Genomic DNA, 288,358 nt, shown 5'->3' on the forward strand with positions numbered 1-288,358 from the left:
CTGTGTGACGGGAGGGGCACAACCCTTCTTGAGCAGAGTGTTTCAGCACTGGAGGGATGGGTAACTTCTGGGAGCTGTAAAGTTTCCATGGCACCCCTCACCTATGGAGAGGGTGCCATGGAAACTTGTTTGACGCAGGAGAAGAAAGGGTTTCCTTGTGATGTGCGTTCTTTTCTTGCAGGATCCCAGCAGTCCAAGCCTGTCTCCTGGGCCCACCATCTCCAGCCAACCACAGGCAAACCATTTGCTCCCTGAAAGCCGTTTTGCCTTTCCTAATTCTTAGAGAAATCCTCATTGTGCAGGAGGATGAACGTCAGTTCTTCGCAAGTATCGTTCCAGAATAGCAGCCAGAGCTGCAGAAACGAGACCATCAAAACTCACCCAGCACCTTGAAGTGGATGTTGTCCAGACTGTTTGGAGAGGTGGGTCAAGCAGTAAAGTACCACATGGGGGTTGTACATGGAGGAAGAGTAAGATGGTTTCTGCATGTAAGGCCTTACACAGGTGATAGTGATTTGGGTACTGATGTACTACTGTCAACTGCAAGTGAGAGGACAGTGTTGGCTGTTCCAGAGCAGGCTGCAGTCAATGAAGTGAAGGTTTGGGGGACAGCTTTGAACCACATGTTTCACAAGAATGTTTGGCCCTAACCTAATGCAAAGTAGACTCCTCGAGTTGGAGGTGAGGAGCCTCAACACGAGACATTTCAGTCTGCTGGTCTGTTTCTGTTGCACCAAATTAATTACTAGCATAGATAGTCCCACCACCTTGGGCACTCCAGAACTTCCTGGACTGTGGTGTCTTCCTAGTAAGCATGGAGCTTGAAGACCTTACTACAAATCTATCTGGAAAGACAGGGATGAGGGATAATGCAAATCTGAGGGAAAAAAAAACCTCATGTTCTTGCCATAGGGATCCTTCTGAGAGACGAGACTAGCGGCAGCCACCATTTTATCACTTGGTATTTGCTCACTGTGACTCTACAACAATGGAGAACATGCGGGTATGTGGTGCAGCTGGGCAGTGCAGGATGCATTGCTGTGTGAAAATGCAGCTGAAGACTGCCAAAATAATTTGGAGCACATTTGATGACACAAGCGTTACTTGATTCCAACAGGAGTGAAAACATCAGAGGTGTTCAGCTGTGTGCAAGGATTGCATTGATACGATTGGATTTACAGCAGAGTAAACCACCTGCAGAGATAGGTCTTTGAAGGAATGTTTCTTTGCACTGACTTGAGCCAGACTCAATATTTGCCTTGCATTTTTGGTACATCTGAAGTTCTTCTGATGCTTTTCAGCTAGTTCAGGGTTCTCGTTAGTATTTGTGCTTACAGCAGGAAGCCATTTTCTTCAGCAACAGCTAAAGGCCTCAAGGCAGATCCACTGTATGTGTCCAGGATGGGCACCCCAAAACCATCCTGGACATATCCTGGAGCAGAGACTGGGAAACCACCAGATTTCATCTCTCTGGTATTTGTAAGCCCAGTTTATTATTTAGTTGCAGACAGATTTTGTCCAGAAAAAGAAAGTTGTCTCCTTTTTCCCTTTGCTTGCCAGCTTGTGCTTCCTATACCATGGTTGATGTCCACCACCCAGCTGGAAGGAAAGCACATGCAAAAAAGCAGGGCAGCCTTGCTGGACACGAAGAGGGGCTCCATGCTTCTCCTTGGGCACTTGAGCTCCCTCTGAAAATGGCAAGAAGCGAGGCAGTGAACCAGTGCAGGGTGCTGAAACACCGCTGTGGGGACAACCATGCACTGAAAGCGAGGTGCAGGCAGAAACCTGAGGCCCGGTGTTTTATATATTTAATGTTTTCAGCAGCTCAGGCTTTCGAGGGAGGTGAGAGATGCTTGAATTAGCTGGCTGTACAGGAAGTTACTTTTAAATTTCTTAAAGCAACTTATGCTCTGAAGTACAAGATCGTCCATCCTTCGGAGGGGTAACTTTGCTCTTCAGATACCATGACAGCACAGTTCTGGATGCTGCTACCTGTTTCCTTTGTCCTCATCTGTACTGCTGACAAGAGTCTAAAAAAAGACTTTTTTTAGGAACTGAAGTCTGTTGAATCTATTAAATCTACTTCTTAAATATAAAGAAATAAGTACTTAACATTTAGGAAACTGGCAGGGATGAGCCATCCGGGATGGCATTAGGGATGTCCCTAACGCAGAGCCAATTTAGTGAGTATTCAGTGATGGAAGTAATGACAGCCATCTGAGTCAGCACATGAACTTAATAAACACAGATATTTTTGTTTCCTCCACAAAATCATTAAAGGTAAGTGCTTTGTGGCCCCACTGAGACCCTTGTGCCTATCTGGTCTTCTCTAAGTATTAAGTGCTTCACCAGGGCCATCCCAAGACTTGGTTTACGTGCCGGCAACTCCTGACAGCAGGTGAAAATCTGTAAGAAACTGGCTGTGATTGAGGTGGTTTTGGCAGGGGATCGTGCACCCGGCTCCCAGCGGCAGCTGGGCCGAGCCGAGGGGGCGGGCGGAACGCTGGTGCGCGGAACGCTCGGCGCGGCTCCTGTTCCCAGCCGGCAGCGCTGGTGGGAGCGCGCAGGGGGACGGACGGCTGCCGGTCGCCGCGCCGCGGGAACGATGTGGAGCCGCGTCCGTGGCTGGGGCGGCGCGGCCGGGGGCACCGGTCGCTTCGCTGCGCGGCTCTTCGTCGGTTCGGCGAGCGGCCGGGAGGCGGTGGGAGTAGCGCGGCTGGAGGGGAGGCCTCACAGGTACGGTCGCCTCCTGTGAATCCTTCACCTGGGGGAGAGGGCGCCCGGCGTTGGGCGGGGGGGGGGGGGGAGCGGCGCTTTCCCGGGCGTCGTCCCGACCCGCGCTCCTCTGAAGGGACAGAGTTTGCTCGGCTCCTCGGGGGAAAGCGGCTCCTGTCCGCCGCAGGCGTGGGTTGCCTGGCCGCGGCCTGCGCCCCGAGGGCAGGTTGTCGCTCCTTGGTCTTTACGTTAAACGGCGGCCTGGTGTTTTAGGGACTTTTTCTCGTGACCGTGGCGCCTGGACCGGGTGAGTGGAGTGCGAGGCCTACGCGGTGCCGTCGGTACTGCGCCGTGCCCTGCTGCGGCCGGCCCCCCTCCCCGCCCTCAGGTGCCTCGGGGACTGACACTGCTCGGGCAGCGAGCAGGCCATGGCCTGGACTGTCCTGCTGGGGCCGTGTGCTGTTGACACGGGTTAATATACAGGAGTCATGGAATCATAGAGCAGCTTGGGTCGGGAGGGACCTTTAAAGGTCATCTAGTCCACCCCCCCTGCAAGGAGCAGAGACATCTCCAACCAGATCAGGTTGCCCAGAGCACCGTCCAACTGGGCCTTGAATGTTTCCAGGGATGGGGCATCCACCACCTCTCTGGGCAACCTGTTCCAGTGTTCAACCACCACCACTGTAAAAGGTTTCATCCTTAATTGTAAAAAAATAATTCTTCATCAGGAAAGTGACGTCAGGTAGAGGGAAGTGGTGTGGATTGTGTTTCTCGTGTTATTTTCCTCGCCATCCTTCTCATCTTTGGGTGATGTGAATGATATGCTTGTGTGACCTGAGCATAATTTTATGGCATGTGTACCAGCAGAGCCATGCTGCCTGTTGGCACTGGTACATGCCCAAAGCAATGGCTGAAAGTAGTATTTGGAAGTTTGTTTTTGTTTTTATTGAAAGGTATTAATTGCTTTTAATGAAAAGTCAGTTACAGGTTTATTTTTTTAATTTCAAAGCTCCTTGATATTTTTGAACAAGCTCCGATACTGTGATAGCCTCATGTATAAAGCAGCTTGGTTCCTTTTGTAGCTGTTTGCTTTCCAAGGCTAGGCTTCCGAACAGAAGACAAACCTGATGGTAAGTGAAATACAGTAATGCAAACTGCAAGGTACTACTGGATTTACATGTTTAAGGCTTTGCTTTTCTGACACTGTAAGCAAAGATCTCTGAATGGGTAAATAGTTTTAAGGAGCACACAGCCTGAAGTAATGAAAAATGTGTTTGAAAAAGATCTGTGGAGAACAGTTCAGTGTAAAACAGCAGGACTCGTACCATCTTCTCAATAATGTGGTTCTGAAGCTTTCCTTAAATTTTCCTGTTGCTTCTCAACACTGAAATTTAGGGTTTAATGCTGACTGTTTATTAAGTCCAGAGTGACTGAAGTAATAATGTGATGCCTGCTGATACTAGCAGATTTTTCTTTTGGCCTAAGAGAGGTGTGTGCGAGGGGGGAAGGTATGTCAAAATTCCTTCAGATTTGTTGAAGTGTTTTAAGATCTATAGAATTTTTAAAATTTCAATCAAAATAAATATTTAATTGTAATTTTTTTTTTCAAATTTTAATAACTTGAAGGTGAGTTTTAAACAAAAAAATTATTTGTGAATGTAAAGATTAAAACATTTCATTTTAGAGTGTTAAAGAGAACAATTTTTTGAATTTTATGATAGTTTTTTCGGAGAATGCAGTTGTGTCTGTGCAATATCCCAAGCAACTCCCTGGATTCACATCGTTGCCTGCGCTGTGCCAGTTTTAGCTTCTTTGCAGTGATGTTGTAAACTAGGTAGAGGAGCTGTTGTGGTGGGAAACATACCAAAAATAACTTTTTTGTTTGTTACTGGACTGTCTTGCAGCAGGATCCCATCCCCATATGGCTGCACAAATGCTTAGCTGCTATATTGCAGGACAGGGAGTAGGGGAATGTGTTCCAGAGTAGTGCCAGAAATGTAAAACAGTGTGAAGCTAAATGTGTGTGTACAGTCTTTTTTCAGGCAACTAGAAATGATCTCTTTGTTGCCTCATTTTAAGAATTACAGTGAGTTTTCTATAGTACTAATAAATTTAAGTATCAGATACCAGTGAATTCAAACTCTGTCTGCTATCTAGGGTGGGAATACTTAACTTTAAGTTCCTAGATTAAGCAGAATTTATCTGTGGAGGAAATGAAGTTGTTCATGTAGTTTTTGTGATGAAGAAACCATAAATAACCAAGAGTTTTAAATAGTGTCCTAGCCCTTCTCAAAAGTCAAAAGGGGCATGTTTGACACATACTTAACACTCAGCTTGCACTTGATTAGGCCTAGGCAATTGTAACGAATGGTTTGGGTTTTTTTTGGTAGGCTTACAAAATTCAGCCTTGGACGTTATTTGTAATTTCTGATTTTTTTTTTTTTAACTTTATGTATCATCTAGCAAAATACTGAAACTCTTCAGCACAAGCAGCGTGCTTTCTACTGAGAAAGATAAATCTGCCGCTTCCAAAGACGGCACCACGGAAGTGGCATCAAAGAGTCAGGAGAGCACACCAGAAACACCAAAGCAGAAGTTGTTAGACATTATTGGAAATATGAAAGTAGAAGTGAGCTACAGGAATAAACTCCGACAGTTAAAAACACGTGAGGTCAAAAAGGAAGGCACGAACAAGCTGGAAGGCCTGGACAAAGAAGGTACTATGCTTCAGAAAGCTACAGAAGGCATTCATCGGTAAAGTATAACAAACTTTTCTTAGCCTGTCTTCCTCTTTTTTTGAACTTTTTAAAAAATTATTATTATCTAGGACAAAATAAAGCATCAAATGCTGTTTTGAAGTATGGAAAAGAATCTTGTGAGTGAATGTAATGTAGATGTAGATCACAGAGGAGAATCTGGACAAAAGATGTATGCTTTCTACAGTATTCTACCTTTTTCTGCACTGAGACTCTTGAAAGGTAGCACTAGCATCTGCCTGTGGAAAGTTATTTTAATGGGTAGAGGAAAACACTGTTCCGATAAAATATAATAAAAATTGAGGAAAAAGGAAAAAAGAAATTAAGAATGGCATAATGATTGTCAAGTCTTGCAGGTGGATGCACTCCACAATGTGTTACATCATGTTTATAACCTCGCAGGTCAATGCTGCCTGTGGTCTTCAAGCTTCATGTGTGAGTGGCTAGGCATTGGTGTAGGGCTATCATTTTCTCAGGTTTAAGAACAAGAGTTTGTCAGTATCATTTAACAGTTATGATGAGCGCAACATAGGGCAAACCTGGCTGTCCCCTGGCTACTCTCATTTGGGATAATGTGTAACGGTAACTTCTGAGGCAAGACATAAAATGACAGTACACAAATGACAATTTAAATATATTAAGCCTTTTATTTTTTTTGTATCTCCTTGTCTGTTGTGTCTCTTACAGAGGCAAACCTTTAAATCCAGAATTGGTGGAGGCTGCTTCTGCAGTCGCGTCTTCCCTGCCACTTAACAAGAAACAGATGGAATCAGAACTACTTGCACAACTAAGAAGACATGAAGAAACCACAGATAAACAGAAAAAGGGGGGAACTATTAACATACGGTCTGTATATTGAATGTTATTCTCAATAATGTTTGAAATTCTCATTTTGCAATGTCATCTTGAAGGTGACTGGGTTCTGTGTTGGAAAGATGACCCTAAAAGATACATTTGGACAAGTTATCCTTGGAATTAATGAATAGTGGGGAACATCATTGGTCTGGTTATACCAAACTCCCTGAATATTGCCATCCTCATTCTAAAATGGTTTTGCAGAAATTGAATTGTTTTCCTGCCCAGGATCATTACTTTCTTGGACAGCCTAGCAAAATAACAGTTGTTTTTGGTGTTTTTTTTTGGTTTTTTTTTTTGTTTTTTTTGTTTTTTTTTTTTTTTTTTTCCCCCCCAAGCTTCCAAAATTCTCACACAATGGATGGATTTGTAGATGTTTCAGACATTCTGTCTGGACTGGTGAATTTTCATGACAGCTCTGCAGAACTCAACTAGAGCAGCTCTATTTATAGCCCCACCCTTCCTTTCAAAACTTTCCAGTCTGCCCGAGAAACTCATCTCTTTGCTTAACTCCGTTTCCAGTGTGGCTTTCAAAGAGATGAGAAACATTTGTTTGGAAATGGAAACAGTTGTGTGTACTGCTCTTTTGGATGATGGCTAGAGACAGATTTTTCCTTCTCTCTCTTTTTTTTTTTTTTTTTAGCTAGTATTCAGATAACTATTCATAAAGTATGACGTTAAATCCAGGTGAAAAGCTGAACTAAACAGCAAGTTGGATCTTCAGCAAAATAGGAATGTGAAACCTTTATTTATGGCTGTTTGCGGTGTGAAGTGCAAGCCGCTTATCTTAGTTTTAATTTATTCTGTGAAAAATTAATTTGTCCCAAACCAGGTTTTAAGTTCGACCTGTGTGGTTATTTGTAGGTTGCTGTAGGGATCAGCAAAGGACCTGCTTTGTATGTTTATCAATGTACAGCAAACAGAGCAGCCCACAAGCTAGTGATGTTTGTGGCTGGTATCTGCTTTTTAAGTGACTGAAAACTAAGGAGGAATGTGACACATGCTTGCAAATAGCTTGAGCTAGGTTCTTGCAAAGAGGCTGGGATATACAGTGCTCGGTTAAACAAAATGCATGTTCTTGAGAGGGTGTGAAGGGAAAAGGGAAAAACTATTGAAGTTTGCCTTTTAGCCTGCCTGTATGACATTCTCTCCAAACATGTGAAGTCTGTGTTATTTGAGGAGGAAGTATGGTTTTAGGTAGTATGTGCATCTCCAAAAGCTGTTCGTGTGCTCTGTTTTCAGAACGTCCTCTCAGCCTGAATGTAGGAGATCTCAAGAACAGCTTATCTCTCCACAGGCTCTTGGAGCCAAAATGAGTAGCTTTAAAGGTTAGAAGTCTGGCTGTTTTTTGTAAAATTGATATGCTTCTGCTTTTTTTTTGTGTGCAGTATTACCTTCCTAATGTAAGGAGAATAAATAAGAACTATGTTATATCAAGTATAAGTTCATTAAACTATTAATTACCAGTTAGGTTGTTCTGTCTCTGTCACTGCTGTTTTCAGAAGAGGAGAATACACAAACGTCTTAATAATGGCATTGGCTGTGGGTGGCCAACGTAAATGTAATTAGAACCCACTTCAGTACCTGATAAGATGTTGGAGGATCATACTGGTACTGACTGAGCGAATAAGTGCAGTGGCTGACCTCATATGCGCCTGCATCTGCTCCCTAAGGCAATCATACTCTTCTCTAAATGTGGTTGGTCTGCCTGCTGGCATTGAGGGCTCGCTGTCCTCACCACCCACTGCACTTTTACTGAAGTACTTACCCAGCTGTAGCTACTCTGGAAGAGAGAAGGTGTCCAAGAAAAAAAGGCTTTTTTTTTCTCGTGAAAGACAGTTTAAATTCTTCAGAAATTTAAAAGCTCAAGTCCCTGCAGCTATATAGTGACTCTGTCTAGTTGATTGGTGGGTTAAGATGTAATGTTACAATATTTTAAAACATGCTTGTGGATGACTTACTATGGTTAGAAAAATGCATCTTCCTCAATGAAAACCAGCGTTTTTTTGCTTGACTTGGAGTGTCATACTTTGGCTGGCTTGCTGTGCTTTGAGTTGGCAAGTTCTACTCCCTGAGGCAGCTTTGTGAACTAGCTTGTTTCCCCCCAGAATATACATTCTTTCCCCCCACCCCCACCTCCATATCCTGAAAAGTTCCGGTTTCTTCCTTAATAGTTAGGTAACAGTTCGAAACTCTTATCAGTGGATGAGTTTTCAAGAAAGACCAGCAAATCCTGCTGATTTTCATGACTGAAAGCTTGGTTATTAGTAACTTTCACAGTCAGGCTCTGAGACTCTATGGTACTTTCAGCTTTCCGATCTGTGTTTAGCCACGTTGATTTTAAAAAGCCCAGCAGCCCTTATACTTGCGTGAACATGGCTTTATGGACTGAGCATATCTCAGTCCACACAAGGCACTAAAATGCTTTTAATATACTAGAAAGCAATTACTTTTATTCATACATTATTATTTGTGTTGAATTTATTTGATAATAAGAGAATATGGGCAATTTTACTTCATGTTTTTCTGTAAAGGTTTTGCATTCAGTATACTGACACATTTGAAAAGCCAATATACCATCTTCTGTTATTTAAAACTATTTTAAAGTGAGATACCTTCACATATAATGCTGAACTGCAAAAATTGGCATATTGCTATTGAGATTTATGGTACATAATTGCATGTTGTATGAATCTTCTGGTTTGTACAAACTTTTTTTTTCCAGGAGTGTGGCATGAGCTCTAGAGGTCACTGTTGTATGCAGTTGTCTCATTGCCTTGTTTTGTAGGTGGTGTGAGTACAGTGTGTTCGCTAGGAGGGGAAAATATTAATGATACAAGAATTTATTTTTTTCATGGATGTGGGATGAAGTTTCACTCAGTGGAAATTACAACAGCACTATACCAAAATAAAGTCTGCAGCACTACAAGTTGAAATTTCAGCTCCTGTTTTGAGTGAAGAAGAGGAAAAGGATTTCAGAGCGTAGGCTAAAGTATATCCAAAGCTCCTTGGGTCTCAGTTTTCAGTATTATACTTATTGGTTGGTAATCAGGAAGGAGAGACAATCTGTGGTTGTTACAAAAGCTCTATTTCTGACCTTCTCTGTAAGGGAGACGTATCAAGGAACTTAGGTTTTTAACGTCCTGTAGGGACATGAGGTAATATCATGTAATGTCTGACCCCTGTCGGTGCAGTGAGGTTGGAGTATAACTTTGTAATCTGATGGTTTTCATTACAAAAAATATTAAAAACATCTTTATAGTTTTATTTTTAGTTAATGCAGGGGCACTTTTAATGACAGTGATGAGTGTTGCTGCCAGAAATGTTCATATACCAATGATGGGTTGACATCAGTGAGAAATGTAATACCATTGACTGTATATTCTGATAGCTTGGTAGCATAGTCTGCCCAGACCTACTGTGCAAAACTGCTAATAAATCAAGGTCAGTTGTGAGCAGAGCCTCTCTGAGGAAGCCTGATCCCCCTGTAGCATGGGAACACTCCAGCCTTCTAGGTCAGAGCCAAGTCAAGCAGTTGGGCTGGGCTGTGTGTGACTGAGCTTAGGAATTATGTCCCCTTGACCCTCAGAAGTGTGTCAAGCCTCTGGCCCAACACCAGCTTGCTTATGTCAATAGGCACTTCATAGAGTAATTTCTAGTGTGAGGAACACAAGTAATCTGAGATTGTTTTTTCTTTAAGATTAAAATGAAATTATTTAAGACTTGTTTTCAGGTGCCTTTCTTTCAGATTAGGTACTTGAAGAGCTATGCTATTCTTGTTCTGGCATTTGAAACCACATCGAAGACCAACGAGAAATCCTACTGTGTCGCTGTGGCAATTAGCTTTTACAATTTGCCAGAAGTATTTCTTTCTTGTCAGTAAAATCTCTTTTGACTTAAACTGACAAAAAAAAATAGTTTGAATTTCATTCAGATTTTCATAAAATGGATATGCAGCATTTTTTACTTGGTCTATTTTTGGTTTTTTTTTGAGACCCTACTTATGTCTTAAAACGTGAGCACTGCAGTTTTGGATGACTGGGTGTTACTGGAAGCGGATGGGCAGAGGGGATAGCTGTGAGGAAGAATTGCCAGCTTGGTCTTTACCAACCAACAGACTTACTAGTTAAGGGGACTAATCGGTGGAGGCAGAAAGGTGGTGTGTTTTGCCTATTGCATTCAGAATGAGCTGCATACGGCCCTGGAAGAGATCAGAGCGTTTGCTCTTCGTGTATGATTTTGACTACAGAATTATGAAGGAAGATGTGGTCTATTAATGCTGTAATATGATTACGCAATGCAACAGATTGCAGTGGATCAGGAAAAGTGACCTACTTATTAGGGTGACATGATTGACCCATGTCAGCTGATGTGTGAAAGCAAGCTTCCTTTTGATCTGCAGCAGCACAGCTCTGTCCCTGGGCAATGTTAGTCCCTGTCCAAAAACCTGATTATTTTTACCTACCTATTGCAGTGTATTCCTTGTATCCAGAAAAATTTCTCATTTACTTAAGGAAAACATACCTAACTCGCTCTGTGAATATTGCTATGCAGATATGAAATTTTTCTTTTAGTTGGAAGCTAAATAATTTCAAAGAAAGCATTCATTGTAGATTTAGCAGGATAATATAGCAATTCTCATTTAATCTATACAGAATGTGACAACTGAGGGGGCTTAAAAAGTAAGAGTGGAATGTCTAATGACGTAAAAATGGGTCTATTTTGTGAGGAATAATAATTCTGTCTTATAGAGGCTAATGAAAACAATTGAGAGTAGTTTCTGGTTAATACATGTGACAAACTTCCTTGCTTTGTCCATTTGTTGAGTTTTTACTTTCACATTTTTAATTTCAGCAACCTTATTTCAGAAATGGCAGTTAAAAGGCAGTCCCCAGCTCAGAGAGGTGTGAGGATATCCAACCGCATTTCCTTGGAGCTGGATGAGGATGGTCAAAGAATCAAGCCTGGGAGATTGTCACCTCAGTCTTTTGACTCTAGAAGGTATTTTTGTTGTGTTCCCTTTCAGTAGGAAGAGTGTGCAAGAAAATTACTAACTGTAATATTTTAAATTTAGTTGTATGTATTCATATTACCGTAATAGTGTGGCGCTTAAATAAATTACTTAAGTATTTTTCAAGAAAAGTGCTGTTAGTGTCGGCATAAACTTCTGTGAGAACACATCAGTTGACATAAAACAGCTAATCAAATAATGTGCACTTTTAAAATACTAGATTTTAGATCGTTAAAAATACTTGGCATTGAAATGTAATTGTGTTTATTTTAACACAATTGGAAAATGGAGGCTTTGAAGCCTTTGAAGCCTTTGAAGGCTTACTTTCATCTAATGGAAAATTTTGATAAATGTTCTGTGTTTGGAAGTTTCATCCACTCTGGAGTTTGAAAGAGATTTTAAGTTTGTTTTTTTTTTTTCTGGTTTTTTTACCACCTTGTTGCAACTGATAAGTTGTTCTGTAATTGATTTCTCTCTTGTCTGTGATATTATAATTGTCTATGACATGAAATTTATAATTTACGTGATGATTTCTGGGTACTCCTTAAATTTATCTTGCTGCTGGTTTATGTGGACAGTCTATTTTTTAATGAATTAAGGAGTGCTTGTAATTTTTATTTATTTTTCTATTTGCTCCTGTAAGCTATGCTTTCTTGCCTGCAGTCTAGATTTTCCTGTGGGAGCTCATCATCACATTCCTTCTCAGTATACTCTTTCTCTAGCAGTTCTGGTTTTAGTAAGATTAACTACTCTAATCATTAACTTAATTTGCAAATTAATCTCCTTTTCTTGAGGTTAGGGACTGGAAGTTGAGGAAATAATTTTTGTTTAGATAGATAATGCTGAAGATAGAATTTGGATAACTAAGAAAAAAGAAGCATAAATTTATAGATGAGGAGATGTACAATAGTCTACTCTCTTTGAGAGATCTGTTTCAGTACATCGTAAACAGAGTATTGTGACTTCCCGTAAGGAATCATAGAACAGAATCGTAGAATGGTTAGGGTTGGAAGGGATCTTTAAAGGTCATCTAGTCCAACCCCCCCCTGCAAGGAGCAGGGACATCCCCAACCAGATCAGGTTGCTCAGAGCCCCGTCCAACCTGGCCTTGAATGTTTCCAGGGATGGGGCATCCACCACCTCTCTGGGCAACCTGTTCCAGTGTTCTATCACCCTCACTGTAAACATTTTTTTCAGTGTGTCCAGTCTGAGTCTACCTCACTCTATTTTAAAACCATTACCTTTCGTCCTGTCACAACAAGCCCTACTGAAGAGTCTCTCCCCATCTTTCCTGTAGGCCTCCTTTAGGTACTGGAAGACCGCTATAAGGTCTCCCCGGAGCCTTCTCTTGTCCAGGCTGAACAGCCCCTGTCCTCATAAGAGAGGTGCTCCAGCCTTTGTAGTCATCTTCATGGCCCTCTTCTGGACTCTCTCCAACAGTTCCCCATCTTTCTTGTGCGGGGGGCTCCAGAGCTGGATGCGGTACTGCAGGTGGAGTCTCACGGGAGCAGAGTAGAGAGGGTGAATCACCTCCGTTGACCTGCTGGCCACACTTCTTCTGATGCAGCCCAGGATGTGATTGGCTTTCTGGGCTGCAAGCATGTATTGCTGGCTCATGTTGAGCTTCTCAAGGAACAAATCAGAACATATGCATTGAACCTTGTAGATCATGCAAAAACTTCAATGATCAGTCATTAGAAGAACTTAGCCTCCTTGCTGAAATGTTTCTGTGTAACTTCCTTGTTCTTGAACTACCAAACTGTTAGAGAAGTATGGTTCTTGGGCCTCTTCAGTGTTATAAGGCCAGGAAGCAGTGTTTTCTTTTCCTGATGGAAAGCTTGTAGAAAGTGCAAGAGGGGCTTCTCGTAATGGAAGTTGAAAGGAAGAAGTGGAACAAGGTTCTACACCAAACCCTCCTGACTTAGATATTTCTGTCCGGGGATTTTCATTCAACTGTAAGCTGGTAGTTTGAGGAGCGAGGGAACTGAATAGCTCTATAGATATTTTTAATCTGGGGATAATTATCAGACAGAGTTGGTAGTCATATGAAAGTAATTTTGTTGTTAGGCTGTGATTCTTGAATGACTATGAGAAATACTTTATTTAAAGTGTTGGATTTAGTGCTTTTCAAAGTTTGAAAGAATAGAAATAACACGATTTAGAGGTATAAATGAAAAACTTGAGCTATTACGTGCTTGTACAGTGTATATTATTTTATATCTTTGCTAAACTTTTCATTTATTAACATATTGGAAAGTAAAGTGAATTTCACTTATGTTTGAGAATATTTGTTAAATTTATGATATCTGGGAAGCTGTCTCACCCTCTTTGTGTGATGAAACTCTCCAGTTTCAGTCTTAAGTTTCCTCCTGCATCCCTGAAAATCTAACAGGTATACTTGTCTGTTGATAATATGAAAATAATGGGTTAGGCATATCTAGGTTTGAATTGAGTTAGTAGGTTTCAATGAAATGAGTGATGTTGCTTTATAGTAATTTGAACTAGTAATTTTAAAATAAATGTTCTTCCAAGTCATGCTTGTATCTTCAGCCAGTGTTATTGGGAGTTACACACACATAGGAAAACATAATCCTAAATCAACATTCTTCTAAGGCTCTGTAATTAGATGGCTGTGTGCCGAAATAGATCCAGAGTAGTTACATCAGTAAAATGTTATATCACAAGAGCAGGTTTGCAGAAGTGGTTGTGGGATCAGAAATCTGCAGTAAATCCAGAGAGGTGAAATTTTAAGGTCAGAAAGGGCAAGTATTGCCAGGGTACCAGTGATTTTGTAATAACATGAAGTAGGAACTATTAGAATTTCAATTGAAACCTGGAAGATTGTATGATTAAAAGAATGATTTGTGCTAAAGTTCAGTGTGTTCTACAGTCAAGGCGTTGTTTTTTCTTTATTTCCATTTAGAAGAAAATATATTTTGATTACTTGTTGAACTCTTGGATTTTTTAAAATTATATTTTTCTGTTAGAGGCTTGTGCTAAAGATAAATATTGTTAAAAATAGATGGTCAGGGTGAAGTATTTTTATATTGAGAAGAGAGAGGATCAGGGTGATGCTAATTAAAATATATTGTGCAGATATACTTTGAGTGTTTGCCGTATGGCAGAAAAGGTGGCTGTGTAATCTTCCAAAAAGGCTATTTATGTCATAAAGCAGGAATTGTTTGATTTAGCTGTTGCCTTTTCCCTTCCTGAATTGTGCAATATTTTTGAAAGGAAAAACCCCAAATCACCAGATTCACTTTTTAGTTGCAACTTTGTGAAATTGCTTGAGTACTGTGGTTTGGTAGTGTTAAGCTTTGTTTAGATTCCTAAATATTTCAATTAAAAATGACTGCAAATATAATGTTTGATTTATGCTTATTTTTTCACCTGAAAATGTTTTGGGAAGCTCTGTTACAGATGATTAATAAAGTCATAAACACTTTTTCTGGTTAAAAGCCTGAGGATTTAGAGAGAGTCACTATCTCTCTCTCTCTCTCTCTTTTTTTTTTTTTTTTTTAAATCTCCTCCCCTCCAAAGATCTGTTAGTTCATGAGAATATTTTGTACTTTTAAATTTGTTACCTAGCAATGTTGTGAAGTGTTGTGAAATACTAAATACCTAATACCTTTTTTTTTTTTTTCTTTTTTGTTTATAGAAGTCTCAAAGTAGGAAAGAGGCTTAATATATTCACAAAGGCTTCTACAGAAACGGAAAATGCACTGAAAACAGGTTAGTGGAAATTCAGTAATGAAAACCCCAGTGAAGCTAAGTTCCAAATTTTTAGAATATCAGGAGATTCACTGTTGTGAAGGAGACTTATGATCTGTTAACTTTGTGCTTTCAGACCTATAAGAAAATTAATATTTTAAAGTACCTCTGATTTTTAGTAAGCAAAATTTCCATGGGATGTCACAGATTGTTTTCTGTGCTAACCAGGACATTCTGTTACTGAACTTGAAGGGTAAAACTGACTTTTTGTCACTAAGGTAAATCTTTCTTCTGTGAGTGTAAAACCAGCCTGGAGAATCGGTCTGTTGGCTCCAGTAGCTTATTTGGTCAAGTTGCAAACTTGCTGCATTTATTTTAGGGCAAAGAAACACAGGACTCTGACTGCAGGGAAATAAGCATGCTCTACAGATTGCTAAGCATAAGCAGGGTAGAAAAAAGCCCCAGGACTATGCATCTGATTTCTTTGTGGCCTTCTCTTGTTTAGTTTTCTATACGTAGCATGAAAGATCCTGTAAGTGGCTGACAAATGATGCTTTGCTTTACCTGCTGTAAAGCTCTTCATATATGTTTAGAATCATAGAATGGTTTGGATTGGAAGGAACCTTTAAAGTTCAACCCTCCTGCAATGAGCAGGGACATCTCCAACCAGATCAGGTTGCTCAGAGCTGTGTCCAACCTGGCCTTGAATGTTTCCAGGGATGGGGCATCCACCACCTCTCTGGGCAGCCTGTTCCAGTGTTCCACCACCCTCATTGTAAAAAACTTTTTCCTTGTATATAGTCTGAATCTACCCTCTTTTAGTCTAAAACCACTACCTCTTGTCACACCAGGCCCTGCTAAAGAGTTTCTCCCTGTCTTTCTTATAAGCCCCCTTTAGGTACTGGAAGGCTGCTATAAGGTCTCCCCAGAGCCTTCTCTTCTCCAGGCTGAACAACCCTAACTCTCTCCATCTGTCCTCGCAGGAGAGATGTTCCATCTCTCTGATCGTTTTGTGGCCGTCCTCTGGAACTGCTCCAGCAGGTCCATGTCCTTCTTATGTTTGGGGCTCCAGAGCTGGATGCAGTACTCCAGGTGGGGGCTTACCAGAGCGGAGTAGAGAGGCAGGGCACTTCTCTTTCTGAATAATGAAACTGTATATTGTTAGCACTGACCTTTAATATGCTGATTTCCCTAAGCTATTCTGAGGTCATTTGGAAAAAAGACTTTATTCCAGTGTAGTGACTTAGAACTATCTATAAAGCCAGCACCTGCAGAAGAAATAGTATTCCCATTCTGGTATCTTAGAAGATGATATGTATGTGTTTCCATTTTAAGAGTAAGACTGTTGGTTTTTACCAGATTCTAGCTGAATATTTTTCTCATTTTTATTTTATTTTATTTTTTATTTTTTTACACTTGAAACTGCAGAGATAAATTAATTTGTTTACCTAATTTCTTTAGTAAACTGTGAGACAGTACTATTTGCATATTTTGAAGCAGGTGTGAGCTTTCTCAATGCAGCCACCTCTGTAGTGGACTGTGAAAGCTGCTTATTAGAATGAAATTTAATTTGCTGGTTTTTAAGATTGCCAGTTTCCTTAAAATTGGTTCATTTTACATAAAAACCAGAATGAATGATGCAGCATTTGTTTTTTGCTATCTTGACAAATGTGATGTTCAAGTAACTGGCATTTGAGTTGAATCAAATTTACTCGGAATTTAACTTTTTTTTTGCATATGCACAGTGCAGACACACAGCACGTAGTCATCCTAGATAAAAAGCTGAGATACACAATGTGTGCACGTTCCAGTTTTGTGTTTAAAATAAAAAGGTGTAAGTGAGCGAGTGGATTTTATTTTATTTGTAATTACATAATAAGAAATAAGCTTTGTTCAGTTTTTTATCTAGTTCTTCCTTGTTTGATTCTAGGTACCTTTGAGGAAATCTACAATATATTCTAAGCCAGGAAGTTTATTACTTGGCTTTCTGACTAAACCTGATGACAAAAAAAAATTTGCATTAATCTCAGGAAATACCATTGTGACACTTGATACCTTGTTTCATTTGCTTTTACTTTCTTGGCTCATATTAGTGGAGATAATGAGTTAAAATACTGTTTCTAGATTACAGAAAACCAAGTTCTGTGTTATGTATTGAATATTTATTTTGAAGACCTCGATGTTAACTGAAAAGTAAATTGGCATCCTGAAAAAATTATTTGTAACTCTTAACATAAAATATCGGTAACTGTTAACATAAAATATCAGTAGTATTTTCTGTTTCACAGATGTGCAAATATAATGTTTGTCAACTTTACAGCAAGCTTGAAAAAATGAGTTTCTACTCTTTTCTGTTACAAGGTTTATTAGTGGCACATTATTAGAAGGTATTCTTTGAGATGTGGACAATTATTTCGTTCTGGTATGGTTTCTCATGTTGTCTTTTATCTGTATTTTATTACTGCCTCCAGCTCTCAAATCAAAGTAGGCTCCTAGGGAATATAGTTCTGGAAATTTCACTGCTAAGTAAGAAATAATTTGAAAAAGTATCTTCTGATTTAACATAAAAAATGAAAACACTTTTCAGTATGTAAAATACTGTTTGCCCTTTCATTTTGTTTTTTCTTAAAGGAGGGGGGAATTTTTTTTTTTAAATCTAGTTCCATAAGCCACTGAGCAAAAGATGAAATTATATCTTAGTTTCAAATACTTACACTTATGAGTGGTAAAATAATAGCTGATTGGCCATGATCCACTTAAATGGACTGTAACATTTGAATTCACATCAAGATCTCTGTTCCAAGGAGCTTAGAGTGAACTGATAACTGAGGGAAACAAGAAAACAAAGGGGAGCATGATTTACACCAGCTCATGAGACGGCAGCCCAAGGCACTCCAGCGGTTCCTCCCTGTCCTGCGGTAACTGCTTGGTCCCTTCACTTCAGCGATGCAGTTCAGTTTGGGCTCATGACCAGTTCTCCTGGTTGGAGGAGCAGGAACTCCTTAAGAGTAACTCTGCTGCCATATAAGTAGACTTTGATTTAAAAAAAAAAAAAAAAAAAAAATTATATGCATTAGGAAAGATGTGTCCCTAAAGGGACTGTTTAACTTTGGGAGAAGAATAGGAAACCAGGATTTCTCAAGCTCAAGAGACAAAACCTGGGACACTTACAAATGCTGGGGAAGGAATTGCTATCATTTGTAGGTTGAGTTGTCTCCCTGGAGGAGAGTATGGTTGTGAAATACCTGAAAACTCCTGGAGTAAGCAAGATTCCTTTCGCAGAGTGCACCAGCAAGATTCCTTTAGCAGAGTGCACCAGTCAAGTTCAAAGTTTGTCGTGTGTACAATTTGTGAAAGACAAAAAGGAGAAAAATATTCTGGAAAAATTAATTTCCTGCTTAAAAGAAAGGCTTAAAAATAAGTGTCCCCTAGGAGTTCAGAATATGTTTTCACCAGACATTTGAGAATTTAATGGACTTGAATTTCAACAGAGAATTCTCATTTGAGAAAGGTGATGCTGGCATCTAAGGTAGAAAAAAGTGCACAGCTGAAAGTATTAGTCTCTGTAACAGTTAATGTTAAAGGACTTTGTTTTAGCTAGTGAGAAGTCTTTGGCAGGCTGACAGATCTTTACAAATTTTTTTAGTATCTGCACCAACAATCTGGGATCTGGAATTTGCGAAGGAGATTGCAGCAGTAACTGCACAGCCTCCCCGAAATGGTTTTGAGGAGATGATCCAGTGGACGAAAGAAGGAATACTGTGGGAGTTTCCAATTGACAACGAAGCTGGTACGTGCACTGTTCACAGTTACTATCTGTCTATATTTATCTTTTTTGAGAGTTAGAGCATGTTGTAACCTTTGACTGTTTTAACAGTGTTTCAGCTATGAGTCATGCACTTGATAGTAAACAAACATAACTTTCCAACTGTCCCGATCAGAGATACTTCAGATGAACTCGTTCCAGCACTCTTCAGGTGAAGTTCTGCAGGTGGTTTGGCTGATCTGAGGACTGACTGCTGCCAAAAAGGGGAGAACTCCTTCCCTCCTTTCCTTTCTCACTCATCCCTAATCCTTTCAACACCAAAAGACCATTCAGGTCTGTTACATAATACCTTTTACTATGCAGCTTCTTTAAAGAAGCTTCTGGCAGAGGACAGGGAATCTTAAAACTGCTGTATGTGTTTTATAATGCTTATTCTGATCTTTGGTGAGACTCTTGGACTAAGTGGCTAGCTAGATCCTCGTCAGCTATCTGCCAGTTCCCTGTCAGCACTGGCTGAGTGTTAAACAGTTGTTTGCTCCCTTTGTTCTGTCTGTTTCGTAAGAAAAAACAGTCACAATATTCACTCACTCTGTGCATCTATCTTAACTAGACATCTTCATGCACTGTATTTACTTTTATTACCATTTGAAAAAAAAAAAAAAGCTACTCTATGTGAAGTTAAGCCAGCAGAAGAGAGAATGTTAAGGAAGGGAAGAACAACTACAGAAAGCAAGTGTACATTTTAGGAATGGGGACTTTATAACTTCAGGTAGAGCATGGCTGTGGGTTTTTTTTTATTTTATTTAAAGGCATTAAAGACATCAAACAGAACTACTTTAGAATGATTCAGTCACTGAAAGCAAAACAAGTTAGTATCTGAAGCTGGAAATCTCTGAAAATCTATCCTATATGGAGATGCAAATTGCATAATGTGGTTCATTGTTTCTTAATGTTTATTCTCATGCTATTTTGGCAATTTCTTCACAGAATTTAATCACTGCTCCCAGAATTGATTTGTTCCATCATGTAGAAATCAGAGTATATTCGAGTCATGTTTTTGCAAGCTTAAAACCACTGCAACCAATGGTTTTTCTGTTGTTGTAATGTGGCTGGAACCCTGCTGTCTGGGACCGTAAGTGGACCAGGCGTCTTTGGCAGCCAATGGTTTTTCTGTTGCAGCAATGTGGCTGGAACCACGCTGTCTGGGATAGGGTGGCGAATGGACAAAGAGGCTTTACATATACTTAAACAAGAATCTGTATTGATTTGTCCACAAAGACTGGTCATGTGGAAAATTCCAGTGAGTGTTCCAAAATCTGTCACCTCTCAGGTTGAAATATCAAGTTGGTAAATTCCCTCCTATCAAACCACCAGCCTCAGGGTGTTAATCAGATCAGGTATGTCAAAGTGCAGTTAAAATCTTGAGAACCTTGCTCCAATTATATCAACATACTGTACCTTCAGTGGCTCTGTGAAGGAAAGGTGCTCTTTCTTGCTGTGAATTTTGCAGTTTTGTAAGAGTAGTCTCCCTCAATAGGAGGACATTACCTCAGCTTTTTCTGTATCAAAAAATGTGTGATTTCTATGCCACAAGCACATGGCTTTAAAAACGTAAGTGTAATTAAATTTTGTGTTGAGGAAGCACGTATACTCAACTTTTAGCATTATGAAAGCCTTTAAAGTTTTACATGAAATACAAAAAAGAAGACCGCTTATAACTGTTTTTCTTGGCTCCAGAGCATCTCCGGTGTTCTCATTAGAGTACTTTACCAAGGCACTGTGCTGTGCTTTGAGGCATCAGGGCAAGGTCATGATTCTTAAAACATCTCTGGCCTTGATGCGAACATCTGAAGGTGTGGCTAGACATACTGGCTTGCTGCAGTGGCCAGTAGCACTCTTCCCCCCCTCCCTCTGCCTCTCCAACCCTGCTGCCGTGCTGTCTGCTCCTGCCTGCGTATTCTTTCCCTTCTCTGATGCAATTGAAGTAACTGTTAGGCAGAAAACTACCTTTTTTTTCCCCCCTCTCCATCTTTCCGACCTCTGATTAATTTTCACCAGATCAGCAAGCTATTAGCCTAGTTTGTGTAACATCGTTCTCACTCCTCCTCCTTTCTGCTTGCTTCTTCTGCTTCTAGTAGCTTTAGTTCTGCTCTGTGACTTGCCATGGCAAAAAGTTAGGAAAAATGTTGATTTCTGCCTTTCTTTTATATGATTTCTGTGCATTTATGCCTTGATGACTCGAATCCTGATGAGTGCAGTGGTTCAAAAGGACAGTGCAGATTATTGGTGCTACTTTGCTTTAGCCGTCACTCTGAGGAGCAAAGGCTTCTGGTGAGCCACAGACTGTTATGGCAGAAGTGATAGGTTTAATGGGAATCTCAGAAAATTAATGCCTCAGTTGCCCCTGATGGCTTCTGTAGGCAAAAGTTCGTCAAGTCCTGTCCTGGCTGTTTTGCTGAGATGCTGTTCCCAGCAGAGAAGCATTTGATCAGTTTGCCAAGAGAGGTGGCAAATGTTACACAATCACTTTAGGTTGCGTTTGTTTTACTAATTCTGGATCTGTTCTAGGGACCTACTGTAAAGGCACAATTCATCTCATTCTAAAAACCCTAGAATCATAGAATGGTTTGGGTTGGAAGGGACCTTTAAAGACCATCTAGTTGCAGCCCCCTTGCCGTGTGGCCAGGGATATCTTTCACTAAATCAGGATCCTTGATCATCTTTATTTACTATGAACATGTCATTAAGACTTCCTGTAAGGGTGGACATCTGCATTGGAGATGTCCTGTTGGTTGCTCATCTCTTGGGAGGGTTAGTGTTTTAGCTAGAGAAATTCCTCAGGCTTCCTGTTTTGTAGTACATAAGGGATTGGCAAGAGGATATTGAGAGTGACTTCTTGCTTTGAGGTTGATAAAGAAAATCCTGTAATTTAGGCTCCCGCCATGAGTGTTCTTTCAAATTAAATTTCTGAGGACAGTGCAAGAGAGAGAGCAACAGGCTTGTTCTTCCCATGCAGCAGGAGTTACGGCTTGCTGGGAGTAGGGGAGCCATGCGAGCATATCTCATCTAATCAATTCCCACCAGAGGTCTCAGCCTCTGATGGTTTGGGCAATTGTGGTCTCTTTTTGTGATGCACACTGTACTTTTTTGAGGACTGAAATATGTGGTCTAACTGAAATGTTTGGTCTTAACACTTCATCCCCAAACCGTATGTCATGTCTTTGACAAATGGGAGATCAAAATACATGATGTAATAGTTCCTTCTGACTGAATTTTTGTGTGGGACTATAAATGGTTTAATTTCTTTTGGGTTAGAGAGGAAAATGGAGAAATTAATAATCAGATATAATCTCTCCCAATATCCTTTATCCTCGAAAGAAGAGCATTCAAAAAGCCAAATTTTGCTGTCAGTGTTGTTCAGATTCTTTCAGTAGTGAGTTCATTGGTTTCTTTCTCTTGGATTTTTGTGACCAACAGAAGGATGGAAATCTGGATAGGGTAGTAGCTTGTGAAAGCAAACGGCAGCATCTAGGTACAGTGGGATTCCACCTTGCCTTGGTGGGGGAAAGTCAGTGTGGGTGACATGGTAAAAGGATCATCTCTGTGCTTTCTGTGCTTCTCTAAGTGACCATAGGTTTCCAAGCACAGCAGAAATATACCTTCTGAAGCAGACATGACTTTTTTTTAAACTTTTACCATAAAGGAAGAGAGCTTCTGGAGAGGGAAACTTACTTTCTTTTTCAAGGACAAGGGAAATAAGTGACATGTAGTGACATTGTGACAAGTGACATTGATACTGACATATTTCTAGGGAAAAAAATGTGTGAGCAAACTGGAGATATTTCCCAGTTCCTTTGGCATCGCAGACCTAAAGTTTAAAACAGGAAAGAAATAATGTGTGTTTAGTGAATGGGATATACAAGCTGAGAGACTTCTCCATCCCAGTGATGCTCCTCTGAAACAGAAGAAACTCTAACACAGGAGGAAGCCTAGGACTGAGATGGCTTCATTATGTCAGTTTTAATACTCCTGATTTAATCACGTCAAATAATATATCATACATACCTTAACTAGTACAGGAAAACATCTACACTTATGTCTATGGGATAGACTTCCCATTTTTGTCATCTGAAAATGTTCATATGCAGTTCTTTTTTCTCTAATAAACTTTTACTTAAAGTGGCAAATGTCATTTACGAATCTATAGCAGATTGGGATCAAATGAAAATTTTCATGAATCTCTAACTGAGGAAAAAATCATAGAGTGATAGAATAGTTGATCTTGGAGTTAGGAACTGTGAAAGCAGCCTTTTTTTTTTCTGTGTAGGAATTTGTGTTACGAGTCTTTGTCTTGCGTACGCTAGCATCATAGCATGAGCAGCTGCAGAGGGAATCCACAGGACAGAGAACAAAAATTTGCCATAGGATCTGAGCTGTATTTGATCAGAGATCTACAAAAATCCCTTGTCCCCTGTTCCAGTGGATGCTCTTGAATGCATCAGCTTTTGTGCTGGTTGTGATATAAAAGTAGCAGCTGGTGAGATACGCAACACTTTTACATCAGCACATGCTCACAAATTCAGAAAGTGTTATAATAACAATTTCCTCTGCCCATTTGATAACAATTGCATGTTAAAACCATGATTTGCAATGAACATGCAAGTGTGTGTTCAGTATTAGATACTTTATGAAGTTGCCTCATTTGTTCGAGACTATTTTGTGTTCTTTAATCCTCTGCAGAATTTAGGCAATCAGTATTTTCTTAAAGAATGTGTTAAGAAAGTGTCCATAATCTAAAAGGTGGTACCTGTAACAAGTCAAGCAGGTTTTTAGCAAGAAGATTGATTTTTTTTTTTTTTTTTAATTTTTTTAATTTTTAAGTTATTGCCCATGCTCTGGCATCAACTTTCAGTGAGGTTACCAGCCAGAAAGTTAATTTAAATATTAGATACTGTTATAAATGAGAGCACAGAATGGAATAATATGGTAGACAGGAGTATTATATATGCTGACATTTTTTGTGTGGAGGGAGAAATGAATATCTTAAAATTCTGCAGTTTCTTCCTCTTCTGTGTGGTTGACTTAACTGTGCACAAGAATTAAAAGGCACAGAACCATTAATTTTACTAATTTAAGATTATTTGCAAACTGTATCCTTTTTTACTTTGTTAAATTTGTTAAATATTCTGATAATGACTTTGTCATTTTTTTTTTTGTCCCTTCTGTTAGGGATGGAGGATGATGCTGAATTTCATGAACATATCTTTCTGGAGAAACACCTTGAAGACTTTCCCAAGCAAGGACCTATTCGCCACTTCATGGAACTAGTCATCTGTGGGCTTTCGAAAAACCCATACCTGACTGTTAAACAGAAGATTGAACATATTGAGTGGTTTCAGAAGTATTTTGAAGAAAAGAAGGAATTTCTTCAAGAGATTTGAGACTTGGGAAAGTACTTAACCTTGAAATTAAGAATCATTACATCAAAATTGGTGGTTTCTTATAATGGAAATACTGTCGGTGCATAGTAATCATGGGACCTAAAAGCTGTGTTTTAAATAATAAATGGGAAGATCATACTGTTGTTTGTGTATGTTCATGTATATGTAGATGTTTTTTAACAACAGAAGAAGGAACTGAAACTCTGAACTTTTACAGAACATGCATTTACAATTTAGTTTATCAGCATTGTGTTTTAAGTTTGAAACTAATCTTTTGACCATACAAAATATTATGTCTAATTCCACTTTCTACACCCCTCACACTTGGTGTGTATCTTGACAGGTTTGCTTACTTTTCCCATTCTTGAAATCTTGCAGTGCTTTCATTTTTAATAACTCCTGATACAGCTCTAATTTTGAAAAGCTGTTATTGAGAGAGTTCATTTTGCGAATTCATTAAATACACTGGTAATTGGATGGTATTAATCCTTTCTGTCCTCCGTTCACTAATCACCTTTATTGAATAATTTAATTTTTGGTAATGGCTATGACATTTTAATTGAATGCTTGTTAGTTTGTCTACTCAGTGAAAGGCTGTTGTATTCCTGGGATGTGTGCGCAGCGTAATACTGGTGAGTTATATAAAATAATACGAGAAGTCAGTCTCTCCTACCATCCATTCATCCTCTCTGAAGCTTTTGACCAACTTCGCATCAGTATTTGTTGTTTAAAAATGGTTCTGTCTGTCAAGTAATCCATAAAGTTCTGTTTGATCAGAGCAACCAATTTTAGGACTACTACAACGTTTGGAGGTGAGGCCTTATCTTCTGCAGCTGCAGGGCTAGAAAGAGGCCTTGATGTTGCTGGCAAGGAGAGTTGTCGCCTGCAGATTGCTGTCATGTGATGCCACTGCTGTTTTCTGTCTAGTCCTCTGGTGTTGGTGAAGTGACTTCATATCTTCTAGATGATCCTTATTCTAATTAAATGTGTATTGCCCTTTGTATCTCTTAAGCAATTGCAATGTGTTTTACTTCAGTCACCTCTTGTTAATTTCTAATCCAGAATTATTCGCTTGGTCATTCAGAATCCTGGATTATGTCTTGCTGATTAATTTTCCAGGGCATTTCCAGCTCATGTGTTGTGTTCTTCCTCGTTCTCTTGCATTTACTACAACCACTTTAGCAGCTACTGGCCCTGTAAATGTGCTCCTGTCCTTTTCTCACGTTTTCTCGGAATTGAGGCAGGAAGGATGAAGTTACAGAATGACGATAAAACACTTAACTTCTTCCGCAAACTGATTTTTATTTTTCATCAGAATTACAAGAAAGCAAATTAAAAATAAAGAGCTGACGTTATTCTATGAGTTGGAATATTGTTACCGTGTTCTGCTCATCTGCAGGATGTGAGTTTGCCTGTCTGGCAAAGGGCAAGACGCAGGCTGTGGAAGGGAAAAGGAGCTTCTTTATTTTCTAGCTGTAACATCAGCAAGGTTCAAATGCTGCAGAAATTTTCAGAGGCTTTCTGTCTTTGGAATGGAGAAAGTGAGAATTGCATCAAAGTATTTCCATATAGTACTAGGATATTTTTAATTTTCAGTTCAATGCTCAAATACATTTTACTTCGAAAATACCATTCTTCCCAAATTTCTATCAAACTATGATTCACAGCCTGTGTTTGGCTGTATTTCAAGCCTTTTCTAAAAAAAGGTATGATAACTTTGAATTCACTGCGGGCTTTTAGAAATAGCTCCTCTCTGTATTTGCATCTAACCTGTGTTTTGATGTGAAAGATAGGACACTCAAGCCTGGCTCTTGCTGGAAGAGGTTCCGGAGTGTTCGCTGTGTATGAGCGTACTGAATTCCGCAGCACTGAGGTTGAGGTGAATGTTGGTGTTTGAACAGATACATCAGGAGGTCAGTACTTCGACAAGCTCTTAACAAGAGCTCTTAGTGCTTGGGATCTTTGGAAAGCTGTAGTAATTCCTACTTAGGTGCTTAAATATAGATTTGAGAGTTAATACTGGGCAACAGGATTTGAATAATCAGACCTAGCTGCGCATACGTACGGATGCTTACTGGAACTGCTTGAGGCACATTAAGAGAGCTTAAGTGGCAGGGCTTTTATGTGAGGTGGTTTTTTTTTTGGGTATACACTTGGGAGTCCCAAAGGAGTAGGCTTGCAGGAATTTAAAGCATTGCTTACAGATTAGTCACTTAGAAGCATAAAAATCACCCCTTTTCTTTTGCAGACCAAAGGATAAAAGCTGTCTGACATTGTTCAGAGCGAAGCCAGTGCTGCGAGTGATATCCATGCTGGAGTCATTCAAGCTTTTCTTACGATGGGTGGTTTTCCCTCTCGTAACTGGCTAGGTGGTATTACGTGTAACTTAATGGACTCCGTATTAAGATCTGTCCAAGGCAAAATAGCGTATGTTATGCCCTGTGGTCTTAGATTTCCTCCTTTATCCATGAAGCAGAGGTTTCAGTAATGCACTGCTAATGCTGTACCTCTGTAACACCCATGTTGGAAAGTTGTCTGGTTTTGAGGGGGCTGGGGCAGTTGATGCAGCCCAAAGAAGCGTGGGAAAATGGAGCAGACTGACCTGGAGCTGTAATTGTGGGGAGTGTTGTCCATGTGCGATTTTTAGGTGACAATTTTTCCTCTGGGGTGGCTACAATGGGTACATAGCAGGAGAACATCTTGTTGAGTGGAGGTGGCTGAGCTACTGCAAAGTTGCACACAAAGGAGTAAAGACTCGGTGGTGGTGGTGGTAGCTGTTGTGAACCATGGTCGTGGCTTCCCCAGGTTGGCTGGTACACCGTTAAAAAGTCCAAGCTCCTTGTCCAGAGAGGTGGTGGATGCCCCATCCCTGGAGACTTTCAAGGCCAGGCTGGATGGGGCACTGAGCAACCCGATCTAGCTGGAGATGTCCCTGCTCCTTGCAGGCAGGTTGGACTAGATGTCCTTTAAAGATTCCTTCCAACCCAAACGATTCTATGATCTTGGAGGAGATGGAGGCACTGGTGAGGGTGGAAGACCTGGCAGACAGCAGCGACTCCACATTGGCAGAGCGAGGGATTACATCAGGCGAATCTCCTGCAGGTGGGGACAAGATTATGAAAGAGGACTGTATGGTTTGCAAAGGTATAATGGAGAAGTTGAAGGCTTAACATTTGTTGCTTGCCTGTCTCTCTCCCTGTGATTTTTTAAAATTTTTTTATTTTAACCTCTTCTTCCCAAGTGCTGCTCTTGCCCTGCCCTGCCAATCGCCAAACTGATGATCGAAGTTAAGTTAAATCCAAAGCACTTGCTCACAACCAGGTTTGAATCCGGCTCTGTGTCTCTCCCCACTAACCAGACGTATCAGAAATTGGGCTGGAAAAACCCCAAACTTCTCAGGGATGGTCGTTTGCCCAAAGAGAAGGATAGGAAGGAATATGGTGCAAACTCTATGAAGGGCTGAATAATTTACTGTGTTAACAGAGAGGGTCTCTGTGGGCTGTTAATGCTAGCCCCTGGGGTTGTACGCCAGCCCAAATCTTGCCCCTGACATCTGATGGCAACATCAGCCTTCTCAAACCTATTTGATATGAATGGTTTGCTAGAAATGAGACTTGATGAAGTACTTTCCCCTGTCATTGGAGCAAGTGTAAGCGTTTGCTCCCCAGCGTGTCATTAGGAAGAAGCCAGAGGAATGATTGCGTGGTTTGGTTGCAAGATTATCTGTACTGGGACTTCAGCTCTTGGCGTTAACCCCTGCCAAGAAATCATGCCATGGCATTGACGAGGCCTGTGCCTAACAGGGGGGATGTACTTCTTGAACATGTACCTGAGCACTGGAAGAAAGATGGCAGTGGCTTGATTTAACCCTTCTGACCTGGCAGGGGAACTGAAATGAATAGCATGAGTAGGGAGGAAAATCTTGTGCATGTTCCCAAACTGCAGGCAGTTTTTGCTTAAATTATGTATTTTTAGATGAAGAGAAGCATTAAAGGAGTCCTGGACTGCTACTTGGTTCCATTTGCTTCCAGTGCTTACAAAGATAGTAAAATTCCAGCGTGAAAATAGCTCCTCATCGGAAGCTTGGGCCTTGATGAGAAGCCTGAAGCATCATGGCATTTATGCAAGGAGGGGCCATGGTATTGCTTTCAGCAAGGATTTAAAAGTAAATAGTCTCATTGTAGCTGGGTTTGTGAGGATCACGTAGCAAAATAATGTTCATGGATGGAGAACGATGACTTCTGTGATTGCAGGGCCTGTTTTTCCCTGTGGACACACCTGTGGGTGCTTTGGTGTAAATCCCACCGGGCCCAGCGGCTGCGGCCTCCTGGTCTCGTGATCTCCACAAGATGTCAGTGTAGATTTATTGGATTGGATATAAAAGCATAGTGCTGTTCCCCCCCCAGCAGATTAAAGCAAAAAACTGTTTTAGAGCTGCACAATAGGTTTGATTGTGCTCTGGAATGTATTGCCCGTGGAGGAGCGACGTGGTGAGCACTGGCACCCGGGGAGGGGTGCGAGTGGCACCCTGAAATGGGAGCAGAGCTCCTGGCAAAAAAGGGACAATGCTTTGCTCACATCAAGGTGTCCCTGCTCCCTTGGGGATGAGTTGCATATGTGTAATATGCAATATTGCACTTGTGCAATAAAGTGCTCTGTGTTTTACTCAGAGAAAAGCTGGTAGCCTGAAGAAAGACTAGAAGGGCCAGCCTGGGTGTCCAGGAGGGATCTGAGGGCAATTGGATCAAGAAGCTTAGCTGCTGGCATGAAGTGTGCCAAGCTTGCTTTGTTTCTTTAAATATAAAAAGTGGTCTTGCAATGTTGAGTGATGAGCTGGGGCTCTGCAAAGAGACTGCGGTGTAACGTCCAGCCCAAGGGAGTTCCCCTTCACCTTTCAGCTCTTTGGCAGTCTCTGCCTGTCCGAGAAACTTTTTAACGCCTGTCGAGGTGAACTGAGATCAATGTCAGCCACAGAGGAGTTTTTCCTTGAAACAAGATTCTCCAAAGCGCTGGCAGTGGTGGCAGAGATGCTGACCCAAGCCCAGGTCTGGCCCCTTGCAGGACGGAGCTTCCCCAGCCAGGCTGGGCTTCTCTGTGACCCTGCGCTGCCCATGCTCCTGGGACTACTCTGCCCTGGCCACCAGCTCCCAGCTGCTGCGGCCACGGCAAGGAAAACTGGCAATGTGGCCAGTAGCCCTAAGGATGTTTCAGAGCCAGCTTCCCTCCCTTCTCCCTTGCAGCCCCTGGCATTTATTCCTATTTTCCCAATAAAAGCCAAACGCAATGCAGACTGCCCCTCTCCTCTCCTTGCAGCTGGGGCTGTGGTCCTTCGGTCCCGTGACTCTGCTCTGGTGTGGGTGGCCCCGCTTCCACTGCCGCGCTCAAAAGCTGCGGGAGCCACTGAGCGATGATTCATTTATGGTCCCCAGCACTGCACCCGGTCACCCGCGAGGGAGGGGAGGGAGCGAAAGGTGATGATATTTGTCAGCGGTGGCAGAAATAGCCACGTTTCAGATTTCGCTGGGGAAACGGGGAGGGAGATCAAAACCACTGCAGTGCTCAGCCCTGTTCCCAGGCTTGCCTCACAGCTGGGAGCAAAACATAGCGCCCCAGTCGCTTTATAGGCAAGTGTCTACCCACCTAAATTTGCCTGAAAGGATCCCAACCGCTCCCCGGTGTTTGCATTGTGCAGATCAGCTAGAGACAGGGGTGCAAACTCCCTTTCCCCTCGGTGCTTAATGTACCAGTTCACCCTGGGGACAGCAGATACAACTTTTCTGGAGTCAAGGGGGTCCTGAGGAGGCACTTGTGTTTTCCTACTCTTCTCCGCTTGACTGGCGTCCGTGCTGGAGGGTTGTTCCTATTTTTTTTCTGGCAAATTGTTTTTGCCTGTTCAAGGGCTGGACTCTGCCCACGTGCCTACTGTTCATGCTGGGATGCTCTCCCAGGCTGCCTGGGACAGGGGATGTTCTGCAAAGCTGGGCGGTTTTCAAAGATAAGGGATAATCTTATCTTTAGAGCTGATTTTTAAATAGAATGGATCCTGATGCTCAGCTCACTGCAGCCACGTTGGATAAGGGAAAAGGTGCAAACAAAACAGCTGCCTGAATTTAAGGGCAAAGCGGTGAGCTTGATTACACCCTGAAATCAGTGAGATTGCTCAAGCAAATTGCCATTTTGGATGTAAGAAGACTTTTCTGTGAACCCGCCCTAAGCCTCCCTGGTGAGGGGATGTTTGCTTAGTGCTTTCCGAGGGGAAAAATGGAACTGGAGGCACATACCACTGGAACAGGTTGCCCAGAAAGGTGGTGGAGGCCCCATCCCTGGAAATGTTCAAGGCCAGGCTGGATGAGGCTCTGAGCAACCTGATCTAGTCGGGGATGTCCCTGCTCCTTGCAGGGGGGTTGGACTAGATGACCTTTGAAGGTCCCTTCCAACCCTAACCATTCTATGATTCTACCAGTGCCTGCTGCTCCTAAAAACCTCCCAGTCCCTTAGACCAGGGTTTATTCCATTTTATATCTATCTATATATATTAGATACAATAGCCGTAATATAGCAGTAAAAGCTAAATTATTTTCTAAAACTGGATTTGATAAAGCTGGATTTATAAACCTACAAGCTATAAGACAAAAAGGGGGGAAATAGAAGGAAAAGGGGGAAAATTAAATAAAGGGAATAGTTCAAGTTTAGCCCAATTCTAAGCTGATCAATGTTTCAGCAATGTTGCTCTTGATGTGACCAGTGCGTGTCTTTTGCTCAAAAAGGCCCTGTGATCATTCAGTGTAAAACCATGGGAAAACATTAATGAAATTATTGGAAGTTACTTTGTTTTCCCCTCCATCCTGAAAGCAACTGGATATTACAATAATTTTTTTAAGATTTGTTTTAGGACAATCACAAGATGTACAGGCCTGAGTGTGGCAGTGCTATATCAGATTGGCAATGATGCTGAGCAGCAATATCCAGACACGGATTGTGCCGGTATCATCGGGGTGTAAATTTGAGTTTCCGATTACTCCGAAATCAGAAGCAGCTGCCAGGCGTGGGAAAGGTCAGTTGCCTGAATTCAGGGCTGCAGTCAAATTGATTCCATTGCAAGCCGTGTGATTTCCTAACCAGAGCATCGTAGAGGGATGAAGACTGCCTCTGCTGAGGGTCCCACTGGGACGCAACAGCGAGGAGAGGGGCTTCCCCACGCTCTGCAGAGGCCAACCATCCCACCCACTGTTCCACTTCCCCCTTTGCAGACCTGAAACATCTCCTGCTTCTTAGGAAGCACCTTCTACAGATGTTTTAAAAGCAGCTGGCAAGTTTCCCTGCAGCACGGGCTGCTGCGAAGGATGCTCAGCTTGTGTCCTCCCTCTCCATAGAGAAAGTGCCCTACTCTGAGGGGTGTTCGCAAGTATGAAAGTTCTTAACAAATGCAGCCAGACTCCTTTTCTTATGTAATAATTTCTAAAGACCTGGTGAAGCAAGCTTGACACTCTTTCCGGGTGCCTGCCGTGCCTCCTGCTCAACCAGAGCCTGATGCTGCTGACTTGCTTACAGAAGCTGAGGAGGCCTGACTTCCACGGGAGTTTTGCCATTAGCATGATTGCTCCCAGCATCGATCCCTGTGAGAGACAAGACCGATGCCCACGTTCAGGATGTCAGGCTGGGGCCCCCTGACCCTCGGGTTCCTGCTAGAGGAGGCTTCAAGGCTGTGTGTCTGCAAAGGAGAGATGTTGGAGGGAATGTGCCTTCTTCCAGGCTGCACTGACTCGCTGGGTACAAGTGTACCATGTAACGTCTGGGTTTGGATTGAGCATAACTGCCACCCGAGGCAGTTTTCTGCAGGGTGATGATAATAGGATTGACTAAAACTGTTGCTAAAATACCCGTGAAGGACCCCTTACCGGGGGAGGTGGATGCAGGCAGCTGTGGCCTGTGGAGGGCCCACTGGGACAGCTGTTCTAGAGGGACTGCACCCGTGGAAGAGATGACCCACGCCGGAGCAGTTCCACGAAGGACTGTGGCCGGTGGGAGGGACCCCACGATGGAGCAGGGGAGGAATGTGAGGAGTTCTTCCCCCGACCATGAAGCAGCGGCCTGAAACAATGTATGATGAACTGACCAAAACCCCCATTCCCTCTTCCCCCCTGTGCTGCTCAGGGAGGGGAAGGTAGTAGAGATAATGTTAAGCCTGGGAAGAGGGAGGGGTGGATGGAGGTTATCTTGTTCTTTGTCTCATTATCCTGCTGTTTGTAGTAATAAATGAATAGTTTTCCCCAAGTCGAGTCTGTTTTGTCCGTGCCGGTAACTTTAAGGATTTCTCCCTGTCCTTATCTCAAACCTCGAGCCGTTTTTCTTATATTTTCTCTCCCTGTTCTCTCGGAGGGTGGGGGGAGTGAGAGAGAGACTGCGTAGTCTGGTCCTGATCGGGGCTGAACTACGACACCAACCCCAATGCTTTGCCGCTGTGAACTAAGGGGCCGCCTTTGCAAAGCCTCACCCCATGCTGGCTTGCGTGGTGGTTCACTTTCTGCACAGAAAAGTGATGGTAAAGAGGGGAGCAGGCCCTGAGCTTTTGAAAAGGCGCATTTTGATTCACTACCTGGCAGCAAGTGAAGTGGACTTGGGTGGGCTGACGCCTAGCCCGCAGCCCCCCGGTCCCTAAGCCGTGATGTACCCAGCTGCATGCTCACCAGCTCGGGGGAAAACCCACTCCCCTACTCTCCCAGCTGGAATGGGAAAGAGAAGCCGCGTTTACTTTCCACTGCCTTGTAGCTGGAAGGAGAAGGAGAAAAGAGGATGTGGAAAGGGAGAAAGGAGAGGCTTGGGGCACAGGGATCCCCATCGATGACTACACTGAGTCTGCCGAAACCTGAAATAGGCAGACAAGATGAGCAGTCTGCAGTGTGGCACCCCTGCTTGGAGAGAAAGCCTTTACCGAATGGCGCAGTAACAGTACAGGGCAAACTGGGAAGGTGACCCAGAGAAAAATCTGTCTCATCTGTGGTTGTGTCAGGGGTGTTGCTGGGTGTTATTTATAACATTTAATTATTATTATTTTTACTTGTCCCAGTTCTTCCCAACCAGAGAAGGTCACTCAAGCCAGTGCTCAGGAAAGGAAATGGCATTGAGCTGGTGAAAAGGAGCGAAACCTCTGTGGTTTGTTTTTTTTTTTTTTTTCTTTTCATAATTTTGCCATTCTCATTTTTGTAGACGCTGAGGTTTCCAGCACACCTCACCTGAATGAGAACTGAATGTGGCAGTTATAATGACAAGGAAGGGCGGAACAGTACAGAGATACGGAGGTGAGGCTGGGTTAATAAAAAAACCAAACCAAAACCCAGTTTCTCAGCAACAAGCACCAGGGGTATGTGCCAGGGTGGTGGGTGCTGGGGCTGGGAGAGGGGACAGGTGGCTGGGAGAGGGTACAGGCAGCTGGGCGAGGGGGAAGCTGGCAGAGGGAGCGCAGCCCCTGCCTATTTCTGCATGGTGCCTGGAGTGTGGTGAAAGCCTCTTGGACGAGGAAAAGCAGCCCTTCCACCCAAACAAGATGGGTCTGGGTGCCAGATGGGGCATGCTGGTCCTGAAGAAGGTCACTTGTGGCAGCAGATCTGGAGGCAGCTCTAGGGTTATGGGCATGGCTTACCTCTGTGGTACGTGGGAACGGTCATGGGCATTGAAAGAGCATCCCACACCTCTGACTTGTGTGTGACCTGTAATTGCTGGTGTCGCATACCCAAATCAGGAGGAGTTGTTGCTGCTGCAAGAGGAGGCAGAATGAGGCATAAAATGTGAAACATGGGAAGAAATTCAAATCCTGTGAGAAAATTCCCCTATTTTTTTTGCTTTCCCTGTAAATATTCAAGGCCAGGCTGGAAGGGGCTCTGAGCAACCTGATCTGGTTGGAGATGTCCCTGCTTCTTGCAGGCAGGTTGGACTAGATGGCCTTTAAAGGTCCCTCCCAACCCTAACCATTCTATGATTCTAAAATACTTCAGGAGCAACTATTCTGTGATTTCTGCTTTCATAGTAGAGCACGAGTCCCTTCCAACCCAAACTATTCTATGATTCTATACTTGATAAAGAGAAACTGAGGGGCTTGGAGCTTTCCACAAGCATTTACCTTGGACTGCCAGCTCCAAAGCTTATTCTTTATTTTGAGCATAAACTCCCTACTTTACCGTGGTCTGGTGTAACAGCATCATGTGGGACGAGCAGTACCTCCTCTGCCCTGGCAATATGACCCTGCCCAGGAGTAAATTAGTGCAGCGACTGTCAAGTAAGTACAATAAAAATTAAATATTGCTCTTAACACATCTCTCCTCACTCCGATTCTCATAATTAGGCCAGACAGAGCAGCTACTAATTTGAATAGTTTCTGTGGCTCCCCTCAGACAGCCTTTGCAGCATCAGTCCCTTATTATAATAGTGCTATGGAAAGACATAACCCTCTTCTGAACCATTTGCTAGACCTGCTCACCCCCACAAAGGGTGACACATGATTTTACTGCACAGAAGCCAAACATAACAAGTCAACAAATAACCCATGGTATCTGATAATCCAGGTGACGTAGGTGAATAATTGCCTAGAAACTTACAGGAAGACACTCGGATGCTGGGTTTTTCTGATGGTGACAAATGAACGGCAAGTATCGGGTTGCATGCTTTGGCTTTTTGCAGGAATGGAGATAAAGTTTTGAGTCCAGGACATCCAGGGCTAAGTCAGTTCAAAGGTCCTTGAACTGACTTAGGCTGACTCCCTTTGTCTACAGGAGGAATGTGCCTCACTCCCCATTGAAACGGTCCTACATGGAGATGCTTATACTGTGCCAAGGTGCTCTTGCTGGAGGGGTAAGGCTGCCCATGCCATTTCATGCCAACCCAGAGCTCCTGAATCCCCCATGTGAACAAGACCCATCATTCATGGATCATGAAGTTACAGTGGGGCAATATAACCCTCTAACGCGATACCATGTGCAGCACAAGCCGAGTGGCTTATTAATTTCAACTACAGCATCTTTCTTTTTCAGAAAAAAAACAACCAAGCAAACAAGCCAAACATTTGGGACTTAATAATTTCCAATGACGGAGAGTCCACAGCATCGTTGGGTAAGTTGTTCCAGCAGTTAATTATGCTGATGAAGTCAATGGAGTTACTGTAAACTCAAGTTATGCCAGTGTGACTGAATACAAAATTTGGCCTAGTTCCCTGAAAGAAGCAGCACTTTGAAGTCTCTGTATGTCTTTAAATAAAATTATTCTCCGGTGAAAGATGCGGAAATACAAGACTTTTCCTCTAAAGTGTACTACAATAGTCATTTGATCTCCAGTACACTACTGGAATATTAACACCAAATCCAAATTGCACCCATCTTTTAGACAGTTAATTGGGCTTATTTTATACATAGGTCTGTCTGTCGTCGTTAGGGCAATATTGCTGCTGACTGTGATAACATTTTTATCTGTTAACTTCCAAGCTGCTACGACTAACACCAGCTACTCACGAAATGAGTCAGCTAACTTTCCTTTCAACCGTTTGTTCTGCTCCCTGAAGGTGTTATGATGTTGTGGTATGACAAGCTGGTTGACACTCATTCCTTTAAAGCTTATGTAGCAATTTTATTGTCACAATAGGCTTTCTAAAAAATAGGGTCAGAGTTTTGAGACAGCTGGGCAAGAAACAGTTACCACTTCAGTGCGAAGACCTGAGTGAAAACAATTGGTTTGATTTATTTAAAAAGTATCTTATGATGGAAGTTGGTGTTACAAGGTCCGGGTTTTTGCTCCCACAGGAACAATTCTTACAGGCTATCTGAATTATCCAGAAACTGCCAAGGCAGATTTATACTTAAACTGGATTATGAAGAAATACACTGCAAACCGCTGCAACAAATCATTACTAAACACAATCAATGGGAATAACTAAAGCTTGGAAATCTATCCTGAAGTTGCATTAACAAACGAGAAATTGCATGCAAATAGCACTACAGTTCTCTATCCCACCCAAACATTGTGTCTCTTGTCCCCCCTCTCACCCAGCACCCATTTGGACGGTTTTTCCCTTGACCTGATGTCCCAATAAATGGCTTTTCCATCCTGGGTGAAATGTCCATGGGAGGACAGAGGACATTCATCCCAGAGAAAGAAGGAAAGCTGTAGCTTGTTACACCCTAAGAAGATGTTAACCTCTATAGATTAGTCATGCCCTTGCTCAGGTGAACTCATGGTAGCTAACTTATCTCTTCACATGTAAAATATCTGTGGTATTCTTCTTAACTTCCTGTGCCTAACTGCTGCTGCTATGGTTGCGATACACGGCCAAGAAGCTCTGCTTTCCCACCCCAGACGTGAACAGAGTGCTCCAACATATATTTATCTTTTTTTGCATACTTCACAGAAGTATTTTGAAGCTTAAGAAGTCTCTCGGATGATGTTTGTTCAGTGTTTCAATAACCTCCTGTGAAAATGCTTGCAAAGGATTATTCTTCTTTCTGGTTGGCGATGATTTACTTATTCCTTCAACTCCATGTTTGCTTCATGCTGATTATTAGGGCCATAAAACCACGGCACTGAAATGTGTCATTTCCAGAGGCTGCTTGCTCTTTTCACTGCGAGAAAATGAGGAATCATTCCCTAGAGGATGCTGGATGGACGGAGGATGGACCCTGCTCTCCTGGAGCTGCAGAGCAGGGTGACAAGACGTGGCTGTGCCAAAGGCCTCCCATCGCCAGTGCTGACCGGGAGTGAGGGTGATTAATGCCCCCAGATCGATGCCCCCAGTTAATGGCTGACAGCAGCTCAGGAAGGCACCATAAAGTGCAATCCTTAACCCGCCTCCTTGGGAGCCCAGGCTGATCTAGTTGGTAGGATGTAGAGCCCTTTGAAGACAAGAGAGCTCCGTACCTTCCATGCTGGCATGAACTTGGCCCGCAAGATAGAAGCCTTTTATAATGTCCCTGTGTTTTGTCCTCACCCAACCACACAAAATCCAGTTGAGGCCACCTCCTCCAGCTGCTGGGCTGTGACAAACCATGTCCGCACCACGGCAGCAGCACTGAGAGCACCATCAGCTCATTCACAGCCACTGGAAGAGGCACTGCTGAGCAGAACTGTCAGCACCTGCTTGAGGATGCTCCCATATCCCAGCACAGAACAGATGCACCTCAAAGGCTGGGAGAAGTGACCCAGATCTGGTGCATCACATCTCTCTGAAGGGTGTTGCAGCAAAGCGGTGCTTCCTGATGCAACTGCTTCTTAGTGACAGGAATGAGGTAGGTGTTTTAGTGCAGAGCAGCTTCAGCTTCACTGCGAGTCCCTGCGTGGGAGGATTGCTCTGCTGTGGGTCAACACTGTGGATGGGTTCACCCTGTTCCTCTGCACAGCCACCGGCCCCAGGTGCTGCAGGATCACCCCTGTGGCTCTGGCCAAAAGGCACCTGAAATCTCTCCTTGCTGGTGGTGCCGGTGGTGGTGAAGGAGGAGATGAGCTGAACTGATAATTGTGTCTTCTGTAAAACAATAGATAAGCAAACATTTGAGGAGGAAGAACTGCTGCGGGGAGAAGAAGAACCTGTATTTCTCACAGTGTCAGGATTAGTGCTTGGCTAACAGGCTAGTGCGAGCTGGGGCTGTTTCAAGCCGGAGTGTTTGAACGTGGCAAAAGGGGCAGCTGGTCTTGGAGGCTGGTCATCTTCCTCCTTTTGTAAAAGCTGAAGGGCTGTCTGCCCAGTAGGTCTGCTCAAATTTAATACTCACCTGAAAGGAACCAGGAACTCGGTGCCTCTCCAAGCACTGAGTGCTTTGTGAGCCTACAGTTGATCCCTGCAAATGTGCGCACAGTTCTGCGTGTGCCGGAGTTTCAGCTCATGTGATATCACAGAGCATTTTCTGTTTAATTTTTTTCATAGTCATCGTAAGAATTCCCTATTTTTGCCCTCAGTAAGCTGTTACTTACTGAGTTAGAGGGATGCACTTGTCCCGTGGTACAGCTTCTCTCGGAGAAACCTGGCATCTGACCCTAGTGTTGCTACTCTATTCCCGTGAACGGTTTTAGGGTTTGCGTGTGTGAGGCTGCGTTCTGCCTTCCTGTCTATCTAGTTCACACGTACTCACCGCTGAAATGATCCTCGAACTCTGAGCTACCCACGAAATGTTCTCTTCAGCAAAAGCAGGTTTGCTCTTCAAAACCTTTCAGCCTGCATCTTGGTGCAGTGTTGCTTTGTCAATCAGTGTCTAACTTCTAATGGTGGAGAGTCCCATTCATAGCCAAGATGATGTTTCTGGCACTGAACATAGCTATCTTCTGAAAAGTCACTCCTGCTCCTATTTAATCTTTCCCTTTTTAGCTCTGTGGATTGTGCATGCTTTGCTTCTCAGTAGGTACTAGAAGCCCTTGTCTGAAGATTCTTGCAAAAAGATTTTGCTTCCTTCAAGTGAAACAGCTCTTTGGAGAGCCAGGCATTGCTAGTCTGTGCTTCTTTCCATGCTTCACACAAAGCCTAAGGTCTTACACAATGTTTTCTGTAAGTTTATTCTTGTTACTTCTTGCAGGCATCTCCCTGGACCCTCACTTTGTATCCCTTTCTGCACACATTGCTTTAAAGTAGTTCCTCTTGCCTTCACAAAAAGGTAGAAAAATCCTCCGGCTGTGGTCAGTGCATTCCCGGGATGCTTCAGTGACCTGGAATCCCTGGTTGCTGCTGTGAGGATCCCGCTCCGCTGGTCGCCCTGCCTCCCCATCGCTCTTTGCCCTGCCGCCACTTCTGATATGAAAGCGATGTTCTCTGCTGGTAGATAAGGTGAGCCCTGCGGCAGAGCAGCTAACAAAGATGAGTCTTCATTATAATAACAGGTTAACAGGGGAAGGGAGCAATCTGAGAGGGGGAAATCTACTTTACCCTGTTGTACCAGTACTAGCTGACTCCATCAACAGCTCTTCCGAACAAGAATATTCTGGTTTCCTAAAGGCCATTGGTAATTTTGACTATGACTCATGCAGAGAGATTATTTCAGCTCATTTTCAGGTCAACACTTGCATTTTTAAGTTGCTATTAAGTCTACAACACTGGCATAGCATTTCAAAGTAAATTCTGTAGCAGAGGTTGAACAACACTCACAGATCACTAATTTATGTAGCTTTTATCAAAGCAAAGTACAAAGATGCTTTTCTGCTATTAATAACATCGGTACTGTTGTACTACCTGGTACTATTAAACATACAATTTTACTTTTATCTGTAAATTTATTTTACAGCAAAGAAGATGGTTTGCAGTTCCAGATGAAGATCTTCCAGGCTATGAAATGGCATGGTATGCTGGCTTCTACTTCTTGTCTGGAATGAAGTGATTCACCTTCATATAAAGAGAAAGCGCACTGTCTCAGTCTTCACTGCCATGGAGCACCGTAAATCATCTCAAAACTTAGAAAAATGTGAAGGTTTTCCATCCAGAATTGAAGCGACGGCTCTAGCCAACACATTGTCTTCAAACACAGAAATGGCCTCAGAAGAGTCGGTTGATATTTGGCATAGATTGGATGGAGCATTTGACAGGCCTTTACAAAAAAAGGCAGTTGATTGATACCTGTGAATCACAGAATAATTTAAATTGGAAAAGACCCTTAAGATCATCGAGTCCAACTGTAAACCTAACACTGCCAAGTGCAACACTAAACCACGTCCCCAGGTGTCACATCTACATGTCTCCTAAATAACTCCAGGGTTGGTGACACAACCACTTCCCTGGGCAGTCTGTTCCAGTGCTTGATAACCCTTTTGGTGAAATTTTTTTTCTAATATCCAACCTAAACCTCCCCTGGCTCAACTGGAGGCTGATTCCTCTCATCCTACCACCTGTTACTTGGGAGAAGAGACCAACAGCCACCTCACTACAGCCTCCTTTCAGGTAGTTTTATAGAGAGGTAAGGTCTCCCCTCAGCGTCCTCTTCTCCAGGCTAAACAACGCCAGTTCCCTCAGCCACTCCTCATAAGACTTGTGCTCTAGACCCTTTACCCTGGAGAGTTGGGCTGAAGCCAATGGGATGAGGTTCAACAAGACCAAATGCCAAGTCCTGCACTTCAGCCACAACAACCCCAGGCAGCGCTATAGGCTTGGGGCGGAGTGGCTGGAGGACTGTGTGGAGGAAACGGACCTGGGGGTACTGATTGATGCTCGGCTGAGCATGAGCCGACAGTGTGCCTGGGTGGCCAAGAAGGCCAACGGCATCCTGGCTTGCATCAAAAACAGTGTTACTAGCAGGAACACGGAGGTAATTGTCCCCCTGTACTCAGCACTGGTGAGGCCGCACCTCGAGTACTGTGTTCAGTTTTGGGCCCCTCACTGCAAGAAAGACATTGAGGCCCTGGAACGCGTTCAGAGGAGGGCTATGAAGCTGGTGAGGGGTCTGGAGCACAGGCCTTATGAGGAGCGGCTGAGGGAGCTGGGATTGTTCAGTCTGGAGAAGAGGAGGCTCAGGGGAGACCTTATAGCTCTCTATAACTTCCTGAAGGGAGGTTGTAGTGAGCTAGGGGTCGGCCTTTTCTCTCGTGTAGACAGTGATAGAACTAGAGGCAATGGTTTCAAGCTGCGCCAGGGGAGATTCAGGCTGGACATTAGGAAATATTACTTCTCGGAAAGGGTAGTCAGGCACTGGGATGCACTGCCCAGGGAGGTGGTGGAGTCACCGACCATGGGGGTGTTCAAGAAACGTTTGGATGTTGTGTTGAGGGATATGATTTAGCTGAGAAGTATTGGTGATGGTTGGACTGGATGATCTTTTAGGTCTTTTCCAATCTTGATAATTCTGTGATTCTGTGATTCTGTTTGACCAGCTTCATCACCCTTCTCTGGATCCACTCCAGCACCTCAATGTCTTTGCTGTACTGAGGGGCCCAAAACTGCACATGGTATTCAAGGTGCAGCCTCACCAGTGCTCAGTAGAGAGGGACAATCACTTTGCTATTCGTGCTGGCCACACTGTTTCTGATATAAGCCAGGATGCTGTTGGCCTTCTTGGCCACCTGGGCACACTGCTAGCTCATACTCAGCCGGCTGTGGACCAATACCCCCAGGTCCCTTTCCACCAGGCAGCTTTCCAGACACTCTTCCACAAGCCTGTAGCGTTGCATGGGGTTGTTGTGACCCAAGTGCAGGGCCTGGTACTTGGCCTTGTTGAATCTCAGTGATGAAGGCAGATTACTTTTTTTTTTTAACACTGCCTTGAGGGAAGGCTTTCTTGGTCGATGTCTTGTAAGTGGTGTGAGTGTAAAGTCTGAGCCAGAGCCAAAGCTTACCAATTCTGTTACTCATTGACGTGCTCTGATGTCAGATTTTGTGAGGTTTGGGATTACCCTTGGAGAATGAGCACAGGCTATTGAAGCAGCTGCATGTATTTCTAGCGGCCTGTGGGTAGGGTGGGCTTTGCACCCAGCTGTAGAGCTGTGGAGGTAACTTGTGCTCAGGTCAGCGCCAGCTCCTCTATATTGTTCCTCTCAAGTCAAAACAGAGGGCTGCTCAGCTCTCCTGGCTTTCAGACTAGGCTTTGGATAAGTGAATTTTCGCTGCTTGTTGTTCTTCCTCAACTGCAAAAGGAGGTGAAGGCGGTTGGCAAGGACCTGAATGTTAAGTTTGAGGTGCCTGAGTCATGGCAGGTGAATCTTACCCACACATTGAACTGCTGAACGATGCCGCACACAGGCTGTTAAACACCCATCTCCCCAGAAGCCTTGGCCAGCAAAAAAATGACTTGAAAGCTGCTCTTCCACCTTACGACTGGGAAGATTGCAGGTACTTTCCCCTTTGCCTGGAGATATTGTTAGAAGGTAGCAGAAGCCCATTTTACTGCTGTAACAACTTAATTAACTCCATTTTCTCCCAACTGAGCTGAGCAAAGGTTTTGTGCAAGCCACATGCACTTTATTGAGAAACAGGGCTTTTCTCCCACATTCTTGCTGTGCCCGCAGTGATAGGGCTAACAAAAACTGTTGTCTTCTCAAAACGAAAATCGTACTTCTGAATTCTTTCCAATGGCCGAGGTTGCTCTTTTGGGTTCTAACTAAACTTGCTGCATTAGAAGAAATCCCCGTAGCGAATTGCCTGCTTCCCTCACCAAGCCCTTGTGAATCATCCACGAGGGAACAACACGGTGCCGCTACCGTGCTGAGCGCAGCAGCTGCCAGGCTGCTCTCCTTGTCTGCTGCAAGACGATGCCCAACATGAGCATTCAACAGCTTTCGTGGGTTGTTCATATGACTTTCAAAATTTTTGGCCTTTTTTTCCCCCCTAGTTGATTCAAACAAGATATACCACCAAGGTTTTGCAGAAAAGGTTTCCAGATACTTTTTCGTAGCAGGGTTGCCTATGACAAGAAGTGCAAAAAGCCTCTGCAAATCAGGAAACTTATTCTGCGGTGCAATCTGTGTAGGAAAAAGTTCACTCACCACTTTTTGTGCTTGGCTTTGCCAGTGCAGATTCAACATCTCGCAGCTTCAATTCCTGCAAAACACTCTCAAAATATTTGTCACAGACCGCTTTTGCTCGAAATCTAGAGGAGCAGAGCAAGCTGTGTGATAGACCATGCCAGTGCTTGTGAAAAAAACTCTTCTGGACGCCTGTCACTGCTGTGCTTATTTACCTTTGCACTTGCTATAGCCATTTTCTTGACCTTGCGTTTACCTCCATGGCACTTAGCCACTTCCTTGCTCAGCTGCAGATCTCGTTGGCTGGCTCAGACATTGTTGCACACACAGCAATCTGTCAGCCTGACAGTAACCCCGCTGAGGAAGAGATGTGCTGATTTCATCTGACATTGGCGCATGAATTTGATTAAAATATCAAAGAAATAATCCATTGACGTAGGTGTTTTCATAGATCCATTTGCACGACTTCACAGATGTTGCTCAAGCAGATGTGTTTTTCTGACCACTGTAAGAAAATCTTGGGTTTGACCATGGAGGAGGAGTCACTACCCATGCTGTAACAATGGTGTTTGGGAGGAAGAGTTGTGTAATTGATCTGCCAGTGGTCCACAGCTGATGGTTTGCAAACCACCCATCTGGCTGCTGAGCTACTCTGGCTGCTGATTTCACAGCACCAGCAACCACTGAGTGTCCTTTCTCACCTGCAGCTGGATCAAGCTGAAAACCAAATTGGGGATGAAAGTGATCTGGGTGACTGCTTCTGCAGGGACTTTCTTCTGGGCTGTGCTGAGTCACAGAACACTGTCTTGTCCCTGGAGAAACAAGAATTGAGGGGAAAGATTATAATGCAAACACATAATGCTGCAAAACTGCATGAGGACAAAGACATATTCCTGAAGACCTGTCAGAAAAGCAAATAAAACCGAGAGCTATTCTTGTGAGTCTGAAGTATTTGGCCATCACTGTCTGCAAACTACAACCCTTGATAACCAGTCAGTTGCTGAGAAATTCAATGCACTCAACCATGAGTGTTACGAACTCTCCTCCCAGGTATCAGATCTTGATAGCTTTTTTCAAACACGATGACATCTTTTTTTGGCTTCTTTGTCCTTGTCCTCCCTTTTTGTTGTCTTCTCCTTTTCTTATCCTTCCCACCTTCATAGAGCCCTGCACAAGATCACTGAACATCACCTTCTTCACTCTTTCTCGATGTCTTCAAGCTGCCGGGCAACCAGCAGTGGTTGAAGTTGGTGCCCTGGAGGGGTCTGAATGATGTAGGTCCCAACACCGTGAGACAAGAAGTGTAAAACACAGTTATTGTCCATCTGTCAGTCTCCAGGGTGACAAACCTGAAGACTGTTGGTGACAAAGTCATCCTTCAGCCTGGGACTCTTGCTTCTGTAGCTTCCTCCTCTGCAGCCTTGGGGCTCTGGAGAGGGCAACTCCTTTCCTCACCTCTGTGCTTTTCCATGGGCTGAGGCATGGAGCCTGCCTGGTTTGGGGAGCTGACTTTGAACGGGTTACACGCTACTGTGGTGGATCTCAGGTGTTGCTCTAGAGGAGGCTGTACATCTGCTTCACACCCTAAGTGCCCCTCTGTGAACAGGAGGTTGAGGAGGAAGAGTCTAGACAGGGTCAGACCGGTGCCCTAATTTGCACTCCTGATTTAGTTCCAATATTAAAAAAACCAACTCATTAGATTCATGTGATGGAGCAGCAAAGAAAGTGCCTATTTATGGAGGCTGAGGAGAATCCGCAGAGATGTGGGTTGCTGTTATTTGTCTGGACGGCACCTCCTGACATCACGAGTGGAAAAGCCTTGTTCAGGAACAACGGAGAAGGCAGCTTTGCCTGTCTGTGTTAACACAACACTTCCAGTATCTAGAATTGCATTTCTTGTTTTTCATTATAGAAGTCTTATTTTGCAGGAAGTTTGATGTGCGGAGAGAGTGATGATTTTGGAGTTCTGTGAGAAAAGTGTGCACCCTGCTTGTTTGCAAAGTGACTTTTCAACCACACCAGGGACATTTTACAGAGAGTGAGATGAGATGTATAAGTGGAAGAGAGAAAAAAAGCTGTAAGAAAAGGTTTCACTAAAAAAAGTTATAAGAAGGTATCAGCTGAAATGTAAACACATCTGTCTGGAAAAGAAACAAGCAGTCCTGCTTTTCTGAACTGGATTTCCTGTAATATAAAAACGCAGTTTTGCAACAAACCTATACCAGGCTCAAGTTCTTAACAAACCCATATATGTTAAGGAATTCTTAAAAAATAATTTTTATCCCCTGTCCATTTTTTTTGACTCCTGAGTCTTTCTTCAAGTGTGTATCCGAACGCTCAGTGGCCATCATGGCTGGGCGCTCCTGGGCAGAACGCTAGCAAGAAATGCTGAGGGGGCCTTGGCATTTATTCAGGCGGGTCAAGGGGAGAGCAGCTGGCTGCCTCATATACCACTTCATCAAGAGCTATCAGTCCCCCGGTGTCTCCGAGCTCGCCAGTCGATACGCTGTGCTTGGCTGTTTGGGATGGAGCACCGCCAAGCAAGAGTTCCTTTACTGACCCCCAATCTTGTATCTTTTTGCAGCAGTGCCTGGTTTTGCTGGAAACACGGCAGAGAAGTGTGGCCCAGGAGTGCTTACTCTAGGCTTGTGGGCACTGTGGGGCAACGTCAGCCATGCCTCAGGATTAAAAGGAAAGGAAATGCTGACTGGCTGCTGCACGGCAGAAAGCGAGGCGCAGGAAGGACCAGCTTTGCAGCACACACTCGACTGGGTGAACTTCACTGCAGCGTGAACTTTGGAAATGCAAAATTGCTTCTGACTGCACCAGGGGCAGGAGCTCTGGGTCCGTTAGCCCATTAAATCTCCGCAGGGCAGCCTGTGGTGGGGACGTGAAGGTGGCCAGGGGGAGCCCTCTGGGAGACACATGTGCAGAGCTGCCCTGGACACCTGCGGGTGGTTGCCCGCCATCCCGTGGAGGCACAGCTCTGGGATGACAGTCCTTCAGCACCTTTTAAGTATTCTTGTGGGTTTTGCTTTGCAAAAGCTCCAATTTGGGATGCTTTGATATGCATCCTCTTTTTTTTTTTCTGGCCAAGTCTCATTTCTCTCCTTGTTTTGTGCTCATTTTTCTCCTTTTTATTTTTTTCCTTTCTTGCTGGTTTTGCCCTTGTTGTGACTTCTTGTTGCGATTTCCTTATCTGCCCTCACTCTTTCCTCTTTTCTTTTGGCTCACTCTTTACTTTCTGCTCCTTCCTTGCATTTCTCATTGTCCAACAGCTCTTGCACCCATTGGAGATGATGATGAGGTATCCCTGTGAGTCTGTGCCTCAATGAATCGATCTCCACCCTGGCAAAGAGGAGATACCAGAGAGTCCAGTTGCTGTCTGAGACTCCACTTTGTTTTTTTGTTTGCTTGGCAGTTTTTTGGTTTGTTTTTTTTTGTTTTGTTTTTTTTTTTTTTAGTGTTGCAAGCCACTTCAGCAGCCAGCAAGGTTGGTAGCCACAACTGGAGGAAAGAGTGAAAGTGGGTGGCTTTCAGGGAGCCACTGCTGATTTCTTTGCAGCTGCAGCAGCATTTCTGTAACATGTGGGTGGACGGATCTGAACGGCCCCACCATTTAGCCCTTTGCACCCGATGCTTTTCTCCACCTTGAGCCCTCTCCTAAATCTCATCGGAGATCCCCATCTCCTTCTTGGATAAAAAGAGAAGCCACCAACCTGCCACCTGCCGTGTGCCTTCCTATTATGCATCACGTGGCCTGAGCTCTTCTGATCCTGGTGGAGGTTCACTATTCAGGGCTTGGCAGATGCAAATGTAGAATTGAAACTACTGGTTGCCCTTCTTATCTGTTTTCAGACCGGTACCTGGTGTGCCTCTGCCTTTACGCAGAACCTGCTTCTGGGACCTTGCTGGTTTCAGTTTCATCAGTATGTTCTCCTCGCAGGCCGGGCGTGAGCAAGGTTTGCATTTGCAGCACCAATCTCAAAGCACTTAAACTGTTAACTAACAGGGTTGCAATGGGCAGACATTTTTATACCCATTTTACAGAGAGAGAAACAAAAGAACAGAGTAACTGTGTTTCACAAGATGAAAGGAAGTGCCTGGAGTCATCGTCCTGCTGTGGACATTTACGCCGTGGACAATATTTGTATGCTACAAACTTTACCTATTGAGCATCTTGCCCAAACTGCCTTCTGTAATGTGTTAGTCACCAGCAGCGTAGGAATATATGTATATATGTCAAAATACTGTCTTACTATTATTGTCTAACCATGTTAGAAGGTGCAAGCAGGGATTAGAAGGTGCAAGCAGGGACTGCAGAAGGTGCAAGCAGGGACTGCGAGAATGAAGAACTGCCCATTGTACTCGAAGAGCAGGTTCGGGATCATCTAAGGAACCTGAAGGTGCACAAGTCCATGGGTCCTGATGAGATCCATCCTCGGGTCCTGAGGGAACTGGCGGATGAAGTTGCCAAGCCACTGGCCATCATATTTGAGAAGTCGTGGCGGTCTGGTGAGGTCCCCGATGACTGGAAGAGAGGGAACATAACCCCAATTTTTGAAAAGGGGACTAAGGAAGACCCAGGTAACTACAGGCCGGTCAGCCTCACCTCTGTGCCTGGCAAGGTCATGGAGCAGATTCTCCTGGAAACCATGCTAAGGCACATGGAGAGCAAGGAGGTGATTGGTGACAGCCAACATGGCTTCACCAAGGGCAGATCGTGCCTGACCAATTTGGTGGCCTTCTATGACGGGGTGACGGCATCGGTGGACAAGGGACGAGCAACTGACATCATCTACCTGGACTTGTGCAAAGCTTTTGACACTGTCCCGCACGACATCCTTCTCTCTAAACTAGAGAGACATGGGTTTGATGGACGGACCACTCGGTGGATAAGGAGTTGGCTGGATGGCCGCACTCAGAGAGTGGTGGTCAACGGCTCGATGTCCAGGTGGAGACCGGTCACGAGTGGCGTCCCTCAGGGGTCCATGCTGGGCCCGGCCCTGTTCAACATCTTTGTCGGCGACATGGACAGTGGGATAGAGTGCACCCTCAGCAAGTTTGCTGACGACACCAAGATGTGTAGTGCCGTCGACACGCTGGAAGGGAGGGATGCCATCCAGAGGGACCTTGACAGGCTGGAGAGGTGGGCCCATGCCAACCTCATGAAGTTCAACCAGTCCAAGTGCAAGGTCCTGCACCTGGGTCATGGCAATCCCAGGCACAAATACAGGCTGGGCGGGGAATGGATTGAGAGCAGCCCTCAGGAGAAGGACTTGGGAGTGCTGGTGGATGAGAAGCTTAACATGAGCAGGCAATGCGCCCTTGCGGCCCAGAAGGCCAACCGCATCCTGGGCTGCATCAAGAGAAGCGTGGCCAGCAGGTCGAGGGAGGTGATTCTCCCCCTCTACTCTGCCCTGGTGAGACCCCACCTGGAGTACTGTGTCCAGTTCTGGAGCCCCCAGCACAAGAAGGACATGGAGCAGTTGGAGAAGGTCCAGAGGAGGGCCACGAAGATGATAAAAGGGCTGGAGCACCTCTCTTATGAGGACAGGCTGAGAGAGTTGGGGCTGTTCAACCTGCAGAAGAGGAGGCTCCGGGGAGACCTGATAGCGGTCTTCCAGTACCTCAAGGGGGCCTACAAGAAAGATGGGGAGAGGCTGTTTAGTAGGGCCTGTTGTGATAGGACGAGAGGTAATGGTTTTAAAATAGAGGGGGGTAGATTTAGATTAGAAATTAGGAAAAATTTTTTTACAATGTGAGTTATAGAACACTGGAACAGATTGCCCAGAAAGGTGGTGGAGGCCCCATCTCTGGAAGCGTTCAAGGCCAGGCTGGATGAGGCTCTGAGCAACCTGACCTAGTCAGGGATGTCCCTGCTCCTTGCAGGGTGGTTGGACTAGATGACCTTTGAAGGTCCCTTCCAACCCTAACCATTCTATGATTCTATGATTCTATGTTTTTGCATCTATATAATCTAGCGTAAAATGTATATAATGATACTATGTGTATGTATTTGTGTAGCATATACATAATGTGCTAATTTGTATGCAAATACAATCATATACATATATAAATATGCTTTTCAAGCATGAAATCAACGATGGCAAAAAAAAATCGTCTTTAAAAGTAAGTCTTTGTTAAGCCACAGCCTCCGTGCTGATTCTGGCTATAAATTATTTTTCTTGTTGATGACAGGTAGCTATCAGTTTTCCAGTGAAACAAAGGAAAAGAAGATGAAATAGTTGTCAAGCATTGCATTGTACCATGCCATGAATTTTCCTTCCTACAGGCTGAAGAGAAACCACTGAATTATACCATAACTGTCAAGCGTCCTGTTTTTAGTTTGTTGCTCAAACACAATAAAATTATTTAATATACAAAAGCTATCATGCGAAGCCAGTCAGTTTTTCCTCCAGCAATATATCAAGGAAAACAAGAAATGAGAAACGCACCTGAAAATGTTGAAACATTGACGGTAGGATGTGGGAGAATATTGTAATAGATCATATTTACGACAAAACAGAAACTCAACACCCTGAAAAACATACACACCACTTGAACTGTGTTTACTTCCAGGCACATTGGCCTTTGCATAGGGGTGGGCCGGGTGATTCAGCTGAATCTGAAACCTGATAAACTCTTGCCTTCTGTTTTTACATCACGGCCAGTGATTGCACATGACACATTAAAACCAGATAGCGCTATGTAGACACTACCTTCGGAATTTGTCGTATTGATCCTGGTAAGGATAATTTTTCAGGCATATTGTACTTCAGTCTTTCACTTATGGGTATGCATACATGGGTGTGAGAGTGTATGTGTTCAAATGGGAGATCTTCAGCCTAGATCATGAGAGAGTCAAGAGACGAATTTGTGTCAGATATTTTCTTCAGTTTACCTTCTTCTTCTTCTGTTTATGAAATGTGGCAGCAGACTGTGGTTCCCAGTAATGTATGCCTCACTTGAGCTTATTCAGTGAGTACGGTTTTGTCCAAATGCTAAGTAAGAGCCACACTTAGTAGGAATTTCAGCTGCATTAATCACCCCAACCAGTAAAGTCATACTATTATTTCTCTTCTTCAACCAGAAAAACATATGAGGCCTTCTGACATGAACTATTACACAAGGAAATTTAAAATTAAATTCCAATTCCTTCAAACAGTGCGACTTCGAAATGGTTTCCATGAAACCTTGCCCTCAAATCTTGACTGTTTACATTTTTGTAGATGCTGAGGACAAATGAGGTATGAACAACATCAAAGGAAATTGTCAAAAAATACATAGTAAATATTTTTGCTAGCTATTTTTAATTTAAAATATTACTTTATTTTTTTTTTACTCAATCCTGTTTTTATCTATTTAACTAAATATTTATTGCAGCATTTCTTTAAAGCCAGGGTGGTCCAACCTCAGCAGCCACTAGATCTGCACCGAGATTTCGGTAGCCCAACCCCCAGCAGCTCCATCTCCCAGTCCAGGAAGCACAACCCCACCTTCACCCCTCTTGATGGCTCCCTTTCACCCTTCCTCCTGGCAGCAGCGCCTGCCGAGCCCTCTGGACGCTCTCGGCCACTGAAGCCACTATAGAGCAATTGGGGAAGGAGGAGTGGGTTGGCTGTGGGTTGTTGCTGTTGAATTTGGAGACTTGCTGCTGGTGGTGGAGAGAAGGAGGAGGAGGTTGTGGTTGTACTGAGGATGCAGCAGCTACTGTGAGAGCCCCGGTCGCAGCAACCCAGTGCCCCGTGGCAGGCGGTGAGGAGGTGAAGGAGACAGCGCTTGGCTGTTTTGGCAGCTCTCCCATCATCAACCCTGGTTCCCCACCTCCTCCGAGAAGAAGGATTGGGCTGCCTGGAGGCTTTCTGGAAGCTGGTGCTGCACCGCTCTATGTGAGGACCTAACAGATTTCGACTCGGAAATACGTGCCATGAGGTGGGCAGGTGGTGGAGGCAGTATGGACTAAGCTCTCCAGGCCCTAATTTCGGCCGTATGGATGTAAATCCAGAAGGGCCTTGCTGCCTCTACTGGGAGCATATAGGATTTTCACCTGTGTGCAGCAGGAGGAGGAGCTGAGGCAAAGTAACTTCAAATCCCACACCAGCAAGTATCCTGACAACTATTTGGTGACATGAATTTTTTTTTTTAAGCCTAAGGACTGGGACTTGGTAGACCTGGCTTCAAAATCCATCTCTACACTTGCGTCCTCTGTAAGGTCCTCTGCATACCATGTGTGTTCACAGGGACCCAATTTCCCCCACCTACAAAGGAGGACTAATTGTTTTACCTTTCTTTCGACATCTCTCTGCAGTGCCTGATTAGCCTGATGCTTTGTGGCACAGTCTCTTTCTCACCATTAAGCTGGAGAGGGCTACAGCCCTTCTGGGCTAAATTGGTTCCAGCATAAAATAGGTAACATGGAGTAACACAAACATTTGTGTCAGGCAAGGCTGAGTGCCACTTGTTTTGCTTGAGCAAGTGGTTCCTTGAGATCAGCATCGTCCTGCCCGTCACCTCTGGTTTGCACTGAGCCACCAGACACTCCTGGAGCCCTGAAAATCCTGGGGATGCGATGGCAGGGGAAGTGGCGATTACGTGTTTTCCAGGCGCTACAAACGTGGTGGGTGGGATTCGCTGGGTAGGATTTGTGTGAATGACTTGGAGCGAGAGCCTGACATCCCCGTGGCCGGTCAGCTCCGCCGTCTAGAGTGGCAAATCACCTGTGGGGGGATGTGTTTCCCTCCATTGACTGGGAGTGACCCTAAATGTGACCATCCACCTCTCTGTGGGCCAGCTGGACCCTGACCTGCCTGCTGGTGCTGCCATGTGAAGCGGGAGGCGACAGGTGGGATGGAAAGGGAGCGGGCACATTCGCACCACCAATCATGGTGAGGGACTAGCAGATCCTCAAATTCCCTGTGCAGTTCCTTTGGTTGGTGGGGAGAGATGCACGCTCCCAGGAGATAACTCACAGCAGTGAAGATAAGCTCCTGCTCCAAAATGCGCTGTGGAGGGGCTGCCCTTCTTTGGCAGCTGTATAAGAAGCCTCAGGCTGGTTGGGAGACCTTCAGGCACCTTGAACTCCCTCAGCTGGGCAGTGCGAATGCCCTGTCCACCCGGGACACGTCCAAACTTTGCTGTGTGGGCTGACCGCCCCTCACCCTAGGCTGGGAGGGTATGTGACTGAGGTGCCGCGCCACCCTTCCGATCCCCAGGTTGCTTGGAATCGTGCACTGCAGACCAAAGTCAGTCCCTTCTGAGAGATGTGGGAGAAAACTGGAGGGGCTGATCTCCCCCATCACTCCTCCCTCAGAAAATAAGCTTTCTTCCAGCTCTTCTGATAGCAGGTGCTGGTATTTCATAGTTGTTTTTTGTTCTGTTAAAACCTTTGTACTCTCTCACCACACACACATATGTAGAAAAAAAAAAGCCATACACAGAGTACGAGTACTTTCAACTTCATGTAATCTCCTGCTGAATTTGATCAAAACCTCAGAGAATGAATTCAACAGACAGTAGTAAAAAGACAGTATAGCTCCTTTATTTTGGCTGCCTCGAACCCAGTATATGAATAGAAGGCTGCGCTTTCTTCTAGTGATGATAAAAGGCAATCTTCATGTCTTTAATTTGAAAAAAACACGAGTTGATGCTAAGGATGATAGGAGAGATTGTACTGTAGAGGCGTGGAAAACGGGAGCAGGAGTAGGAGTAGAGAAATGAAAAGGTGGAGTGTAGGAGGAGGACTGTAGGAGTAGAAAATGAATTGTGGTGCATCCATCAGCATTTCGGCATTGTGGGAGATGAGATAAACTTAACACTGTCATTTGTAGATGCAGTAAAATTTCTTGTACTGAGCCATTGCTACGCTGAGCTGTTTTAGGAGGAGGAAGCCTCCCTTCAGCAGCCAAATGCGTGTTTTTTTTTTTCATGGCAGCATGAGCAAAGGATGGTCAGTGGTTGGGGTGGACCGAGAATGCGGCTCAGGTGAGGTTAAGGCACATGGCTTGCGTTGCCTTCATCCTGTGCGTGGTATATGTGTCACCTTATTGCTTCGACTCTAAAATTGGTTGACGTGAAAGGATTCAATCCCCAAACATTTGTTGGAGAGAAGAAATCCTGTGAGGAAAGCAGAGGATCATGTATGCATTGACCAGGGGCCTTACAGAAGGACTCACTCACCTGGGGAGTTCTGTGGAAGTCTGAGCAGACTGCTGGGATTACTCATCCCAGCAAAGCACGCACAGCATCGCCTCATCGGCCTTCATCCTTCCCCCAGCAGACTCGGGCCCAGCCGACAGCACGCAACAGTCGAAATCTCAAAATCACAACCCCATTGTGAGTCACGGGGCCCTGCTCACTGAGCAAATGCAGCATTTTGAATGCTCTGGTTTTATTGTGCGTTACCTCCATGCCCCTCAGCCCTCACTGCAAAGTGCCGTTGGCATTCACGGCGAAGTTTTGAGCTGCAGGAACATCAGCGACACGGGGCACAAATGTGACAGGCCCCTGCCAAGAAGGTGAGGTGAGCGACTGCAATGCTGTGTAGGGTCAAGGAAGGGCAATACAGCCCTTGCTCTGCAGAATGAGCTGGGCTGAACTACGAACACGCCAGGCCTTCCTAAAGCAGTAGCTTTCTTCCCAGTTTTCACAGTTGGCACCTAACAAAGGAAAGTTTTTTTTTTTCAAGATCTGCATCTATCAAGAGAGGTCAGGGAATAACATCTCTACTTTTGATAAAATAAAAAAGCAAGGACGAAAGATTTAAAAACAAAATCCTTAGAAGAAAGCCTGGGTAATAAATCCATTTCCTTTAGCAGGATGGGTGCCAGTCTGGTTCTTCGATTTTTTTTTTTTTTCAGATGCAAAGGAAAGAAAAAGAGAATGTTTCAGTGTTCTTGGGCACTTCTTTTGTTTTGGCTCCCATTTAAACATGTCCATTCACCGGGCATCCCTGGCTGCTTCTCACCATTATATAATCTCTGCTTCTCCAAGGCAGGGTGCTCTCCCTTACTGCAGGGCAACTGCTCTAGCCGAGTTGTGTAACGCTGCCGGATAAAACTGTTCCAAGCTGAAACGTGGTATGCAAGTTATTAGGTTGAACTGGGACTATTTCGCCCTTTTTTTTTTTTCTTCACAAACTGAAAAAAAAGGGGGTTTTCTAAAATCCATGGGCTAAACAATATAAATTTGCAGGTTGAATCTTTTGCAGGATTTGGAAAAAATAGAAATGACTTAAAGGCAAAGCAACTCTGAAATTTGACGAGCAGCCAACCTATAATAAGGTATAATCACCTTTGGCATTTGGGAAAATAAACATGACAACAACAGTGCTTTAAAATTTGATCAATTTCTATGCACTTACGGGTATGTTGCACTAACTATATAGTTAGGTGTCATCGCATCTCTTAAAAAGTGTTTTCATAATAGACAGCAAGTGTATGTAGATGTATGATGTGTCACTAAATTCTATGCCGTGGGCCTAAATCCAGTCTTATACTCTCTCTCCACTTCATTATTGTTACTCATTTTCAGAATTATTTTTTTATAGGAACAATGAACTGCACTTAAATAACATTAACACGCTCTGCCTTGGTGCAGAGAGGAGGGAAGAGCAACAGGTTTGCCGGCTCAGCAGCGACAGTTACCCTGCTCCAGCGGTTTTCTGACAGGCAGCATCCAGCAACCAGCCATGGCTGGTTGTCTGTTTTGTGACTTACTAGCCCATGCCTGAAATAGGCTATTAAAAGCTCTCCTGCTACCGAAAACACAAGATTTTCTAACAGGTAGGGTTTACCAGTTTGGATAAGGTGTTGAGTCGTGCCTCATCCCTGGGGTGGATACGTCTTCCATCTAATTTTAAATAGAACAACGCTCCTGTGTTGCCTCGAACATACATCTCTGTGTACGTTTACGGGCTCGGGAGGCAGAGGTGGCATATCCTGAACTGCTGCCCCTTTGGAAGGGGGGAATCTGAGCTTTACTAAATTGTTCAGCCTTGGGATCTGTCGGGAAAAATAAAAAGTATCTTTAATAGTCGACTTGAAATAGAAGTTATCCCGAGCTCCCGTGCCTGCCCACGGAACAAAACACCAGCTCACGGTATGAAAACACGCTCAGCCGAAGGGCAGGTTTATCACTTCGGGAGGCGCAGACACTTTCTGGAGAGGAGCCGGCCTGAGAAGGAGGGAGGGAGGCAGGAAGGGAGGGAGGGAAGGAGGCAGGGAGGGCGGACGGGCAGCTGCCGCAGCCCCCGGCCCCGTCGCGCGGGGGCTGCCAGGGCGCCGACGCGGCGGGCAGACGGGCGGCAGCGGCGTCCCGCACGGAGCTGGGAGCGTAGAGCCTCCCGCACCTCCCCTCTCCCCGTGCACCCCCCTCATCCAGCCGCCCCGCTGTAGCCGGGGGTTCCCCCTCAGGCGCCCGCCGATCCCCCCCGCCGCCCGCCCCTTTTCACCACCACCCCCCCTCACCCTCCCGCCCCCCGCCGCCGGAAAACAAAAACCACCCAGAAACAGCACGGGGGCACCGGCACCCTCCTGCCAAACCGGCCCCGCGGCGGGAGGCGGGCGGGCGGCGCGGCGATGCCATTGGCGCGGCGCGGGCCGTCCCTCCCCGCCGGGAGGAGGAGGAGGAGGAGGAAGGCTGGAGGCGGGCCCGCGCGGGGCGGTCGCTCCAGTCGGTGCGCGCCGGGCGGCCGGGTCGTTGCTGCTTGGTGTTGCTGCTGGTGCTGCCGGCGCGGAGGGCAGGGAGCCGGGCAGGGGCAGGGCGGCGGGGTCGAAGCCGGAGCCGTGAGGGGAGTGGGCGTCCGCGCCGTCGGGGCCGCGCCGTCGGGCGCCCGGAGCCTGCATGGGGCGGCGGCGCTGAGCCCCGCCGCCCCGCCACCGCCACCGCCGCGCTCCCGCCCCGGCCTCGCCATGGCCGAGGCTCCGCAGCTGGTGGACATCGACCCCGACTTCGAGCCGCTGCCGCGGCCCCGCTCCTGCACCTGGCCCCTGCCGCGGCCGGAGTTCAACCCCCCCAGCTCGGCCACCTCCAGCCCGGCGCCGTCCTGCGGCGGGCAGCCCGAGGGGGCGGCCGGGACCGGTGCCGCGGCCGGTGCTGCCGCCTCGGGAGGACTCAGCGCCGACTTCATCAGCAACTTCAGCCTGCTAGAGGAGAGCGAGGACTTTGCGCCCCTGCCCCCCGCCACTGCCGCCCCCCCGGAGGCCACCGTCTGCCGCTGCGGGGACTTCCCGGCTCCCGAGGCCGGCTGCCGCCTCCACCCGCCGCCGGTACCGCCGGTGCCACCGCCCGTGGCCGGTCTGTCGCCGGGCCCGGTGGCCGGGCAGCCCCGTAAGAGCAGCTCGTCGCGCCGCAACGCTTGGGGCAACCTGTCCTACGCCGACCTGATCACCAAGGCCATCGAGAGCTCCCCCGAGAAGCGGCTCACCCTCTCGCAGATCTACGAGTGGATGGTCAAGAGCGTCCCCTACTTCAAGGATAAAGGCGACAGCAACAGCTCGGCCGGCTGGAAGGTGAGGGTTGCGTGGTGGTGGGGGGTGGACTGCCCCGTCGGAGGTTGGGAGGTCCCGAGAGGCTGCGGGCGCTGCTGTCCGGGCAGGGAGCTGTGGCTTTGCCAACGGCTGGGCTCGCTGCCCGCCACGGAGTTTGCAGCGCTCCCCCTCCATGCTTTTAATCCCCCCCCCCCCCCCCCTTAAATTTTTACTTTTTTTTTTTTTTTTTCACCCTTCCTAATGGGAAAAAAAAGAGCGTTTTTGCCCTCCCCCCGCGAAGGGCAGGAGGGGCCACCCCCCCAGCTCCGCTCTCCGCCTCCCCCGCCGCCCCCCCGCGCCCTGCCGCGCCGAAAGCAAAAGTTCACGCCGTGTCACGGCACCGTCCCCAGGCAAACCCGGCGGGAAGCGCCGCCGCCTCTTGCCCCCCCCCCCCCGCCCCGGGGCGGCCGGCCGGGACTCGACACGCGTGTGCCGTGGGGGGTGGCCATCGGGGCTGGGGCTGCCTCCGGGGATGTGGCGGGGGGCGAGGGGGGAGGCTCCCCGTCGCGGCGGGGTTTGCCATCGGGCGGCGGGAGATGGGGGCAGAAGCAAACAGGGATGGGGAAAGAGCGGAGGCAGGACAAGGGTTGCAGAAATACCATGTGTTTAATGAGTAAGCCGCTGTGTTTGTCTTGATGGCTTCGTTAAGCTTGGGCCGCGGGAGCGTCTTTCCCCTGTTAGACGGAGTTTTGTTCCCCGTGGCGTGGGTCTCCGTGGCGGTGGCAGCGACCTATGGGCCCTAGGGACTGGGGCTGGAGCCGAGCGGCCGGTGCTGCCCAGAGCCAGGCCCGAACTAAGCCCCAGCCCAGCCTCCTCGCCTCCTCCCAGGTCCCCGGGGGGGACCCCCATCCCCACGTCCTGGGGGGCCCCCAGGGGCACTGGCATCACTTCGCGTGGGGATGTGCGGCCACGCTGGCCCTCACCCACCGTGGCGGTGCCCACTTCAGAGGCCCGCGGTCCCCCCCAGATCTGCAGCCCCGTGGGTGGCCAATGCTGAACGCTGCTGCGACCGAATCCTCATCCTCATCCAGGCCTCTGTCGAGAAAGTGTCACCCACCTGTGCCCCGGTGTGCGGCGGAGGCTGAGCGTGCGGTTTCATGGCACTGTTGCGTGACAGCGTTGTCAGAATAAGCTTTCTCCATCTGAGTAGAGACTGAGCCTTCTCCGCCCCGCGAGGGATTTAATGATGGCAATAAATGCGTGAAGGACACGCACCTAGCATAGTATCGGTGCGTCTCGACGTGTTCGTCACTTTGGTCCAGCTGGGGCCAGCCAAACTCTTTGCTTCAACTTTCTGGTATCTGTGTTGTTTACCTTTTTTTTTAAAAAAAAAAAAAAAAAAAAGTGTCCACTCAAATTGTGCATTTATGTGTTTTTAATTGCGTAGCTAGGAATGTTTGTTACATTGGATTTTTGTAAATTTGTTCTTTTTAGAGGTAAGCGCTGTCCTGCTAAGGAAATGCAGATTAATCTTGAACTAATTTTTAGCTGAAGGCTTTTAAGACTTTTTTTAAAAAATAATTTGTTAGTTTCTATCAATGTGTTTGACTAAAAAAAATAAAGGATAATTGTCTGAAGACATCTTTCGTGAAAACACTTAATGGGAGTGAAATGATTGACAGCTGACAACTTTTAAATAAGATAGCTTGTCACTGGAAAACGCTGGTTTTTTTTTTTTTTTTTTTCCAGCGGTATTTCAGTCTCCTTGAAAAAAAGCAAGATACATAGATTTCAGAATGAGAAGAGAACTCGAAACTAAACAGTCCAAAATAAAATTAAAGCAAAGGACTCCCAAATTCAGGCGAGCAAATGGGAAACTGCTGCCTGTGTGACTTTACTGGGTGCTTCCTATTTTACTGCTGCTCTTCCTGTGGTGCTTCGGCGAATAAGCAGCCTTGCGCTCCCCTTTCTGACAGATCGAGCTCTTCCTGTGCCCCCGTACCTCCCACTGCAAGAGGGGCAGCCGGTACCGGTAGTTTTTTTGGCTGTGGTGCCCTGGGGTAGGGTGTAGTAGGTACCCTGCTGCTGGTGGCGGGTGAAGGCACACATGTGCTCTCCTGCCGTAATTTAACAGTTACTGTGCTCTGCGCTGGGCACGTGTGGCCCTAATCCCTTCCTTTGGCTGCCTCACTGCCAGAAAGGCTGCTCAGAAAGTTGTGCACTTGCAGGTTTCACCACTTTATCCAGACAAATGCAGCGTTTCTTAAACACGTTTTCCAGTTTAGTTACCCACAGCCACTGAGTGTCAGTGCTACAACTGCTCTGGTTGAGGCGTGCAGCCCGTTTGCCTCGTTTATGCAGGGCTTGGCTTGAGTAAGGATTATTTTATGTTTTTTAATTTGGGAGCTCTTGCTTTGCTTGTGCTCTGGGAACCAGGGACCCGCTGTAAGTTGCGGGCGTGGGGCTGGGAGCGAAACCGGAGTCAGCCGAGGGCCCCGGCAGAGGAGGAGCATCGCTCCAGCGATGAGCGCAGATTAACGGCAGATTTTTCTGCTGACAGAGGGAGCGCGGGTTCGCGTTAGAGCCTGGCACTGACTTAGGGCTGGGAGTGCTTTGTGCACGGGTGTTTCACAGCCTGAGAAAAAAAGGGTGGGTCCCCCCCCCCCCCTTAAATAAAGTTTCAAGACACTTCATCTTGTTGGAGTTTACATATTTGTAAGCACAACAAGGCACCTTTCAAATAATAGACAAAATCTATGAAGTACACAAGAAATTAAAAAGCATGTGCACTTTCTGAGTAGTGGAAAGACTGCATTTCTCACCTAGAAGACAAGGGTGAGCTGCTCTGATGCTTATGAATGTGCATGCCCTGATTTAATATCTGATGCTGGGCTGCTTTTTTTTTTTCATTTTTCACTGAATAAAAAAGTTCAACGGTGTCAACGTTATCTGTTAGGAGCTCAGAATAACATCCAATAAATAAAAACAGTTGAATAAAAATGGCTTTTTAGATAAGAGTGGAAGCTAGAGGTAGTAACATAAAATTATTCATAGTAGCTTATCCAGGGAGGTGAAATTGTTCTCACTTGTAGATACAAAGTAGTTTATTCCAGTCTTTCTTAGCATGGACTCTGCTTTATAAACAAACCCCGCTCCTTGAACTCTGCGGGAGCAAAGTCCGCGTGACCCCGCATGCGGTGGCCGCCTGTGATGGGCTCTGCCAGACCTGCTGCATTGTCGAACGTGAACGGGTGCCGGTAGCGACCGGCGTTGCTCAGAGAAAGCTGAAGCAAGAACAAGATCTGTGTCACAGATAACAAAAGAAATTGTTGTGAAAGTCGCATGGAAGAATGAAACGTTTCTCCTAGTAGTCCTCGAGTGAAAGCAATGTTTGCTTTTAGCTGTGCTGGTAGGAGACGCTGGACTTAAGATGGTCTGTAGTCCTCCAAGAACTTCACCGCAGCTGTGGATAACTCTTCCATTATGCAAGTCTGATAGCCTTTTGGCTAATCATCATATATAAAATATAAAACATCTCTGTCATGCATATTTCGTGATGTCTTTGCTTTATGGCAAGATTGTTGAGATTCATCGTGAAGGAGCTATTACAGTTAAGCTTCCTTGAATGGTCTCATCCTTTTAGCCTACTTTTGAAAATGGGTTCAAATCAAAACGTATAATTTTTCTTAAGCAGAAAACACAGAGTTTTGGTGGCACTGATCTGAAGGTGGATGTGTTGTTTGTTTTTCATAGTGGCAGGTGTTAAGGTTGCATGGGTATTTACACCTCCTTGACTTCTAGTCCCAAGGAAACTTGATCACCTAAATTTATTTGTTGCCCTCGTCGAAGGAATGAGAATAGATGATATCTAGCTGCGAAAGGATGAATGGGTGTCAGCCTGAAAGCATGAGGACAAAGCAGGCATGGGGCGGGTGCTTTGGGTGGTGTCGCTGGAGGAATACTCTATGGTTGTGACTGTACTCCGTAGTGAATCGGTCTCCATGCAGAGTAAATTCTGGGTTGTGGTGTATTTGATTCAAAAGGCACATGTAGCATGAAGTGTTTGAAAGACTTTGAGAAATCAAGAATAATCTTCACAGAAGTTGTCTGAAGATTTTGATTCTAGATCAGAGAACAATTTAAATCGCCGAAATTTATACGATTTATTTAAAGTTAAATGAGTGAAATCTTTGTGAGGTTTTTATCATGCATTTTCTTTTCTACATGGAAATATCACAATTGAAGATTGCCTTGAGGAATTGCTGTGTATTCCCTCAGTGCTGATTACATACTTGCAGGCATTTACCTCTGTTCCCGTAGGTGCTTCCCTGGGTGATTTTTGGACCCCCTAGCATCGTGCATTTTGTTATAGATATATACAGCACACACTCATGCATATGCATGTGTAAGTATTTATGTTTGGTTTTCTGTTTCTGGATCCTGACAGGTTACATGCGATTACAGTCATACCTTTTTATGTGTGGCACTAGTAATAGCCTCAACAGCTGGAAGCTCTCATTGCATCCCTTCTGCTGCAATGCCAGATCTCAGCTGAGGCACGCTCGCAGAAATGGCCAGACCAGTTCCAGCCTCTGCCCGTCCCGTTATGGGTTTTTTTTACTGTTTAGTGGCTTGCGTACCCGCTCACTGCCACGAAAAAGTCCTTTGTAACAGCCTGCCTTGTCTGTCTGTGTGTCACCAGCTTGCATTTTGCTTAGGAAGTGAGAAGCTTTCAGGAATGAAGGTTCAGCTTAATCTTTGCAGGTGCAAGGTGCTCTCCTCGCCTGCGCCCGAATAACGCGTGGCGAAGCTGCATCGCAGTGCCGGCCCTTAACTGCTTGTTCCTTTTCAACTTAATTCTGTTTCTCCTTTTCTGTTTGCCCATTCTGACCTCAAACCTGTACATTGCTGGCCTGGTTTTGGGGCAGACCTCATCCTGGTTGCGGCTGGGAGGGACCGAGCCGGCTCTCAGCAGCCAGGATTCTCAAGATGTACCCGCTGCCAGTGGCTTGTGCTGTCTTGGTGCAATGGGTCCCAGCGCTCATGGGTGGTTTTAAGCTTCCTTGAGTTACGTGTTGGAAATACTCTCCATTTTCTTTGGCCATTTTCTATTTGCTGAGATGTCTGTTTGGTTACTTGTATGATTATAGGTAAGATTAAACACCAAACCAAAATGCCTGCGTGGTTTTGTATACTGACATAATGAGCTAAATTTTCCCGAAGTGCCTGAGTTTAAAGAACTTCAATGCAAAAATAAGGTAACTGCTCTCTTTGCCACCATATTGCTTTAAAGGTCCCTTCCAACCTAAACTATTATTCTATGATTCTATGATTCCTTACGACACGCTCAGCTGCTTCCTTAGTATCTTTATTTTTGTTTCACAAGTTGTCACTGAAGTTGGTGCTTTAGGGAACTGGAGCTTTTGCAGCCTGGGATGGAAAGGGGAAGCAATATGGTACAAGGGGATAAAGATGTTTAGGTAAGGTATGTGAGGTTGGGGTTTTTTTTCGGTTTGTTTTTTTTTTTTTTAATACAATGATTAACAATAAAACAGGCAATATTTTTTAGTGTTTTAGGTTTTTTTTTATAAGGCTTCAGAAATGATGTACTCTTGAGACCTCTCTTCAGACTTTTTTCAGTTTCCAAAGCATCTTGCTACCTAAATATATACTCCTCTGTTTACACAACTGGTGAATATTTTGTAAAAGCAGTGTTGGGCTTTTCAAACAAAAGCACTGGTACATTTTGCAGCTACAGATTTGTGAAATACGTAGGGCTGTGGCTGCAGAGATTGAAGATTGAACCTTCAGCTCCTTCTGTTTTGGGAGAAAGTTCGTACGGGGATTTCTAATGGAAATGATGTTATAACCTTGAGTAATGAATGCTGAAGCAAGATATACTAAAGATACCTGGTAAATAGTTTCTTGCTTTCCTCTTTCAGAAATGTGTAAAAGATGGATATATTTGCTTTATTGTCTACTGCTGTGAAGAAGAAACTTCAAATTCACTGATGTTGGCTGCAGCTAGTCATAGTTAAGCAGATGGTAATACATGCTAATATTTAAACGAATTTTGTAGCATTTTGTTTGTAAGTCTGGTGTGCCAAAATGGGTTTTAAATATTGGGGAAACACTGCCCTTCAGATGATAGGCTGCACTTCAGAAATGGATGGAGTGCACAGGTAGGAGTCACATTTTGGAGAATGACATCTCTGCTGCTCCATAGAGAGCTTCAGCATGAATTAAATTGAGTATTATTAAGTATAGATATAAGTATTATTTCTAAATATATTTTGGTGAATGTTATTCACGTGTGTTCATCAAATTAAGGTGCTTCATTCCTGTACTGTAGTTTGTGACATGCAAATGTCTTAAGTTAGTGGTGCAGCAGCTGTATCATGAAGTTTGTTGGTAGGTTTCCATTCCTAATGGAGGGGGTGGAGGAATAAAAAGAACAAAGTCAGCTGCTTTTACTGGATTGATGATTGATGAAGCTAATAATAACTTTATTAGGCCTCATGCTTGTGCTAGATTTCGGTAGTGGATACTTACCTTTATCAGATCACTTAAAATAATACGTAGGGAGGAGTTTTGAAGCACTTCTGTAGTAAATGTAAAGATTCAGTTTCTTGCGATTTGCTTTGTGATACAGGGGACCAGAAGTGGCTAGATTTAAAAATGTGGTCACTGAAAATCTCCTGGGACTCTGACAGCTGCCGCGTCGGCCAGAGATTAGAAATGTGCTGGAGGAGCAGAGGGCAGCGCTCGATTGGCTCAGACAGCTTACTGTTGTCAAAGGCATCTTGCATCACTGCACAGTATCAATGATGTTACAGTTCTGTTTGAAAATACGTCTTATTCTAGAGCTAATTAAACTTAAAGGTACAAGTCTTCTCTTGTTCTAGCCTTAGAAACCTAATTTTTGGGAATGCTAGGAATCCATGCAGCTGGGAGTGCGATTTGGTGCTGTTGCCGCTCCAAGCCAGTGTGCCAGGGCTGGCTGGGACTGTGTTTTGAAGCAGCCCCTATTTCCCCGAGCGCTTTGCTGGTGTGTTAACTGCAGCCTGGGCTCACATCGGTGTGAGCACCTGGGGCTCCTTTTTCCTTTTGTCAAGGCTGTTTTCGTTGTGTAGGTCTGAGGGGTGTAAGTTCTGGGGCCCGGCATGTGCGTAATTGAGAGAATGCATTGGGTAGGTGTGCGACATCGTGTCTGAACAGCACATATTCAGATTTAAATTTGGATTGATTGCCAAAAAAGTGTTTTCAAGCAGAGATGCCCTTAACCCTTAGTATTTACCGAGTAAATTGTACCTCCTAGCTATACTTTGTGATATGTAAGAGCTCTTATTTAATGGGCATCTTCATTTTAAAAAATATCTATCATTCAGAGGCCACTTCATGCCAGCCCTCCATGTTTCTCCGGTGTCAGCTTTTCACATGTTGCTGCTGTCTCCCTCTAAAAGTGTTAGAGACATCCCACCTGTAATTTAGTTAGTGCCAGAATGAAATTTTCATAATGCACAGAAATCAGGAAATTAAAACAAATTTAAATGAAATGAGCGGTGTGCATGCATGGTGTTATGTGTGTAAACAGCCTTTGTGCTCTCCATGGGAACTGTAGTTTTGGGGCAAGTTGAAGGTTAGTGAAGACAGGAGATGCAGAGGGCTTGCTGGGGAGGCTGGTCCATAGTGCTCGGTGGTCGCGCAGTTGGGGCATCGCACTCTTGCTCTGCTGTTGATGTTGCAGAGGAGGAGGGCAGCAAGTGAGCAAAAGTATTGTATCTGGGGCGGGGGGGTCCTACACCGCTGCTCCTCACCTGGAGCTGGTCTTAAATCTCCGTACTGGAGTTGGCCACGTGTGGACAGGCAGCAGCCACTATGGACGTTAATTTTGTGGGAGAAAATCAAAGTGCATGCTTTTTTTCTCCTTCCTGAATAAGGGCTATACACGTAGTTCAGAATAAGGACTCTAACCGTCCAAATGCTTTTGCCAGTCTTGTTTGCAAGGAGAAGGTAGCAACTTCTTCAGTTTTCTTGTGCTTAACTCCAGAAACTGTGACGTGGGTGGAGTTTCACTTACCCATCACTGACTTTTCAAACTACGCAGTTAGATAAGGCTGAAGTAACTTGCTATAAATGTGGTGACTTGTTAGACCGCATTTATTGTGCAAATGAGCTTACATCCTGCAAGATCAGCAGAAACGCTTAATGTTTGCCTGGATGGAAATTAATTAAAATTTGGCGACTGAAATTAAAGGAATGGATTTGTTGCCCGTTGTGTTATATGAGGCTGCCTTTCAGTTCCCACAGTGGGAATTAACGCAGTTGCAAATGTTTTTTTGGCATGTGTGAGTTTCGAGTCCCAGTCGGTGCTAGGTTCTGGCATCTGTAGCCTTCTTAGATTTAGACAAAACTTGTTTCACTTTGTCTGCTGCCCTTCAATATGTGTTAAATGTATTTGAAGCTGCTAACAGGAGTAAGGATACTAACAATCCAAAAATACACTGTTGTGGTGGTGGTGGAGGCTGATTTGCTTGCAGCTTGCATTTGCTTCAAACTGATTCGAGTTAATCTGCTAATTTGAATTTAATTGTTGGAATTAGAAAAAAAAGTACCTATGCCGTACATATCTCGGCTGTATATCCAGATTTAAATTTTGATTGCCAAAAGCACACTTACAGACTGAGAGATCTGTAGTGTTTGCCAACTAAATTATATCTTATTGTGATGCTTTGCAATATATAGAAATTCCTGATTAGATATTCAAAAAAATGAAGATGCTGTTATTCAGAGATGCTTCATCGCAGGCCTCCGCAGTTCTCCCCTGTCACGATGTGAAAGGATTATGTGCTCTGTGCTCTTGCTTGCTGTTAACGTGTTGAGTTGATTTCTCTTTCCAAAAATATTCTCTTCAAATGTGAACTTTCAAATCAAATGTAATCGTTTGCAACCCCCACTGCCCCTTCTCCCAGAAACCCTGGCTCTGACGGCATCCCGGTGGTGCGCTGAGGGGAGAGAGATTATTCCTGCTGTTGGCTCCCTTCTGGAAATGCGTAATTAGCGGGTGTAATTTGTAACTGTTTGGTTAGTCCCCTTGTCTTTCCCTCGCCCCTTTGGCGCCTTCCCCTGGCAGCGCTGCCCTGCGAGGCTCCGGCGTCGGAGCTGTCCTGCAGCGCTCCCCTGGGATGCAAGCGTTGGAAGGCAGTAAGAGGTACGAGCAGAAGGCTTTTCAGGGAAGCCTGGAGCCTGGCTTCTGCCCCGGCGCTGGCAGGTGCTGCTGTGCAGGTTTCTCTGGGTGTCAGAGCCTTGACCAGAGCTGAGCCCGCGGAGGGGGTCCTGCCGAAATGCCGCTGTCTGTGGGGCCCGTTTGTGGGTACTTCTCTGGTTGCTGCTCAGGCGTGAGGAGGGGGTCAGGGAAGGGGACCACGTTCCCTCTTAGCAGTTACAGGGAGAAGTTTGTAGCGATTCACCAGGTAGGTTCCTCAGTACTTAAAGCAGTTAAAGTGCATCCCTTGGCCACCCTCCATAGGATGTCCGATATATCGGAGGATACCGTGCTGCTTCTTTTACTCATCATAAGGCCTTTCAGTGTCTCTGGAGGTTCAGGTGAGGAAAGCAATGCTTCTGCTTGAGTGAAAGATTCATGATGGAAGTGTTGTTCCAAGATAAATGTTTATTGATTAGACTCATTAGTAAGACTATTATTATTATTATTATTATTATTATTATTATTATTATTATTATTATTATTATTTAATGAGCTTTGTGGTGATGTTAAGGAAGTTTAAGTTGCCAGAGCCAGACCTAGTTTGGGTGTTTGCCGTCGCTGTTTGCCTGTCGCCCCTGCTGCTCTTGCCCTACTTCAGCTCTGCCTCTGTGAGCCGAGCTCTGCTCAGCTGAACGGATCTGCAGCTCAGACCTGGAGCTGTTTGAAATGCGGAGTGAGGATGCAGCCTCACGTGTGATCTGAGCAAATTGTGTTATATAATTAAAACATAAATAAAAATGCACCGCATATTTTTATCTGGCTAGATATATTTAGATCTCGATTAATATCTAGAAATCTATAGTGAAGGAAGCAATACCAAAAAAGATGTAATTTTTTTTTTTATTTTTACATGAAAACCCAGAGTGTGACTGCATGTTTAACTCAGGACACCTTCACCTTCTTGTGGTTGTTACGGTATCTTGGCCCTGCCATCCTTGGGATGGCATTAGGGCAGTGCTGGAAGGCATTTCAGCCTCTTAAATGCAGGTGGCATGATGCTTGGAAACCTCAGAGAATGACGGAGAGGGCTGAACCAGGAGCTTTCTCCTTTGACTCAAGTTGAGTGATAATTCTTTTTTTTTGTTTTATTTCCCCCTCTCCCTTGATGAGCGTACACAGCCTTTGAGTAAAACTGTGGTGTCAGGTCTTTATGGCTGAAGGTTTGCCTTTGCTGGAAGAGCTGAGCATCTCTCTTAACATTGTGTGAGTGTATATTCTAGCTGGTATATTCTCTCTCTCTCTCTCTCTCTAATATAATATAATAGAAAATATAATATATATAACATATCTAATATATATTATATATTAGATACATGTTCTCTATATTTTTTTTATATATATATATGTATTTTCTGTATATTCTAGCTGAGTATTAGTGCTGCTCTAGGGTCTGGTCCTTGCTGCTTGTTGGTGTGTTGTGCCCTTATCCACAAATGTAGTAAATCCGGTAAATGCCTTCTTGAAATAAAAACAGGGACAGGAGTATAAAGCAGTATTTTAAAATGCAGCCTGTTGCAACTGATTTTGGGAAAATAAAAAGATGTTATCTTAATGCAGACTTTTCTATGCTTGTTAGGAAACTTGAGCCGCTCTTGAATAATCCAGTTTGTTCAGTCTATGCAAACCTGATACTGCACTCTTGCCTATTTCTTCTTTACAGTTCTGTGGCAATGACATAGTAATAAGTATTAAAAGGAGAAACCATAATCTTCTCTGCTTGCAGTCCAAGCTAACGCTAGTCATTCCCTGATGCTATGAAGTCATCCTTTGCTTTGAGGTTTCTAAGACTTTGCTCCAAACGTCTGCTCGGGGTGAGCAGTAGTGGAGTTAGTGAGGGAGTCCCGGCACCCTCCCACCGTCTCCGACCCTTTCTTCAGACCATCCTCCTGTGGCCGAGAAGACCAGTTCTGCCAAGTCCACCCCGTCCTTTGACAGTGATCCCTCATCCCCCTCCTGGAGCTCTGGAACAAAAATGAAGATGTAAATGAATGTGCAATGATTGCACAACCCGGTTATGCAACGAGGCTGACGTGGTAGCGTGTACATATGCAGAAAACGCCTTTTTGAAGAGATGACATTAAGCACAGTTTCACCACCTTCTCCTCAAAGATGAGGGCAGCTGCGTTACTGGCTTCACCCCCTTGTTGGCTATTAAAGCACACCAAATATTCAGCTTCTGTTGACCGAGGATTATTGTTGGTGGAGCAAAAAGGAAAAAAAAAATGTTCTGTTTATTTGGGAAGGAGTTTTTTAGCTCGGGGTCCAGAGTCCAGGCAATTAACGTTACAGTAGTTGGTTCTGGGGAAATGCCCTGCACTGTAGTGAGTTTTTGCACTGTCAGCATAATCTGAACCATCTTTTAAGTATGTGTTTTGTTTCTTTTTTTCCAATGAGCAGTGGAGTTTCAGTTGGAGGCATTGTGTGCTAGTCCCTCAAATCCCTGAGTGAGTGCTTAGTGTTCCTTGCAGCTGGGATCCCAATTCCTTCCTTCCTATGGTTTTAATTTCTCTGGAAGAAATTGTGCGGCACCGCTGACTCCAGCCTTTCGTGTGAAAGAGGGGGACCGATGGCATGGTGCTCTAGTTGCATTTTTGAGCCAGGCTGATTGGTAAAGCTGCCTTGACGCATGAACGTGATGCAGGGATTTTTTTGTCACTTCCCTGGCGAGTTACTCTGTGTCGCACGGCCTGGTGGCCAGTGCTGCCCCGGGTGCCCGGCGCGGGACCACGGCTGACCAGAGGTGTGATGCACCTCATCGCGTTTGCTCACCCCCGCAGGGGTGCCTGCTGGCTACCCATGTCCTCTGTGGACCTGTGACTGAGCTGGGGGGCTGTGACTGTGCTGGGGGTGGCTTCCACAGCTGATTTTACTACCAGGCAACTTCTTGCAAATGTCTTTGACTTATCTGCTGATGCCTGGGTACAGGGGATAGACTTCCTGAGGTCCCTTCCATGTCATCAACCAAGCAGATTTACATTCACCTACCGGGCCTGTGGGAAGTTGATCTCCCAGCTATGATGCGCAATCCCATCTCACCAGAAATAGCTTGTGCCGTCCAACATGATGTGCTGTGGCTTTTGGCCTGACTTTGGCTGGTACTCTTTTTACTTATGTGTGGGAAAACCAACTATTTGTCCCTCAGTTGCTTCCCTTCTTGCTTCTGTATGAATTCTTGGTCGGTGGATCAGATAAATGATGGTGTCTTCATACATAATGCTTATTGCTGATTGAAAGGAAAATTCTGCAAACTAAGCAAGTAGACTGACCTGACGACTCCTCATGACAATTGCCTCGTTTAAGTTTGCATTCAGAATATTTTTATCCTAGTTTACTCCTCAGAGGCTAATAGAGAGAGTGCTGCTAGAGTAATTTTCAGATGACTCATGCCATCTGCCATGCACACTTTGCTGTTTCAGCAGTAGGGGAGGAGAAAGAATACATACATACAGTGGTCTGAAAGAGTATGTTTGCATTCACTGTAAAACTAATTTAAGTTTCAGAGCTTTTTTTTTTTTTTCTTTTTTTCTCCTAGCAGGCATTTTATGTTTCTTGCTTTGGTTATCAGTTTAAGATGTGGTTCTCACACTGATATGGCTTTGGCGGGTAGTCAGTGCCAAACTTTGCAGAGACTCACAAGGCGCAGGGCATGGTTGATCTGGATTGAGTTGAAGTGGAGCATTGCAAAGTCCTCTTTTGAAATCACCATTCAAATGTTGACCCTTGGGATTGCCAAACCGAGCAGGCTGTAATTTGCACCCTCCAAAAAAATTTTTTTTTTTTTAAATTAAAAAGTTCTAGACAAAGGAAACTGGAGCAGATAGCCTGGCAGCATAGAGGGAAAGGTCACTTGTGGAATGAGTTCTGCAGGGCTGATGTTCAAGATTTGTTACTCAAGGAGCTCTCCTGAGCCAAGGGAGGAGCATCCCCAGCATGTGATCGTCTTACCTGTGGGAAAGAGCAAGGAAGGTGGTGTTTGAAACCAAAAACTCGTAACCACAGCGTAGCATTGAACGTGTCGTGTCCCATCTTGTGTTTTGTCCAGAAGCAATTATTTGGGAAACTAGCTGATCTGTTAGTACGGTTCGTTGGTTTGGATTTGGGTTTTGGGAGCGTTGGAATCATAATCTCAAGGAGTTTTTACTTCAGCCCTATCCCATCTTTGAGAACAGGCTATAATATTAGATAATGCTTTAATTATTACCAGGCAGAGTAAATTCTTCTGTTCTAATATATTAAAAATCCTCCCTTGCTGCCTGTCCTAAAGATGTAATTTTCTCATAAACTGATTTGACTGGTGAACTGTTGCGCTGAAAAATACTAATAGATTTTGTGCTTTGTTCATGTCTTTAATTTTTTTTTATGAGAATTTTATCTCATGTGCTTGGTTTTAGTGCCCTGACAAACCATATTTGAAGAAATTGAGAGCAGAATATTGAAGTGCAGAGCAATTAAACTGTTTTCTTCCCTTTTCATGCATTTCACCTTCACCCCTCAAGGGAATGATATATCTGGTAAACTCCAGAATTAATTATGTGAGGTCAGTTGAAAGCCTGAACAATAGCATGCTCTCTTTTTCGGGCAAGAAAGACAATTTTTAAATGCTAGAATTTAAAAGCAAAGATTGCTTGCCTATGGAGAGGAGTTGTTGCACCAGATATCGAGCTGACATGCAGGCAGATCTCTGCTACCCTTAGATGAGGATTAGTTTATGCCCTGAAGCAAATGGGTTATTAACTCTTGTAATTTTATTTTAGCATGTTTAACAACAGATACTGTTGTTTATAAAACCTATTTAATCCTTTTTTAATCACTGCAAGTCATTTTCCAGTAGTTGTCCTGCAGCCATGGGTTCCAATGGTTAGTTATTTACTGAGGCATTTGCCTGTGTATTTTTTTATTCATTCTTTAATGCGTTGGATTAAAGTTTAAAAAAAAAAAGGTGAAAAAAAAAGTTGGGCCTCTACTTCTGTTGCCTTCTCTTTCCTCTTTGTTCCCCAACTCTTCAAATACCTGTAGCAGCCCCTTCCCTTTGCTTTTTACTTTTTGGACTCTTTCTGCCGCGTCCTCGTTTCCCTTCGCTTTTCCCTGGCTGCTGCTGTTGCTGATGTGAAACACCAGCAGATAATCCTTGCAGATTTTTATTAGTTTGGGCTTTGCTCTGCACCTCGAGGCATTTATTGATAAATAGGGGCCTTGTATTATGGGATGTATAAACAGGAGCATGTGACTGCCCGCTGCATTGGATTTGAGAACATAGGAAATAGCGGCAGCGGCCGCGGTGGTGTCGTCATGATGCTCTTAAAGGAGGCAGTGCCTTTTGTCAGAGCCAAGGGTACCATGGGGAAAAGGCTGGCAAGCCTTTCAGGAGTGCAGGGCGCTCTTTGTGTGTGAAATAATAAGCTGTCAACTTCAAAACTATGTAGCTGAGAAGAAATATTTTCATTTTCAAAGATGACCAGAGCAAGAACATTGTTGGTAGGTGCAGAGAAGGGGCACCAGGAGGTGGAGGGCTCAGTGGCTCTCCCAAGAGAGGGGCAGAGAGATGGAAGCTAAGATTGGTGGGAGAGGAGGAAAAGAATAACTCACCGTAGTTATTGGCATAATTCCTTGAACTTTTCCCATGTTTCCCATCTACTCCTGGGGCAAGAGCTGGTATTTGCTGTGTTTTTTCACTGCTAGCCAGCTGCCACACCACGCAGCACAGAAACCCAGCAGTCGAACTGTTGCTACAGCCTGTCCTTTGGAAACCAGGCTGAAGTGAAAATTTTCAAGTTATAATCAAAGTTGAGACAGAGGTAAGAAATATTTACTCCAAAAATCACTTACCAGGTTAGATGCCTTTAGCTAGGCACGCTGTGTTGAAGTAGTAGCAAACGATGTTTAAAACAGGACTCCTGCCAAGGTCTTTGGGCCTTTTATGTTATCCCGTCTGTGACCCAGGGCAGTGCTGGAGAATTTTGTTCTTCTGGACTAAGTATGTCTGGGTACACGTGGATGGCCCATCTCCACAGAAAGAGGAGCGGACAGCCTCAAGCCTTTTCAGATTTGATGACCACTGTGCCAGGATCTTTCAGTATCCTGCAAAAATCTGTCCTCTCCATGCCAGCCCCTGGGACACAATGTAGCAATGCTGCCTTGCATGAGGGGGTAATTTTGTGCCCTGTCAAGTGTGTGTTTAAAAAAAAAAAAATTAAAAAAAAAATATATATGTGCACCCTATAAGCTAATTTTCAATGCAATGTGGAAGATTGGAAACGAGAATGAGAGTGATAACATTTATGTCTTTCTGGCTGTAGAAGCTTTGCCTCTTGGCTCTGATTAAGCCAGTGTTTAGCCTGTGAATGTGGGTTTTGTTTTTTTTTTTTTTTGTTCCCCCCCCCTCCAACGTTGGGACATCTGCTATTATAACAGATTTTGCCATCGGGGCCGGATGGCATAAAGTGAATACCTGACTGACTTGAAATAATTTGATTAGTCTGTCTTTTGCTGGTAGAATCCCTTGCTCAGGCCTATCCCAGGGATAAATGAATCATGCGAAGGAGAAATTGAAGTTGCCAACCAAGCCTTTAAGTTTGTTGCTGTTAAGTGACTGTTAAATGAGCTTTCCTGTAGGAAACGTGCCTTTTCCTAGAAATGCCTTTAACATGGTCTGAATTATACTGAAATGTGAAACTTCCCTCCAAATTTAAGGAAAAAAAAAAAGAGGGTAGAATATGGTTTTATTGTCAGAAACTTGTGATTGAGTTTATTGCTTGTGCTGCTGATTTGCTAAAGTACCTCTTACACTGAATTTTGTTACATGAAGAATAGAAATAGAGTGGAAAGAACATATCAGTACTGACCTGAATATTCCTTCTCCCCATTAACACCTTTTTTCCCCGCAATGTAAATCTTGTGTTAATGTTCACATAGGTAGCCCCAGTAAGAAAAGTAGATCTTGTTTACCGTTTAAGATTTGACTTCTCATCTTGTACTGGCAACCTAAAAGTCAAGTGTGTAACTGCTGATGGGAACTGGTTGTGCGAGAGTCTGATGAGGTTCTGAAGTTCCACTGCAGCATTGAAGCGTCAAAGTAGGAAAGAGACCAAGTCCCTGGCTGGTTAGCTGGTGTGTAGACCACAGTCCTCTTCTGAACTCTGTGTGAGGTTGCCTGAAGTTAGATAGCCTAACGGTTGCCTTTCCTTAAGCCTAGTGGTTCCTTTCCATGTGTTGGCTTTTGTGATTCAAAGTACCTCTTGGTGTTGCAAGGAAAGCCCTTGGGTAACAGGAGAAGGAAAAGAAGACAGCTAGATATGAAGAAGGTTCAGGACATGGTTTAGTAGGCATGGTAGTGTTAGGTTGACGGTTGGATGTGATGATCTTGGAGGTCTCTTCCAACCTTAAGATTCTATGATTCCATGATAGGGTGACGTAGTCCATTTTTAGCTTAGGAGGCTGGTCTATTTGGGATCAGTAGTCAGTGAAGGAGAACAGGGTTCCTCCTCTAATTGTTCATAAGGAGAAATTCCATGAGGCACGGTGAATAACTTCCTAGATACGAGGCAACAGTTGTGAACGTGCCCAGAGATCCTTTCAGGCTCAAATTCTGAGACACCATCAGTTTAGGGAAAAGGCGAAGGGACAGTTTCAAGCGTTGACAAAATAACCTCATCAAATTCAAGCCAGTAGACCTGAGTGCATGGGACTAAGATGGTATCTCGGACCGTGTTGTTTCCAGCTCATGCAAGGACTTTGTATTTTGACTCCTTGAGGGACTGGCCCAGTTTGCCCTGTTGTGCAGATGTTGAGAATTTAGGAACCTCTGTGTTTCTCTCTGTACGGGCTATATTTTGGCAAACTGATTTGGAAACCAAGCTCTGGGCATCTTATTGTCCATACCACAGTGGTCACTAAAGGATTGGGAAGAAGGTTCTCTAAGAAGGATTAAAAAACCAAGAATCTTCTAGTCTGTAGAGAAGTCACAAGTGTCACGTGCAGTAGTAACAGTCTGCTCCTCCGAGGAGGTGAAAAGGTGATGGTCTTACATGGGATTTAACCAGCGCCTGACTTCCTGGGAAGTCTTAACTCTGGCCTGTTAAAGACTGAGCACAACCACACAATTCACACACCGCGTAGGTGTGTTTTTTGAGATAAACAGCGTAACTTCCATGCACGTGCAGTCGCAGAGGGTTCTCCCCCTTTTCCATTTTGAAAGCAGGAGCAGAGATACAGAGCAGTACGCTGTGCCATCCCAGTGGCATATGATGAAATATGCTCTTGGAGCCAGAGGTGGCCATGATGTCCGTCAGCCTGAGGCTTTGCCTGCTCCCAAGACAGACGTAAGAAATAGCTGAACTGCAAGTTGTTTTATGCTTCCTAGAAAGTCTGCGAAGGCTGGATGGTTTCGATATGGGGGCAAAGGCTATAGTGTGCCGGTAACCTCAGTGGGTTGCAGAGAAATTTCCTCATGTTTGGGAGTAGTAGGGTTTTGAAAATCAAAGCAAACAAATGTGTTTTGGTTGCGGTGTTTATAAGAAAAGACAAGAGAGGAAATGAGAAGACTTTGAAATGTGAGTTAAATTGAGTTGTATTTTTCTCGGTTTTTTTTCTTTGTAAAATCCCACTTTCTCTTGCTGAGGCTTGGTAAGGAAAGTTTTACTTTCTAAAGAGATGATGATGTGTGTCACAAAGAAAAGGAATATCTTAAAGGTATACAATCTGCTACGTCACGGAAGGGTTTGTTATGGAGAAAAGCTGCCACAGTAAGACTTTATAGGATTTCCTATTAGTTCAAAAAAACAACATTTACCTGGAAGCATGAACTCTTCAATAACATTGTAAATGCAGATGAGAATAAAAGAAAAAGATACAGAGTTAAATGAATGTCATAAACAAGCTGTGATTAAAAAGGAAGGTAACTTGCTACGAATTGTATTTAAGAAAATGGCTATTCCCATGCAGAAAATTAAAATAATAAAAAGAGTCAAAGGAAGAGCTTGTGTAATTCAAAGCTTGTCTGCTTTTTCCAACTTTGTAGTACAGTACAAGGTATGACATCTGTCTGCAGGTCTTGTCTTTAGACATGTATTCTTTTCCACGATCTTTGAGTCAGAAGGAGGATGGTGTTTTGCTCTTACTGGCATAGGCGAGAAAAGACTTGCTCTCCGAAGCAGTGCTGTGTAATGTCATTGAATGGATCTGTTCATCTCACAAACCAAAACGGAAATAAATTAAAAAAAAAAAAATCAGAAACTTAAAATGAACCATTCTTCCTGCATTTTTAAGGGTTGAAATCCGAAGTGTGAAAGAGATTAAAAAGTTCTAAATGTTTCTGTGGGATATTTATAAATCCTAATTTCTTGCCATTCCAAATGCCAGGTGCTTGTGCTTCCCTGTAGTGTTGTCATCGAAATAGTTTTGATTTGTACTGCTTTTTGAAGTGTAGCTCTGATGTGAAATGTGTCCCAAGAATTGTGGAAACTACTCGGTTTAGAAAAAGCCTTTAATGAGTCACAGTAATGAATCCTCCTTCTGTGCTCATCACTCTAATATTCATTATTATGGCTAACTGTCATAAAGCAAAACAAAACAAAAAAGAAGGTTCAGTTCAAGAGTTAAGTAGCCTTACTTGGGATCTCCTGTTTTGCTCCTGGTGGGTGGCAACTTGCTGGCCAGTCCAAGCTCTGTTGTGGACCTGTTGGGCCCCACATGGGACGTTGTTTAGGAGGGGCCAGAGGGTGCTGTGGAGTTTGGAGGCCATGAACTTGGGGCTTGCAGTATTTGGGGGCTGCGAAAGATAAAAGAATGGAAGTAGCTAAGTTGGAAAGGGCGTGCAGATTGTGGGGTTGAGGTTATGCCCACGGGAAGCTGCCTGGGACATGGTGGGAAGCGGGGTAGATCTGCAGGAAACCATGGCATGGCTCGTTGTGCTTGCATAGCTTTAGCGTATCAACCTTCCACATGCCAGTATTTTAACTTATTTTGACATGTGTTTGTATTGAGGGCAGCTGAGAGGAGCAATTGCAAGCAAAGGCAACCCTGAATGTATCAGAAACCTCCTCAAAATAGTCAAAAGCCTAGGGAGGCCCAAGAGCAGAGAGTGGTTTTGGTGTTCTTGCTGGCAACAGTGGGGCAGCTGAGGAGGAGCATGAGGCAGAGGAGAGAATCTGCGTGGGGGCTGGCAGTGGAACCTGGAGCTGAATTTGGGACCATGAGTCAAAGTCCCATGACCCTACTGCGAGACCATTAGTCCTTGTAAGTAGCTGCTTTAAGGGCTGCCAAGAATTAGGGCTGATGGAAGGCACCAGAACAGAACTCGAATTATTCGGGGTTTTCAGCTAGAAAGCAGCATGGGGTGGAAACCAACGCTGCAGTGTCTCTCCTTGGCAAACTCTGGCACGGTGAAACGTGCATGGGATGAAAAAGTCTGGCCTGCTGCAACTGTAGCTCTGAGTCCTGACCACTGTTACCTAAAAGGATCTTGAGGTTTTAAAGGTCCTGATAAATGTGAGTTGCTGAAGCATGCATAAGAAGCTGCAGAAAGGATATGCAAGGAATGGAAATTGTTCATTTGCACATTTAAGCTGTACGTTTAAAGAACTTGCAGTCAAGAGATATCACTATAAAAGCAATTTTGTACTTTTATCTGCATTTTTTGGGACAGTATTAGACTTTTGGACATTAATAACTTAGTTGCCAGTTTATTAGCAGTAGTACTCTGGGAATTAACATTTGCTTTTCATACTTCAGTCTAAAGCATTTGTTTACAATTTGTTATTCTACATATGATGCAGAAGAGTGTAATGTATTTTCCTACAATGATATATTGGAGAAATTTTGTATTCTCAGTACATCTTATTTTAATTCAAAGAATTTTGCATTCTTTGTATGTCTAATATCAATTACTGTATATTTCAAATATGCGGAGTCATAGGGCTTGCAATTCTTTGAGACAGATACTTCCCCTGGAAAGAATCAGGGCTGTCTTTGTAATATTCACTCCAGACTTTTTCATTTTACAGTTTGTGTAAGTACTGGTCTGTTTGTGTTTTCCACTATTTTAAGTATTTTTCTTTTTTTTTTTAAAAAAAGGATGCTACTTAAGACTTATTATATATAATTTGCTTACAGATTTTTCTGTATTGTTCTATTTTTTCGATATTATTCTGTTGTTTTCAGTGTTCTGTGTATACAGGCCACTCTGTGTGTATGTGTATAAAAATATATGTGCTCCAAATTTGAGCTTGATATAGCCATCTTAATATGTCTGTGGTTTTTGTCTAAGTCCATAAAATAATGATGCTTATTTTCTTCTACTTGTTACAGTTCTTTTAGTTTGCAAATGGTGCAAGGACTGATTGCACCTTGCTTGCAGTGCTCCTGCTATTATGTATTTCTGTGTTAGGTGAAGGATGAGTATTTTTGGGATGCTGGTGTTTCATCTGTCTCTGAATACTTTTCAATGGGACAATTTCTGTGGTTTGTATGTAGTGTTTGGGCAGACCTGTCAGAAGTAGGGCACTATTTTTTTGCTAGCAATCCATGAAGCGAAAGATAGCACCTTTCCTCTGAGGTTTACAACCAGAGGTCCTGGGTGTGCAAACACATGGCTGAGCAGTTGTGAGCACTGGCACCGGATTAAAGACAGCTTCTTGGGAGCAAAAGTGCTCCTAGACCTTTACCTCAGCTCAGGCAACACATTGTTTACAGGAGCAAAGTGGTGGAATCACTTTGGCAAAGAGGTTATTTGTCACAAATTTCATATTCTTTGGCTGTTTGTGTAGTATTTTTCTTATGTATTTTTCCCAAGGTATTGTTTTTGCAGACCATATTGAAAACATGCTTCTTTTTCTTTTCTAATTTGATTGTAATGAGGGCTTTGTTAATCAAAAATAAGTGCAATAAGGCAGAATGACTTGGTTATTTTTATATTTTCCTGTTTAAAAAAAAAAAAAAAGCCTCAGTAAGTGAGCCACAATGAGCCGTGATGTATTTCCTCCATGAGGATGGAAAATAAGCCATTTATTATTTCAGCTCTGACTCACAGTGAACCTGCTGACACTGAGACATTTTATAATCATAAGGAACAGGTTAGGGCAGTAACTTGGACGCCAGGCTGGGGATTACCTACTTATTACAGTGTTTTACAACCTGGATGCTTTAGGTTTTCTGGCAGAATGTCTTAAACCTCACACTAAACACCACGTTGTTATTGTACAATTACTGCTTACAGGTCTTGCTGTAGGTGGTTCCAGCTAGACAGATGCCTTCATTATAATTATCCTTTTTACTATATATAAAGATTTCATCCCTTTAATCCATGTAAATTTTACTACTCTTGAAAGTGACACTAATAGTTATACTTCTTTGCCCTTCCTCCTTGTCTTGCGTTATTCCCAAACGGACTGGGGCTGGGCTTGCTCAATGCAGAAATGGGAGATTTCCAGAGAGAATGCGGGTTCTGCAGGAAAGTGGTGCAGATGACTCGGTAGACAGCACTGGTGGTCATTGCATGGTCCCCTGACACGGTCTGCGAGAACAGCAGTGCTAACTCCAGCGTCCTGGCCAAACTCCAGCTGAATAATTACTTTCTGCTTGCCTCGAATTCCTCTGCAGCTTCAGCTGGAGAAGTTGAGCTTAGTTTCCCTTTTCATAAACAATCCCATAGTGTTCGAGTGGAGAGGCTGCTTCGTTGCACCTTGGAGGTAACTGTATTTTGACATCGGGTGAGTGATTTTCTCCTTGCACTTGTGTATAGTGCGAGAAATGCTCTGGTGCATTTTTGGACGGTAAGTTTTGCGTTTCATTCTTTGCATTTGTGAAAGCATCTGTCTCGTCATGTTTGGCGCTTGTATAAATAACTTCAAAATATATGGCCTGGGAATAAAAATAACCAGAGTTTGAGTGTTTGACTGGCCAAGCCAACTCCTGAAATGCTCCTTTTGCTGTGAAATGTGTGACAGATCAACTTGTACTCTACTTTTCCAGTAACAGCCTGTGAATGCTATTGCATTTACTGATAAATGAGGGCATCTGTGAAACTGATGGCCTTTTGACAGCTAAAGGTTGAAAGATGATTGGGAAAGGGATATTGAGATCCTCATCAGAGGAAGAGGTAAGAAGACTCTTCCTGCATAGGTATTTAAACATAGTAGGTGGTCTCTTGCTCTTTGATAAGCATCACAGTGAGCAACCTGTGGCTGGATGTCTCTAGTCTACTCAAACCCACAGCTCCATGTATATAGTGAATCAGAGAAGTAGAAAGGTAGGTCAGAAAATCATGTCTACTTTCAGAGTGTCTTCAAAAATAAGAGTGTAGCCAGTGCTCTGCTCTGAGCTTTGGTGTTCAGACAACCTCATCCCACCATGCTGGGAAGAAGGCTGGCTTGCTGAGGGAGATGCTGCACCCCCTTTCACATATCGGGGCTTTGCCAATATTTCATTGCTCTTTCCTGTAACAGCATTGACTTGAGTCTGGGTGCTTCTTGGGGAGGAGATGGCCAGCAGTACAATAGATTGGGTTTTGCTGGTCAGTTGGTTTAATCTGATATCTGGCTAATGAGTTCCCTGAGCTGCGTAGCTGAAAGGTTCTCATCTTGACTTGATTTTTGTCAGTGGGTGACAAATGGAGTGTGATTCAGATGTGCCCTTACCCATTTAACACGAGCAAAAGTTACTTGCAAGAAACAAACTGCAGGTAGAAGAGCTGGTTGGTGTGGCTGAAGATCTTGTCCCCTTGATTCTGTGTTGGAGCTCATGTGCACAAGAGCTTGAATTGGTTTCTTATGAGGAAGATGATGAAGTTAACCTCAGAGTTAAGCTTACGCTGACATTTGCTGCTGAGCTGATCTGACAAACTGTATAATCTTGCTTGCCAGGTATTGGATACATGTTTGAGTACAAATATAAAATCAACATTCAGTGAGACTTGCATGTAAAAGCTACCTTTTTGCTATTTATTCTCCTGAAGAAGTTAGGCTTTGCATGATCCACTCTTAAACTGCCCTTTAATTGCTTCATCCTGTCTCTTCTTGATGAGGAGACTCCTCATGTCTTCTTGAAGCCTGATGATTAACAGCATGCTGCAGTTAACCATCACATATTTTACTATTTTGTCTCTTCCCTCCCTGGATGCTCAGAAAGTACACCAGTGTTGCAACATTTGTGTCTTGCAATATTGGATATATGGAATATCAGATGTTTGATTGGAATTGTATGACAGCTGAAGGTATTGACTTCCTGAGAAAAAAAATGTGATAGTGAATATGCAATTTTCTTGATAAGTAAATGTTAATGCCAGACTTTATAACTTACTGTATGACAGAGGAGGTAAATAAAGTTATTGGTCTCCTTGCTTTCCTTATTTTCTTTTTTTTTTTTTGGGGGGGGGGGGGAGACAGAGAAGCTCTGTGTATGAAGTCTGTCTTTTAAGTTGCTTCTTCATAAATGCATAATCTCTGCATATTCACATTCAGAAGAAACTAAAGTATGCATTCAGTGTAGTTCTCCTTAAATTGTCCAAGGATCCAAAATCTTACCTGGTTTTCTGTAGGCTTGTAAACTCCCAGTGCCCTGGGTCTGCACAGATCTTCCAAGATGAAGAGGAAATACTAGATTTTAGGCTGAAATACTGGCATATCTAATCCGAAGAATCACAGTATAGGAAGAGGTTATACCAAATAGGTAAGTTGAAAGGTGATGTGGACTTGAAGGGAGAACTTATATTATAAACCCTTTATGTATCTCATGAGGCATGTTGGTAATCTGTCAGTTACTTTGATGAATTATTATCACTATTAATATTATTTTTATTATTTATTTGGCCTGGACTTGTGTTGAAGGGAAAACTGGAAAACACAGGTTTTGAATGGAGATTGACTGTGTTGTTTGCAGAACCAGAGAGCTTCTCCCAGAACAGGATTAACATGAGAATGGCACTGGAGTTCCTGTGTAAGAAACAGGTAGCAGGTTTCTACATCAAGCTGTAGTCGCGAGGTGCTTTCTTTGGGGTCACGTGGATGTGTAAGCAGGAAAAGCCATATGATTTAATGAGCTATTTAGAGTAAGAAATAACTCTTGTATCTGTATCAACAAAGAATGTATAAGTAGGTGTTCTTTGGGATTTACAAGGTGTTGTGTTTTTTTTGTGGTTTTTTTTTTTTTTAAGAAGGTTGTTGTGTTGTCAAAATACTTTGTATTTTCTCTCCTGTTGTTACTTAGTCTGGCTGGAGCACCACGCTGCATATTTGTTACCACAAGTCCTTTTCTAGGCAGGTAAAATGGCCAGCTAGAGTGGAAAGAAAAAGTAGTAGAGAAAAAGATTTAGGAAGTATTATTCTCCTAGAAATATGGATTAAAGACTGTAATAAATAAAGATCTTTAACTCTGACAGGAGTAAAAATTTCTATAGACATAATGGAGAGAGTTTTCTACTTGATAGTTCCCTTTAAACTTCAAAAGACAGATGCAAATAGCTATTTATAAAATTGGAAAGATGTTATTGCACATATTTTGGGATAAAGTGTGGAGGTAAAAATAGGGACAACTTAGAGTTGCAGGACTAAATTCTAGGCACTTAAATCCAAGCTAGTAAAGAAAAATATAGGGGATACATCTTCCCTTAGATGCACAGTGCTGGATAATGAGAAGCTTTATAATCACAAAGCAGGAATGTATTGGTGATTAATTCTATACATGCCAAGCATCTTTCTGCTACAGTTATTTGACATGATTAGCTTTACACTTATTAGGAAAGACTGGTTTAAGGCTAAGAATGAATTAAATCCTACCAGCCCCATCTTCCCATCAATTTATAAAGCTAGATTGTTATTAAGCTCAAGTATGTGGGCCTCTCTCGAGCCATTTCCTTTACAGTAAGAATTTTTCTTGAGAAACTGTAGCTAAATATATGTGCATATTTTACCCCATATTTCTGGGGGAAACTTGGGAGTATTAATTACTGAAAATTTGAATTTTTCCTCTGTGACCACTAATCTGTAACATCATTTCTGGATTTGTCCTTCATAGAGACTGAAAAAATTCTGTGAGCAGTACCTTGCTAGAGCCTATTTGTGATAGTTATCCCAAATATTTAATAGGAAGGGCCTTTCTGGGAAGAATGTTATTTTGTTAAAAAGACTACAGCGGGAGCACTGAGCTCAAGGTGCGGAGAAAACCCAAACCACAACCTGTCCGAAACAATGGTGTAATCCTTATTGCCCCTGAGTCTCCACTCACCTCATTTCTTTGAGCCATTGTTTGCTCTGTGAAGCCTCTGCCCTGCAAGGCAACATCCATGGAAAATCAGAGAAGGCAGCAAAGAAGTCTTGAGCAGCTGTATTAAGGGAACTATTTAGGTGTGGTTTTGAGTCTCATTTCTTTCTGGGACATGGAAACAATCCTTGTGTAGTGCCTGCACGTGGTGGTTTTCTTGGGATGGAGAACTCCATTGCTTTGTGCAACTGTGCCCCCTCCCTTTTTTTTTTTTTTTTTTTAAATTTATTTTAAAAATGGCTTGTGCTTCCTTGCCACAGCATTCCTGTTACATTCTCTCTGTTATAAAATACACTGAAAAAGCTACTCCCAGAAGGAGGTTCTGCACTGCAGTTAGCGGCATTTGCTTTGTAGCTGTTGGGAAAATGGACCTTCTGATGATGATCTTTACAGAGCTGAGGGGGGAAAAAACCTCCCTGTGTCCCCAAACAGCAGCTCTTGTGCAAGTCACACGGGCATGGTGAGGACCGCTATGGCGTGGGTGAAACATGCAAGGTACTGGCTACCAGTGTTATTTGGACCAGAGTCTGCAACGACCGACCTGGTGTCTGGATGTTTTATTTTACTGCTCCTCCACACAACCCTCTGCTGCATCAAGAGGAGCAGCCTACGTTTTGGGTGGGAGGAAAGCCCTCTTCAGCAGCATCAGTCATCACTCCAGCTTCGTCAGACTGCAGTAGAAGAAGAAAGCCTGACTCTCAGTCCTGGTCCTTTTGCCCTATCCCATTGCCTCCTTTCCTTATGGCAAAGCAACCGCCAGCCTGGTGCTTTCTTCTCTGCTGCGGCAGCCCAAAAGTTGCCCAGCTATGATTAGGGATTACAGCAGGGGAAGGTGGAGGATGAATAGCTTTTGTAGAGGGAATGAAGCTTGGACAGATGTGGTTAGTTGAGTCTGGGTTTGAGAAGATAGAGGATGGGCATGCTGCAGTGGGAACGTGTATGAAGTGAATGGAGGGTGTCATGCTGCAGGAAATGGAAAACACCTTTTTGAGGCTGTTCTCAGCTTCCCACTTGATTAAATTTTGCCTACCTGAGAAACCTTGAGCTGGTCCTAGGCAAGTATCAGTCACACATACTTTGTCTGGGTGAGGGTTTGATGCCAGAATTGCTAATCGGATCAGGAAGTCTGGGTATGCTTTTTTCTAGAGCAATGTGTGGGCAAATGCTGCGCCTCCCTCTCCCGCGGGTGACTGAACTTGCCGGGTTTTATAGCTTTGAGACTTTGGCCTCTATCACATGTATCAGCATGAAAGTGGTGCCAGGCTAGAGCTTCTCAAAGAGGCGTTTATGTGGGGAGGCCAAGTTCAAAACCACCCTTGGAGTCACTGCCTGCAGTAACGCGCTAGAGGGGCTGTAAAATACAAGGGAAGCTGTTACCAGAAGTATGAGAGTATGCACAGCCAGAGACCAGCGTTTCTGCTGAGAATGATCTCAGCAAACAGGAGTTTTGACTGAAATGGGTAGAGAAACACAAGTGAAAGTTGTGTTTTTAATCCAGTATACATAGGTAAACAAATCAGAAACTCTGCTATTGCCAGAATAGGCAGCTTTTAGAGGATTTTGAACCCGTGTTTATATTGGAATTTCAGCACATATAAATAAATGACATGAAGTTAGAAATGTGAAAAACAGGATAGACACATGACCGAGTGTTTGTGAATGTCTATCCCGTCCCAGACCTGCAGCACAGCATGTGATGTTGTTTCTCCTCCAGCAGAAGGTGAGGGGAGAGAGAGTGCGGTCACCAGAAAGGAGTGAGCGTAACGTGGGTTAGTGTAATCTGAAATAATTTTACAAGGAGTTTTTTTAATTTAGAGTGCACAGTACTCTGAATAATCTAAAATAAGTGTATCTATTTTTCAAAGATCCTTTTTAGTTCATTCCTTATTGCACGATTTCTGTCAATGTTTCATGGTGTTGGAGTCTGCAGCAGCTCTCAGATGCACCCAGGTCCCTTGGAAGCCACAAGTCTGTGTTTTGGTTTGGCAGATGCTTTTCTTTAAAGGACTAACTAACTTTTTACTACTGTTGGAAGTCATCCTGGGAGCCAGAGAAGTCCTTCCTCTGTGGGAGGTGGTGCTGAAATTTTTCCCAACCCAAACGAGAGAGATGCTTGAATTCCTCACGTGTTGCTAAAATGCCAGGGAGCAGAGCCTGCTGTCAGCTTTGCAGCAGCGCAGAGCCAAGCAAAGTGGACTTTTCTAAGTATGGATCCTTGAGATCTTTTCTAAGTGTGAATGTCCTGCAGCCTGTGCTGTAGAGCGGCTCTACGCCACCGTGTACTTTGATTCCTTTAAAACTGTAAAGAGCAAAATGCATTTCCTCCTCCTCTTTCCTCCACCTCCCGAAACTTGTAGCCCTGAGAGGCCCGTTGCCAGCCAGGGCAGGGTCCTGGTCTCGGCATCATTTCCTGTGTGAACCTCTGCCCTCCCGTCTCGGGGCACCATAACTCTGCGGCGGGGCTGTCACAAGCTCTCTTCCTGCGATTGTTATCCTGACATCTCCCCTCCAGTTTTTTTTACAGCACAATGATAGTGAACGCAGGGAGGAAGGAGCGGGGAGGAGCTCCAGTCGTAAAAGGATTTCTTCCCTCTAGTATTGCTGTCTGTCCGGAGGAAGTGGTGCCTGGCTTTCTCAGCCGCTGAGGGAAGGACTGATGTGGAGAGCGGGGAGCAGGCCGTACCCCATGGCAGGGGGTCTGTGAGATGGAGACAATTGATCCATCAGGTCTAACTCCAGGATTAAAACCAGTTCATCCAAGTGCACTTTTCACTGTCTGTTCACTACCTGACCAATGATGTTTTAAAAGTGAATTTCAGAATATAAAAATGGCCTTTAGTGAATTAGGCCTAACATCCTTCTACTCCAGTTTCTTCTCTGCTGGAATCTATTGTCTTTAGAATTTAAAATCAAGTAATGCATCTATCCAGTAAAACACCTTCATATTTATGCAAGGACTTGGAATTTATTTTGTGGAAAGTATGTAATGGTAACTTAAAGTAGATGGATAGCTGGGACACACTAAATTTTCAAGTTACACATGTATGTTCATAAATACTATATTTTCATTTTCTCAAATTGTCATGTTAGATCAAATGAGTAGCAAATAATGTTAATGGTGTCACATTGGGCTCCTAAAATACGATGTAATATTACTGTCATTGCTGTGCATAAAATGCTTGTTAAATTTTACAAGCTGAGAATCTTCATCAAGAAGGTGCTTGCTGCTGTTGAAGCTTTCAGTCATATTTCTTGTTAACAGGAAGAAATCCCCAAAATGTTAATTAAAGAAGTGATTCCTGTTGGCTATCTTAAAAAAAAAAATGCAGGAAGTGTCTCTGGTCTTTTAGAATAACTTTCACTAAAATCGTTATAACTTTCTTAGAAATGATGTCTTGTATGTACTGCCTCAAGTCCTAGAAGCAAGAAGGCAGAATAAAGCTGACTTGCATGTGCAGACATGCCTGCAAATAGCAGTAAGGACAGAGTTCACTTGTCAGCTGTGAACGGGGCTTGTGAAGGCAAATTAAAATGCTAGGGGTTACTTAATATAAACCTTTGGTTAAATATGAAGTTGGAGCAAATGTGATACACAAAAAGCAACTGAAACCGCATGCCAGGCAAAAATATTCTAGAATTTGTCTGTTGGTATGAACCTTAGATGGAAGTAAGTTATCTGAGCCTGCCCCTGCTTATTCCTTTGGGGGTGGAGGAGGGGAAGGGGAGGTGTTACCAGCTGTTGCGCAGTGTAAGTCTGCGGAATACCTCATCTGAGCACCTAAGGATATATATATACACACATCTAAGGGTCTATGTGTGTGCTTTTATATATATATATATATATATATATATATACACACACACACACACACATTAGTGTTTTGTTGCTAATTTGTATGATGTGTTTACATTTAAAAAACCAAAACCATATAGAATGGCCAATACACAAATAATGGTGCTGCTGCAAAGGCAAGATGCTTTAATCCAGGCAGCCTTTGGGAGACATGTAACATCTATGTGCTAAAATCCTGTTTCTGCAGCAGTTATTCTCATGTCGTGGATGTGAAAGTGGAGCAAATGCATTGTGTCATTGTCTAAAGATTAAGGTGAATCAGACTTGAGACATTTCTACTGGTGACAAGGTCTTTCATTTTTGTAGTCTGGCTGCTGAGTTTCCGCACATACAGTTTCTTTTTGAATACAAACTTTGGTTGCTCTCATCTTTTCTCTGTGCCACGGGTTATAGTTATTTTCAGTCTCCTGGCACGTGGTTTAATAAAGCCCATTTTTGGAGGAAATCTGAGTAGGAAATATTGTTTGAAGGGTAAGTCTTTGACATCTGTGCTATACAGGTGGTTGTTTTCTGTTCTTACGGAGTTGCCACTGGATTTAATGCACAGCCTAGAAGAACTGTTTTCAGCAATGTCTACATAAATAATTTGGCTGTAGCATTGTGCATGGAACGAAGGTATCCAAAGACCCAATTTCATGCTTAATCCTTTTCCTCTATTAACTTTTCACTTGGTCATTAAGGATAGAAGATATCCTGGGAACAAAAGATCAGATCAATGGAATCAGAGGGAGGAAGAGGGATTTTCGATGGATCATGGGCTGTAAATAAAGAGTACGCTATAAATTTTGCAGGTAGAATGATCTGCGATGCCAGAGCAATGTTTACATGCAGTATTTTAAAGAAAACTTTGTGGGAAACAAAACTTCAGCCTGTGCTGCTGCTAATGAAGCCACTAGCTGGTATGTCCAGAAGATGAATGTCTACTTTGATTTTTGCCTTTGAAGTGTAATTTTCTGATGCATAAAGAAGAAAATGTCTTGAAGATAAAGCAATACTCTGCCCCGTTAAGGTTGCTATAGTTTCTCAGCACGGTGGGAGGTTGGTCTAGAATGGATCCTTCCAATTTCTGTCTCCAGATCAATTATGAGTTGTAGGAGAAGCCTTAATGGGTAGGTGTAGGTGTACTTGGGAGGAAGATTTGTTTCCAGTGTAGTACATGTAGCACATACCCTCCGCAGTCTCTTTTGGTAGCCTGCTTTTCCTGGGCTGTCAGCTTTTTGGGTCACTGACTCCATAAGCCTCTGTGCCTGGCACAACGAGGCCCCTTTCTGCTCAAGGTCTTTGGGTGTTACTGCAGTACAAATATTTAATGATAAAACATGCTTATCTCCCGCCAAAAATCTGGCAACATCCTTATCGAGATATTATTAAATTGTCAGTTCAACCATATGCTGAGCATTTTAGGCGAACAAATGTTCACACTGGCTCTCGCACAATACGTGAAGACTCGGAGAGAGACAGGTGGCCGTGTTTACACCATTGAGTACTGCCCGGTTCCTTACAAACAAAAAGTTGCATTAAGTGACTCTTGCTTTATAGCAGCTTAAAAATTTATGGACTTGATACAATTTAGACAATGTTAATTTGATTACACTTAAAACGTTAAGTGTAGTTTGGTGGACCCTACACAGTTTGCTTAGGAAAGATATCTCTGCATTGCCCATGAAAAAGAAATGAGAGAAGTAAATTTATCAGACCCTCTCCACAAAAAAAGCCACCCTTGGCAATGCAAGTAGAGTTTAAAGTTTAATAGTAGTTTTTTTTTCTTTCAGAGCAATTAATAGAAAAATACCTTCATCCATAAATTTCATTACTTTTAGTATTTGCCATTGATAAATGCTCAGGAAAATCCTGGTACTTTTTTAGACACTCTGTTCTGTCTTTTCATCTGCTTTCTCCAGATGACATCACTTGTTATCGCACCCTCGTCCTTGGAAAACATGACCTTTAAGATCCACCAAGTAATTGTCAACTCTTTCATTTTATCTTCACTTTGTCTCTTTTTTAGGAGTGAGAAGTGGGGATGTTGTTCTGTCACTGCACTAGCATTTTTTTCCCACACTTTTATTCTTGGAAGGTAGCCTGTCTGGCAAAAAATCAAAATATTCTGATTTTGTGAACATGCTTGGAATTTTCTTTCAGAAATCTGTAGTAATACTGCACAGTCTTAGCTGTGGTTATTCAAAATGATATTTTGATTCATTTCAGTGTTGAGGATTTTTTTTCTCTCCTATGTTCTTGCTTTAAACATAAATTAATAAGTTAGTCCATTGTGAAAGCTATCTATGACAGCTATTTGCATTCCTTTCATTAAGAATTGTGTGCTCTTCTAGGGGTCTGCTACAGCTTGTGGGATTTGATTCCTCTTTTTTTTTTTTTTTTTTTTTAAGGATAGACTTCGTAGCAAGCTTCCTTAATGATCAATGGGAGAAGAGGGAGCTCATATTTTTTCTTTCTTGTCTTTATCTCTTGATGGCATTTGAATGCATCAAGAGGTAATGAGCTGAAAATGAATTAGCGTTTATACTGAACATTTTCTTCAGAAAAATAAATGCTTTCAGAATGCTTAATGCAAATGAATTTGAAAGAAGTTGCTGATCTGTCTTTATTGATGGATATCACTGTAATAATTCTGCTTTTTCTGCCTAGGCAATTTCTTTGGGAGAGAGAAGTTGACATGACAAAAAACTTTATAAGTATAAATGTCAAGAACATTAATGCTTGTGATCTTTGACGTTCTTTTAGGTGAACTTCCCTTACCCAAAACACCAGTTGCTTTGCCAATGTCTTCATTATTTTTCTGACCCATGTATTACTTCCTCTGCAGTCTTTCTTTTGTTGAAGTGAGAGCTTGTGACCATAAAGCTGTTCTGCACCTCAAAAGTACCAGGAACAACGTCACCCAGCCCTCAGTTGCCTTCTGATGCCTTCTTTGCAGGTTGAGCTAGAAGAGCTGGACACCCTCCACTGGCCTGCGTGTGTGGAGGGAATGAGGAGAGGCTCGCTTCTGTTTTGAGCAGAGCTCCTCAGATACATGCTCATAGCTGTCTGGACCTTTTAAGGGTGATTTAAACTTCATCCATACAGTAGCTGAAATACAGCTTGTGGTGACTGTCTGAACACTGGTAGAGAGACGGTAACGTCTCGTCAGCCTATCTGCTCTTCAGTCCATCCTGTGCTTTATGGAGAAGTCATTGTTTGACTACTGTATTCTTCAGGGGAAGTCCACTGGCTCACTGAAACCCTCTCCAGAGCGGTGTAAACCAAAGCTGTGCTGGGCCAGCTCTGTTTCAAGGGGTGGACAGAGCACGTTGGAGCTGCATTGACATGGTTTTGGAAGGCTTCAACAGTGATGAATCAGTGTCCAAGCTGGTTTGGGAACATGAGGCCTCTTGTAATTTTCCATTTAAGTGTATGAAAGTCTTTTATGCTTCTCATAAAATGCAGAGTGCAATTCCTTTGGAATTGCCCTGGGCCAGGTTGTCAAAAGTGCTCAGAGGCAGTGTGGGTCAAAGTGCTGTTTGAGACAGCGTATGTGGCTGTCCCTCCCATGGCAGTACTAGAGTCTCCAAGCTATATAAGACCACCAGCAATGGAGACAGGCTGAGGGAGAGATCACAGAATCACAGGGTAGTTGAGGCAGGAAGGCACCTCTGGGAGATCATCTAGTCCAGCCCCCTTGCTCACAACTGGATCTGGTAGGGCTGTGCTCAGGACCAGGTGCAGTTGGGTTTTGAGTATCTTCAAAGGTGGAGACTGTACAGCCTCTCTGGGCAACTTTTGCCACTGTTTCACCACCATCACAGTAATGGTGTTTTTTCTTAAAACAGGGAAATGGTGATCCCCTAGGAAAAGGGGATCCATGAGAAAAACACCTTTGCCATGGTCATGTCCATTCACAATGTGGTTGCAAAGAAGGCACCCCATATCCCTTACTGGGCTGGTGCCAGGAACCAGATGAGGTGGTGTCATGAAAGCAAACGATTGCTTTCAATTTTACTAAAGTATCTGAAGCAAATTTCAAACAAATCAGAAATCACGGTTGAGAAGCCAGGAGCTGCTCTGTGTTTGCACTGTGTCTCTAATCTTGAGAAAAGCACCTTTGCCATGGTTGTGTCCATTGACAATGTGGTTGCAAAGACGGCACCCCATATCCCTTACTGGGCTATGTTGCATCCTGCCTAACCACCTCTTCCCTCCTCCTCTGTCTGTCGCATCAGATCTGAGTGTCTCATCTTCTGTTTCAGGGCCTCGTTTAACCAACTGTTATTTTCCTTTCCACTTTTACTCACTCCTATGATGTTCACATGAGCCTCTAGTTTGCCTGAGGTACCTGTCTCCATTGCCTACCTGATGCATCTCTACAAAATCTATTTTGTCGGAGAGAAACCTGCCACAAAACTGCTTCATTATCCTCATTCAAAAGCCCGTTTCAAGTCTTTGTAGTGTTTCAAAGACCTTGGTGACAATGAAAACGTGTAAAATGGGGCAACAGAAGAATCTTTGGTAGTCTTATAGGGTGACCTCTGTCAGATGAAGAGGTCTGAACTCCTAAAAATGCTGCAGCTTAGCCTTGTTTTGGGTTATAGGAGGAACAGTTGTGGGCTGATTTGATCTCCGCAAAGCTGCTCTGAATCAATTTGGGCAGGATTATTGAGAAAGATCAGCCAGATGAAACCCACAGAAAATAAAATAGAGCAAGATTTTTTTTCTGGTGATTTTGGCATAACTCTGTGTGTCCGTACTCCAGTGTACTCTATCCCTGGCTTTTGGGCAACGCTCTGCCCACATCACCCTTGTGCTTGCGGTGGAAAGAAGCTGCCTGTGGTTGGGCTGGAGGCAGGGAAGAGGAATGAAGCTGCTGATGAGCTGATGTGGTCCTGTTGGCCTTGGTGTCATGACCAACTGAATTTGGGGACCATTGTTGTTACTCTGTCTTGTCTGTGGTTGTGTTTGTAATACAAAGCACCCACGAGTTGGCAAGATGAGGTGGCTGTGAGTCCCGTGACTACTGTAATAAAGTTTCTTGAAGATGTTTTTCCCCCTTTTGAGAGGTGTGATATAGTTAACCTCACTATATAGAGAAAGTAAGTGGTCTTGCTGCATTAATATAGAAAACGAGTTTGTCTTTCTTCCTTCTTATAATGTGTCATCTATCTATGGCCTAAAGCAGAAGTGTGTTCTTGCTGTGATTGAGACACTACGGAAATAAATTGCACTGAAGCTGAATGAGTCTGTTTGAAAGTAAAGTCACCTTTCTGGTTGGCTGCAGAAAGATGTTTCATCACAGCTGTGTTTAAGAGTTTTACTAGCAGTAAATCAAACTTCAGGATAGATTAGTAGTCACAGAGACACAGAGTTAAATGTTAGCTTTGAATATCTGAGCTCTTTTTTAAGAGTTGCTCTCCATTATGAAGTATCTTCTGACTGAACCGAGGGTTAGCGGTTCTTTATCATTAAGATTACTGTTGCAGTGATAGTTAAAAAATGCTAGTTTTAATGTACTTAGTGTTTTTAAAAGATTGTAATTTGTAAGAAATATATTTGTTCTTATGGGTTTTTGTTGTTATTGCAATGCCCAGACGCAAAATTAAGAAAGGTGGTAGAAGGTGGTTCTTTTGCTTTTAGGAGTTAAGCATCTAGGAGGTCACTTGCTTGTCTTCAGCTGCTCTATGGACAAGAGGTTTCAGGGTGAGCGTGAAGCTGCTATTGTCCTCTGACAGCTGGTATTTGCATGCATGTGCACGCTTCAGGGGTCTGTCTTCTGCTGTTCCCCGTACCGAAGGAAGTAATCTGCAGTTTAGCAGTTTTTAAGCTCATCCAGTTTTGCTGAACTTTGGCCCCAGGTGAGATAGGAAGGGAGCAGGATGCAATAAGGTCTCCCTTGATCCCGTTATTGTCGCTTCTCTTTATCTGGGAACATTCTTCCCACTTCCCTTGAAATCCAGAGCTTCTGAAGCAGAGTTTGTGTTTCCATGGGGTCCAGCAGGACTGCAGACTTGTCAGTTGATTTTGGTTTGTCAATGGATGGCCCTTCCCATGCTTCTCTTCTAAAGAAAAAAATATCAGGTGGAGTTAGGGCTGTTTATTACTGGCCTTTGAGTCCCTGCAGGTTTCCTTGTGCTCGTGTAGGTAGTTCCCTTATTCCTTACTTGAACTGTGCAAAGCTGCATGTTTTGTTTTTTCTCATTTAGCCTACTTTTTCAAGAAAGAGAAGATCTTTAAAGAAAAAATATCTTTTGAACTGTGATAGAAAGTTTTGACTACTTTTGTTTGACAAAGCTTTGAATTGGCATGTAATACTTCTTGCCCTGAGTAAGCAGGCTGTTTAATGGAGCCCATGAAGGCTCATTTAGCTATAGTATTTGTTGCAGAGAGCCTTGCCTGGAAATTGAGACATACCTCTTGGCAGCAGGAATCTGTTCGGTCATCTGCAGATTCTGTCCAGTGATTTGACGTGCTCAAAACCAAGTTGTATTGGATGAGCATTAATTCAAGCCTTTTTTAATGTCTGTCTTTTTTAAGAGGAATTTGCAGTGCAGCTTAAATAAGCTTTAAATGTGTTGAAGCAACAAAAATTGCACGTGACTATCCAATGCAAATCAGTGCATTTTATCAAAGTAGGATGAATACGATGGAGAGCCAGTAAAATGCTGGAAAGCGGCTGGGTTTCTAAAGTCATCAGCTTGATGCATTACTGTTGACTTTTTGTGGAGGCAGAAACTACGTTTTGGTTTAATTGTCATTGGAACTAATTATATGTTGAGAATAGTGTACACCCTACATGGCTGCTGTGGTAACACCAACAGCTTCGGTTTTTTTTCTTGAAAACTCAGGGTTCTAAGTTGGAAGCTTATGCTGTGTCAGAGAATGAATAAACTTCACTGTGTGACTTTGTAATTATTATAACCAAAAATATAGGTGTGTACTGTATCTGCTGATGTTATGAGGTGCTGAGTTTGTTTTTTGTTCCTCTTATCACGTTCCTTTGGGCTCTATTGCTTATGACCAAGCTTTTTAAGCTCTGATTTTTATGTAATTTCTTAAGCTTAAAAAAAATGGTTTCATTAACTTCATACATAAAGGGAAATGGGGAGAGGAAGAAAGGAAAGGGAGGACACTGTTTGCTTACGTGCACCAGATTGTAATGCTCTCTGTTATAATGAAATGTCATTATCCTATTCTTGTTTCACTTCTCTTTCCGCCTTATCCATATTACATTTTTAAGTCTTTTATGCAAAATACATCAGACTACTTACTTAATCATCTTAACGGCAAAGTTTGGACTCGGTTGAGTGCTGAATTTCAAAGATTTTTTTTTTTTTAATTATTTTTTTCATCTCAGGCTGTTAATGTGTGTCTGTCTTCTACCAAACATCATTAGCTTTGCATAGCCTTTATGAACAGTATTTATATATATGATGTTGGCTGTTGCCAAAGAAGACAAGATAATGGTGAAAAGTCTATTGAGGGCTCTAGATTCTGGAGATTTGGAATATATTGACTAAATATGTCTTTTAAAACAAGGATCCATTTCCTTACTCTTGTTTCAAAATATCCTGTAATTCCCTATCAGGTCAGTAGCTGTTGACAGTAAAAACAAAAAAAAATACAGTAAACGTGGTTGTGTGGCTGAGTAAGGTTCTCAAAACCAAACAGAGCCTTGAAAGCAACCTGTCCCAACACCCAGGAATCATTTAAAAAATGGTCAATCCATCCAATGAACTTTGCTTCTGATTCCCCTTAGAAAAGGGGAGGAGGAGAAATAACCTGCAGTTTTTAAATTTCTCCATCCCTGTTTATAACAGTAGTCTCAAGACATCTGTTTCTGTCGTGATGCAGTCATGCTCCGGTGCTCCCCTCACCAAAGCGTGACACGTCTCTGTGCCTCAGTTCACACGGTGCCTGCCCTGGTGCTTTGGGGAGGGCAAGCGTTTTGGAGATGGTCCCAGCTGTGCCTCGGCAGGCTGTGAGAGCCGACCAGCATCCCTGCATCCCAGACCACAGGCAGGGATGTTCCTGGCCCTGCTTGATGGGCTAGTCCCTCTCCCACTACAGCTCCGAGCCCTTGTAGATGGTGGCCATGCAATTTTGGGGCTGCCTCAATGCATGGGTTTGAGTCTATCAGCAGTGAAATGGCTGACCACACCGTAGGTTGCCATTTTCTGGGTTACGCAGCCAGGATGTTGGACTTGGTTGTGTTCCCCTAATCTCATGTATTTAGCTGAAGCTCAGATTTCAGAGGCTTGTGGTTAGCAAGTGTCTCGTGTGTGTGGCGAGGGCGGGACCCTGGGGAGGGACTGCAGTGCTCTGCTAAGTGAACATCTAGTTTTTGTTTGAATTTAACTCTTATTTTTGGAACCATGGGTGACTTATTCTTGGAACCCCGTTTTTCAGAAACCCATCTGCATGCAATGTTGCCAGGATTTCTGGTACAAATATTTTGTCATTTGCTCTTGAGACAATCTGTTGTTTCAGTACTGGATGAAGTTTTGTAATATGTTGCTTGAGATATCACGGAAAAATATCTAAGTGGTGGTGTAATCTTCTAGGTGAATACACAAGGTTATACTTTTTTTTTTTAGTAGAAAACTGATTATTTGGTTTTATCAATGAACAAAATCTATAAAATCGGGGTTTTTTTGTGTGTGTTTTTTTTGTTGTTTTTTTTTTTTTTTAAATCAAGCCTCTAGTGCCCCTATTCTTTCCATATCTGATTGCAGCAATTGGGTTAGATATGAGCCACCTTTTTTTTCCAAGGAATATTTGGAGTTCTCACATTTGGTGCTCATTTTGCTCCATCCTTTCTCACTGATTTCACTTGCTCAGAGTATTGTGCCTGGAAGTCTGTTTTGTTTTAATTTTTTTTTTTTTCTCTAGAGACAGATCTAAGTGCTTCCCTTTAGCATACGGACAAAACCTTGCCTTTGCTCGACAGTGATATAATAGAAGAGTTGGTGACGACTTTGAAGTTAAAGCCAAGGCTCAATCTTTACTTTTGAATCACAATTCTTATTCTTTATCAGACTTGCGTGATGCTGGACAAATCTCTCAGTTTCCACTGGATGTATGTGTATAGAGTTAGATGGTACTTTGGTGTGTTGTTTTAATAAGAAATAGCAGTATGCTACAAATACATTTCTCAAGGAACCTGATGTGAATTCTCTCGAATTTTAAAACCAACAGCGCTGAGTTGTCAGTGTTGACCCTTCTGGTGTTGCCAGCAACATACTCTTCCCTTGGGTGATCGTGTTGGTGCCAGAAGAAGGTTTTGTAGGCTGGTTGCTCATGGTACCACCATGGGCATCAAGGCTTAACTGGTGAAATTCTATTTACTTAGTTGTTTGTTTGTTTGTTTGGTTGGTTTTTTTTTACTTTTCAGTCTTCAGATGTCTGTATTATCTTTCTCTTTTTCTTCTAACCCCAAAGAATGAAATGGAAAAGTCCCCTAATGGGGGACTTTCCCTAGTGGGAAAGAAATGGGAATAAATGCAACTTGCCATGGTTGATACTGGAGTGTATATGTTTACTTGATCTCAGGGCTCACCTATTTAATTGGCAGTCTCTAAAAAGTTAAATTCGCAACCTAGCAAATAGTTTAAGATTTCAAATGAATGGAAAAAAATTCTTAGTCTTCCAAAATAGCCTTCTAGAGGTGAATCTCATGAAACCTGCAGACAGGCAGGTCCAAAACCTCGGGAAGCAGCTCTAAGATGTATTGGGTGAAAACTCTAATTAAGAGTTAGGTCAGCTTTGTGCATCTGGGAAAGCTGTTGTAGATGAAGTTTCCAACTGTAAGGAGAGAATTATCTCCTCCCACTTCAAAACTGGAGCATGAGTTGAGTGGTTGCCAGGTTTACTTTGGCAGAAGAAGCATTGAAGGTGGTGGCTGATACTAAAAGTGTGCTAAGAAAAGCTCCTTTCTGCAATGAGCAGCTTTGAGAAAAGATTGCGTACTCACAAAATTTGTGTAGAGTCCTTAAGGCCGCTGTTCCCTTTGGCTCTTGCCCCTCTTCCCATTCTTATAGCTGGGCCTAGGAGCAAGCCAGCAGTGCTCCTTGCTCAGCCATTGCCAAGCAATTCTTTATCCTGGTGCTTTGCTTGCTCTTGTTTTGCTCTCTGGATACTCCGCGCCTGGCAAGCTTTCAGGTGCTGGTAGCTGCTCTGTGTAGGAGAGGTGGGCAGGTCTGACAGCACGTAGCTTTGCTGGTGTACTTAACTTTCACTTGTCTTCTCCCTGCAAAATAAATAAATAATTGACGCGTGAAGGGGAAAAGCGTGGGAGGAAAAACGTCAGGAAATTCAAAGGTGAAGCTATTTCCTCCCTCAGTAATATTTTTCTTCTGCATGTTGTTTCTTCTCCTCAAACAATGGGGTGAGTTTGAATCCATTCTTAACTATTAGCCTTGCCATTGTTTATTCATAAATCCTTTCATGAGTGTGACGGACCTCAGGAAAAACCCACACTTCCATTGTGAGTCCTCTGGGCAGGCTCTCTGTAGTACGGTGCCAGTACAACAGGGCTCCGGTCCCTCCTTTCAGGTTCCTGTGTGCCAGTGAATTAATGTTAATGGTGAAGTATGTACTGTGCGTGATTTAAAGGTGCAGGCTGTGAAATCTGGTAACTCTCTCAAAGCCTAGCTTTTACAAAAAGCAAATCAATAGCTCAGATACTCAGAACAAGGATTTCTGATGTTAATTACTTAAGCGTAAAGGTGTTTACTCGCTTTTTGAGTGTATTTGTGCGTATGCACACGCTTGCATTTGGGGGAAGGAGTGTTTTGCTAAAACAGGTGAAAGTTAGTTCTGTAGTATAAAACAGGAAGCAGATGGGTACTAATTAAAGCCCTGTTGATGATAAAAGGCTGACTGAGCTCTTGAAGCAGCTGCTTTCCTAATTTTATACATAGCTGGTATGTACTTTCTATACGAGCCGGCCTCCTCGCACTTCATTGTTTTTGTGAACCTGGAGGAAATGCGTGTGCATATGCGTGTGTGCTGCCATGGCTGAAGGACGGCGTTTGCAGTGCTTGCTCTTTTGCTTCCTTCTCCACCCTAGAAAAAAAAAGTGTTTTCTGAATGTCTGTCAAAGGTGCCAGGCACCTTTTCATCTCCCTCCTCTTCTCCCTTCGCCTTCCCACCAGTGACGAGGCACCGGGCTGGCGGCAGCACCTGTTAGCAGTGATGCTGTAGATAAGAGAGGGCAGCTTAGCGCACGTTGCAGGTTTTTGTGTCTCGGCTCATCTGGGAAAGCTGCATCTGGGAGAGAAAGTTATTTTTCGTGGCCATTTTGTTATTGCTCTGTTAGGCTTTCGCAAAGGGGTTAGAGAGTCAACAACCAGAATACCAGTGGAGGGTGGTATCCTCCACTGTGTGTGACCCACGATTGTCATCACGGTCTTTAATCTTCACAATTACTTTTTATACTGCCTTTATTGCCTTTTCTCTTATCCTGGGACTAGTAGGATGGGTAATAAACTCATCTTAAAAAAAAAAAAAAAATCTTCAAGCCTATTATATCGAAATGTAGGTGAAGGAAGAATAGCACCAAAGCAGAACAGATCTTCATGAAGAAGAACTAGCAATGTTAATTGTAATGTTTTGATGCACTTAATAGAAAATGGGTGTCAGACATAGAGAAATAAATTGTAAAGTTTCTGTTGACTTCAGTAGCATAAGTTTTGTCCATAATGAATATATTGAATCGTTGGAACCTGTTTACTGGCAGCTTCTGCCGCTGGGAATTGGTGTATGGGAATTGGTTTCTTCGTTGGGGAAAGTGCCAGCATTCAGTCCTGGTGTTGAAGACATTGTTATTCTGTAGAAATAAACTAAACTTGGTGTGAGCAGGACAAGAAAGAGGAGGAGGAAAATTTTGGTCAGTGATGGACTTGAGTCTGGTAACATGCAGATTCAGGGGATGGCAACTGAAGTGTGCAGGAGTATCTTCTGCACAGGGAAACTCTTGTTGCATTGGCCACATTTCTTAGTGAGCAGTGCTTGGGAATGAGGATTGTGTTTGGCTGAAGCTCTCACAGGGATCATAGAATCATAGAATCACATGGTTGGATGGGACCTATAAGATCATCTAGTCCAACCCGATGCTCTCTGGGTGTCTGTTTGAAGAAGTAGCTTTTCAGAGAAAGCATAACTTGTGAGTGGCAGCTGCTGCTCCTACTACCCTGTAAGTCGACGACTGCCTTGGAGGAGCTGGATGACCCAGAGCATTGCCTGGTTCAGCAGCCAACACTCCTTCCCTTGGTGTCGCCGAGTGACTGCTATCTGCTGTGGGTTGTTGACCAGCTGTGAGGAAACTGCCGTACAATACGAGTTATCATCTTTAAATCTCTCTCTGTTAATGCTGTTAGTGGGGGTTATTTTTTGTTATTAATCCCTCATGTCTTTTTGCTGTTGCTGGAAGATTATCACAAGCTGGCAGAGCTTCCTAACCAGGGACCTGCTTATGAGGGTCTGACAGGTCTCTCTGTAGGAATGATCCCCAAAGCCTCTTGCCTTTTGTGACAGGAATGTAAGGAGGCAGCTGAGATTCTGCCTCTTTCCTTGTCCCTTGCTAGCATCGCTGATGGGTTTGTGGATGTCCCCTTCTAAACTGTGCACTGTTCCACTACTGCATCTCTCCCTGGCTCCTTGCAACTGAAAGGAGAACCACCAGGTCCCAAAGTGCATGGAAGAATGGCAATGTCACCTTCTCCATTGGACAATATGTCTCTTGGAGGATTTTCTTACTCTGAAGTCGTCTAGGTTGGCTGCATTTATGGTTATGGGCTTAGTGAGTTGTGCTGCATCACTACAACCAAAATGATTTGCTGGAGTTTACCAGAACCTGGTCTGGGAGAGCTTTCCGTCATGCACAGACTGCAAGGTTATGAGTTCTCCTCTGCAGTATGGGTTTGTTAAATGTTCTGGTTTTTACGACCTCTCAGTGTTTGTCAAGAAGCTGCTGCTGTTTTGAGTGTACTTTGACATCATACTTTTGTTAATCTCCTTTGGCCTTATCCTTTAAATCGGCCTTTTGACAAAGTCTCGGGGCTGGGTTTAATCTTAGGCAATTCTTGCTCTTTTTCTAGAGTCAGCAACATAAAATTGTCTATTTTCTTTCTGTGGTGCAGGTCTATTTAAGCCAGGATTACAGGAAAGCCAATGCAATCAGAGAGAGGACATTTGACTGCCACTACTTCCCCTAGCTGAAGGATTTAAAAAGTATTTTAGAGGCCCTAAGACCCAGTGGGCTTCAAGCTGAGAACAGCTACAGTAGAAAAGATGTAAGTTTGCCAATAGGCTTGGTTAAAAAAAAAAAAAAATCTGTATGGTTAAGGCTATTTGAGAAGTGGGCAGCCTCTGTGGCAATGCAGAGGAGTCATGCAGGCTAATGCAAAGGTTGCGGTGTGCCCTTAGCTGTGCCGGGAAGCAAGCGCCTTGTCACCGCTGCTCTCTGGCAAGCTCTTTCTTAGGGTAAAAGGCCCTTAAGCCTGCTTTAAGTGTGTTTCTGTGGCTTTTATTAGCCAGCCGTACTGTGTAGAAATTGCTGCAGCTGGGGGATTTGTACAAGTCACAGACTTCTCTACAGTTCTCCTTAGGAGTGAATGTGTATCTTAATGCTTTGATTGATCGTGCTCAATCTTGAATGCTTTCATGTTTGAATACTTAACACAAAAATAGATAGAAATAGGTGAGAATTGCTAAAAAAAAATCACCTTTTCTGTTTAAAATATCACTTAATTTTTTAAAGAGCTCTAGAGCACAGAGATTTGTATTTTTGTTGTCAAAATTACTAAACTACTATTCTCCTTGGAACATCAGTCAAATGTCTTGAATGTGTATGTGTGTGGGGGATGGCTGCTGTTAGGCAAACTTTGAGCAAGATAACCCTGAGCTTCCTTATCAGATGCCCCAGAGATGTCTGGCGCTGAAGGAAACAGGCAGCAGTGGAGGAGTGAATGAGGAGTCCTTGAATACTTGACGCAGGAGGAAGAAGGAGGATTGAGCCCACGTCCGTTTTGCCAGTTTCCATTATTTGAGCCTGACATGTGCAATGTGTTTTTAAGTGGTAGATCCTGAACTCCACTGATGCCTTGAGAATCTCATTAAAAGGAGTGTCTAAGGGGATAGTAAGCTCAGTTAAAATAGTAATTGGTGCCTAGGTATCTTCAGGGTACTAGATCCAGATCCGTCACTTAATACTCCAAAGCTGAGTTTTGGAAGCCAGTCTTGGAAGACATATTCTTCTTTCCTTCACCTCCTTCTCCTTTGTAGTTAAATGAGGAACGTGTAGTTAAATCAGAGCAGTTGTTAATGATAGTCTTTTTAAGAGATACAAACTTGATCTTGCAGCAAAAAACAACTATGTTCTAAATGTTGAGGTCAAGATTCTGCCTTGTGAGCAGATAATTGTTCTGTTGTTATCTTCTCTAATTTTATTATTTTTATTTCATAGAGGGGGAGTAGTGAACAGGGGGAAGAGGAAAGGAGAGGGAGAAGAAGTAGGCATAGGTAAGCTTTCTATTATTAATTAAGGCCAAGCATTGTGGATATGTTCAATATTGCTCAGGTGTAAAAGCAGATAAATGGCAATGATTTGAGGCTGTGTCTTTGGAGGACTTGAGGCATGAATGTGCTGTTATATCAAAACTCAAGCTCTTACATTTTGAAGAGATATTTTTCCCAAAGATGACCAAAGGAAAACATGTAGTGAAACACTCATGTTTCTTCTCTCTTACTCATTGGGATTCCTAAGACTTCTCTAAGGGAGGAGAGGCGGAAATCCTGCTGCATGAGTATTGAATGCTTGAAAAATAACACCCAACTTAACACTGTAGAAAAGATCCTTGAGAAATTCCTGAAATGTACTTCCGTAATTTTCCTTTGGTGCAGAGATTGTTTCATATAAATTGTGCGACTTCTGGAATGATGTCTCTCTTTTTGCTAATCCAGAGAGCGTATGCCTAGCAGTCGTGACGGGTTAGTAATCACGTCCACAGCAGACTGCGGTCCAGATGAGCAGTGGGGATGGCACGTAGTTCAAAGTCTCTTTTCTAACTCTCTGCCTTAGTGTCAGGGTGAATGTAGGCAAACAGTGCCTTGCTGGGGCTCTGCCTCTTCCAACTGCATTACCTGCAAAGCCTGGGTGTGTGTGCGCGGATTCTAGAAGAGCTTTGTTGGTTTTCCTATGATTTCAAAACCAACCTTCAGCAAATATGGTTACTTTATATTCTGCTCCTTTTTCATGTCCTGTTCCTGCTCCTTTTTGTTTGTGTTTTGTTCTGACCATGCTTGTGAGCCAAATGGTACCCGTGTTCACAGGTTGCAAAGCTATATGAAGTTATGAATTATCTTTTTGCTGTTGTAAGTCCGCAGTGGACAGGAAGAAAGTTGAAAACACTGAATAGGCAGCATACTGCTGTGTAGGCACTTAATGTTGTTACAGTGTGATATAAGTTAAAATATTGCTTATTTCCTCTTTGCTGTTGAAAACAACCTGTAGCATGTTATGACTGGGATCTAAACAATAACTGAAAAAGTAAAAACAAACGTTTTAACAAGGAAAACCATGGCTTGCCAAATACTGTGCATAATTTATGATTACATGAATAATCAACAAACAAAATACTTGAAAACACCTGACTTTCCAGGGGAAGACTTTAATTTATTTTTAAAACAAAATGAAAATGTGGAAATATTCTGTGTAATATCTTCAGAACTGAAAAGAATCCAAAAATTAAACAAGAGCAGCAAGGGCTGCAGTGTCGTCTGGAATTTGCCAGCAGTTTAACAAATCTGTGAACATGAACCCATAGATGTATCCATGACAAATTATTAAAAAACTTCATAAACAAACTTGGCTAGATAAATAATACTGGAAAACAAGCCTCAGTAAAGATGCTTACTTTTTTTCTGTTTCATCCTTGTTTTTGAAGAGGCCCTTGTGTGATCCACAGAATAACTAACTTCCTGTGTCTTGATAGCTATTGCAAATGACAGCTCCTACTGCTGACATTCCTGCTATTTTTAATCTGATGTAAGTTTACGTCCTGCGATTTTAAAAATTATTTTTATTTTTTGAAATGAGTGCCCCATCCTGACCTAGGAGGCCAATTCTCTCAAGAAAAGAGCTTGCACATCTTTGGAGTTGTGCAGGGAGCTGTGTTGTCTGAACATCTGTGAGAGGGAAAACTAAACTGTGGTACTTAAAGAAGCAAAAGCGAGAAGAAGGAGGCAAATACTGAGCAAGTTCCTGCAGAGTGTCTTAGGACTTTCTTGTTGCAGCCCTTTGGATTGATTAGGTCATTTTAGCCCTCTGTCTTGGCTGTGCTTTTGCCGTAGTGCTCTAGTGCATGACTGGGGAAAGGTAGAGGAGAGCTCCTCTGCCTTCCCTGTCTTTGGGCAAAGGTGCAGGTGGGATGGGAGTCTCGTGGAAGCCTTTGTGATTGAGAAGCTGGGTTCTACAGTCCTTAAATCTGAATAACTAGCCAGGCATACTTAGGCTGCCCAGTAACCCATGGACTTTTCATTGAAGGAGGACAGGAACAATGATGGTGAAGTTTGCACCAAGTGAAGACTGTGACCTCAAGGAGGAGGGAGCCTAATCTAAAAATTGATAATAGCTTTTTGAGCTTGTGGGATTAGTGAAGAGGAGTTGGAAGGCTTTTCAAAACCAATATTTTCTTCTCTGAACTCATGAGGGTGATGGCAATGTCCTTCCTGGGATACCTCCTGTTGCATCTGGCAGTCCCCAGTGCGCCCAGAGGCACGTTGTGTCAGGCTCTGTCCAGCAAAATGGGAGAATGAGTGAGGTCTTCTCCATGTGGCTGTGATGAGGCCAGTCTCCTTGCCTATGTCAAATGGAGAGAAATAGTAATGAGGGGAGATTAATTAGACCAGTTAGCAGGAGGAAAATTGCACCCAAAATGCCTAACAAAGCTAGTTTTTGCATAACAGCACCCTACTCTGGGAGCTGTCTTTGTTTGTGCCCAGTATGGTCCTGCACCTCTGTAGCAGCAGGGGTGTATGTAGAAGGTCCTAAGCCACAACGGTGTGGTTTATCTTCCTTTTCATTGTCCTCATTATAATATTTTACTGTTTAAAAAAAATAAAAATGTTTGGGTATTATGATGAATGTTGATGCACCAGAGCTCTTGGGCTTTACTCTGTTAATTCCATTCTTGTCATTAAAAAAAATGACTTTTTCTTGTCCTTTTTACTTTTCTTGTTTGGGAAGGAAGAAAGCAAGTAAATACAGAGCTGACGGTTTAAGTCACTGTTGCCAGATGATATTCTATGGGAATGTGGACTTGCCAGTATGTAGATTGTAAATAGTCCTTTGATTTAATAAGGGTCTGTTAAGTGCAGAGCACAGCCTACAGTCGTGAGGGAATAGGAATGCTTCCAAAAGTAGCATGAGGGAAGAAATTACCCTTTAGATTTCCCTCCTTTCTGTGTGCCCAGCTTGCTCTGAGAAATAGTACTCTGCCTTCCATAGCCTACTGGAAGTTGTGAGCGTGTCTGGGGGTAACTTGGTTCAGAGCTGGTGCTACACGTTTTGCAAGATCGGGTGGGCCACTGTGGTTTTATAATGCTGAACAGATGTCATAAAATCCAGTGATGAGCGCCAGCATTTCTTGAAACTGCAGCCTGGAGGACGTCATGGAAAGCAGCATTTGAGAGGAAGATGCTGGCATGAACAGTGTAACCACTCATCAAGACTCCTCCAAGTCCTCAGACCCTCTTTTGAGAAAATAAACTAAAAACCCTGAAGTATAAACCATGCGTTATGTAAAAGAGAGGTGGTTGCAACTGGCCAGACAGTGGAGAAGGGGCAATGTACACTGGAATATTGCTCAAGGCTATAATGAAATTTGGGTGAGGGCTTTTTGTGAGCATTGTAATAGTAAATCGTAGAATACTGTGAGTTGGAAGGGACCTTTAAAGGTCACCCAGTCCAACCCCCCTGCAAGGAGCAGGGACATCTCCAACCAGATCAGGTTGCTCAGAGCCCCCTCCAACGTGGCCTTGAACGTTTCCAGGGATGGGGCATCCACCAGCTCTCTGGGCAACCTGTTCCAGTGTTCTACCACCCTCATTGTAAAAAATGTCATCGTTATGTCTAGTCTGAATCTGTTTCCTTCTATTTTAAAACCATTACCCCTCGTCCTGTAAAATCTGCTAGGCTATGGGAGCAAGCTTGAATTGGAAAGAGCTCTCCTGAAGAGAGTATGCTGGTGGTCTGGCATGCTTCTGTAACAAGTACCAAGGCAAACTATGTTGAAAGAACCTGAGTAGAAACACAGTACCTAGTCTATGTGCTGCCTCTTTAGGATGTACAAAAAGGAATAATTGGAAATTGGTACTTGCTTCTTGTAACTCTGGAAAAAAGAACAAGAATGAAAAACAGAACATAAAGAAAAAATATTGACTGCATAAGGCAGTAACCTTTATCTGCATATTTGTAGATGAGGCAGTAGTTTAAAGAAAACTTAAATCTGATCCTGTTTAAGCTATTTCAATAAAAACTTAAGAAATCTATTTTTTCCTGCTAATATTTTGTTAACAGAAAATAGTATTTTATTTTCATGTGTGAGACACATAAAAGGAGAATTGGCTAGAGGAAAAATAAATAGTAAAAACAGTGGCTTTATACACTGGACTATATTAGGGTACAAAAGAAACTAAAGGAAAGAGAAATGTCCCTGTCTTCTTTCCTCAGTTTCTCTTGGTTTCTACAGCAACATCAGATATTTACAACATTAGGTGAAATGCAGAGGGTGGTTGTCATTTTTAAGCTGACACTGTCACCTTGCAAATCAGTGAAGACTCTCTAAAGATGCACTAAACCAAACAAAAAATCCTGCTCAACTCTCGTTTATTTTCCTTTTTGTAGTTTTGGGGACTACACTAAAATGTTGCTAGCCTGTCCTTGTGCTTGCTGTAGTTGAAATGAAGATCAAATGCATAGTGAGATGTAGCGTAAGATACCGTTCAGCCTGTAAATGGAAGACTTTGCCCTTCTTTGTACAAGACTTGCAGTTTCCTTCAGCCAGGGATTTCCTGTGGGGCACAGCTAACCCTGCTGCAAAGGAAGCTTGCTGCTTTCATTGACTCTTTGTTTCTGAAAAACTAGTATTCAGTGACACCCATGTCCGGAAAATTGGGCTCCTTTGCTTGCTAAAGGAAAAGACTGCCTCTGCTATGCTGATACAAGTGTAATAGGGAGATATATTTAATTTCTTTTTTTTTTTTTTAATCTGCACAAAGTTTCAGCCAACCCAACTTTTTACATTATTGCATCTGTACACCTCCTTGGTACGTTGCTTCCCAAGGGGAGGAATACAGACAGACTTGGTGCTTTTCCTGCAAACAAGCAAACATCTCTCTGCTGCCTTTGTCAGAGGAGTCAGAGGAGTTTGTGCGCTGTAGGAGTCATGGGCGCAGTGCTACAGGTGCACTAGGCTCCATTTGTGAATCCACGGCTGCAAACTAGTGGCTGCACCTTCTCTGTGTCCCTAAGGAGAGGTCTATGGGCAGCAGGTGTTGTTGGAGATGAAGTAAGTCCTTGAGCCTCTTCAGCCACAGCTAGCCCACAGGAAAATGGGGCAAACGTCGTGGACTTAGCCCATGTCTTCAGCGCGTCCTCCTTTGCTTTACCAGCCTCAGTGTTAACTTATTTTCCACTGTTGTGGGTAGCCCATTGCTTGTTGATCCATCAGGTCATGGCAATCATTCCAACCCTTTGGGTTATCAGTGATTTTGTGAAGGCAAATAGCCTTCATCCATGAAGATGAAGAGAAGGTGTGTGGCTCCCTGGTAAAGCATCTGACTGAAACCAAACATTTTGGGTTACGTCTGCTTGTGCATTTACATAGGCAAGTGCTGAATGGTGGCTTTGGTTATTATGCAGGGATTTAAACATATAAAGCTTATGTGAATCCTTAGGCAGGGGGGAATTAGATTTTGCCAATTGTTTCACTTAGCCTGTTAAAGCTTTTGGAGTAATCATATCTAGCCTTTTTTTTTTTTTTTTTTTTTTAAATCCCTGGCAATTCTCTGCATGTCCACCAAGGCCAGTGCAGAAAATGAGCCCTATTTTCGAACTATGCTATTTCTCACCTCTGTGGTTTATACTGAGACTTTGGCCTATTTCTCACCTTATTGCTTCATATTGATGAGAACGTGTTTCCAGTGCTCCTTTTAAGATTATCTACTAGTCTAATTAGTATTGATATAGTTAGCATGTACACACATTTGTACCTCTTCATTAGACTAACGAATGTCAATAAAAGGCAGCTTAGTTTCAGAAAGAAAAAAAAGAGGGAAGCTTTCTATAAACAGTGCTATAGTCTTTGTGATGAATTGGGTGTAACCGTGGAGAGTGGCAGAGGTGAAACAGGCTGTCTGTTAAACAGGAAACGAGTGATTAACATTTTTTGTCCTACTGATCATAATTATTCCCACTGGCTGAAAAAAAATAAACACCCCTTAGTCTCTCTTTACTATAGCTGCAGAATAAAATGTTAAGCTATTAGTCATTCTGACATTGTATGGATGAACTGCTACATTATTACTCTAGATTCTTATTTATTTATTTAAATAAACTTTGCTTGTAATTGTGATTCGTGTTTTCCTTGTAATAGCTTGCTCTGCATTCAAGGATAACTTTGCCTCAAACTATTACCACCACTGTGATGCCTGAGTCCCCTCTGCAGTTGCATTCGTAGTTGCCGTGTTAGAGCTGGCAGCGAGTAATGGTAAGAGGGCTACCTGTCCGTCACAAATCGCAGCAGCCTTCCTCAGGGTTTACTGCACTGCAGATAATTCTTCTTGTTTTAATCCCTTTGATGAGTACACATTAGTGGCGGTGTGTGGTGCTAGTCTTGGTGACGCTGTCGTTTAGTGTGGCATTGGTATCTCTGCAGGTGTTCTCTGTTTTACCTTTCTTGAACAAATATATTTGTCTTGTATGTGTGATGGCCTATATTCTGTGGGACTGTTTTGAATGACATTAATTATATCCCTGACCTCTGATGGTTTATTAATTGAATACTTTATCAGCTTTTCTATGATATCACCTGGGACTGATGTCAGGTTATGGGTGCAGCCTCCTGCTTTGCTGTTTTTGCGTTACTGATGTAGTTGCAGCACAGGCTGCTTGCAAAGGCTAGAGGTCTGAGAGTACTTAAAGAGGGAGGAGAAGAGGTCCCATTTATAAGAGCTTCCTGACTTTGAAATGTTCCTCTTCATTGAGGCCTCAGTGTTGGCCTCTTGTAAACTTGGGAAGTGCTTCTTCATCATGAGCTATAGATGTACATATGCATATCTGTATAAGTGTTCCATATTTGTGGAAAATAGAAATGTTTATTTACAAATACAGGATCCTTTTATTTGTCAAATGCTTGTTTTCCATCTGATGGAATAGGAAGCTTGCAGCATCAGTTTTGGAAAAGCAGTATTAGGATTTGTCTGGACCACCAAATATATAGTTATCCCTGCTAGTGTTGAATTTTTTTTAATCTGATATTTATTTCTTTCCTTATTTGGTACACTTCACAATTTTTGTTTTATCCTCATGGCTATTTCTTCGATGTTTTTGTAACACTATGCTGCCTTTTTATTGTTGCCTTCCTTTCACCCCTGAAAATGGATAGACAAACCTGTTGGTTGTCTTGGCTTCCCAGATGATTTTACAGAGAAGGAGGAAGTTCCATTTGACAAATACCTTTTTAAAATATCACAATTTTCATATGCATCTTCGTCTGTTGTTTTTCCTAATCAGTGTCACTTAGTTTCATTGAATTTGAAATGCTAGCAAATGTTTATATATTTGCTGTATGCTGTGTTGATATTATATTATGCCTCTACTGTGGTTATAGAAATAATTGTAGTTATAAAACGGAGTATTGGTACTGATATAGATGATCGTTGACCTAGTTGTGGCTGTATGTCTCTCTTGGAGGTACAGAAGACATAAGGGTGATCATAAGAAGTTTTGATTGGGGGTCATAAGAAATTTTCATTGGGAGTCATCACATCTGAACAGTATCCAGGAGTGTGCTTGCCCTGTGCATGTATTTTTCCCATTTTATGCTTTACCTTTTTAAGGGTATTTACGCTCATTCTTTCTAAATGCCCATGTAGAGGAAGTAGGCAGGTGTTATAATCTCGTTAGAAATATCCAAACTGCCATTATGGAAAAGTCCTTCAAAGGAGTCTGCCTAGAATGAAGAGGAGGGTATCTGGGGATAGCAACTGGGAATTACTCAAATACATGTCAGTAGAGTTGCCAGTTCTGACATGTAAGTATGCATAGCCAAGTCCCTTAAACATCAACGTCTGGAGCTGTGCATGTATTTTCTGTTACTGCATACCATGTTCCACAGGAGAAAGTTCTAGTGCTTGTGAAATCCCATCCAGTCCCTGGTGACATGTGTGGTAGCAGGATACAACCTTGAGGATGGCCAAGCCACTTTGGTGTCCAAAGTTTTTCAGTCTTCTACAGCTATGAGAAGGAAGTATAAGAGAGTATAAATCTGTGGACTCAACTGCAGAATGCACAGGACTTAGATTAATGTCACTGACATGTGGGCACAGGAGACCTCCCTCTGTGCAGAAGAGATGTGTATAACTACTGTATGGTGATAACATAGAGTCTGTCCCATTCGTGTGCATTCATGCAGGGAACAAGGCATGCATTGCTGAAATCTTATTAAATAAAACAGTCTATGAAAGTATCTCCATGTTTGGAGATGATGTTTCGTGGGTGGTGGCCTGGGGAACACTTGCTATACCACCATCTGTAATGAAAAGCACAGAGAAAATAGTGTGAGGTCCCTCTAGTAAGATAGAAGTATTTCTGCGTTTTTTCCAGCTGACACTTCTTAACCATATAACAGCACAGGGCAAAAAATGAAGTAAAACAAAAGCACCCCCCACAAGAACAAAGGACCCAAAAAAGCATGACCTGTTTAGGAGGAAATCCTGCCCTTCCACCTTCATGCAGCTGCAGGTGGCAAATTGCCAGCATCTTCTAAATATGACTCTTTGACCTGAGGCTAAGTGACATGCTTTCTGGTCATGCTCTTATTTGACAACAGGGAAGGTTTGTGAGCTGTAATCAACGAATGCTGCAATTGGGTGGCAAAGGTAGCTGTTTCATTAGCATTTGAAGCCTCTGACACTGCAGCCAGATGTGTGGTCGTATTGGTGAACACTGTTCTATCAGAAACGCTTTTGAGAGCGAAATGCAGCTAAGGCTGTTTTATGAACAAGTGTGCTATCTGTTGACCAAGTGTTTTTGAGTGTTCTACACTTAGCTCTGAGGCAAACCCAAACTCCATGAGCAGCACCTGCATCTGAACTTCTCATATCTCATAGTCATTAGGTAAGACAAACAGGATTGCTTTACATCAGGCTGTTGTACCAAAGGAAATTCTGGTATGTCTGGAGTTACCGATGTTCTCTTTACTCCTTAGCCTCCTCATCCTGCCCCTGCAAACTTGGCAGGATGGTTGGAAACCGCAGCAAAGCAGGTGCAGGCAGTGTGACTATTCCAAGCAGACTTGCCTGTAGGCATGGGCTCTCTTAGCCTTGGATAGATTGTGGTGCCATGGTTAGCCCCTGCTGCTGCTCTTGGGCTGTTAATGCCGAAGGAACCCTGAGCAAGTGTGCTGGTGAACGTCCTGTCCTTTGCATACTATCCTAGGAGGTTTTTTATGACTTCTTTTTAGAGTGGTGTGTGCCACTGAGGCTCTAAGAGGAGGGTGATGTGAGCATCTGGACCTGCCATAAAGTCCTCGTACACAGGCCTTCAGAGACAGGTCTGATGTCCTCTGTAACAGCATATGGAAATTCTAGGGTCTTCCCTTTTCTGCTGCAAAGCTTTTGCTTTGGTGTTGTCTTCACAGAGGGACTCTGCTGGTTCTGAATCCTGCTGTAAGCTGTCAGTAACGTGACATGCTAACACAGCTAGCTGATGTGTTAGCCACCACTGATCACGGCAGATGCCTCCTAACAGTGATGATGTTAGCTGATGGGTCTCTGAACTTCTCTTTTACCAGTTCTCAACCCTGACGTTCTTGCCAGGCATGTTCCTATTGTAATATTCTCACAGTGTCAGTTAAATAAATAAGCAATCTCCCCTCTTCTATTTTTTTTTTCCTTTTTTTTGAATGTACTTATCTTAGAGGGTCATGGTAGAAGCAGTCTTGAGCGTCATGTTCCCTGAAAGTTTCTCTCCAGCTTCCAAATCCATTTCAGATATTGTTTGGAGACATCTGAGAACTATCGTCAGATACTGTGCCCCAATCTGTATTTGCAGCTATTTCAGCTGATGGTAGTGCAAGCTGACATGTGTAGACTGTCCCCTTGGATGAGGTGTAGGAAGCAGGGGACTGCTGAGATCTCTTCTGAATGAAAATTTGGTAGGCAGTCATTAGATGGTTAATTTTAATAGAAATGCTTGACCTGTATCTTACAGAAGCTGTCTTGCTCTAATGGCCTCTTACGGCTTCCCCACTTTGTTGTGGTTCCATCTGCCTCCAGAGGCAAACTCTTTCTGCCTTTGTTACTAGTTACTGGTGAATCTCTTCTGAGAAGCCACGGCGTGCTTTATTGCAGTGCCATCAGCATATGCCCCTTGGTAGCAAATCCACTCGTTTTTGTAGAATATATCAACTGTTGCATCCCTTCCTTGCTCTCCCTTTTGGTGGCTATGGCAGCACTGTGGCTGAACCGGTGCTGTCTGTACCTGTGTCTGAAGGTGGGAGAGACCGTGGGCACTCGTAGATGCTTTTACAAGATTTGGGTCTTGCGGCTCCCCCAGGTACTCACAGATCCGCAATGAGATCCTGCTTGGAGAGGTCTGCAGTGGGGTTAAATGGGAGCTCTGCAGCCAGAGCTTTGCTCTGCTTCCCTCTCCTTGTATGCATCAGGGACTGGGGTGAAGGAGAGATGGCCGACGTAACTGTATGGGCTCTCTTCAGTCAGCACAGACCAGTAAGAGCAGCAAGCAGGGCTGTGTGGTTCAGATACAGGAGATGCTGGAAATGCAGCTGAATGATAAAAATGTGTAGATTCAAAGGAATCATTTTCTTGACTTCACGAGTTTTATTAGCTGGTACATGCTTGTCACATTGCATTTAGCAGATACCAGGTTTGCATATTTTGGCTCGGCGAGCAGTGATAAGCATATCTGCAGTTCCCGGTCTGTATGCTGAAGTATGGCATGAAGTCGGATTGCAGACCGAACAGGAGCGGAGCCTCTCTGCGCTTGAACTCAAAGGCGGAAACTCAATCCCAGGAAACACCCCACAGGTGGCAGCAGCCCTGCTGCCGTCCTGGCGTGGTTTTGATAAAATTCCAGCATGAATGCTCTCAGACCGATCCGTCATGCATCGCCGCCACATGTAAACCCGCCTCAAACTGCAGCCGCTTGCTTTTCCTGTCATTCAGGCCAGGTTTTGGGAGGCTCTGCTTCGAAGTCCTTCTGAAAGCCGTGGCTGCAAGCACCTCGCAGCGTGCCGAGGCCCCGGCCGCTGACAGCCGCGCTGCTCCTCCGGCTGCCAAGATCCACTGCTGAAACTATACTTTTTTATCAGGTCATGTTTGTGTCTGGCAAAGATTTGTAGACACAACATCATTAACAGCAGTGCATATTTTCACAAGATTTACCTCTTCAACACTTTTTCCAAGTTAGTAAATCATAGCTTCTTTAATGTCCTGCTGGCTGCGTGAAAAACAGGAATTTATGTAACAAGCTTTGGGCCGCAAACCTTTTCCTGTTAGGAAAATTTTTTTTTTCTCATTGCTGGCAGAGTTAGGAGACAGCTCTGTTACTCAAAGAGCGACCTCAGATGTCCTCAGTACAATAATACCAGATTATAACATTTTTGATGACTAAGGAATAGCAGTGATTTCTTAAATATTTAACACTTCTGTTGCAGAGAAGAGGGAACTGAGCCTTAGCACGATATTTTTTCTGCCTGATGTTTTGTGTGTTTTATATGCCTATTTTGATAGTAAACAGTAAGCTTGAGCCAACTGGGTATGTTTACAAAATACAATAAGAAAAAAAATGAACTGGCGCAGGAGGTTTTTTAATCAACAGATGTGCAGAACAACTTTCTTGCGACATTTCTAGAGCTGTGGCCCTCAAGTAAAAACAACGGCTGCGCTGGGCCGGCCCCGTGAGGCTTCTCAGTCGGCACTTGGTGCTGTGGGCAAGTCCAAAGATGGATTTTTGAGCTTACCCTCCCAACGTGTTGCCTGCATCTGGTGAAAATAAAATTTCAAGGCTTTCCCTAACACCGTGTAGTGAGAGAGGGGATTAGATTTTGATTCCAAGGTTACCTGCAGTGAAAGGATACAGTCCTACATTAAACAGTTAGTATGAGAATGGCTTCCTTTTGAAATTAAGTAAGGAAACGCTCAGATTGTCGCTGGTATTTATTTAACGGGGATAATTTGTTAAAGATGGTTCTTTGGAGGGGAAGGAGAGGTTGGAAAGGCTTCTGAGGTTAGGCACATGGTTTGACTCCTTGCTGCACTGGTTGAACAGTGAGCTGCTGTGAGGCCGTGTTCCGCCATCTTCAGCTGTCAAAGAGCACCTTGTGCCCCTGTTTGGGGAGAAGCTGCACTCCTGTGGGGATAATTTCAGGACATTGCTGCCTGTAAGGTGTAACAATTCCTTGCTGTAACGATTCCTTGCTGCCCTCATCTACTGAAGGTCTCCTCTTTGACCACAGAGGAACCATTGCTGTTGAGCTCTGCAGGTGGCCAGGCCTGCTTTGGCCAGTTGGCTTCCTGTGGTCCGCAACGTGTCATGGTCCTTGCAGTGAATTTGAGCCAGTTGTCTCTGATCTAAGCCAGGGCCCGTGAGTGGACTGTTTTCACCTGGCATGCCTCCTTATGGTCTTTGCTCCTTTTCTTCTGTCAGCTGGATGTATAGGCAAAGGGGAAAGATGTGCATCTTGGAGAAAGCAGACGTACACAGGAGGACAAGTAGAGTAGAGAACAGGAAGGAAGAGATTTCTGGAGATGCTGCTGTCACAGGCAGCACTCTGGGTTGGAAAATACAGCAAAAGCAGCCAGAGACCAGAGCAGTGGCTGTGTCCCTCGTCCTCTGGTTTGCCTCGCAAGGCATACAAAGCTCCATGAGCTGTCTCATCCTCTTGGTTTGATGCTGTAGTGGGTCTTGGGGATCAGGTTAATAACTTAGAGAAGGTAGATGGGAGGAAAAAGGTAGGAGAGCAGGAAAGACAGAACAAGGTTTCTGTGAGTCTGGCAGCCATTTAGTATTTTGAGGTAATTGATCTACTGGCCTGCTGGTCAAGATCAGCCTTACTACTGCTTTCTAGAAACAGTCTTTCCATTTCTGTTCCCTCAAATTTTTCTTTAGGCAACCTGCTAAAAATGACTATGAATGGAAGGCAGCTACTGCATCATTGATTTCTCTGCCATTGAGGTCTAATTTCTGATCTACCCATTTTGTGTATTGTTTTGCGGTTCCCTCCTACTTGTTCTGCGTGACTTGCAGTCCTAGTGCAGAGCATGAGTCCCCGTGTAGGCTATGCTACCCTCCTACCAACATCTATGGCTGCCTATTTCAACACTCTTTGAACCTGTGGCCTTCTGTTAGTAATTGTGTCAAAATATAGGACAGCTTTTCTGTTGATATAATGTTCTTTACATGTACTCAGCAGAAAATTACAGAAAAATGTTTATGTACAGCTTGGTAATGCAAAGGGTAGTCTCTTGTCAACAGGTCAAACTTGTGGGCTTAGATTTTTGATTTTGGGAATTTTTTTTCTTTTGACTATAAGAATAAAACGTGTGAAACATTACTTGTGGCTGAGGAGATAATTGAAAAGCTTCGGTACCTCTGGTCAGTCTCAGCACAAGATATCTTGTGCCCTCAGATATTAAAAGAGTCAATTTTGCATATTAAAATGTTGATTTGGAAAGAGAAAGATGGTTTTAAGACTGAGATTTTAAATGCAATTTTGTCTGTGCTGTTTGTATTCCTTTCTCCCTTATGATTTCATAGGCAATTTGTGATGTTTGTTTATAAAAATTAGAAAATAATCCTCAGCTGGCTTTCTATATGTGTTTTCTCACATAACACAAGTAATATCAACCTCACCAATGTTCAGCAGCAATACTCACAGGCTGGCATGTTTGCAGGGTTTGAGGATGTGCATGGTGAGATGCCATTATAAGGATTGTAGAACAGGATCTAGCATTCCTGAACTTTGTATAAAATTATAATTAAAAAAAATATCTAAATGCAATCAGGTTTAACTCATTAAAGTGAAGCTGATAATAAGATTGGTGTATTTTGTCTCCTTTATGAGGAATTTGTATTTCAGAACAGCTCCTTCAGTATTTTATTTAACTTTTTGTAATGTCAGATGTGATCAGGCCACAAATTGACACACCAACTCTCTGCAAGCTTGTTTCAGCCAGTTCTGAGTGGTGAGATGATAAAAGATGTTTCCAGACTGACATGTTTTCCCATTTCATGATTACCATGTGTTTTCTAACAAAATGAGAGTATGTTTGCAAAGACAAATATTAGTACACGATAAAAGAAGCATGTTTTCTCCATTTCTTACACTTTATTTTGTTTTTCAGAATTCAATCCGTCACAACCTGTCTCTACACAGCAAATTCATCAGAGTGCAGAATGAAGGAACAGGGAAGAGTTCCTGGTGGATGCTCAATCCTGAAGGAGGAAAGAGTGGCAAATCTCCTCGGAGGCGAGCGGCATCCATGGATAACAACAGCAAGTTTGCTAAAAGCAGAGGCAGAGCTGCCAAGAAAAAAGCATCCCTTCAGTCTGGTCAAGAGGGAAATGGTGACAGCCCCGGATCGCAGTTCTCAAAGTGGCCAGCAAGCCCCAGCTCTCACAGTAACGACGACTTTGATAACTGGAGTACGTTTCGACCTAGAACTAGCTCTAATGCTAGTACGATTAGCGGAAGACTTTCTCCTATTTTGCCAGAGCAAGATGATCTTGGAGATGGGGATGTGCACTCCATGGTATACCCATCATCATCCACAAAAATGACTTCTACTCTACCCAGTCTTTCAGAGATGAGTAATTCTGAGAACATGGAAAATCTTTTGGATAACCTTAATCTCTTGTCACCTAATACGTCAATGACTGTGTCAACCCAGTCTTCATCTGCTACTCTGATGCAACAAACACCAGGTTACTCGTTTGCATCCTCGACCACAAGTATAGGTTCACCAAATCCAGACTACAGGAAATTTACGTATGCTCAAGCTAGCATGAACTCTTTGCCCCAGATTCCTATGCAGACTCTTCAAGACAGTAAATCAAGCTATGGATCGATGAGCCAATATAACTGTCCCGCAGGACTTCTGAAGGAGTTACTCACTTCTGATTCTCCACCGCACAATGATATCTTGGCATCAGTAGACACTGGTGTTTCCCAGGCTGGTGGCAGGGCGCTGGGCCAAAGTGTGCTGATGGTCGCTAACTCGGTGATGCCAAATTATAGCAGTCAACCGTCCCACAACAAAATGATGAACCCTAATGCTCGCCCTCACCAAGGACATAACCAGCCAACACCTGCAGTTAATGGTCGTGCCTTGTCACACACAGTGAACACCATGTCACATACTTCAGGTCTAAATCGCTTGTCAACAGTGAAGACTTCGTTACAAGTGCCTATGAGTCACCCCATGCAGATGAATGCTATGAACCCGTACGCCCCTGTTAACAATTGCAATGGCTATGGAAGGGTGGGCATTGTTTCCCTTCACCAGGAGAAGCTTCCCAGTGACTTAGATGACATGTTAATTGAACGGTTGGACTGTGACATGGAGTCGATTATCCGTAATGACCTTATGGATGGAGAAACATTAGACTTTAACTTTGACAGTGTATTGCCTAACCAAAGTTTTCAGCACAGCGTAAAGACAACCACACACAGTTGGGTGTCAGGCTAGGATGTAGTAGGAGGTAAGCTGTGCTTTTTATAATAAATCTGAAAAACAGCTAAAGGGAAAAGAGATCTCAGAATGCTTAAAATCTGAGTGGTCTTCTGCATTGGCATGTGAAGTGCCTCTCTTACAGCCAGTCATTTTTCAGACCTTTATTATAATTTGCAAATCAAGTTTGCACTGGTGCCTTAGGATTGCCATGTACTAACTTCTGTTACTTCATGTGGAGTGCTAATGTTTTGCCATTGATATTTTAAACAAAATACTTACTAGTAACTAGCAATTAATTACTACATTTTTTTCCCATTTAAGTTATCTGAAAGCTAGGTTGAGCATATTTTAATAGATTTAATCTTGGTGTGAATGTTAATTTGTTCTTTTTGTTGTTTTTTTTTTTTTTTTTTTTCTTCCTAGGCTACGATTAAATTCTCCAGACTTGTCTGACAGCAGGAACTGAGAAAAGCAGTACAAAGATGTCCTTCACCTTCCTTTTTAATTTTCTTGACAAAGCTGTGCGCATGCACTAGCTTTTTTTTGGGTCTTTTTTTTTTTTTCTTTTCTCTTCCTTTCGTCAGAGTTGGCAGCAGAGAGAGTATTTTCCTGTACAGGATGTTTGCCCAAGGTTTGCAAGTTATGTGCTGCTGTAGATAAGAACTGTGCCATTGGAAGTTTCATTACTCTGAAGTGCCAAATTCACTACACCATATAATCACAGCAAAGACTTGTACTTACATCATGTGCTTTCGGTTTTGTACAGTATGATATGTAGAAGAATTGTTTTTTAAGACTATCTGTTTTGGTCCAAGAAAAGTTTATAAACTTTTGTAAGAATACTGTGATGATCTCATGCCCTAAGTAAGTTTAACCTTCGTTGATGTTACCTGTGTTCTGATGAATTGAGATAACTGTGGACTTGCCTTGCAGCAGTACGAACTGCATTATTTTACTCAAAATTGCCACACATTTCATATGGGAAGAGAACAGCCTGCTAAATACGATCCTACTAAACTCACTGACTATTCAAAGCAAACAGTAGGTTAAATGCCATTTGATAAGTTACCTGTATTCATGTAAATTTATGCAAGAATATATCTGGATTTCATTGTCAGACTAATGACTTTATTGTTGGACTTCAGATAATTTTTGGAGTACTTTCCAAGCTATTTTTCGTATAATTAAAGTCTACTTTTGTTACATAGGCAACTTAAAAAAAAAAATCTGAGATCTGGCAGCATTCATAACCTCTTCATTTTGTACAGTATTTTAACTGGATTAAGTACATGTTTTTATAAATTTGCCTAGCACTTGGGAGTGCTAATAAAGGAAAAGCTTAATAAGTATCTTGAATACAAAACATTTCTGTCCCTTTTTTTGTTGTGTGATGTATAAATCTAGACAACTTTGTTTAGCAAATATTTAATCAGTTTTATATATGCATTTTTAGAAATGTCATCTGCTTCTACTATCATTTTAACTCTGACTACCACAAAGTGTTAAGTATTCATTGTTAGACGCTTGTACAATGCTTCACATTTATATTTATTTCATGGAGGTCTCATAATGTTTGTGCACTCAAGAGCAGGACCTTTTGGAGAAAGTCCATAATTTTAGAAAAAATTAATGACAAAATTGTCATTTGTCTCAATTAGCACTAGTTTTAGGGTCTGTCGGTGTTTCTGTTGTAAAGCAGTATGTTTTGAAGAGGCAAAAGTGCTACTTTTCAGTGAGAGGCTAAAACTTTTCTGACCCCCTATTACAGGGCAAAACATTACTTTTTTTTTTTTTTTACTAAGAAAGATAAAGTAAGTGTCAAAGTTTTAGAAATACATGAGATTTAGGGTAGAGAAGAGCTTTAATGATAGAGGCCTTGTTCCTGTGGAAAAACCTGCTCTTGTTGGAGAAGGCACACTGACAGCTACCTGAGCATTTTCAGGACTGGGTCTTGGATAAATCATGTCTGATGTTTTGTAATCGCATGATGCAGTTTTCATGGATGTGCGGATAACGGGCTTCACCTGTCTTCTCAATTGTTGCTACACATCGTTTGTGTTCTAGAAATCCTTGGAGCTTTTTTAGGCAGGATGAACAGTTTTTGTGCTAGGGCTGGCTGTTGCAAAGAAGGAGAGAAATATTTTTCCACTGATATTTGTTTTGTCTATGTAGCCTACAACTGGAATAAGTTCTAGTTGAAACATATCTTCCCTGTAATGATGGCATGTGGTGGAGAAAGAAATGGGATGTGCCCAGAAAATGAAGTTTAGTAACAAGCCATATATTTAATGATCCTGTTATGACTTTCCTAAGGCTCTGCAATGTATTTATTGATGTGTTAGCATTTAGCTCTCTATTGGGCTTAAATCACTACTAATTACAGCTGGTCCTGCTTTTGTAGATATCCTGTTACGGTTGTCAGCAGTTCCAGAAGCTGATGGTAAGCTGTCCTGTGATACAGGATCTCCCCCAGCGTGAAATCGGTCTTTGAATTTCTCTTGAGCAAAATGAAATGTTCTTAGTGCTGAAGCCTCAATGAAGCGGCCTGCTTTTACAGGCAAATATCTCTAGTAACATCTTCACCGTCAGATTCAGTGTCTCTGAAACACAGTGGTAAACCCTGGCAGCGGAGCAACCGGAGGGCTCACATGTGGGTTTCTGAAGATCCTTCTTTCTACTGTCTGTGCAAAAATGTTTGCTCCCAAATAGGCAAAAGTAGTCGTAGAATTCACCTCTGTGTGCATAGAAAGCAGTACTTTATGCTGTGCTCCATGGGGCTGCAGCTGAACATGCTACATTTGACAATATACCTCCTCTTTATTATTTACTGCTACTATATAGCTTCCTGTATACAGATATTTTCATTTCCTTTTATAGCTATGAATAACATAAATGTAGCTATTCCTTAATTACAACAGTCTGTAGGAAGCTTCTTTTAGTTATTGTGAGAAAGCAGTTGTAGATAATCTGAGGTTTGGGCTGTGTGGTCAAATTTATTTTCTGGATTTTTGTTTTTTTTTTTTTTATGGTGCCATTCTAATATTTTGCAATTATATTTCTGGAATACTGTGAAGTCCGGTGAAGGGGCATGTTGTCTGTCTTGAAAACAAACATTATGTGACCTCTAGTAATAAATCCTTTTTCAGTAAAAGTAACAAGTTTCTGGAGTAACTTAGTTTGTCAGAATTGTTGTAAATGATTGGTTTGTGAATTGTGCAGATGATCTTACCTATGCAGCCTTGTTTTTGACTTTTTCTCTGGTTTGTACTGTTATTAAAAGTTTATTGTATTATAGAGCTGTTCAGATATTTTAAATATAAAGATGTATTGTTTCCATAATATAGCTATATGATATATGTTTAGGTAGTAGATGCATTAATTGGAAAGCTCTGCTTTGATAAACTGACAATTTGCCTACACTTATAAGCAAAAGTCATATTGCTTATTATTGGCTTAAGTCAACAGAGCATCCCTAAGAAGAGAAGTTAAAATCGGACCAATTATAAAACAGTATAAAATTTGCACTTGTTAAACCACTGGATGTATGTTAGTACTTTTTTATTTTTTTACTGATTTGAAATTCCTATTTTCATTATGAAATTACTAGGATCCTTAATTTATGACTAATTTTAAATAAGGTATTCTCATTATTATTATTATTTTGGTAATCACAATGTAAAATGCAGCATGGTTTATGCAAGCAAAAAAGCAAATTACTTGGCATTAAAACTGGCCTCCTTTTTGAGGGTGTTCCACAAACCAGCAATATTGTGAGAGATTGGCATGTACATACTGCTAGTTCTCCTTGCGAGTGGTGTGACAGCTCTTCAACGCCTCACTGCTCTGACTTAGTTAACATTGCAGAATTAAAATTCATACGTGGATATTTTCAGAAAAAGTGCCTGATGTACTTCTACAGACACATGAGAACAATCCCTGACAGTTTGTTGTATAAAGCCATAAATGTATATAAATTATGTTTAAAAGGTTTTGTGTCCTTTCTTGTATACAAAGAATGAGATTTGTACCAGGATTCTACTTGTGATTAGTAATCCTTCTACTCAGACGTTGTCGTAATCACTTTCCTTACCGTGTAATCTTTTTAATGATGATGATGATCCCATTTGGACAATCCTGATGGCATTAGCAATTTTATACAGAAAAATACCTCATGGTACCAAGTCTTGCCTGGCAAGATGATACCATATTAACGAGCAAACACTAACTGCAGAAAAGTTAACAAATTTTCCATTACTTGGTATAAAGGAATTTCTCTCTCTTGGCACTGCTTCTGGAATTGGAACTGTAGCAGGTACAGGAACCTGACAGGGCTGTGTTACCAGTGTTTTATCACAACATAGTGTGCTAAAAGTAACTTGTTTACAAGTATTTGAGACTAAACGCAAGAAGAATCCATGCCTGACTCTTAGGGCTCGTGAGAGATCTTTGTGTAGAGGCTCTTTGTTTCTGGAAGCTGCATTAGGCAGCATCAGACCGTGTTGCCAGTGCTTCAACAAGCCTAGTTCAGAGAAAGTTACAAAAAAAAAAGTCCTGAAATCCTTTCAGAATGGGTATTTGTAAGTATAAGCTCTTAATAAAATTGCTATGACATGAGATGGTAATTAGTGTATCAGAATGTTATGTAATGCATTATTAAAGAAGAAGGAAAAAAAAAAGAGACGCTAACATCCATCAAACCACAGGAAAGAATTAGTCTTTTAGTCCAAATTACATGTTAGATCCTAATGCTATTAAATGTGGGAGGGAGCTGGCTCTGGAGAGACATTCTTCCCTTCCCTCCAGTTCCCCTGTTAAAGCGAGATGGTTCACAAAGTCCTCTTGGCCCTCTTTTCCCTCGTTTTTGCCTCTTGCTTTCCTCTGCCTCTCCTGCCTTCCTGCAGTACGTACCTTTTCTCAGAGTAAGGGGTTTTTCTTTGCTGAACATTTGGGCTATATAGGCCAACCTGCATGGTGCTGCTCCTTTCGCAGCCGTGCTTTATGCTGTGGTGGCAGGAGCGCTGATGTGAGTAGAGAGAGCAGGAGTGCCTGATTATTTTTTTTTTAAAACTTAGATTGTATTTCAAAACAGAGCTGGAAGAAAGAAGGAGACGCTGCCAAAAGAGACAGCCAATAACACCCACGCCACAGTAGTCTTGTGAGGCCCAGATCCCTGCTTGCCTGCAGGTGGGGAAGGAGAGGAGTGGCAGAGAGCAGGCTTTTAATGAATTGCTGGCAAAAGTGCCAGTTTGATCTTAAAGTGAGCAGAGGTAGACCTAAAGAGCATGAAAGAGCACAAGAGTATCATTGCACATAAACCCAGGAATATTTAAAGACATAAAAAAAATAGTTTTCTCTTGTACTTTGCAGTTCCCTCTTTATCTTAGCTTTGCCCTTTTTTCTTCAGTGTACATTTTGGAAGGGTTTTTGCACGTTAGGGGAAAATGATGAAGCTGAGGATGTCTTCACTGGCGTTTTGAAAAGCCTGACTTCTGGAAAGGGAGAGTTGTAAGATCCAAAGATACTCTCTCTGGGTGTTCGCGGAGCCTTTGTTGGAAAGGATGTGCATCTAATTAGTACCCAACTAGTTACTGCTGTTGGGAGAGATAGTCAAAGCTTGTCTCTTGGGAAGGGACTGGCTAGCAATTTATGCCAATCTGGCAACAAGGGATTTGAATCTGCTGATCAAGCACAGAAACCTCAAAGCATCCTTGTGCTCTGAGTCAATTCTGCATCAATGTAATAAACATGTTTTTGTGCGGAAACATCAGCTATTATGTCATGTCAATTGATAATCCAATTTAAAATACAAATAGTGTTAGATGTTATGACCATTTATTGTGCAGCTGGTGTGCAAAGAAGACCCTGAGAAGGAAAAACTCGCACTGTGCAGTGCCTGTGGTCATGCCCACTGCTGGAATTGCATGCAAATCCCTGTTCATTACCTGGTGATGTTCTGGCATGTGCCAAAATGATAGCTAAAATGAGGAGGCAGGGACAGCGCCCCATGTTAATTTATTTTATGTTTGTCTACTTACTGTTGGACCTCGGGGCATTCAGAAATTTTGCATGTATTTTTTGCAAGTAAACTTCTTGCATGGGCGTTTATTGCTGAGATGATGGGAAAAGGGATGAGGGCTTCATGCAGTACAGCTGGAGGAGCACTGCAGAAAGCTTCTGATGGGTATAACAGGGCTGTGGAGTGAAGCATCTGTCAAGGAGCTGGTTCATAACTTGGAACCTCAACATTTTACGTCCTTGCTGTGTCCTCATCTGTAGTTGCTCATACCATCCTTAAATGAAGAAGCGCTTTCCAAGTGGTTGGGTTTCCTTCTTGGTGCCCTAGAGTGACACTACCTGAGCAGGCAACTGCCCAGACCTTGCACAAGAGTTTTGCTGGGTTTCAAGGGAACTGTGGAGTTTGGCAGGAATGTCTAAATTGTTTCTGAAATATTCAATCAACTTAAACTTTGCTGAAGTGAAGAGGAGTTCATGGAAAAGCCCATTACGGAAGTGCATGTACATGCATTAGAAAGGGAGAGAGGATGAGAAATTCTGCAGGTATAATGAGCTGTTTCTGGGATGATGAAGCAGGGCAAGTGGTTGCTTCAAAGGGCAAAAGGAGGCTGGATTTGTCTGGGGTAATGGCTCAATCTACCAAAGAAAGAGCTTCCTTTCTGTTGGATTTTGAAGTTGTGTCCAGTAGCAGCCACATATAGCACAACATCCTGGGCTGATTGGTTTCTTGGGTCTTTTTGACCAGGTGAAAACAAGTGACGAGCTGTGAAACCCTGTAAGAGCTGGAGTCTCATTTCAGGAGTCCAAATCAGTTACCATTTCCTGCTCCACCCTTTCTTTCCCCTTCAGCGCAGCACCTGAGAGCAGTGTTACTGTTTGGGTTTGTTTTTTTTTTTATATACATCTTTCCACTGTGCTCAGAGGAGTTGGGCTAGACAAGGCCTTGTGTTGTTCTTTCAGCCTTAATGGTGATGGCTGTGATAAGGAAGTTCTTTGCCTCTTCCCCCTTCAGCCCATACAACAGACCTCTCAAATTAACACCCAACTGAGCCCCAAAGCCAAAGTTGATTCACTCCACGGATGAGTCCAGGAGCCCTTTGAGGTGGGAAGTCTCATTGGCCTGTGACTGTCCTGCTGGGGGGCTTCTAAATTTAGAATAGCCTGAGAGTGGCAGGGGAAGTCCTGGGGAAGGGGCTTCTTTTGGGGGTATGCAGCTACTCCGTCACTGGCCCTCTCCCACCCTGCCTTGGTGTCCTGTAAGCCTTGCACTGAGCCTTGTTGGTCTGCAAGACAGGGGTTTCACAGGAGGGCTTTCTGAGCAAGGTTTCTACAGCCCAGATGTCTCATTCCACCACAGGCAAACTCTGCTGGTGTAAGCCTGTGTGTCTGGAAGTTAATTTTCAGCATAAAATAAGAAGTGCTTCCCTCCCGCCTACATCCTCCTTGAGCAGCTAGTTGTCTTCATCTCAGTGGTCCTGGTGCGGTAAGTACAGCAAGCTGAGAGCCTGCTGGTGACTGAGCAGCACGCCAGGCAGATGAGGCTAGTATTGACTCAAAGAATAATATTGAACAATAATATTCAATATAATGATGTTAAATATGCTGAACTCCAATATAACAGCTCTGAGTGCCAGATAAATGAAGTAAAAAAAAAAAAAAAAAAAAAAAAAAAGATTATGCTGGTCTTTGCAAGGGGCCTAGCATGATTGGAGGAGCTGGGTTTGACATCCACATGGGCCAACTTCAGAGAATGTGTAGCACAGTCTTGATCAGAACATGGCGTGATGGGGGAACAGTGGCCGTGTCTCTGCTGGAGAAAGCTCTGCTTCACAAATGTGGCTGAGTCATCAAGTGTGGGACATGGGTGATCAGTGTAACCTGTTTGGACTTTCAGTGGCTTCAGAAATTTTCCTCACTAAAGTTCCTGAGACAACTGGGGTGTAAGGGAGGTCCTTGCAGTGCCTACACTGCTTTAAAGGGTTGACCCTCTGAGTGCGAGCAGCACCTGACTCTTCCAAACTAGGGAAGCTGCCTCTGCCTTCCCTCAAGGGCCTGTGCTGTTTGATGAGTTTGAACAATTATCAGCAGAAGCGGTTGATGACCTAAATTGCTGAGTGCGTCATTATACAGGATAGTGAAATGTCAGGCTGTGCCAAGAGCTGCGGAAGGGTTTCAGGGTGTTTTGTGAATAGCTGATAAACCAGTAGATATGATTAAGTGTTGATACATGTGAAATTATGCAGGGGAGAAGTAAAAAGTGAGTCTAGTGCATATGGACGCATAATGAACCCTGGATGAGGTCCTACCACCATGAGAAAGATCTTGCAGTGGCTGGAAGGATTTCTTGCAAGTCTCAGCTTACGATCAGCTGACAAAAAGACACAGTAGAAATAAGAGTACGAGAAGAGAACTGAAAACCTCTGTTGTGCTACTGCTTATGTGCAAAATGTGCCTATATCATAAATATTGCCTGCTGCTTGCCTTTCAAAGAGGGTGTTGCAGGGCTACAAAGAGCCAGGAGCAGAGACTAAATAGAAGAAGGGATGAAAGAGAGTGGGTATAGATGAGTGAGGTGGTAGAGGTTTTTAAAATTGTGGGTGCTGTAGAGAAGGTGGATAGGAAATGATTAATCAGTATTTCTCGTGACACAATTGGGGGCACCCAATGAAATGATCAGGCAGCAGGTTTAAAACAAAGAAGAGGAAGTACTTTTTCACACAGTAGATAATTAAAATTTGGAACTCATTGCCACGGGATGTTGTGGAGGCCAAAAGTATAAATGGATTCAAAAAAGGATTATACAAATTAATAGAAGATAGGTCCATCAGTGGCTATTAAATACAATGGTCCGGATGCGGCCTCTAGCTCAGGAAGTCTCTAAACAGCCAGTTGCTGGAAGCTTGAAGCATGTACCAGGGAAGGGATTACTCAGTCTGTGGCCTGTTCCTTACGCTCTTTTCTGCAACATATGTGCTGCTTCCCGCTATCAGGGACGGGACATTGGCATAAGTGGACCTTTGATCTGACCTCACAAGGACGTCTTCAGATTCTTAGTTCTGCTGGTAATAAGTACAGGCAGAAACAGCTGCCCAGCACCCTTCTGTGAGGAGGTTTCAAACATCCACTTGTCCTTTTCTGGGTCGCTGGCAGTGATCATGGACTTGCCTGTTTCTTGTGTTGAGAGTCTTACTTGGTGCCTTTCACTGGGAGGCATCAATTATGTTCTCACCTCAAGAAACTTCAGTGTAACAAATGCAAAATACCTGGTTAGATTTGTAAGCTTTTAGGGCAGAAGAAATGTGCACAAGGAAGACAGAGCAGAGAGAAATAAAATCTCTGCTCTTCCCAAGTAGCATTTTCCAAGCTGCTCTATGGAGGCTGTGCTCAGGGCAGGGATAAAATGGTGTGTTACAAATCCCAGCCTCTCTGCCACACCCATGACTAAAGAACTACTTTTTTTTTTTTCTTTTGTTGGCAGATAAGGGATTAAAGTAGTTCATGTGGGCATATGAAAGCCCTTCAAAAGATAGTCAACAGCGATACTGGACAGTGAGCCTAGCAGAACCGGTCTAGAAGCAATGGTGTGTCAGTGGTATCAGCTTCTCTGGTGCTGATAGATGAGGTCAGCCAGAAGAGAAATGTGTGTGAAATACACAGTTTTATCTCTTTCTAAATATTTTAATGACGTATAATGGAATTCAAGTGGAGGACAGAGCAGCATTTTCTTGCTGGATCCATTGTTTGAGCTCTTTCCTTTGTATGTTAACAGAATGACACCAGGCTTGTTAACTCACTGTAACTCATTAAGAAATGCTGACCTAAAGATGCAAGGAAAGGTAAGGCTTGTTCTGCCTGTAGCTGAGAAAAGGCACCGAGCAGACATTGCAACTGAGTCTTGAAAGCCAGCAGCTATAAATACTGAGTGAGAGTGAATTTATGCTGTAGCTCACCAGTCAACATGCAGGAAATCACAGACTTCACTCAAGTGTTGAAAATATAATGCTAATGGACTGCCATATGCATTGCAAACCTAGCTTGCTTTCCTTAGATCTGTGTCCAAAGCTTTCCTCTGTGAAGCTTTGAAATGTGAGGTTTGATCAATGCTGACTCTTCTCAAAACATTCAAAAAGAATTTTTAAGAAAGCTGTCACCTCTGTATGTTCCCCTTCAACAGTGAGTGGTTATTTTCTCTAAATTGCCACCATTAAAAGGAAATAGAGATACCTAAATCTCCATAAATGCAATCTCTAAATTGTTCAAGTTAACTTAATGTTTGGCACCTCAACTGATCAGAACCCAGACTTTTAAATATATTTTGGATTGAATAATAGAGAACCATGTGTTTTTTAAAGCACTGATTAGGCTTTATTATCAAGCAGATCCATTTCCTCTTCACTGTTTTTTCTCACCCACCTTCTCCTTGGCAATGGGTTTGGCAATGGCTTAGTGACACCCAAATCATGGGTGCAATGTCAGAGACTGGGCATCCAGAGCTCCTTCCTGTTTATATTGGCATCTGTTATTATTTAGCAGCTTCTCTTTTGCTTACTTTTATTAGTAGTGTTTGCAAAGTGTGAAGCACTTTCCAAACATGATGAAAATATTCCTCTTTCTGAAAAAGCTTGCAACCGATACTTTGTAGTAAGCAATGGTTTTGTATGACTGGTTTTGAGGGCTGCTGTGTCTCTCCTCGAAGTTTCCTAGTTTGTCCTAAACCCTATTTTGACTGCGTTAGCCATTAGCAACATGAAGATGTGTTGAGGTCATTATGAGAGCTCCTGAAAGCTCTCTGCCACCTACTCCAGAAGCTGTGCAGATACTCTGAGGCTATTGCAAATATAAAGAGAAACATGTGAGCCATCTCCCTCTGAATAAACTTAATTTGGAGGTGATTTTAATCAATCTTTTTTTTTTTTTTCTCTTCATGTGCAATGGTCTGGTGGCATTTACACAGTCAGTTACAGTGGCTTTGTGGAGAAATGGCAACTTCTGTCAAGCAGAAGTTAGGACTTCTTGCACCTTTGGCTATGAAAATGGGACCCACAACCCAGCTGACCATATTCAATTCCAATATTCACCACATTTCTATGTATCCTTGTAATTTGACTGAGGAAGGCCTCATAATTCCATAATTTAAGAGGCAATTGCATACCAACATTACAGTTGCCTTTTGCGCATTAGTTAACTGAGTGATGATACAAAGCTGTTTCTGGCAGCTGAGGGGATGAAATCCAGCTGGCAGATCTGCCGGCGCGGGGTCTTGGTCAAGCAGCCCAGCTTATTCTGCATTTCTGGTGCCGCCGTGCTAATTGCTGGAATGTGACTCCTACCCACGGCGGGAGGGGAGAGCATGAACCCTGGCAAACGAAGGCTTGCCTAGCCCACTGCCAAAGCCATAGCTGCCCCCAGCTCTGAAGATTGCCCCACTTAGTTAAGTCGCTCCTCCAACACAAGCGCTCAGGAGCAGCCCCAGCCCTCCCTGCTGATGGCTGCATGAAGCGGTCCTTGCAGGGCACACGATGGCATTGATTTTCTGTTTCCTTTTTAAGGATTTAGTTTACCCAGTTGGAAAACACTCATCAAAGGCAGTAGGTAGGATAGTCTCCGATTCTGTGTGTTCAGATTCTCAGGGACTCCGGTGGTGCAGATACAATAAATCATGCTTAGCAGCTGCGAAAGCAGCCTCTAACTTCAGTGGCACTGGAAACCATGGGAAGACAGCAGCTATGTTTACTCAGAGTGCTCTCTATCTGTTGAAAAAATGACCCACTTCTCTGGGTGTCTCTCATTTTTTTTTTTAGGGTTAATGCTGGTTTAAAGATTTAAAAGTGATCTTTAAGGTCGAGATGCATTTACCATGTTTGAAAATTATTTGCTTATTGCTCAGATGAGAATGGATTCTGATATATTGATAGGAACAAGTTTAATGAGAAGGGAGGGGATTTTTGACTGTATTTTTGCATGCTCTTTGGATTATAGACAACTCTGAAACACATTTTAGCTCTATATTTGTATAAGGCACATCTTAGTTATTAGGTTTGTGCAGAGAAATAGTTGACTTGCCTTTAGTATGACACAGTCTGAAATAAATCCAATAATGTAGAGAGCAGATATGAACATAGGCCTTAGATGATAGAAATCAAGGGGTGTTGATCTTCTGGGTACCTGTTTTTTTCCATGTTCCTATGGTCCTTCCCTCTTTGAAGAGATTTATACTGCTACTTATCAGCTTTTTATATGGCAGAATGGGGCCCAACTGGGCCGAGTGTTGGAAAAACCTACTCCAGGAAATCATCTCTGATTTGCAACCTTTATGGTCTTTGTTGTGAAAAGGAAAGCAGGGTGGGAAAAGGGAAAACAAAGAAATGGATTGAGCTGCATGCTGCCAGCCAGTGTTATGGTCTAACTCTTTCACATTTGATTTTGATGTATTTAGCAAGAGAGAAGCTAAGGGGAAAGAAAACCAGAGGGACATGAGTTGCAGAAAGGAAATGGAATTGGGAGGAGAGGTAAGGACCAACTGAAGAAACAAATGGAAAAGAGTAGACTCATTGCTGGTCATTGCAGAACTACCAGGCAGTTGAACCAGTGGCTGGGCAGGATGTCCCTGATCTGAGAGTTACTGTGGTGCAGAGAGCCAGCAAAAATTGCTGAGGGGGCATGTTCTCAGTCACACGTCCAGGAAAAGCAGCTTCTCAGTCTCTGTGTCCCATGTGGCAGTGTATGCTCTTCATACCAAAGCTGATAAAGTACCCAAAACAGTGAGCTTAATGGAGGTATTCACAGCTGAATGAGTAACTGTAGCATTATGGAGTGTATTAACAGTCCTGTATAAAATGAACAGTCTAGACTATACGTGGAGAGTGTTTGGTCATCATGCTGGGAACCATGGACTTCAAGCTGCTGGGGGAGTCATTAATGGTGTTTGTGTGGCTGATCAGGTGTGAACCCTGGAAGTGAACACATGTCAGTCGCTGGAAGAGTCTGACACCAGGTAGAGCCATTCTCCCTGCAAGTGTGGTACCAGTGGAAGTGAAACGAGGCAGGTGGCAATGGAAATAGAGACCATTCAGTACTGAAAGCTGTGTTTGAAACACAAATTGTTGCCTGAATCCCGAGGGCTACAAGGGGGTATATATCTTGAGGTTTGTTTCCAAGACATCAAATCTCTTCTCAGATTTTGCTAAATACATCTTTGCTTGCTATATCAGCTTCTCATCCACCACCTACTTGCTCACAGGATCAGGGTGAAGCAGGTGAATTTGTGGTGTCTAGGGAGACAGTCTCAACAAAATGGTGGGTACACGCTCCCCTCCAAGACTTGTTGTCAAGGCTGTGTGGGGCTAGTTTTCTTCCAGTCTTCATGGAAACTGGAATTGCGATTCACATAGCCAAGTGCTGAGTTTTGAGATGGGGCTATTAGTGGTCTGTGCAAACTGGCACTCACCTGCAAAAACAAACAGCTGAGACACACCTTGCAGCACCAGCCAAACCCAATGCCATCTGTGGCTCCTTGTGTCAGTGGCTGCAGAACGTTAAGAGACTCCACCTACTTGTCCTGGCCCTTTTGCTGACCACGCAGGGCAGCTGCTTAGGGAACCGGCTGAGGGAGCTGATTAAGCCAAAAAATAACTTGCCAGAAAAGAGGTCCCAGGAATTAAGGAGCTGGAGAAGAGCAGCTGTGATTAACAGATGGAGTTATGCTAGGTCAGCACATCCTCCAAAGCAAGGCACAGGGAAACTCAGGCCTTACTATGCAGCCTAAAAGGTGGGTGCTGAGATCTACACCGGTGACTCTGCTCGTGAACACAAGTGACAGACAGCACTGGCCAAGCAAGAAGCTTTCACTTTTGTAGAACTCCAAGGGACTGTGCTGTAAATACTACTTTTGCCATGCCTTCCACATTTTTTTTTTCCTACACAAAGCCAGATTAATTTGATTAAGACAACTCCAAACAGTGCTCCTGGTGCAGGAGCTTTGGAGTCATTTGTTCTTTTTATCCTTTTACCAACCTATTTCAGTTAAGAGTTGGCTGGATGGAAGCTAAATAAATGCTGAAGCTAAAACCTTAAAACTGGAACATAGTTATGAATTTAGCAGCTTAAAATTTCCAATGAATGCAGTCAGCCCTGCCTGGCTTGGGATCTAAACTGACTCCTGGCATGGAAGCTCCCCACTGCTTGTTCTTTCAATACTGGTCTGAGAAGTCTGGTCCTGCTCATGGTGCTCACTACCACTTCCCAATTGTTTGAGGGAACTGATGACAATCAACATGCCCTCTCCACCCACCCTCTCACTCTCTGGTGGCTCTAGTCTACAGTTTAACCCCCCAGAGAAATTAGCAGAAGCCAACAGATGCATACTTCGCAGTAGAGAAGGATTTCCAGGAGGCCCTTTACTTTTAGACATGGATGCCTCTGTGCAAAATACGACTATCCATACATAATCTGATGTCCAAACTTACTCCCAGCTCCTCATAATTCTTTTGGAGAAAAAAAAACCTGTTTGGAGGAGAAGACTAAGGCTTTTTCCACCTCCTATTCCTTCTCCATCCCATCTTTAGACTGTGCAGTGTTGTTACTTTTTTGGAGGCTGTGGTTGGCGTGCAGAGGATTTCACTTTCAGAGTTCAGCTTCTCTTTGCAATGGTCAAGCCCTCCACAACCAGGTGTAGCAAGCTGCTGTTTCCAGTCTAACGACCTGTTCAAACATGGCTTTGTGATAAGGCATGAGCATGCCCATAACACATGGTACTTGGAATAGGTCACTGTTGGGATATTTTGCTGTGCTTTTATTAAACTGGCTGATGTCCTCAGTTTGAACTGTCTGGTTCTAGCAATAAAACTCAGCAGCTGTGAAGTCTATCAGGTGCTGAGGGACCTTTTAGCATAGGTTAAGCCCAACGTCTTTAGGTCTGAGATGTTCAGCTTTGGAGACTTCATGCTATAAAACCGCATTTGTTGGAAAATTTGAGCTGCTAAGTCCACAAATGTGTTCCAGTTTTAAGGTCTCAGCTTCAGCATTTGTTTAGCTTCCAGACAACTCACTCTCAACTGAAATGGGCTGGTAAAAGAAAAAAAAAAAGAACAAATTACTCCAGAGCTTCTACACTAGGTCCCCAAAGCTGTGGGAGTACCTACCTATTTCACAGGATATTTCAGGATCTTAGTTAATTAATGCTTTGAGGTCTTCAGATGAAAGCACATATATATGCTTATATGTTATTCCTACAGAGGCCACTCACTTAGGCTAGAGCTTCCCTCCCACCTTCATGCACGCAGTAGAGAGGAGGTCTGTGCGTGAAAGCACCTTGCCGAGGACAACTGAAGGAGCCCTTTGGCCATTCCCTGGTATTTCCAAGAAACTGAGTTGATAAACGCAGGAAATGTTTGAGCTGACTTCACGTTTTGGGCTCAGAGCAAAAGTAGGGAAAATAAAAAAGTGCCTGAAAAACTTCTCAGCTTTCAATAAAGTATTTTTTGTCACCTGACAAAACACAGAAAGCAACCAGGCGTCCTCTGTTCTGAGCAACTTTGCTTGGTGACACTGTCCTCTTGCTCTGTGGTGGCTTGACCATTTGTTAACGGACTGGATTCTTGTTCAGCAGCTGCTCTGATCTGGAAAAACAGCGACCCAACGAATCTGAGCTACGTGCTTTACTGACACACAGATTTAACTTGGTAGTCTGAAAATAGCTGTGTCACTTTCTATTTCTTTTCCCGTTGCTTTATAATCTTTGTTCCTAGGGCTGCTGGAACAGTGAGAGTCCCAGACCCAAGCTAGCACGGGCAGGTTAAGCTGATTGTTTGCTTCTTGGTCACACATGGAACTGTAATAGCCCTTAGCTGGGTTTCAGAAAGCAAAGGTGTGCGATCCAAAGGGGTAGCTCCACAGAGATGAGGGAATTATTCTCCCTAATTTACAATAGCAAAAGCAAGCATCCCCTCCCACCAAGTTGCAACACAAGATGTGGACTGGCCTAGGTAGCTCCAGCTTTTCATTTGGCCGCTGCTGCGCACCAAGGCGGAACCTGAAGAGCAGAAAAACAAGCAACTGGTGTGAAGGTTGTTGTTAGATATACTAGGCTGGTCTTTGCAGGTATCTTCTTTAAAAACCTCAGGTTTTACTGAGAGCATGGACAAACCAAGAAGAAATGCTGGCAAGACCTTAGTTACTGAGCCTAAACTGACAGTGCTTGCAAAACAATTGAAATGGTCTTTTTGGATATGTTTCTGCTGTTGCTCCTGCCTCTGGTTTGAGGGAAATGGTCGCTGCTTCACCAGGGATCGATAAACAGTATCAACAAACCTTGCCTTTTTTCCTTTATACTGTGTGTCGGCAAGCTGCTGCAAGTGTCCAGGTGGAAACTGCTCCTGCTCGAAAGCAAGCAGCTGCTTGGTGAAGAAAGACACCAGCAGCCAAGTGCACTGGAGTGAACGGGTATCTCTAGCTTGCTCATTGCTGATCAAGATCCAGGCAGAAATGTAAAAACTGTTTGTGTGTGTATACATATACACGTGTGTTATACACATATATTTACATATCTGTACACAAGCATGCATGCAATGTTTGTTTAAGCCTGCCTAGCATAGCCATTGTTACATGACAATAGACAGTCAACAAAGACTGGTGGTGTAAGTAAACGGAATTGCTCATGTGAAAATTCAAACTGCCTTGCAAGAAATTTAGCCAAGCGTAGACTGATGGAGGGCCAGAGGGAAGCACTGCAACAGTGCTGCCTGGCCTCCTGCAGAATGCAGGCCTTGGGACTTGTCACAGCAGCAATGCACCTTCTAACCCTGATTTAGATGCCATTTCTGAAGGAAAATCTACTTTGCCTCTTGGTATGTTGTCCCAGTGCTGTCAAAAGTAAATCTGACTTCCAGTTAGGCTAGGTGGGTTCTCTCCCTCCTGAATTCAGATCTCTACAAAAGCAGTATCTAGATTCAAACTTATTTCCCTTCACCCCAGATTCTCTCTCTGGTCAGTGAAGAGATGCAGGCATTTTTGGATTTATCTCATCCAAAGTTAGATATCTAAAATGGATGTAGATGAACTGCATCCTGTAAGACTCTATTTCTATCTGTGGATTATAAAGGGAGTCTTAAGTAATCCACACCCACACTGCTGAAGATGCTGTACAAGTTGCCTAACCTCCCTTCAGCCTTTCAATCTTGTCCTTATATTTTCTGATAGAGTGGGTGAATTTCTGTTCCCTGGTGAAGTGCAGCGGTTTTCTCTCTTAATCTTCTTTGAGGAACAAATTGGAATGATTGGCTGGTATCTTCATATGGCACATCTCTAAAACTCTTTAGTCATTCTTTGCGTTCGTCCCTGGTTTCCAGCGTTCCCCTTGACATCAGAGCTGGGTACACTGAACCAGCAGTAGTCATATGATTCCCACTGTGGATTTAGTACAGGTCTATTCACATATCCAAAGATTTCATTTGTGTTTTGACCAAAGTGCAGCACTGCAAGGTTCCTATGAAATCATCCTATCATTCCTATCAATCTGTCATTTTCATGGATGCCTGAGAGGATTCTCTGCCTATGGAGCAGACAGTTGCTTAATGATTATTGCCATTGGCATTTTAACAATACCAGTTTTTATTAAGTTCATCATGCATGTTATTGATTTCTTAATCTTCTGTCTTCCTGGTCCAAATGTTAGTGCCCCTTAAAATATTTTATATATAGTTAAGCAGTTCTACCATCCCTGTTACCGCTATGAAAAACTGTCTCGTGTTAGAACATCGATTTAATTTGAGAGGATTTGTTTTCCATAAATGCATGTTGATTTTAATTAACTATATATAATTCTACGTCATTCTCAATCCTTTTGTCAATCACTTGGTTATTTTACTAGGGTCAGTATCAGACTGGTAGAATGGAGTTGACCTATTTATTTGCCCTTTAGCCTGGGGTACTAATATGACATTACAACTTGTCAGTGCTCTTCCTCTTTTTACAATGTTCTTCCACCCTTGATTGCTGATGATTTTTGAAGTCCTGACACACTTCTGTCTTCAGCTTGCATAGCACCTTGCCTAGTACAGCACTAATATTCTGAGTGGAGTCACACAGAAGTTATGGCATGCGAGAATCAGAAATACAAGCTTTTGGACTGTCTTGATTATCTTAGTCCACAAATATTATTGTTGCTTGAGAGTTGTAGTGTTAAGGGTTTTCTTCCTCTGGTAACAGGAAAATGTTTGGTGGAAAGCCTGGAAACTAGGCTTTAGAACGGGAGCAGTGATTTCAAGAAGAGTTGTTGTTTGCAGATCCATAAAGGTGAAGAGTTTTGGCAAAAATTTAAGCCATGTATGGACGGTCTGTATTATTAAAGCCTATGTTAGTGGTTCCTAAACTGTAGCCCTGGGAACTAGGTGTGTGGAAGTGCTGCTTGGTGGTTGTCCTAGGACCTGGGGATGAGCTCTTGAAAGGGATGAGTTGAGTGTCCTTAACTGTTTGCAGCCAGAGACTTCAGCCTAATTGTCACAGAACAGTCACTTAGGGGCAATGAAAGGCATTGCTGTTTGCTGTAAAAAAAAGGGTGTGGACCAAGATATACTGCTAGATTTTTTGAGACATAATTAAAAGGCTACCTACAATGTAAACTGTCCCAATGAAGTTGGCAGAGTCACTGCCAGAAGCTAGATAGTGAAAACCAACCTAGCGTACATTAGCCCACTGACTACATTAGTTTGTTTTCTTGAGGTTAAATCCTTTGCAAATGATTTAATGATGTGGATATTGGCTTTTTAGTTGTGCCTTTGGGTTATGAGGGTGTATCAGGCTAAAAAGATTTTGGAGACAAAAAAAATAAACCTATAGACCTGTCTGACTGGTTGATCTTGGAGGAAGCACAACTATCTAAATGAAAAATATCCTTCTAAGGATATTTTATGATGGAAATCGAGTTGTTCGGTGGGAGGAAATGGATATTATTCAGTGGAAGTTATTGCCAAAGTCCTGCCATTATTCACAGAATTAACATATTCCTAGCTCTAGGGAGAAATACTCCACCAAGCAGAGTTATAATCCAGGAGTTATTTCTCTGGTAACAATAGGAAATTCAGAAATGTTGAGAAACCTGTAGAGGGAATGGAATATTTGCTCTCCAGGATAGTTGTTTGTGAGCAGCTTGGGTGCTCTCCGTGGGAGGCTCCAGGCATGTCTCTGCTGGCAGCATGCAATGCTCATGTCACCCTGCACACCTACACAGCAGGATGCTCGTGCCAGCTGGGGACTCCAAGTCTGGAGGGAAGCCACTGAAGCTGAACTTGTGTTATGTGTGTGAATCAGGTGGACCATTCCCTCGGTTCGGAAGAAAGATCGAGAGCTAGCAGGGAGAGCCTGCTGGTCTGCGATAAGGACTTGCACCACTTGGATCACTTCTAACTCACAATGTACGGTGTTGATTGTCATAACAACATCCTGAAGCAGCAGATTTAGCTCTGATGGAGAGATGATGGAAAAAACCAGACAATGGAAAGGGCCATTCAGGGCATCCAAGAGTCTGCTTTGAAGAGCATGTCAGGGTCTTGCATCTAATACTTTGAAAGCCTTCCTTCACTCAAAGAGGGATTTAAGACCACCTTAGTGCTGATTTTCAGAGTAGCAGCTAATAGTGCATGTTGGGAGAGGCAAAATGGAAAAAAACCCTAAAACACACAAGCCCTTTAGAAACTGAGAGCTTGCTGGTGCACATGCAGCTCTGTTGTGAATTTTATGTCTGCCAGTAGATCAGAACAAGAAGCAAGACTTTGAGAACTTTTGTCAGAAAACCTCAAAGCTTTTGATGGTATTATAAATGTCAAGTGTATTTTAAAAAGGAGGAAAGTACCAGACTCTGTTCTGTACAAGACAATAGGGACTTTATAATATTACAGGAAGCTGCATGTGAGAATTACAGAGAAGTTAAGGTCTGTGGTATTAATGCATGGTAATAACTGAGCTCTCAACACATGCTATTTATCCGTCTTTCAGTATATTCCCAGGCATGCATTATCACACTTGTTGAACTGTGAATGTAGACTTGTAATTTAAAAAGCACTTAAAGAGAATTTTTCCCCAAGTTCTGGTCCTCCTAAGTGAACAGGTTAAGACAAAACAATCAAACCCAAGCTCTTATGCTTGATTGTACATGGGATAAGTTGGTCAGTAGAGAGCATTGTCTTTAGCTGCTGGTCTTGAAAAAAATGAGAGTGGGAAGGCAGACTATTTCTGGACCCTACACAAGAGGTGAGCTGGTAATTGTTCATAACTCAAAGATGTTTGAAATAAGCAGGGGACTAAAAACTTCTACCTCAGAGCTGGATATGTGCTGAACATGAAAAGCTAAGATTACAATATGCTTGGACACACTGCAGGAAGCTCAGAATAAGAAGTGACCCTGAAAATACTTCAGCAATCTGCCACTCCTTTGCTGCTGGCCTTTTACCAACCATCTATGATTCTGTCTTGGCTGAACTGAAGCAGAACCTATTATAATCCACCCCAGACTAAATTGTCTGTAGATAATTGGACAGTGGAGAAACTGAATTATAAAGTACAAATGTATCCATGGGAGAATATAAAAAAACACATTAAGGAGTCCTGAATAAGTGTTCTATCTACCTTGTTCAGCAGCCTTTTAAGACCCTTTTTTTTCTTCTTTTCTTACCATAGATTGTTGTGGGGAAGATTTCTGAGCTGATAATATACATGGCTGGAAAGCACTATGTTAAACCTTTCTGACTTTTTTTTTCTATTTTATACCAATTGGCCAATGCCGACTATGTATAAAGATGGATAATTAAAAAAAAAAAACAACCCAAACATTCAAATTGTCTTTGTGAGCTGAGAGAGAGAGAGAATATCAAGTGGTATGGACAGAGCCCACTGGGGCTATTTCTGGGCTTTATTTTATTGCTGCGAAATGTTTGTCCAGTCTAATGAGTGGTAGGGGGAGAAGGTATCCTGTAAACTTAAGAAGCATCTTGCCATTCTAAAAACATTCATTTATGAACTCAAGAAGAAAACACCCTTTGTCACCTTTTTCAAGTATTTTCCTTTCCCAGTAGCCTTGCTAGAATATGCTAAATCTCCCAGAACAATAAATATGAGATCAGTAGATGTGGTGAAGTTAAAATTTCCTTGGTGAACTCAGTTACCTGCTCTGCCCTGCTCCTTGGGCACTTGTCTGTCCCTCTTGCTGTTTCACTAGTGACCAAAGCAATGCCCAGAAAGGGACTTGCCAGCCTTTTCTGACAACTCTCTCAAAGCTTGTTTGTCCCTGCCTACATTTGCGGTAATTTATAGTAGCAGTCTTCCCAGGTCTAACCCAACGCCTACTGCAACAGTAGCAAGCCTGTGGGTCTATTCCTGCTGCTAAACTGAAGCATGGGCATGATGGGTCAGGGCCCGGGGACCAGACATGAAGGAATCAGAGGAAGGTTCCTGTAGGTCAGTAAGGACTGGACTCTGCAAGAGAAGCCGTCAAAGGGGTAGTGTAGATTGGTGCAAACTGAAATTCACTTCCCAGCTGATGCCAGTGGGAATTAATGGTGTACTCATTGTACATGCATGTGTAAATGCCTCTCTGAACTGTCTTCTCTTGGTAGGAAAAGAAGAGGAGAGAGTAGGAAAAAAAGCATAATTTTCAGAAACTATTTTAAAGCATTATAAAACTAGCTTCTTTTTAAGTCCAGGAAGTTAAACTTCACTGAGATATTTTGATGATTTACACTTACGGGCTGAGATTTATCATATCAGGGACTCGCACTTGCTTAGTATTACTTTCCTAACTGTGCTGAATCTCTGTATCTTTAGGCTTTATTGGATCAAATTCCTGGTGCCTGGAGTAGGATTTGTGTAGGCATAGAACGAGGAAGATTGCAGTCTGGGTAATCATTATTGTTTCAGCTCTTTCATGCCTTCAGAGGTCATAAAAATCATCCCTTGCTGCAGATATTATTTTTCACACACTAAGAGGAAAGATTAGAATGGGTTTTCTTTTTTTGTCCTGGACTTAGTGAAAGACTTTCAGGAAGTATATTTCCCTTTCTCAAAACAAAAACATGGGGTGATTGAAATGCAGGGAATCATTTTCATACTGTTCATTTCCCACTGCCGCTCAAACAGATCATACTTTGGAGCTCCCCACATCATAGAGGTTTTGATAATGCTAAAGATATGCTCAAGATCCCGTCACCATTCAGTTAAAAGGATGAAAACTGTGTCTAGCAAACATGGCATTTCCATAGGAGATTTGAATTGGTTTGCTTTTGTAGTGCTGTTGCAAAACAAGCGCACAGAACCACCTCACAAGCAAAACAGAGGCATCACAAAGACAATATACCTTCCTTCCTGAAGGAGATATTTCAGGAGTTGGGGAAACACAACTTCCTGTGTTCTCACACGGATTTAGATAATGAAATTCTTGACCGATTCAGAAAGAATGGAGCATTACACAGTCGCTTGAAAACATTGCTATGTTACTGTACAATGTGCCGTAGCACTAAACTGCCAGCTGTAGTGAAATCTTCTGTGTACATGTCCCAGAAAACTATAATAACTCCCAGCCTGGGACTGGTCTTTCCATAAGTTATTCAGGTTGGGATGGGAGGAGCTGGAGAAGATTGGCAGATGGGGAAAAAGAAAAAATGAGGTTAGAAATGGCTGGTTTGCTTCTATTCTTTTAAGGCCTTGATTATTGAGGCTGGTAGCTTTGATCGTCATTAAAGTAATGTGATACTTGGCAGCTCAGTATTCTGCTTTTAATTATTACTCATGCTCTCAAGGCTCAACTATGTCCTCTGAAATTTTCAATGAGGTGTGCTGCCATAAGGTAAGTATAATAGGCAAATGAGACCAGAATAGTCGGGTTTTTTTGTCCCCCAAAGGAGAGTTCAAAATAAAGTCAAAACTAAAAAAAAATATTATCATGTTACTGGTTTGTTTTTTTTTTAATACTCTCATTTCCATGTTTCCCTCTGCTTTGTAGCAGAGATTCAAAATACAGTAGGAAATGGTTGCTTTTTTTTTTATCAAAGATGACTCTTTTCCATCCTTGTTAAAAATCTCTTCAGGCTTGGTCAAATTATAAGCCATGTGAAGTCTGCATTTTGCACAAATTTGAGGTAGAAACTTGCACATCCTTTTGGAGTTAAAATCTCCTGAAATTATCTTCCTCACTGGCCATCTTCCAGCCCTGGCAAGGTCCTCAGGTGCATGGTCCATCCCTGCAGAGAATCTGAGTCTGTGACGGGTTAGAAAACATCTCCTGTGTCTTGAACCACTGTAGACTGAGCTGGGAGCAGCTGCTGGAAGTGAGAAAGGGATGGAGAATAACTCTCTTTTGTTCATGATCTTTTCCTGGCACCCTAGTAGTATGGAAGAGAAAGCTATCTTATCCAAACATGGAGGGGGTAAAATAAGGACCTCCACAGCTAAAGGTGACAAGACTCCTGTCACTCAGACTTCCCTGAGAGAAAGACTGTTGGGAGCTTGAATGGGGGGAAATGTGTTTAAATGGACAAGGGAACTAGCAAAGAGGGAGATGGGTGGGAAGGCAGCTGGGGTCAAATACGTGGCTAAAGAAAAGTGGAGGCTGGGACTGACTGAAGAAAGAAAATTGGAAACAGTAAAGGCAGGGAGATGATCTGGAATATATCCTAGGACAAGTGGGATGCAGAGACATCAACTCAGTAGATGAGTATAATGTAGCCTGAGCCAGAGGTGAGGAAGATAGATGGGGACAGAGGCATTTTGGAGGGGTTTGGAGGAAATAATGACCAATATTCACACTGCCCCTCAGATCCAGAATTCCTGAATTTTATCAGGTGTCTTGCTACTGACAGTTCATTTCTGTGCCATCCAGCCTGCATCGTTTCCACTCTGTCGCAGTTCTTTTAAACCAGGCTTATACTGTTCAAAAGGAAGAAAGGTTCTACGAAGTTTCAGACTTCCTAAATCTTGAATTCTAAATTATAATGATGTTATCTGAAAGTTCATGGTGTGTAATTCTCTACTTAGCACATACTGTACTGTACAGATAGATGGGTCCATCTCCAAATTTCTTTCAGTCCACAAGAAAGATGAAGTGACAGGCTAATGCAATAAAGAGGATCAGAAAAGTACATGACAGCAGTGGCTACGCACATGGTGATGGCAGAGGTTGCACAGGCTGAGTCTATTTTCTACCCATACGCAAATATCTTTTTGGTTTTTTTCCCTCCTGAGTTTCTGCAACCCTGTTTATCTATGTGATGTAGAGCTGGAAGCAGCAAAGAGCACTTGCAGGCTGGCCATGAGTCTTCAAGTCAGAGCAAAACTTAAAACTTGATATTTGAGGTCCATTTGTCTCCGATGCAAAATAAATGTTCAGTGGCCAAGGCTGAATGCATTCTTCTTCACATGAATGAGGAGAAGGGCAAAAGCCATTTTTCTTCAGATCTGAGCCTGACCCAGGAAATGTTAGCTCCTTCATGGGATCTTGATGAAAGATCCACTAAGCAGGCACGCTGTGCTGCTTCTACTTCAAAATATCCACCTTTTTTTTCCAAGCATGTGAGAACACGGAGAACCAAAACCACTCGTGCTAATGTGGATTTGGCAGTATGATCTCTGAACACCTGACAGTTTCTCAGTGCAAGATGGCAATATTGCAGTACTTTGGGAAAACAGCTGAAAAGACAGGCTCTAACTGGAGATGAATTCCTAGACCTCTTGAACTATTTTCCTTACTGCTGATATATCTATGTAAGAGAAATGGAAATTTTTGTCTTTCACTTGATTCATGTCAGAACCTTGCTGGAAAGCAGAACACAACACAGCTGTTGTCAAGAGACTTGAGTTCACATTCAGTTGAAACAGTTGGCGTACATGATGGTGAGCAGTGCTGAGCCAGCATTGCATCAGTGGGACCGCTTGTCAGACTTGCCCACTGCCTCTCAGCATCAGGCCTAAGACAGCTTTTGGATAAACAATTTGTCCTATCTTTGAGGGCATTACCATGTCACGTTTCTACCTGAACAGAAACAAGACCTTGCTGAAAAAACAGTTATTGAGCTTGGGTTAACAGAAAAATCATGGAAATTTAAAGCAATTGGAATCAAAAGATTGCCCCTGAAGAAGCCAGCCAAGCTGCAGCCAGGTAAGGCAAGACTCCACCAGTGATTTACTGGTGGGAAAACGAGTCTGAAGGGGATGGGGTACCTCTAATTTTAATGGGAGTTTCTGTTAGTTGAGTCTGCAGTAGAATGAGGGTTGCTGTTTAAATTTTCTTCTCCCATTTCCTTTTTCTCAGTTCAACAGAATTAGAACTGATGTGTAAAGTGCTCATATTACTAGGAACAACAGTAGGAAACCCTTTGTTAACCTTAATTTCCCATCTAATATTTCTCTGCAGTGTCAGCCAGTCTCCAAGGAGATAGGGTTGTTGACAATAACTCCAAATTGCTATGTAACTGTCAGATTGTGCAGCTTCTAAAGAGCAATTTGTTAATTTTGCTTCTGCTTATTTGTTGGTGGTTGGTGTTTTTTCCTTTTCCCCAGAGATCGTGCAATATCCAGAACTTCTCACATCTCTTGAATGTTAAGTAAATCACAGACCTGAGCTTCCTACCTAAGAAGCAGTATATTTCTATCAAGGGCTAAATCCAGCTGGTTGCTGAGATCCTGCTATAAAGCACTGAGAATCCTACACTTTTTAGGAAGCCAGGAGAAGGTGAGAGTACTCAGTACCGTAGGAGTTACGCAGTTAGTTGCAGGGTCTAGATTTTGGCTTTTAAGATGAAATCCTAAAATATGCAGAGACCTTACTTGACGGCATGAAAACCTGAAGGTGTCCAGAATGATACATGGCCCCATTTCTGGGCAGCATGGAGATGAGTTTGAGAGTCCATGTCACTCTACAGAATGTACCCAGAAGAAGTGCAGATATTCTGTGCCTGTGAAACTCTCTTGGTAATTACAACACTCCAAGGTTCAGTTTTGCTGTTTTATACAGTCCCATTGATGAAAGAACCTTGATGGTTCATGATGGAAACATTCAACTCAGTGAAACATTGACTTTTCTAAATGTGTTTTCTTCAACAGTTGTAATCTTGCGACAGAGCCTGTGCCATTTTTGTCTCCCCACCTTTCTCTCCTGCCTGTGGTTCCTGCTCTCCAGGGCTATTGGTGTGAATTTCATTCTCATGGCAGGCAGGAGGGTTAAGACTTTGAAACAATAATATTTTTCATTCAGGGGTGGTAAGAAGGTGGTCCGCTCAGGATGTTTTACCCAGAGGCCCAAAATAAGAACAAGTTTTATCTCTGTGGAGGAAGAGCTTTTCCACCCACTGGAAAGGTGGCAGGTGAAAGAGGAGTAAAGCACAGGTCTAAATTGTCATTCAGGCTCCTTCCAAGTCCATTAAAAGAACGTAACTTCCCAGGAGCTGCATTTTATGGGAACGAAAACACAGTCAGGTTTAGCATTTTGATATTTTAGCTGCTCTTAGCCATTAAATAGATTTATGAAGACTGGAAAATTCTAACATAAGTTTTGGAACATCAACATACTCTTGACAAGGAGAAATAAAATACATGGGAACATGAAAAGAAAAAGATGCAAGGTAAGGAACAAAACAAGGTTGAAATATTACTTTGCTTCACTCCTAGAGGGAAAAAAAAAGTGAGGCAATTCATAGAAATGGTGACTCAGAGCAGTAATGATTAGTGAAAGAAATAATTAGTTTATGATTAGCCTTTTTTCCTGTCTGTTCTCATGTTTGGGTAAAGCATATTGTTCTTACAAATGTTGAGCGGACATTTATCACATCCTCTGTCATAATTATTAGTGACAAGTCCAGTTTGAATGAAAACAAATGGAAGAAGTAAGTGTTTATCTCACTGTGAATTCTTTCTGATAATGTCTCGTGAAATTCTTTCCATCTTGTACTTGCGGGAACTGAAGGAGCATTTTGGCTCTGGGACATACTGGGTGTATTACCATCATTAATTGAAAAGAGCATCCCACTTAACTCCTCTACCAGTAGAAGAACATGACCAATTTAATTTGTGGGAACTTTGTGCTTCTATTGTTTTCAAACATTTTAAAAATTTCAATTGCACTTAGTTGAATTGTACGAGGTACACATTTAACCACTCTGACCTGTTCACAGAACACCCAAAATGGTTGCCAAGTTTTCTGCTGGGAGAGTTAAGCCTGGATGAGTTTCCTCCCAGTGTGACCTGGTTTTCCAGAAGGAAAAAACCTAAGAGAGAAGCTAGGAATCTCTCTGATGGGTACTCAACCTGGGAGGTGTGGGACCAGCATTTTGAAGAGTACCTCCTTGTCCCAAAAGGTGAGAACAGAAGAAGTCTCTAACACTACTGCACATTCACAACCTTTCCTATTAGTGGTGCACTGGTGTTGGGAGTTGTACTGGGTGTCTGTGGAGGAAGAAAACAAACCTGTTCCACAAAGGACGAAGTTAATGCTGTTTCCATATGTTAGGTCCCAGAGACTAGACTGGACTAAGACAAAGAGGGCTTAAAGGAGGAGACCTTCAGAAGAACCTTGTAATGGTCACTCCTTTTGACCCTTGAGGTAAAATGCTTGTGGATTTCAGTGCCAGCTTTATCCTAAGGATCCTGAACTGATCTTTCATTTCTGAAGCCAACTGGCTCTAGGGCAACCAAAATATCACAGAAAAGGGCTCCAAAGTTGCCTGAAGGAGAACTGCTTGTTTTTCTTAATGTTTGGATAAAATGCTTGAGGATTTTATTTAATATTTTGTGGGGGTTTTTTTTATGCTCTAAGGAGTTCTTACATTAGGTAAAGACTGAAACAACATTTCCCGTAGGTTTAAGAAATGCAGTATGTGAGCATGTACTGCATAGTAGTGTGTCTGATAACGATGAAGGGACTTGGTTGCTGTTCTCATGCTGTTGCATGAGAACCACTGGAGACCACTGGCTGAATGGCAGGGCTCAAAGCATTGTAGTGAATGGGGCTACAACTGAATGGCAATCAGTCACCAGTGGTGTTCCTCAGGACTCAATTCTAGGGCAAGTTCTGTTCAATATATTTATCAACGATCTGGATGCAGGGGTTGAATGCACCATTAACAAGTTTGCTGATGGTACCAAACTAGGAGGTGCTGTTGACTCTTTTGAGGGGCAAGTTGCCTCGCAGAGGGATCTAGACAGATTGAAGCAGTGAACAATAATTAATGGGAAGAAATTTAACAAGTTCAAATGATGTATCCTGCAGCTAGGATGGAGCAATGCCAGACACAAGTATAAATTTGGAGAGGAACGGCTAAAGAGCAGCCCTGCAGGAAGGGATCAGGGGATGCTGATTGACAGTAGGCTCATTGTGAGTCAGCAGTGTTCCCTGGCAGCCGAGAGGGCAAATCGCATCCTGGGCTGCATCAAATACAGCATAACCAGCCAGCCAAAAGAGGTGATTATCCCACTTTATTCAGTGTTGGTATGGCCTCACCTTGAGTATTCTGTGCAGTCATGTGTCCCACAATGAAGATCCTTGAATGTGTCCAGAGCAGGACAACAAAGCTGGTGAAAGGGCTGGAAGGCATGTCCTATGAGGAGTGGCTAAGGACTTGGGCTTATCTAGTTTGGAGAAAAGAGACTGGGGCCACCTCATTGCTGTCTGCAGCTTCCTGAGGAGGGGAAGTGGAGAGGGAGGTGTTGATCTCTTCTCCCTGGTATCCAGTGATAGGACAAATGGGAATCGTTCAAAGCTGTGCCAAGGGAGGTTTACACTGGACATTAGAAAGCATTTCTTTACCAAGGTGGTCAAACACTGCAACAGGCTTCCTAGAGAGATGGTTGATGCCCCAAGCCTATCAGTGCTTAAGGGTTGATGCCCTTAATAACATGCTTTAACTTCTGGTCAGCCCTGAAGTGGTTGGACTAGATAACTGTCGTAGGTCCCTTCCAACAGAAATATTCTATTCTATTCTTTTCTACCCTTGTACCCCAGAAAGCCAACTGCATCCTGGGCTCCATCAAAAGAACCATGGCCAGCCCAGCAAGTTGAGGGAGGTGATTCTTCCCCCCTACTCTGCTCTCGCGAGACCCCACCTGGAGTACTGTGTCCAGCTCTGGAGCCCCCAGCATAAGGAGGACATGGACCTGTTGGAGAGAGTCCAGAGGTGGGCAATGAGGATGATCAGAGGGCTGGAGCACTTCTCCTATGAAGACAGGCTGAGAGAGTTGTAGCTGTCAGCCTGGAGAAGAAAAGGCTCTGGGGAGACCTCGTAGCGGCCTTCAAGTACCTAAAGGGAGCTTATAGGAAAGATGGGGAGAAACTCTTCAGCAGGGCCTGTTGCGGATAGAACAAGGGGTAATGGTTTTAAAATAGAGGGAGGTAGATTAAGACTGGACATAAGGAAACAATTATTTACAATGAGGGTGATGAAACACTGGAACAGGTTGCCCAGAGAGGTGGTAGATGACCCATCCCTGGAAACATTCAAGGCCAGGTTGGACGGGACTCTGAGCAACCCAATCTGGTTGGAGATGTCCCTGCTCCTTGCAGGGGGGTTGGACTAGATGGCCTTTAAAGGTCCCTTCCAACCCAAACTATTCTATGATAGTTTGGGTTGGAAGGGATCTGGAAGTCAGCGTTGCTGGAGTCTAAAAATATACCAAAGACATTTCTTAATATGCTAAGGAGAGAACAATCACTTTTAGAAGAGACCTTTCTTTACTGTTGGTGCACTCAACTTTTAGAAGCCCAAACCAAGCCCAAATGTCTAGTCTGAATCTACCTCCTTCTATTTGAAAACCATTGCCCCTTGTCCTATCACAATAGGCCTTGCTAAAAAGTTTATCCTCATCTTTCTTATAAGCTCCCTTTAAGTTTTGAAAGGCTGCAAGAAGGTCTCCCCAGAGCCTTCTCTTCTCCAGGCTGAACAGTCCCAACTCTCGCAGCCTTTCTTCAGAGAAGAGGTGCTTCAATACCTCTCCTCTGAAGAAAGGTCCCTTTCAACCCAAACCATTCTATGATTCTATGATTATTGCAACTGGTTCCAATATCTTTTCTTGCCTGTTTTTTCTCTGGCACTTCTTCTTGTGACCTTGATTGAGAGCTGCTTAGAGATTCCTGCCCTTCATTCATTTGCTCCTATATTCAGCATCTTGAAGGTGTGTTTAGGTGACAAGTCATGCGGCTTTGCCAAGCAAAGGCCAGGACCTGTCTCTGGCCCATAAAGAAGCTCAGGGAAAGATTATGGATGCGCCCCTAGATGCTGGTATGGAAGGAAGCCCTCAAGACTGGCAGCCAGCAGTTAGAGAGCGGTGCCAACCAAAGTCCCAAGCAGTCACATGTACACAGGCATGAATAGAGGCTGAGCATGAACCTTTCATCTTCAAAAGCCAGCTGCTATTTAGTTTGCTTGCTTTTGGAGAGAGGTTTCCTCAGTAGATGAATTGAATTGGGGAAAAAACTGAAGTCTTCTGGTTTTAAGCCACAGCCTCTCTGGAAAAAACAGAGGAGAGAGAACTATTTGATGGTGAACTATGTGAAGCTGAAATCAAAGGAAGTTGGGGAGCAATGAATTTGGCCATAGCAGTGGGTGATCCTTGGTCAGTCGGTGTCGTTGCACCAGTTCCAAATGGACAGATCCATATTTCAGATAATATATTACATAACGGCCCTTAATCAGACAACTGTCCTGAGGTGAACGAACTGAGATTGCTTTCAGGTCACACTGCTTTCTTTTTAATTTCTCAGTCCTTGCTGAGCTGAAGATACAGTAAAAATTATTTTTTTTTTTCATGCAGTATTTCAGTATTTCCCTTCTGGTCTGAGCAGAGGAAGCAGAGAAGAATGGGAAAATAAATAAAATCAAGTAAGTTTTTCTGGAGGATCAAAAGAGTTTAATTTGAGTTTTTGGGCAGAAGTTTGAATTGCTTTTTATTTTCTATGAGTTTATTTTCCTTCCACTCTTGCTCTGAACACTGTGTACTTTCAAGATAACATTGTTCAAAATCTTATGAAATTTAAACATAAAATGTCTTAAATGAAAGGGAATATTTAAGTTTGGAGATAATTGTAAAGTGTCATGATCTAATTACAATAGCATTTTTGAAGGATAACAAGCGTCAAAAGAAATAAGCTGGATGTTATGGAAAATAAAAGTAGGGCCAAGATTCTAAGGCTAGCCAGAGAAATTAAACATTGAGGCTTTTCCTTTGGAAGGTTTTAAATCAATTTAGTGTTGGTAAAAAGTGCCAGATTCATAGCAGAGGAAAATGATGCCTTTTATTTATTTACAGGCGAGGCTGGCATGCGCCAGTGGCAGCATCTCTTCTTTAGACTATCGCTGTACTTTGACACTCTGCTGAACTGGCCACCAGGAAAAGCAGTTGAAAAGTCCTTCTGTCTCTCTTCCCTTCTGTCCTCTAAGCCTGCCAGCAGCCTGACTACGCTTTACTTTGAAAGTGATTTTGATCATGTGGAACTATCCATCAACAGCTACGCTGAGACAAATGACTCCTCGCATTCAAGTCCAGGAACAGCTGTCAGACAGTTAAAAAAAAAAATCACAACTGAAAAAAAAAATTATTTGCAGACAAATTTGAATGCATGTGGATCAAGAGATAGACTGGGGACAGGGTTTCTTTTTTTTTGGAGCACACAGGTCATGCCTAAGTTTATTCATATTGTATTTCCTCCATACTTTGGTGATAGTGGGCAAGGAGACCCTCCACAAATAATAGCCACCCTCCAGTGGGGCAAAATGGTGAGGTGGCTAGCAAAAGAAAGTGGAGGTTTCCAAACTGCTTGTGAAGAGTACAGATTTTTGATGGCAATAAATGCATCTTTTCTTAGTTCATCAGAGCAGCTTTCTTTCAGAGCTGAGCCTTCGAAATTGGCTGATGCAGTTGTAGCTGCAAACTTTGTACAATCCCTGTGGGACTCCCTGTGGGAGTCCTCAGGTAGTAAGTTAAGTTGGAAGGTCAGGAACTGTTCCATAAAATACAATTTTTTTTTCATGAGGTTTTACCTCCTACTGAATGTAGAAGTGCAGATGAACAAGGGAATTCATTTTTTGTTGTGTATTCAGTGAGTAGCTGAAAAGAGAGTCCTTTCATAGGGCCCTGGTTTCAGTGGTGGGGCTTGATTGCACAGTAAGGAACGCCCGGCTGCCTGGCAGCCTCTTTAAAGACTCTCTGAAGCACACAGTTCAAAGCATCCTATGGCTCATGCAAAAGGTGTTGAGGTACCAAGCACGTCTCATTTTGAGGGAGATTCCCAAGCCTTTTTAGGCTCAGACTCCCTGTTACTGGCTGCTAAGAAATCAGGCCAGAGATGCTTAATGCCTTCACGCCATTTAGAGTTGCACGCAGCAGAGAGGAAAAAGGCAGTGCCCGTCTGCAGCTGCAAGATGACGCAGCTTTGAATCACTGGGGGTAATGGGATCCACTGACTAACTGGGTGTTTCCAGGAGGCAGCCACTTGCCAAGGAGATGAGGGAAGGGAAGGTGTCTCTCAGGAACTTGTCTCTCTCTCTCTCATACCATGGATGCTGCAAAATTTGTCAGGGCTGTTGCACAGACCCTGTCTCTTGTCTGGGAGTCCAGGGTCTGGGTATTAAAGCAAAGGCTGAAAAGGAAATAGTGATCTGGTTTGAAAATTAAACGTTATAAGGCATTGCAAGGAAAGACCAAAGGGGAGACTAGTGCTCAGAGGGCTGTTCTCAAGCGTCGAAAATCCCATTCCTAGGAAAGCAACAAAAGTAAACAGCAGAGTGAGGGAGCTCCAGAAGCTGTTGCCCTCCCGGTGTGGACGAGGGAAGGGAGATTGGGGTCAGGTTTTGTGCTGCCCACTGCAGCCAGTGGTGGGGGGATCCCCACTCCCCATGTGAGCATCCCCCTCGGTTCACAGCCCCTTCCTGGAAAGATTCTGTGTCACAGCAACCCTGGTAAACTCTCTGTGACTCACAGCTTTGGGGAATTGCTTTGCTTTCTTGAGCAGAGAGAAAGATTTGCTGCAGGCAGCCCCTGATTCCCGCGGGTGCCATTGCTGGCTTGGGATGCTGTCCCGGGGTGGCTGGCTGGTGAGGGCTGGTGCCAGGAGCAAGAAGAGCCGATGGCCAGCAGCCTCCCATAGGAGGAGAGTTCTGATACAAAAAAACGTCACCAATGGGTCTTTCAGGAGAGAAAGATTGCTCCCTGCAGAATTCAAGAGGAAAATGTGAAAGTATTCCCCCCACCTCCAATAATAAACTTGAAATGGCCAAAGGAAGAAGTACTTAGCACTCACAAAAATGGCTTATTGAAAAACCCCAGAGACAAGAGCACTTCACTGTTTTGTATAGAGGCTCTGCACCAGTAAAGGGCTTGCCAGCTTTTATTCATTGCCCCACCAATCTAAATTAATTTGAGATCTTTGGGACTGATTCCAAAGGTGATAAAGTCGATCAGCTTTCATTTCCTCTCATTCTTTGATCTCTCTCCTGAGGCTGCCTTCAATGGGACATAAAGAATTGATTTTATTGTTATTCTTGATGATGAGATGACACGGTCCTGGCGGAAATAGAACAGAAATCATGAGAGTTTTTTGTTCTTTTTCTTTTTTCCAAACAAGATTTCAATAATTTTAATTTACTGGGACTGTGTTTTAGGGAGGCTGCATTGCTGTCTGCCGATCTCTCTTCATCCATGTGGAAGCTGGGGCTTCTTTGCGAGATGTCTATAGCTGGGTGGTGTGAAGCTGGACCTCGGAAACTCTGCAGCCGTCATTGTGATTCATCTCTCCTCTACTCTTGAAAGAAAAATACAGAGAGTGGTTATCAAACCCACATTTGTATGTTTCTGTGACGGGCAAAATATATTTTTGTGGAGAAAATAATGTATTTGTGCCCTGCCCATATACACCGAGTAATCGAATCAATAATTTTGAACAATCTTTATGTGCATTTTCCCCCATGCACCTTATAGAAAACTTACATTACTGTTTCATATTTCATATTTTTATGTTTTAAGATTAACAAGATCTACCTGTAGTCAGCTCTAAATCCTTGCCCCTTTGGACACTGGATTTTGGCTAGATGACTTTGGCGCTAAAGCCCAGCCTCATAACCAGTGTCACTAGGCTGAATATTCTGAGATTATCAGTGACATTAAAGAGACTGGCAGCTGTTTCACAGCTGAGGTGAAGAGATATTTAGAGGATTAGTCTCACTCTTTTGAATCAGGGTTGCCATCTCTACTGGCAATTTAGTAAAGAAGGCTTTTACTGTTCTTGCCTGCGAGACAGGATCTCTTTAGGCATACAAAAATGTCTCCTCCCAGTTTTCTGACCTCTCAAGAGAAAAGAAATGCCTTAAAGTTGCTTTACACTTCTCTGAAATGTGTCTGCATTGTGCCAGGGTATTCAATAATACCCTTGACTAGTTAACTCTCCCACATCTATCCTTTACTGTTTTGGTCATACATCAAGTGATAAGGAAAACAGTAAGCCTGAAGACTTGTGTAGGGTATTTTTTTTTCTCTTTAATGTGGTGATAGTCTGAGGTTTTATAAATGCTGAGGCTGGCGAAAAAAAAAACAAAACACCCTACCTAAAAGCCCCGTATCCCAAACCAAACCGGTTTCTTTGTCCACTCTGTGCATAGTTCCACATTCCTGTTATCTGACCTACTATAAGCTCTGGTATTTGCAGTAATGGTTACTCTGAGATTGTCTGCACAAGGAGCAATAGATGAGTGGATTAGTCAATCCATAAATAATTGCTTAAATTATTTAAGTATTTAATAAGTATTGAATTATTTAAATGGTTAGGAATTATGTAACCTGCTCCTCCCACCACTTTGTTCTGTGGTAGAAGGATTAATATAGGTTTCTTACTCCCATGTACCTGCCTAAGCTAATTCTTCATCTGCTAATGGCTTGTAGCCCTAACTAGCAGCAAGCTTTACAGCCTGTCTTGCTTCCTCTGCCTTCACTTCTTTGTGAACACTTTTGGTAGATCTCTGGATGTCTAGGTGCAAAGAAATGTACTGCATCCTAAAAGGAAAGCAAGCATCATCGCATCATCGCCCTTGGGAAGGCCTACATGGAGCCACAGAGGGAGTTGGTGTGAAGCACCTCATATGTTATTAAATGCATACCTAGGTGGGGCCTTTCTGTCTTATGAAACTCCTGGTACTGCAGGCAACCATCCTTTCACAAAATGATTGTGCCCCATCTTGGAACTAATTTCATTTTTTACCCGCTTTCTGTTGAGAGGCTGTTCCAGAGTCTCTCAGTCTCCGGCTTTCATCTAATCACCAGTTTGAATATATCCAAGCCTGATTTACGTCCAAGCCCAATTTCCATCTTTGTCCTAGCACTGCCTTTCATCCTCAATAACTCTGCTCCTTGTCTGGTGCTTTCAGTGATATGTACAAAGGGGAATCGTAACTTTTCTTTTAAACTCAACCCACATGATGGACTCTTCATGTCTCTCGTTAATGTAGCCTGATTTTGTTCTGCGGGACCTCTTCAAGGTGAAGCTAATGTTTCTTGGGCATGGATGGCTGAATTAGACACGCAAACATCAGGTTTATACACATCAGAAAGCAAAAAAAATCCCCATCCACATAAAATGTAGGAATAGTTAGGAGCAGAATAGAGAACACAACATCTTTATGCTGGTGTTTAAACCCATGACTTGACCATGCCTTGAATGCTCAGTGCAGTCCTGCTTTCCTCAGCTTACAAAGGGTGTATTGAACCTGAGAGTAGGGCAGCAGGGATGATGAGGGATATGGACTTACTGAATACATGGGGCTTGTTCAGCCTGGAAGAGAGGCCACTTGGGAAGATATGGTAGAAGTTTACAAAATTTGGGCAAAGGTTGATGTGAATTGACTGTTCCTTGTTTCATCCTACACAAGAATTAGGGACCACATGATGAAATTATTGGGAACTAGGTTCAAAACAAAAAAAAAGAGGATGATTCTTCATGTGATAAGCAGTAAACATGAGGAAGCCCTTGCTGAAGGACACAGTGGATTCAAGGAATTTACACTGACTCAGGGTTAGATTGAGAATCATTTAGAAGAAAAATCCATTGTGGGTTGCTTAATAGTCAAACCACAACTAGCGAAGGAAATCCCCTGAGCTGAAAACGTTTTGAGCCTATAAGAGTATTAGAAGGAAGTCTTACTTGTGCTTGTCCTATTATTATTCTTCCTCTTCTTACTCTGGCCACCTTTGAAGAAAGGATAATTGGCTAGAGGGACCCTTGGTCTGAACTAGTACGGCTATTTGTATGTTATTCCCATTCCATGTTGCACCACTGCTTTATGCCATGACAACAATTACCTGTCTCCTCTGGAAATACCTTGTCTGACATAACCTAGGATCACATTTGCTTTTTCTCGTAGTTGCATCACCTGGTAGCTTAAGTCATCCTATAATTAACTAATACTCCCTGTTTCTTCTTCTCCTCAGTCATCTCTAGTTAATGAGCTCTCAGATGGTAGCAGTTCTCACTATTACTCCATGAATATATGATCTTGTGTTGAGTAGCTTTGAATTTCATCCCATTTTTGTGCCTCCAGTCACCTTGCTCCTCCAGTTCTCGGCTTTGCAAGCCTCCCCTAGAAAAATGGGACCCATTTCCTTTATGCTATGAGCACCTATCAGCAGCATACTCGCTTTGTACATCAAGGTCACTTGCAATAACATTAAACAAGATGGGGCCAAGGCTGCTGCCTGAATAAATCTATTAGTAGCTTCTCTACGGACTGATACTTCCCCTTTTGTCAAAACTCACTGCTGCCTCTTCTTTACCTACTTCCTTCCCACTTTGAATTTCTGCTGCTAGGGCTCTGATTTTGCACAACCTGTGCATATGGAGGACCTTCTGGGCTGGGTCTTCAAAGACAGGTTCACTGAGTTAACCCCACTCTACTGAAACCAGCTGCAGTCTCCCCATGCTTTTGACTTCAGTGCTGGTGATGATGGGCCAGCATTAATATTGCAAAAAAAAAAAAAAGCCACTCTGGTCTTTTTTAAAAGAGCAGATCTACTTTCATAGCCAAATATTTGATTTCTGTCATGAAAAACATGGAAAGCTACATTAGATTCAAATTATGATGTTCACTTCTCATTTAGAAAAATGACACAGTGTCACCTATAACCTTTGTCTAAAAATCCATTTGTTTCTGAACTACATTTGCCTATGCAACATTAATTGGCATGCTGTGGTTAAAGCCAGAAGGCTTTGCTATCGCATTGCTACAGTTGCATGTAATGTGAGGTAAATTACAGGGACATCACTATATTCCTGCAAATTAAGGAGAATACACGACCCTTATAAAAAGGATGAGTAGAACCTGATTATTTTGCAGATGAAGATGAGGGCAGCACTTGTGAAGATGTCATCCCCAGGGATTGAAGTTCTTTTTCGATTGGAGTTGGAGAAGTATCTAGCACCTGAGGGTGCACTTAGGGGTTAGAGATGATGGTTCCAGGGATCTGATTTCACTGAGAAGGCAACCTCTCCTATGCTTGGATACTCGTTTCCTTCCTTCCAGTCTTTTGGGTGCTGGAAGCAAGGAAACATTTGAAATTGTCTAATAGGTCTGTGTGTAGGTCCTGCACGGCAGTTATTTCTGTGCACATGGAGTAGTGCTACTCAGGGACAGGCACTTCAGGGATTTGTGTCAGAGGAATATGGCAGTGTAGGCACTTCCAGATGCTAATCCAGGTTTTTCTGGATGCTCATTTCCATGTGCCTCTCTTGTGGGTTTGCCCCTAGCTAAATTGCAACCCATCTTTAAGACCTGTTTTCTTAATCTGCAAAACAGGACCCAGAAGTAGTTTCAATATAAAGAAGTCAGTCAATGTCGCTCTTTGTCTCAGCACAATTTTTCCTGTTTCTTGAAAATTAGTGCTTTAAAAGAAGAAAGTTTGGCAGATCTAGGGCCTGCAGCCAGGTGCTCACTCCCCAAATCCTTATTTACTGGAACAAGCCAAAGAAAAATTGACTTTCTATGGAGTTGCCACGAGAAGTAATGTGGGGCAGGACAAGCGCTGTAGTCAGAAAGCAAATGGAATTCTTTAAAATTTCATCATGTATCAGCTGCTTCTTTGGCAGGAGCTTGTGACATAATTGTAACTTTAAAAAGTGAGCTCGGTGGAAGCGTGGTTGAGGAGATGAATGTTCCAGAAACTCTGTTTACATGCATGAGCGGAGCTGCAGGATGGCTGCCCTCCCAGCCAGCCCCTCGCTCTCTTGCTGGCAGTGCTCACTTTATGGGCTCACCAGCGTGGCCCCAGGGGAAACGAAATTACTTGGAACTTATCAAGAGGTTGCTCAGTTACTTAATCATTATAATGGCTCACTTGTAATTTCCTCCAGCCCATGGCATGTGTGTTTGAGCTTTACAGAGACTCAATGATATTCACATTGATTGTAATTGGATAGACTTTCCATTGGCATAAACGGAATGCCGCAGGTCTTAGGATGTGCACCTTCAAGGAGCAGTGCAGGGTCTATAGTCTAAACTGTCTGCTTGCAGAGAAAGGGAATTTTTCTACTGTGTACGCTCAGTAATTAATTGCCCTGTGGCTGTTCATTGATTGAATACAAACCCATCCCTTTGAGAACACTTGCATTTAATTTGCAGGACTGTGATAGAAGTTGTTTAGTTACATTATCTGTCATTGTGATGTGCATGGCAAGGACTGTAATTTTACCGTCCCCACTTTAAAAACAACTGTTTGGAGCATTTAGTGGTAGCGATGCTTTTTCTAAACAACTTTAGAGACAGCATTTCTTCCTCTTATGCTATCTGGTCAAGGGTGATTTACAATTATGCTTTCAGTGAGTGAATAAGAAGGAATTATGTTTTCCTCCTCTACTTATGGCAATGTCTTTTTCTCATTGCTAAAGGAAGTTCCAGCATGGTGGCAATGTCTCTTTGAAGTGTTATAATTCCTCAGCTAATACTTAGCACTTATCTTATGCTTTTGTGTTTGTAGATTTCCAAAGAGGGTAAATATTTTCACCTCTGTAAATGAGGCTGGCAGAGACCTAGTCAAGTGAAGTGATTTGTGCTGGAAAGAAAACACACTCTTCCTGATATTTATGCACTTGCCATCACCTCCAGCTTATTGTGAATCACAGCTCAACTCCTTCTAAGTGAATTAAAGTGGATGGAGCTCAGAACCTTCCTTCTGAGGTCCTTTATTCTTAGCTATAGTGAAGCAACATCTAATAGAAACAAGCTTTGCAAGCAGGCACAGAACTAAATCTTGTGTATGAGGTAATACATTAGGTTTACACATCAAGACAATTAGGAAATAAATGGGGAACTTTAGGAACAGTTGCAGTTTGTCAACATGCTTGAGCTGTAATAAGAGAAACAATGGCCACATGTGCACTGCCCTGGTTAAGGTGTTCCCAAGAGCTGCCCCAGTGCCTCGCCTTTCCTCTCCTCCTTCTCCTTCTCTTCTCCTTCTCCTTCTCCTTCTCCTTCTCCTTCTCCTTCTCCTTCTCCTTCTCCTTCTCCTTCTCATTCTCATTCTCCCTCTTGGAGCAGATAGATCTAAGAGAGACCCTCTGAGTCCCCATGGCAGCCCATCTGGTGATGTCTGCTGACTTGTCAGAGGACCTGGGTGGATCTGGGATCATGCTACTTGTGAAGGGTAATTCCTGCTCTTTTTTGCCTGATGCAGCTGAGGGGCTGGGATCCTGCTTGTTAGTGGTCTGCTATGTAGATTTCGCCCTGTAATAAGTGTGCCTCAACATTTCCTTTTACCTTTACAGTCCCATCTTCCCTCTGTATCCCACTGTGACACATGGGTAATCTTGTTGCAACACCACAGTCGCTGCAAAGGGCCTTCTCAAAACTGTGATTCTATGTATATCTTTTCCAGATGAAGAAGAAGGTATGGGATTTCTTGTGGGGCTATGTGACTCCCATAGATGATGGGCTGCCTTGCATGTTCTGAGCAGCTCACTAAGGGTCTGACACCGGAGAGCTGTGTGTCATGGGAAACATCCTAAGAGTGTATGTAGGGGTAACACCAAAGGTAGGCAGGCAGTTCTCCCCAGCAGGCTCAGAATGGGCACCTAGGGATCAGGATATGAGGGACAAGTACACACTTCCCTGGGAAAGTTTTCCCAGCTTCCGACAGTTATCTAGGCACTTCCTCAGATGGGAGGGAGGGCAGTTGCCTTGTACTTAGCAGCTGTCAATAGATTATTTCTTTTTCCCAAGCTCTCAAAGTTTTCACAAGTTTTGTGAACTTGTTCAATTCATTTTTAAACTGTTTAGCACCCACAGTAACCAGTTGTGAGGAGCACAGCTGAACCCTGTGTGTGAAGTGTTTTCTTTTGTTTTTGTTTTTTTTTTTTGAATCTGCTGTCTGCTAGTTTCATAAAATGCTCCCCAGTTCTTTGCAAATGAGGGGAAAAATGAAGAAAAGTTCCCTGTTTTCTCCGTACCACTCAGGATTTGATACGTGTCATTATATGTGATGTTATATTCCCCATCAGTCCCTGTTTATCTGGACTGAAACGTTCTTGTCTCCTTGGCTATTGCTTATACAGAAGTTACTTCATTTTTTTTTTGCCTTTACCTCAGTTCTTCACCCTACCCTTTCTAGTTCTGCTGTATACTTTTTGAGACGGAAAGGCCAAAACATGCCACAGTATTCAAGATGTAGCTACACTATCATCATGTCTTGGCTGTGCTAAAGATATTTTACATAGGCCTGAAGCCATGGGGTTCCTGGCCTACAAGATATTCACACAACTGTGAGCACTATGCTGCACAGCCCTGCGTGGTCTCTGTCCCACTTGGTGTAACAAGAGACATGGTCACTTGGTAGGCTGAGGGGTCTCCGGAGACTGGCTAAGTAGGGGGGTGCTGCCAGGGGCATCATGACAGGAAAGTGCAGCACAGCTGGGGATACCTTCTTGCTCTGAACAAGATATCATCAGCAGTCTGTAAATCACAGAGGGTGCTGCTCCTTTACTTCCATTTAATCTATTGGCTAAGACAGATGAAAACTGTGCTTAGAAGTAGATAAAATGATTTTATCCTCTCCACTGATCATGATGTAATGAAGCTGGCTTCTTTGCTGTCCCTGGGTGAAATATAGTGCCCATTGATATAGATAGATATTGATATATAGTGCCCATTGATATATAGAACGACTTCTTATTCTTTCAGCTAGTTAGAAGAGCATGCTGGGTTTGCTTTCTTTTGAAAAAGATAGGTTAAGAGAATGAAAATGTCTCATGCCCATGCATAACGCTGCCAGCTCATCTTGCTAGCTTAGATCTTGCTTAGTAAAACAGACATTACTCTGCTCTGCAGTGCTGACCTTGGAGATGGGGACCTCACCTGCTGTGCCTTGATCTCATTAAAACAACATTTTCATAAATACCTGTACTAATAACACAAATTAGGCACAGCATCTTTTCTTCAAGGCATAGTATTAACTGGGGAAAAAAAAAATTAGTGATTGAAAGGAAAGAATGAGCTCTGTGGTGAATCAACTGGAACTATTTAAGGATGTTGTAAGAATTGTTGTTCCAGATTAGGTCTATGGCAAATTGTTGTCAATACTGTGATCATTAATGCCTGTTGGCCCTATGCAGCAAGAGGCCTGTGTGTGCAGAAGAGAACATGCCCTTCACATTTCCTACTTATGCAAATGAAGTATTTTATGGAAAGCTTCATTTAATAAAGATTTTATTTGATCGAGTATTTCCGATCACTTAGCAGAGCCCATTTGGTAGAAAAATCTGTGGTTTCAGGTACTGAAAAATGTATGTCTGTACGCATTCACCAGAGAATAGCTCCTGGCTGACACTATTAAACTTGATTTTGCTGGTGCATTCCCTCGAGGAGAAAGTCTTGGATCCTGGGAGTGGGCAGTGTAAGCTCTTGGCCGATTTGGATGGGTGCTAGGCCTGACTCCAGGTTGGGTGGATCACAGCCCTTTTACATTTCTTTATTTCTTAATCTGTAAAATGGGACAAATACATTTCTGTGCAAGAGAGAGTTAGTGCTGTTGCTTATATCAGCAGGAAACAACTCTTTTCTTGACAGTTAAATCCACCCAGCTGAGGCTGTTCTTGGGTAATCCACACAGAGCTGCTATGGTGGGCAGCTGGTGGAGGTGGAAAGCCTCCCCCAGCCCTGGGGTCTCTGCTTTCTGCGTGCCTGGGACACGCAAAGGTTGGTCATGCAAAGTCACTGCAGACACATCTCCAAGGGTTGTTTCCAGCAGGCTGGAAACAGGGCTGTCCATTCCTCTATCACGGCAAGGAGTGGGGCTGTGTGTGCGTGTGTAGCTTCAATTGCACTTTTTCTGCCCAAAATAATATGATACTTCTTTTTCCTACTATCACATGTGTTCTCTATACGTATGTATTTCCATATAAATGCAACGTGGCCTCTCTCACTAACACAAACCTTGAAAGTCAAAGTGGTTACTAGGAATAAGACACTGGGAGCTGCACTTTATTTTTCAGCCCAGATGACACCTGCAGACCATGCCCTTCCTGGGTAAGAGGCAGGAAGTCTTCATAACCCAGCATACCAGATACACGCTCATCCGTTCTGCACGCTATTACTGTGACTTTCCTAAAAACACATTGTATGGTTGTTTCGTACAGAGACGGTGGGGAGGATCTGGCTGTAGGCTGCAAACAGCAACCGTGAGATGGGTTTGTCCACAGCGCTGAGGTTTGCACCAGTGAGGTTAGCAGTCTTGCAACCCCCCTTCTACGTTACAAAAGGTTTTGTACAGTAACTTGCCATATGAGTTTGCATCAGAGCTGATATGCACACAGATAGTCTACCGCACGCAGAAGCAGGTCCTTCACTAGACATACTTCTGTAATGGCCTCATCTCTACTGCTTTTCCCAAATGTGCAACTGGCCTCTCAGAGCAGTTTTGTTTCATCATCATGCCATTCTCTGACCAGACCTTTTAATTTGTCAGCATCAAACAGCTGAGGCCTTAATGCGACCATGTCCTAATTTTCTTTTATTGCTGCTTCCCTTTTTGCTCCTGACAGCAGCAAAGGTGCTTCCCTTGTGTATTTCCCCTAATAGAAGTGGCTTATTTGTAATCTCAAGGGATTCAGATCCTCAACAACTGATGGAAATACATCTTTAAAGTGCCCCATGTGATGGTTCTCACAACGCCCTGTGCAGGAATTTCTCTACCAGATGACCAGGGTAGCAAAATTTGCTACTGCAGGCTGCTGTCATATCCCCATGGCCTAAAACCCTGAGGCAGCCGCTGGCAATTTGATGGGTCAAAGCACAGAACTGCTGGGATCTGCACTAGGCTGCTTCTCTTTTGTTATTTCACAGGGATATGAAGCAGGAATAATTCTCCAGGGGGATAACCCCAAGTGCTGTCAAAGCTGCAAGAGCACAGACCACTCTGGCAGAAACTTTTTGGCCGGTACAATCTCTTTCAGGAGGCTCTTGTGTCAGGCACAGATGCTGGACCACTCTGTTGTGAAGAGTTTGCTCCCACAGCCCCTCCCAGCCCTGCGGTTTGTGGTTTTTCAGGTCTGCTGGCAGCAGAGGGGGGAAGAAATGCACTTGCTGCTCAGCTTGCCTCCCTGGTGCTTGCAGACCTGATTCTCAGACCTGAAAAAGTGTACGTGCTCCAGACAGCACCTTAGAGGCTGGGTCCTTCAAAACTTTCCAAAGGACTTCCAGAGGCCAGGGCTCACGCTGCCCCTTGTGAGATGAGGCTGATTTTGTCATGCAGGGAGGGCTAGAAAGTGTGGCACAGAGCACCCTGGCAACTGGCAGCATTTGCTCCTGAACTCCTAGGATGCAACATCGGGAGAGGCAAAGTCATGATCTTAATGTCAGGATAGTCTTCTGCTCCACTGGCCAGGTGCTGGGGAATCTGTATTTACAACACATTTATCCTCTCCCTTTCCAGCTCCCTGAAGTTACCTGGAAAGGTTACTGCTGCTGAGAAGCCTTTTGCTTTACCTGTGGAGTTGCTGCGGGCTGAGGAGCAGCAGTAGATGAGGGATCCTGGACATCACAGGGATATAGCATTGTTGGGACGTAGGGCTGCTCAGAGATAGGGCTTTTCTTCTTGTGACAATGGCCTCCCACAGGTCCATGAGCACCACATTTGGGCTCAGGCTCCTAGTTTTACAAGTAGATAGGAGATCTCTTCCTTTTACCTAGCAGAAAAAACCCTTCCGTGAGGAAAAAACCATAATGTGCTGGGTAAATTTCAGTATATGGAATACAGTACAGATATAATTTCACCCTCAATCTTTGGGCACCAAAAGGATATGTTCACCTATTATTTAATTTTTATGTGATGTCAGCATCCAGGATCAAACTACAAAAATCAAGGAAGGGAAGGAAGAGTAGTGGACAGGACTGGAGGTCTATCACATTGCCAGTCCCAATCATACTGGGGAAATCTGACCCTTTTGTAACAAGCGATGCCGTTAATCTGCCCTGGCAGAAGAATCTGGTCGTTAATTTCTATCTAACAGTGGTAGCAGTGTGACGTCTGGGGCAAAATGGTTCTTCAAACTGGCCTGCCTCATGGCAGCAAAGAGAGAAAGCATCACAAATCAGAGGCGATAAAGGACGCTTTCCTAAAAACTGCTGATTTGAGGGACAGACAGAGATCTTCACTGAGATCTTCACTCTGAGCTGGGAACAAACAATTGATGGAAGAAAGGGAAGAGGCAGGTTGTTTGACTAACACAGTATTTTGTACCGAGCAGATTGCTTCCATGAGGGTGCTATTTGCCATGATCAACTAGGCTTTACCATGCTCTTGCTGTAGGAATGAATAGGTATGTTTATGCTAAGATGCTTAGCATATTCTAGCAGCTCTTTATAAAGATCATTATCTGTAATTAGGTAAGTGTGCGTAACTGTTATTGCTCTTGTGCTAAAAATTACTGCAAATGGAACTGAGGAGAGAGAGGATTATAATTTAGACATCAGATAATTGAACTTAATTTGCTTAAGAGAACTACTAGTTGTGGCCACTTGAAACAGTAGATCTTAAGCTCGGGAATAAAATGCTTTTCTAAAAGTATTTAGTGTTGCTGTTCATATCTGTGTCAATATTTCCACTAGAGATAAGTTTTTTTGTGACTGAAACTTAGAGTATGAAAATGTCAGTCAGTGCACTGCTGAATGTAACGGTCCTGATTTTGCCTTTTCTCACAGACGTCTGAAATTAGAAACAGGCTGCCGTTTCCTAAACTTCAGTCAGTTCTGCTGAGCTATGGTGAAGGTCATTGGTCCCTTTCACACTGCTCAGATTTCCAGGCAGGGTTTAGAGGTGCATTTGCTGCTCCTGTGGTCATAAATGTGGAAGCAGTGGATTCAGGTGTGGCTAATAAAGGTACCTATGGAGTTAGTGCTTGTTCCCTAAAGGCTGAAATTCACCTTTCTGCACAAGCCTGGCCCCAGGTCTAGGTTGCACGAACTGTTTTTGTGAAGGGCTGTGCTGCCTGGATGTGCTTTTGGAAGGGAATTGCTAAGTGAATGTAACCATCCATAGCAGCATCTGCTGCGTTGCGTTGGTACCCAACTGCCCTCACATTTCCTGAATCTGCTCTGGGACCAGCGCTGCTCCTGCGTGGGGTGGCTACAACAAGAGCAGCGTGCCAGCACTACAATGCGTGTCATGGAGAGAGTCCTCAGGACTATGGGGACTGTGGGCTTCAGTGCAGCCCAAACTTGCCACAGACATCTGCGTGAGGATGAATTTTGCCCTTACTCTCTGTATCCCAGATCTGTAGCCTGTTAAAATGCCTTTTTGAGGATCCTGATATACTTCTCACTTCCAGAAAGAATGGACCCAGCTCCTGTGGTTTCAAAGCTATTATTTTTAAATGCAGGTACTTCATTCTCAGTTTTGTCACCGAAAATTTAGCTGGCTCTTTTTTTTTTTCTGTTTTGTTCTGGCAAGTCTGGAGTTGGAAATTGACTGCTTGTCTTACTAGATATGTGAAATAAATAAAAATTTGGCTATGCTGCTTTTACCGAGCTGACACTGTGTAACATTGGGGGCTTAGTGTTATCCTCTGAGTGTGAGTCAGTGCTGACTAAATAGCTGTTCATTTTCTTGGGTTCCTGTGCTGGAGCCTAACCACTGGAGCATGTGGGCAGTATGGGCTGATGGGCTCCATGGACAGACCAGCGGTAGATGCCAGTGACCTGCTGGGATGCTGGCCTGCTGCAGGCTGAATCCTCTGTAAGCCTTGTGGCATGCTCCTAATGTCAGAATGAATGAGAAATCTTGTGAGCATGAACCCGGGGTTTTCATGGGAGATTATTCCAAGGAAAGGGCCTATATGGACCAAAGCTCTGTCATTGGGTAAGTAGGCAAGGCATGGCATGAAAGCCATGGAGATAGGAGAATAGTACTTGCCACAGTGCCTTTCCCACAATTACTGCAATTGTGCGTGAGGCCTTGAATCTAAAGGCATTTCGACAAAGTTCTCTTGCTGTCTTGAAAGTTATGATTACTGAGCTCAGAAAATGAAATCCTAAGGACGCTCACAGGATGGGTGCTGAGCTGGCTCCAGTCTTGGGGCCTTAAGTGTGTGCTCAGGGCATGTCTTGGTGAAGGCTACCCAGCAGACAGGAACAACAGAACCCTCACAGTCAAAAGCATCCTCCTTCAGGTTCAAATCCTTCTATTCAATCTAAGTACAAGGTGAAACATTGTCTGTGGAGAATTATGGGGTAAGACTTTCTTAATCTTGCTTATTGAACACTGTACAAATGGGTTATGAGGAGGATCTGATCTTCAATTTCTTGTATCAGATGAAAGCCCCGTTGAACGGATTCTAGAGCCAATCACCGATTGACATGGAATAAGGGAAGGAGTGAAATAGCTCTAGCTAGAAGCCCACTCCAGAATGTCTGAGGTGATATATTTAATCTGCTCCAGCTCAGGTAGAAGAATCTCCTACAAATCACCAGGCAAGTAACCAAGGAGATTTATGTGCAAAGATAGTTTTTAAAATACTATCTTTGGAGAAAATTATTCTTCTGAGAATAGAATCTGCATGAATGTTCTTGCTAACTCCCCCTTGCCCCGGCTCCCAATAAGCTTTAAATCCATTATCTAATTTCAATCAAATTCAGCAAATGTAAAGAAGTCTCAATGATACCAGGAATCTTCAATGGGCCTTCACACTGTATAGCCTGGAGACCATGTGTGGCTCCTAGAGCCATTTGTTTGCTCCACGAGAACAGGCTGATAGGCTTAGATGGAAGTCGTGATAGAGCAGCTGGACAGCTAGTGAGTGTGTGAATGCTAGCTGGCCAGCAGACACATACTGCTGATCCACTTAGCCTTGTAGGCTATGTCTGTCCTGATATTACTGTGTTCATGTTTTATCTTGTTGACTTCTACAAAAAAGATCCCGGGTGTGAAGTAGTATACATGTGGTATGGGTGGCAAGGGGACCAAGACGCAGGAGTAAGCATGGAACCTACCCTATTAGATAATGGAAACAACCCTGGTATACCTTAAGTACCATCTCCTTCCTTTGTGTCATTGCAAACTTAAGTGAATCCCAACTTGGCTGGTTTCCAGGACCTCTTTCTTTAGACAATCTACACTCCTTGGGCATTACATGGGGGATGTTCTTGGGAATGAGGATTCCACTGGAGAGTGGGGTGCTGTGGGGTTAGACATTACAAAAATTTAGTACCTTCGAGGACATAGTCTGAAATGAATGGTGGGATGAGGGATGTGAATACAAACATTTAATCTAGAAAAGATGCTACATACTCTTTTTTTTTTTTTTCAGCAGTGATTTCATAATGAGTCTTAATGCTCTGATTAGGTGTAGGTGTGGCATGGAATGCTTCATCAGCCAGCCTGAGCTATTGCAGCCTAGCAGAGAAATGACTGAAGATGTATGATAACTGTCTACTCCAGAACCACTGTGTGCTACCATCACCTGGGGAGAAGGGAGATACAACTGAGTATCCTTCTGCAATAGTTATCGTTGGCTTATTGGCTTGATTATTCTCCTTGGATATGTATTCACTCAACAGATCACAGCAACCCCAAAGAGATTAATTACGTGTATTTTTAAATTCCCTAAGTGCACATTTGCATAACTAGCATTTTAAAATATTCATAAATACATATTTGCTTGATAGATTGTAGTGGCATCATTTGCAGCTTCAAAAGGGAGCTTCACTTAATCAAACCAGAAATGTTAATCATTTCTTGAGGCTCAGACATATGATCAGCATATTTTAGCACCATAAATACCTCGAGCATCAGCTGAGGCACGGTAGCTGAGTGCATGCTCCTACCCTATGGCACATGGGAGAAGATCTCACCTAGCTTAACCCCCTGTCACAGTGGTTTAGCCAGGCCCTTTCTGCATTTATGACAGAGAGAAAGAAGACTCATACATAACTGCCATGGATGAGCTCTTTTGGGTTAAGTGGATCCTACACCCTTGCTAGCTCCACTTTCCTGGTGACAGAAGCCTTGCAGGCATGCTGCTGTGGACATTTCCGGAGAGGGTGTGTGTCCGCATGGCACTCCACACCCTCAGCCTCACAGGGTGCATCCATAGTGTTAAACAGAAAAGACCAGGAAAGAATCCTGAGCGCTGAAGCCATGATTGACTCTATGGCTTAACTTGTTCCCCAGCTGTCTTTTGAATTTTTCCAATGATCTGTCTCCAAGATACAGCCTCGGCAGAGTCCTGGGAACAGCTCATACTGCCCACCAGGATGGCACCAGGTGTGGGTGGCTTCGTCCTACACAGTCGTCCAGTACTTGCTCAGAGGGCTGTGTATTCTCAAACATGTCCACATACCTTCTTGCCACCCTAGGAGTATGCAATGTGGACTCTTGGGGCCACAACATTATGCTTCTGGGGTGGAGCCAAGTCCTCACTGCTTCAGACATTTTCAGTTAAGAAAAGCATGAAAAATAGTAATACTTGCTCACTGGAACAAGCTCCCCAGGGAAATGGTTGTAGCACCAAGCCTGTCAGAGTTCAAGGAGTGTCTGGACGATGCTCTTAGTCATATGGTTTAGTTTTAGGTAGTGCTGTGAGGAGCAGGGAGTTGGATTTGATCCTTATGGGTCCCTTCCAATGAGAGATATTCTATCATTCTGTGAGTCTTTGATACTCTTATAGGGGACAGCAGTGACAGACATCCAGGGTCAGGTGTCATGCAGTACAGACATAGCCTGTCTGCCATCGAGGGGCTGGTCTGAAAGCATCGTGAGTGCGAGCTGCTCTGCACATCCCTCCCCTGCAGTGGTACAGACAGAGCCCCTGAAGCCGATAGCAGCTGAGGGGGCTTATATCTCAGACAGACTGACGTGCAGTTCCCCATTCCCCACTCAGCCTGGCTGTATGCTTGTTTAATTCTGATTGCAGGGATGTAGTATTCAATTTGAGGGAAAGAAGAGTGTGATTTTTTTTCAGCAAGTAGATCATGACCAGGTGTTACAACCGGAAGGGCTTCCCCCCTCCTTTTCCTTTTCATTGCTGTATGAAGAGCCTTTGCAGTATCAAAGCAGGAAACCTCAAAGCAGGGTGGCAAGGAAGTTAACTCCTTCTGGGCCTGCCTGCGAGGCAGTGAGTCAGACGTGAAGGGTGGTCCCTTGGCAAGCAACCGAAAAGAAAAAATAACAACGACAGCTGTCCCACCAGCTGAGTTTTGAGTTCAAGTTCAGGAAGAGAAGAGCATGAATTCATAACATGCAAGAAATGCCAAAGTTTGCACTCACACGTAATGGTTCATGGCTGGGAGTTGTGGGAAGTGGGGGTCCAAGAAAGGATTGAGAAGTGCCGCTCGTGACATGGGTCTGGTGGGAGCAAGGTGCAGGGGGAAGGCAGAGGGACAGTGGTTTCAGGAGAGGGAGGGGATAAGCCAGAAAGAGGGAAGGATGTTGATTCACATGCATCAGCATCCCTGAGCTCGCAAAGAGGGTCTCTGGTGTCTGGGCTGTTGGTCCCACGCCCACAAGTGCTCTTTGGGGGCAGCAGTGACTGGGTGCTCTCACATCTGCTGTGCTGCTCTGGCTGTAGGCTACATGGCACCCTGAGGAGCTGTTGGCTCTCAGGGTATTTGCCTGGGAAGAGGAAGGCCACAAAGGGGGAACCAGTGACCTGAGCTTGTGTGTGATCCTTCCTCACCAGACCACATCCCTGTAACCCTGTCCTGCTGAGTCAGTGTGGGACATGTGCATTTTAGTTTTCTCCTGGGTGATATTGCATAAATGGTGACACCAAATCAGATCCTCCTTGCCTTGGTAAGTGGGAAGTGAGGCTCTGAAAGCAGAGCTTGCTTGGCAGATTGCCAACCTTACGTCCTAGTGCTTGTCTTTTGAAACACTTCATAGCATCACATCTTAGCAGAAGTGATCTCCTGGCTTTAATCCTTCAGGACAAATTCATTTGGGGGTCCAAGATTGTTTGGAGCTCAGTAGTTGATAGTTGAATTTCTTGTTGAGAGATTATTGTGGTTTGGTCTGTTACAAATAAGAGCCAAAATGCAACTACAAGTATATAGTTCTATTTAAAAGTATAAACTCCTTTATGGTTGGTTGCCAGGCCCTGCCCCTTAGAGCATCCCCAGTCATTTATTTTGTAAACACACAAATTCCAGCCAATCATAGCAGTAGCTTGATCACTGAGAAGTAAATAAACTTCTTGTAGTAGCTGAAAGCCAATCTTAGCTAGTATCTGTGTTTGAATACATTTTTGTCAGGAACCTGCTGGCCTTTTGAACTTCACAACAGGGAATGGTGGAAGATGCCAAGGCATCAAAGTTTATGTATGTCATTTGTATTTCATTGCCAACTGTTCCTTTTTAGAAGGATAAACCCACCTCTATTTTTAATTTGAGCTGTAAAGAAAACCTACCCCTGCAGTTTTGGATGAGTCAAGATTGTGGTGGCAATGAATTATTAATATTAATTTCTGCTTCAGTGGTACTGAAATAAGCACCTTACATCAAACAGAGAAAGCAGCCTCACATGGAATAAGCTTATCTGGCCTGCCTTCAGCGAGGAGCAAAGGGAGAAGACAATATGTCTCAAGTGGACATACCTTTTATAATTTTGATGTGGTTGAACTCACAGGGGACCATAGAGCTCTGACCCACCTCAAAGTGTCAGACCTGCTGCTGGGCTGGTTTCACTGAGGATTTAGGAAAATAACTTAATGACAGTTGTTCAGTATACCCTTTTGGGAAATCGTGACTTTTTTGGCCACTTTAAACCCTCCTAAGTTCCTGTTTGAATAGATTTATTTTTATCATTAGCAGGTAATCAGGGTGCAAGATGAAAGTGTGCATACTTATTTTTTCTAAAATGAGTTATTAACTAGCCCTTATTAGGATAAAGACCTGGCTCTGGATGACTTCATGGTGCTCAGGAAAAAGAGAGACAACTTCAGCAGTTTCTTTTTCTTCTTTTCCCAGCTATTAGTGGCAGGGTAACTTTTGCTGTTCAATATATAGGAGACAGACCAATTAAGAGGTCTAGGTTTATAATCTTTAGTTATATTTTCAACCAATAAAATTTAATATCCTTGTCTAACCATAATTTCTAGGTCTGTTTATTGTCAAGAAAGATTATCTCATGAGAATGTATACATTGGTAATACAGAGCTTTTCTTAATTAGTAGTCATGCCCAAACTAAGATTAAATAATTATTCTTTCTAATTTTTTTCCTTCTTACAGGCTTACTGGTTTGGGCAAAATAACATCTATGGAGAGTTGATGATCGTCTGTTTTTCCTACATTCACATCTAGTCGCTAGTCCTTTTTGTGCCTAAAAGTGGTGACTGGGATGGGATGAAGGATGGAGATGATGGGTAAGATGCTCCAGCTCTGTGGAGCTGGGACCGCCCTGGTGCCTGAGAGGCAAAGCCCTTTGGCTCGGGCAGATGCTTGGTCCCCAGCCGGGCAGGGGTTCCTTCAAGGCCAGGCTGCTTGGCTGTGGCAGCAGAGCCCACTCACCCAGAGACCGGCTGTCCCGCACCTGGGGCTGTGCTTCCTCCCACGCCATGCTGTCCCGGGGTATGCTGGCAGCTGCCCTCTTGGCAGCCCTCTGTGAGGTAAACATCAGAGCTGCTGCAGCCTGAAATATCAACCTTGGGCTGGGGACAGTGAGAAAGAGGTAGTCCATGCCTGAAAAAACATAGGCTGAACCATAGCAATGCTGTGACCACTTGTCCTCAGTAGCCCGGGAAGGTTAAGTTTAAAGGATTAGGGGGTGCTGCCACAGCCTCTCCAGGACACTGGCTCAGCACTGCAAAATGAAGGGGTCTAACAGGGAGTCTTGGCTGCAGCCGACCGTAAGCCTTTTTTAATGATCAGGTCTGCAATGTGTGAACACTACCAAAATGCTGATTAAGTTCCTACTGCCAGAAAATGAGAGGTTCGATCAAAAACCTGGGGTGCATTATTTGGGGACAGTCTTGCCTTCAGTTTTTTAGGTCTTTGATGAGGAATCCACAGGGATTTGTGGATACAGACATGTGTATGCAAACACACACAGAGCCAGAAAGCAGACCTTTAGCTAGATATTAGTTCAGTTTTGCTAGGACTTTCCCTATTGACATATTCTGATCACATCTACCAAAACTAGTTAGATTTCCCAGCCTGCCAAGTGGTGACTATATGACCAAAACCAGACAGAGCTCTTCTGAATGCCCCATGCCTTCATGGCTACAGCTGTCTTGTAGGAGACATGGTCTGAAATGCCCTCAGGGAGGAGGAGGGCTTGTCCAGGGGTTCTTGTGTCCACAGGGAGCACTCTGATCAGGGCGCTCTGCCATTGCCTTTCTCCAGTTGAGTCCTGAGGAGACAGGATTGCCATGTTGTCCAAGTCCTGAAGAATGTCAAAGGGGTGAAAAACCCTTTCTGCACTCCGGAGTTAAGCTCTAAACTTTCTTGGAGGTTATTTCTTAGAACAGCTTACAGGCTGTCCCACTCTTTCATAGGCTCCCGAGTCCCCCAGTTGCCATCATACATTGCTCAAGGCATTAAGTCGCCTAGCTAAGGTGCCCTGTTCTCATCCTACTGTGATGATGATCCTATCTAATTTTGAGCACTTAAAGGAAAAATTTGATTTAGGAGCCTGGATGCTCCAAACTCTCCCTGTCAATGATGGTGGAAGAGCAAGATCTCTGAGAGCAGCGCAGGTCCTAGGTGGTTAAAATATCTGCCTCTCTCCACTGACTAATGAGGTCACCAAGGGTGAAGAGGCACCTCAGTTACATTCCTGAGTTAGAGGGAGTGAATTCAGGCACAAATGCCCTGGAAGTTCAGTATGGGACCACTGAAAACCATGGCAGTGCTAATCTGCTCCCACATCTAGCTTGCTTCATGTGCCATCCAGTTCTTCCTTGGGGTGATAGGATTTTCCTGTACATTGTAGCCTTCCTGCATGTGTTTGAGCCTTCACACAAGCACAGAGCTTGCTGATTTTCTTGACAGATAATAGAAGCAAAAAAGTAGGTGGCTCAGCAGGATCTCTCAGCCATCATTTGGAAGAGGACCAAGCAAGTGCTAGGATCTCAATAGAATAAAATTTTAATGGAAGGCTTGTGATTGAGACTTGGAGTTTCTCTTTGTTGGTTGTTTTTTTTTTTATTTTTATTTTTTTAACTCTCATTATCTGGTTTCCATGGAAAGCTTTTTCAATAGAGTAGGAGAACAGCTTCAATGTTTTTCTTACAAAAGTTAATGAAGAAATAAGATGCATGTCTGTCTCTTTCTTTGTGATGTCAGGAATCTCAGGCATGGAAAATTGAATTAGCCAAAATGAACTGAGTGATCAGTTTCTCCCAGCCTCAATTTTTGTTCATGAAATGTGCACACCAAATAAGAGCTGCTGGTCAGAACACCATTGGAAGTGCCTTTTCTCGTGCACCATTAAACAGCTGTTCTATTTTTTTTTTTGCATTAGAACACCCATGCACGAAATAAGCATGCATTCACCAGGCTGCCTGTCACTAAAGTGATTTGATTATGTTGCAGGGAGTGCCAGTTTAAATTTCAAACTCAGTAGGCCTTCTTGGAAGCTTCTTCTTTTTGCTCATTGGCAAAAGAACTTGGAATATATATTTGGCCTAATCCAGTCTAATCTGACCTGTTTCACAATGCCATCTGGGTCTCATCAGGGGCTGGATCCTTTCAGTATTTTTTTTCCTTTTTTTCTTTACTTAATGGCTATTCTTTAAGAATTAAGTATTTTGGAGAACTGTTGGTGCCAGTTCACTCCTATTCATTGTGTGGAAGATATCCAGGAGCAGCCACTGAGATATTTATTGCCTCTAAGGAGCCAATAGCTAATCAAAGCCGAATCAGTTGCTATCAGTTGTTGCCTTGGGAGTGGCTCAAAAACATTTCGGTATTTTTCAAGGATGGAGTATTCCTGACCAAATGTTAGGCCTAAGTAAGCACCTGGTGGATTTGGATAACAGCACAGCATTATCTCAAAGCATTTCTCAATGACTGATATGTCTTCCAGTAGATGATCATACATACTGGGAAGAAAAACTTTCTAATGATAAGGATAGTTATGCTCTGGCACAACTTGCCTAGGGAGATGGTGAGATCTCCAGCACTGGAGGTTTTTAAGAACAGGTTAGACAAGCAGCTGCCAAAACCTGTTGATGTATAGTCAATTTTGCCTTTGGGCACCACTAAATGACCTCTTGAAAGCCCTTTGAGTATTTTGATCACTGAGCTTAGAGCTGAACAATGAACCAATCAACAAGAAATCACAACCAGGGAACTGGAACAAATTTTTTGCTTGTCTAAGAGTTAAAAATATAAATAGAACAAAAAGCATACTTTGTATATGGCATTTAATTTTTAAAAATACCTGAATCATCAGAGAAAGAGGTATCTACAAAGATACGTGCCTAGGAAGTTATGTGCAAATGTGGAGAATCCTTATTCTGCAAAAACAAGTTAAGGAAGGCCTGATTACTTTCTAGAGATTTCATTTATAGGGCATGAGTGAGAGATATTAAGTCAGAGTATGTGCTTTGAGATAGCTTGCTCAAGTATATTTAAGTTACACAGGGATACTTGTACTTCACCTCTTACCCAGACCTTTCAGATATGCAGTGTAGTATGTTCCAGAGTCTAGAACCATCATTTAAGACAGAGCATGATGGAGATAGAAATTTATTTCACAGCTTCCTATATAGAAGCCTCTCATTCAAAATACATGAAATAAATGAAACATTATATTGCACGCCAACAGGCTCTGACAGCTTAAGGGCACCAAAATGTGATACTGAAATACAGAACTGGGACTGTTTATGTGGCAGTTTAGAAAAAAAATTCTCCTTACGCAGAAAACCAGTGAGTCTCTTGTGCTAGAATACGTTTTTCTCCAGGTCCAAGAGCGTAGTATGACTCACCTTCATTGCGTGGCAGCAGAGCTTTGGGTGCAGGTTCACTGTGCATGTGTCCGATGTGCATCTCTAGGGTGGGCTTGAAGACTTCTTCAGGAATATGTCAGACATATTTCCAAGATGCTGTATTCACAGAGTGTTTTTAGCAATAAACATCCACCACCTGACTAATCCTACAGCCAGAATTGATGTTAATTGTTTAATCAGTGAAGATCTTCGTAGATTACTGCATCTATACTATAAACAACAAATGTGCCTTGCTTTGCAACCTACAAATCAAATTAAAATGAAGACAGTACATTTCAAACCATATATCATGACGATATGCTCAAACCATTTATCATGACAATCACAATTTAAGAGTTATGTGTGTAATACATCTATCTTCATAATCCAGGAGGAGATTTTGTTAATTTTTAAATTTTAGGTAGCTGCTGTTGCTTGTTTTGTGTGAAGGCCACAGCAGTAGGATGCTGAAGAGATGTTTGGGTGGCAGGGTGACTGCACCCCAGCAAATCAGAATAGGGATGAAATTCAGTGTTTGTGGCTGGGAAAGTAAGATGGCAAAACTTCATGACGAGAGAAAGGCAAAATCTGACTCCTTTCAAACATCGTCCTGTGCTCACCGAGGGGTTCTGCGAGGTTAATGAAAGGTGCTCCACAATATCTGAATATTTCTGCTCAGTTACTAAACACATTTTGACATGCAAAAAGGTATCTTTCTCATTCTGACTGGATGGCATATTTATGTTGGGTATAGTGCTTGCTCACTTGCAGGCCCACCTGAGCTCCATTTCTGAGGAGTCTGGTGGAGGTCCAGATTAGCCATTGTTTGCTTCAAGAAAGCAGATTTGGGCCCATGAGACTTCTCTGCTTCTTTCATCCTTACTGTTTATATATATATATATTTTTTTTTAGCAAGCAGAAAAAGTTTGAACAAGGTACCCTGATTCTAGTGCAGACAGGAATACAATCTGGTTTGCTACCCATTACCATGGGCGTGAAGCTCTCTGTTAGCATTTCTGAGATGATGGTGTCTCACCATGCAGATTCTTCATTCTTTTTCATATCACTGCTTTCTTTTTTGATACAAATTCTAGAAGTTTTTAAATCTAAAAGGCCCATTTTAAGGGGTCAGACTGATTATCAAACTAAATGTATAAACTTTTGTTTATCGTTTAAAAGTGAAATAAGAAGTCAGAAGGAAAAAGAAGTTATGATTTTTGTTACTGGTTGTATCTGGGCCCTGAGTCCTAGCTGAGATGTGTGAGCAGAACATCTGTTTCACTTAGCAGGTGCATTTCTTTATCTTGCAGGAGGTGATGGCCCTATCCCTTTTGTTTTCCCTCAGTAGGTGTAATGGCACATCTGTAAAGCAGAACAGCAATTCTCACTCACATTTTCCTTTTTGCTCTCCTCAACATAGATTGAAATTATTTTTAAAAATAATTACTTATTTAATTAATTTCAATTCAGTAACAATTCAATGGGATAATAATTTCCATTTCAACAGTTTGTCGTCCTTCCTCTTACCTCCTCTCCCACCTCTCCCTTCTCAGATACATAACCTCTACTCTACCCTGCTAACCTTCCCTCCAAACTTTCTATCCTTCCCTGAGCGTAGCAGTCAGTGATATCTACTTGCACTGCCTTCTCTTTGTGCAGCAATCCTTTAATTCCTCTTCTGGGAAATCCCTGCGTGGGCCTGGCCCCACATCCCACAGGAAGGTGGGAGATGGAACTGGTGCACGGGCTGGCAGCAGCATCCACACCAGGTTTGCCTCCAGCTCCCAGTGGCTCAGCTGATCCTTATGATCCTTGGGGGGCTGTCAGAGAGAGGGAAAAAGGAGTGGAGGGTGAAGTCTGAATAGTCTGCTCTTCTCTTCTCTCCTTCTCCATTATGAGGGCCACTGAACTAGAGAATTCTTCACTGTGGTTGTTATTTCACTTTGACATCTAAGATCCTTGGCTTTCTGTACAGAATGCATAATCTTTTTTTGTTACTTCTGTTTAAGTTGGAGGCAATTAAAATATTTCTCCTAGTGTGTCGGTGACCCTCTTTTTATTTTATTAGAAAAGCATTTCTATAGCATGTTATTGCACTGATTTATCAGGTTATTTCCTTGGCTCTTACCCAGTCTTTATTCAGACCTCCCATTGACTCGCTGAAATCACTGTGAGGTAACACTCTGTTTTTCTTTCTTATCCTTTTATGTACTTTTATACCTTTGAGGGCTGATTGTACAATAAAACCGCCCTGATTAGGCCAGGCCTAACTGACTACACGAATCTCAGAACTGTGCAGCAGCAGGTCCGATGGGAATTTAGCTAATTAGGGTCTAAAAAGATGTCACGGTTAAGAATGAAGTGGATAACCAATCTTAATAAATGGAAGCGAAGTGTAATGCGAAGGAGGCATTGTTGCAACACTGAAAAAAATATTTTAGGTGCTTCCCTCTTATTTGAGGAGTGTCAAGAGGTAAGACAAGGGGTAATATCACACATATTCAGTGGCTTATGAGCAAGGTGCTGCGATCCTGGCTTCACAGTAGACCAGTGGCCCCTAATTATAGATTGCACTTTGTCTCATGAATTTTTATAATCAGTTCATTTGTGTACCAGCATTTTGGCATCATTCATCTGGTACAAATACAATTCTTAATAATGCAAGATTTAGACCAGAAGCATCTTGGGTATTAAAAAGGAAGCTGATCTTCTTTTTGCATGATGGAAATCTGAAGTTCAGCATTATCAAAGATATGGATGTGTTTCCACTCAGGTTTATATCCTGCACAAGTTGTCATAATCAATATGATAATGGGGATAAGAGGTGATAGACTTGTTTTACAATCTGTTGCTCTTGTAAACAAATGATCCAGTAATGCAATTTGTAAAATCCATTAAAATGAAATCAAATGCTTTTATAGGTTATGCATAATTATTGCTTTTAATTAGCAAGCAGAGCTGGGCCATATTTAAGGCTTAGATCAATTGGATTACTTCCTCCAGCTCATCTTCCGTATTAAATCCCAGGCCCTAAGAATCAGTTGTACCTTAAACCCATCCCTATAGTATGAAATAAATCTATTTCTATTGGGTTTCTTGCTGCCTTTCATACCTCTTAAATGGTACGGCTTTGCACATCCTGGCTTTCCCAGGATGTGCAAAGCTTTAACACAAAGAAAACTTACCAAACCCTGCTAAGGGGATGTTCTGGAGTACCAATAAAGACCTATGGAGGACTGTAGCAAAAGATCAAAAAGAAAATAAGAATATTAAGAAGCGGAGGGGTAATGAAACTGAAGATTTAGACAGGAGCAAGGAAAGAAAGTTGATTGCAAGGGAAGAAACATAGACAAGAAACACATTGTGGAAGGATTTTGTGTGAATGAATGGAGACAGGAAAGATTTGGTTTTGTAGGTTGGGTCTGTGGCCTGCTACACAGTTCTTAGAGCTGATTAGGTCAGGTACCTAATATTTTTGTCCCTCGGTTTTCTATCTATAAAACATGGGTGGTGAAAGCCTTGTTAACTCACCAGGATGTTTTGTGACTCATTTGCACTATTTAGAAACAGGCTGTGGAAGAAGGGGCACCAGAGTGGCAGGAAGAAGGGAAGAAACAACCAAGACTCAACAGAGAGAAAAAAGAGAGGATGAAGCTTCTGGAAGACTGAATTAAGCCAGGGAAAATCTAGCTCTTTGGGCACCACCATTATGGATTTTTCCTCCAGAGATATTCCACATGCTCAATGAGGCTGCCTGCATGACAACTGCTTTCGAGGGAGAGGGAGGCTGGGAAAGTCAGGGCACTCGGCAGTTCAGCTTTTGCTTTACAATACACCGAAGCCTTGTTGAAAGCAGGGTACTTATGAGAGTCTCAAGGCTGTGGCTGTCCCTCAAGAATCTTATGGGTTTAACCATTCGCAGCACTAAACTCTTGTTTCTTTTCACCAACAGTAACCAAGGCAAGTTACGGTTGTTGTTCCCCTCTTTCAACCCCCCTGACTTCCCTTTCAGCTGACACTGAAGATTAGCTTCAAGCTCTAAGCCTATAAAGTCCTTGAGGAAAAGCCTTAATGAGGATCTGATCCTTTTAAACTCCGATCTAATTACTGTTAGAGCAATGTTTCTATTTTGGATGCCTCAAACAGATCAAGTTTGCATGTTTGAAGGCGGCACTATTCAGTGGACAAGAAATAAACCCCACCCTGTAGGTTAAATGAATTTTCATACATAAATAAAAACATGAATAGCACCTATGTAAAGCAGCTGGCATTATTTCAGAGGAAGTCTGGGAGCTGAGCCTGGGGAACTACAGGAATATGGAAAGATTTTTTTTCCCCCTTGCTGAATGTTTACTGGTCAAATGGTAGCAGAGGGGATTTGAGGCCACAGTGGGGTAATCTATTGAGTGTATCAGTAGGGAAGAAGGCCAAAGAGGACTGAAAACTACAGATCGAGCCATGAACAGTGCTCTGGAGTGCACAGAAGTATTGCCCATAGCATGATTGAAACCTCATAGGCTCGAACTCAGTAGTAGCAAAGAAAGGCAAGGTTGAGACCTACAAGCCAACACTCACCTGATCTATTGCCACAGCTTCAGTGTTTTGTGTGCTTTTATCATGTGTTTTCACCACTGTTGGGATTTGAACCTATGTGCTGAGCTCTAGACGGTGTATGAAGACTGGCTCCCTGCTGTTGTCATGTGCACCGGGCAGCTTTGCCCATCGTGGAGCACATGTGCTGGCAGAGAAGAGCTATCCAAGCTGCAGATATGGACATGATCGATTCACAGTCTTTACCTGAATTCCTCCATGCTTTCTTCAAGAGATGGAAGAACATTGCATGCTTTCCTGGCTATAAAACTGTCAGTCATTGCATGGATCCCTGAGCTGCTGTTTGGCTTGGCTAGCAGCCTTTGGAGTGTGAAATTCTAACACTGGCAAGCCAGGTGTGAAGTGAATTTGCCATGTTCTGCTTAATGGGGTGTTACTGTAACTTCAAACTCCTGTGGTGACCACTTCTAGGTTAGCACCCTTCAGTAACTAACCAAAACACAAACATTAAGCAGGAGAAATGTTAAAATGCTATTACGAGCCATGGTTTTGTCCAATTAGCAGACTCTACTTTAGACTTAATTCAAGTGGCTTTTCTATATAAAGATGTATTAGTCATTTTTCTTTTTTAATTTTTTTTTACCATAAAAACAACAGATGTGATGCTCTGTGGTCAGCCTAGACAAGAATGATTCATGGCTAGGAATGTTTAAACCTCCACTAGAAAACTATCCATCTGAGACCCTCTCCACCTCTTCCCCCTCATTCCAGACAACCAGAGCCAAAAGCACATGTCACATGATACATCTCAAAACTCATCAGTGATTCTCTCCATATGTCTTAGTTTTGAGGTGGCCAGGAGATATCAGCTGCTGCTGCCTACTCTCTTGGGACTGCATGGACTTCATCAACACTAGGATAGCGATAGAGAAGAAATTCTTGTGCACCAATGATGCAGGTAAACAAAGGAGCTGTTATGGCTGAGCAAGGATCAGCTTGGTCTTGTGTAAGGTGACAGGTTTGGCTCTGATATCTGTTCCATAACCATCTCTGGAGCTCTTTGGGGAGAAATTCAGATAATACTGCAGTCAATGCTTTCAGCTGGGGATGTGGGAGAGGGACAGGCTCAGAAAGTAAGGAGAAGGGGCTGTGGACAAGGAGTATGGAAGAGGTTGGCAGTCAGTGCTTGTACTGTGAAGTAATTGGAGGAGGAGCTGGGGAGCAGGAATTGAGGGATTGGGGCTGTGTGTGAACCAGTAGGAGTTTGGGAGATGAGACAATCAGAAATTCTGTAATGCATGGGCTGGAGGTCCTGGCATGGGAAGCTGGCATTTGAAGGGGGGTAAGAACAGGACTTCCACTGGAATAGGCAGGAGAGAAGAAAAGGCTGTTATCCCATGAGCATTTTGGTGGGAACATTTAGGCTGCTTGGCTATCCCTAATCCATAGCTAGATCTGTGTGGAATTACCTGGAGCCCCAGGGAAAGTGCTCTGCCCAGACCAGGATGAGTCTCCACCCCACCGGGTGCTGTACAAGGAGCTTGGTCTTGCTCATGAAGCAGGCCTGGAAAGCTAGGGCTGTGTGTACTATTGCCTTTTTAGTACTGGTCAGGTCTGTTCTCCTGCTACTTCAGTAGTACCTGGCTATACAGTAGCGTCTGAGACCTGCACCCCCCAGGAGTGGCCTGCTAAGGACTCTGCTGCACAGTGGCTTGTGGCTGAAGGTAACACCTCCAGAGGAAACTGATGATCTGAGCCCCATTGAGAAAAGGAAAACAGTAAGAGACACATCAGTGTTTAAAATATGTGGAAAACATAGCACAATTAAATTCAATGTAGGTAAAAATAAGCCAGTCCTCTAGAGATGATGTAAGGTCTCCTCCCACAGAAAGGAGAAACTGGTGGAGCAGTAAGCTTGAAAAACTAGGATGGGGGACAAGTAATGGAGATGAGACAGTTCTGACGAGCCCTGTTTGACAACTGATCAGATGTGAGATTAGGTATTGTAATGTGGAGCACAAACAAGACAGGCCAATGAACTTTTCCATCAGAAGCGGTAACTCATAAAGAAGGAAAGCCCTGGTTTTGCACTCTTGGCTTCTGGCATAGAACAGAGTGAACCCATCCTATGCTATAAAGTACAAACATAGACATGCACAAAGCACGTTACAAGAACTCCAAGGCTGCAACATTCAGCTCTTCCAAGTTAGACTAACACAGTGAAGGGTCCTTCTGGATCTTTAGCTTAATCATAATTCCCTATGTCTATCTCTTGGCACAGTCTTTAACTTCCTGATGGAAGACTCAGGAGCACTGCTTACTTCAGTGCACAGGATCAACACATCCTTCTGCCTTGTCCAAATTTGGTTGCTTGTTCCAATCCTTTTGTCCACGTCCAGCCAGCTTCATTCTCTCATCTTCTGCTCTCCTATCTCACGTTCCAGCTTCTTCATTCAGCATGTCCTCCAATGACTCCCCCCACATTGGTTTTGACTGGAACCAGTCATTCCCACTTGCCACTGTACCATTTTTTTTTTTTTGCCACCAGTTTCTCTTTCCTGCTGAGTTCTTCCCTTTCACCATTCCTTGTCTTCACCTGTGTACCTGGTCATCTCTCCAAATTAGCTTCATGGGCTGGTGTACCTCTGGGACTGCTTGTCTAATGTCAGTGTTCCACCCAGTGTGAATCTGTCCAGTTAGACGCTGTTCACATGTGCAACACAGCCCCTTGTCAGATTGGTTGTCCATTGCCTTTCCCTCAGTCATCGATTTCACAGTCAATCATGGGAAGTGAGGGGCTCTCTCCATCTCTTTCTCCAATCTCAGGCTATTTTGTCATTCTCTGGCACCTAGTTGTCCTTACTATTTTTCTACAAGCTTTCAACTTCTGTCTGATCTTGCTTATTCCAGTCATCAAGACATGTGAACATTTGATGAAGCCTTGCAAAGGAAAGGGTAAGACTTTTTAAAGTGGAGAAAACAACAGGTGAAGGAAAAAAAATCCATCCTCCCCTTTGCTTGATATTTTAACTGCTAGTTCTTTTTTTTTTTTTTAATATTTCCAAAAGAAAATTCATTAAATCTTGGTGGAAGGATGAAGAACCACAATTTTTACATTGTCAACTGCAAAAGCTGAAAACTGAGATCAGATGCACATTTCGTTTATTTGTAGAGGTACAGGACATAATTGATCAGAAATGGTAGTGATGATGTGAGAACTGTTTACCTTCTGAATCTCTGCCAATAATGTAACAAGATGGCACTCAGCATCTTGAGCAAGCTCTCTAAATCATTCTGAAAAGGTTTTGTAAGTGCCTTTATTGATTCTAGATACCAGCTTAGCTAAAATTCCACTTTATCTGAACATGGCCTTTCAAGCAGCATCCTATCTGCCTTTTAGAGATCCTCATACAAGCTTAGTGTACTTGCCATTTGCAAACTGTAAGTTCAAGGGAGCTGAGAGTTGAACAAGCTGCTTGCTTCCAGGGCTGCAGAGCTGGCTTTTTATCCAGGCAACGGAGGTGTAGGGGCTGTGTTTTCTAAACGGTACTTACAAAGTGCCTAATGTGTATGCTGTCACTATTTATCTCCAAAGGCTTTGTGGGGAGCCAACCCAAACTGCTCCTGCTCCCCTGAGCTTTGACTCCGAAGCTGGAGTGTTCGGTGCTATTTTAGGTAGGCTGAATATAGCCCTAAGTAAGTGTTTATTACTTTAGCAGGTAGAAAAATGTTGGAATTAATAACAGTACTAAGTATGAGCTACAGTTTTTACAAGCTTTCGAAGGTCCACCATTAGCCTTGTTTTGTCAGAGTTCAAAAACATACTTAAAATTATGCAACTATGACCATACTTTTCAATCAGGCCTTTTGAGAGAGTGAGCAAAGAATGAAGACAAGGATGGGGTCATTGAGTTAGTGTAGCCTGAGATACAAACACAAGGACAGATGTATCAGATATTACCTGCTTGACAAGCAGAATGTTTGCTGGATATCAAGAATGATGAATATACAGCTACTGGTTAGGCTAATCATTTTTATTTATCAGCAAGAAAGCTTACTGTGCTGTTCCATGTCAATAGGCTACTGATGTAACATAAAGTGAGTTTTGTTTTCATACATGGGTGGTGACATCTCCTGAGCTCCTACAAAGACGCAGCAACAACAACAGGAGACAGCTGGAGGCTGAAGTGAGCATTTGGGCTGCGAGTGCCAGGAAGGTCTGAGCAGGTCTTCACATCATGGAGCTTGTTTCTGCAGTGGCAGAGAGGTGGAGGGGACAGAGGTGCCTGCCATGCAAGGCCACCCCCCGGAACAGTACTCTTCTCTCCTATTCAGGGACCTCCACAACACGGGCGCCTCTTGAGCCAGTCCTGGGGGCTGGTGGCTGTGAGCCGAAAGCACACCAGGAACCATCCTTGTGGTGGAGGTCATTGAGTTTCTATGCTTGGGAAAGTTCCCTGTTATGTAGGTGCAACCTGCACATCGCCGCTGGCAGGGCTGCGGAAGTCCTCAGGACAAAGGAAGCTCAGAGAGCAGCTCTCTTTTATATGGAACATCTATATGAACCAGACTTAGAACTTCCCTAAAATTGGAGTTATTCAGGTCTGAGGTTTTGCTTTGGGACCTTCTCAGTGTTGATTTTTTCTTACATTTGGACTGCCTTGGTCAACACTAGGCTTTAAAACCCTTGGGAGAACCTATTTTTAGTTACATAAGGAGATGTTTTGATTTATTTTTAGGAAAAAAAAATGTGGTATGAGGATAGATTTAAAGCTGTCTATCCAGATACTGTCCTTTGGCGCTGTTACAAATATTTTGATGCTTGGTGTGCTGACTTTTGTCAGTCTTTCTGATGACCTTTTAGCAAATGAGCTGCTTCTTCACAGGCTACCATCGATTTGTTCAGCAAATAGAGATAATAGGACTGTCTCCTGCGTTTCAGCTCAAAATGCAAGAGGTTTCAGCAATCTTCATTTTAAAAAGTCAACTTTGATTCCAGTGTGCCTGTTATTACTTTACGCTTATAATTATTCGTAGTGGTAATCAGAAGGAGTATTAATACAATAATGGTATAATCAGTAACACTATGAGCTTTATTGAAATAAAATAATATTTTAAGTATTCTATTTTATTTTCAGAGCATCTGGAGACCCCAGATAGGTTGAGACTCCACTGCATGTGGGGTTTTGACACACCTGAGGGATGGGATGCCATCCAGAGGGACCTTGACAAGCTGAAGAAGTGAGACCATGTGAACCTCATGAAGTTCAAGGCCAAGTGCAAGGTCGTGCATCTGGGTCAGGGCAACCTCCAGTATCAATACACACTGGGAGATGAACGGATTGAGAGTAGACCTGTGGAGAAAGATTTCGGGGTACAGATGGATGAAAAACTGCACATGAGCCAGCAATACACACTTGCAACCCAGAAAGCCAACTGTGCTTGGATACTCGCTGTGCAGGGTCAGTCCCTGGGCCCTGTTTCCTCTGAGCTGTTTTACAGTGAGGAGCATCTCTTCCAGGGCCTGAGGGAGACCTCAGGCTGCACTGCACGTCCTGATCCCAAGCCCCAACACAACACCTGGCTGCAGGTCTCTCTGCCTGTACAGCACTTTCATTAGTTTCATTAACTGCCTGCTGCTCCTGCCAGTGTATTTTGGCTGTTTAAAAACAGTCCAGGAGTCTCACAATACTGACAAATGGTAGGCAAGAGCTAGCCTTGTTTGCTGCTTCATCTTGCCTCCATTTCTTTTGCCAGGTGCCATGTAGTAGCTGTACTTAAGAGACAGCTGATCTAATAAAAGAATTCTCTGTCTCTGCTTAAGTGGAGATTAGATAGAGGTATACCTATCCCTTACTTAAGTAGAGTTTATCCTGTATTTATTGGAATAATACCACATTCCTCTTTGAACAAAGGAAATCTGAGGTGTATCTGCGTCTTTTTGTGGACAATCTGACGGTCAGTATGTGATCCTTCCTGCAGTCCCATCACACCAACTTCTATGATGTCCTGGCAGCCCAGGCCCCTCTTACTGATGCCCCCTCTGAACTGCCTGCGCTGCTGCTTGGCACATTTATCAACAAAATGACTTGATTCCTTTAATTTGAGTTTTATGGACCAGATTCACACTGCTCTTCCTAAAAGCACATTTTCCTGAGATAAATTGTGGAAAATGATGGCAGCGAAATGTCAAATTTAGAAGAAAGTAGGTGGAAACCTGAATTTTGTCACTTCAACTTACTGCTTCTGCTGGCACTGAATGGGAGTTTTCAGCTCCCCACTCCCTCCCTCACCTCCTTCGTGGCAGAAGAGTGTGACTGTGCCTAAATATGATGCTGTAATGGGGTCACGGTGAACTCCTCTTCCCGCGATCCAGATGGAACACAGTGTACGGAAGCGCTGTTGCACAAACATCAGCGCTTAACACTCACAAATGTTACACCCAGCTACAGTTACAGGGGAAGGGTTTCCATGATGCATTCCTGGCCTTCTGGCATCGTTGCAGCAATTGATATGCATGCTGAGGTTGAGGGGGAGGGAGTTTGGGTGAGCAGCAAGTGTTTTGGGAAAAGCGGCTTCCGGTCACGCACTTCGCTAACCCTTGCATGCATGGGGATGCTGTGGCGTGGGGCTGCCCTTGGCTGAGCCATAGGAGCCGAGTTCTGTAACCTCAGTGCCTGCTCTGGTTCCTCGTTGCTTGAGAAGAGTGTTTTGCTCTGAGGCAAAGGTTTCATGTGCGGTTTGGAGAGAATGTGAAAGCTGATTTGGGAGTATTATATAAGAAGAAGCAGAGATATGCCAGACCTTGTGGTTTGAGAGGATGATGTGAGGAAAGGCTTGAAGCCTGCTGAAAACTGGTAAAGTGTGGCCACGCCAAGTACGCAGGCTCCCTGAAAGAACCACTTGGCAAGCTGCCCTTCTACGGTTTGCAGTCCGGATGCAGGAGCCTGGCTGGTGCCATTGGGTGGGGATTACCAGCTCCCAGGGGAGGTCTGGCTGCTCTCCTCTCTGCAAGGCACTCCTTCTACATGCCATGAACCAAAAACTAACATCCTCCAACTATTTAATCACAAGTCATACCTTGGGGCCAGCTTCTGACATTGGTCCAGGGTGCACTCTGCCTACCCTTCTTCATTCCCTCCTGAACAGCAAGTCTTGTTTCTCTCACCACCTGGGCAGAATAAGTGCCTCAGTCAATATTATAACTCTGTTTCTGCCATACAGCCTCCACAGAGCCATATGGGTCATGGTAACAACCCAGACTTTGTGACAAGGCACATGCTGTGAACTAGACATGATGCAACTCTGTGGTGTGCATGGAGAAGTCTGGCCTGACACGCTCCATCAGTTGTCCATCCTGCCCACTGCTAGTGGATCCTCAGCTGTAACATACATCTGGTTTTGGAGAATGGGTTTCAAGAAAAAAGTAGACCTATGGAAGGGAATCCAGAGAGCACCATACCAGTGGTCAATGATCTAGAAATCCTGTGCTGTGGAGAAAATCTGAATGGCAGGAGTAATTTAATGGAAAGAGAAGAGTATTGGGGAGTGGAGAGGATGATAACAGCCTTTAGATATCTGTAAGACTGATGCATAACGGAAAGAAGCCACGTGTTTTCCATGTCTGTGGTGTGGAAGATAGGTTGGGTTTAAACAGCAGCAAGGAATGTTGAGGTTAGATCAGCAGTGGGGATAGTGAAATACTGCAGGAGGTTGTGTGGGGGAACTGTGGATCCCCAGCTTTTTGTATAGGTTGGACACTCAGAAGTATGCAGACAGGGGTGACCTTGCTTTGGAGAAACTTCATGACTGGCCCTGTGATGCTGTGTGAGAAAATGGCTGATATGACACCGAGTGTAGGGTTTCATAGATGTGGGAAGTGAACAGAAACTGGACCAGGGTGGAGCACCAGAACACAGGGAGCAGGTTCACATACTCACATACAAGAAGTGCCCCTTAAAAGTATATGATGGTATCCCCCTAGCTTTTCAAAGTATTTTCCTTCATATCATCCTTGCACTCAACAGATTTTAGGAACATTACTGTGGCTTCTCTGAAAAACGCATGTTGCAAGCCACCATGTGTGGGTACTGAGCTGAACTTCCCCAAAATGTGGGTTGTGCGGACACAGTGTTTCAGCTTACTCACATCTACTGAACCAGGGCCAGGAATAAATCAGATGAAGACCCAGTGTGGGCAATTTTTTGTCTTTGTTTACGTAAGATTTGGCACGGTTGGTTGTAAAGTCCATCTCATTGTGAGAGCAGAATTCGTCTATTGGGAAGCAGCAGTAGAAAGTTTTAGAAGCAGCCATCTGGGCTTTGCAGCTGAACGAAGTTTGTGAGTAAGTGATGTTATGCTGTGTTTTATTAGTTGTGAACAGCAGTGTGAACAGCCCCACTATTACAGAAGTTGCTGGAGACAGTCCTCATAACCATGTTAGAATTTCCTCACCTGCCTCAACTGTTTTACATTGATGTGGAGGGATGTGAGGAAGTAAAAAAATCCCAGCCAAGCTCATCCATTTCCAAGATGAACACTGGGGAAATAAATATTATTTCGTCAATATTAAAAAGCCCTGTTGGCCTTTTCTCTGGGAACTTTTGATTCCCTGACACTGTGACATGGATTCAAAATTTGGCAGGATGGTAGTCTTGCATTAGGAATGTACCTTTGTATCTGTGTGGAAATCTGCCGGTGATTGCAAAACTCTCATCCCTTTATAAATAGCTGGCTTAGCGAGGCTTTGTGACTTACATCCATAAAGGCTTTGCTCCTTTCTGCATGGTCATGCTGAGGGGAGCGACTGAGCAAACAGGGATTCCCTCACAGCCTGACTGCTGCTTCCCCTGCTATGTCCACGTCCAAATGTGGATGTTCAGAATCTCTTTGTACTTCTTTTGCATTACTCTTGCAATAAGGCAGCAGGAGCAAGATTTGGGAGAGCTGAGTGAGAGGACTGGTTGGGGAAACTTGGGCTGGTGGGCTGGATAGGCAGTGGGAAGGGATTAAGGAGGAAAAAGCTGATTTAGGAGGATAGGAGGAATCGCTGCATGCCTGAAAGGACGGTGGGGTTGTGGGGTGGCTGAGGAAAAAAGGGCCAGGGAAAGAGTCTTGGGGGCTAGAAGTGAAGGCAAATATGAGCTGTGGGTCTCATTGCTTGAGGAGAGTGCTCCTTCTCTCTCTCTCTCTTCCTTTGATCCATGAAAACAAATTAGATATAAATAAATGCATTCCCTGAATATTTGCACAGGAAATTAAGGAGCTAAAATTAATACATTTAAAACAAGCACCTTTTACTATTTTCTTAAAGGACATTATTAATAATCAAAACTCAATATTTATATAGCATTGTACTTGGAGAAGATGTATCAGAGCAGGGTAGGTATCATTACTGCTGGCCTGAAGATCAAACTGAAGTGAAGATTCACCAAAGGTCACCAGGGATGGAATTAATCTCATATAACCATATACCTTCACCTGAACTAGACACCTACGCTCCCTTAACAGGCAATGGAGAGCAATTGGTGCTTGTTGAGACTGACTCACTTGACTTATTTTAGACACCTCCTTTAAGGTGAGGTGAATCTCACCTTAGAAAGGTTTGTTTCTCTGCAGCCCTCAGGTGACTATTTCATCTGGAAACGTCTCCTCTGTAGAGGTTTACAGTTAGGTGAAATGAATCTCATCCCTCAGTCAGGACTGGTGCCAAAGACATAGCAAAATGGTGCCCTGAGCCTGGGTACCACGCTGGGTGGGATGAAACGCGGTGTTCCTCACAGACTGGCTTTGGACAAGGTGGCGAGTGCCTGTCCCCACACTTGGCTGGAGGATGCTATTCAGGAGCAGGGAGGAACATGCTTCACATCAGGCTTTTCCCCAAGAGCACCTAAGGCCCAGGCATGCAGGTCCCCTCTCCTGGCTCCCTTCTCCAGCACTGTCTGTCTTGAGCCACTGCTTGACCGACAGCCAAAATCCCATACTTCTTCCCACAGTCACCTCTGGGTACAAAAAGACTGCCAGGCTGGCTTGCTCTCTCTTTCACTCTAGCTGGTACGACACACAAACTGGGAGTGTAGGAGACCCTGTAATTAGTAACACAGGATGGAGTGCTTTCCTCCAAGGAGGGCCTGAGTCTTTTCTTTTTCAGTAAGATCTCTCTCTAAGTATTCACCTCTGGGGTAGGGGGTTGCCTACACTGTGAAGTCCAACCCAGTGTAAGGCTTCAGAGCAGGGTTCAAATACAAACCTCACGCCTAATTCAGTAGAATGACTACATCAAATCAAGACCATTCAGAAGTAAAATTAGCTATTTTGGTTCGAACAGCTTACAAATAATTTTCCAGTCTAACTCCAGAAATACCATGAGCAGGGAATGGTGCTTGCTTTCCCTCTCTTTCACTGTATGCATAAGGGGGAAAGGGAAGTGGAGGCCAGTATGCAGTCTTGCACTCCTTGTTATTCTTACATTTGTTTGCTATTTTCCATTAATTCCTGTGTTTAGTGTTTCAATGCCTTTGTTTTCCTTTCCTCTCTTTTGGGGAGGCTGATGGGGAGGACTATGTTATTATTAGGTTTGGCATTACTTGATTAATTTTTTTTCTTCTCTGCCTCTGTGTGATAGGGATTTGGTTTTTTCCTGCCTCTGCATTGTAATGCTGTATTTGTTTTTACAGTCAGCACCTTGCTGTGCAGTTGCTTGGAGGAGAAGGAGAGAAGGCACGTTCCTTGGCTCTCATTTTATGAGACTTTTAAAATTCCCCTCTGTCTGTTAGTAACCTGGCCTGCCTCTGTCTCCTGGCCTTTTCCTCCTCCTCCATCGCCTTTGGATGGACATTAACTAGTTGCCTCTCTAGGACTGTGTTGCTGTTAGGGTTTTTAGGTCAGACTGGATTGACTAAGAATAATGGTTACTGAGAGAAATGTTTGTCTGAGAAACACCAACAACTGTCACCACTACTACCCCACAGCAGTTTGTAAGTACTGGAAACAGCTTTGACACTGGGGAAGCAAGAAACCTGTGACATTTTGTCATTATTCACTCCAGCTGAGATGATTTATGAGCAACCGCAGCCAGCTAGAAGCTGCATTTTAGGAGTAAAACAAATGAATTTGCCCAGCTTAGTTCCTAGTGTGGCAGCTTTGGTCTTGTGGGACTTGAGAGGAGCGCTGCTGCCTACATCTCCCACACTCACTGAGAAGCACGACCCCTCCAGTTTCACCTGAAGCCAACGTTTTCAGCTCCGCATTCATTTCACGCTGCAAAACAACATGTTCCCTCCACCAGCCTAGCCCTTGGGTCTTTGTTCAGCCAGACTTCCACTGATGGCGGTACAGATTTCTTTGCATACAGAGTGGGCGTTAGAGCCTCCCACTTGCAAACCTCTCCGTGGATCGGTGCCAGCCTCCTTCATAAGTCACGGCTCTCCTCCTCCCCACCCCTGGAAAAGCAGCCTCCCTTCAGACTGCCTGAGCGCTGCTGGGGGCTGAGCCTGCCCTGAGCATCCAAACAAGTTGCATCAGCGCTGGTACAACTCCGCTTGTCATTAGCATCACGGGGACTGCCAATGTTGGCTACCTCTATGTGCTCCGAGGGCTGTGCTGTCTAGACCAGCTCCGAGAGAGGCAGGATGGAGGGGGAAGAAGTTATTGCCACTGGAGCAAAACTTCCTGGATTTGCAAATCCATCTACCTGCTTGGATGACCCTAATCACCATAACATCTGTATAATTAAATGCTATTTCTAACTTATCTTTTTCTCAACCCACCTTAAACTCCTTGCCCTGCTTGATTTATCTTCTTTGCCTATCAGTTATCATTTGGCTGCATAAAGTATCTGGGAATCCAGTGTTTAGAAGGTGAAGCGTATATTGTCTCCTGAAGGGAGAGAGATGTGGGAGGCAGGACGGCAGCCAGCTCTTTCCTGGCAGTCATGGGAATGCCAGCGTGGAGCTGCCAGTCGGTGGGTGGGTGTAGTGCAGCAGCCGCCTTCAGCTGAGTCCAGCCCGTTTGCAAATCCGGGTGAGGGGAGGAAGCTGAGGGTGACTGATTCTCCCTCTGTGCCAGTCAAGCCCCATCTCTCCCTCTGGCTCCTTTCTGAGAACAAGCTGGCATCTGTGCTTTGGTGTATCAGAGAGATATAAAGCCAAAGCAGACAACGATTTTCAGAAAAAGTTCTTTGCATGGTGAGCATGAGTGGCACAGATTTCGCTCCCATTTGTCCCAAGCTGTATGTGTCAGATGTGGCTTCCATATGGCATCTATATCTCTCCGTACACCCACACTGGATGCATGCATTGGTGTACCAGTGGCTGTGCTGAGCCACAGATAAATGTTTAGCATTCCTTAGTCAACTGGAAACTCTGTGTGTATGGGGTGTGCGTGGGGGTGAAGCCCAAGGAATATAAAAACAGGCATATGGCATTTTTTAACTCATTGCACAGATAAAAACAAGAAATAAATACAAGTCAACACTCTAAAATAGTATCAACGTCTTTGAAGTGAACCCACTAGTGAGAGAAACCAAAGCGGAGGCTGCTGCATTAGCCTACGCATCAAAGCCAGGCATCTTGCCCCTGCATTTTTTTGGTGCTCCATGTACGGCAAGATTTCAGGCTGTGCTCACTCAAATGGGGGGTCTTAGACTTGCAGCTCTTCCAGCAACACTGGCATGACCACAACTTGGAGACCCCAAAATGCACTTTATTGTTCTTCCAAAGCATGCAGATGTGTCTGGTTTGCTTTACTGAACTGAGGTTGTACTGAGTTGAGCATGAGGCCAGCACTCTTGCCCTAGGCAAAATGCCTCCTGCGTACACACTGTAGACTTGATTCAGTTGCCTAAACCCAAACTCCTAGTGCCACCCTCGGGTGCCTGGCATGGCCTCCAGTGGCCTCTGCAGTAGGGTATGGTTGTCCCTCTGTGGATGCTTCAGACGCTGCAGGCAGCTGGAAATAGCACCTTTCACCTGTACTTAGGCAAACAAATCAAGCTCTCAGCCTTGAAATAGCAGTTTGTGCTAGTGGAGAGGCTGAAGCTCATCAGTCAAATGCTCCAGTGAAGTGATGGTCCATGAGCGTTTCATACTGAAGGCCCTCAGGGCAAACAAGAAGGCAGAAGGCCACTGAAGAGGCAGGTTTGGTCCCTTATATCTGAGTTTTTCCATATCACACATGAAATTCTGGATAGACATGCTGGTATTCACAGCATTGCAGAGCTACCTCCTCTGCCTGGAGATACCTCCTTTCTCCCTCTACTTGGAAATACCCTCATCACATGACTCAGTAAGATGCCTCATGGTGTGGTCTAGGATAGAGCAGATTGAAATGTGGGGAAATCCCTTTCTCCTCCAGCACTGAAGAAACTGGGAGACACTTCTTACAGATAATGAAGTGGAAGTAGCTTGAGAAAGGGCGGGGGAATTCCAGGGCGAGAACATCCCTGAGGGGTCTGTGGGACTCCCGATGTGCCGTGGTGATGGCACTGGGTGCAGATGCCGTGGTGCTGCGCACGAGGTGCTGGGGCATCCGCAGCAGTGCCACTGTCAGCAAACAGCAGCAGGTTCAGGCCTCCTTGTTGGGTGATGATGCAATGAACGGTAGGGTCTGGGAGATGCTCTTCTGACCAGTGCAATAGCAACACTTGTTAGAACAGCCCAGCATGAAGCATGGCTGCTGCTGTGCAGAGCAAACCTGAAGACCATCTGTATATTTTTGGGCAGTGAACCTCGGTCTGTGGGAGACTCCTGCCTTTTTTGAAAGGAGGATCTTCAGCCTGGGTCTTCCCCTTGAAAGGGAAACAATGGCCTTTTCTGAGCTCCTTCTGCTCCTGGGTGCCCAAAGACCTTTATCTTATGCTGCTCTAGGGAATTCTTGGGCCAGCTTGGGTTTTACTGGCTCTGGGCTAGCAGGGGGAAGAACCCTTTGAACAACAGCCTTTTATCCTAGGAAATATTAAGTTAATTTTATTCCTTTGGGACAGGTGAAGCTGTTGGTTGTTGTTCAGTGGATTTGAAATAGCGAAGGGAAACCTTTTCTGCATTTGCCCTGGAGTTGTTTGTCTAGGCAGAAAGTTTGAGGTTCAGATACGGGGTGCCTATGTGAGGAAATAGGTAACTTGTGTAATAAAGCACTGGCCTGTGTTACGATAAATGCAAAATGATTAAGAGGCGAGGGGAAATAGAGTCTGGCACCTGTCTTTATTTATTTTGAAATGCCCTAGGTAAAAAATAAAGACAATAAAAGACAAGAGATTTGGCTGTCCTGTGGGACATGGGGGTTTATTACTCACCGAGGGTCTGTTGCTGGGCAAGGTGCCAAAACTTGCATACTTTCCACCATTTGAGCAGGGTAGCAAGTTCCCAGAAGCTTGCTGCCCAAGGTGCGTTTGTTCCTCACGTGTATTGGAAATTGGAGGGGAAAAGAAAGAACATGCAAGGGACGAAGGATGCGTGGGTGAGCTTAGACCCTGATGTCAGTGAAACCCCGGTGCCAGGGTGCGTTGTCCCTGACTGGCCACGAGGGCTGGAGTCGGGCAGGGCCACCCACACGGGAGCTGCTAATGCTGTGGGTAGACCACCTCCCCAGCTGGTCCCCGTGCTGCTCAGACTGTCAGCTTCCCTACTTCAGCTGGCCCAGCACTGTGGCCAGAGAGAAGGAAACTTTTAAATGGCAGTGTGGTCACGTAACCGGGAGCAGATGAGTGCATGTGGGTGTGATGACACAGCACTGTAAAAGCAGACTGAAGATGGAAACATGCCCACCCCTTAATTCAGGGTTGTGTCACAAAGGCTGCAGTGAGGTACGTGAGGCTTGGGGTTCATGTTTGTTTGTTGGGAGCAGTGCAACGCATGAGGTTGGAGACAACCCTGCTGTCATTTGGGTGACAGCACGACTGCTCCTCTGCAGCTACACAGCGTGTTGCGTGTCGCTTGGAGCAGTTCTGGTACAACTGGGCAGCACCCCCTGGTCAGGGGTTGGGAAGGGCTCCCAGTGAATCTACAACCAGAATATGCAAAACAATTTTCTCTGTTTAATATAATCAACAATAATGCATTAAAACTTCAAATACAAAGTACTGAAACCTTAACTAACTGTTGTTACTCTGTAAAACAGCATGACTTCAACTGCATCAATGAGTTGATGGGCCCATATGGACCTCTTTATTGGTTAAATGTTTAAATGCTTTTTTTCTCTTTTCGTGATGTGCGATTTGGTCCATTGCAAGCAGCTGAAACATTTGAAAAATCTCAAAGCAAACCCCAGGCTCAGAGGCAACACTGCTCAACAGTGCCATAATAAATTACTGGAAGTCATTGAAGGTAACTGTCCATGAGTGCACTTTCAGCCTTTGACAAATACAAGGTATTTCGATTATCTGACCTTAGCTCACAGTGAAATAGAACTCAATCAGATGACTTTGCAGGTGCCATTGGCCAAAGGTGTCAGTTTAACTGATAACACACTGGTGGTGGCCTGATCAGGGCCTGAGCCCACAGCTTTCACTTTCTAATTTTATGTGAAAAATTAGATACTTCTTTTATTTATATGCAAACCTACCCATCAGCCCAGGTTCATTCAGTAAGTGTGAAAATATTGGTGAACCCATGGGGAAACTTATTTCTGAGTTTTGAATTAGTAAGGATGGATAAGAAATGTTCCCTAATGAAGGTTACAGAATGCAGTTTAAACTTTAATGTATCCTGAAATGTTTTCTTGAAGGGTCTGATCTTTGCAAAAATGCACTGCTGACAGCTAGGTATTGAGCTCAAACCCAATCATTACAAAAAACCCAATAGACCAACACTCAGTATAGTCATTTTTCAAAGAGCGGTTATTCCTGGTGGGAATTTTTCTCATACGCTGGCAATTCTGTATTTTGCTGGAGCAGATCCAGGACAGACGAGTTAATGCCCTGTGTAGTCTGTTTTCATATTGAGCAAACCCTGCTGAGATGCCGGAAAATAGTGATTTAAAATGATAAGCTTGCAAAAGATAACTGACTCATCTGGTGCCATGAAACAAGGATTCCCACACTGTGATACACCTGAGACTGTTGAACTTGTACAAGCCCAGTCCCCCACCCTTCTCCTGGAGGTGTTGGGGAATCACCAGATGCTTCTACTTGGCCAGGGTAGAGCTGCTACCTTTATATCACAATACAAGTCCTTCCTTCTAATGGTTGTATCTGAGCAGAAGAAAATGTCCCAAAACACAGTGTTGGTGTTTTCTTTACAGGGTCAGAATAGACAAGACAGTCCAGCAAACTCCATACCTACTTTGGATGACAGTAGGATCATGGTAGGTTTTATCAAGGCTTAGAGTGGCATTTGGGGGTCAAACATGTGGAAGGAGGTAACTCAGGATATGTTGCACTGAAGATACTAGATTGCTGCTTTGAACCTTGACCCAGAAATACTTCTCTCACCTTGCTCTCCACCAGGAAAAGAGCAAAATGTAAAAATTTTGGTTTGGATCTTGCCTGAAGCATGGTCTAAAGCTCAGCAAGAGGGCACTCTCTCTACTTGCCAATGCCTCTGCCTTTTTCTTGACCCGACTGGAGCAGACTAACTACTCCCATGACAGGGGACTGATGGAAAATGTCTGAGGTTGTGATCAAAGCTGGGCTTTGGTTTGCAAATGACCTAAATAGTCACTGGTGGTATCTTGCTTCAGTATGTGGAGCTTGATGGACGTGACCAGGCCCAGCAACTTTCATAGGCCTGCGTTCTGGTGGCTCCTCAAGAGGGGAGCACAACTGGTCAGGCTTTCCAGCAGGTGTAGTCAGGCTGTGGTCTCCTCACCAGGAACTGGCTCGCTGTAACTTGGTCTTGCCCCTTTCTATGGAAGTGTTGCTAAAGTGGAGAGTCAGTGAAGTCCCTTTGTCCTCCATGAGTGTGACAGCCTCTTCCTAGTTTATGTGCTGGGAGTTCATCTGGAGTCTTGGCACATGGAAAGGAAGAAAAGCAAGGCTGTATGTCAGGGCACATCAAAAAAAGGGTTTCCAGAGAGGGCTACCTTTTGCCAGAAAGTATGTGAAGAAGGTCTGGACTCTTGTTTTTAGATCAAAAAGCAGCTTCCTCTGATATACACTTTGGAAGTTTTCCCTGTGAAAGTATGGGTGCAGGTAAATAATGATCTTGAACAGAATACAACTCTTGGGAAGAACGGGAGATTTTCTACTAGAGATGTTGCTGGCTGTTTTCCCAATCCCATGTGCTTTCCCCTCACAGCTTCATGATCCAGAGCGAAGCTAGCAGCAGTTATTGCTGGAGGATGCCAACAGACAAATATCTGTGAGAGAAAAAGCTACAAAATTGACAAAAGAATGAATTTTTACTTGGAAAATATTCTGTGACTGAAAATTTTTGCCTGCAAATTTTTGCATTGAAATGTATGCAGATTGTCTTATGGACAGAAAAAAAAATCGTACAGTTTTGTGCCTGAATATAATTTTCCTCTGCTTGGCAAGAGCAGCACCTGCCCAATAAAGACCTGACGAATGTTTGCCAGGCTCCCTGCATCTTCTCTGGCAGCACCTGGTTATCACCAGTTAGCTGCCCTTGTGCATCTGCTGGGCAGCTGGCAGGCTGCTGAGAGCAGACCCCGCAGAGAGGTTGCTCTGCCTACCACACACATTTCACTTGTGAGATCAATGGGAAAAGAAAGGGGGAAACTAACTCTTCCTAAAACCAAAGCCTGAAATCAGACAGAACTGATCCAAGTCAAGTTGCTGGAAGATGTGGTGAGGGTTTGTAAAGGAAACAGAGGCTGGGGACATAACTACTTGTGAGCAGATGCAGAGGGCAGCCCAGAGGGAAGGAGGCTGCTCTGGCTCCAGACCTGTGCTGCTCCCACAAAGCACCCGCAGCTTGGTTAGTCCCCAGCCAAGGTAATCCTCTCATGAAACATCAACAATGGCCTGTCTCTATAGTGACCTGTTGAAAGAGGAGAAAAAAAGGCTCTGTTTTGTAAGGTGTCTCTTGGAGTCATCTGCCCATCAAGGCGTAAGAATATTGATGCTATTTGGACCCAGATTCTCCTGGCTGTGGTATAAGATGCAAAGTGCTTTTCCTTCACTTTATTGTACGCTCTTACCTCTAACAAATCCTCAACGCTTCCTCCATAAGAGGCTTAGGTTATTTTCTAAGTACTTTGTTGGAAATGCAGGACACCCTATCATGTTATCCAAGGGAAAACTAAAAATTGTATACTCTGCAGTCATCTCTGATCTTGTTTTACTTGTTAAGTCCAAAAGTAAGATGTTCCCACAGTTCATACACATGACAGGATGCTCTGACAACTTCTAGCTTGGATCATGTTTATGCAAGGAAGGGGAGCAATGTTGCTAGTGTCTGAGGGACTTGGGAGATCCCTTAGGGTTGTTTTCTCTGGGGAGGACGGGAACAATGCTGTTGCCAAACTCTGACCCACTAAATTCACCTCCTAGAGGACAGACATTACTTAAGAGCCAAACCCAGTCTAAAGCCATTTGGGACAATGACTAACGTTCTGCAGAACTGTCTGTTGACATCTGAAAGTGGGTGAACAAGGCCAGCCACCTATATCCTGAGCTTTGATGCTGCCACAGCATGCCTGGCACACTGTGAGGTGTGGTGCAGAAGACCCCAGCAGCCCATGACATTAGGTGTGACCCTCCAACAAAGGCCTTTCAGCTGCAAGCCCTGATGGCACACATCTTTTGGCTGTAGCTGGCTGGCAGAGGCTTGACCACCTTTACCTGCCTGGTCTAGGAGTTATGGAGCTGGATGGAGGCCCCAGCGCTTTGCTGCAAGGGGTAGAGGACACGCTTTGCCTTGGGGTACCTTGGCATTACGGTGGTAAATAATGGTGGATGGCATACAAAAGATTTCATGCAACTGCCTCTGCCTCCACAACAAGCAGTAGCTGCTAGATGGAAAACATTTTGTCTCTAATCTGTCCTGAGTATATTATAATATACACATACTTGAGGCTCAAGTTCAGTTTTCTTCAGGATATTGGAACATCTGTTTAAAAAATGTGCAAGAAGGGGGGAAATATCTCTTTCAATGTTAATACTGAACATACTGGGAGAATATGTGCACAGAATTTAATTATCTAGAAGATTAGGATACGAGGGAGGTTTTGAGAGGTTTAAAGACCACTGCTGGATTCACTTGCTGATCTCTTACCAAATGCACCGGATAAAATGGAAGCTCCTCCAATTGCCTGTTCTTGTAGACAGAACTGCAGATCCCCGTGCTTCAAGAAATAGATGTCTGTCTTTGAGGAACTGCTCGTTTTGAAAGAATACAATAGGGCATTGTTTCATGGTGATGGAGCACAGAAGTGGGTGGAGATTATGGGTAAGGAGGTCACATCAATAAACAGCCAGCTGATTGCATATTCTTTCTTTCAGCCTCTTGTTGGTGTCCCTAGCCGAGCTAAGCAATGGGGTTGATGTGTCACTGTGTGCACAGAACACTAACGTTCAGCTAAAGCCTCAAAATATTATTGAGGAAACCCAGGCACCAGAGGGGATCAAACAGTCTCCTGACAGGTTCCTAAAATACTGTTGACTTCTGACTGTTTTCACCAATAGTCATCATTCAAGTCAGTGGCCTGCAGAAGCTCACAAGCTCTCAGATGGAAGAAGGTCCTCTCCCCTGGAAGGATTTCCTTTTGACACTGTGTATAGGAAAAACCTTCCCATAGTTAACAGTAATTGATAGAAGATTTTGATTTTGAGATGCTTGTTAACCATAATCCATCCCTAGAAGCTTTTCCTGGCAGATTTGTTCTCATTTTCTGTACCACCAGTTCCTCCAGAGAAGACTAACCCGCCTCTTCCTTCACGCTCTCCACATTATAGCTTCTGTGTTTGAATCCACTCTGCGGGTGGGAAAGGCAATGTTTTGGAAATGCAAGATGTAATTGGAAGTAGCTGATGACGACAGGATTCTGGAGCTGTTTTCTTAATTGGTTAGGACTCTGACTTTGAAGGTCGGTGTTTTTTTTTGTGTCTGTTTCTGTCCTGAGTCATTTTTATGTCACAGTGAGCTCACTCCATATGTCTTCACCAGACAAACCAGTGTCAATGCTGAAAAAAGCACAGTGCTGTTCGTGATGAGGACCAAGAGCAGGCTTTCACAGGCACCTACCCCTTATCTCTGCAGGTAGCATGGAGGGGGGGAAACCTTAACATCTGGAGTCCCAGAAGATGTGCAATACAATTATGTATTACCTGTTTCTTCCTTCTTCCATCTTCAAAGGCTGATGAAGCCATGTGCTGCTATGTTCTCATTAAAATGTCCTAGAAGGGTGCATCATAGGTGGGAAGAGAAGATGAAACACAAAGGCCAAAGTGTGGATCTTGTGACTTCTTCTTAGGCAGCATGAATGTGTTGGCCTGAGTTCAAAGAGCATGAGATGCTTCCACAGAGTGAGGGCTGCCAGAGTGGGCACTGGGACAGGGCTGTTCCTGCTTGCACTGGAGGTGGTGGGTCACCTTAGAATCATAGAATCATACAATGGTTAGGGTTGGAAGGGACCTTTAAAGGTCACTTAGTCCAAGCCCCCTGCAAAGAGCAGGGACATCTCCAACCAGGTCAGGTTGCTCAGAGCCCCATCCAACCTGGCCCTGAATGTTTCCAGGGATGGGGCAACCACAGCTTCTCTGGGCAACCTGTTCCAGTGTCTCATCACCTTCATCATAAAAAAAGTTCTTCCTTATGTCTAGTCTCAATCTTCTCCCTGTCGTCTTTCAGGGAAGGACACTACAAGCTGAATAAGGAGAACCGTGCAGCTACACAGCAATAGTTGTGTGTTGAGGGAGGTGGGGGCAGGTTAGGAAAGGGATCCCAACCTGTGTAGCACTGGATGTCTGATATCTGCACTTCATGCCATGCCACCTTACAGTCTGGTAGGGCTGGACAGACCGGTTCCCGGCAGCGAGCAGGTCCTTGGGAACTTACTGGTCAGGTGCCAGGAAGGCCTGCAGCTTAAAACCAAAAAAGGTGGTAGCAACAGCTGGTGTGCTCCATCGAATTCCTGATCATGAAACCTCTTTCCAGATGCTCTGTGTTTTCTGCTGAATTAAACTCAATTGAATTGACCATCCATTATAACCACTTAAACCATTAACGTTTGCTCTAGCAATAAAGGAAAACTTAACAGTAAAATCCTCCCCTCCTTTTTTTTTTTAACAGAGGTAATTTGCTTTTCTGGGAAATCTTAGTGATTTGTATTGGAAAAAAAAAACAAGAGCAAATTGTGCAAGACATCCCAAAGGAACACTGATCCAAGCTCTCTGACGCACCATGTGCTCAGTGGCTGCAGCATATTTTACACAAAACCTATTAGAAAAATGCTCAGAGTCATTTTAAAAATAGCATTTTCACACTATTTTTTTTTTCATGTGCCTTACTTTCTAAAAGCCAAACACTTTTCTCCCTCAGGCTAACTATCTCAATCTGGCAGGGATGTAATAGTTTACGGCCAGTAAAAATGTTACCTCAAAATATCTATCAAAGCTTTATATATGTATAATAAGATCATGGTTTTAAAGTCTATTAGATTGAAAAAGTGTCTTCCATTCTGAAAGGCATTACTGGTTTGTGAGAGATTCCTTCTCATTAAAATAGACTCATAATTCATTTAAAGAATGTCCATTGTATTTCGGAAATTGAGTTGTAAAGCAAAGAATTTGCATCTTTCACTCATGTCTGATCTCAGCTCTGAGTAAGATCTCAGGATTCATCCTAATGCCGATTAGCAACTTGTGCATAGTAGATTACTGGATATTGACTACTGCCTGACTTCCGTGGCATTGTGAGATATTGAAATGGAACCAAGGAAGTCTTGGCAGGTGATCACTTCACTCTATACTGGTATTAAATATCAGTGATATGAAGCTGCCCAGACTGAATTTTAGTAAAAATGCTGTGTAAGTGGATTATTGTAGAAAAAGCAGATGAGGCAGTCAAAATCAAGTGGCTTACCACATGTGTTGCATTATGATGACTCCATAATCACAAAGTATATACCTAGAAATCAATTAATCTGGTCAAATATTTCTGTTGATTTCTTATATATGCATATATCAGCATGTAAACACGTATGTCTCTATTATTAGAAATGTATGTATAGAAGTTTACTTACAAATGTACTGAATACATATCTATAATATGAATTAAATCTATGAACTTCCTAACTGGTAATATGTTTACTTATGTCAGCACTATTACTTCAGCCCAGCATGCTTGCTTTTTCATGAGGCAATGTGTAATTTAATAAACTTATCTTTCTCTACCATTTCTACTTTAAAAATCCTCAAAAAACAAGTTTGGGAAGTTCCATGGAAGCACAGCCCATTGCATAAGAGAAAAGCACATCTCCTGGCTGAAATCAAGTTTCTGGTGCGTGTTGTTGAACTGGGAATTATATCACAGTGAGCAGTGACCAAAACTTCGCATTCCAGGCATAGCAAACCTTCCCATTGGTGGCAAAGAGGCTGAGGAAAAAACCAGGAGGGAATTGGGGGAAATAGCTTCAAACTAGAACAAATTGCTGGATGACTCTGTTGTCAAGAGGTCACATTCTTTCTTTAGGCAAACCTGCGCAGCTCTGCTGAGGTCAGAAGGAGTATGAGGAAGAGGAAGGCATACCAAGGAAATAATCCTTCCTACATGACCTCTGGGTGCTGCTGCTTGACCTGAGTGAAGCACAGGAGGGAAGAACTGGAAGAGAGCACACACAGCACTCTCAAGTGGAGAATTTTCCGAGGCGCTTTCAGCCTTTTATAGAGATGCTGGTTGGAAGGGATATTTCAAACTTACCCAGTCCAGCTGCCTGCTTAAAGCAGGACTATCACTAATATTAGATTAGGTTGACCGTGGCTTTCTCCAGACAAGCCTTGAAGGTTGCTTAAGATGGAGACCCCCAAACTTGTCTTGATGGCCTGTTCCAGTGCTGCATGCCTTTCCTAGTTCATAAAGCCTTCCTAATAGAATAGTTAGGGTTGGAAGGTACCTTTAAAGGTCATCTAGTCCAAGCCCCCTTCAAGGAGCAGGGACATCTCCAACCAGATTGGGTTGCTCAGAGCCCCATCCAGCCTGCCCTTGAATGTTTCCAGGGATGGGGCATCCACCACCTCTCTGGGCAACCTGTCCAATGTTCTACCACCCTCATTGTAAAAAAAATTTCCTAATGTCTAATCTGAGTCTACCTCCTTCTATTTTAAAACCATTACCCCTCATCCTATTGCAACAGACTCTGCTGAAGAGTTTCTCCCTGTGTTTCCTGTAGGCCCTGTTTAGGTACTGGAAGGCCGCTATAAGGAGCGTTATAAGGCTCCCTGGAACCTTCCCTTCTCCAGGCTGAACAGTCCCAACTCTCTCAGCCTGTCCTCATAGGAAAGGTGCTCCAGCCTTTGTGGTCATCTTCATGTACCTTCTCTGGAGTCACTCCAACAAGTCCATGTCCTTCTTACGTTGGGGGCACCAGAGCTGGACGCAGTATTCCAGGTGGGGTCTCATGAGAGTGGAGTAAAGGCACAGACTTATTGCCAGATGACCTAGTGGAACCTCCCAAGCTGTGATTTTTGGTTGTGGCCCCTTGCTATACAATCTGCCACTATTAAAAACACTTGTGCTCCATCATCTTGGTAGCTATCCTTCAGGTAAGCTGCTATTAGATTGTTCCTTAGCCCTGCCTTGAAAATCACTGTTGTAGGTGACCATGGAAGGCAGTTGTGGGACCACTCTTAGCTGTTGGCTATGCGGCAATCATTCCTCCCAGCAGGCAGTTGCTGCAGCTGAACCTTTCTGAGGTGGTGCTTGTAAGTCAAAGCTGAACCATAGGAAGGTTACAAATGTGAAGAGAAAAGTCATAAAATGGAAGGTGATGGAAAACAAACCTATTGTATGAGTGCTGCTCTATATCAAAATACATGTGCATTCAAATTCCCTGTTGGGAATGGATCCTTGCTCATCCTAACTTCCAGAATCAAGCCATGGTGAAAGTTATTTTGCAGGTGCATAAGTCATGCCAGGGACTGTTTTAGCAGCAAAGATGAATAAGTTCTGATGCTTGTGAGCTCCCTGCACTGTTTGGACAAGTATGCCTAGATACAGCCTCAGCATCTAGTTCGGTTCACAGCAATGTTCTTTGTCTTTTGTGCTGTCTTAACATAGGATTTTTTTTTCATACAAGCTTAAAGTCTCTTCTTTATTAAAAGACAAGGTCTGACAGGATAGTTGGTGGTTTGAATGTGGAGATCTCTCCTTTGTATTATGAAGAACTTTAAGTCCTGACCAAAGCAGAGTTGCAATTAAACTAGGCCCACCTACCCCATGGGTGTGCATGCAAATGGAAGAGAAGGATGAGTAGCCTCAAGAAAAGGGACCACAGCAGCTGATTTCTTCCATGAAGTCCTATCAAAGGCGTGTCAGTTGGCAAAAAGGTAAGTCATTAACAACAGCAATCTGACTCAGCAGTGTCTTCTCTAACTAATAACTTGTACTCCCTTGGCCATCAAGAGATACATATATCTCCAGGGGATGGTTCATCATCCCCTACGGGGTGTCTAATAGAGACAGAATGAATTGCCTTCTGACAGTGCCTATTTCTCTCCATCATCTGCAGAAAGTTGGTTTAAATGACATGCTTAAACTAGCTACTTAACTTTTAGAGTGCTAGCATTAGGTGAAGCAGTTCTCTCCCAGCAGAACTGGATGAATACCAAAGAAAATATTTGCAAACTTACTTTGGCTTTCAGAACCCCTTTTATCTGCTTTCCATAAACAGTATTTCAAGTAATATTTTATATAGGAATATTTTACGAGCAAATGCATTATTGTGATGTGAATATTTGTGTGATACCTGCCAAACTGCAGGTGAAATCTTGAGAGTTGGTGGAGTTTGCAAGCCCTGCTGCTGGCTCTAAAAAAATGGTTTCAGTCCTACACCCTGAAGAACTCTGGAATGTTTACCGTCCAAGTCAGGGAGGAGGTAAGCCATTGTGTGTCTCTGAAGGCTAGCCTCTCTGCAACTTGCCCACAGTGAATTATTAAGTCACTACACACAGCGTAGGCTGACATTTGTTTACAGAAAGTATTTGCTGGGTCATTATGGATAGCATACTATTTTCTAAAAATCTACACCCTCTTTGTGATTGCTATTCAAGCAGAAGAAGAGACTAGCGTAGTTAGATAGCATGGAAGTGGCTCACCTCCCTCTTGTTCTTGCTAGGCTTGATTCTGCCTGAATTAGTTTCTGCAAAAGATGACTATTTCCTTGTCTTCTAAGCCATCTGTCCTTACTCCTCCAGCTAGTATTTTTATTAACACTTTTTATTTTGTTCTACTTTACAGCATTTTATTTCATTGCATTTCAAAGCTAGTCAGTCTAAACCTCTCAGAGATTGTTCTCTGTAAAATGGATCATTACATTTTCAGAATTTGGTATCCTCACCATACAAACACTGTCTGGAATTTAAAGCAACCCTCTATGCTTTGGATTAATAAGTACAGTTTTCATGATTTCTGAATGGATGTTGGTGCTGAGATAAACTAGGAGATATGACTGCTTCCAGTACTACTACTACCACCATTGCTTATGTACCTTGGCTGGAACTAGCTCACATGAATACCTATCTCTGTTTTCATTACATCCTTATTGCGTTGATGGAAATAGCTCCTGCACAGGGAGCTCTGCTTGTAAATGACATTACAATCATCAGTATTAGAACCAGTTTGGAAAACAGATTTCATTTCTCTTGTGAAAAAAACAGAAAAAGGTCTCTGGACTTCTGAACAATTTTAAGCTGCTGTTGAAAAAAACAAAACCCAAATATCAGCATATTCTTACTCTGAGTTGTCGAAATTTCTCTTCTTTCTCCTTTCTGCAATCAGTCTTGCTTTCTTTTTGGGAATTCCATACCTTTTCCAGCTCAGATCTGATAGACTTTGAGGAAAATCTTCTCAGGTGTGTTTTCTTAGACTTGTCAAGTTTTATTCCAGTGAAAAATAATGTAAAAAAACCAAAAAAAACCAAACTAAACCCTTAGCACCAGTACTTGAAAATAAATATTACTATTTGTAAGAGGTGCTGATCTTGCTTCCCATTTGTTCTTAAGCTGTCCGTACCGAAAGCTATTTTCTAGCAAATTGAAACTGTGTTAACTTCCTCAGCCACATATTTCTTTTATGTCCTTCTCATTCCCCTTCTTTTTCCCTTATGGTTAACTTGTGTCCTGGCCATTTCAGATGACCAGTGTATTCCTACTCATTCAAAAAAAAGGTAAGTTCTCAAAGGCAGATGAAAAATCTCTGGTTTATCAGTATTCTAGTGAGCATAGAAAACTGAGCCTCTGCATCTCATTAGCTTCAGTGTCACCTGCCAGCCACCCTTGGCCATGACTGTACTCTCTCCCAGGACTTCCAACTGTAAGGAGGTCCCTGCCCTACCACATCCTAGCAGCCCAATGCTCCTTGTCTCCTGAGCTGAAGCGTGTCTAGCACCCTTTCTCCCTGGCCCCATTCCTGCCCTGTCCACTTCCTTGTTGGTCCTGCTTCCTCTCTCTCCCAGAGGGCTTTGCTTGCGTGGTGTGCACCAAAGGCTTGTTCTGTGAAGCCATGTGCTCAGTGTTCAAACTGCCGTAGCAGTAGTCCTCAAACCACCGTATGAGAATGTGAGTGGTTGAGCATATCCCATGGATTATGAAAAACTCCAAACATGTCTGAGAACTGTTGACAGAGGGCATTGTAGTCTTCCAACAACCGATCTGCACTCCAGGCAGATAAAAAGACCAAAGAGCCTCACGCTTTTATTTTTTGCCAACTTTTTTTGTTCTACTTAGTATGCATGATCTCTGCTTTAGAAAAAAACCCCTCAAACACCAACACGCCAGGTTCAGAATAGCAGTTTCACAATGATGAAGGCTTTAGTGGCAATCCCTGTTTAGACAGTTCCCTCCCCAGCAACTCCTTCTTCATCAAAGTTTACCTCCCCTTTTGCCATTTTCCTCTCTAAAAGCCAAAAGTGGGGAAAAAAAAGAAGGCAGTTTAACCTGGATTATGTCATTCATCCAGGGCACCACACTGTTTTACAAACAGTTGTGTTGGCACAACTGAGAGGTCAATGACCTGCAGTGCAGCGGCAGGAGAAGAGAGAGGGGAATTTCTTAAGCTGATACTGCTGCCAAAACCAAATTATTGTGAAACTGCAATGTCACATTCCATCAACACTTTCTTCCAAACCTTATAAAACTGTAGCAAATGGTGAAAATCGGTGGAGAAGGCCCCTTCAGAGCAGGCTGAATGCTTTTGGAGGCCTGATGGTAGCTGTAAAGGCTTGTGAGAGCCTCTCACAAGTCTAAGGCATAGGTAGTCATTCAGCGCTGCATTTAGACAACATGAATTCTGATCCCTTCAGAGCAAGGCCGTGGCCCACACAAATCAGTTCAACTCCTACAAAACTGAAAAGAGTGAATTATGTTCTTAAACACACACATGACCACCCAAGTGAGGTAATACCACTGGTTGGAACCGTGCAAATGAAGCCAACATCTGACCACAAGGGCATAAGAACTGCCAGCATATCCAATTAGCAGGATAAAAGTAACTGCCCTCCTGGCTCACTAATTATTTTCAGTACACACGGTGTGATGAAAACCCTTCCAAAAATCAAATCTGTCTTACAGCAGTTTGACTTACAGGCGGTGCCGAATGGAACGTTACTAAGTGCATTACAATTAATTATGCTTTCAAAAGCACTGACTAAATTTGGCTGTGCAATTAGATAAATAATAACCGAAGGGAAAGGTTATATTTTGGAATTACACATTAGAATAGATTAATATGCCTTTTGCCTTAGCTGCTTGTTCCTGTGTCATGGCAGGCATCATGTTATGAAGCCCTGCCTGTTGCAGATAAAATGCTTGTACAAATGCAGCTTCTATGTCCATTTAAATGCACAAGTGCCATTTTCATGCACTCAGCATAAGCTCTTCCTTTAATTTAGTGGGGTATCTGCCTCGAATACCAAAGAGGATGACATTTCAGCAAAACAATGACCAAACGGGAACATCAAAGAGCCTGGCTTGGCAGCCTCCACTTTTTTCAGGGAATATTGACTCAAGCAGTGGATGTCACTGATTTCAGTCCAGGTGTGCTGAAGTGACCCCTACATGCTGAGCAAGTGGGTAAGGGTGATGGACGTACTCACAAAACATTGCCTTTTTCTTTTTTTTAATCTTCAAATCAGCCTTCCATTTATTCTGCAATTCCTGAACATATGCAATATTAAAAAAAATGACCCACAGGTGTTCAACAAATGACTTTGAAATATAATTTTAAATTATTGGTTTAGCTCACACAGGTTAAAGCATTCAGAGTAGGGGGATATCCTTGAGTAAAGAGGGAATCACAGTAATGGGAAATCATGCCCCTATCACGGGAGCCTTTGTTGGTGGATTCCCACAAAAATTATTCCTTTTCTTACCTCTTTTTAATATTCAGAAGGTGAATGGCTTCATTAACTTTAATCCAAGTGCTACCAGCAGGGGATTGACACAACTGTGTTTACTATCACCCTGGTAACCTTGTGTCTTGTGAAGACCAGTTGGCTGAAGGTGAATTTGAGCAAGGCAAGAGTATTTGGTAGCAGACAGAATGCATTTCATAGCCTTGGTGAAGGCTCGTCTGAATGAAAGGGCATGTTGGGAATGGATCAGATCTGCCTGTAGTTAAAGAATGCTCTTGAATTCCTGCCTATGCAAAGCAGCATCAGTGAATAACTGGTGAAACACTGGAACAGGTTGCCCAAAGAGATGGTTAATGCCCCATCCCTGGAAACATTCAAGGCCAAGTTGGATGGGGCTCTGAGCCACCTGGCCTGGTTGGAGATGTCCCTGCTTCTTGCAGGGGTGTTGGACTAGATGACCTTTAAAGGTCCCTTCCAACCCTAACTATTTTGTGACCCTACAAATAACACTTCCCATGGGCTTGAGCTGACTCAGAGTTCTCATCCCACCCTTGTCAATAATAAACTCAGTTCAGTTATCCACACTTTCACCATGTCTTGGATGGACTGTGGTAATTGAGATGATCTGGGAATGAAGCCCTCTGCACCTAGCCGTTCACAGAACAGAGCAGAGGGTCTCTGCAGCAGCATAGGCTTTGCAGAGCACCTCAAATCTGCTCATCATGTCCTCCACTGGCTTTGCATAGATCATCAAATCAAACTCAAAATCTCCTGCTGAGGCCCAGAAGGATACTGAGATGCCTGACTCCTACAGAATGCCTAATTCCCACTGCCTTCAAGCATGGGATTCAGCGTTCCTCCCTTTAGCTGCCCAACAGCCAGGCATCTTGTGTAAGCCAATTGTCTGTAGTCAGTGGGCAGAGGAAGAGGCATCTCTTCTCTTTATTCCCTAAAGAAGCCTGTTTCTCTCTATGGGCAGCTGGGAAAGCTTAGACCCTGAGCCCAGGTGAGGCACCAAGCTTTTAGACAGATCAAGTGAGGAGAGAGGACTTAATCACAACAGAAGTCAGTGTGAATGAGGTGCCTAAACTTGTCCTTTCTGGATGTTCCTGAAGACTGTTTGAATTGCTGAAGTTACCAGGCGGGCACCCTCGTCATAGATTTCACTCTGCTGGAATAATGAAATTCGTGGCCATTGAAACAAGCTTAAACCTGTTATCTGAACATCTGGAATGAACTCCTCCAGGAATTAAGGCATGTCACAAATTGCACCTCCTTCTCACCAAGTGTAAGGTCCATTACTTTGCTAGGTCATTTCTTTGGCCATCCCTATCATAAAGGCACAGCAGCATGCCTATTGAAAAAATACATAGCTCATAAAAATGCCTGCGCAGCAAAAACTAAACAACAAGAAGACAGAAACTTCCAAGCCCAACAAACAAAAAAAAAATCACAGATGACCAATGTGAGATGCTCCACTGCATATATTTCACCTGCAGACGGGATGAAAGAGAAAACGTCTCAGGACTGGTGCTAGTAACTGTTGAAGGTCTGATGGGGAGTTATATATGTGCCACCCGTAAAAATGGAAGAAGTACTGAAGATGGGAGGAGGCTTGATGTCTTTCCAAGAAGTATGAACTGACCTGGAATGCATTTGAATTTGCACAAGTAGTTGCAGAGAATGGCTTTCTCTACTTCCAGGACTAGGACCTGTCTCAAGATCTTATACTTACAGCAATTTTGACTGAAATCACTCTTGTTTTCCTGAATATTCCGTCTTTATTCTCAAGTTTAAAGCAGGTCTGTCTGATTCCATGTCTGTGGAATACATTTCCAGGATGAAAGACCTGGAAATGCATGAAAAAACTTTTCAAGTGCAATGGTACAGTTTACCATTCTCTACCCAATGCAAAGAAACCTGAATGTTTCTAATAGTATGATGAGCAGAAAGCTCTGGCTGTTTAACTGCTGCTGAGCACTTCACTTTAAAAATTGATAGATTTGGACCATTTCCCAGATGTCGCATTGTCACTTCTGAATGACACATTGGAAGAGGAAGTCAAATGAGGAAGCGGGTTCAGGAGTGGTGAATGTGTAGTGGGTTCCTATTCCTTGCAGGGACCAGCCAGGAATCTAGCAGCTGGCTGGGGGTGGGAGCGTAGGGGGGTGTAGTCAGCATGTTGATTTTGGGTGCCTAACTTAGATGCCTACTTCTCTCTGTTGCCTATATAAGGAATAGAGTCTGGCAGCCATGGAGTGTGGGGAGTCCGAATTTCCCATCACTGTCTTACTAGTTGTCATGGCAACGAAGGCAGGCACATAGAGGAGATGGTCTCAACGTGGTCCTGACTGACTTGCAAATACATACCACAGCTTGTGTGCAAGTGAGACAGCTGTACTGTACGTACCCCGGCTCGGAGTTCACACTCCTGCATGACTGGAAGGAGCTGTGGATTGAAGTTGCCCTTCGTGATCCTCAAACAACAAATCTATCTCTCCTACAGGTTTTGATCTTTATGTTTTGGGCAGACCTGGGTGTGGAGGACACATGGTGCTGCAGGAGGCAAACTCTCCATCCTCACTCCTCTGAAGCCGCATCCCTGATTGGAGGGAAATGAAACTGCTTTATTCATGGAGCACACTCCTACGTGGGGAGATACCCTTGTGAAGCCAGTACTGCATCCCACGCCTTCCTTTGTAAATTACAAGATACGCTTTAAGCTCCTTACGGAATTGATCAGTTAATTAATCAGTTTATCTGCCTCTGCCCTACATTTAAATGTAAATCTTTGTGGCAATTCCATTCAAATCTCTTAAGCTCTGCTCAAAAAATCAGTAAATGGAAGAACCAGTAGGCTGTAAATTACTTCTCCCACAAATAAGGTCCATTTCAATTATTGAACCATTTGTGTTACTTGGAGATGCTCTTGCACCTGCAGAGGCTAAGTCCACTCTGATTATTGGAACAATTGTGCTAGTGAAGGAACAGGGTAATAACGCAGTGATGCAAACTAGGTAGTTTTCTATGAAGGCATTAGCAAAGAGTTGCAGGCATTCAGAATTAATTTCAGTAATAAGCTGAGATTTCAAATCTAAGTACTCGGTTTCTAGCTGTATTGCAATTCATCCCCAGAATCCACTCTGTATTATTCACCACCTTTTCAGCCTCTATTAATAGTAATAGATTTTTTAATACACTCAGAAAAAAAAGCAACAGAATTAGATTTCAAGCACAGCTAGCAATATTCTTGAGCTCAACTAAGATCCTAACATATGGAAGCTGCTAAAATCCAAGATTTTTGTTTTGTGCAGTTGTGTATTCAAGGAACAGCTCTGAAATTCAGAACAGAGGCTTGGGTCAGGACAGGATTGCTGGGGTAGGTGTGGAGCTTTGGGCTGTGCTTGTAGCTGTTGAGGAGCCTCCATGGTTACAGCTGATGATATAGACTTTGCTTTGCTGCTTGCTTTGGAGCTGACTGTCTTTTCACCTGGATTTAAGCCCATACTAGAAGTACATTCATCTGAATAGTTTAAAAGTCTGAAATGCAATGGGTCAGTCTTTCAGAATAGATTTTCAGCTATTAATGTGTGGACCGTCGCTTCAAAAGCCCTACCACACTGTGCGTGGATCAGGTGGAGGTATTACTGTAGAATGAGATGCAGTTGTTTGACAAATTATGTTTCTCAGTTCGGGAAACAGGGAATAAAATTGTTCAGGCTAGAACATGTAGAACTTTATAAGCCTGTGAAAGATTTTTGTCTCTTTCTTGCATATAGGTACCAGCTTTTATGTTAGCAACTTAGCTCATTAATAACTGATTTACATTTCCCAGACAGCAAATTGCTATCTGACACAAATTTATAAAAGAGCTTCATATTGTGAAATTCTCTAGCACAGTGAATCCTTTGTGATTTTAACTTAAGGAGTTTGTGATTAAAATTTTAATATAATCATTGCAGTCTCCTGGGATGCTTAAGAAAAATAAAATATTGTTTCCTGGGTCTTAGAGTTCATCATGGTGGATGCATTTAAATGTCATCAATGGGATTCTATCTGCTCTGAAAACTAAACAAAACAGAAAGTCCCTTAAGGAAATAAAGAAGCTGAAGGATTCTTCATCTATGCTGAAGCATGAAGACTAACCTACTACACAGTGTCATCTCAATGAGCTGAACTGTGAGAGCAGGATCTGCAGTTCACTGCAGAAGCTAGAGATAGGAGGGGTAATAAAAAGATGGGTGTAAAGCTCACTTCTGCTCCCTGAAAAAAGCAAGGTGATCCTTTCCAAGGGAAATTCTCCAGTAGGCAGATCTGAAGATCTAGCCATGCCTTACATTGCTTAAGCCATCCTAGTGCTCTGGGGAATTTGGAATAAAGGTCAATTTAAGAAGCCAAGTGCTATTATTTAATCTGTGATGCCTTTTTCCTATTCATCCATAGCTCTGCACCGGTCCTGTTGTGATTGGCTCGAATTTGTCCTTAATGGGAAACTGTAGGAGGGTTTCCTGTCCACACCTTACTCTCTGTAAGTACGTGACGTTCAAAAGCTCAAATGACATGGTTCACCTTAAGCCATGTTGTCCTGCCTGTTAGGAAAATGGCTGAATGTAACTGTTCGAATACTTTTTCCAGTGCACGCTCAGTGTTATTATTAGCTATGGCAGAGCTTACAGGCATCGGTCAGGACCATCGCTTGCAAAGTCAGCGTTGCATATATATGTGCGTATACATACATGCAAACTGACCAGACTCCCGTTGCCCTGTCTAGCCGGGTCTATGCTACTAAACTGAACAGGGTGAAAGCACAGGCTCTAGCATGGTCTTGTAACTGTCTGTGCTGTGGAATTATCGACATGTTCCCTGGCACAGCTTTGGCTGGCTCTCACTAGTGGGCACGGCTCAGGGGACAGCAGAGACTGCTGCAGGTGAAGCCCTTGGGGAAGGGTGTTTAGCTTGATGAAAGCAAGCTCTGCTCTGTTTTTTTTTGCTTTTAGAGCCACAGATGAATCCTGGGGCCCTTTCTTTTCTAGTAGAGTTGTGGTCTTTGAGTCCAAGTCCTTCAGGATAGTTTTAAAGCCACATTTAGACAACTGTGGCCACTGTTGAGTACCTGCTGCTGTGCAACAGCTATAACTAGACTCAATCTCTTGATAAAACTAATCTTGTAGGAAATAAATTGCTTTTGCTTTCCCTTTTCGCAAATAAAAAATAGCTGTCATCTTTCAGTGGAAAATATCTCTCCCTGAAATTTAAAGTCCCTTCTTTCCGCTCTTTTCCCCTCCTCTTTCTGCAATGGCAGATGGCAACAGGATCAGGGGAGATGTAACCACAAAGGTTTTTCAGGTTTCACCTCTTGGTGAAAGCCATGTGACCCACACTGCAACCCTCTAAAATTTTTGATTAATTCTCCAAGTAATGACTGTTGTAGGACCATCTTGTAGAGCTGTAGAGTCATCTCGAGGAAGGCCAGGTAAAATTCTGCTTGGGCATAGAAGTAGCTAATGTGGCTGGGCAAGGGACTGCCCTGACCTGCTCTCTCTTTACGCGAACTGCAGCAGGGAAGTCCACAGGATAAAGATAAGCTTCCCCAATTGCTGATCAGCTGAGTGCCAAACACCTCGAGTGTCATTTCCCAAGGCTTGTGGACTTTCTATGGTAAAGATGAATTACAAAAAAATTTTTAGTCTTGAAAAAGCAATTGGATGGAAGATGAAATATATTTATGCGGTGGCTTACACATGCAAATGTTGGTGTTTTCATCAGAGGGGGCTTTTTAACAGTGAGTTGTTAAGATTTCTTAATGAAGTAAAATGGAAAAATAGTAATCAGTTTGGAAGCTGGTGGCATCTACACTGTAAAATGGTACCACATTTTATCTATTGATCACATTTGAAGATCCCAGACATGGTTCTAGTTAGGTTTCAAGTATGGTGAAAATGAGCCAAGACCATAATTTTCAAGTTGCATTATCATGGTCATGTCACTTTCCAAAGTATCACTAAATTGTTCCTTTATTTTTTCCTTTGCCAAAGAGGTATGAAATTGTTCTACTGTGTGGAAAAATGGCTGCCTAGAAGTAGAGGTCCAGATGTTTAACAAGCGTAAATTGGCAAAGCCCCACTGATTGTAATGGAGCAACGCTGATTTTTGTCAGTTCGGTATCTGGCCCATCAGATTTTCAACTGTTATCACCACAGGCAGAATTCAAATTGACACAGCGTGGGCTAACATGATTGAATGCAGAGCAGGCTGCCTGGTTTCCTAAATTATTTTAATAACAGAAAGAATGTAGCTGGAATGCCAGGCTAAGATCTTTACCTGGATAAGGGCCCAGATTTTATTTATTTATTTATTTATTTTAAAATAAGTTTGTTCCAAAGTCATTACTTTTCCATTACGGAGTTTGTCATTACATGGTCCCCAGGAACAAAAGTATAGATTCCCTTCGGAGCTGCAAAATCCTGCAACTTCAGGTAGAAAGTATTGCCTTGAATAGATCTTGTAGTGTAAGAGAATAATGGAAACGGAGAAGGAACTTGCCCCTCTCCAGAGCACATATTTGATCAGCTGCTAAATCCACCTCTGAGACCTATCTGCACCAGATATTTCATTTCCAGGGGCTTTGGTGGGTCATGGCTACTGTGAACTGCCCAAAGCCACCTGGCATCCTGGAGTCCACCAACTTCCAGGGATCGCACTGGTCTCATGCCGCAACATGTCAGCGCGGGCATGTTTCTAAGTGTTTGCCATGCAGCTAGGGTTGTCTGATGGTTGCGGGGACTCGCAACTCTGCCCATGGGAACTGAACCATGGTGCTGCTGAAAACCTGTTGTGGGAACCCCTACACAGTGTGAGGTGGATGGTGCAAGGAAGGTGGGATCTCCTCAGAGATGCGTGTGTGCTCAGACAGTGTTGTCGTGATAGGGTAGAAGGAATGAGTGCCATCTCCTCTGAGGTTCATCAGCTGTCAAAATGACCATGAGTTGGGCCCCCGTCCCCTGCCATGGGCTTCAGACAGCATGGGCTGAAATGTCTGTAGGAACAGAGGTAATCTGCACATAAATAAATTTGCCCATCGAAGGAGGCTAATTAAAAACAAAAACATAACAATTTGATTTCTCCCCTTAGGAAAAAGAGTTGTGCTTTTCCTCACTTGAAAGAATTCAGACATTGTACTTTCATCTGCCCTTGTTGTGTCTGAACAAAGCTAGCCGATCACTGGATATCTCGGCTCTGATTTGGGGTGTATTTTTTATTCCTCTTAGAGATTCAGATGGTGGTAAAAAGCCTCATTGTAACTCAGTAATTAGTATCTCTCGTTCTTCTTTGACCAGGAATGCAAGGGTATCCTTTTCTGTGAATGTCATTTTCTCTCTGGGCTCTTGTACTTTAATTTCCTAGATGTGAAAACAGGAACAGAAGATGAATTAGGTATTGAAATGAAAGGATATGAACATGACTCTCTTCTCCTACAGAACTTTTTTCTTTCAAAGAGAAAAAACTTTTGTAGTTATGGAAAACAAAATAAAGGGCTTTATAAATCAATTGTAATGAAAAAAAAAGTTTTTATCCTTCAAGAACTTTATTCAGGAGGATAAACTTAGTTTAAAGAAAATCCAAAGGTTTAGTGTACTTACTCTTCCTGTATATTTTCTCTTCTCCCACCTACCATCCCAGCCATCTGGCTTTACCTCTCAAATTATTAGTCTAGATTTTGTGGTTTCGGTGGACAAATAGCTATTTTATTATGCCTAACACAGCAGTGCCTTGATGCTTAATGTACTACCGATACATAAATATTAAGACACAATGCCACTGTTTGGTATCTGGATGAAGGGGTCTTAGGTGAGATAAGCTTGTCTACCTCTGTGTTCAAATACACAGAGATTAGTTTGAAAAAAATGAGATATCTCTTCTTGATGAAGGAGGGGACTCATACATTGCTAACATTTGTTTTCTTGGATATTTTGTTTAAAAGCTTATTTGTATTCTGCCTTGCCTAATGGCACAGGGGTTTCTGTCTCATCCAAGCTTTGTTAGTATATTGCTTTTCTACCTCCTGCCCAATGGTGGTCGAGATGTTCCAAGGCTAACAGCAACAGTGCTAAAATGCTACTGATGGTGTGGGAGAGAGATACACACCTCCCTTGACTCTTGTTGCCTGTCCTCTGCTCCTTCCATTGGCCTTTTACACTACGGTGCAGATGGGAGGACATCACCTTGCTCAAAGGGTTGATGCTGGGATTTCTAAAGGATCACGTCATTTCCAAGTAATTCTTCACTTCCCTAATCATGATGAGTCCTTTCTGGGGATGATAGCGTTGCCTGTTGTGGCAGAGATCTCATCTTTGTGAAGACCTCGGGCAATTCTCGGGGATACCCCAAAGAATGTGGAACTCAGCCCAGAATGACCACAAACCTTGCTGCTTTCCAGCATGTATAAATATGTCTTTGCCCTCCCATCCTCCAGGAGTAACAGAGGTTTATGTTTTTTTTTTCTTCCCAAGGACTGGGCTGGGACCTGATAAACGTTCATCAATTCTCTGTTTTTTTTCTTTGGAAGGTGCTCATATATGGCATGAAGACCTGAGCAGACGATGGGAAAAGGTGCAACCACCACTTTCCTTGGCTGCAGGTCCCTTGGATGCCCCTGTGAAAGCCTGGACGCTTGGATGCCAGGAGCCGTGCTACTCATCCCAAATCCAGTGTTTGTCCCGCTCATCTGAGGGCTTCCTGTGACGTATTCCTTGGTAGTCAGAGCAGGGAGTATTCACAGCAATGCCGCTCAGTAAACACTCATTTCATGGAAAAAACCTGAGACACTTTTTCTTTTGTTGGAAATTTTTCACGTATTATTTTTGTTTAGGAAAATATGATATCATTCTGATGGTAAGAAAACAAACTGGCGGGCCAGCTTTCTGTTACTCCTAAAATATCACCTCCTATTTTTCATTTAGGAGTGTAAAAGAAGAAAGTGGAGAAATAAAATAGCCAAGACCAAGCCCTATGTCTGCTTCTTAGCTTTTGCTTCTTTTTCTCCCTTTGGCCAATGCTTAGAAAAAAAAAAATAAAGCAAAAGAGGTTGCGCAGAAGAGCATGTTTTCCCCTTGCAACATGAAAACTTGAAAAAAGATAGATTTTTTTCCCGATTTTAAAATTACTTTTTTTTGGGGGAGAAAATTTATTTTAAATCAACTCCTTATTTTTCAATGAAGACATTGAAACCAGTTTGACTCACCACATTTCATGGCTCAGCCTTCTCAGACCACAAATTATAGATGACATAACAAACGTCAAAAATATGGCAGAGCATAATAATTTGTATATGCACAGACACAAGTGCAGTCAGTCACATATACACACTCATCCACGTGTGTATATATAGTCGATCATCTGCCTGTGTATGAATATGTGTGTATAAATATATCTCTGCACGTGCATGTATATGTGTGCATGTGCAGATGTAAATTAGACGTGTCCATGCTTGCAAGCCAAGGAAGTCCCTGAGAGGTCCTGCTTCAGGAGGGTCTTCTTTGTCTATTGGGATGATCCCTTTCCATGCAATGTTTACCTGTGATCCCCTCTGTTTTTACTGGCCCTATCGAAAGCTTTACCTGTGTCACAAGAGAGCGGCAATACAGCCTAGAAAACACACTTAGGGTGTGATGCAAAACCCCAGTCCTTAGAAGAGACCCTTTCAGGCAATGGTGGGAACACTGTAGACCTGCCAGAACATCTCATCAGGCCACGTGGCGATCACACGAAGGAGGGAGAATATGCAAGAAGCAAATTCCTCCCCTTGGGAAATGCCACAAAAGTTGGAGTAGCGTTTGGTGCAACGCTGCACAGCAGTCAAGCAGACACAGTAAAGAGGAACTGTTTATTTAGTAGGAAAATAAATTTAAGTAAGTTGAATTGTCCAGATTTACGTTTTGGCTGTGTTAGCAGAGTTAACTAGTGCCCATACAAAACATCTTCTAAAAAGATCTAAGTTTAAATCTGGCATACAAGGTGGTCCCTCACACCGCTCCCAATACCAGAGCAGTGGTTCTGAATTAACTCAGACTTTTTTCGCTTTGCTCGGGCCAGAGGGAGAGTTTGGGCAGTGGGCCCTGTCCTCCCCATCAGCTCCTCTCTGTGCAGCACACGTCTCAGCTCATCACCTCCCAGACATGCTCTGGATGCTTGCGTGTGCTAGTAAAAGCTCTGCATTTTACAAAATGTCTCAGTGGGTTTTGTTGCGGGTGGGTAACTCCTTGTCAAATGGGCAGGGGATTTTCTTCAGCCTGCAGCCCCCATGGATGAGAGGTGTCCCGAGGGGCAAGTTTCTGCGCACCTCTGCCTGAGGGCTGTGTGGACTGCAAGTGCCCCATCCTCTTCATTGTCCTTGTTTTCCTACCTCCTCCATGGGGCAGCCAAGCAGAGTGTGATGTAGAAATCTTTGGCTGAACACCAAGTGACTCAATATGTCCTTCCAGCTTGACTCTAGGCTAACGGGTCTCTTGGCAGGGCTCTTTCATTCTGGTGCAACTTTGAACTGATGTATTTATACTGCCTCCAACTTCAGTGCTACCTCAACGGCAGTTAGTCCTGGGATGTCTGCTCTGCATTGCACTGTGTCTTCAAGCCCGTCCTGCTTCTCTGCAGCCACTGTTTAATCTGAGGCTAACTGTAATCCCAAAGCACTTCTGACATGCCAGCTTTTAAGACAGCTGCTGCCCCTCCTTTTGCCACTGCAGAGATGTCTTGCTCCTAAGGTAATGCCTTCCTACATGGGTGTCAAAGACGTAGCTCAAGGATCAAGAGATGACTTGATGATACACTGGAAGAGATGCCCTCAAATAGCATGGTTTCAGTCTTCCATGCTACTCCAAATTTTCCAGCAGTTCCTCTGGTTTTCAGCACAGGGCTATGATAGCAGACCCCCTTTCCACACTGCCATCATCTCTGGGTAACACAAATCCTGTAGATAACAACAGATCGAGAGTGCCGGTCTCCCACCCAACAGCCTTTACACCTTGATCTTCCCTTAGCACCCAGCAAATGGGGAGATGGGCATTGCAGCATGATCTGAAGGTGAGCATGTCTGGCCTCTGACTCAAAGGGAAGGGGAGGGATGAACCTGTCCCTGGAATAAATGGCCTCCATGCACAGTCTGGTTTTTAGTCCTGTTATGGTCCAGAATGTTCCTATGTCAAAAAAGCGGTCCCTTGGTTAATGACATTTCTGAACAACATTTATTTTTTATTTTGTTATGTAATCCTCCATTGGCAGATGTGGTCACAGCATTTAGGGTCCCCACACTAAGAGGAGTGCAAGCCCAGTACTTTTTATCCTTGTTAAATATCAGAGAGGGACATGGAATGCTATCTGTTTTTAAAAGACGTTTGTTGAAATCTGCTTTTGTTGCTGCTAAAAATATATATTTATTTTGTGGCTAGGAAAGAACTTCTTGGTCTGACTGAGCAGCTACTCCAAGTGGTCTGTAAATGTCCTCTCAAGCCTCAGGTACAAAGCAGTGTCCCATGGTCTTTGGTTTGACCATGCAGAAGTGAGTAGGGAAACAGCTCTTGGCAAGTCTGGGGTACAGCTATGGCATTTTCCCTCCCAGTGAGTTTTAGCTACTGAAAAGGGGTTCCTGCTGCCAGGTAGATGCTACAGTCACCAGTCTGCCCTTCTATATGTAAGATAGGTACAAACCCCCTGGAAAAATTCAGGCTGGCCTAGGATCATCAGCGTGTGTTCATCCTTGTCTCAGGACTGAGGCAACTGTGTGGGTCAGGAAAACAGGAGTTCACAGCTTCAGAAGAAAAAGAAAAGAATATTTATCCCCATTTGACACAAAAAGTAACCCCCCTTAGAAACACAGATAAGCCATACACGACACAGTCATCTCGTTAGGTCAGTAGGGAGAGTTTTAATTTTATCTAAAGGTACTTTATTAATATTACTAGCTGGTAGACCATTTATTTTAGTTTTTGTAGTGGAATAATCAGGTTGTAGAGTCTCACAAAGGTAACAAAAATGCTTAGAGTGCTTTGCACTGAGGAGCAGTTTGGGGCTCGATGTTAGTGCTGGGTCACACATGGGATTCACTCGTTTTATCACAAGTAACTTGCTGGATGTGCAGATTTTGCAAAGTTGTCTGGAATGGTGGTGCTTTTAATTAACTTAATGCTACACTTCCGTCCAACGCAAAGGGTAGTTTTACTCAATTGAAAGAGATCCTGAGTAGCTTAGGCTAAGTAAAGCTACCTGTTGTAAATACTCCTTTGCTGAATAAGCTCTAAACAACTTCCTGCTCTGTTTATATTGCTTTGAGGTCCAGCAGGAAGCATTGCTCGCGGTCCTGAAAATTAGTTTTTGAGGTTTCTCATAAGGTCTCTAATACTTATATTTTTAGAGATTTAAAACAAATTGCTATTTTCAGTTTTGCATTCTGATGGGGATGAGTTAGCACGGGAACACCATTTGTGTTGTGATGTGGCTGGACCACGAACCTTATAACACATAGTTTGCTTCAGATTTCACTGACAGCTCTGATGGAATAGAAAAGTCAGAGGGCAAGACACACATTGTATGCAAACAGGAAAACAATTTCCACTGGGATCTGTTAATAAATGGTAAATGGTTTCACACCTTTGCTGTACCCTGTTGTTAGTGACAACAGGGTGCTATAACAAGAACTGTACACAGAGAAAGATGCTTGGATAAATTAAGTCTTTATGAGTAGGAGACACCCGAGGCTCTACCTGGCTTCTCAAAGTCAGAAGCTTACCAGAGAGGAAAACTGGAAAATAAAGAGTATGCATAAGCAACTCATGTTGACTGAGACTAAGCAGCAGTCTGATAAGTCTGGTCAATGGGATTACGAAGGGATAACAGAAAACAAAAGCTATTTAGGTTTCTATCTGTTTATAAATTTAGCTAGTTACAAACTCTTTTCCTGTGAAAGGGAAAAGAAACCAAAACATGACTTGAGAAAATCTCAGTGCTTCAGCATCAGAGGTTCTTATCTTTGGACGTTGGGAAGATTTTTATTGTTGACAGTGTTTTCCTTGCTTCTGAGTATCCCTGCTTAGTGGCATCTAAGGTGGTACACAATCCCTGAGGGTGCTCCTGCATCCCTAAATAAAAGAGGGCCAGGAAAAACCTGAGCAGCAGCCCTGACTGCCCACATTGCAGGGAACAAGCTAGAGACAACTCGCCCTAGGACTGCTCCCAGGTAGCCCCACAAAGGAACCAGCAGAAGGTGAGATCCCCCCAGCTCTCCCATACCATCCCAGCCGCTGTCACGCCTTCAGCACCTCAGGGCATGCAACACTCTGTATCCCCCAGCATTGTGCTACAGAAACACCACTCTGGTGGAATTCAGGACACTCCTTGGGTTATTAAATGGAACAAATAGTTGTATCTTAGGGCCAGCAGGGCACCAGATAGGGCCCGGGAGGAACACCTGGCTGAGCACTCAGTGGGGTGAGTGGGGTGGTCACAGGCAGGCTATTGATGGGGCTGTGGTTGTATGTCAGCCAGGCTGTGTCCCTTGGCCTGGCAGGAGGCAGAGATGTTCGTGATACTTTTTAATTTATTGGTATAGACATAGCCTATCTGCTCATCTACTGCACAGGCAAGGGCAAAACTGATTTCATTCCGTGCATCAGAAGGTTGAATCAGAAAGGAAAGGATTAAAGTTGCTCAAGGAAGGGTAAATCTTGCATTTCTTAATTTTGCAAGTGAAACACTGTTCTTCTGCTGTAAGCATTATTGTTACAAGGTTCTTTGCTGTGCAAGCGCTGAGTATGAGACCGGATCCTACCATACAGCTTGACCATACAGCTTGACCAAAGCAATGCTTTGTCTTTGATGAGCGAGTGCTGTTGCTTGAGTCATTCTGAAACAGATAAAGGAAGCAAGACAGAAATCACATGGAAGGATGCAAATAAGGAGCATGGGTCACTGTTGGGTTCCCACAGACTCTGCACTGTTGGAGAGGTGGTTTTTGGTGCCCATATCTAGAAATGTACCTTTGAAGCCTGATGCAGCTTACCTGGGGGTGTGGGGCCCAAATAACACCGAAATGGCCCCTCTTTTCCATGGAAACCATAGTCTGGGAAGGCAGAAGGGACTTACTGCACACTGCAGTCTTGCCCTACTATGGGGTTAGGATGTAGCTGGGGTATATGCTTGAATCTAGGTACTGGGGAGAGAACAGTCTGGTGTGATAGGGGGAAGCAGGAAGAATAGTGAGTTTTGTTTTTGCTGAATCTCTAGCTTTGTGGTACAGCAAAGCTCAGCCTTCCTTAGACAAGTTCAGTGTCAGTGCTGGTCACGAGCTTGGGAAAATTAGCTTTAGTATAAAACAACACCAATAGCAATCTCTTCCTCCCGCTTCCTTCCTTTACTGCTGTGTTAAAAGGTCAAGGACCAATGCTAAAGCACTGAAGAATTTGCAGCAAGTGTTTTCTTCTCTCAATTTCACTCCTTCAGTGTGCTTAGACCTCTTTCTATTTACCTGAATGACTTGCCAGAAGATGCTGCAGTTTCTATGAGTAACAGGAATGCTGCTTAGAATTGGTTTGTGCAGAAGATTTTGGGTTTTGATTGAAACCAATTGAACAAACAGAAGAAACACAAATTAGTGTGGCTTTTTTTTCAGAGTTTTGGCAAAAATGAAAGCAAAATTTTCAGTATTTTTTGGCTAAAGAAGATCTGAGTTTGAACCAAGAACTATTTGGGTTTGGTAGTTTTGGGGCTGCAGTTTTTCTGTTCTTGAAATCTTCAGTTTTTCATTAGGAAAGTAGATGTCTTCTGTGCAAGTTTTTGTTAGGCTGAAAAATCCCCTTTCCTGGGGTGGTAATTTCTTGAATGGTCCTCCTCAGAGGGGATCCACTGACAAGTGCTCCAACATGGGGCATGAGGATGGGAAACCCTGAAGGAAACTCTTGTGTGTCTCAGATGCTGGCAAATGAAAAATCTCAAATGTCCATTGCTTCCACCTTCTCATCCGACAAAGAGACAAATCTTCTATTCCCAGCTTTTCAGCTGATCCACCAAGGCATGTAGGTAAATAAAACCCAGCAATTTATTTAAGGGTATAATCTGCTTTGAGGCTCTTCAGGCATGATGTACCTGAAAACACTATCCAAAAATTCTGATGTTTAAAAGGCTGTTCTCCAAATAGATCCAGAAATAGTACTTTGTTCTGGCCCCTGCCAGCAGTTCATTTCTTTCCTTCAGTGTTAGCTCTCACCTTGACCACCAAATGGTAGCATTATTCCGGATGTTGCCTGCCACCCATCTGCACTGGGAAAGCAATAGTGACATGAGAACAGGTATTTATTCCTGCATCCTTGAATCTAAGCTCTAGGTAGCTTGTTTAGGTGCGTTGACACATCTGGATCCTCTGTGTTGAACTCTGTTATCCGCTTTTATTCCCTGTTACTCATAAACCAATGGCGTTGTTCAATCAATGGAGTAAGTTATTGTGATGGTGGACAGATTAGCCAGGGGTTAAATAGCATAATGTGTCATATTTACTCCTCCTAGCTGCTCAAAGCAAGTATGACTAGGAGAGTGTATGGAGATTGAGCAAGGAATCATGAAACTGACATGCGATGTGGACCTGTATTGTAGTCATCAGAAGGATGATCTCACACAGCCAACACCTTTCTCCTCTCTGCATAAACTTTCCTTTGTAAGGAACTCCACTGACAGACTATGTAATCTCCCAGGTATTGCCCTTGGTCATATTTGATTTTTAAAGGAAGTTTCCTAGGTTAGCAGAAATCAGAGTGATGGAAGTTCATTATGACCACCTTGCCTCTTGTCATGGGAGCATAATGTCATAACTTGTCAGAAAACCAGTGGTAATGAAGTGTATTGAAGATGGAAAGGCCTGTCATTAGATGTTCATTCACATGGCTTTAGCTTGAGTTGGGAACTGATGAGGGTAATGATCTGGAGATAATCTAATGGGGAGTTATCAGAAAGAAGAAATAAATATTCTGGCTTCTAGACTGCTGTTAACTCTGCTCAGGTCTGGTCAAAGGGAAGAGGACTAGATCAGGCACTCCAGATTATTCACTTTTTCCATGACCCTTTCCATAACCAATTGACATTAGGGTGATCTGTCTTTCTCCTCTGCCCTATTTCCATTTCAACATCGTGATTTCTCTTTGAGGCTCTGTTGTCCCATATGTCCAGTGTGTGGAACAATAGAGATTCCAAAGTGATCTGGAAAACCTTGACCACTGTGAGAGATGACCCCAGACTGAGCATGACTTAAATAAGTTGGGAAAGTAAAAGGGGCAGGGCTGAAAACCATGCCTGCAACCGAGGAGCCATTCCAGTGAAGATGAATCATTGAGCCTTTTGTGGGTAACATCTGCATAGATTTTCACTTTTTTTTCTCCTCCTTTTTTTTTCAGTTCTTGATATCTGGATGGAGTTACATCCTAACATTTAGATCTCAGTTATATTTTCCAGTGCTGCCCCAGATTCATCACTGCCTGCGTGGGTGCTCTTTTTTGTCAACAAAAGTCTGTTGTCGGTGGGATTTTGGATTGGCCTTAGTGGTCAAGAAACCAACGTCCTCCTTGGTTTTGTTTAGATGCCTTCTGTTGCATCTTTGATACGTCAGAGATGATTGTGGCGTATGACTCAGACACCAGGGTCAGTATCCTCTTGCTCAAGTGGTTTTGGGAATAAAGAGGTGGGAGATTTAGGGAAAGAACTGATAGTGAGTTTTATCTACACTACAATTTTTCTAGTTTCTCCCTGTTTCTTATTTTTCAGTCATTTCCAGCTCCCTGTTTTTTTCCCTGGTGATGTCTGATCCTGCACTTACTCTAAAGCCAAACAGCCACTTGCTGACAGACAGTTGCATCCTCTGGATTTCTCTTACCAACCAGCACAAACAGGCAATAATGCAAATCCATGTGCCCTGAGGGATGACTCGTCTCGCCTGGATGATCACAAGTGCAAGGGGGCATTTTCAGCTGGTACACATTCCTTCTCAGGAGGACTGGGGAAAATGCGATGTTACCTTCTACCTTGTACGTTATGCCAGCTAAGCCATCATGCATTGTGTTCCCAAGTGCAGCTTGTTGCTTTGTCAGTCTGTGGAAACACACCGTCTTCAAGTAGATTTAGGACACTGGTGGCTACTTCTAGGTCCTGACTACTGCCTGAGCTCCTTGATACATTCGGGAGCGTAAATTGCCTGGATTTTTCTGCTATCTATTGGATGGCAATTAACTGATCTTGCACATTGATCATGTCAGATGTGATTCTTCCCATTGATTTTGAATGTAATTACAGATGTAAGGCTTGTGGCGGCATTGGCATTTCTGATTTTTCTGATTTTGATGTGACAAAGCTAAATGTCTGCTTTGACTAAGAAGGGGTCTAGGCCTGACTCTTGGTCTTACCATGCAGATAGCCCTGTTAACTGCAGCAGAAAAATTCACAGAGGAAAGCATAGGGTAGAAAGGAGGATGAGGGCACAGGTCAAAGTCCTTAGTGACTCATGCTGAGGTGAAAGCGAGCCTGAATCTCTGTGCAAGGCAAACGGTACAGTCCTGTGCCATGCTCTTGAGGCTCACATAACTAGTTCCCGCCATCTATACCTCAGTCTGAAGTTTATGTGCTTGCAGCACAGCCTCTCCATCATCACTTCATGCTGACGCAGCAATTATCTTGACTCATCATCTGCCACTCCAGGTCAATTCACAGAGTCCATCTAGGAATATGTTTTAAAGGGACTCTGATACCAGTCTGCAGATGAGGATAAATAACCCGGCTGCCAGTCCTCATCAGTCATCTTCTGCCACGTAGCTGTGTTGCATGATCTGAAGCATAGAGAATGCATCCACTGTGCTCTGTGGAGTACACAGTATAGGGGTCTCAGACACAATGAAATTTGGGAGGTCTGGAGAATAAGACAGACTGTAAGAAGCCTTCTTCATCTTCCCACCCAGCAATCTTTCGCTCTGCTTGATTGCTGCTCCAGCACCCGTGCTTGGAAAAGAGTGAGTTTAATTCAACCAAAATGTCTTCCTAGGCATCCTTTGCAGTGCAGCCCTCGTGTCTGCCAACAGGGTGTAGTCAATGAGGGGAGAGAGAAACAATTTAGGATTTTTTATTTTTCAGAAAAAAAAAAAGGTTGAACTATAATAAAAGAGAAGGCAATGCAGGCTGAATATCACAGGGAGAAAAAATCCTGGCTGAATATCACAGGGAGAAAAAATCTTCCAAGGGAAGTGGTGGAAACCTTATCACTTAGGACATTAAAATAGGCAACACACAGCACTAGAAAAAAAACACTGTTGTGAAATACCATTAATTGGCAAGTAGGTGGACTGATACGGCTTCACGTATCTTTTACATTTATCAATCCTTCTCAGGGCTATCCTCTGCATCCTAAAAAAATATCCTTTGGGTGCGAGCACTTTGTCTCACAAGCAATTAAGTAGAAATGAGTATATCACTAAGTACATTTCAATATGTGTCCTGAACTGGCTGGAACTCAACCCAGGGACTCAGGATCTGCTTGTAATTAACATTCCGTAGTAAGACTCCACACCCTCTATTTGTCTCTTCCTAATGATGTGTTGGAAATGCACATTTCTCCTACTATTAGAGATTTCAGCAGTGGAGTTTTAGCTGGGCTTTAAATTGCCTTCTACCTCAATTTAAATATTCTCTGTTATTTTAGGCTTGTAGACATTACTCAAGTAAACCTTTTTTTCAAGGCGTCATAGGGAAATAAGCCACCGACTCAAAAAAAAAAAAACAAACCTGCTGAGCTGCCTCCTGGGTTGACAATATCATAGATTTAGGCTATGATCTGTTAGCTCTTGTGGCTTTCAATACTGGCAATTAAAGGTGTCACTCCTAATTAGCACAAGAGCTTGTGGATGTGAGGGGCAATTGTGAACGGGGCTGCTCAAGGATCTTCTTTCTGTGAAACCGTTTTTCCTGCCAGTTCATTAGAGCAACTTTTTCATGGCAATATATCTGCTGGGGCTGCTTTTCATTGGTAAGGTTTGACTGCATTAGGAGATGGGGAAACAAAATACTCCAGTTTTGGATGAATGGGGGCTTTAAACAGGATCTGTCAGCAAGGGACTGGATGGCTGCAGCTTCAGGTGTGATAGCAAAGTCGTGCCCATTGTAGACTAGCTTTTAACAAATTCATCAGTGACATGGCTGGCCTGTTCTCTCTGTCTTTCCTTCAGCCTACCCAAAGGCTTGTGTTCCTCAAGCCTGCTATACCCAAGGAATGTGCTGAAGGGACATGTGGCTGGGTCACAGCTGGCACATGTGGCTAGGGACTGGTGGCAATCACATTCAGCCTGAACTTAGAAAAAAGCCTGAACAAGCCCCCCTGGATCTGCAGGGAGATACATCACTCCTTGTGAGGGTCCTAGGAGGGTGCCGATGGATATGGGAGGAAGCAGAGATGTCAGTTTCCCCTTTGGTAGGGAATGGATGAGGTCCCTGGCAGAGCTTCTCCAGCTGGGTACCGCTACTGCGCAGCAGCACAGGGCTGTGCTGGGATAATGTGTGTCTGAGGGCAACCAAAACAGTTTGTTCCCAGACTCCACACAGCTTTTAATGCCCTTGACTGCAACGGTAATTAAAAGCAAACAAATCTGGATGAGTCCTGTGGGGCTGCCAGATCTGCACAGAGACACCTCAGCTTTCCTTTATGTTTTATATGTTAATGGGAGGCCTGGTGGTGAACTCTTTGCTGCTACTAGTAAATGGTGACATATAAGATGTTGCTCTGGAACCAGTGGATGAAATTGTGGCTTTGCTGATGCCGGTGGCAAAACTCCCATTGACTTCAATAGAGCCAAAGCATTTTGTGCAGTTATTTTCCATATATAATTCACTCAGGGGGACGTCCACCCCCTCAACACTTCTCTTTTTCTCTAATGATTAATAAGTTAACAATAAGAAAAATACTTTTTTTTTTTCTGGAATGGTTCATATTTGGGAAATCCAATTCTGACCTACTAAGCCTGCTCCGACTGTTTTAGCCGTGAGGCAAATTTGCAAACTGGCCTAGTGAAGCTGTTACTTGTTATTGTTGCTTCAAAGACAGTCTATGTGGGAGAGGGAATGAGATGTGTTGGGATTAAAATACCCTAGCCGTAAAAAGCAGTAATAATTACCGTCTACATGTGGGCAAGTCAAAAGGGGTTATTACCAAAAGAAATTTAAACTCTTTCTGTTTGCAGAGAAAACTGCCTGAAATCCAGCATTATTCATCTTTGCTGCATGGATTGTTTTTAAATGCAGTTTTCTTCAAACACCACTTATATAAGACCCATTCTAAATGGATCGAGACAACGTTTGGCATCAGGTAAGTGAGGTTATAATGGTAATTACAGAAGGCAGGTCAGCTCTGAGGAGCCCTGGGAGCTGGTGTGCCAGCAGAGCTGCCTCCTGTGACAGTGCACAGCACACCCTGCAAATTCGGGCTGTGTGCTACTAATCCGGTCGAGATTCTAGGTCTTGAAGTGTCAGTGTGCTCACTCAGGAGCTGATCTTCTAATAGAGTGTTTCCCTGTCCTCTCCTGAAACTTAGTCAGACAATTAATAGATTGATAGATTTGAAAAGGACTATTAGATCATCTGGTGTGACTTCATATAGATATTGTGCGCTTCCATGTATCTCCAGCTGCATTCCAGTAACTTGTGATCAGCTAGTTCATGTTTTCCCAAAATGCATCTGCCCTTCTTGTGGGAACACTGCTCTTCAGTACATTACATAATTTCGTGCTAATTATTTTCCACTCAGTCTCTTCTCATTGACTTTAATGAAAATCCTCTTCAGACATATTCATAGAAATGGCAGAAGAATCAGATCCCAGTCCTCCCTGATGTCTGTGAGGACACCTTCTAATGGAGAACACTTGCCTTGGTGCTCTTCAGTCTTCTGCATGGACTTTGTCAGAGAGACATAGCTGAGATCTGTAATTTTTGCGGAGTTTGGCTACTCTGCTTTTTTTATAAAGCCACCAGCTCAAACCCAAACATGAAGATCATCTGTGTGGTTGAAAATATTAACTGAAAATTTTCAGAGTATGAAAAGAAGTGCTTCTCCATCAGCCATAATTAATAGGACAGTTTCCTAACCTACAGTTTGATGTGTGAGAAAATTCCTTATGCCTGAAAAATCTTGGCTGATGATGCCACATGCCGTTCCTCCAGCTTCTAGTTTTGTGTTAGAAGTTGAAAGAGTGTGTGTGTGTAATACCACCGCTTCATTATAACTTCTACTCACAAAACGCCATGCCACAATTCTGTCAGCTCCAAGATTAAGGTATTTAATAGCGTCATTTGGGTTGTGTCTTATAGCAAGATTCAATCAGTTCTTTGTTGCATACATTGTTGGCTATCATTTGATTGGGCAATGCCTGAATGTACATTTGGTTTGGAAAAGCTGTTGCACAATGCTGTATTCCCTGTTGCTTCATGGAAACTTGGACTTCCTCATAGCTTCACTTTCTGTGAGTTACACGCTGCTGGGGAGCTGTCTTTGAACCAGAAACCAGTCATGATGAGAGCATCTGTTTTATTTGTGGGTTTGTTTTTTTTTTTTTTTTCCCTATTCCAGGTCCACAAACTCAATCCAGTGACACATGGCTTTCATTTATATGGTTATCAAAGCTTATTTCTTCATTCGCTTCCTGGCTGTACACAGGCCAGAAGCAAGAACATTTTCCTTCCTTAAGATTCTTGTGTATAAGTTTGGCAAATATCTACCTTTTATTTTACTGTTAGATATTTCTTTTTCTTACCATCTGTTGAAAAGATTTCGCTTATGTAACAACTGTTTTCACCATTTGTATCACCGCAAACTAAAAATCACCTATAGACCCAGAGATTTTCTTGCACTCGCTATCTATTTCACACCCACCTGTTTATGAAGTGATTCGAGTATGTATATCCTCAGCAGCTCAGGGATCCAAAAATATCCAGCTGCGTTACAGATTTAATGAGAGCTGTACTTGTGTTCACGAAGAAACACTGCTCATGAATTTTGCTAAATTTTCATGAGTTCTACTGATTCACTCTGGGGTAATCCAAGAGGTTTCTGAGAGCCTTCCTTACCCTCTCCCTCTGGCACCAGAAGATGGATGGGCAGCGCTCCTGCTCTTGTGTCACCATGAGTACCACTGCCTTCTGTGCTGCTGTCCATGGAGAGAAATAGCACCTCTTGGGTACAGTTTCTCACATCCTCACACATAGATATCCAAAGCAGCCCAGATGACATGCATGCTAAAAAATTATCTGTTTCTCTACCAGTTACTATAAAAGGATACCAGGCTACTGCTTCATATATAGGTGTCTTTGGTGTTGGCATGTTAAGCAGAATGAGACAAATCCTACCCAAGGATCCCAGCTAAGTAGGCAGTTCTGTAACCTCCTGCAAGTGCCTGTTTACTCTTTACATCACTGCTAGCAAACTCATGGGTGGCACCAGTTCTGCAGGACCACAGCACCTCTGGAGTCTGCAGTCTAACTCACAGCAACCAATGAACAACAAGAGTTGAACTAGGAGGTCAGGAGCATGCAAAGAAGGTAATTCCACTTGGTAACTGAAGTAGCCTTCATGCACTGCTGACTCCAAACCACCTGATGGAGATTTTGCTGAAAGCAAATGAGACAGGTGTCCTTCCCAGCTTCTGCTGACCAGATTTTGTCTCTGAGGGGGCTCTGTTTTGCCCTGGGCCTTGCTCTGAATGGCCTTGTACTTTCATTCTGTTCCTTTCCTAGGGACCAAATGGCCAGCTGTGGCAGTCCGATTGGTCTGTAAAATAACGCAGTCACAGGTTTAGCTCTGAGTGTATGTTGTAGGTACCAGTTCTCCCACACAGCCTTGGCCTTCTGAGGTTTTTCTTTGAGTGCCATAGTGTATATGAACATGGTGAACTGGCATTTTAGTTGCCCCAACATCCTTGCCCTGGGTGTATCCCTTTTGCCATCTGACTACACTCTGCAAGGACTTTCCTCTGGTTGCCACTTACAATGTCTCTTGTTCCAGTAAGTCATTCCTTACAACACAGGAAAGCTGCCAGTAGGTCTCAAAGGCAATGGATATGTTTGTGTCATCGTCTGAAAATTGCTTAAATGGCCCAAATATTAACACTTGCTGCCAGCTGGTCACTTTGAAATCAGTGGGGCCTTTAAATCAACAAACATTTACTGCCTCTTGTGTTTTCCCCATGCCACGAACTGAGGAGCAACTGTTTGTTTTTCATGTTTTCTTCCCCAGCTTTCATTTGCTCCATTGCTGTGCAGTTGTCAAGGCACTTGCACTACACCTATACGAGCTTTTCCATTGCCACAGTGTGGCAGCTCTCCTGGAGCCTGACGGCTGAGCTGCAGTAACAGACAGTTTGAAGAGTACCTTCTGCTGTAGGCAAGAGGAAATTCTGAATGTAAGATGGAAGTGGGGTATCTGTAGGTGTCCATCCCTGTGGTATTAATATGTTCTTAAATGAGAGCTGGGAATCTGCCGGGAATGGGTGATATGTACAAGATCCTGGTCTGGGATAAGGGTGATGGACCAGATGATCTTTCTCTAACTCCTTATCCACTCTGTGCTGATGAATGTATTATATGTGATCTGGACTTACTGATGGTCTACTGAATGTTAATCTTAGAGCAGAGGTGGAAAAAAACCCCAGACATTAATTTAATACTGAGTACTCCTAACCTGAATTTTCTGTCTGATGAAAAAAAAAAGCATATGCTGCAGCTCTTGCTCTGCACATTCTGCAGAGTCAGGGTATCCCTGGTGTGGATTGCTGAAGACCAGGATATTTTAGTTAAAAATAAACCCAGAGCAATCATGACAGGCTTGTAAATTAATGTGTTGCGTTCTCTGAGCACCAGCTCCCATCAGGGTTACTCTGGTGATCTGTCAGTGTCTTCCATCACTGGGGCCCTATCGCTCTAATGATGCATTTCATATTAAAGTGGCTCCAGTTGCTGGGAAGAGATTCTGCATGCTTAAATTGTAAAAAGTATTACTGTTGTTAACCTCAAGTGTTCTCCTTTTACCTATGGTGCCTTGGAGAATAAGGCAAATAGCTTTCACAGACAAAAATCCTACTTAATTCTTTGGCTGCATTCAAAACAAAACATTTTCCTGTGCTGCAGCCTTTCAAACTCTGCTGAGAACTTGTGATGATGTTTAAATGATGAACCGTTTTATAAAGCCGGTATGGCCATCCAGATTAACTTTTATTAAGAGGCTTTTAGGCTGGACTGAAATAACGCAATCTGCCCTTGAGGCAGGGGTAACCGTGTGATTGCCTCGGCCAGCGCTACCATGGGAAATGAGCTGTGACTCAGAGTCTCGCTTCAGTGGCTGGTTCCCCTTTGGTCCAAGGGAAATTCCTACATACGAGCTCCTTCCCAGCCACAGGTTAGTTCCCTCTTTGCACTGGGTCAGCACTGCTCCCTTGCAGAGTTCGCCGTGTTTTCCCCCCACTTCCCCCTCGCCAGCTGTAGCTCTCCCGGGCTCTTTGCTCCTCTACCCCAGCGCACAAGGCTTTATACCATTGTAAGCTGTTTCCACTGCTTTAGACAAAAACATCTCCTCTGTACATGCAGAAGCAGGAAGTCAGACGTCTGAATAGTCTTCCCACAAATTTCAAGAATTACTCACATTCATTGTCATCCTCCCTGGGCTGCTCTGCCTGGGGCGGCCTCGGGCTCTGAAGAGAGCTGGGGGCACACCCATTGACTTGAGGAAGAGCTGAAACCTGTTTGTGCCAGGGCAGACGCTACCCGTAGTCGTTCGCACGCCTCAGATTTTGTTCTGCGTCCGACTGATGCCCCACGGTGCACGCCGGATCAGCACGCCGAGGGCCTGAGCTTCCTCCCAGCCCACCACTCACACCTATCCACCCACCGCTCTGCGTGGTGAAGAGCTGGCCTGAGGGCCTGAGCTTAGACGAGTTTAAACGCATTGCCCTTGTGTTTTCTGCCTGCATTGCTTGCTTTGGATTGGCCACAGCTTCTGTGCCTTTGTGGCTTAGCTGTGTAGCGTTCCCCTTCGTACTGGGAAAGACACACTCTGCCTTGTTGCAGAGGACACGAAGCCCTTCTCAAAACGGTCACTTGGGCTGTGATTCTTCCAGGGTTGGATCCCTGCAGGCTGACTGAATGGGAGAGCACAGATCCAGGTATGGAGTGGAGGTGCTCCGGCTCCTCCCCTCCCAGGAGCAGTGTGTGGGTCTGGTCCTCAAAGCAGGCTTGGACCAGAACCTGTGGTTTTTGTGGTACCCACTCAACAGTAAACATTCGCCTGTTGTGATCAGTTCAAGTCATGCCTGCCCTCTTACCTCTGTATCCTCTGTGCCAGTAACTTTGATCACCCTCTTCTGAACACACGTGTGATGCTTCAAGAAAAATAAATGGCTCAGTTATTGCAGAGATTCCAGGTGCCCTCACGGGCTCGCTGCTAGTTGGGATAGGTCCAGATTTGAATAAACGTGAGGTGTATGTAGCTTCTCTTTCCACTGTGGTCTGTTCTACAGTCCTCCATAACATGCAGCTGATCATGGCTCTGCATACCAAAGGTATGTTCCCTGTAGGAAGATCATCTTTCAAAGAGAAGGCTAACTTCATATCTGCCATGGATAAGGTAGCAGATGTTCACTAGCTAGCGTGTGCTGCAGTTCAACAGCAGTTTGTCTTACACATCACAGAATTAAGGCAAGAAACTCCTCAGCTCTGTTTTTCAGGCTGCTTTCCCAGAACAATCCTGTCTTTCAAACTTCTGGTAAACATAGTGATGGTGGAAGTGGATGGTGTGTCAAACCATCTCTGAACCTCATGCTGTCCCTCTGTTACCTTCTGCTGGAGAGTCCGTTATAATATATAATGTTTGGGGTGCCTGACATCTTTGTTCTGTGTTTGCCCAGCACAATGACCCCGCACAGGGCCAGCACACAGGCTCTGGTCCATGTTGTTACAGTAATATAAGTAATAATAATTCGAAGTTTCTGAAACCACGGGATGAAAAACACACACAGTATTTGCTATACAACTGTTTTGGTTTGAGAGATTCAGTTAAATACTGACTCAGTGGTTAGGATATATAGGTTGGGATTATGGTGATAAACAGTTCAGCATTACATCAGTTAGTCATAAGCAGCAGTGAAAAAGGGCCCACACTATTTCTAATGCTTCCCTGATGTCATTTAATTGGAAGGAACTGCATTGCCAGAATGCATGTTGAGATGGTCCATGCATAATCTCTCGCGGGCAGGGGGCAGATTTCTACTTTTATGCCATTGTTTTTGCCACAAGTAATGTTACAAGTGACTCCTTTTTTTTCTTGTCTATCAGTTATGTTTTGTATAATTAAGGCTAATTACTAGGTATGAATAAATCTGATTCTGGTGGGAGCAAATTGTACTTACCATATTTATTCTCTCCATGACTGACCTTTTCTGTGAAAGGCTTTATACATTCACACTTCTGAGACATGGGGAAAAGTGTGTTTGCCCCTGTGCTGGATGGTTTGCAGAGCAGTCTAACAGTACTTAAGCATGTTATAGCCTTAGCCACTCCAAATCACTGTCACTAGAGTGTAAAAAGCTCCTGTTGACTTCAGGTCTTAAAAGAGAAGAAAGTTAAGTGAGACACTCAGTTCTGGTTTAAAGGCTGCCCATCACCTCGCTGCTTGGTATAGAATAAGGGCTCTTAGATGCTAGCCTAGGAAACAAAGCTGGTCTGTCAAAGCCATTCTGGTTGTCATACGTCTGCTTTCTATTTCCAGCTACTACATAACATGAAAAGATAGCTGTCAACAGTGCAAATATTTTCCTTGTTTAGTGTTGCATGTGGTCTGGGGCTGTTGCCATCACTGGGATGTTATCCCTTCAGTGGGGAGACTGCGGATGGAAGAAGTTGGGTTGGGAGAAGAGCAGGGAATAACTCTGCATGAGATGCTGTCTTTTTAGTAAGACATTTTGATACCTGATGGCTGTGAAAAAAATGTAGAGATGTGGGCTGCTTGTCACCAGTGCATGGCTGCCTGAGCCCGCAGGGAGTGGGAGACGGTAGCATTTGTCTCTCAATGATGAATCCGTTGGCTATGGCTATTCTAGTAAATGGCCCAGATCCACTCTAACTCTGAGGGTAATTGATGCTGCATGGCTTACATGTAGCTACCTATACGGCTAAACTTCTTTCCACCAGAAACTGGGTGGTCTTATTGATGTTCCCTATTAGGAAGGATCCCTAGCCTGTGCCGGAATCATGCCCAGACACTGCCTGGGAGAGCGCTAGTCGGCTAGCAGACAAACTGCTAGGGAGCATGGAAACCACTGAACTGTTTTGATGATTTCATGCTCATGTTTGAGTTATGGCCTGCCCTGGGTTAGCTTCCCAACACAAGTGTGGCCTCTGAGACCCAGGACAACCTCTTTCCCAATGCCACCTTGCGGAATATTGCAAGGGGTTTGAAGGAGAAGGTATTGGGTCTGCTCCACCACCTAATCAGTCCTTATCTTACTGGGGCAAGTTTTGGAGGGGATACCTTTCTGGGAAGAGGTGCTCTGTGATGCCTGACCCTGGTCACCAAGGGGTGAAGTCTTTGCTGTACCCCATTAATGACGAAGTGTGTGTGTGAAGGAGGAGAGGGAAGGGCCATATGGCTAAGGCTTTAAGCTAACTTCTCGGCTTTTCTGCACATGCCTATTTCTACAGACTCTGATCACAAATTATCTCCAAAGTGTCTTGAGAGAGTCTGGAGTAAGACAGAAACTTCTGGAGCTTCATTGCTTAGTGTTTGGTATTTTTTCTGTACTAGACACCTCAATTTCCTAGTGCTTTCCGAACACGGTAAACAACCCTCAGCTGGAAGTGACAGCTGTACCTAGGAAAGACTGAGAAATTCTGACTAGACAAGCAAACTCCCAGTCCTCTCACCCACTCAGTTCACACTGTCTTGGAGGTGGCCTTTTCCTCTCCACATATCCACTCCCACGTGGGCTCTCTGTGTGCTCGAGGATGAGACCCACACTGAATTTTGCTCTCTCCTGGTTTAAACTGAGGTGCTGTGGGATGCAACTCTACATTCGCTTAGCCATAGGAGATGGAAATACGACACATCCAATCTGCCTGACACCCCAGTGGGCACGGGTGCATCCCAGGAGGTAGAGACCATGTTAGGGCTAGTGAGTGAAATCTTGACTGATCTCAATGCTGGAACTGCCTGTGCATCTGAAGACATGATCCTGAGAGGTCTCCTTGCAGCCCCCTGCACTGTGAACACGGTTGCTGTTGTCCTTGCAGCTCTGCTGGCCTCAGAGCAGGCCTGAGGACCGCTGGGCTCTGCCCTGGAGCTGAGGGCAGTTGTGAAAGTCTTGAGCAGGCAGATTGACGCTCCTCCAGCCTGTTTCATTTAGCATAATGAAGATCACTCTGTAGGAAGTGAAGGAAGCCTCTTGCCTATTCAGGAGTTTCACAAGCGTGGTGCACTCATGTTTCTGGCGGTGGGAAAGCCCCAGAATGTGGGCTGGGCTGAAGCGACCGTGCAGGTGATTTTACAGAAGTCCTGCCTAAGTCTCAAGTAAACCTCTGTTGCATGAAAATCTCATTTCACTTGAAGGCTTGTACCTGCAGCAATCAGACATGCAGTGAATACGAGGAGTGACTCAGGTGTTTGTCCCTAAAAGTACTACTTCACCTGTTATCTTGGAAAATGGTCTGAACTGGGAGGAGATCCTGGGTACCATTTCCTGAGAAACATGTCAAAACCAGGCAGGAAACGTGGGTGGTTAGAGCTGGGTGCAGTCGCAGTGACAGTGGCAGCACTACGGAGAGCCTTCACCTTCCTCCTCTGTGGCAAGTCTGCCCCAACACAGAGCATATGCCCTGACCACACTACTCTAGTGCGAGCCAACAGGACAGCTGGGGGAGAGGTGGGAACTGGAGAAATAAAGATTGCATTTGAACACCTAGAAGCTGCATTGCACTGGGCCATGTAGCAATATGGCACATGATACACAGTCTGTGACTTACCTGCCCATACGTAGAGCCACACATGGCAGCTGTTCCTGCTGATGTGATTGTAACTGGCCATCCCTAGCACAGCTCACCTTGAGCTGGATTTGGGGCCTGAGGTATTCCTACGGACTAAAATAGTGGAAGCAAATAAGTACCTGAGGTTGCTATTCATAAAGAGTACATTTGATCCAGGGATGCCATTCTCCCTCACGTCCCTCCTTGAACAGCCTGAGGAGAAGAGTGACTCTGAGTAGCAGCTGTGCTACTATGTGCTATGAAATTCCTGCTAAAGCTGCCTCTTACCCTCCACTGACTACAAAGGGAACTTGTGGAGACTAGCATTCTCAGGCTAATGTTAGCCTTTGTGATTATTGCCCTAGGCTCCCTCCATGGTCATTGAAGAAAGACAGCAACCCACCCATTGGTTCAGTATAGAGGGGAATGCTTAGTGAAGGCACCTAAGCAAGGTGCTCTAAGTTGGTGGTGTGAATCCTCCCTCAGATCTGTTGTGGTTCCTTCGGATCTCTTTGGTTCTGTAGATCACCTTCCAGCCCAATTAATATGACTAGCAGGATTTTTTTGGCTAAGTGGACCTTCTGATGGTTTCAGGCCACTAGAGCAACCACGGTTGCAGGTACCACTGTGAGGAAGAGTAGTCAGAGAAAGAAAACTTTGCCTCAACATATTCTTATTTTACCTTTCAATGCAGAAAGAACTTTTAGGTCATATCTTCTGGAGGAAAAATTGGAGATGTTCAGGTTTCTCTAATCTGTTATCCTGACAAGCACAGCTCAGTAGTTTCATCAATCAGGTCACTTTTCAACCACTGAGAGACAATTTCAGGCTCCAAAGTACAGAACAGATTGTGCTGGCTGTGTGCATAGGACAATGTTACTCTAGCCCATGTGGATAGTCCTGGAAGACCTCTGAAGGATTCCCAGGAGGAAATGAGACACTGAGTGTCTCTGCCTTGATCCAGCTCACATGCTGGGTCTGAAGAACATGGTGGTTGATGTTACATTGGTGTGCTTTTCCCGCAGTTGTGGAGGCTGGTGCCCTTGCAAGTTGTGGGAACAGCTGTATTCCTGTGCCCTGGAGGACAGCAGGGCCTCGTGAAGGGCGAGAAAGATTTCCTGGGATGACCTTTCATGCCTCACATATATTAAGTCTGAGTTCAGAACATAGTCTGCTCCATAAATCTTGTGTTTGTTTTCTGGTACATCTCATTCCCAGCAGCCCACATGTTCAATAACATACTGCTGCAGAGGGTAGCTCACAGGCAACAGAGGAAATATCTCTCAGGCATCTCTTTCCCATCCCAAAATTTTTCCCTAGTTTTGATCCATATGGTTTGAATTCCTTAAAAGTCTCTAGAAGACCTCACTGTCTGGTGCCTCCCAAGACTTCCCTCCCAGGAATCCACGGGTTAATATCCTTGGAGCATCACATTGGGAAGCAGCGCAAGTCTGCTCATGCAGTTGACAGTGCCCTTTTATTATTGCTTCTATCTCTCCTATCAGATGTCTCACTCTTAACAGGGTTGTTATTAAGATAATTAGTTAATGTGGGTTATTTTATTAGTGTAGTCTTATTTGGTTTGATTGCACGCTCAGTTGACACATGTTGTAAAAGCAACAAAAGCATTAAGAAGTTGCATAATTGGCAAAACTGAACTGTCAGTGTTGTGGAGTTCAGAGAGTCGCGGAGGGAAGAAATGTACAGACTCCATAGAGACATGGGTCCTTCCGTCAACCTTGGATTTCTCCTCCTAGCATTTATTAGTCAGGAAAATGATTGGCATTTCCTTTTCTGTGTTTTCATTTTCTCCGCTTGTGCTGTATTTTCTGATCTTTGCTTTAGCCTGCAGAGGAAGGCAGCTCAGTCTTGTTTATCTTCGCCAGAGATTCCTTCGTTTTGGGAACCGCATCGGAAATAACTTTGGATGAAGGCAGACAAGAGGCTTTAAAAAGCATCTATCAAGTAATCAAGCGGGTCCGTGTGTCGTATTTCCTGACCATCTATTGCCTTGGTATCTGCCATTGGCACATGTCCCAGTGCTGTCAGAGTAGTACAATCCTATTTTTATTTACATCCAGCGTTCCTCTGTTCAAATACTTTATCCAGCTTCGTCAGTGCAAAATCCTGGCAATTTTCATCTTCTTAACCTGGTGAGTTTTCCTTGTGTACCCTGACACATAAGCTGGGGAAAAATGTTACTTTCTTCAGCTCTGATCTAAGAAAAAATCTACATTCCAGCCCAGCCTAGCAAGGCTCTGTTCCGAGATGTGACCAGTGCAACCATCTCTTTGTGTTGGTCTTCTCCAGGCTCAGATTAAAGCTGCGAGTGGAACACTCCCCAGGCTGCTAAACTCTGACCAATTTGCAGCCATGTCGACCTGCAAATATTTCCTTCAGAGTTTGAGATTTTTGGCATCCCAGGTTTCCTGGATGTGCTTACATCATCCCTGTGCGGAGGAGGACTTGGCCGTATGGCTTAGAATGTGCTCTGTGTAATTGAACAAGTTCCCTCAAAAATACCCCAGCAATTTTACCAGCTCTTGTCCAGGGTTATGAGGCATGTGATGTAGCCCTGTGGGCAGGAGAGGAAAAAGCCCTCCCAAGAGGCATTTCCTGAGCTAATTTGATAACTTTGGGGTTTGAAATGGTGGGTAAAGAAAAATCTCAAGTAAGAAACAAGCTGGTAAAGCAGACATGCACAGACATTTAAAAAACGATACATCTTGATTTTTCAGAGCGTGGCCTGAGGAAATTGGTCCCTAAGGCAGTAAACAAACTCCAGTGGGTTACGAGCAGTTTATATCCAGAGTAACTCAGTTCCAACCATGGGCACTACTGGAGGGAGGATTTGGCCTGTGAAATCTCCTTTTGCAGTTGCTGTTCTCAAAGAGGGATTTCAGAGACAAGCCTTGCTGCATGCAAAGCAAGCCTGGAAGTCCCTTCAGACACATTGCCCTTTCAAGGTGTGCTGCTAAGGCACAAAACACCAGTGAGGAAGGCTCCCGACTGCTTTCCAAGGCTCTGAACTTTGGGCATTATGTTTGTAGGTCGTTGCTTAAAAGCCAAGAGCAGCAAGAAGGGCAGACAAAGGCGTATTAGCTGGAGCTCCTCTCTGTCTCCTGTGAGGGACAATGGGTGCAGTTCACAAGCAGAGGCGCACAGCTGCCGTTTGCTGGTTGGGAGGTTGCACGTAGAGCAGAGATCAGAATTCAGAACGATTAAGCAAGTCGCCTGATTGCTACCGACAGATTAAAAAAAAACCAACCCTCTGCCAGCTTTACACATTTGCGGCCTCTTGTCTCCTCTCTCTTGTGAGTCAGGAGGCAGTTCCCGTCGTGAGACACACACACTCTGTAGTACAGGATGATTTTTGGCAAAGGCTGGATGATCGTGAGCCAGACGGGGCGGGGACGGCATTCCAGTTTTATAACACAATTCCATAATAGGAGACAACATTCTTTTCATATTAATGTTCATACAATAGGAATTTTAAACTCCAGCTTTTCAATTATGTGGGGAAAAAAGTCTCTTTTAAATGCCATAACAACATTATTCTATTACTCAATGGACAGAGCTGCTGGTGGACAAACCACTTGGTGTGCAGTGAGTGTTTAGCAGAATACTTTGATTTCAAGAAACAGCAAACTGGAAAGCACTGATGCAGTTATGTGCTTGCTGCTGCCACCATGACTTCCTCCTTGGATGGGTTACAGGTGTTCAATCCACCTGCTCTGACTCCAGGGGAAATCCGTGTCATCACTCTCTGCACACTCCTTGTGAGCACTGTGAAGTACCTGTCACTGCTTCTCTAGAGTTATCAGACCACAAGATGTGTAAGCATTTCCACGCCTTTTGGTAGCAAGGGTTCTGCAGAGTGCAATGTGCGGCTGCTCAAGGGCCATCCTTGCCATACACACTACCAGGGACGCTTTGTACGTTACCTGTTCTTCTGGTCCAGAGAGGAACCTGAGACTTTCAAGATATTACTCATGCCCTGACTTATATCTTGTGGCACCATGTTAGGAAGGTAGAAGTTTTAAAGGTGAATTTCTCCCATTGGGGTTTTGATCAGTTTTTGAAATTCGCACCAAAAATAATCCTGTGCTTTCAAGATCCCTTGCTGCTCTTAACTCAAGGTTGCAGTTTGGCTCCTCACTGTAGCTCAGATACCCTGCTGCTGGCATCAGTGTTAAAGTGTGAGGAGGATGAAGAGACTCTCGATGTTTTTTTTCTCTTGGACTGTGTAGTAGGAGAAAACACTTTAAAGCTTCCAGAAATACTTTAGACCCTCTACTGATCTCACAGTGAAAAGAGAAACTTCATTAAAACCTGGTTTTGGCCAGCAGACTGAAACCCCTTAAACTATCATTTGCCAGGCTGCCTCCTTTCCAGCAGTCCAGGGAGATGGATTATGTGAAGTATGTTTCCTCGCTTGTGGCACCTGTGACTGAGACTTCACAGAGAGCTTAACTGACCCAGGCTGTCCAAAGCAGATACAGAGACTGCTACTACTAGCCACTAAAAGTTCATATTGGCCTAACCTCAGCTGTTAAATTCAGCTCTGTTTTAGATGAGCAAAGATGTGCTCTGAAAAGGGCAGAAGTATCAGTACTATTTAGAGACACTTTGGCACACCCAAAAGAGCTGAAGAGGGCTTGGTCTCCTGAGAGGTCATTCTGTGCCTTGCCCGAGCAGCCATGGGCCTGTGGATATGAGTAAGGGTGTGTGTGCTGGGGGTGAAGTGACTCCACGTTATAAGTGAGGTCTGACCTTGCAAGAGCTGTGGAATGGCATTTGAAAACAACAGGGAAAGCCTCATTAAGCACGTGCAGGCAAATCTGGTAAGTGCCAAGAGTGCTCTGACATCTATTTCCACACACAACCCTGATTTGAATGGGAACATGCAGCAACGACCATCTTATAATGCTGTTATGCTATTTGGATAGCACCAAGTGACAGAGAAAACAGAAGTCCTCAGGACATGTGCTCATGCAGGAGAGTGCATCAGTAGGGTCTGGCAGGTGCAGTTTCTGGTTTTGAGGCCAGACACTACAGTGTATCCCACTGTGGTGTAACTGCAGGTATTGCTTTGGGTAGCTGAGATTCTGAAGTGTGGTAATAGAGAGGCTGATCTGCACGCACATTCTCCGCTCAGCCTTAGTGAGTCCACAGGGAATTTCTGCTCAAAGAAGAGTTTGCAGAGCAAGGGCTGTGTGAGAGTTTTTCTTCCTGGCAGCGTGACTGGTGTCCTTTAGAGCAAGCCTGGTCGAGGCGGCGCTAAGCCTCACTGACGGGCTTGAGCTGGGGATGGCCAGCTGGGGAAAGAGACAGCTCGGGGGACTGACGTGAGCACAACCCAACCTTTAAAAAATAGACTTCCTGCCTCAGGAGAAGTGTTGAAACGTCTCGGTGTGTTTCCCTGCCTTCAAACAAGAGTCCCGTGCGCCTGACGTCACTTCCCCAGGCTGCCGGGCCGATAACAGGATGAACCTGCACCGTCTCTGAACCAGACGTTCCACTGTGTCACTGGTTATTGTGCTCTACAGTGGGGCAGGAGACATCACTACCAACTTTGTTTTTGTAGCTTATGCTTCACACACACTTCCCCTCCACCTCCTCCCCAGCAGTTCAAAAGGAAACAGCATAGGAACTTGTGCGATGTGCTTACGAGCACACAGAAGCAATGTGACTCATCAATAGGCTAGGCTTTGGGAGCTGGTGCCTGTTACAGCGTGAAGCCGGCCCGCTTCTTCACAGAGCTCTGAAAGGCAGCTGGCTATGTCAAAAGGGCAGAGAATAAAGAGTGCAGTGTAAAATGGAGACACAATTAAGCAAAGATAAAAAAAAGCTATAACATTTTTCATCTCTTTACTGAAAGTTCCCTTGGGTGCCGCTTGCTGAAACAAATAGTTCTGCAGCTTGTTGCAGTAAATAATGGCACACAGATTTTGCAATAGTGCCAGTTTATTTTTAAACATCTGAATGAGCAGTCATGTAACATCTACCTTGGCATGCACCAAGTTCATCATAGGGTATGACTATCACTTGGTACCACTGAGGAAACAGTGTTCAAGTGACATTTCTGTGAATCTGTTCCCTCTCAAAAGCTCAAAAGTTTTAACTTCATCTCAGATCTTGTATTAAACACTACCCAGTGAGGACGGAGGGGATAATTTATAGTAATTCATTAATACAGTCTCAGGAGCCTTTATGTAGTATTTTATGTTTCAAAGCATTTTAGTTGGAACCTGGTTTAGCGCTGTCTGCATTTTGGAACTAGGAAAATTGCAGCACTTTCTCTGGAAAGGTCAGTAAATTTCAGATGCCTCCATTTGGTTTCAGGTATATAACCTCAGAGAAGATGCTAAGCTTGGGCATTGACACCATTGCTTCTGCCTATCTAATAGGCGATACTGCAGTAAGGCCCAGTGATTTGATTGTGTTGGATTGTGTGCCTGTGCCTGTAGCTGTGGGTTGCTTTGACACCACTGGAAATCCACACTGTTTCCACTTACCAATGGAACTTGGAAGAAATGGAGAAAAATGTATACCAAACATTTGAAAACAAATGTGATCCTCTAATTTGACATTGCTTTAAACATTAAGATTAGTCTGAAATGACCACAAGAGCCAGAAGGATGTAAATTTTGACATTTCTGATTTCACAGTAGTCAAGTTTTTTTGCGTATATGATTGTATTATCTGATTTCTTTACATTTCTAGAGAAATACAATTTCTATGTCTATGAAGAAAGCAAATTCATAAAAGCAAGTGCCCTTATTATGTTCCCAGTTACTACCTGTGCTGTCCTAGTTACCACAGCTGTATTTGCATGCCATGGGATGGCAAGGTCAAGTATTAAATACATCTTATAGTGATGCCTAAGGTTATCACTATTTGGTTATCACTCAAGGTCATAATTTATTTGTCATTCATCATATAACAATACCAAGCAAAACAGGCTCTCTAGCCATAAATAAGTATAACATTACTACTATTAATTCACCACACTGCAGAATTAATTGCACATTTTTCCACATTTTCAAGTATTCATTTAAAAAAAGAAAAGATAACCTGCTTTCTCTTCATTTGAAAAGACAAGTGTCAGGCTGCTCTATTTCTGGACATCCTAGACAGTTTGCCAGCGCAGTAGCTTAGTGTGGTTAGTGGTCCTGTGCCTTTGGTACTGAGACTTACTAGAGAAAACCCTCCAAAGTATCCAGAAATATTCTGTTGTGAGCTGTGCTGAGGCTTGACACTACCACATAATAAGAAGTATAAGTCAGCTACTAGGAGAAAATATTGCTCATGAATAGTTAGTTGCCTGATATGACAAATAACAAGGTTTGAGACAGATTAGTCAACCAGTTCCAGTCATCACCTTTGTTTCTCCTTCTGACAATTTTCAGAGTGTTTCTGTGGTTATCTAAAATTATATTTTGTCCACGAGCAATATTTGGTTGACATTTGTATCCTTGAGATTTTTTTTTTCTCCTTTTCTTCCCCAGACCGTAGTTAATTTTCAGTTAGCGTTCACTATGGAGGACATTACCTCTGAATAAGCCTATCTATCTTCTGTGTACTTCACAGCTTTTATTTCATTTTTATCTTCCTTGAAGGATACCTTTTTTCAATATCTTCTTGTCACTGGAACTGGAGAAAATTTACATTGACAAGAGCTGTAAAATTCCACTGGTAAGCAACTTAAACCTAGATGGTCTCCCTGGAGAAAGTGAAATGATGTGATTATACTGTATATTTGTGTACCCTTATAATTTATCTCCTTTTATAGTCTTCTGAAATTCCCTCTTGTTCCCTTGAGATAACTTAATGTTACCCACAAAGGAGCATGTCCCAGGCGCGTCTGCATGTGGAGTCTGACATTGATATGCAGCTGAACACTGAGTTCAGTGAGTTGGGGGCCTAAGGAGTCACTGTAGCCCTCACACTCTTGGTACCAGATGACTCTGTGTTAGTCCTATGTTGGTTAGTTGCCTTCACAATGGAGGACAAGGAGGGGAGGCATTCCTGAGCTTGTCAACTTTCTGAGGTTGTTTTCAATGATCTGACAAGAGAAATGAAGATCTCTTACAAGAATGAAGTCTTCAAAACATTTGAAAGGACAGGTGCAGAAAGTTTTTCTTGGGCAGGTATTTTCCTTTTGATTATAATGTAATTAATTTAGGCAATTTATTAAGGATGTTTTGGAAGGCAAGTCAGAAGTTTAATTATTTTCCTAGTTTTAAACCAGCTTGTTTAACATTTATTCATGCTGGACTGGGTCTCCAGATGGTATAAATTGGCATAGCTCCATTTAATTTCAGTGGATCTATGCCAGTTTCCAGCAGCTAAGAATCTTGTCCAGTAAGTCACTTTTGGTCCCGTAACTTCAGTTCAGTGCTATTAAGATCTAAAGAGTCAACCCCTGGGGTGATGGTGAAAAATTCTTGACTTTAACAAGATGAACCATTCCTTTTCAATAGTCATCACAGAGCTGAGTGGGCACATGCATAATCTACTCTGAAGAGACACAACGACTTTTTCCCCATCTGCCTTTCATTACTAGTGGTGTTATATCTAAATGTGTGCTTTTCTTCAGTAAGATCCAAATAAGAAGAGGTCAAAATGATTAGTTTTATTACAATAGCAGAGCTTCATAGGGTGAGCCTGAGAGTACAGAGCTTGTGGACTGTGCTCCCACTGGTAGATAAATTGGAAGGTACCAATGGAATTATGTCGTTTAATCCATCTGACCCATACAATGCATCTGCTTTAGGAACTCATCCAACCATCACAGCAATACTTGACCATATCAGCTATTAATGTATTTCTCTTTAGATACTGATTGTGTGCTAGAGATCTATTATCAAGAGAATTCCATTCAGACCACAAATGTCAGACTCTTCTATGACAAAAGCAAGACCCAGCATAACACTTTGGTATCTGAAATGAAATTTTGGAAGAGCAAAAGAGACAAAAGACTCAACTACTATAGAATAATCAATAAAATCACACTTAGACTTTTGAAACAATGTGTTTCCTCATTAAAACTTATTGCTGCTGAATGTGTGGTGGGTGACGTTGGCTGGCAGCTAAGCATCTGTCCAGCTGCTCCCTCAGTCTCCCTCAAGCAGGATGGGGGAAGAAAATAGGAAGAAGAGGAGCAAGAAAACTTGTGGGTCTAAATAAAGACACTGATTCAGATATTGAGAAACAAAGATGACAAACATTCACACACTTAGGGAAAGCACCTTTCCTCTCCCCTTGCTAGTCTCCTGTCCTTCATATCTCCTCAGGTTACACTCAGTTCGTTTGGTGAGGCAATAGGCAGCACAGGACGTTAGGGTCGGGGTGTAGCTGTTTCTTCCTGCAACTCCTTTTTCCTTACTCTTTTCTTCTGCTTCTTCTTCCTTCTTACTCTTTTCCTGTGCTCTGGTGTGGGTCATCCGTGGGCCACAGTTTGCTCAGGGAGTACCTGCTCTGGTGTGGGTCATCCAGGTGCTGCAGTCCATTTGGGGGACTGTTGTGGAGTCAGTAAGAGCTGGTTGTGACTGGCATAGGGCAACCCCTGACCTCCTCCCATAGAGATCACCCCTGCAGCACCCCCTCCCTGCTACCAAAATCTTGCCAAAGGCACCCAATACAGTCTATAAGGTTTCTTCTTAGCTGAGCAGAATACCTGAGATATAGGTTATTGTGTGGAATATCACTATACACCTTATTTATGCACTTCATTAAATGTCTGTTGTTGTGTATCTTAAGAGACAGGATATGGCATCACTTATATTCTTGGTCTAACTCAGTATGTTATGTTATTTTACTTAATGTCATGTTAGCCTACCTTATTTCAGTGTTCCACTGAAAATCAGAGGGAGTCCAGAGGTTTTGTAGCACCAAGCAGAGGAAAACACAGCTGTCTTTGGAAGTGATGTGGCAGTAGTCTGGGACCATGGAGGTGGCAATGTTCAAACTGAGCAGCTCCAGAGTAAGGCTATATCAACACAAAATTTTCATTCTTTGACATGAATGCTGGAATGAAAAAAAAAACCACCTCTTAAAAAACTTTTGTCATCTTCATCCCCATGATCAAAAATCACCACCATTTCAATAACATTAATCTGCTCAGATATTAAGCTGTTGAATGAGTAGTTTTGATTTAATGAGTTTCTCTCATCTTGGCTTATTTTCTACTCCTCTTCTAGCTTTAATAGCTAGCTGCTTAATATGAGAGCTGTTCCATTTCATTACCTTTCTCCTGTTTTTTCCTTGAGGTGGAACTAATGCAATGCAAATTGTGATGCCTGTCTCTGATTTTTCTATTAGGCAACTTAGGATTCCATACAGCCTGTGTTATTGAGTGCAGAGCTAGAAATGCATTTGAATTTATGATGAAATCTTGGAGTTTACAGTATCTCAAGTTTGGGGATTTTTTTTTCAAACAAGTAATGATATTCAATGATACTCAATTTTTTGATGGAGGCCTTTTCTGCAAAGTATGTTACACACACATTTCAGTTCTGTTCTTTCCACCTGATGCAATTCCATAGCAACTGCCATATAAAATTCCTGGCGTACAGCTAAGCATAGTATGAGCTCAATGGGGCACTAAAGCTGCAAGAGTGCAGCTTGAACAAGCTCACAGACACTGCTGAACCGCTGGTTGCGGTTGGCAAACCAAATTTAGGAAATGGATGAATGAATTGTATCATGCCAGAAGGACTGGGAAGGTATCTATTAACACACCTTACTACTTGGAGAGCTAGAGTTACCTTTGCAATCAGAGCAATTTCCTCTTTGAATAAAGAGGAAATAATTTTTGTATTAAGCTCTGCAACATGTGTGCATGCTCTTTTGAGTATGTAGTCTAAGCAGGAGAGGCTGCAAATTGCTGCTTTTGAAAATCATGCATGTGGTGTACATCTCAACTAACACTTCTGCTTTATTTGGCTTTATTTGTTCCTCACTTTTGCTTTTATTTCACAGTATAAAACTTGAAGGAATTTGCTGGGCTGTTGTGTTCAATGCTGTGGTCAGTTATATCAAAGAGAATCCCTTTCTCTTCTGTCTTAAAAACAGTGAGTTTCTTAGCCCCAGTATTTTGAAAGAGGGGTTGTTCTGCAGCCTTATTTTTCTGATGGGTAGAGACTATATCCCAAAGTGATACTTTCAATGCATGCATAGCCAGCTTCTCTCCATTTATAAATCTGTTGTTCTTTTCCTGGAGCAAATGGAAGACATTTTCCCTTGAGAAATTTTCTTCACTTCTTGTAGAAAGCAGTACTACCCTTTGTCTGCTTTTGCTTTAACGCTAAGCGAGCCAAACTATTTTCTTTGCCCAATCTGCAATAGTGATGGTCTTCCTGACAGTAAAGGAAGTGATCAGTGTAGGTCTATAGTCACATCTGGATTACCTACAACGTTTCTGTCTCCTACCAAATGAAGAGTCGTCTGACATTTTTGCAGTACGTTCTAATTTCCTTTGCTGGCCTAGATCAGCTTGAAACTTGGCAATTCCTGTACTTTCGCTGCACTCTCTGTCTGCCAAAAACCAGCTTGCTTTGCTGATTGATTCTTTTGCTTTCATTCCCTGTAGCCTTCTCCTTATATTTTGCAGAGGAACGTATTCATCAATTTAGGTGTCTAAACCTCTCCTAAAGGCTTATTTCCTTTTTTTGGAATATTGGCATCTTTGCCTGGATTAAAGTTTAAGCCTGTTTTACTGGAATGTTCCCGTCATCTCTACATAGATACCTGTGAGAAAATGACCAGCTTGCTGAAATGGATAGCAGTTACCCCTTTATTGGCCAGGAAAGGGAAACTCTAAGGAGGATTGGAAATCCAGGAGAAACAAAACGTGTAGAATACAGAAATTTGCAACACAACAAAAAGCGTGATTCCAGTTACTATTTCCGGGAAGTAAATTTTTGGCTTAGTGGCAAGGCTGGTAGGAAATCCTATAGAATTGTTAGACCGTGAACATATTTGGTAACTATGCCTGAAAGGAAACCCTCAAGGCAAACTTGGCTTGTGAATACCATATGAAATTGGAGAGAACCTCAAATAACCCGCATGATTCAGGAAATATCAGAGGATACAGATGTTACATGAATGAATTGGTCGAGTGCCTGGAAGGAGGATGAGCCTGACTCTTGAATGCGAAAATTCACTTCATTAGAAGATAAATAGTTATGAGAAAAACTCTTAAGAAACATATCTTTTCTCATGCTGAGGTCAGGAAAGATATTTATATATGCATGCATCTTGATTTAAAAAATCACACTTTCATATGTCAATGACATAATCAAGTTCCAAAGAAACTGACAGCAATTCCATAAGAAGAACTGAGATGGTCAGACTCATAATCTTAAAACAGTATCACAGTGTGATTATTTTCTCAGAAGACCATGTGGAGGGCTTTTTGTTAGGATAAATTAATGGATAGTATGGGAGAGATTAATTTGTTTCTTCCTGGAGTTGTGTTAGAGATCATTGAATGTTTCTTCGCTGTGAGAATGAAAAGGACATGCAACATACGACATTCAAAGGTGAGTAAGCAGGTAAAGTGGGAGACGAAAGGTATCAGTGGACTATTTTCCTATTTGGATTGCCTATTTCTCCAGTTTATTTCAACACTTAAGAGACAATCCAGATGCAACCTTTGGCTCATAAAGTCTGTATACTGACTGATGTGGAAAGGATTCTTCTATCCTGAAGCTCTTTGTTTACTCTTTCTCTTAGAGTCCATTGCTGGCTATTCTCAGAAGATACTTGCCAAATTGACTTTTTGTCTGGCCAAGTACATCTGTTCTGATACTGCGTTCTCAGACGTATGTGAGGATACATGTTTGTAGACTTGGTCTAAGTGATAAGTTATAACGTCTCTTAGAAGGAGCATCTTCAGTATCCGCAGAAAGTCAGCTGAGCCATGAGCTGGGGTTCTTATAGGTCCTAAATGTCAGGATTACATTTTATAGAATCATGGAATAGTTTGGGTTGGAAGGGACCTTTAAAGGTCATCTAGTCCAACCCCCCTGCTAGGAGCAGGGACATCTCCAACCAGATCACATTGCTCAGAGCCTCAACCCAACCTTGAATGTTCCCAAGGATGGGGTGGCTACCACCTCTCTGGGCAATCTGTTCCAGCGTTCCACCACCTTTATTGTAAAAATTTTTTTCCTGGTATCTAGTCTGAATCTACCTCCTTCTATTTTAATATTGCTACAGGCCCTGCTAAAGAGTTTGTGCTGTTTTTCTTATAAGCCCCCTTTAAGTACTGAAAGCTAACATTAGAGTCTCCCTGGAGCCTTCTTTTCTCCAGGCTGAACAACCCCAACTCTCTCAGCCTGTCCTGATAGGAGTGCTGTTCCATCCCTCTGATCATTTTTTGCCCCCCTCAAACAGATCCATGTCTTTCTTGTGCTGAGGGCTCCAGAGCTGGATGCAGTACTCCAGGCGGGGTCTTACCAGAGCACAGTAGAGAGGCAAAATCACATCCCTCGACCTGCTAGCCGTGCTTCTTTTGATGCAGCCGAGGATAGAGTTGGCTTTCTTGGCTGCAAGTGCCCATTGCCGGCTTACGTCCAGTTTTTCATCCACTGGTACCCCGAAGTCCTTATCTGCGGAGCTGCTCTCAATCCCTTCATTCCCCAGCCTGTATTGATACTGGGGGTTGCCCAGACCTATGTGCAGGACCTTGCACTTGGCCCTGTTGAACCTCATGAGGGTACAGGAGTGCAGGAGTGATTAGTTTGACAAACTCTGACTCGTGTTGAAACCACTGGGAATATTTGGAGAAGTTAACAGGCTGCTAACATGAGCAAAGACTTTGAAATTTGCATCTACTGCCCCATAACTTAGTACTTATCTGGGATCGTTTTAATGAATCATTGGTGGTTTTACCACTGTTGTAGTTTAGCCCCGCTGGGGACCAAGCTATGCAGTTTTTCACTCACTCTCCCCACTCTCCGAGAGAATGAAGAAAATATAACAAAAAGCTTGAGGAGAGGGAGAGATCATTCAAGTTACTGTTACAGGTAAAACAGACTCCACTTGGGGAAAATGACTTCAATTTCTTATTAATTAAATGAAAGCAGGATAACGAGAAAGAGAACAAAAAACCAGCTTACCCTCACCCCTCCCTCTTCCCAGGCTTAACTTAATTTCAAATTATCTCTACCTTCTTCCTTCCTTGAGCAGCAGGGGGTAGGGAATAGGGAATGGGGTTATGGTCAGTTCATCATATGTTGCTTTCCACTGCTCCTTCCTCCTCCGGGGAAGAACTCACATTTCTCCTCTGCTCCAGTGTGGTTCCCTCACACGGGCTACAGTCCTTTACAAACTGCTCCAGTGTCAGGGGCTTTTCCATGGGGTGCAGTCCCTCCAGAAAGGCTGCCCCAGCGGGCCCTCCACAGGCCACAGCCTCCTTCAGGCATCCACCTGCCCCAGCATGGGGTCCTCCACGCTGCAGGTGGATCTCTGCTCCTCCGTGGGCCTCCATGGGCTGCAGGGGCACAGTCGGCCTCACCATGGGCTGCACCATGGGGTTCAGGGGAATCTCTGCCAGGAGCAGCATTACTCCTCCTCCTCCTCCTTCTTCACTGACCTTAGTATTCGCAGCTGTTCCTCTCACAAGAAATTTTTCACAATCAGCTCAGGCAGATGCCCCTCAGGTTCTCTTCACATCTCATCTTCTCTCTTCACTTCTCTCAGCTGGACCAGGTTGAGTTGGGCCCAGTCGGCTGCCCAGTCGGCTGCCCAGTGAGAGGCCAGAGGGTGAGGGGCTGCAAGGCCCACAAGGCTCATGACTCCCCCTCTCTGCCCCTGCTTCTGGTTCTTTACTTCTTTTCTTCTTTTCTTTTTTTTTTTTTTTCATTTCTCCCTTCTTAAATATCTTATCATGAAGTGTTATCGCTGTCGCCAACTGGCTTGGCCCTGGCCAGCGGCAGATCCGCCCTAGACCTGGCCGGGTCCACTGGACAAAGGGGAAACTTCTAGCAGCTTCTTACAGAAGCTGCCACTGTAGCCCCCTCCCACTACCAAAACCAGGACAACCGCTCATGAATAATGTGATCTGCCCAGACTCATGGTGAGAAATTCTTGCTACTCAATTGTTGTATGAATAATTTGTAATTCAGATATCACATACCAAGATATATTTGACCTAATTAAACATGTGTTTGGGACATCTGTTTAAAGCAAATGATTATTGAAGCATCCTGAGCTGGAAAAATAAGCTAGTATTTTTGTTAACTTTCCAGATATTCCATGATTTCAATGCTTTTTGAAAATCTGTCCAGGATTTCTGATCCATATTGATTGAAAGACATGGTAGCAAAGTAGGTCAAAGAGCCCTGCTGAAATTTGATCAAGGCAAAACACATAACTCATCTTCAATTCTAGGAAACTTCACAACGTGTTTTTCATCAGATTCCGAAGAGTGGGGTTTTTTTCCAATTGAACCACAGAGGTGTAAGAGATGCTGCATATCTGACATGGAAGTCAGACACCAGACACCTATCACCATCAGTGCTCTGAATCTCCAGACCAGGTATTGAAGTTTCCCTTGAGTTTGGAATAAAGCTGGTGTTCCAAATCTGGATCTGGTATGAAAATGGCCCTATCTGATGTTTGCTGTTAAAATAATATAATCAAGCCTGTCAATTTATACTACAGTGAAAAAATAGAGATTATTTGGGGTTCAAAACAGTGGAGATAAAACCATGGTTCGTATGTTGATGTTTCCATTACTTTTGACCTGAACACTCAGTGATACCTCCTAAGAAATGCTGGGGCAAAATTACAGCCCTAATTGAATGCTACTGTTTTACTTTCAGAGAAAACTGTTTTTTGGTTTTTTTTTTTTTTTTTTTAAAAAAATAAATTCTAAAACCCAGAGAAGACAGAAGAAATTGCTAGAGGCAGGTTATGATTTGAATCATGTAGGGCACTTATACTTGTACCAAACTATGACCAGGTGAACCATGGTACATATTAAGTGTGTCTTAGGATACTCTATTCACTGGAGATGCTACAACAGTATTACAGTGCTGTTTCCTTGGCAAGTGTCTGAAGTGGAAGTATGTTGCTGTACAGAGAGATTTCAGACCTAGGTCTTTAAAGCTATAGAGACCCTTGGCTCCCGTTGAAATAATCCTTGGCTTCAGAGGGCATTAAACCAGCTGAATACCTCTGAGAATTTGGACCCAAGTGACATATCCGAAGTCACAAAGGAAAGCAGAGGCAAAGCAAGGGTCTCCTAAGTCGCTGTTTTGTGCCTCACTCTCTTGTTGAATAACAAGACCATCTCTACTCTTAGGAGTTCAGTCCCAATGACATGGACGATTTGACAAGTTGTCTGATGGGAACAAACAATTCTAAAAAAGATCAGAAATAAACAAAAAGCAGACCATAGGGGTAAATGTAAATTCATTTGCAAGGCCAGGAATCTTAGCCATAAATCATAGGCCATTACAGTTTATCCATCTACTTTATTTTGAACCTGTTAACTTCTACTGTTATCATACAGAAGAGTATCTAGGAAAGACAGAAGCAATTACTGCTCTTGCTAGTTGTCATTGTTTTTTCACCTCTGTTTTTCCTGTTGAAGAAGAAATAATGATAGAAGACCAGTTGTGTCTCATAGGTACAATCTGCCTGGTTTCTGTTTGCAGGCACTTGTTCTCATTCTGCCTTTCTCTGCCTAAGAGTTCTTCTTTATCTGACATTGTCTTCTCACAAATATACTTACATCCCAATCAAATCACCTCTCAGTCTTCTTTTTGAGAGGATTGATCTTGTTAAGACTCATACTGTAAGGCACTTTCTCCAGCCCTTGAATATTTTCTGTAGCTCTTTTCTATTCCAAGGATTACTTTCCTGAGGACCACTTTTCACCTCCTTACTTCTAATTGTTATCCCATCCTTCTCCCCTTCCTCCCAGGTTTTCTGGTCACCTCTGGTCACAAAATCACAAAGGCAATTTCTACAGAAGTGCTTGCCCACTTTGACTATGATGTCCTTCCTAACCTTACTGCTGTCCATGTTATGGTCCACAATTCTGCCAGTCCAGTCTGCAATCATTGTTGCTACATGTATAATTTTGTTCTTGACTGTACTAGAATGTCTTAAATAATAAGCCAAATGGATTCTTTAGACAGTTCTGTCTGCATCATTATCTGCCCTTTCTCCAGTCAGTATAATCTACAAATTTTGCCAGCAGTAGTTCTGTATTAGGTCTTAGGTCATTGTCAAAAAGCAGAACATTTTGCCTGTCATCCTCCCCTGTAGGAACCTTTATTCAATAATCAGCATTCATCTCCATTCATGACTTCTTGGGATTTTCCCCCCACTAATCCTTTGCCCATTTATCATCACTCTATTCATATTACCATAGAATAACTTAGCTTGGAAGAAATGTCTAGAGCTCATCTGATCTAACCGCCACTCAAAACAAGGCCAGCTTTAAAGTTAGAGCCAGCTATTGTGTAGTGCTGCTCTTTACTGAGCATGTTGTGCTAAGTCAAACACATTATGGTCTATTCTATATACCGAATTACCTCCACCAACCAAACAATCCTTCAGTGAGGATATGAACCCTGAAGTTCTTTCCATACCTATTTTTCTGTGTTTCTAATGACCTGAAAGGTGGTGGACAAAGCTATTTTCCATCATCTCGCGGACTGGCATTTATTGTATTTCCCATTAACTGAATCTCATAGCAACAAGTAAACTAGGAAACTATTTGGTGGGAAAATTTACACTCATTTAGAAACAAAGGATTTTTTTTGCTCTGCATCACCCTTTTTATGTTTCTTCCCCTTTTCCCTGATAATTGTGATTTTTTCTATTCTTTTCTCAGCATTTCCTTCCCCTGGTAACTCTTAATTTTCTTACTCTTTGTATTTCAACTGCATTCTCTTTGGAGACATGAGGAGTGAGCTGACGTGAGTTGACTTCTGTTCACAATGCATAGTCTATGCTATCCATTAGCTCTATGGCCATGGATGTTTTACCTATATCTGTATAACACTTCACTTTCTGGTTTTGAGAAGTGACACTTAGTTTTGGGGGGAAGCCCGTGCACAATCATTTTCATGATCAGAGTCCAAAGAAAGTCATGAAGTGAGAAGTGATGATGAAAAATTTACTCTGTACACCTGGATGTATTAATTTTGAGCCCATCCCATAAACACTGTTTTCAAACTTCACGTTTTTCTTAAATACGTGTAAACTGAACTTGTGTTTAATAGACCAGGAGACTGGACTATTGTGACTGGCAGTGAGAGAGAGTCCAGAAGGCCAGAAATATATGGGGACTCTGCAGAGTAATGCCTGTGTAACAACTCAATACATGGTCCTTCCTCTAGAGATAGGCTACAACAAGTGAGGTACCACAAAGTGGAAGAGAAAGCATCAGAGCAGGAAGAGGAACCCATGATTCTATGGGGCAACCAGTCTGAAATCTTTGGCTGTACCTCTGCTGGTAAACTACATACGACTAGGGCCTGTCCTCTGGCCAGAGCAAGTGGCACAGCATGGCTCACCTCTCCTCAGCTCCCTTCTTTCCAGCTGGAAACAGGTTGGTCTTGTCCATACTGCCTGGTATGCACAGGGCCAGTCCTCTTGTCCTATGTTTCTGTCTTACTAAACTATTAGTTAACCAGCAGTATGTTTCCCCTCAGTGGCTGACCCAGACACTATCTTACCCTGATCCTTATGGTTCTTACCCTCAGCTTTTGGTGCTGGAAATGCCACCTGGTAGCCCTTCCTTCAATCCCACATCAATTAGTGACAGATTTCTGATCCAGCTGAGGTGAGAACTTTTGAGGCCATCTGGTTCTTCAGAAATCTTCTCTCTATACGTAGAGCTCATCCTATACAAGGTATATTTTCCCCTTTCCAGTTCTGTTTCTAGTCTTCAATAGAACACACACACAAGAAAACAGAATAGTGTCATTTGAATGGATTCTTTCCATGCAACCTTTTATAAAAGGCATCTTCCTTTCACTGTCTTCCCCATCTTCTTTCATTCCAGATGATCAGTGAGAAAAAAAAAAAGTAGATAATTGCCTAACTGTCAGGTTAGGCAGTTGTAAATATAATTTTCTGCAGTAATATTCTGCAATTACCTTGAAAGAACTCAAAGAGAAATATGGAGTTTCGAGCAGAGAGGCCAAGAAGATGATAAGCTGGAGTTGTTCTTTGATGAAAGATGGTGACCATTGCAATTCCAACTTTCTTTCAAATCATGGTTGCATGGTTGCAAATTTTGTTCAAGTGCTAGGTCTGGACTATGCTATTCTCTTGATTCAGAGAATATGGAAAAGGTTGAGTAGATTCTCATCGGCTGTCTCTTTTAACATTAAGGCAACTTGCTCAACATCCCATAGCTTTCTGGCAGCGTTGGTGCAGAGTATTCTGGCTCCAGCTTGGGTCTTTCACTTTGCAACAGGGTCCAAGATGTTCTTACAGCCTTTTGAATATCTGTGGTAAGGACAAAAGCTTGTCATCATGGTACACCATGAAAGTAGCTAGTAGATTCTGTGTCTGGTAACAATCAGAAAAAAGAATAATTAGGCAGCTAAAGGGGAAAAATGCTTGTTGCTCAGAAGTGGTAGACTTTCTCCTTGTGGTTGTAGAGCAGAATTCCTATTAGCACAGCAGGGTGCATTTATTACCTCCGAAAGCAAGAGCAGGCAAGTTTAGACTTGGATTTCTTTCATTTTACATAGGCCAGAGGCACAATATTACTGGAAGCTAGGTGTGTCACAAGGATGGGGGAGGCATGAGAAAGGGTGTGTTTTGGAAGACTGTAGCTGAGTTGGGTAAGGGCCACTGGCTAGCTTCCTTTTCACACCAAAAGTGCAGCTGCCTTGTCATACAGACCTATGGCCAGCTCCAAATTCAAGCTGCTAATAACATGTTATTTTTCTCCTTCAGGCATCTTTGCAGATTTAATTAATTTGTACTTGCACTCACAAAGTTTCGCTTCCTGGCATGTGCAGTTTTGTCTCTTCAAATTCTTTTATGCAAGTGGAAAAATTACAGGCCTACCTTACTACACTTGTTAAGGCATAGGTCTGAAGCTCATCTCAGGCAAGTACTGGGAGTTAGTGCAACCACAGAAGTCTTCAACCCAGAGATAGATTTACCAACAGTGAAAGACAGGGAGAAAGAAAGAGTGGGAAAAGGGAACTAAGGTGACAATAGTTTCGCTATCACCACTGGGTCGCAAAAGAAAGGAGTAATAAACCATAAAAGGAAGGATTAATGGACCATCTACTACAGAGTCTACCAGCTATTGTCATGGTGTACCATGATGATAAGCTTTTGTCATTACTACAGATATTACAAAATTCAATCACATTCTACCCTATAGAGAGCTTCTAAAAGCTTCACCTCTGTCAAAATACCTCTGTCGCTTGTAGGAGCTATGCTGAGTTTCCATTTACATGATCATTCAAGCCTTGGTCACACTGATAAAGCCTGTAAGAATTAAATGGAGCAGAGTAAGGTGACAAAATTGTTAACCTTTGGATGTACACAGAGCGTCACTATATTGTCATGAATTTCAGGAAATGGCAACCAAAGTGTATTTGAGGTGAGTGGCGTAGAAACCAACTCTGTATCTCATTACTGTGAGCCAGCCAGTATGATTTACTTAGTGGGACAATTTGTGGCCCACCCTGCTTTCTGAAACTGCCAAAATCTAATACTTTTTTTACACTGACCTGTGAAGCGTGTAACTGATACTTTAAACGAGGAACATGACAAAAATAGCAGAGAAAGCTTTTAATTATATGTGATTATTCTTAACATGTACTAAATTTTCCATAACCTCAGACACAGGACTCAGCATTTCTGATTTCAGTAATTTGCAGTCAGATAATACTATGTCTGTGGGCAGAAGGGATAAATTTAGATCTGAAATGAATGACATACATTGTAATGAGGTGCAGGCAAGGTAAGGGATCATCAGCAACGAGTTATTTAGGTGGAGATGAACTGGAGGGCAATCCAGGAAAGATGAGGTAAAACACTGTATTTGAGGAGAGATATTCCAGTCACTTTATGAAATGACAAATAGGCATTCTCTTCCAGATCGTGTGAAAAATGGCTGGTATGCCATTCTCAAAATGTTATTGTGTAAGCGGCAAGGAAAAGGTAGAGCTAAACATGTGGGATTAAGGAACTTGGCAGCTCCATGTTGGAGGAAGACAGTGGTAAAGCAAGATATTTACTTTGCAGATCTGCAAGAACAGTTTAATAGAAAGACTATGCAAATGTGCTTCCAGATAGGATGAATTATTTAAAAGTTTTATTATGTTTTCTTTGGGCCCAGTAACAGAAAAAAAACCTACTATTAATTAAATGGCCAGCGCTCCTAAGAAAGGGACAAGTCAGTTTGGTTCATGAGATACCTGTTGTGTTCTTGAGTGCTGGAGAAATTGACCAATCCATTGCAGGCGTCAGTGAAAAGGAAATCTTAGATTTTAGTAATTTTTAGAAATAGATTTCAGATTCACTTATTTTTCCTACCTGTGTGTAGTATAGTACTCAATCGTCTCAATACTCAACACTCATAAATTTCTATTCTTTTAGCTTAGTGTTAAGGGCATATTGCATGTATCATATTGAGTGACATTTCTAATCTGATCAAGAATCTACATTGTCCCCTACCAGGTGGGACAAGCAGTATGGAGGCAATCACTATTAATAAATTTGAGCTAAAAGGTCATGTTAAAAATGTTATTCTTCAGACAAGTAATAATTTGACAACTTCTGGATCTGTAATGACTGTTGTCTCAGTTGAGTAACAAACCTGAAAACTGAGCAGCCAACCTCCCCCTTCCTTCTATGCCACGTAGTCTCATTAGCTGACTTTCAGTATTGACACAGAAAGTGAAGAACCACCTATCAATTTTCAAAAGGTTTCCCCTCTAGTGCTCATGCAAGAAGCACTCCAGGTGACTTTTAGATGATTCACCTGTTATCACTACCTGAGTCACGCATCCCACTGAGTGGGTGAGGCTATTAACTTATTTGTCTTCTGATATGCTGATTTGCTATGACAAAAAATTACCTTGTGGCACTCAGAGTTTTCAGAAATCCATGTGAGGAAAGAATGTGGCAGAAGGTCTAAGAAACAAAGTCCCTCAGGAATGGCTGGCTGTTTAAAGACAGAGGCCTGGAGGTGAATTTGCAATTTGTTGGGGTTGACTTGCCATTCACCTTCAAGGCTCAGTGCCTCTGTGCATGCGTGGATGTGGTGGTGGCAGAGAGGAGCCTGGTATAGGAGTGAGTCTGAGAACACCTGATGTAGAGCTTCTTACAGCTAACAAAGCCAAATTTTGTTCTCAAGAAAGGAGGTTGCGCTGCCTCGGCTTATGCTGGGTGTGGGAGGCTTTTTAGGATAGAAAGTGTGGGGCCACAGGACATCTTCAGAGATGTAAAAGTGATGTAGGGACAGCAGACATTAGCCCAATGGCAGAGGTAGGGAAGTAGTTATGGTCAAAACTAGCCTACACTGCTCAAGTTCTTGCCCTGTGCCATTAGATATATGTCAGAGTGATGGAAAAGCTTGCTGAATAGCCTGTGCAGTACAAGAAATACACAGAATGGTGCAACAGTCAGGGAGATGAGGCAGACATATTAAGTTTGTGCTACAAATACTGCAAGAATAGCATGCTTCACTGCCGGCTGTTCTCCTGCTAACTTTTGGGCTGACCCTACAAAAACTCTCACCTGTCAACTGCCAAAACCTTGTGTCTGGAGCAGGAAATGTTCTTCATATAAATGTCAGCAAGAGCAGTATCATTCCACACATGAACTGCATCTACAAAAGTGTGCTGCAGAGGATCCAGAGCTGGAAACTTTTTCTTAACATCAATGTGCACTTTATTCACTGGCTAAAAGTGGGGAAAAAACCCACAAATTACAGTGAATATAATGAGCAATGGGTGAAGAGCATTCTTCATCTGCAGTGGTTGGCTGGGAGGGGAAACAAGATATTTCATGAAGTTATAGCCAGTTACTTTTTTGTTGGGTTTTTGTTTCTCATTGGTTTTTTTTTGTTTGGTTGGTTGTTTTTGTTTTGTTTTTTTTTTTGTGGGGAGGGTAGTTTAATGCTGTTTGTCTGTTTTGCTAAAACAAACATTTATAATTTATCTCATACTTAGCAGCCATAGTTTGTGGCCCCACAGAGATTCCCACAGCCACAGGATATGGCATCTTTCAACTAAACAAAGCTTTATACCACTGAGGTACCAGCTCTCTCTCTCTCTCAACTTTGAGAAAGCAACAACATGTGTAGGTTTGTTTGTGTCTGTTTGTAACTATTTTGATGGTTTCTAAGTGGTAATAATTTGAAATATTATTGCTTTTCTCCATATAATTTGCCTGTAATATAACAGCTAAATATATCCTTTCTCACCAACGTACAGGGAAGACTGCTGCTGCAAAAGATGTCAGCCCATGGAATAATTCTGAGATGATTTTCCTGCCTTACAGATCATTCTGCATGCAGCCTGTTTCATCATTTTTATGAGAGGCCAGGTGTGTAGGGAGAGGTAATAGCTTGTATTAACTGATTGATGTGCTAGGGAAAATGACACATTTCTAGGCACACATATCTTTGACTTTCAGTGTGACTAATGAGTACTAGACGCAATACCAAAAATAATGAGTGACCAAATGCGAAAGCTGGAAGCAAGAAATTTTAGACTTGATTTTTTTTTTTGTCTTTACTCTGGAAATTTACTGTAATTATCTGGTTGGGGAGATACTGCATGTATAGAGTCAAAAGTTGATTAATGTTAATTTTAGAGCAAACAGAGACAGGAAAGGCCGATGTGTTCCACAGCTAGAAATACATTTTCATTGAGGGACATGACATCTGGATTTACAACCCCAAAATTGTTTGTGAATAATGATTATCTGCCCTCATATAATTAACTTGCTTCGGTGGTGGCTAGTTATCCTTAAAAGCACCAATTGATGGTGACTTTCAGACCAGAAAAGCTAATCTAAGTAGGTGAGCCTGCTTTCCTCATTGGGAGCAGCTGGCTAGCTTCTCTAGGACATAGGACTAGAATTGTGCAGTAAAGCAAAGCTCTTTTAAAATAACCTTCGCAAAGCCGCAAACACTTATCTTTGTGTCAAGGAAAACTCCCAAAATTAAGTCTTATTAGAGATGTATGGATTTTTCTCTGACAAAGTGTCCACTAGTTTATGTCATGCTTTGCCTACATGCATTGCTCTGAAGGCTATCATCTTATAAACAGAATAACACTCTTCATAATATGAGACAGAGCAAAAAACTAGGATGAACTACTTCAGTCATCTGGTCTGACCTCCATAATCTAGGGCGTGTGATTTCACTGATGCATCCTGCACCACCTTCAGATTTTGCTGTTGAGTTAGAGTACATCTCCGTCTGGGGTTTTCACATGAGAGCGAACCCATTATGCCCTTCATTAAGATTCTTCCAAACCCTCATATCTCCTCAAGTGATTTGTATAATCAAATTCACTGCAGATTCCTTTTGGTTAAATTAAATGCATGGGAGGAAAATGTAGTCACTTGGGGTGAGATGTATCTACTGCTACCTAAACATAAGAAGGATCTAGTTTAAGGTAGTTTTCTACAGTCCTCCTGGAGCCAATGAGGAAAGATGATTCATTCAGAAAACTCATCCAACTTGTTTTAGACACTTCTCTTAGAATACAATGAATCATTCCCTTGAGACACCTATCTGCCTCCATGAATTGTGTTTTTATTTTGGACTAGATATCTAGCTTTTTGGTGGCTGAAATTAGGTGAGATGACTTTCACCATCACTGTTATACAGAACATTATCTCGAGTGTTCCTTTCTCTAGTTTCATCATCCTTTTTGAAATATGTGTACCAAAAAGGAACAGAATTTGCAATTGTCTCTCTAGAACTAGAAAAAAACTCCTAATATTGCTTCCCTACTTCTACATAACCTCCACAGCTTATACACTCAAAGATAAAAGTAGATCCCGTAGGCACCACATTATGCTAAAAGCTCATGTACAGTTAAATAGAATCATAGAATCATAGAATCATAGAATAGTTAGAGTTGGAAGGGACCTTCAACAGTCATCTAGTCCAACCCCCCTGCAAGAAGCAGGGACATCCCTGACTAGATCAGGTTGCTCAGACCCTCATCCAGCCTGGCCTTGAACGATTCCAGGGATGGGGCATCCACCACCTCTCTGGGCAACCTGTTCCAGTGCTCTACAACTCTCATTGTAAAAAATTTTTTTCTAATATCTAATCTAAACCTACCTCCTTCTAATTTAAACCCATTACCCCTTGTTCTATCACAACAGGCCCTACTGAACAGCTTCTCCCCATCTTTCCTGTAGGCCCCCTTGAGGTATTGGAAGACCGCTATCAGGTCTCCCCGGAGCCTGGGTCCATGTTCCAGTGATTAGTCTCACAAAATGTTGATATGTTATATATTCTCCATTTATATTGAGGCTGTAGCATGCAAAAATAAAAAATGTTGCATTTTTGAAGGAGAAAGAGCGAGAGAGAAGGAAGCAGAGTGTGATCTTTAAATAAAAAGAATATTATTTACCTTCAACTTCCATATAAAATACACCATGCATTTTATCAATTTCTGTGTCTAATACCAAACATGACACACTTGACCACAGTTTAGAATATGCTTTAGAAATACATCTGATATAACACTTCCTTGTGCTCTTTGAATCAAGGAACATGAGAGGAACAGAAGTTTTCTTGTTGCCACTTGCAGGGATTAAATTATTGGCCTAGTGACTTGAACCAGGATCAGAATTAGAGCTCATCCATACTGTTGGTTTTTAACATGTTATCTTTGCTGTTGGGAAAAATTTGAGATTTTTTTTTGTCCCAGTTATTGTCGAGTGCAAAACAACCAGTATGAGATGGTAGAGGTATGAATGCCCAAGCAAATTCAGCAGGAGCAAAGAGTCAAACGTGGTAGAGAATTCAAAGAAAAGAGGAGGTAAAAAGTAAATATCCTTTGTTTTAACTAAGAGAAGACTAGTAGAAGTTCATTAAAGCCTATTGGATCTGAGCAAATTTAATACCTAGCTTTTCATGTTCATCTGCCCTTTATGTCACTTGAAATAATTTCTCCTTCCTGGTTGGGTCAGATTCATAGCATGAGAATGAATACTGGACAGTAATTGCTCTAATCTGGAGGCTAATTCCCTTGCTTATTGTAAATACTGATATTCAGCTAGTCCCAAAACATATTTGTGACACTAAAACTTGATTTCCGTTGTAATTTGAAAGCACATCTAAATATTCTTTGCAGTCACTTGACTGCCTGTATGAAATCTGTGAAGTTGGCATATCCATTTTCATCTTGAAGCCAATGTTGTCTACAACTTAATCACTTAGAGACAAAGAGCACTCATTCTGGCCTGTTATTCTGACCTGTTCATAAATATTTTGGTACAGATAAATGGTTCCAGTTGTCAAGTCCTAATCACCAGAGTGACAGAAAATAAAAAAAATCTTTGGTATTTATTGCAAGTGTCTGAGCTGAGAAGCTGGATCAGGACAGATAGGGCTACTTCCTTCAGGAAGTCAAAATTTTAGCCCTATCTCTTTCCCCCTTTCCTCAAAGGAAGGAATTTGCATTTTTGCAGATGCTCGGTTCACCATCGGCCTTGTAGCCTTTCAGTGCACTTGGACACGAACACAGTCCTCAGACACTTAGGGTGTCAGGGAAATTGATGGAGAAAGGAAGCCAGTGGAGCTGGAAATTGAATGACAAGCCTCTGCCTACCAGAAATCTACAGGGTGAGACCTTTGCCTAGAATTGAGGTCCTGCTATCTGACCCTTCTGAGCCATGAAATTAGCTTTAGCATGCGTACTTTTGCTTCTGATTTTTTTTAACGGCTAGCTCCAGGAAGAACAGAGCCAGTATTTTAGATTGAGAACACTGGGCTCTTTCTTCCACATCTGTTTTTCCTACTGTTAGATGTCAGCCCTTGCAGCTGAAGTCACCTGGTTAATCATTCCTGCCTGGCCAAATACTCCCAGCTCTGCTCAACTTGTTGGGGTGCAGGACATACAGCAGAAAAATCAATTGGTTGAAATGCCTATGATGTATATTTGAGAAGTGATCAAGGCAAAAGCTGCTATTTCTAAAAGTCCATTGCTATGGTTGATTTTTCAATGAGTTGTTTCCCCTGGGTTAACAGTCTCAATTGCCATACCCATATCCTGTGGTTTGGTTTTGTGATGTTGGTGCAGGATAGGCCACTGAGGTTTATGGATGAACATGTACAGCCTGACTCTGAGGTGCTGGCTGGGCCAGAGTACCATCTTTTGTTTTTCAAATGGGTGGATAGCTAAGACTTGGATGAAGACCTTCTGTCTTTCACCCCTCTCACACTTCTGTCCCTCCACTTGGAGAATAGACCTGCAGGGTGGTTTGCACCCCCTAGGCTGAAGGAATGTCTTACATGATAGAGATCTGGTCAAGAAAAGCAAGGATTCAGCTGACTGAAAGATTGGGGCACTTTCCAATTATGAACTCATTCTGCCCAGATAAAATCATATTGCAAAACCACTTGCAGCTGCTTTCTGAGACTGGTCATTCTTGGACTGTGTCTGCAAATAGCCTTTTCCTTAGGTTACTCAGCCCTAATTAACAAATTCCTTTTAAGAATGGACATACGCAATGCTAGCACCGCTCACATTTATGTCCAGGCCTGAACTCCCAGCACGTTTGCTGGGGCATTTTCTAAAGTCCTGTCACACACTCAGAGCTGGTCCTTGCTCTCCCCAGCTCCTTTGGGAAGCTGGGCACAGATCCTCACTTCCAGCTTTTGCTGCCTGGATAAGCCACCCCCAACCACAGGAGGCTGAGCAGGGTATATTGCGACTCTGCAGCTCATGGGTATGTAATATGGAAACACTGTGGGTTTTTTATGGTACAGTTGCTTCATTTTTCCTGCAGCTGCTCCTTGAAGTCAAGCCCCAGGCAAGTGATTGAAATCCTCTCCTCAGCCTGTGAGTGAAAAAAACAAAGTCCAAACAGCACATGGGATTTGTGTTGGCCGCAGTTAGCAGACGGTAAGCGTATGGGACCTGAGCATCTGGGTGTCAGGCCCACACAGCGCAGTCCTTGTGCAGAAATGGTGTGGCTGGTGATATTTCATCTGTTTTCCTATCTTAGAATATCCTTCAGAGAAGGTAACACTAGATGATAGAAAGTGCTTGGAGCAGTCTGCAGCACAGGGAGTCTGAATTTTTGGTTTCATATACAAAGTAAAAATCTGGTATTAACCAGAATTTGTGTGAGTTGCCCCCTGTAGAGGGAATGTTAACCCCAATGGCTCCTGCTCCAGCACCCAGGCAAGGAGGATGCAGTCCAGCACCCTTTCACGGTCCTGCACTGGACTTTCCCTCCTGCCCTGTGACCCCATGCACCCAGCATAGCTGGTTGGGGAGCGCCTTGATTTGCCACCCACCCCATGGGGCAAGACCACCCACAGCAAGAGCCTGGGAAAGGAGCCAGGGCAATTACTCATGGCCTGTATAATAACTAAGTATGTGGAGGACCTTGCAACTCCTTTGCTGCAACAGTGTCATACTCTACTACCCAGCACTCTCTTCTCTGCTACACCAGCATCTTCTTTATCTCCTCTTTCCTGCAATGTCTTGCAGACACCACTTTCTCAGGGTTTCCACAATGAGCTGCCTGTCACAGAAGAGGGAATCCAAAAGTAGAGGTGTAGAGAGAGGAAGGACATAGAGACGGAGAAAAGATGAACTTTGAGAATTAGAGTAAGGTGTGGGTTAGTTATATGGGATCATAGATCAGTAGAGAGGTTCTTGGTCTCTGAGCTCAGAGACCCCCAACTTGACTGGCACGTTCCCCAGCATCAGTCTCGGGCTGTGGTCCTTTCACCGCCAAGCCCCTTCCCATGTGTCAGCCTATCATGCCCTGCACACAGGGAAAAGCAACCTGAGCGCTCTGATTGAAATGCCAGTGTAGATATCCAGAGGACTAGCCTGTCATTGAGGTGGCTTTTACCTTTCCTTGACTTACAGAAAGCCTATTTTGTGTCTGCGTTGGTAATTTTGTCATTGCTCTTGTGGCTTACTGAGATAAATAGGTTGTTGTAAGACAAAATTTGTCTCATGCTAATGAATATCTCATATCTTGCACCCTGTAAGTGCATATTGTCCTCAACTGACTATGAAGAAAGCCTATTTTATTTCAGATATCTACAGCTGACCAGGGGAGTTCTACCTTGTTAGGTTACTGATTTCCTCTGCAAATGTTTCTGGGGAGTTTTAGCTGTCCAGGCAATGTTTTGGGAGGGAGCTGAGACACTTTGAGGAGAGAATTTGCAGTTCTTATGGAAAACTACCCAGGTAAGACACAAGTGCCCATTTACCTCCAGGAGCTAAACACTTAACTCAAATCTCCAACAATGGCCTGGTGGTACTTTAAAAGTTCAGTCTAATTTTCTGAGAATATGATACTTGCCTCTTATAATCAGCCCTCGCTCCTCAGAGGAGGCCCTTTAAAAACACCTTCACACTTCTGGACTGAAGGTACATTTCCGGGCTGTGAAAGGTGCCAAGGGCTACAACACAGAAGCATTTGTAGGGCCTGCAAGACTGTCCAGTGGCATTATACAGCTGGTATATATGGTATATATGATGGTAGTCAATTGGTGATATAAATAGCTCTCTAAATCTATGCCTAGCTAATGAGTGTACAAATTAATTAACTCTTGGAGGAGGGGAATCACGCTGAGGAATGCTGCTGGTTGGAGTGAACTGAGAATCCTAGCTACCTCATTAGACAGAGCAGATGTCAGCGGTTTCTAGAGTGCCAAGAGAGATTAACCAAGAAGCAGCTTATGTCCTTCTCATTTCCTTCTGCAACCTGGAAGGGATGTTATGCATGTAGAGGGAGTTTGCTGTGGATGGAGACTTGACTTTTGTTCCTAGGGAGATGATAGCAGAGAGAGGAGATGGAGCTGAATCCAAGAGGGCAGAAGAAGTTTGCTTTTAAAGACATCTAAGAACAAGAGTGCAGAGTAGAAAACTTATGACCAGAGTGGCCCAGAGTGGAGAAAAAAGCAGGATTCTTTAACATCATCTCATCACACACAACTGATAATCTATTTCTGAAAATTCAGGGGGAAAAAGAGGTTAATTTTATAAAAGCTGTTGGGAAAATCAAGAACTGCTTTAGGACGGACTGTTACATTTGCCAAGGAGACAGTTAAAGATGTGGACGCTTGTACAAGGGAGGAAGTGGATGTGCAGCAGAGCACCTTTGGTATGGTATACATCCAGGCAGCATTCATTACATAGAGAAAAGGTATAAGGTTGAGGTTTCAGATGATGGAAATATTATGCTAGGTAGTCAGCGCAACAGAATAATTAGAGACTGAACAGCAGGGATATGAGAGGGGAAAAGAGCGTAATAGCTTTGGGGTGTCCAGATACTTCTAATCGTTGACATTTAACTCTCAAAGAAGACACAGTCTTGTTATTACTTGGACACAAGACGTGAACTGAGATTTTGGAAGCTGTGTGAACTGCAGATGGGACACATGGCAAGCTGCTATGGACACACACAACAAATCCATCTGAAAGCATCTTGCTAGCAGATTCTTTAATTTACACTACTCTTGAATAATTGTGCATGTAAGCTGCCTTTCCTCCAGCCTGTCAAGTACACAACATCCACTTAAATGTCTGTGTATAATTGCTCTTGGATTTGTTGAGCTGCAGCCAGGCTAAATAGCCTCGTTTCTGAGAAAAGTTACTCACAGTCCTGCTCTAGGGCTGCTTATGACTTGGGTGGTTTGGCACTACAGGAAACAGGACTTCTCATGTGTTGCATCTGAAGTGTTTGTGGAGTTTCTTGACTGAGACTGAGAAGTTTTGTACATGAAGAGGGGCATCATCTGGGTGCTGACTGTGGGTATGTGGGCAAATGCGTGTTTCTGTGTTCGCAGGCACGTGTACACAAGACGCCTTATGTAATTCTTCCCAGAACTCCACCGCTCATCTGCTCTGTGCAGACATGACTGCACAGAGGCCTTTTATTGTGCTTTATAAATATGCGCCCTTGTTGTCTTATCCCTGTTGGTTCGGTTTCCAAGAAGAGGATGGATAACAAACCTTCTATTCTCTCTCTCTCTTCCCCCCGACTCGCCCCCTTGGATCTCTTGAGGTTTTTTTCCCCTCTTCAGTTTTCCAAAGAATCTAAAGCATTTTTGTGGTTCTCCTGTAATGATACCATGTCTAAAGCAGACTGCCTGGCAGACCACAAGATATAATATATGCACAACGGGTGCATTTGCTGTAGCACAAAAGTTTCAATGACATTTAACTAAATTAAAGCAATTTTTTTCCAAGCTGATGTCCTATGTCAACAACTTCTTCAGCTGAAATATCTTTGATATGGCTGGGCCAAGGACCTTCCCAATGCTACCTGCTACCTTGTAACCTACCCATAACCTTGATGTTTCCTGCTGCCTCCCCAACAATTTGATGACCAACCAGTTAATTGCTGTTCCAAAGCAAAGATCATCAATTTAGGCTTCTGATTTTTTTCCATACAATCACTATTGCTCTCTGAGAACTACAGATCTTATGCTTGAAAAACAAAATGACATAGGAAGTTCCCACTAAGTAACGAGCCTTCACTGTTGTTTTATGTCACTTCTCCTCCCTCAATGAAGAGACATTCATTTAAATAGATAAGCATTTTTTTTTTCCTCATAGTGGTAAGAAGTGTGGGAAAATCAATAGATGGTCACATGGCACCTAGGAGAAACAGAAAGGTCAGCTAAGGAAACACTGGCAAAAGGCAAAAGACAGACAAGGGATAGTCCTGCCTAACCATTAGAGTCAGAACCAGGAGTAAGCTCAAGGAGGGCAACCTGCCTCAGATGAAGTTTTGTTGCTTGAGGAAAAGATTATCAGAGGTGGTGCCTCAGGTATCCAGAAGATGGACTTGATCAGGTGGGAAGCCCTGTTTTTCTTAAATAAATACTCATTTTGCCAAACTGGCTCAGCGACTATAGGGTCCATGAACTTGCATCTCTGGTGCCTTTTGTGACTCAGCCCTGCAGTGACCCCTGTTCTGGTACCTGCAGCACTGCGAGGCTCTGGTCTCCAAACAGCTTCTGATTCTTTCTGATGAGAGCAGTGAAGAATGGACAACTGAGCCACAAGCGTGTGTCCAGGACACTGTAATATATTTGAACCCTGCAAAGGTATGCAACCTAGTTCACAGATCCTCAAAGACTAGATGTGTTATTTCAGTTCTCCCCCAGGCTAGTATCTCAGAAAACACTGCAGAAAGCATGTCTGATGACTCAGAGGAATTTTCTTGCACAGAAGGAACTTAAATCCAGCTCTTGTATGTCCTAGGGTGGTGCCTTAACAACAGCAGCCTGCTTTTCCTTTCTCTTTTTGCTTTACAGGTTGTAAGATGCTTTTGGTTGTCCACAAAACTGGTCCCATCTGTGTCTATATAGGGGAGTCCTTTTCCCCTGTTTTGTTAGTGTTCTGACTTGTAACCAGCCCTGCCTTTACAGTCATAGAATCATAGAATGGTTAGGGTTGGAAGGGACCTTCAAAGGTCATCTAGTCCTAGAATAAGTGTGTGACATACAAATCCCCTTGTTAGAGGGGGCAAAGATGTGGAGTGAAAAAAAAAAAAAAAGAGAAAGCTATGATTGTCTAAGTGTCTCATTTTGGTTTTGATATGACGGTGCATACGTGCAATCATCTAAATTACAATTTATTCATGCATTACAGTTGAATGATATTAATCAGAAAGCAGCATTTTGTTAAGCAGAGCCAAGTAATACAGCTTCATAGACTTTTTTTTTTCTTTGTGCTGTTTCAGAGCTCTTGCATAAGTCTTGCAGAGGAGTTCACTTTTATCTTTTTGTAGTTCAGGTAAGTTTAACAAAGAGAAAAAAATAACTCTCCTTTGTGTTTCACTGGGTGAAAATGAACTCCATAGTTCTGGAATATCTAGAAAAAAAATTGTCAGACTTTAAGGAATCAAAGAAACTGAGTGGAAACGATAGGAGAAATTTAATTTTAAACTGGTTGAAAGTAGGACTCTTTAGGAAGTTGATAGAATTTTGTAGCATCAAGAAACCTACGTATTTAAAACAAGTACAGAAATACTATCAAACTCTCTTACAGTTTTTTCCTGTATGAAAAGCTTTCTACTAAATAGATAAACCCAAGTACTGAAATGAGGAAACATACGTATATCTGTATATACATATAATTCAGACAACTTCTTAAATAGGATCTCCTCTGCCTGAACTTTTAAGACACTTGTAGGAGATCCCTCAAAGGTTCTATGGACTGTACTGGTTTGTGATTAACCTGTTTATCTGTTAGATATTCTTCCAGTAATGCATGTTCAGTGATGTCTATGTGGTACCACGACATAAAATCACAGAGAAAAGGTAACACTGGTTGGGAGAGTGTCCAGGTAGTTATCAGTCACAAAGAGATGTAGAGAATATTGTCATCTGCTGCAAGTATCTTCTTGTGTGACTTCTGATGTTCCAAAGTCAGCTTGACTCTCCTGGAGGCAGAGCCCTCATCTTCTGGAAGAGATGCTCTAGTCTGACCAAGTTCTCCCATTTCTGGACAAGAGTCCATGCCTGTGTCTACCCAGGAGTTCTTCCCAACACAGTATCAACCTTATTTTATTTTTCTGAAGGAAATTTACTTTATCAGTTGAAGTAGTGTTTTGATGTCTTTCATTTGGAACTGGGAGGGTGAGAAAGGATGTTGGAAGGAAATCAGACACTAGCAGTAGCTGAACAAAGCTTTCCACAGAAAATCACAAGCTTTAGCATTAAAGAGAACTGAAGGATTTCTAAACCTATTTATTTATGTCATTGTTACCAAAAAGGCTTTTTGATTGACATAATTTTACAGAATAGGAAGCACACTGCGGAACAATGAGAACCTTTCAAGACAATTTTTTACTTAGTGCCTGAACTGTATATTTTTTTATATAGCATGCTGAACTGAAGCTATGGGTAGAGAAGTAGTGTACAATGCTTGGGAGTGACAGCTTTCACAATTAAAACTAAACAAAATAAAGCATCTCCCTGAAAACACAAAGTTTGTCCATTTGCTCATCAGAAGAATGGCCTGAATCTGCAGGAAGTTCCTCTTGGGCAGCAACAAACTAGCAATAGCCACAGAGTTGGTATCCACATTGCATATAAAAGAGGATCAGGGACTGATCCTGGCCCCTAAGCTGAATGGTACACACTGGTCTACATCCGCATTAGCCGTGGTCAGTACTCTCCATGGTGGATGTGTCTTGGGGAGAGCTAGCTGAAACTGTCCAAACCAAAGACAGGGAAAAAGCTAACAGCTGAACAGTATGACAAATAACTGACCCTTTTTTAATTTAGTATTATAGATGTATCCAGAAAATAACTGGCGCTTTTTTTTTTTTTTTTTTTTTTTTTTTTTAGTGTTAGACATGTATTGACAGGTAGCATCACCATCAGCCTCAGGAAAATAATCTCAAACCTCAGTTAGAGTTGAAAATTTCCAAAGGTATCTGGGAGATCACTTTCCTTATGATCTGGATTCAGATACTCTAATGTACTGAGGCACTAATGTACCACAAACATGGTAGAATAAATTTCTCTGTAGCCCAGGTTACGTTCCTCTCGAGAGCAGCCTATCTTTGTGGATGAAATCCTTCATGGTGTGTGAACTCTGACTGAATTTTCCATGCATTTGCATTCCCTTCCTGAATGAGGTATCTCACAAGCCTTTAGAAAAGGCTGATGCTATGGCTGAATATCCTACCCATGGTGACATTTGGTAAAGAGTGCTGGCTCCTTGTCTAAAAACCTGTGCCAAAGGACATCTTGATCTTCATATGCCCATTCCCCTATTCAATATAGAACAATGTATTAAAAGCATACAGTGTTACAATAGTTAATTAGAGGTTACAGCATTTTCATGAAGAGCAAGAAATGATGATAAATACATGAATAATGACCTGGGAATGGATCAGCTATTTTATCATAAATGAATGTCAATGAAGTGTAATTTTCTGCTTTAGGAGGATTCCTGCACCTGGTAATATCCTTAATAAACATTAATTAAAAGGTTAATCTGTTGTAGAAATTGCTTTTCTCTGATGCCACCTGAAATCAATTTGAACCCAATTACAAGCAGTTATCTATTGTTTATGTGGTTAAAGATTACAGAACACATTTCTGCTTGTCAGGACCCATCAGAGCAGGTTTTGAATGTCATGATCAGAGGTGATTCTGAATATTTGAATGCACTTTAATGAGCATAGAAAAACCATTAGAAAATGTAATCAGTCATATTTGATGACTTGACCTTGGGACTTTGATAAGAAGGGGTCTAATCATTTCTGTCTTAAGTGCCAACAGGATTTGCTCTTGAAATCAATTGACCATTACTTGCTCACTGAGATGGTGATCTTCTTTGGCAAAGCAGTATAAATTACAAAACTCCAGTGAGTTATACAAGTAGGTTCGAGAATACTATCTCTCACAGACTCACAAAATATGAAATGCAGCTGAAAAGTGATCAAAGGATAATATTCTTCAAAGAAGTTTGGAGACAAGCAGCACTTAGTAATTCCAGCAAAGTTCTGTTCTGTACATGCTCATCTGCACTGAACGTTGAGCTGCAAACCACTCTGCAACAGCAAGGGTGTATGTGTTGCCTTATTTTCATGGAAAAGTGTTTGAGGTTGATAAAATACAGCTCATGCATAATTTGCCCCCTATTTACATCCCATCTTGACTGGAACTTGCTCTTCTTGCTGTACAGGAAGAGCCACACTTTCATGGATAATACATCTAGGTACAGGAGCCAGTAGAAGAAATAAAGGAGTAGGGTCTGAATACCTTTTTCAATAAAGGACAGGTAGATATTTGTGCCTCTAAGTTATGTTCGTATTCCTCATCATAGGTTTTGGTCCAGATCAAGCAGATGCTTGAGCTTCACTGTAGTTTCCACCCGTATAAGTAGCCATGCTGAAGCCAGAGTATGCACTTGTTTAAGAACAGAACTTACCCCAGGTGACTTTGGCTGTCTGAAAATGTAGGCATCTCTTCCATCATCAATGGAGGGAGAGAGAGACAGAGAGAGAGAGAGAGCTGCAACTCCAGAGTGCACTTACCTTATCCAAATATAAGTATTAAGCACAACTGGAAGCAATTTCCCTCTGAAGGGATTTAATTTCCTCTTCATTAACTATGAAGGGAATCTAGAGGAAAGAGCATAGGATTTGGCTGGCTATGAGTGAAATTTGTGTGGCTTGGTTTCATATACTCAGCTGATTTCAGCCTTTCTGTATTCATTGATTATTTAGGATGACAATTCTGAGGAGCCAATAGAGTTCACTAAGGTGTATGAACATAAGTAAGATACTATCTCAGGTATTTCCAGCAGACTGTCCTATGGGAATGAAAGGGTTTCAAAATAAATGACTGCCAACTCTGAGTGGCAGTCAATATGTAATCAGCAACAACATATTCAAATATACTTACTGGAACTTCTTTAATGTTCTGGTGTACTCAGTGGTAAAAGATGCAGAGGTGCCATAACTGCTAAAACACATTTTTGTCACCTTTGTGAGAAGGTAAAGAGGATTTCAAATTTAAAATCTATTTTTTAAGTCCTCCCATCAAGTCTTAAAAGCCTGTCCCACGGACCTCTGAACATATAGAAAGGCAGTTTTCTTTAAAGGCATCATGGTGTATTTCTTGGCTATATCCAGCAGTGAATCCTGTATCATTTGATAACATTTGTAAAATCCAATTAGATTCTTAACTGGAGAAGTGATGCCTGATAGCCTGAGAATAAGTAAAATTTTGCAGAATCATATTTGACAGCAAAATTTTCCGTTCTGTAACCCAGAATGTTGAGTTACCGTTAAATCAGGCTGTATAAAATTTCCCATTTAGATAATAGAAGTCTAGAGTTGAATGGAATAATTATGAATTATCTGTTTCTTTTTCTTTTTATAAACATGGAAATGTTCTTTCAAATGAGCAGTCTGACAGAAAACCTCAGTGAGTACATGTCAACAACAAAAATAAGTACAGGTTGTACTTTATTCAGGCCAGGGAAGCACCAACAACACTATTGAGGGAGGGGAAAAAAATCTCAACATTAATTTCTCATAATGAGTTTCCAGTTCAATGTCTCTGAAAACTTTGCAGTGATTTTACTGAAAAGTGTTGTAATTCAGCTCACACAAGTCTCTGTAGGTGTAAAATGTTATCTGCGCAGTTCATGGGCAATTCGCTGTTAGGTTGTTATGATTACCAAACACATTGTCTTTCATGTACTTGTATGCTAATGATGATCACAGTATAGACAAATAGTCAGATGGATTTGATAGTCTTTTTTTCTGTATTCAGTGAGTGGCTCAAATAATACAGTAGAGGGCTCTTGGTCTGTGATGTTAACTGGGGATGAGAAAAATTGAAGGGCATTTAAACTGAAGCCTAAAACTCAGCACATCCAAGCTAGGTTTCAGTATCTTCCTCTCACCTGTAAGAAATCCTAAATTCAAGACAGACTCTGGAAGGGGAGCCTGAAGGTGGCTAGCACTGGTCCGGCAAGAACTTTCTCTGGTGGCTCTTTTCAGGAGAGTTTATTGTATCACAGCGTCACGGAGGCTGCTAGGGCCTGGCAGTGAATTACACTAAAAAAATCACACAGAAACTCGCCCTCTGGCATGTCCCTGTTCGTGGGAGCCACAGTGGCGGTCTGTCCCTGGCTGTGGTCCAGCGCAGGGACTGGGGGGACTGGTTGCTCTGCCTGTTCAGGATTTTTTGGTGAAAAAAGTGTCTCTTTTTGATTAAAACTTCAATACATTACATAGAGAATGAAGGTGAAATCTGGGGAGAAGTTACCTGCTCTCTTTGTCAATATATTAACAGATCCACCCATCAAGCTCCATCATGTTTTAGACAGCATACAACTGCCATTTTCAATCCCACCTAATGCCTTTTAGTTTAATATGAATGAAGTTGGTAATATCTTGAGTGTCGATAGCTTGATATCAATGTCCATCTACCATTTCCCATTATAATGTGTGTTTTTATTTGATTTTGTAACATCATTGGGCTTTTACAGTTCAAGTTGATATTTTCCATGCTGAGTGTCTGTGATATTGTCAGACTGTTTCCAAGCACTTCTGAGAGTTTAAGGGAAAATTCTGTCTCTGTATTATATCCTGGTGAACTTTTTCTTTATGAAGTGTTTGCATTCTCCCAAGAGAAGAGGAAAAGGTTTGAAATTTGGCAGGAGGAAGCCTCTGAAGCAGGAATATACCATTTGCTGCATCCAGGAAAAACTGCCCAAATTAGGCCAAGTCGTGAGCATTTGAAAAATAGTTTTTAGACTGCTGGCAGCAAAGGACTCTGACTACTCAGAGCGCATCCCCTCACGGAAGCAGGGGCTGATCACACATTTCCCTGAAATCATGGGCGCAGGATATGCTGGGGTCATCGTGGGTCTCTCTGGGTGTTTCTTGCTTTCTTTTGGTGCTTGTTGTGCTCCTCTCCATTTGCTGATGCTTAGGCATTGAAGAAGAGGGATGAATGGAGAAGAGAGACAAAGGGACCTGAGGTGGAGAAGGGAGACAAACAGCAAGTTGACAGAGGGCTGAGAGAAACCAGCAGAGAGAAGCAAGCCTGTGACAGTGATAGGCTGAAGGGGATGGGCAAGAAAGAACCAAGCCTGGAGAGACTCAGGCAGAGGATTGCTGCTCTGGAGCAGGCTGTGCTGCAGTGTTAGGAAGAGACCCCCCAAAATCTTGGTACTACCATTCTTCTGCTACCAGCCATAGTCTGAAAAACACACTGGACAGACATAATCTCTCCAGTGGCATGAGTTCCTGGAGACGCAACAACATACTATGACTTTCTATCTGCCCTCGCAGCAGGGGTCTGGAGAGGAGAGCAAGAGATCCCACCTGTCCTGGCCAACGTGGGCAGAAGGTGCTCTAGGGTGCTGTCTGCCTGTTCTGTCTGCTTCTCTCCTTTTTGGTTGAGGAATATGGATTAACAAAATGGCCCAAAAGAACATTTATTCAGGCCGTAAAGTCAAGTATTTCAGTGCTAGAAAATGCTGCAAACACAGTTGCTGGGCAACCAAAGGCCTGAACCCTAATTAGCGCACACACCTTAGGAGCCAACCATTAATTACATGATCACATGCCATTTTTTCCCCTCACAAGTTACAAAAGATTAATTGGCTGAGCAGTCCTGAGCATGTTTTATACAGATTCCTTGGACCTCAGCCCAGCTGTTACCCAAGAGAGGTGTGTGCAGAGCACTCAGCTGTGGGCTTGTTCTAGCAGCCCAATCTGCATGGATCGTGCAGGTAAGGGTTCATCCGACCACACTCATTTTGGTGCCAATTATCCAGTTTCTGTTAAAGGGCTGTGCAGTATAAGGGGTTGTCTTTACTCATGTTTTCTGAGGGGACTGGGAGACCATAGGTAGATTTGTTGTCCCAAGAAACCCCCCTGAAAGCAGTTATTGGTTCTCTTGCCACAAGAAGACCCTGGAGCTGCAGCCAGGAGATATCTGACCAGCATCTGCTGCTGCTCCTGTTGCCATACTAGGTAAGGGTTTGATCAGAAGAGGGGCTGATCCCATAGTATTTCACTAAACCCTCAGCCAAGGCTTTGCCAGCAGCAGCTGGATGAACTCAGCATGACCTAAAGGGATGTCTGCGGAGCCAGAGGAGCTGTTACACCCATGGTGCAGTATGTACTGAAGGAGATCAGCATCACAGTACTTAGCACCTAACTAGGTCAGTCATTCATATGCTCTGATATACAGTGTAAGTGTACTTAGAGGTGAGTGAAAGCCTGCAACTGGCAGATAAGAAGCTAAGATTTGATGTGTAGGGGGTAGGATAGATCCTTCCCCATGGATACTCATCTAGCTTGGGCTCTCCAGTATTAGCATCACTAACCACAGTGACTTCATCCAGGTTTCTCTGAATCTTCTTTGCCTTTCCTCTTTGCAGCCACATCCCATGTGAGAAACCTCAGTCTTGCTTGCTCAAGGTTGAGAAGGGCTTGTTATCAGATAGCATCCCTGCATGTAATGCAAACACAGTCACCAGCTCCTGCTCACTCAAAAAGGCTATGTGCTGTGAAGCTGCCAAACCATCAACTCTCTGGCTGTGGGTTTTCCATTAGTCAAATGCCCAGGTTTCAGCCAGATTAAAATAAATAAATGCATAGACTCACTTGCACCTCCCCTAAAATCTCAGCCCGGTCCTGAGCTTCCTATTGCAATCCATTCTCACATTGGTCCTGGCTCTGTTTCATGGGAGGTAAACCTTGCTCTGCCCTTTCTCCCAGGAGCTGCTCTACCCATGTGTCCTGCTTCCTATTGCTGCTGTATCATCACCTACAAACCATTTTACCCATGCTTATCTTGGCCACAGGCTACATCCCTTTTCCTTCCCCCTTTTCAGCCTCACATCCAAAAGTAGGGGAAGAAGGACAACCAGGTTTGCTCTCCAGCCCAGGTCTTAACCTGACCTCCCATGCTCCTTGGCCCTTTCCTTACTCTGCTCCCAAAGTAAATGGTATACAAGAGATAAAGTCTTCCCTTTTGTCAAGGAAGCAAGGAAATCTATTTGCTACAGCTCAGTCTGCGAATATTTTCTGTGTTTTACTCCCTCAGTAGCTTCTTCAGTGATTGACTGGTTTCAGCCAGGCTTGGCATGAGATAGCTGCAAAGACAGTTAACTTCCCACAGAAGTTCCCTCCCCACATCCCAGCCCTGTAACTGAGGACAGGAGTGACCACACTTTAAATGTCTGCAAGATTTTTTACTCCCATTTGATTCTTTCAGCTGATATCCTTTTGATTGAATGAAATAACACCCAATGTGCTGCCAAAACAACTTGAAGGAGAAAGGCTCCGAGGGGGAATGGAGAATTTTGAAGATATATGTGGAGGAAACAGAAAAACTTCATATAATGTAATTTTAAGCCCTTCTATGGTGAGACACAAATCCTACAGCACTGTGTTCTTCATGTTTAGCTGGTGGTATTTCTGGATGGAAAGAGCCTGCACCTTTATTATCAGTGATGAGACAGATATCTCAAGTTTTTAAAATAAATCTTTCCATCTTTCTGTCACATTCTTCTGAAATGGTGCATATCCTTGAAGCATTTGTTTCTCTGGGAACATGAGGTACCGCCAGAAAACTACTTAGATCATTTATTACTCCTGAATATTTAGAAATCGTTAACCTTTACACACTCCACCCAAGGAAACACTGGGAGAGACTGCAGCATTTTTTTAACTCCTTCACTTCTGTTCCTCGTTTTTAACCTCTCATTCTATTGCATATCTGCTTATGACCAGGCAGTTCAATGTGTGTTTTACGAACCGGGTGATTTTGCAGAGGTATACGGATAAGGAAGTCACATTATTTGCTTAGAGGCAGAGAGATCTGTGTTGAAGGCTGTTTCCACTGTTTAAAGCATTAACATATCCAGATGTTACCAAAAACGGTGAATAGGTCCAGCTAAAATGCAGAACAGATGGGATCTTTGCCCCAAACTCTTTTTAGGGTCAAAGGCCAAATCTATTCCCTGTTCTACTTTTTCATATGAAATTAGAAATGGAAATAATAAAACATCTCAAGAGGCTGGTTTCCCTCTATTTCTAACAGACAAAGCTTGGAGACAGATTCAAGCCCAATAAACCCAATATACAGTTAAACTTTCCAACTGGCTGATGAACAGTGGAAGACAAAAGCAGGCTGGGTGAGTAGCTCCCTATTTCCTGGACCTAAGTCTGGAGATGATTCCCAGACGCACCCAGTTCCCGGCACCGCGCAGCTGGATCCCTCTCGCCGCATGCCCAGTGTGAAGTGGCACTGCGTGCAGCTCAGCCGTGGATTCCCGGTTGCAGCCTGCAGTGCATTAGAGGTTGACATTTGCTCTTTGGTCCTGCCTTCAGGCCACATAAGGACCAAACCAAAGGCAATATCCCTTCTCCTTTTCATACCCTCCATGAGGTATTATGAAGAGAAGAGCCATACATTCTTGGAAAGGACCTGGTTTTGAGAGGGTATTAGTATTAAGAATATTGTTGGCAAAATATCATCATCATTTCTAATTTTTTTCAGGCTTGCAATTTCAAACAATAGGTAAGCGGGGCCAGGTGAAATCACTGGGAAGCTGTTTTGTGTTGTGCAAAACTTTTTGTGAATTAAACCCGAAATCTAGCAGTTTCAGCCAAAGACAAAGAGGGTGATTCTGAGAAATTGCAGTCAATGCAGTGTGATGATTTCAAAGTGAAACAGCTCAACCCTTCAGTTCGAAACATTTGTTTTTGTTTTGAGGTTTTCCTGCCGGCAATAAATAAAAAGGGGTGAAAAGTTTAAACACAAAAATGAACTGTTTTGTTTCAGGTCGGTCTGAACACTTTGCTTGATCCAAAGTGGAATTTTGGGGTTTTATTGTTTTACCAAGAAAATACAGTTTCATTTCCTGTCAACTCAAAACATTTTTTGTAATTGTAGGCTTGCTGTGCTGAATTCAAAAGCCAGTTATTCCTGCTGCTCTTTAGGAACAAGTCTTGGGAATTAATTTTTTCTGAGAAGTGAGGTGAATTTTCACAGGATAGTGCATGTGTGTGGGGAAGGTGATGATGGAGTGGAGCTGAAGATTTCAACTAGCAATTGATGAAGGTCCAAATAGTGCTGTAAGTATGAGATTATGCCTGATAGGTCTTGAAGCCACCCTGGATAGTTTTTGCTTTACAGCAGGATGGCAATTAAGGACTGAGGCACTGCTCAGGCCGCTTGTGCCGTAACCCCTTGGGAAGGACGGGGCTGTGCCCTGTGTGTGGGCAGCTGCTGGTGCTTGTGGCCCCGCTGCCGCCAGCATCTGGGCTGTGTCCCCAACTCACTCCCAGCTTTAGCTCTGCACCCAATGGAGCACATTCTCTTGCTGACCACGTGGCTTTGGCCCCTGAAAAGTAGAATGGCTGCATTTAAGGTGCAGGCTATGTGGTGTGCAGATGTGCGTGGGTATGGGGCAAAAAATCATATACTGTACTTAGTTGTTTTAGTTGGCCCAGTCAGCAGCTATAAAGTTAACACTTTCACATTAATCTCTACTGGGGCAGTCCCTCAGAAGTCCCTGCAGCCTGTGGCTTCTGCAGGTGTGGTAGAGTGAAATGCAGCTCCATCCCAAAAAGAAAGTGTCACAATCTCTCCTCACAATTGATAAAGTGAGTAAACGCATCGGTGGGCACCAACTGTAGCCAGATCCTCTGGCCAGCTGGGGAAAAACACCATTAAGCAAAAGCCCGGCTGTGGACTGCGTGGCAGCCCAAACGTACCTCAGAGCTCACTTTCAATAGATGAAGTATTTGGGATTATGCATTACCCTGTAGGGCACAAAGAATGGCATACTTCTCCAGTGAATTCAGCCAGTGGCGTTGTAATTAAGCTAATTACACCATAGCCTTCAGTCGGGGGAATGAGTAGCTGCTATGCTTGTGTGGATTATGCAGCGCTGTCATGCATGCCACAGTATTTCAGCGTGTGCGTAACCCATGCTTCCTCTCTCTGTACTTCTACACAAAGTCCAATGGTAGGGATACTGCTGCCTCCATAAGCTCCTTCTTATTTGTTTTACTCCTGCCAGACTGTCAACCAAACCTGGGAAGGGAATAGAAGTTTTTTTGAGCAATTCCTCTGGTAGCAAGAGTCCTTCTGTCTGTGTTTCTCTGTGTGTGTGTGCATGTGTATGAGCTACACAAGATGCTACCCATGGGTGGAGCTGGGTCCATCATGGTGCATGGACAGTGTCGCAGCCACATCAGCCAAGAGGAACCTTTCCCCGAGCTGAGCAGGGTGCCGAGCTTGTCTCAACTAGAAGCCAGAATTCAACTATCTCACAAATTATTGTGTTAAAGAAATCTTTATGGAGTGAGATGTTGGTAAACAAGAGCTTGCTGCTTCTATGATTCACTACCTTCTTACGCACTTTAAGAGCAAATTTCTCCACCCTCCTACGGCTGTGGGGAACCGCAGACACAGTGGAACCGGTGCCTTCCCGTGGGCAGCCAGCGTCCCCCCAAAGGGTGCAAGGCTGCAGGTTGCATTTTACGTGACAGCAGAGGTCAGGGGAAAAATACAACGTGTGACTGTCTGTCAAGGCGAGGAAGACAACCTCATAAAGGCCTGAGAAGGGTCCAAAGCACGTTCAGGAGCCGTCCTCTCTAAGCCTTGCAGGAGCAGCCAAGGCTGTGGGACAGGGGAGGGGAAGGCAGCCAAGCGCTGCTGGGCAGGCGGGCAGGGTGGTTTTGTGGGTAGGGAAGGGCGAGGTGGGCAGGCTGAGCTGCGAGACAAGCCTGGCCACGGGTTCCCTCTGTGAACTCCAGCAAGTGTCTCACGTTTTGTGTGCTCCAGTTTTCCTCTCTGGCAAATGGGGAACATCTACTGTGCTTCATTTCACCATGGGCATCATGAAACTTCATTCGTGGAGATCCCCTTACCATGCAAACGGACACTGGCATGTGCAATTAGCTCTTACAACTTCAGCATGCTCATACTGGAGAGGGAAAGCCTGTCAATATGTACTCCGTCTGTTCAGCTTCTAGTTGCACCTCTGTGCTAAAGAGAGCTGCATATGATACTTGCTGATTTTTTAAATCAATGTAGTCACATCAGTGTGGCACTGAGCCTAGCTAATTAGCCTTTCTTGGCAGGTCTAATTAGGCTGGGCAGGGAGCCACGCTGATAGAGCTATACTTTTGTGGGTTCCAGCTCTCATCTGGTCCCAGTCAGCATGGGTATCTGCATCGTATCCATGCCGTGGTGCAGACATACCACCAATGCTTCCCAGGAGCCCAGGACCCTGGCAGCAAACCCATTGGAGAGGCCAGCTGAGGACTGAGGAGAATAGCTGGAGCTGGCGGGCTGAAAGGCTGCTTCTTTTTCCTAAGACAATTTTTTTTTGAAAAAAAAAAAAAAAGTCATGCAGACTTTTCTCTGCTTTTTTTGACTTGCTGCAGTGATTTCTGAAAATACCCCACATACTGGGGTCCCAGATGAGGTCAGACACTTTTGTGCTCTGCTCAAACCCTTTGTGAGATGGAGGCAATGGCTCCAAGGGGAAAAGCCACAGGAAAGCCCCAGTCAGAGTCTCCCAGTGCATGGAAATCCTGACAATAAAATGAGTCTATGCGTTCCCTTCCCGTCCCTTACCATAGGCTGTGCGTCTTTGTGGACTGAGGGTTAGATGGATCTCAGCTTGCTATCAGCTGAGGGTTAGTTTTGATCTGGCTGTGACCGCTGCTGGGGCACAGAGCTGAGATGGCCCCCGTGTGCTCTGTGTGGTTGGCCTAACCTGAGGAGGGCAAAAAGCAAGGGCAAGAAATCAAAGCTGGGTCCCCCCGGCTGTTGAGCCCCAACATGGGGGGTGGCCAGAGGCAAACTTGTTATAATCAGTTGGCGGAGAAGTGAGGAGGTGGAGACCAAGCTGTGGCTAGCGGTGGAGGCAGGAATCCAGATGGCCACCCTCCTAGGTCAACATTGCAGACATGAGAATCGAAAGGAGAAACTGTCACAAAAGTAAACAGCATAAGAAGAGGGCCGTAATGCTTGGCCTGGCCATTGTCCAGGTGCCCACCCTTTTATCACACAACACGCTGCGGTCAAACACGGGAGCAGGCCCCGAGCATCTGTGCCCGAAGCACCTAATGACTGTTTGCACGGCGAGCAGAGCGGGAGGCGGCGGCGGCGTGGGGGAGAGGAGCGGAAAAAAGGCTTTCGAGCACGTGGCAGGCTGCCTGGCCAGCACAGCGTGTGGCACGGGAGGAAAGACGTGAAACAAAAGCCTTCCTGCAGGAGCAAAGAGAAAAGACCCACTGCTGACAGAAATGAAACAACACAGCCCGCTGCGGAGGCCAGAGCTCCTGGGGCAGTCTAGGCCAATAGTTGTAAAAACAGAGTTTGAAATAGGAAATGTAGCATGACTACAAATTGCCTCGCTTCCCCTCTCCGACCTTCGGCTCCCACTGCCTGTAAGGAGGCATGGAGTGGCAAGGCAGCGGGTTGGCAACGGGACGGGCAGACCCTCCTGCCTGCGCTGGTGTGGGGCACTCCCAGCACCCTCACCCCTCTGACCTCTGTCCCAAATAGAAAGATTCCCAACACCAGGGTTCCCCTCCCTGGCAGCGGGGAAGCTGGATTTTTTTTGAGGCTATCTGCCAACAACAGCAATAACACAGAGCCATGAATTCCCACCGGGACCCTGCTCACAATGGCAAAACTGGACAGATAATTTATAACTGATATATCTGTTGTGCAGACAGGACGCAGGCATTTTTACCAACAGGTCATCTAAGTCCCAGAGTCAAAACACGTGGTGAAAAATACATTTTCCTCCTGTTTCCATCCTGGCTGTGCCACAGCCTTTGGCTGAGCAGCAGGATGGTGCAGGCCTGCAAGTTTCACAGTCACAGCTCTGGATATTGCTTAATCTCCTTCTTCTGTTTTAGTGGGTCTTTTTACCAAAATATTTGCTGTGAATGGGAAGCAAAGAGGAAAAAAAGGTTGAAAAGGTTGACTGGAAAGGATTTCTGCTGCACTGTTTACACCCTTTGCACTTTCTTCAGAGCCACAGACATTAGAGATGGAAAAGCCATATTAAGTCATAAAAGGTGAACTTTTCCAAGGCTTTTAAATCACTTACCACTTTGACAAATGACCTCCGGGGAAACTCTGTGTGGCAATTTCAGCTATTGCAGCCCACCAATGTCTTTTCCTTTCCTTGGCTGGACGTTACTGTCCCCACAGCAGATTTAGCAGAAGAGGACCTGTGCCTCAGCAGCTCCAGTTAAGAAACTGGGCGATGAGCTGCAGCTGCTGAAGTGGAGTCAGCCTCCTGCTGTTGGCTGCCCTGGGGAGAAGCAAGTGCTGAGAGAGGGACACGGATGAGAAGCGGGAACAACTTATGTTGGTCTTCTCTACTTCTATCAGAGTTTGCTGAGGCTTTAACTCCCATGTAAAACGTGACCTGTGGTGCAATGCAGGATAGTCGGGGTCTGATTCTAGAGTGAAATCACTCAAGGCCAGGTCTGCAAACAAAATTGGGTGCACACATAAGTGGGTAGGAATCAAGGAACACTTATAAAAATGCCCGTCAGGCTAGACACTCAGCTGTCATTAAAATGCCGAGGAGGCAGACACTGCAAAAGCAATGCAGCTTGTGTTTTCTACAGCAGAATAATTTAGAAGCTGTTTAGCAGCTTTTTCTGATTTTCTCCTTCATCTTAAATTTATCTTTTTTCTTCTTCATTCCCATTTTCCTGGGATTTCCCCTCCCCCAAAGACCACTTCTTTTTTTTTTTTTCCCCACAGCATATTTTGTTTCAACATGGGAGTTCACTGGTCATTGAAATAAAACAAAGACACCCCAGGCATATTGTTTTTTCACTGAATCTCACCTTCTATTTCTAACAGCACCATTTTTGAAAGAAAAACAATGCTGCACGACCGATGAGATTTGTCTGTATTTGTTGAATCTATGGGCTGTTTAGATGCCATCTCAGACCAGGAAGATCCAGTCAGTCCTCTGCTGGCATGGTCTTGGGAAAGGCTGTCCTGATGCGACAGTTTAAGTGTGAGCTGATCAGCTAACATGGGATGTGTTTCACCCAACCTTAGCAGTCACTGAGACATTGAGATTAGGCTGGATGTTCTGCTTCAGTGGAGTTACCTATCTCTCTACAGGTAGCCCCAGTGGATAATTTGCACCCCATATTTTAGACTTCTTTGACAATATGAACCTTCTTTTTCAGAGGAAGCATCATTTTCAGCTCAGTTCCTCTTCTATATCTAACTCTTACATATCAAAAGGCATGTGAAGAACAAATGCACCTAAAGAAGGTGAAGTATGTGGTTATTACTGCAAGGAGACTGTATAATTATTTTCAAACTACACTAGTGTGAAAACTCAAATTTTCTGCCCAGTGCCTATATGAGTAAGTCAGCTGTGGCACAGAGATTTCTTGTAGTATCCTATCACTGTGAAAACCTGGAAGGAGCAAGTCACAGAACTGGCAATCGTGTCTTACCAGTGGGACAGGAGAAGAGACCCATGGGATCCAGAGGTTCCTGAACATAGACTTCACAAGTAAGCGAGGGATGGTGTAACGAGTGCACAACAATTCAGTGCCCCGTGTTACTAGAGGACAATATTAATCCCAAGGAAACATGGCCTCATTTTTTCTGATCTTGCTTTTGCTGTAGAAGATGAAGCCCTGACCCAGCAGTGTTGTCACTAACTTGCAAACACGATTTCCCTCTGCCCCCGCTTCAGCTGTGCTTGAGTAATGTGAAAGGTGAGAAGCCACTGGCCTCGCTGCGTCCTGAACTGCTTTTGTGTGGTCAACTTGTTGGCCTGAACCCCTACATGAGGGCCCTGGGGGAAAGGTCTTCTTCTGATTCTCTTTGTTCAGAGGATTCTGGTTCAGCAGGCCAGAGAAATTAAGTTGGTGGGATAGAGAGTACCAGAGTGGAAGAGAAAGGGTGAGTGGGTACAAATTATTTCTTTATGAACTTTCCATGAAATATCAAGGGTAGAGTTGAGGGTGGGAGGACATAAATTTATGGCAGAATGTTGTTATTGCAGCCCTTCTTCAACCAGTCATGTTACAGGAAGATAAATAAAGCCCAAGCCAAATCTTCCCTGGGCTAAGCCTGCTAGTTTGGAGATTTATGTGCAACTTACATCCAGCCTGATAATTCCACTGTGTGACTGACCAAAGGTCTTCACTTGCAGGGTAGGATGTTGTTAAAGGCACCAATATTCGGAACTGGAGCACAGCAGGATGCTGCCTGATGAGGCTGTTACTAAATTTCAGTGGCCAAAAGCAATGTGTTGATCTCTGTGAATGCTTTGCTTGCAGCACTGGGTACGGGGCTATCTCACAGTACAGCAAACATGAGGCTTTTTTTGTCAGTGACCAGAAAAGCCAGGCTCTGTTTGTTTGGCTAGAAAATGCTTACACTAGCTTATTTTTTTTTCCCTGAAATTCAACTTTCCTAATTCTGTGTGGGAGGGCTTTTTTTTTCCAGGCTTTTTAAAGTAATATCAGTATTATGGCTAATGAGGCAGTGGAAAGCAAGCTGGTCCATTCGCTGTAGCTAATGACTCCATTCCCGTGAGCCTAATCAAAGATTTGTACATTTAATTGCTGTCAAGTCAGCTCTAGCCACCTGCCATTTCTGCCACACCTGAGCTCCCTTCTCCGTGGCCCGTGATTCTAAATGAATCCATCTCTTTTTCTAAGGGAAGGAAAACAGAGCTGCCAAGCAACCCTGAAATGGTGCTTTACCCTTAGAGCAAAGATCAAACAGACTGCGTTGTCACTGAGCAATATGTATGTTAACTGACTGTGGCACAGATTTTTTAAAAAATTATTAGCCTCGTATTGGAGATAAGGGAGGTGAGAAATACACCCTTGTCTGGACATGTCCTGGACTGGAGACAGGCTTCTGTCAGGGGTGAAAGTGATTTTTGTTGGCTCACCACTGAACAAAGTTGAACTACATTTATTTTTGGTTTTCTCTGATGGAAAATACCACTGAAGCCATTATTCCACTCCTGCAGTGGGCCGGTGCAGTATTTTGACCAACCTTTGTCCTCAGCATCACGATTCCTAAACATCCTGCCTTCTCCATAGAGATTTGATGCAGGAAATGTTGTGGGGCCATGTTCACTTAAATGTAGAGATAACTCCTGTTCATTGTTCCAGAAAAAAAAAAAAAAAAAGGGAAAAAACCCAGTTGCTGCTGACATATCGTGAAAGAAAAATGTTCTTTGTGATCCTGGGTGGATCAGCTTACCTCTGTCCAGGCAAGTGTGACTCCTAAAAGTCAGATATCTAATGCCATGTATTTCTTCAAATGTATTTCCAGAGGATTTTTAAAGTTGTTAAGAAAGACACAGTCTATGAAGTCACACTGAAATACTATTGTTTTTTAGATAACTGTTCATTTTTTAGCCTGATTTCCTAGTGAAGTGAGAATTACAGGATCATGTGGTGGGATCAGTCTGTCTGATCTTCCCTCACTAATCACTTTTCTATCCTTGGCCAAGTTGAACCCTAGATAACAAAGGAAGACAAATCTGAGAGAGATTACATTACTGTTTCAAAAACATAAGTACCCAAGTGGAGGTGCAAAACTCCACAAATACCTCCTAAAATGTCTCAAGTAGAGGAAGCCTGGCAAGTTAATTTATATGTTGTCAGAAAAAGAAGAGAGATTGTATTGGTGCCCCAGCCAGAATGGTAGCCTTAGTTGGAGAGTACCATAAACCACAAAACATAGATTTGTGGAATATGAGGCATCCCTGATATTTACTGTCACAGAACTACTTGGTTTCCTTTCTTAACCCATCACAAAAAGCAAAGACACCATTAAGATAAACAAGACCTTTGACTGGATACAGTGAGTTTTTTTGCAAGCGACTTGATCCAAACGCAAGCTGAAGTTTTTTTTGCCCCATTGTGACAATATAGAAAGGCTTTATAATAGCTTTTAATACAATTTACTTCAATTTTAGGAGCTCTTCCTCTGCCAGAAGAGTTTAATTGGCCATGAAGTCCTATGAGTTTTTGCATTGTGAGTTGACAGATGCATAGATTAATTTAGCAGGAAAAGCAAAGAATAAATTAAAGGATCTGAAAACAATTAAAGAGTCTATAGCTATTTGTATCAGTCTGAGAGCTTAGAGCTAAATTCTGATGCTCATTTTGCTATATGGCTAACCACTGTTGTACTTTACTGCAGTGCAAACCTAAAAAGAACTTCACTTCTTGCTCATTTCTGTGATAATATGTTTAAAATTTTGTCTCAGAATATCCTAAAACGAATTCAGAAAAAACAAGTTGCCATATGCCTCTTTCCTTTCCTCTGAACTATCAGATAACAGAGATTCACATGCACATGGAGGAGAGCCAGATGCAAAGGTCAACTGGGTTGCTGCCATGCTAAGTTCTGTAATGCCTGATATCTAGGTTAGCCATGTGAGCCGCCTCCTAAAGCTATAAACCCCTGAGTTTCTATGCTTTCCTGTGTTACTGAAACAGATCAGGAAAGGAAGAGGACAGCAATCCATCCATGACAGTTTCCATCAATGGGTGAAGCATCTTACTAGATATGGGAGAACCATGTTCAAGTCCATGCACTATTCAAAAAGGTTTCAAAAGATTTCTCATTTTCCAGGGAGAACACTGAACCTGAGGCTGGAGATTCTTGCTCCCCATCCATTCCTTCACATACAGCATGCTTAAAGCAGTCCTGTAGCTTGATGGTTTAAGCCTTTCTTTGAAAAGAGGGAATCAGGGGTTCAATTTATTTTTTCTTGGCTACATTTGGGGTGAGATTTCCAGCTAGTTAACTAAAGCTTGTAAGAAACGGATAAGGTAAGTGATGCTTTTCCTTCAGTGGCATTCTGAGCAGCTGCCACTGAATCTTGAACGGGCTCCAACCTGGCCAGTTTGTGGGGAGGATGTCCAGAATGTCATTAACCCAAGGGTTGATTACATTCTGGGTCAGCAGCCCTGAGGAAACAGCAGAAGAACCTCTAGCTCTTGGCTGCAATTGGGTTTAGGCTAAGCGAAGTGTTGAGATGCTCCAGCAAGAGCTTTTCTTTCGCCTTTGCCCTTCTGGGGTTTACCTCCAGGTAGCCACACGCTTACCACCCATGAACTGGACTCCCTGCTGCTGATTCAGTGGTTCCCAGCAATGCTACCAAAGGTGGAGCTGAGCCATAAAATGGAACACTGCATTTCCTCCTAGTGTGTGCAAGGCCATAGTGTTTGCAAAGCTACTGCAATGTAATAATGACAGCATTTATGAGGAGGCATAGTTTCACATAGCTGCAGGACAGAGGTCTTTGACCTTTCACAGAACTGTCTTGCAAAACTTATTGCCACATGTCCTAAAAGCCAAGAGCTTTGTGGGATTCATGGAAGGAATAAATAGGCATCTTGTGTAACTGGGAGCCCTCCAGTCCTCTTCTCCTGGTCTGTTTGTGCAGTACGTAGGTGTGGATCTATTCAGGACTTTGAGATGAGTGCAGTAGTGTTCATAGGAGGAGCTTCCCAAATTACAGAGGGTGGACACAGAGCTGAGCAGAGACTGTAAGTAGATTCAGGCCCTGCTCCTTTTCCACACATCACATCAACTCCAGCCATTAATTAGTGTACTAAAGTCAGAACACAGCTCCACCCTGGCCTCTCTGAGCAGGCCTGAGCACTGGGAAAGGGGGTCATCAGCACCTGGAATATGGGTGAGGATCTGTTGCTTTCTCTGGCATCATCTCCAACAAATCTGTCCCTAGAGTCTCATTTTCGGTTGCCCTTATCTTTATAAAGGGTTTATAAGTGGGAATATGGAATATGTAAATACCCTAAGCTAGTTGTACAGAAGACCTTCACAGAAGGACTATATAAGAGGGCTTAAATGAACTTCTGGCTTGCTGGTTTGGGAGATAACAGCCTCTCCATGCAGGTTCTCTTTAGGGGTGGGTGCCTGGACCAGGGAAACACAGGCCTGACTCAGAGTTGCCACAAGTGTCCTCTCAGATGTGCTCAGGCTATCTGATACTCATGAATAAGGAGACCTCTCAGAAGCTAACAAGGGCATTCAGGAGAAATGGGGGTGGACTTCTTCCCCTGCTGGGGCTCTGGTCAGTTGGACACGTTCTCCCCTGCTCTTTCAAAGCAATACAGGACAAACTGCAGAATGAGGTAGTACAAAGCCAGTGGGCTCTCTGAGCTATAGGAGTGTCAGCAGTGGCTTGTGAGGATGGGGAAAGTCAGGAACAATCACCAATGACAGGATGACCTGTGCCTTGTCCTCACTTGGACCCTGATACACTGCTCTGCAAATGCCTTCCTGCTGCAACCTGCAGAGCTGGGGATTTTTGTGCTCAATAATTAGCAGCCCTTTTAAAAAATATATATACTGGCTCAGTTTTTTGTAAGCAGTTTTGTTATTCCTTTTGCTGCTTTGGCTGTGTTTGTCTTCCACTTGACACCATTGTCAGTGCTGAAGACAAATATGCATTTGTTTTGATTTCCTCCTTAGCGTACACAGAACTTACAATGGGAAAGCCTGGAAAGTCTGCAGGATAACCTCTGTAGATAGCTAAATCCATTCTAAATGGCAACGAAAACACAGTATCCTAATCAGGAGGGAGAGTGCATTTTCAAACGTCGTCCAAAAATGCTTTCTTGGACAGTAATATAGTATCATGGTTTTTCTTTAGCTCTTGGCCAGGGGTTCAGATTTCTCCCTGGGGTCCAGAAGTTGGAAATCACAAGCCACTTGGCATAATTTCATAAAGACCTCAAAGTATAGCTCCTTTCTCTCTAACTACAGGAGCATATCCTCACAGTCAGCTGTTTCTGAAGCACCACCTGAAGCACTGCAGGAAAGCGATGAGGGAAGAACAGGGCAACCAGCTCTTGGATAGCAAAAACAGGGATCATCAGCATAGAGATGATTGGAACCACAGCTTTCCTTAATTGAAGTTGAAAAGACTGTATTATCAAGAGAGAGGATCCTTGGAACAAAAAAAGCAACATTATTAGCTCTTCTACAGTGGCATTCAAATGGTAATTTAACCTTTGTCTGAGAGAATAGATTAAAGGAAAAACTCAAGAGCAGTCGTCTTTATTTTCTTCAGTTACTCCTAGCTCATGTACTTGCATTTCTGCCTCTGCATAGAAGCAGAGCTATGGAAACTGAAGCCTCCAGGAAGTTAATTCCTCTCCTCCTCCTCCTCCTCCTTTTCCCCTGTAATTGAGACACCTGCCTGCTTTCCTCTTAGGAGAGTCTAGGGCTGGCAGTCATTTGCTACCACAGATAAGAATAAGGACAAAGCCATGGTGGGTGGATGGGGCAGGGCATGTGACAGTCCAGGTTTATTTTCTCAGCTTTTCAGTCTACTGTCAATATTACAAATAGTTCTTCCTCACCTGGAAAACTTCCAGTGAAATTGAAGTTTCAACAAAATGTTTATTTTCCATGACTCTCTTCTTTTTCTATACATCCCCTTCAGGAAAATCAACCTCTGTTTTTTTTTTTTTTTTTCTTTAAGAAATGTTCCATTAAACTGCCTGTGCATTCTGAAAGCTGTAGCTGGTATCAAGGGAGCCTTTGCAGACACATTGTAAGAGGTATAGTTTGTCTAGGAAGTTCAATCCAATCGGGAAAAAGAGCAACAAAAGGCAGTGGAGTACCAAGATCTTGCTGAGGCATTGAGTGTAACTTAACTTGAACCGACCATCAGAGAAATCCATTGACATACAGAATGAAATATTTGTATTTGGAAATAGTCAATCACTTTCTTTTAATAGATAACATTGAAACATTTTTGTTTTACATTTAAGAAACTATTTGGGGGGAACTGGAGATTCCTTAAATAATGTTAACGCATTAACTTTCATTCCAATTAGAGACAAAACAAATACGGAGTTTTTGATGGGGACAATAATCTGAATTTCTCTTTATTCTGTGAGTCATCTGTTTTTCTTTCACTTCTGTAAGAACATTTAACACTCATGAAAACTCGTTAGAAATCTGTGATCTCCAAGGCTCCACAGGAAGCTAGACCATGGAGAGATACTCTCCATCTTCATCCCAGGTTTGCATTACCGCCACCAAAGGACAATCTGCCTGTGGTCAGTAAGAGGACAGAATTCACACTATAGAGTGTCTTTGCCATAGCCATCAGTGGAGCACATTTATTCAGAGCAATTTCATTTCAAACCTAACACAATGTTGTACTTCCTTGTAGGTCATAGAATCATTTAGGTTGGAAAAGACCTGCAAGACAATTGAGTCCAAGCAGGCTACTACCAAACAGACACTATGGCCAACTCATAGTGGATTCGTTTGGCTGGGTATATCAAATGAGCTGATATCCAGCCAATTCCTTGTGATAAGCACCCATTTCTCAAATATTGCCAGAATTAACTGGTGCTTCTTTTTGGGGCAATCCAGCAGAGAAACTAAGGGTAGAATAACCATATGGATATGCCAGAAGGGCTTCTGAGGGGATAGCATTGAACAGACTCTGTCTTTCTTCTCCTAGCTCCAATACAAATCACAAGATGATTCACTCTTTAGATGAGGTTTCAATCAGTTTGCGGCAGACACTGGATGTTCACAAGTCCAGCTCTAAAGCTGAAATGAATTTGTAGGGGAGAAAAAAAAGTCTTAATGAGAAAGACTGAG

General features: G+C 43.3%; 2 protein-coding genes across 2 annotated transcripts; both read left to right on the top strand.

Moving 5' to 3' along the window:
• The first annotated feature begins 2,579 nt into the window (after positions 1-2,579).
• Positions 2,580-24,393, top strand: MRPS31 (mitochondrial ribosomal protein S31). Its single transcript, XM_086771920.1, has 7 exons — positions 2,580-2,736; positions 5,179-5,469; positions 6,159-6,317; positions 11,181-11,327; positions 14,996-15,069; positions 18,695-18,838; positions 24,044-24,393. Exons 1-7 carry the CDS (start codon positions 2,606-2,608, stop codon positions 24,253-24,255), a joined length of 1,158 nt encoding a protein of 385 aa, XP_086628046.1. The 5' UTR covers positions 2,580-2,605; the 3' UTR covers positions 24,256-24,393.
• Positions 24,394-55,369: 30,976 nt separating this feature from the next.
• FOXO1 (forkhead box O1) lies at positions 55,370-120,093 on the top strand. Its single transcript, XM_086771919.1, has 3 exons — positions 55,370-56,174; positions 114,143-115,499; positions 115,895-120,093. The coding sequence occupies exons 1-2, from the start codon at positions 55,575-55,577 to the stop codon at positions 115,484-115,486; spliced, it is 1,944 nt and encodes a 647-aa protein (XP_086628045.1). The 5' UTR covers positions 55,370-55,574; the 3' UTR covers positions 115,487-115,499; positions 115,895-120,093.
• The last annotated feature ends 168,265 nt before the right edge of the window (positions 120,094-288,358 follow it).

This window comes from Chlamydotis macqueenii, chromosome 1 (assembly GCF_036417535.1).
Source record: "Chlamydotis macqueenii isolate bChlMac1 chromosome 1, bChlMac1.mat, whole genome shotgun sequence".
Classification (NCBI taxonomy): Eukaryota; Metazoa; Chordata; class Aves; order Otidiformes; family Otididae; genus Chlamydotis; species Chlamydotis macqueenii.

Coding starts and splice junctions, on each gene's coding strand:
- MRPS31 (XM_086771920.1), top strand. CDS start 2,606: ATGTGGAGCCGCGTCCGTGGCTGGGGCGGCGCGGCCGGGGGCACCGGT. Junction 6,318..11,180: donor GGGGGAACTATTAACATACG/GTCTGTATATTG, acceptor TTTTAATTTCAG/CAACCTTATTTCAGAAATGG. Junction 11,328..14,995: donor CAGTCTTTTGACTCTAGAAG/GTATTTTTGTTG, acceptor TTTTGTTTATAG/AAGTCTCAAAGTAGGAAAGA.
- FOXO1 (XM_086771919.1), top strand. CDS start 55,575: ATGGCCGAGGCTCCGCAGCTGGTGGACATCGACCCCGACTTCGAGCCG. Junction 56,175..114,142: donor ACAGCTCGGCCGGCTGGAAG/GTGAGGGTTGCG, acceptor TTTGTTTTTCAG/AATTCAATCCGTCACAACCT.